General features: G+C 42.6%; 1 protein-coding gene across 1 annotated transcript; it reads right to left on the reverse strand.

Moving 5' to 3' along the window:
- Window positions 1–30267: 30267 nt before the first annotated feature.
- lcp2a (lymphocyte cytosolic protein 2a) lies at window positions 30268–238187 on the reverse strand. Its single transcript, XM_072263528.1, has 21 exons — window positions 237855–238187; window positions 216577–216639; window positions 205508–205554; window positions 149715–149780; window positions 128329–128360; window positions 122575–122618; window positions 122264–122471; window positions 102275–102372; window positions 101447–101528; window positions 100939–101019; window positions 89620–89645; window positions 85218–85237; window positions 83022–83126; window positions 67065–67092; window positions 66909–66921; window positions 63868–64003; window positions 56444–56484; window positions 47173–47273; window positions 44558–44632; window positions 33363–33518; window positions 30268–31373 (listed from the first exon to the last, which is right to left on the reverse strand). The coding sequence occupies exons 1-21, from the start codon at window positions 237930–237932 to the stop codon at window positions 31248–31250; spliced, it is 1626 nt and encodes a 541-aa protein (XP_072119629.1). The 5' UTR covers window positions 237933–238187; the 3' UTR covers window positions 30268–31247.
- Window positions 238188–288358: the final 50171 nt, after the last annotated feature.

Raw genomic sequence — 288358 nt, forward strand, 5'->3', positions numbered from 1 at the left:
CTCCAAAAGTTCATTTTTATGTTGCCGAGGTGTCACCAAAATAGATTCCAAAGTTACCGGAGAGTCCTCTTCTTATTTAGTAGCTTTAGCACACTCACTATAAAGCAGTATTAAGTTTTGAAAACAAGTTGGAAGAACTAAATTAAAAAGAGTAGGAGCACCTATAAAAGCACTGCTACTCCATCAACAGCCAGTAGGATCTGATCATTTCTAAGGTAAGAACATGTTTGGCACAGCATTGTGGGCTGAAGGGCCTGTATTGTGTCGCAGGTTTTCTATGTTTCTATTTATTTATTATTAATAGTATATTTTGTTTATATTTTCTTCTATATTATGTATTGCATTGAACTGCTGCTGCTAAGTTAACAAATTTCATGTCACATACTGGTGATAATAAACCTGATTCTGAGCGGAGTGTTAGAGAGCCGGTCACTGTATCCCTTTGCACCTCTGAATTTTGATTTTTCACCCTGTTTTCAAAATAGTCTATGCTTGTATTCCTTCTACCAAAGTACTCTTCCCTACACTTCTTTGCCCAGTCTTCTAATCTGTCTGAGTCTTTCTGCTGACTCCATGCTTCCTCAACACTATCTGCCTGTCCACCTATCTTCATATCCAGGAGCCCTATCCATCTGCAGACATTCAGCTTCCGAAGCACCATCTCCTCAGTAATACAATGACACTTTGTTTTACAGTCTTTTTCTTCTTCATTGTCCTGTGTACTTTATGTTAAACTTATAAACTGTACGTTTTCATAAGTGTACCTGTTATGCTGCTTGTTCAGCGAATCACTGCATCTGTGCAGTGACAATAAATCTGATTTGAGTTGACTCTACATATTTAGTCAATATATTCAGTTTTATGTTCTGTACCTTTATGTCCACCCATTTTGTGTACAGAATACTGTTACCATTCATATGCCCTCCGAAGATGATACAAGCTTGAAGAGTTTGAGGGGCGTCTAAGCCAGACCCAGTCTCGAGGTGTCAAGTCGCACGATGTTGCTAGACTGTGGTCCTTTCCCTCATTGGCTGTACAAAACTTAATTGCATCCATCAGCATCCACTCCTGGATTGTGGAATGTGCTACTCCACAGCATTTCCTTACTCACACCTCATTGCCTTGGAAGACCAGCACATTTCAGAAATTTCAGCCTTCTGAATCAAAGCCTCTGCAGTTCTACTTAACCATGGCTCCTACCCCTCAAACACTGCCACTCCAGAATACGTCCAAAAGATGGAAGGGTTCTGATTTCTCTGCACTACTTTAGTCAGTTCCCTCCTCATGTGTAAAGTTCCTGATGATGTTTTGATACACGAGGATCAAAATATTGTATAAATATTCACAATGGATTTTCATAAACATGTTGTGGCAAGCATTTGGTCCATGCTGAGAGACAAGTTAGCTTGTTAAACAACAGTTTTTATTGTGATAAACACAAAAACAGACTGTGTGCTATGACCCAGGGAGAGAGACCACTCAGTCACATACAGACAGGGGAGGTAATTATTACACACCCTGGCTGCAGTTAGCGTGATCCACAATACAGCAAATAATTGTATGACCAAAGCTAAAATATAACAACAAATTAACTTGATCTTCCCACCATAATCCCACAAATGCATTTTAATACAAGAACAATAAACAACACTGATCATTAGAAATGTGGGTGCGGACTATTGACCACACCGCCCCAGAGCGTCACACAGCCACCACCCGAGGGGTCAGCCATCCTTGGCACCCCAGAGTCCATAACAAAGTCTAAAATTCTCAGTGGTGCTTGATGACCCCACCTGGAATACTGGGGGGTTTCTGGATCTCCCCCAGGGGAGACACCGTTTGGGATTATAGTCAGGGCACGTGGAATGTCACTTCCTTCCTTCTGCCTCGTTGCATCAGTGGCAGCCACGGGCTGATAGGGTGCCATCTGGTCCTGGGGCAGCACGACTGCCTTCTGCCGCTCAGGCAACCACACCCGATATACCACATTGGACATGCGGTCGAGCACCTCTCCCAGTCCCTTCCAGTGGCTTTCCAGCTGGGGGATAGTCCCTACTTCAGGGAGGGGCAGTAGATCCATACTGGGGTCCCCGCCGTGTACTGCTGCATTGGTGCCCGAGACTGGCAGTCCGGCCTCTTCTGGGATGTGTAAACATTGCAACAGTGCACAAACACCTCCACGTTCTCCCTGTTCCCAGGCCAGTGGAAGTGATCACGCAACTTGCACAGGTTCCACAGCTGCTGGTCGATGGTGGGGAGGTCTACCTCACCGCCGGTTGCCACCTGAAGCCCAGGCACCACCGCTTGCCCCGGTTGTGTTGGGCCTCTGCAGAGTATGCTGCACTGCTACGGGCCACTGTGAGACCGGTGGTAGTTGTTGCTGTGCCCGTCAGGTCTGTTTTCTGGAATTGCCCTGCAGGAGAGCCACTGTCTCAGCACCAAGGAAGAGTGTTGCCCCCAACACATCCACACAGGCCCCCCAGCAGGACACAGGTCCAGCCCAATGATGCAGGATTCCGGGATGTCAGCAAGCCGCACTTCATGCTCCACTGTTTTGTTCACCATACGATTCACAGCCACCTCTGCCCTCTCATCACCGCACAATCGCCGTCTAGACCACCATCATTGTCCACCCAAGTGGGGATGGCTGGTCCGTGTTGGGGAGAACACCGGGTCAGATAATGGTGATGGTTGACCCTGTCTCCACCAATGCACAACATCTGATCCCTTCCACCACGCAGTCCATGTATAAGTCTTGATCTTCACCCAAACGTCCCACTGGGAGAGGCGACAACAGAGGGATACTGCTGAAAGTCTCAGGCAGCACCGTCCACTCGCCATTTCCCGATGGCTGTGGTGTGGCGCTGGTGCGGGGCAGTCCTGGCCCACATGACCTGCCTCGTTATACTGGTAGCAGAGATCACCCTGTGGTAAGCGGTGGGGCCAGCATGGCGTTCATCGGGTCCATCTCACGGGCTCTTCTTTTGTCTCAGTAACACAAGCCCGACTTGTGGCATGCAGTGCTATGCTGGAATGTCTTGGGGGTTAAAATTCTTTTTGTCCTCTCCACCTCGGCCAGCAATGTCAGGTGAACATACTCCGGTGTCAGTGCCCTTACAAAGGCATGGAGGGCAAGCTCGTCCTGGGCTGCAGGAGGGAACTGGGGTAGCCATGCAAGGCACAGTGGTGGAGATCTGCTGCAAGCGGCTCCAGGTTTTCTCCCACACAGTGCTGTAGGCTGCACAGTTCTTGAGTTGCTTCCTCCAATGGCATCTGCTCGAAACATCATTCCAGCGCCCTGTACTCACGCTGCTCCACCGGTGTTAGGTCGAGGAGGGCATCCCCATCCCCCTCCAGCACCAGGGCAAGATGCATCACCGTCTCGATGGGGCACCACCGGTTGTGTCAGGTGGTAATTTGACTTGCACCCGGTAATGCTCCAGGCCGCCGGTACCAATTTGTCTGGGGAGTTTCAGGGTGGATCTTGTGGCATGAATTGCTGAGGCCACTGGTCTTCCTCCTGCTCTAGTGGTGCCTGCCATGTTGCCCATCTTCCCCTGGCTGCGGTACCTTGGGTTCCCTGGTGTGGATCGCAAGGGGTGGGGAGCCTGGATATGCATCAGGTTTCCCAGGGAAGGCATGAAACTGGATCTGAACAAGACCCCAGGAAATGGGAATGGCCAAAAACAGGGCACCATCTAAGTGGTTAGGTCCTCTGGTAAAGGTGGCAGAGCTCAGGACCCTTTGGAAATATCCTGAGGAATGGCAAGCAGTGTTGAACAATAGGCCAGAACAAGTGCTTGTGAATACTTTAATGGCAGTCAAACAGTCTGCAGTCACATTGATACGAATTTTTTTTCCCTCAGGATTGTATTGGTTGAATGATGGGGTTTACATTCTCTCAAGTGTTAATCCTCCAGCATTACTGTACCCACCAGAATGGTGTCATAACAGACTGAGGGCACGTGAGCCCTTATTTCATTGTGATCTCTGCAAGACATTGTCATAGGTTCTTTGTTCCGGGTCACTTATTGTTCCATATGATACCTCCCAAGGCACAGAATAAATACCTTCTGAAAGTGGCATTACTCTCTCTCCCAATCTTGCTACTCCTCTAATGAAGTCATTAGAAGCTACAGAGGTTTGGCTCCCTCCAAAATACCCCGATGGGCATGGTGTAAGCTAATAGTGAGTATCAGCAGGTCATTCCACCTCTACTCCACTGTCTTGCAGCCCAGCCTAATGTTCACACATGTTAACTCTTCCGGAGGCATTGCTGCAGTGGTTAGACATATGAACGTTGGCTGTTTGATCTCTCTTATTCAGAGCATTGAGACAAATTGTAACTCCACAATCCCCTCCCTAGTTCATCACTTAGACTGGCAAATGACACTTAAGGGGTTGACGGTGGATATGCAATGGCAAGCATTTAAAGATCTCATGGATGAACTACAACAATTGTTCATCCCAGTTTAGCAAAAGAATAAATCAAGGAAGGTAGTGCACCCGTGGCTGACAAGGGAAATTACAGATAGTATCAATTCCAAAGAAGATGCATACAAATTAGCCAGAACAAGTGGCTCACCTGAGGACTGGGAGAAATTCAGAGTTCAGCAGAGGAGGACAAAGGGCTTAATTAGGAAGGGGAAAAAAGATTATGAGAGAAAACTGGCAGGCAACATAAAAACTGACTGTAAAAGCTTTTATAGATATGTAAAAAGAAAAAGATTGGTTAAGACAAATGTAGTCCCCTACAGACAGAAACAGGTGAATTGATTATGGGGAGCAAGGACATGGCAGACCAATTGAATAATTACTTTGGTTCTGTCTTCACTAAGGAGGACATAAATAATCTTCCGGAAATAGTAGGGGACAGAGGGTCCAGTGAGATGGAGGAACTGAGCGAAATACATGTTAGTAGGGAAGTGGTGTTGGGTAAATAGAAGGGATAAAGGCAGATAAATCCCCAGGGCCAGATGGTCTGCATCCCAGAGTGCTTAAGGAAGTAGCCCAAGAAATAGTGGATGCATTAGTGATAATTTTTCAAAACTCTTTAGATTCTGGACTAGTTCCTGAGGATTGGAGGGTGGCTAATGTAACCCCACTTTTTAAAAAAGGAGGGAGAGAGAAACCAGGGAATTATAGACCGGTTAGCCTAACATCGGTGGTGGGGATACTGCTAGAGTCAGTTATCAAAGATGTGATAAAAGCACATTTGGAAAGCGGTGAAATCATCGGACAAAGTCAGCATGGATTTGTGAAAGGAAAATCATGTCTGACGAATCTCATAGAAGTTTTTGAGGATGTAACTAGTAGAGTGGATAGGGGAGAACCAGTGGATGTTCTATATTTGGATTTTCAAAAGGCTTTTGACAAGGTCCCACACAGGAGATTGGTTTGCAAACTTAAAGCACACGGTATTGGGGGTAAGGTATTGATGTGGGTGGAGAATTGGTTGGCAGACAGGAAGCAAAGAGTGGGAATAAACGGGACCTTTTCAGAATGGCAGGCAGTGACTAGTGGGGTACCGCAAGGCTCAGTGCTGGGACCCCAGTTGTTTAAAATATATATTAATGACTTGGATGAGGAATTAAATGCAGCATCTCCAAGTTTGCGGATGGCACGAAGCTGGGCGGCAGTGTTATCTGTGAGGAGGATGCTAAAAGGATGCAGGGTGACTTGGATAGGTTAGGTGAGTGGGCAAATTCATGGCAGATGCAATTTAATGTGGATAAATGTGAAGTTATCCACTTTGGTGGCAAAAACAGGAAAACAGATTATTATCTGAATGGTGGCCGATTAGGAAAAGGGGAGGTGCAACGAGACCTGGGTGTCATTATACACCAGTCATTGAAAGTGGGCATGCAGGTACAGCAGGCAGTGAAAAAGGCGAATGGTTTGCTGGCATTTATAGCAAAAGAATTCGAGTACAGGAGCAGGGAGGTACTACTGCAGTTGTACAGGGCCTTGGTGAGATCACACCTGGAGTATTGTGTGCAGTTTTGGTCCCCTAATTTGAGGAAAGGCATCCTTGCCATAGAGAGAGTACAAAGAAGGTTCACCAGATTGATTCCTGGGATGGCAGGACTTTCATATGATGAAAGACTGGATGAACTAGGCTTATACTCATTGGAATTTAGAAGATTGAGGGGGATCTGATTGAAACGTATAAAATCCTAAAGGGATTGGACAGACTAGATGCAGGAAGATTGTTCCCGATGTTGGGGAAGTCCAGAACGAGGTGTCATAGTTTGAGGATAAAGGGGAAGCCTTTTAGGACCGAGATTAGGAAAAACTTCTTCACACAGAGAGTGGTGAATCTGTGGAATTCTCTGCCACGGGAAACAGTTGAGACCAGTTCATTGGCTATATTTAAGAGGGAGTTAGATATGGCCCTTGTGGCTAAAGGGATCAGCGGGTATGGAGGGAAGGCGGGTACAGGGTTCTGAGTTGGATGATCAGCCATGATCATACTGAATGGCAGTGCAGGCTCGAAGGGCCGAATGGCCTACTCCTGCACCTATTTTCTATGTTTCTATGTTTCTATTTTATTTAACATAGGCTAAGATTCTGCATTCCTATTTGAAGCATCTCCAGCCCTCACTAAACAAATCCAGTGACCTACATCAATGGTGCGAATCCTGAAAGAGTTTATTTGTGTTCATCACACTTTAATTCAGTTTGGAGAGAGTAGTTTACTCAGTCCAGGGCCCATTATATGAGTAGCAAACCAATTATCTTAAAGAGCTCATCTGTGCTAGACCCTGGAGCAGGGTCAGACAGACTTATGACATATCAGAGCATAAAACTAATATTGTGAATGAAATAAACACAACCAGTGAACAGACAGAGGGCTATAAATTGGTTTTATGGTAACACCCCTTCACCATGCCCACTAAAACGAAGATTCTTTACTTGGGATTTCTGCAAACTCCATCCACGTTCTGTCATTTCTTTTACGTTCAGCTTCAAATTTCTCCGAGACCTACACTATGATGGTAGAGAGCTCAAACATGAGGAAATCTGCAGATGCTGGAAATTCAGGCAACACACACAAAATGCTAGTGGAATGCAGCAGGCCAGGCAGCATCTATAGGAAGAAGTACAGTCGCTGTTTCAGGCTGGGACTCTTCGTCGTGACTTGGATGGAGCAGGGGCAGGAACGGCTACTTCAAGTGCCAGGCTTTAGATATTTCAGAAAGGACAGGAAGGGCAGCAAAAGAGATGGGACTGCGGCACTGTTGAGCAGGGATGGTGTCACAGCTGAAGAAAAGGAGGAAGTCATGGAGGGGTTGTCTACGGAGTCTCTGTATGTGAAAGTTAGGAACAGGAAGGGGTCAATAACTCTGCTAGGTGTTTTTTATACAAAAGATGTAGATAAGCCTGCAAGAAGAGAGACTGTACTTGATTTGGTATTGGGAAATGAACCTGTTCAGGTGTCAGGTCTCTCAGTGGGAGAGCATTTTGGAGATAGTGATCACAATCTTATCTCCTTTACCATGGCATTGGAGAGGGATAGGAACAGACAAGTTAGGGAAATGTTTAATTGGAGTAAGGGGAATTATGAGGCTATCAGGCAGGAAATTGGAAGCTTAGATTGAGGACAGATGTTCTCAGGAAAATGTAAGGAAGAAAATGTGCCAAATGTTCAGAGGATATTTGCGTGGAGTTCTGCATAGGTATGTTCCAATGAGACAGGGAAAGGATGGTAGGGTATAGGAACCGTGGTGTACAAATGCTGTTGTAAATCCAGTCAAGAAGAAAAGAAGAGCTTACAAAAGGTTCAGAAAAACTAGGTAATGATAGAGATCTAGAAGATTATAAGGCTAGCAGGAAGGAGCTCAAGAATAAAATTAGGAGAGCCAGAAGTGTCATAAGGTGGGGCGCTGGTGGTGGACCCAAATGCAAGACACAGACACTGAAGTACTAGGAACTGGACTTGACTAGACAGCTGGAATCTGACTGGATGCAGACTAGGAGCTGGGACAAGAACACAGACTTGGGCTAGAACATTGGCTAGGCAAGCAGGACCAGGACTAGGAACTGGGAACTAGGAACCTGGGCTTGGACTCCAAGCCAGAAACTGAACAAGGACCCAGAACCTGGGTCTTGACTCGGGTGCAGACCCCGGACCCCAGAACTAGGCAAGGACATGACGTGGCTACAGGACTGGACGAGGCTTGGGTTCCTCGAGGCGTGGGTTCGGACTCTGAGCCAGAGACTGGACAATGACCCAGAACCTGGGTCTTGACTCAGGCTCAGACTCCGGAACTAGGCAAGGACAAGACATGGCTACAGAATAGGATATGGAACTCTTGCACAGGACGAGGCACATGGTCAGGACGAGAGCACGAAGCCTTGACTAGGTCGAGGGAGACAGGAACACAGATCCTTGGTCGTGGGAGGACAGGAACGCAGAGACTTGGGGCCGGGGCTCTACACAGAGTCAGGACCCCTCCTAGGGAGCAGGACGTAGGGCCGGGGCTTGTACACAGAACGTAGAGAGACAGTTCCCAACACTAGGTAGCGTCAAATGGCTGGACCAACCTAGTGAAGGCGTGGACACAGAGGCAGTTCAAAACAACGATAGAGAATTCCTTATCTTGCTCCAGCGGTTGAACTTGACAGCGGTGCAGGCGAAGGTTACAAGCAAGGGTTACAGGTGTGGCAAGGCTCTAGGCGAGGCAAGGCTTCAGACACTGGTTGCAGGGCAAGGCTTCAGGAGGAAGTGGCAGAGAAGGGATTCAGACAGGGGGTTTGAGCAGCAAAAATCCAGCAACTGAAGCTTCTTCTTCTTCTTCCTTGAGTTTTTACAGCAGTTGGCATCCACACTGTTGCATTACTGCCATCTTCAGGATTTATTGTCCCTCATTGTCCATTCACTTTAAAGCCGTCTTTCCAGTCCCGTCGCCCTTAAAAAACTAAACAACCATTTCTTCCCCTGATCACTCTCCCCACATTCCAATAGACCTTTAACACTGCTCTCTACCAGTCCTATTTTGCGTAATTGTTGTAACATTTGTTGCCTTTCCTGTGCAAATTTCCTGCATGAAATAAGGATATGCTCTACTGTTTCAGTCTCCTGACATAGATCGCAAAAACCTGTTGGATGATTATTTATGATGACCGCAGTACCATTAAGGTTGCTGTGCCCAATTCTCAGTCTACTTATAATTACTTGCTCCTTCCGCTTTGCTCCCCGACTTTTTCTCATATCTACTCTGTTCTGAATTTTCCTTTCATTGCTCTATCCCAATGCTGCTGCCACTGTTGATTTATCCTTCTCCACACTATGCTCTTCCCCTCTGATTTTGATAGTTTAATATTGACCTCTATAGATCCTTTTTTGACTGCTGCTTTTGCCAGCTTATCTGCTGTCTCATTTCCCATAATAACCGAATTGTGCTGGAACCCACATGAATGTGATATTTTTGCCTTGTCTAGCCTAGCTGTACCCGCCTTAATGCTTGCAAGGGTTGATACAGAATCGTTACATATCACAATATTATTACAATCAACCTGCTCACTCTGTTCTAGTGCTAACAATATGGCAAACATTTCAACTGCATATACACTCAAGCAATCAGGTGTTCTCTTGCTAATTTCCACTTGATAACTTGGCACAATAATTGCAGACCCTGTTGCACCTGCTTCTGGATCCTTCGATCCATCCGTAAAAATCCGTATGTCTTTATATTTACATTCCCAATAACTATGATATTCACTATATCAGACATTTTATTACAGCGTTTAATCTTAAGCAATTCCAAATCTACAGAGGGATTTCCTAATACCCAGCAAGGTCTGACAGGCCACACCATGCTTAAACAAAACCCTTTATCATATACACCCATATCTTTTGCTGTTTGCTCTCCTGTCCAGCCAAAACTTTCTTTGTGCCCTCTCCTTCTTCCAGCATGTTTGCAACACCCTTTTTGTAGGATGGCTATCACCATGCTCCCTTAAATTAATCCAGTAATTGGCCTCCAGCTGTTTACGCCGCAGCCCCAATAGCATTTCATTTGCTTCAACTTGGAGTGCACACACTGGGGAAGTTCTAACCGCTGCCAAGCACACCCTTAGAGCCTGAGCTTGCACGATATCCAGTTCTGCTAGCACAGATTTTGCTGCTAACCTCTATACAATGCTTCCATAGTCTAATCTTCATCTTATTAATGCAACATAAATACACTGCAGTGATGCAAAAACAGCACCCCATTCCAATCCAGCAAGACACCTCATAACATTTATCACATTTTTACATTTAGTAACTACATATCTAACATGTTCTCTCCATATTAATCTCAAGTCAAAGTGCACTCCCAAAAACCGAAAACTTTCAACTCTCTCCAGGTTACTTCCATACAGCTTTTTCATTGTAAAGAACATGGCTTTTGTCTTCTCCACTGAAAATTTAAGACCCCACTTTGTCCTCCACTCTTCAACTTGATAAATTCCATCTTGCATTTTCATAACTATATGTTCAATATTCCTCCCTCTTTTTCACAAGGTCCCGTCATCTGCAAACAATGACCTCCCCACTTCCGTTGGAATATTTATGAATATATTATTTATCAAAATGGAGAACAAAATTGGACTTACTACACTCCCCTGAGGTGTCCTGTTTTCTACAACATTCTGGCTTGATAGCTCTGATCCTATCTTCACCTGAATAGTTCTCCTGTTTAAAAGTCCTTAACCCAATTGAACATCGCGCCCACCCCCAATTCCCATTAAATGTAGCTTGATTAGGAGCCCCTCTTTCGATAACATATCATAAGCTTTCTCAACATCAAAAAAAATTGCAACCACTGTCTCTTTATTTACTTGAGCTTTTCTTATTTCATCCTCTAGACACAACACTGGATCCATAGTATTCCTTCCTTTTCTGAACCCGCTTTGATACGTAGCCACCATACCTCTATTTTCCAAGAAGTACACTAACCTCTCATTTATCATACGTTCCATAAGTTTGCATACACGTGACGTCAAGGCAATTGGCCTGTAGTTTCCTGGCCTGCAGGCATCTTTCCCAGGTTTCCTTATTGGAATAATTATTGCCTCTTTCGAGCTCTCTGGTATTCTCCCTTCATCCCAGACTTTGTTATACAGAAGCAGTAGTTTCTCCAGACTTCCTTCACTCAAGTGCTTTATCATACTATAACATACTTCATCTTTACCTGGCGCAGTTTTTCTTGTTTTATCTAGTACCTTTCTTAATTCTCTCATGCTGAAAGGGACATCTTGCACACCATCAAGGTTAGTTTTCTGACATAAAGCCTCCATATTTTCAGCTTTTATTCTCTCTACCTCTTCTTCCCTTCTCAGACAAATTATCGGAACTATGTGCCATAACAAAAGTGTTTGCCAACAACTCTGCCTTTTCCTTATTTGTTATTGCAGTCACATTTCCATCAACCAGAACTGTGTACCTCCACTCTCTCCTGTCCTCTCCCATCCTTTTTATCATCCCCCACACCTCTCCTACTTGAGTTGTGTTTCCAATTGAATCACAATACTTTCTCCAGTGCGTCCTTTTAGCATATCTTATTGTCCTCCTTACTACTGCCTGAGCTTGTATGTACTGAATCATATGTTGGAAGTTATGAGTTCTTTTAACCAGTTTAAATGCCGTATTTCTATTTCTCACTGCTTCCTTACAATTATCATCCCACCATGGTATTATTCTCTTCTTTGTTCTTCCTTTACTTTTAGGAATGGATTCTAATGCAGCTGATATTATACCTTGTTTTAATATGCTGTCAAGTGTTTCTATGTCCATTCCATCACTGACCTGACTTAGATATCAATCATTTTTTTCCAGAAAATTCTCCCAATTGGCTTTCTCAAGGATCCGTTTCCTACCTGTATTCTCTGTGACCAATGAGGCAGAAATATTTATCTTGCACCAGATTGGGTAATGATCACTCCCTACAGTTCCTTCTTGGTACACTAACCAATCACACACTGGTGCAATGGAGTTTGATACTAATGTAAGATCAAGCACAGATTCTTTACCTGTATTAACATCAATTCTAGTACTACTGCCATCATTTAGGCACACTAAATACTTCTCACCTAGCAACTCCTCTATTACCCGACCATTAATGTCTGTTCTGTCAGTCCCCCGTAATACATTTTGTCCATTAAAATCACTACACCAAACAACATTACTACTATTCTGCCCTTCTATCTCCTCAAGCTTGTTTAACTCTAGTCTTTTGCATGGATTATAATAATTCACAATGACCAATTCTTTCCTTTCAGCCCATATTTTTACTACCACATACTCTTGTTCACTTCCTATACCTTGTATTCTATAAGGAATATCTTGCTTCACGTAAGTTGCACGTCCTCCTCCTCCTCTCCCTCTCTCCTGTCTTGCCTTACTGCCTCATAACCATATAAAACAAAATCCAAATTAGGTTTTAACCAGGTCTCCTGGATACACACAACATCTGACTTTTCTCTCCTACTAGCTATAAACTGCTTGAAATCTTGTCCATTAGCAATCAGGCTTCTTGCATTCCATTGAAGAAGTAGCATTATTAGTAATATCAACCCACACATACTGTCTCTTGACTTGACTGTACCCTGAGTTCACCGTTTACTTCTTCCCATTTTAATCCTATCATACCCAAATGGTGCTCTGCAGCTTTCACAATAATCTGAATCCTTTCAGTTTTAGATTTGATCTCATAAGTTGCATTTACCACTCCTGCTATAAAGGTCAGCAATTTTTTCTTCTTTATCCATGCACTCTTCTTATCTTGTCTTTCTTTAGCTGCCGCATGCTCTTTGCTACATACTCCCTCATTCATTTTCTTCTGTCCTGCCAACTTGACTGCCTCAGCATATGAGACTTTTTCCTTTACCCTTATCTGTTGCACCTTCACCTCCTTTTTCAACACTTCACATCCCCAGTACACTACACTATGGTTACCTCCACAATTACAGCACTTTAGTCCCACTCTCTCTCCACATTTTCCATATTCATGCTCCCCACCACACCTTGCACATCTTCTCTTTCCTTTGCACACTTTGGCCACATACCTAAACTCCTGGCAATTGAAACACCTCATTCGTATATATTCTCTTACATTGTATCTCAGAAATCCAAAATATAACTCCTTTGGCAGCACCTTATCCTCAAATTCTACCAGAACGGTTTCAGTCTCCCTTTTCTCTGCTCCCCCTGTCATTCTTTTCACACTCTTCACTGAACCATTCCTCACACTCAAGTTCTCCACTAGCTCTTTCATATTAACACTGAGGGGAACCCTGGAGATTACCCCCTTGAAACCATTGACCCTTTGTGCTCCAACTCTTACAACCCTGGACACTTTGACTTTCCCAACATTAGTCAGCTTCATTGCCTTCTCCATCTGCTCTTCAGTTTTACATCCTATCAGCAGGTTTCCATCTCCTAAAATTCTCGCATGGTTCACTTCCCCTACTTGCCCTCTGATGATTTTTGTTAGCTTAAGCGGATCAATTTTCTTTACTCCCCCTTCCCCCTCAACTCTTACCACTACATTTAGCAATTTTGCCCTCCGGCCCTTCTCCTCAACCTCTCTTCCCTCATTTTCCGATCCACCTACACTAGACCCACCTCATTTCTTTCTCTTCTGACCCATCACCTTCTTGTTCTTAGTCCCTCTCCCCACCTCTTCCCACTCACACTCCGTGCTATTGCTGTCACCATCAGTCTCCCTCCTTGCCATCCTATCAGAGTTTGCAAGGTACCACGTACAAATATCGTTCCGGACCTATACAGGCCATTGGTCAATATTGCCACAGAATGTCCCCCACAACACCCCAGCAGTTCACAGCAGCCGCCAGCCTGCCGGCCCAGAACAACTGGTCAGCCCTCTCCTCCAGCCCAGCCTAGAACCAGCAACTCAGCCAGCAACTGAAGCTGAACCAAGGAGCTATTTATGTAGCCAGCCCAAAATGTGAATCAGTTGCCTCAATTAGAGCACCCAACAGAAAAAGGGAACACCAGAAAACCTGGAATAAGGAACGATGGACCAGACCGGGAACTGGAATCCGGACTTCACGGACTGGACCATGACAAGAAAGGGCCATGAGAAGGCCTTGGCGGGCAGGATTAAGGAAAACCCCAAGGCATTCTAAAAGTATGTGAAGAGCAAGAGGATAGGATGTGACAGAATAGAACCAATCAACTGTGACAGTGAAAAAACGTGTATGGAACCGGAGGAGATAGCAGAGGTACTTATTGAATACTCTGCTTCAGTATTAAATATGGAAAAGGATCTTGGGGATTGTAGGGATAATTTGCAGTGGACTGAAAAGCTTGAGCATGTAGATATTAGGAAGAGGATGTGTTGGAGAATTTGGAAAGCATCAACTTGGATAAGACACCGGGACCAGACGAGATGTACCCCAGGCTACTGTGGGAAGCAAGGGAGGAGATTGCTGAGCCTCTGGTGATGATTTTGCATCATCAATGGAGGATGGGAGAGGTTCTGGAGGATTGGAAGGTTGCGGATATTGTTCCCTTATTCAAGACACGGAGTAGAGATAGCTCAAGAAATTATAGACCAGTGAGTCTTACTTCAATGGTTGGTAAGTTGATGGAGAGTTTCCTGAGAGGCAGGATTTATGAACATTTGGAGAGGCATAAAATGATTAGGAATAGGCAATATGCCTTATGAACCTGATTGAATTTTTTGAGGATATGACTAAACATGTTGATGAAGGTAGAGCCGTAGATGTAGTGTATATGGATTTCAGCAAGGCATTTGACAATGTACCCCATGCAAGGCTTATTGAGAAAGTAAGGAGGCATGGGATCCAAGGGGACATTGCTTTGTGGATCCAGAACTGGCTTTCCCACAGAAGGCAAAGAGTGGTTGTAGAGGGGTCGTATTCTGCATGGAGGTCAGTGACTAGTGGTGTGTCTCAGGGATCTGTTCTGGGACCTCTACTCTTTGTGATTTTTATAAATGACGTGGATGAGGAAGTGGTGGGATGGGTTAGTAAATTTGCTGATGACACAAAGGTTGGGGGTGTTGTGGATAGTGTGGAGGGCTGTCAGAGGTTACAGAAGGACATTGATAGGATGCAAAACTGGGCTGAGAAGTGGCAGATGGAGTTCAACCCAGGTAAGTGTGAGGTGGTTCATTTTGGTAGGTTGAATATGATGGCAGAATATAGCATCAATGGTAAGACTCTTGGCAGTGTGGAGGATCAGAGGGATCTTTGGGTCTGAGTCCACAGGACACTCAAAGCTGCTACGCAGGTTTACTCTGTGGTTAAGAAGGCATACAGTGCATTGGACTTCATCAACCGTGTGTTTGAAAGGGTGCAGAGGAGATTTACAAGGATGTTGCCTGGATTGGGGAGCATGCCTTATGAGAATAGGGTGAGTGAACTCGGCCTTTTCTCCTTGGAGTGACGGAGGATGAGAGGTGACCTGATAGAGGTGTACAAGATAATGAGAGGCATTGATCGTGTGGATAGTCAGAGGCTTTTTCCCAGGGCTGAAATGCATGAGAGGGCATAGTTTTAAGGTGCTTGGAAGTAGGTACAGAGGAGATGTCAGGGTAAGTTTTTTATGCAGAGAGTGGTGAGTGTGTGGAATGGGCTGTCGGCTGCAGTGGTGGAGGCGGAAACGATAGGGTCTTTTAAGAGACTCCTGGACAGGTACATGGAGCTTAGAAAAATAATGGGCTATGGATAAGGCTAGATAGTTCTAAGGTAAGGATATATTTCTCACAGCTTTTTTGGCCAAAGGGTCTGTATTGTGCTGTAGGTCTTCTAAGTTTCTATGTTTCTATGATCCAACACAAGATCAAGTCCTGTTCTGTAGCAGGTACTGAGAAAATAGATCAAAGGTAAGATAATTAGTGCACCAGTGGCAAACATTTATTTCATATATTTCTGCAAAGGTATATGTCAAGAAGGATCCTATGGCTAACTGAGTATATTTCCAATATGAAGGGAAAGAATATATCATAAAAATTATCCATAGATGGGAAGGATTTAGAGTAAGATAGGTCAAGCATAGGTAGGCATTGAGTTTGGCATGGAAGAAGTGGGCCAAAGTATATATTTCTTGCTGTATTATCAGAATCAGAATCAGGTTTATTATCGCTGGCATGTGACGTGAAATTCGTTAGCTTAGCAGCAGCAGTTCAATGCATTACGTAATCTAGCTGAGAGAGAAAACAATAATAATAAATAAAATAAAACATAATAATTAAACAAGTAAATCAATTACATATATTGAATAGATATTTTTAAATGTGCAAAAACAGAAATACTGTATGTTAAAAAAAGTGGCGTAATGTCGATTCAGGAATCGGATGGCAGAGGAGAAGAAGCTGTTCCTGAATCACTGGGTGTGTGCCTTCAGGTTACTGTACCTCCTACCGGATTGTAACAGTGAGAAAAGCGCATGCCCTGGATGCTGGAGGTCCTTAATAATGGACGCTGTCTTTCTGAGACACCGCTCCCTGAAGATGTCCTGGGTAATTTGTAGGCTAGTGTCCAAGATAGAGCTGACTAGATTTACAACCTTCTGCAGCTTCTTTCAGTCCTGTGCAGTAGCCCCTCCATACCAGACAGTGACTTATAGTCAGCAAGAGCAGAGGGAACTTTTGAAAATCAACATCAATTATAAAGAGGAAACTTGAGGCCAAGACTGAACCAGACATGATCTTATTGAATTGTGAATCAGGTCAGATTGGTTTACTTCTGCTTCTAATTCTCACATCCAGTATGCAATGGTCCAAAGTGAAACAAAAGCCCTTCCCTTTTTTTGGAGGTATATGGTTACAACAAAAATTGAATTCCTCACTCAACTCCATGGGAAAACTAAGTCCAAAAGATAAACGTGAACGCTCGGCATTTTCTTCACTAGGAGGGCAAGGGTGCCTCATAATATAAGTTCCCATTCTCCACGGGGAGGGTTAAGTGCTGGAAATAAGAGTTTCCCCATTCTCCATTAAGTGAGTAATGTGTTCCTTAAAAGTGTCAATACTTCCTCTTCTTTAATCATCATAGTTTCCAAAACTACCCTACTTGTTTCCCTTACCTTACACAATTCAATATCCTTCTCCTTAGTGAATACCGAAGAAAAGAAATTGTTTAAAATCTCCCCCATCTCTTTTGGCTCCACGCATAGCTGTTCACTCTGATTCTCTAAGGGACCAATTTTATCCCTCACTATCCTTTTGCTATTAATTTAACCGTAGAAACCCTTTGGATTTATTTTCACCTTACTTGCCAAAGTAACCTCCTATCTTCTTTTAGCTTTTCTAATTTCTTTCTTAAGATTCTTTTTACATTCTTTATATTCCTCGAACACCTCATTTACTCCATGCTGCCTATATTTATTGTAGATATCTCTCTTTTTCCAAACCAAGATTCCAATATCCCTTGAAAACCATGGCTGCTTTATTGAAGCAACAAGAAATGTTGACTGAGTCCATGGACGGTGTTGCATCCATAACTCTCATTTGTTTCTTTCACTTATGTGCAGAACAGTTTCTTTATCAAGACATTATTCATTCAGATAGGATGCTTTCTATGGTGTATGGATAAAAAATGATAAGGGTTGAAGGGAACATGTCAAATTTCATTAACTCCTGAGGAAATAGTGAACTTACTTGGCTGTGTGTCTACTTGTGTCTGTTGGACCAGGACAGGCTATTTCTGATGTTTACTCCTGGCAACTTGAACTGTTACACCATTCCCCACTCCCTCCGAACATCAATGACCAGCTCTTGTCTCATTGAGATTGAGGGAAAGGCTGTCGTCAAGCTCTTTATCTCCTTCTTGTACTTTGACACTTCTTTATTTGAGATATGACCCTCAATGGTAGTAATATCTGGAATTAAATAGTCCATCGATGTAAAGGTTCACAGGCATCTCCTCTAACCTTGTCTACTGTATTTAGTGCCTGAGACCAAGTGCAGAGACAGTGAACATTTCATAGAACACCTACACTCAATCTGTAATGGCTATCCTGAGCTTCCAGTTGCAGACCACTTCATTTCCCCTCCACACTGACCTGGCCATGCTTGGCTTTCTCTACTGTCAGGATAAAGTCCAATGCAAACTTGAGGAACAACATTTTATATTATGCACAAATTATTTTAGATTATGCATAAATTATTTACAATATTGAATTTTCCAGTTTTAGGTAACTCTCTTGAACTTTTTTTTCCTTCTTGTCCTCCCATTTTTGTCTCTATTCCCACACCCTTATCTCTTATCTTCACTCTCCTATCCCCTTACACAAACCATCTGCTGTTTATTCTTCTCTCACTCTCTCTCTATGTGCCTGCTCTGCCTGTCTCTTTCTCTCTCTCCCTCTCTCTCTCTCTCTCTCTCTCTCTCTGTCTGCTTGTCTCTCTTTCTCTCTCCCTCTCTCTCTCTTTGTCTGGTCCACCTATCCTTCACCTGCCACAGTATTTCAGTTCCATCCCCACGCACGTCTCCTACCTGTCAACTCACATCCCTCCTCAGTCTACCAATCACCTCAGTCCTTTCTTGCCACTCTTCATTTCCTCTTTCTGCTGACCATCTTGCATCTACACTCTTGGTTCTGATGCAGGGTCTTGGCCCATAATAGACAATAGACAATAGGTGCAGGAGTAGGCCATTCGGCCCTTTGAGCCAGCACCACCATTCACTGTGATCATGGCTGATCATCCACAATCAGTATCCAGTTCCTGCCTTATCCCCATATACCTTGACTCCACTATCTTTAAGAGCTCTATCTAACTCTTTCTTGAAAGAATCCAGAGAATTGGCCTCCACTGCCTTCTGAGGCAGAGCATTCCACAGATCCACAACTCTCTGTGTGAAAAAGTTTTTCCTCAACTCCGTTCTAAATGGTCTACCCCTTATTCTTAAACTGTGGCCTCTGGTTCTGGGCTCCCCCAACATTGAGAACATGTTTCCTGCCTCTAGCTGTCCAATCCCTTAATAATCTTATATGTTTCATAGAAACATAGAGAGTAGGTGCAGGAGTAGGCCATTCGGCCCTTCGAGCCTGCACCGCCATTCAGTATGATCATGGCTGATCATCCAACTCAGAACCCTGTACCCGCTTTCTCTCCATACCCCCGATCCCTATAGCTACAAGGGCCATATCTAACTCCCTCTTAAATGTAGCCAATGAACTGGCCTCAACTGTTTCCTGTGGCAGAGAATTCCACAGATTCACCACTCTCTGTGTGAAGAAGTTTTTCCTCATCTCGGTCCTAAAAGGCTTCCCCTTTATCCTTAAACTGTGACCCCTTGTTCTGGACTTCCCAACATCAGGAACAATCTTCCTGCATCTAGCCTGTCCATTCCCTTTAGAATTTTATACGTTTCAATAAGATCTCCCCTCAATCTTCTAAATTCCAGCGAGTATAAGCCTAGTTGTTCCAGTCTTTCTTCATATGAAAGTCCTGCCATCCCAAGAATCAATCTGGTGAACCTTCTTTGTACTCCCTCTATGGCAAGAATGTCTTTCCTCAGATTAGGGGACCATACTCCAGGTGTGGTCTCACCAAGGCCTTGTACAACTGCAGTAGAACCTCCCTGCTCCTGTACTTGAATCCTCTTGCTATGAATGCCAACATACCATTCACCTTTTTCACCGCCTGCTGGTACCTGCATACCCACTTTCAATGACTGGTGTATAATGACACCCAGGTCTCGTTGCACCTCCCATTTTCCTAATCGGCCACCATTCAGATAATAATCTGTTTTCCTGTTCTTGCCACCAAAGTGGATAACTTCACATTTATTCACATTAAATTGCACCTGCCATGAATTTGCCCACTCATCTAGCCTATCCAAGTCACCCTGCATCCTCTTAGCATCCTCCTCGCAGCTAACACTGCCGCCCAGCTTCGTGTCATCCACAAACTTGGAGATGCTGCATTTAATTCCCTCATCCAAGTCATTAATATATATTGTAAACAACTGGGGTCCCAGCACTGAGCCTTGCGGTACCCCACTAGTCACCGCCTGCCATTCTGAAAAGGTCCCGTTTATTCCCACTCTTTGCTTCCTGTCTGCCAACCAATTCTCTATTCACATCAATACCATACCCCCAATACCGTGTGCTTTAAGTTTGCACACTAATCTCCTGTGTGGAACCTTGTCAAAAGCCTTTTGAAAATCCAAATATACCACATCCACTGGTTCTCCCCTATCCACTCTACTAGTTACATCCTCAAAAAATTCTATAAGATTCCTCAGACATGATTTTCCTTTCACAAATCCATGCTGACTTTGTCCAATGATTTCATCACTTTCCAAATGTACTATTATCACATCTTTGATAACTGACTCTAGCATTTTCCTCACCACCGATGTCAGGCTAACCGGTCTATAATTCCCCGGTTTCTCTCTCCCTTCTCTTTTAAAAAGTTGGTTTACATTAGCCACCCTCCAATCCTCAGGAACTAATCCAGAATCTAAAGAGTTTTGAAAAATTATCACTAATGCATCCACTATTTCTTGGGCTACTTCCTTAAGCACCCTGGGATGCAGACCATCTGGCCCTGGGGATTTATCTGCCTTCAATCCCTTCAATTTACCTAACACCACTTCTCTACTAACATGTATTTCCCTCAGTTCCTCCATCTCACTAGACCCTCGGTCCCCTACTATTTCCAGAAGATTATTTATGTGCTCCTTAGTGAAGTAGTTATTCAATTGGTCTGCCATGTCCTTGTTCCCCACGATCAATTCACCTGTTTCTGAATGTAAGGGACCACACAGTTTCAATCAGATCCCCTCTCATCCTTCTAAATTCCAGTGTATACAAGCCCAGTCTCTCCAATCTTTCAATTATATGACATTCCAACCATCCCTGGAATTAACCCAGTGAACCTACGCTGCACTCCCTCCATAGCAAGAATGTCCTTCCTCAAATTTGGAGAACAAAATTGCACACAATACTCCAGGTGTGGTCTCACCAGTGCCTTGTACAGCTGCAAAAGGACTGCTTTGCTCCTATACTCAACTCCCCTTGCTATGAAGGCCAACATGCCATTAGCTTTCTTCACTGCCTGCTGTACCTGTATGCTTACTTTCAGTGACTGATGAACAAGGACACCCAGATCTCATTGTACTTCCCTTTTTCCTAACTTGACACCATTCAGATAGTAATCTGCCTTCCTGTTCTTGCCACCAAAGTGGATAACCTCACATTTATCCACATTAAACTGCATCTGCCATACATCTGCCCACTCACCCAACCTGTTCAAGTCACCCTGCATTCTCATAACATCCTCCTCACATTTCACACTGTCACCCAACTTTGTGTCATCTGCAAATTTGCTAATGTTACTTTTAATCCCTTCATCTAAATCACTAATGTATATTGTAAATAGCTGCGGTCTCAGCACCGAGCCTTGCGGTACCCCACTAGTCTCTACCTGCCATTCTGAAAGGGAGCCGTTAATCCCTACTCTTTGTTTCCTGTCTGCCAACCAATTTTCAATCCATGTCAGTATCCTATCCCCAATACCAAGTGCTCTAATTTTGCCCACTAACCTCCTATGAGGGACCTTATCAAAGGCTTTCTGAAAGTCCAGGTACATTACATCCACTGGCTTTCCCATGCTCATTTTCATAGTTACATCCTCAAAAAACTCCAGAAGATTAGTCAAGCATGATTTCCCCTTCATAAATCCATGCTGACTCGGACCGATCCTGTTACTGCTATCCAAATGTGCTGCTATTTCATCTTTCATAATTGACTCCAGCATCTTCCCCACCACTGATATCAGACTAACTGGTCTATATTTGCCTGTTTTCTCTCCCCCTCCTTTCTTAAAAAGTGGGATAACATTAGCTGCCCTCCAATCCGCAGGAACAGATCCTGAATCTATAGAACATTGGAAAATGATTACCAATGCGTCCACGATTTCTAGAGCCACCTCCTTAAGTACCCTGGGATGCAGACCATCAGGCCCTGGGGATTTATCAGCCTTCAGTCCCATCAGTTTAAATTAAATTAAAGGCATCCGTTAGTCTTGTGAGACCATGGAGCTGCACCTGGAAGGTCTTCACTCTCCAGGGCGCAGGCCTGGGCAAGGTTGTACAGAAGACCGGCAGTTGCCCATGCTGCAAGTCTCCCCTCTCCACGACGCCGATGTTGTCAAAGGGAAGGGCAAGGGCCGATACAGCTTGGCACCAGTGTTGTCACAGAGCAATGCGTGGTTAAGTGCCTTGCTCTGCTCAAGGACACAACACGCTGCCTCAGCTGGGGATCGAACCCACGACCTTCAGATCACTAGTCCAATGCCTTAACCACTTGGCCACATGGGTGCCCATCATTTGCCCAACACCATTTTCTGCCTAATGGGAATTTCCTTCAGTTCCTCCGTTACCCTAGGTCCTATATTACACTTGGGAGACTGTGTCTTTGCTAGTGAAGACAGATCCAAAGTACCTGTTCAGCTCATCTGGCATTTCCTTGTTCCCCATAATAATTACACCCGTTTCTGTCTTCAAGGGCCCAACTTTGGTCTTAACTAATTTTTTCCTCTTCACATACTTAAAGAAGCTTTTACTATCCTCCTTTATATTCTTGGCTAGTTTACCTTCGTACGTCATCTTTTCCCCCAGTATTGCCTTTTCAGTTATCTTCTGTTGCTCCTTAAAAGTCTCCCAGTCCTCTGGCTTCCCACTCATCCTTGCTATGTTATACTTCCTCTCTTTTGTTTTTATACTGTCCTTGACTTCCCTTGTCATCCACGGTTGCCCCTTAGTCCCGTTAGAATCATTCTTCCTCTTTGGAATGAACTGATCCTGCACCTTCTGTATTATTCCCAGAAATACCTGCCATTGTTGTTCCATTGTCATCCCTGCCAGGGTATCTTTCCAGTCAACTTTGGCCAGCTTCTCTCTCATGGGTCCATAGTCCCCTTTGTTCAACTGTAAAACTGTCACTTCTGATTTTCCCTTCTCCCTTTCAAATTGTAGATTAAAACTTATCATATTATGGTCACTACCTCCTAATGGCTCCTTTACCTCAAGTTCCCTTATCAAATCTGGCTCATTACACAACATTAAATCCAGAATTACCTTCTCCCTGGTAGGCTCTAATACAAACTGCTCAAAGATCCCATCTCTGAGGCATTCCGCAAACTCCCTTTCTCTGGGTCCACAACCAACCTGATTTTCCCAGTCTACCTGTATGTTGAAATTCCCGATAACAACTGTAGTATTACCTTTGCAACATGCCAATTTTAACTCTTGAATTTAATTTGCTTCCTATATCCAGGCTACAGTCTGATAATTCCCCCCATCTGGGTGCTTGACCCGCTGAATTTCTTCGGCAAACAGCATCTGCAGTTTCTTCTGTCTCAGTGGCTGGTGAAATGCCTTTATGTTGAGCTCTGTGGCACCAAGAAAATTAGTTCCACATGCTTTCTCTTTTATGAGAGCGGCATGGATATTACATTGAATTAGCTTCCCACAATCTCGTTGGGAATGGTACGAATGCTGCAGAGATTCCGTTCCTGTGCAAGGTCTTCTGTCACCACCTGGTGGTTTTGTTGAGAAGTTCAGCCATTTCAGACCAGCAAGAATCAGGATTGTTGCTCATTCCTGTGATTTTAACCTGTGCTTATAGAATTGTTACCAATTTATGAGGCTGGGTATGTAAACAATGTCATCTGTGCTAATTGAGAGACAGTTTAGGGGCTGAGAGCAGAGTGCTGAGTTACTTGGAGGATTTGGTGGTAAGTTCTGAGACCTGACCTGAAATCTACTCTGTTTTGTATTTACAATTATAGTGATTAAACCTGAGGCAACCCTATCCTTTTTGCTACAAATTACTCCAGCATTTGTGGGAGGCACATATTTATGCAAATATGCACAGGCACATGTTGAGATATGTTGAGATGTTGAGATATGTTGAGATATTTTCAGAATGGCAGGCGGTGACTAGTGGGGTACCGCAAGGCTCAGTGCTGGGACCCCAGTTGTTTACAATATATATTAATGACTTGGATGAGGGAATTAAATGCAGCATCTCCAAGTTTGTGGATGACCCGAAGCTGGGTGGCAGTGTTAACTGTGAGAAGGATGCTAAGAGGATGCAGAGTGACTTGGATAGGTTGGGTGAGTGGGCAAATTCATGGCAGATGCAATTTAATATGGATAAATGTGAAGTTATCCACTTTGGTGGCAAAAATAGGAAAACAGATTATTATCTGAATGGTGGCCGATTAGGAAAAGGGGAGGTGCAACGAGACCTGGGTGTCATTATACACCAGTCATTGAAAGTGGGCATGCAGGTACAGCAGGCGGTGAAAAAGGCGAATGGTATGCTGGCATTTATAGCGAGAGGATTCGAGTACAGGAGCAGGGAGGTACTACTGCAGTTGTACAAGGCCTTGGTGAGACCACACCTGGAGTATTGTGTGCAGTTTTGGTCCCCTAATCTGAGGAAAGACATCCTTGCCATAGAGGGAGTACAAAAAAGGTTCACCAGATTGATTCCTGGGATGGCAGGACTTTCATATGAAGAAAGACTGGAACAACTGGGCTTGTACTCGTTGGAATTTAGAAGATTGAGGGGGAATCTGATTGAAAGGTATAAAATCCTAAAGGGATTGGACAGGCTAGATGCAGGAAGATTGTTCCCGATGTTGGGGAAGTCCAGAACAAGGGGTCACAGTCTGAGGATAAAGGGGAAGCCTTTTAAGACCGAGATTAGGAAAAACTTCTTCACACGGAGAATGGTGAATCTGTGGAATTCTCTGCCACAGGAAACAGTTGAGGCCAGTTCATTGGTTATATTTAAGAGGGAGTTAGAATTGGCCCTTGTGGCTATGGGGATCAGGGGGTATGGAGGGAAGGCTGGGGCGGGGTTCTGAGTTGGATGATCAGCCATGATCATAATAAATGGCGGTGCAGGCTCGAAGGGCCGAATGGCCTATTCCTGCACCTATTTTCTATGTTTCTATAAAGGCTACATGTACCATGTTGACACAACCATAGGATGTCCGAAAGAACTTTACAGTTTTGAGATGTGGTTATTGATGGAATGTAAGAAATGCAGTAGGGAATTCATCAATAGAAACATTTGACAAAATGCTATCTTTATAATGAGCTTAGTGATGTTGCCTCTTGATCTTCAGTACAGTATTGTATAATCTCCTAGGTCCCTATGAAGAGGCCATGGTTAAGCATCTAATCAGAAACATGGCACCCCTGCAATGTTAGTAACTCTATAAGTTTCTGAAGTGTGATTTGAACCTCAACTGTCTGTCTCTGTGGTGAGAATTTTACCATAGTACATTCTTATGATGTGATCTATTGTGTTTTCAAAGTGCTTTTGTTAAAAATTCCACCTGAAAATATTCCGATTCAACTGATGTTACTTGCAGTAAAGAAAGATCCTGGAAAGAAATCAAATGATGCAACTATTAGTCCGTGCATCAGGAAATGTGAAGCAAGCATGCAGAAACCTAGAACAGACAGCCTATGTAGTGATATCAAGCACTCTCATCTCAGACAAGAGATGGGGATCTGAACTGACACTCGTAGTGTTATCCAGAATATAAATAGGATTTTCCAGTGAAGATGTTTCCAGTGTAAAGGATAACAACTGAAGAAAGGCAAATGGAATTGTAAAATACAATTAACAGGGCATTTAAAGGCACTACTGGGAATCCTGTTCCAGCCAGAAATACCCAGACTATTATTTGGCTCTGTGCTTGTGCCATTTAAAGACAGGCACACCTCACGATATGGATACAAAATGTGGTTATTCTGTCCTTTGATAATTTGAGGACTGTATGAACATGAACACTGAGTGTTCAAACTCTGGAGATCTTGGGGAATGAAATGGAAAGAAGCATAGAGGTGGCATCTAACTGCGGTTCATGGGGTAGTTAGATGGAGGGGATGGATGAAGAGGGAGTTGAATAAGGTCCTCTGAATGTGTATTCGGGAAACTTCAAAAACCTGAAGAGCTTTAATGATCTAACACAAGAACTTAAAGCAAGCAAAGTCATCTTTTCTTCCTTTTGTTGTCTCTGGCCTTATCAGATGCAGTGAGCCTGCCCTGTTTTTTGAAAAAGATTTTTTTTAAAGAAATTTACATAAAGATAAGGCGATTTATTTTCCTGTTGGAGGGTGGTGAGAGATTGGAACTCTCTTTCTCAAAAGGTGACAGGAAAGGGGATTTTCAAAGTATTAGTGAAGGAGCAGATAATTGAGCCATGGTGTACAAAAATAATTAATGGAGAAGTAGATGGAAACTACCTCACCAGGAATGGATGGGATGCATCCTAGGATTTTGAGAGAAGCAAGAGAAGAAATCATGAGACAATGACAATAAATTTCCAGTCAGTGTTCTTCAGGTACAGAAGTAATGTTAGGGGATCAGAGAGTAATGATTGCTATTCCCATGTTCACAAGTATGGCTGAGGATAGGCCCAGTAACTAGAAAACAGTCAGTTTAGCGTCAGTGATGGGAAAGCTTTAACAAACATTGACCTGGTACAGATCTAATAATCATCTTGGGTGAATGTATTAATAAAGGGAGACCAGCACAGATCTTTAAAAGTTAATCATATTCAACCAATTGCATGTTTTTTTTTTCATGAGGGAATGAATGAGGTTGATGAAAATGCTCATTAGCTCTTCTCTTTATATTTTTTTCCAATACCTTCTTTACCACTGATGATAGACTTACAGATCTGTAATTACCAGGTTCCTCCTTGCTGAGCTTTTCAAAAAGAGGGTCCAGATTTGCCATCTTCCATTCATCTGGTACCATACTTGTGGACAGTGGAAATGCAAAATTCTCTTCCTTTCTTTTCTTCAGCAGTCTGGGATAAACCTCATATGGTCCTGGGGAATTAATCCACCCTTCAACCCTCCGAGGAAATGAGCACAGTTAACCCCTATATCAATGTTATCCATACAAAGGAAACGAGCACAGTTAACCCCGAGATCAGTGTTATCCATACAATGGAAGTGAGCACAGTTAACCACTATATCAGTGTTATCCATACAAAGAAAATGTGCACAGTTAACCCCGAGATCAATGTTATTCTTACAATGGAAACAGGCGCAATTAACCCCTAGATCAATGTTATCCATACAATGGAAAATTATCCTTATGAAATTCACAAATCACTACAAAAGTCTGAGATATGGAATCTCAGATTTGATTTTACAGAATTTATGTGGGGGGAGAAGTTAAATAAATAAACATGAAATATGAAATAAAGCACATTTTGTCTTTTTATTTTTTTCAATTTACATTTTTTGACACAGACATAGATAAAGTGGTGGTATTTTAGCATGGTAAATTCTCTGTGCTGTCAAGTGGATATTTTATGAATTTTCCATACTATTTATTCACAAGATGTCTAACACCAGTCTATAAATTTATGTACTCGTTGCAAGCCTAAATGACCATTGTTATTTATTGTGAGTTATATCATTAAACTATACTAACTATATTTGATATGCATTTAAAAATGTATGTCTGGAAGGTAATTAGCATCAGCAGTTGCTTGTGTCTCCAAAGGCAGCTGCTGGCCGCATAAGAGGTTTGCTTTGGAAACTTACAAGGTGGCCCCCATGCTGTTCACCAGCAGCTGTGTACTATCATTACTCTTGAGAGAAAACATCCTGTAGGACTGCATTTGCATTTATATTACAAATTTAATTAGAAATAGAGTTATCTTTATGGAAAATTGTGGAACGAATGGTTTTCTTGCAATGCAAACATTCTATGTGTGGATTGCATGTACATCCTCTTTATTTTTGGAGTTTTGCGCTAGAATTCATCTATGCTTTTACTGAATTCTCCAACAATAAAATATGTTTCCTTTATGAATACTAATGAAAAGTATTCATATCCTCTCTTCTTAATAAGGCCATATTCTTTCTTTTTAATTTTGCCCTTGGAATATTTATAATATTTATCATCCTGCCCTCTAGTGATATTTCATAACTTCTCTTTGCCTTCCCTATTTTCTTTTTAAGCACATAACCACACTAATGGATCTCACATAATAATTGCCCCAAATCTGCATGTGGCAGGTTCTCTGTACCTGCCACATGCTTCCTGTCTTCTCTTTATCCAACCTTCCATATTCCTTGGTTCTCTATACTTCTGCTCTCAACCTCTCTCCTTCTGGAAAGGGAAGGATAGAGTTTCCATGACCTTCCACATCATCAGTGTCTCCATTCAATAGGTTGTCCTTTGCGAACCCCACCAACCTGTACGAGATTCCATCAACCAACACGTATTCCCCTCCCATTCCAGAACTTCAAAGTAACTATCCCCTTCCTGTATCCTCACTGACTTCCCTAATCTTATGACCCTTCCACATTACTGATCTCTTCTTTTCCTGTCTTCCAGGGATCCTAATAGTCCTTCCAAGTGGAATAGGAGGGCACTTGCACTTCTTCCAAACTCGTTTAGCAATCAGTGTTCAAAATATGATTGGGTAACCACTTACTGGATTACTGACATTCAGTCTGCAAAGGTTGACTCTTGCCTGCAACCTTAACTTGTCATCCTGCTCCCACTCTGTCCTGAACCATTGCAATCTATCTTTATAAGGTTATGAAACAGAAGCTCATCTTCTGTCTGGATATGTTGTAGCCCTCTGTATCCAATGATTTTCAAGTAATTTGTTCTCTTTGTTTACATCAGAAATGGCCATTTCTGTTCTTGGTCACCTGTTTGTGATTATTGACACAGTTTCCCTCTCCATGATTATAGTTTGGCTGACCCAACAGGTCCAATGACCTGTATTTTGCAACTTTTAAGTGATTTTGATATGTTCCCAGTGTCACCCTGCCCTGCCCTACCTTTAGAGCCTTTGACCACATTTTTCCTGTGAGTGTACATGGAATACCCTGTCAGAGGGAGTAGTGGAAGCAAAGATACTGACAGCGTTTAGGAAATGTTTAGATGAACCCTTGAATCACCTAGGCATAGGAGGCTCAGCACTAAGTATTGACAGATGGGATCAATATGGATAGGTCTATTTTGTTCCATTTTTAATCAGATGGGCTGAAATGCCTGTTTCCATGCTAATTAACACTATTATTAACATGATCACATCAAAGATTACTTGTAAAGTTAATCTACAGAATGATGGTTATCAGTTCAGATCTATTTTTGTACAACACATTGAAGTTGAAACAAAGCAATTGATGTTTATTATAATTCTCAGAATTATTTTGTTGACAAAAATAATCTTATGAGACAAATCCATTGTGGCGTTCTGCCCCAGGTCTAATATATACTATATCATCAACATTTCAATCCAACTTTCCATCACAGTCCATTGAGTTTCATGTTCATCAGCAAACTAATCCGGTGCATTCAGCAGCACCGGGAAACCTTGTCAGTAGGCAAACTAAAAATAAACACTATTGAGGTTATAAACTACAATGTTAGCCATTGCGACAGATTTTGCATGGGATTCAAAAGCCCAACTGTACTAAATTATACACTAGACCTTATCAGTGCCTCTAACAGGATCTGCTTTTAATTCAGACAACCAGTATCTACAGTTCTTCACTTTCAAATACATCTTTCACTTTTATTGTAGACTATCACTTGCAGCAAAACTCTATTGTTAATTTTTTTGTTTTAAACACAAATACATATAAGTAATTTAAAACACATTTCATGGTACAAGGTTCAAATCACAAATGATGTATTTTGTTATGCAACAGCCTAGGTGAAACAAGCTGATTTCATCCACTTTTGTATTTTTTCTCAGTTATATTTACAATCAGTCAAGCCGGAGGACATGCTTTACGAAGCAAGGGGTGCATAACCGTGTATTATGGGATGCATGAAAGACAAGGATAACCCTGAAGTCTGTACATACCCACGTCTTCAAAATGTGTGAATGAGTCCCTCTGCTCTCACAGAGTAATTCATAAAACTAAGGGCTGCACAGTGGCAGGTGATGCTGAAAGAAGGAGAATGAGCCAATATGTTAGGTGTAGGTCAAATGGATTGGGAATTGCAGAAGTTATTTTGGTTCTTAAGGATGGAAATCTATTGATGAGAGCAGTTGGTGAGGCAGGGGAACGGAATTGTGTTTTGGAGAGTTTGATAGACATGATCAGTTGGTTTGATGGGATGCTGTGATGGGACACTGTTATGGGACGGTGTGGTGGGGCAGTGTGATGGGACAGTGTGATGGGACGGTGTGATGGGACGGTGGGATGGGACGGTGGGATGGGATGGTGTGATGGGAGTGTGTGATGGGATGGTAGGATGGGATGGTGTGTTGGGACGGTGTGATGGAACGGTGTGTTGGGACACTGATGGGACGGTGTGATGGGAGTGTGTGATGGAATGTTGTGATGGGACGGTGTGATGGGAGTGTGTGATGGGAGTGTGTGATGGGACGGTATGATGGGACGGTGGGATGGGAGTGTGCGATGGGACGGTGTGATGGGATGGTGCGATGGGATGGGTCGGTGTGATGGGACGGTGTGTTGGGACACTGTGATGGGTCGGTGTGATGGGTCGGTGTGTTGGGACCGTGTGATGGGACACTGTGATGGGACGGTGTGATGTGATGGGATGGTGTGATGTGACGGGACGGTGTGTTGGGATGGGTTGGTGTGATCGGACGGTATGATGGGACGGTGTGTTGGGACACTGTGATGGGAGTGTGTGATGGGACGGTGTGATGGGATGGTGTGTTGGGACACTGATGGGACGGTGTGTTGGGATACTGTGATGGGACGGTGTGTTGGGACCGTGTGATGGGACACTGTGATGGGACGGTGTGATGGAACGGTGTGTTGGGACACTGTGATGGGACGGTGTGATGTGATGGGACGGTGTGATGTGATGGGACGGTGTGATGGGATGGGTCGGTGTGATCGGACGGTATGATGGGACGGTGTGTTGGGACACTGTGATGGGAGTGTGTGATGGGACGGTGTGATGGGATGGTGTGTTGGGATACTGTGATGGGACGGTGTGTTGGGACAGTGTGTTTGGTGTTGTATTTTTGGGAGTTGTTTGTTTGGATGTGAGGGCAGTACCTATCTCTGAGGGCTAATCATAATCCTCCCTTCCATTGTGACATTGAGCTAAATACAGAGTTACAGAAAATGCAATTGAAGATACTTAACATCTCTGCAGTGGAGGGAGAACACGATCCACTTTCATTTTGTTCTTGTTTAAAAAGATCTAAGAGTTCCAACTGGCTGCTTTGAGCATTGACAGTCAGCCTGATGTATAGCTGTGTCTATGGAGCTGCAGGATATATCAGTGTGCACTGTTTCCTCTGTCCTCCTCGCTGATCTTTGCCATCAATCAGCATAAGTGGCGCCTGTGTATGGTACTCCACAAGTTCGGTCACTGAACCGAAGTTCTGCAGAATAAATCAAAACAATTTGAGTACAATGCCAAGGTTTGTAATGAATTATTTGGATCCGGGTGGCTTTGTAAAAGAATCATCGATTTGGTCTTTGCTGAAGTGTTGTTGAATTTCTCTCACACTTCAGGTCTTGGAAAGGGTTCAAAGATTTACTCAAGAAGACCATAGCTATTAAATTATGGACTGGGATTATCAATGGGGAAGATGGAAATTCAAGCATTGGTGTTAAAATTATCCAGTTTTTCTTATCACATCATTCCTGATTGGCCTGTGCCTTGTTGTGGACTTGGGGATGGGGAAGTATCAGTAGATACTTTGCCAATCCCTATATTAATTTTGTATATTTCAATAAGATTGTCATGTTCTCCTAAATTTAAAAGGATACATGGATCAATTTGCCTATCTTTTCTCATAAACTCCTCTCCCAGGTATCAATCAATGATTCCTCTTTGCATTCCTTGACATCCTTCCTTTGAAAATGAAACCAGGACCCCACATGATTGCAGTAAGACGTCTCTATTCTTCTCCTCCAAACCTTTTTCTATGTATTCCTGTACCTGTGTGTTAACTTTCCAGTGACTTGAGTACCAAAGCACCCAGTACCTCTGTGAAGCATCTTCCAATCTCTCACCATTTAAACATTACCCCGCATTTCCCTTTTTCCTTACCAAACTTGATGATCACATGTTTCTACATCTCTCTCTCTCTCTCTCTCTCTCCCCCTCTCCTTCTCTCTCGCTATCCATCCCATAGGATGATGATGGTTCCTTTCAGTCAGTTAGTGGGGTGGTACCTCACTCCTCAGAAAGGAACAGCGTGTGTGTGAGTAGATTTTAGGTGAGTAGGGGGTTGCACAGGTCCAGACCCACCCTCTCGATATCCCCTCCCGGATCCAGTGGCATGGTGAGGTCCAAGACGGCTGGGGGAACTTCTGTTGCAGTGAATGTCCTTTCTGCGCTTTGCAGCACGTGTTTGCTAGATGGCTGTTGACCCTACAAGAGGGTTCATCTGTCCTTTGGCAGGTCTTGTTTTTCATCCTGCAGGGTGTCTAGCCACCCTCCTCAGCAGGCAAGCCTGGTGGGGGAGCTGGTTTAGTCGCCGACCACCTGACCATGCGACAGGTAGTACTGGGTTACATGGAACCAGTAGCACTCAGATGAGTGACCTGACCAGACGTTTCTACATAGTATTTCTTTGGTCATGTTCCTGGCCAATCTGTTAGCCAAATTTTATTTCCCTGCAAATGCTCTGTAACCTTCACACAACCACATGGTGTTTTTGTTATCAGCAAACTTGCCTACATTACAATTTTGTTCAGAATTCTGAACAGGTTCTGAACAGCTGGGCTCTATCACCAGTCCTTTGGCACCTTATTTACATGCACCTAGCCCAAAATTTAATCTTATTGTTATCTGCCTATTAACCAGTCCTCGATCCATGCCAGTGACATGATCTCCCTTTCATTAAACCACGCTGATCCTGCCTAATCCAGATACTATTACCTAACAACACGCATAAAAGTTGCTGGTGAACGCAGCAGTCTGGCCAGCATCTCTAGGAAGAGGTACAGTTGACATTTTGGGCCGAGACCCTTCATCAGGACTATTACCTAAGTGCTCTGTTACCATTTCCTTAAAAATATTTTCCAGAATTTTCCCTACAGCTGTCAGGTAGATAGTTATGTACTTCAGAGCTCTAATCTTAACTCATGGGACCTCCCAAACTGTGAGATTCTTTCTAGAATCTCTGCAATTTCAAAGTACTGGTTGGGATAAGTAGTTTTGATACAGTTCAGGGTAGTTTACTCATATTGTGGAAGAGTTTAGGAGGTATTGCCAATTGAATAAGGAATAATGACCATTAACTAGTGTATAGACATTGATGCTGATTGGCCGGGCCAAGTGCCCTATTTGTCTGCTAAATGTTCTCTATTATTCTATGAAATAAACACAAGAAAAACATATGAGATACTACTCAACTCACTTCCTTTCCTCTGAGTCCAGTTCCCAACAGGTACATAGCGACGTCTGCCTGATAGCGGATTTGAATGTTGTATACCTTGTCCCCGTACAGTACCATCAGGACAAAAGGGTGTTCACTGTTTCTCCGTGAGCTGTCTCTGACTAAGAATGTCCCATCCTGAAAAGCAATATATGAACTGAAAGTCAGTAATACTGGGAGATCCCAGTGGCAAAAGATGGTACAGTTTGCTGCAGAGTGTAAGAGTGTCCATCATCAAACATCACGATGAATCATATTATTGAGCTGCAGCCCTTAGTGATTTTCAGCATTAGACTACTTGACACAATAACAATCACACCCCTTTGGATACTGTGGGGGGCAGGGAAGACCTTCCAGGGAAAGCTACAGCAGTATCATTGGGGCAGATTTCCAAGAGCTATTGAGGAGAGTTTCAACTTATTTTGCAGAGGAATAGGAACCAGAAGGATATGTCAGACAATGGGGCAGTTAGTATATAGGCAGATGCAGTCACTGAGGGAAAGGGCAAAATTGCAGTCAGTGGGTATCAGGAACAAGGATGAATTTAGAGCATAGGTCAGTACATGGAACTACGATGTTGTGGCCATTACAAAGATTTGGCTGTTACAGGGTCAGAAATGGCTGCTCAATGTTTCAGGCATGAGAAGTTTAAAAAAGGGACAGGGATGGTGATAAAAATGTGTGGGGGTGTAGTATTGTTAATAAGAGAGTATCACAACTGCAGAAAAAGAAGATGTTGTGGAGTAAATGTTTACTGAGTCAGTGTAGCTGGAAGTCAGAAACAAGAAGGGAGAGGTATTCTATAGAAACACCCCCTTCCCCCATCCCAACAGGGACAGAGACACCGAGGAACAGATTGGGAGGCAGATTTGGAAAGGTGCAAAAATAACAGGCTTGTTGTGATGGGGCTCCAACTTCCCTAGTATTGATTTCCATCTTAGTGCAAAAGGTTTGAATGGGGTAGAATTTGTTAGGTGCATCCACGAAAGGTTCTCGACTCAATAAGCTAACGAGAGAAGAGGCCACACCAGATCTGCTGCTCGGCAATGAACCAGGTCAGGTGTCAGATCCCTCAGTGGGTAAGCATTTTGGAGACAGTGACCAAAATCTCCCAGACCATTGGAGAGGGATAGGAACTGATGGTATGGGGAAGTATTGATTTCTAGGGAAGGAGAATCATGATACCATCAGGCAGGAACTGAAAAGCATAAATTGGAATGGATGCACAACAGAAATATGGAGGTTGTTTGGAATCATAGAAATCTACAGTACATTACAAGCCCTTTGGCCCACAACGTTGTGCCGACCATGTAATCTACTCTAGAAACTGCCGAGAATTACCCTACCACATAGTCCTCTACTTTTCTAAGCTCCATGTATCCAAGAGTTTCTTAAAAGACCCTACTTTAGTGAGCATATGAAGGGAGTTCTGGATAGATATGTCCCTTTGAGGCAGGGAAAAGTGGTGGGTTAAGGAATCATGTTTGATAAGAGATATGGAAGTTGTGAGGAAAAAAGCTTACTTTCTAGTCATGAGGGAAAAAGCTTACTTAAGGTTTCAGAAATAAATTCGTAAGATATAGCAGTAGAATTAGGCCTTTTGGCCCATCGAGTCTACTCTGTCATTTCATCATGGCTGATCTACTTTTCCTCTCAGCCACAATCTCCGGCCTTCCAGCCGTAACCCATCATGCCCTGACCAATATAAAATGTATCAGCCTCTGCCTTAAATATACATAAAGACTTTGCATCCACAACTGCCTCAAGCAAGGAATTCCATGGATTCACCACTCTCTGGCTAATGAAATTCCTCCTCATCCCCATTCTAAAAGGATGCCCCGCTATTCTGAGGCTGTGTCCTCTGGTCTTAGACTCTCCCACCATCCTTTCCACATTGACTCTATCAAGGCCTTTCACTTGCGATAGGTTTCCATTAGGGCCACCCCTCATTCTTCTAAATTCCAGTGAATACAGCCATGAAGCATCAAACTCTCTTCATGTGACAAGCCATTTAATCCTGAAATCACATTTGTGAACCTCCTTTGAACACTCTCCAGTTTCAGCACATCCTTTCTCAGGTAAGGGGCACAAATTTGCATACAATACTCCAACTGAGCCCTCATCAGTGCTTTATAAAGTCTCAACATTACATCCTTGCTTTTATATTCCAGTCCACTTGAAATGAATGCTAACATTGCGCTTGCCTTCCTCACCACAGACTCAAATTGCAAATTAATCTTGAGGGAATCCTGCAAAAGGGCTCCTAAATCCCTTTGCATCTCAGATTTTTATATTTTCTCTCCATTTAGAAAATAGCCAACCCTTTCATTTCTTTTACCGAAGTGTATGACCATACACTTCCTGACACTGTATTCCATCAGCCATTTCTTTGCCCATTCTCCTAATCTGTCTGTCCTTCTGTACCCCGCCTAGTTCCTCAAAATTATTGGCCCTTCCACATTTCTTCGTATCATCCACAAACTTTGCAACAAAGCCATCAATTCCATCAACCAAATCATTGACATAACTTAAGAAGAATTGGTCCCAACATAGATCCCTGCAGAACACCACTAGTCACCGGCAGCAACCAGAAAAGATTCTCTTTATTCCCACTCTTTGCCTTCTACCAATCAGCCACTGCTTTATCCATGCTCGAATCTTTCCTGTGTTTCTATGGGCTCGTAGATTGCTAAGCAGCCTCATGTGTAGCACCTTATCAAAGGCTTTCTGAAAATCCAAGCACACAACATCAACCAATTCTCCTTTGCCTATCTTGCTTATTATTTCTTCAAAGGATTGTCAGGCAAGATTTTCCCTTGAGGAAACTATACTGACTATGGCCTATTTTATCATCTCCCTTCAAGTACCCCGAAACCACATCCTTAACAATTGACTCAACCACTGAGATCAGACTAACTAAATTTCCTTTTTTCTGTCTCTTTCCATTCTTGAAAAGTGGAGTGACACTTTCAATTTTCCAGTCTTCCAGAATCATTCGGAATCTAGTGATTCTTGAAAAAATATTTACCAATGCCTCCACAATCTCCTCAGCCACTTCTTTTAGAAGCCTAGGGTGCAGACTATCTGGTCCAGGTGACTTACCTATCTGCAGGCCTTTCTGTTTCCCAATGACCTTCTCTCTAGTAATGGTAACTTCACACACTTCATGACCCCTGACACCTGGAACTTCCACCATACTACTAATGTCTTCCACAGTGAAGACTGATGCAAAATATTTATTCAGTTTGTCAGCCGTTTCCTTGACCTCATTACTACCTCTCCAGCACCGTTTATCAGTGGCCTGAAATCCATTTTTGTCTCTCTTTTACACTTTATGTATCCAAAGAAACTTTTGTTATCTTCTTTAATATTATTGACTAGATTACTTATGTGTTGCATCTCTACCTAATGACTTTTTAGTTGCCTTCTGTTAGTATTTAAAAGCTTCCCAATCCCCTTACTTCCCACTAATTTTTGCTCTATTATATGCCCTCCCTTTGGCTTTCATGTTGGCTTTAACTTCCTTTTTTAGCTGTGGTTGTGTCATCTTGTCTTTAGAATACTCCTTCCTCTTTAGGATATATATATATATATATATATCCTATGCCAATAGACAATAGGTGCAGGAGTAGGCTATTCGGCCCTTCAAGCCAGCACCGCCATTCACTGTGATCATGGCTGATCATCCACAATCAGTATCCAGTTCCTGCCTTATCCCCATAATCTTTGATTCTGCTATCTTTAAGAGCTTTATCCATCTCTTTCTTGAAAGCATTCAGAGACTTGGCCTCCACAGCCTTCTGGGGCAGAGCATTCCATACATCCACCACTCTCTGGGTGAAAAAGTTTTTCCTCAACTCCGTTCTAAATGGCCTACCCCTTATTCTTAAACTGTGGCCTCTGGTTCTGGACTCACCCATCAGCAGGAACATGCTTCCTGCTTCCAGCGTGTCCAATCCTTTAATAATCTTATATGTTTCAATAAGGTCCCCTCCCAGCCTTCTAAATTCCAGAGTATACAAGCCCAGTCGCTCCAATCTTTCGACATATGACAGTCCCGCCATCCCGGGAGTTAATCTTGTGAACCTACGCTGCACTCCCTCAATAGCAAGAATGTCATTCCTCAAATTTGGAGACCAAAACTGCACACAGTACTCCAGGTGTGGTCTCACCAGGGCCCTGTACAGCTGCAGAAGGACCTCTTTGCTCCCATACGCAACTCCCCTTGTTATGAAGGCCAGCATGCCATTAGCTTTCTTCACTGCCTGCTGTACTGGCATGCTTGCTTTCAGTGACTGATCTACAAGAACACCTAGATCTCGTTGTACTTCCCCTTTTCCTAAGTTGACTCCATTTAGATAATAATCTGCCTTCCTATTCTTACCACCAAAGTGGATAACCTCACATTTATCCACATTAAACTGCATCTGCCTTGCATCTGCCTACTCAGTCAGCCTGTCCAAGTCACCCTGCATTCTCATAACATCCTCCTCACATTTCACACTGCCACCCAGCTTTGTGTCATTGGCAAATTTGCTAATGTTACTTTTAATTCCCTCATCTAAATCATTAATATATATTGTAAACAGCTGCGGTCCCAGCACTGAACCCTGCGGTACCCCACTGGTCACCGCCTGCCATTCCAAAAAGGACCCATCAATCGCTACTCTTTGTTTTCTGTCAGCCAGCCCATTTTCAATCCATGTCAGTACTCTGCCCCCAATACCATGTGCCCTAATTTTGCCCACTAATCTCCCATGTGGGACTTTATCAAAGGCTTTCTGGAAGTCCAGGTACACTACATCCACTGGCTCTCCCTTGTCCATTTTCATAATTACATCCTTAAAAAATTCCAGAAGATTAGTCAAGCACGATTTCCCCTTCGTAAATCCATGCTGACTCGCACCAATCCTGTTACTGCTATCCAAATGTGTCGTAATTTCATCTTTTATAATTAACTCCAGCATCCTTCCCACCACCTTGGAGATGTCAGAAATGGCTGGGAGAGAAAATTAAACGATTTCACTATTTCAACAAGTTTGGACCTATGAAGAAATTGACGGTATCATAAATCATCTTGGATGATACAATGAAAGTAAAGATTTGGAGGATGTAGCATTGTATGAAGGCAGTCCATTATCTGCACTGAGTGTCTGCTCTGATTTTGTTCATTGAATGCACTGGATGACTTCCTCCATTGATAACTATTAGGAGCTAATGCACAGCTTTATAGTACTGTAGTACTATTGGTAGTGTTCTAATTTGTTCTGTGCTTGATTTAAATACATAATTTATTACTCATTTTGTCCTTATTTAGATCTTTTTAACTATCTCCATGAAACTTTGGCTAATTGGGGCAGCCGTCCCAACACGTCCAAATAAATAGAATCCATAGAAACATAGAAAACATACAGCACAATACAGGCCCTTCGGCCCATAAAGTTGTACCAAACATGCCCCTACCATAGAAATCACTAGGGTTACTAATAGCCCACTATTTTTCTAAGCTCCAAGTACCTATCCAAAAGTCTCTTAAAAAGATCCTATTGTATCCGCCTCCACCACCGTTGCTGGCAGCCCATTCCACGCACTCACCATTCTCTGCGTAAAAAACTTACCCTTGACATCTCCTCTGTACCTGCTCCCCAGCACCTTAAACCTGTGCCCTCTTCTGGCCACCATTTCAGCCCTGAGAAAAAGCCTCTGACTATCCACACGATCAATGCCTCTCATCATCTTATACACCTCTATCAGGTCACCTCTCATCCTCCGTCACTCCAAGGAGAAAAGGCCGAGTTCATTCAACCTGTCATCATAAAGCATGCTCCCCAATCCAGGCAACATCCTTGTAGATATCCTCTGCACCCTTTCTATGGTCTTCACATCCTTCCTGTAGTGAGGCGACCAGAACTGAGCACAGTACTCCAAGTGGGGTCTGACCAGGGTCCTATATAGCTGCAACATTACCTCTTGGCTCCTAAATTCAATTCCATGATTGATGAAGGCCAATAAACCGTGTGCCTTAAACAGAGTCAACCTGCACAGCTGCTTTGAGCATCCTATGGACCCAGACTCCAAGATCTCTCTTATCCTCCACACTGCCAAGAGTCTTACCATTAATACTATATTCCGCCATCATATTTGACCTACCAAAATGAACCACTACACACTTATCTGGGTTGAACTCCATCTGCCACTTCTCAGCCCTATTTTGTAACCTATCAATGTTCCGCTGTAAACTCTGACAGCCCTCCACACAATCCACAAAACCCCCAACCTTTGTGTCATCAGCAGACATACTAACCTATCCTTCCACTTCCTCATCCAGGTCATTTATAAAAACCATGAAGACTAAAGGTCCCAGAACAGATCTTTGAGGCACACCACTGGTCAATGACTGCGATACAGAATTTGACCCGTCTACAACCACTCTTTGCCTTCTGTGGGCAAGCCAGTTCTGGATCCACAAAGCAATGTCCCCTAGGATCCCATGCCTCCCTACTTTATCAATAAGCCTTGCACAGTGTACCTTATCAAATGCCTTACTGAAATCCATCTCCACTACATCTACAGCTCTTCCTTCATAAATGTGTTTTCTCACATCCTCAAAAAATTCAGTCAGGCTTATAAGGCATGACCTGCCCTTGACAAAGCCATGCTGACTATTCCTAATCATACTATACCTCTCCAAATGTTCATAAATCCTGCCTCTCAGGATCTTCTCCATCAACTTACTAACCACTGAAGTAAGACTCACTGTCTTGAATAATGGAACAATATCCGCAAACCTCCAATCCTCCGGAACCTCTTCAGTCCCCAATAATGATTCAAAGATCATTGCCGGAGGCTCAGCAATCTCCTCCCTTCCCTCCCAAAGTAGCCTGGGGTACATCTCATCTGGTCCCGGCGATTTATCTAACTTGATGCTTTCCAAAAGCTTCAACACATCCTCTTTCTTAATATCTACATGCTCAAGCTTTTCAGTTCACTGAAAGTCATCACTACAATTACCAAGACCCTCTTCCATAGTGAATACTGAAGTACAGTATTCATTAAGTACCTCTGCTATATCCTCCAGTTCCATACACACTTTCCCACTGTCATAATTGATAGGTCCTATTCTTTCACATCTTATCCTCTTGCTCTTCACATACTTGTAGAATGCCTTGAAGGTTTTCCTTAATCCTGCCCGCCAAGGCCTTCTCATGGCCACTTCTGGCTCTCCTAATTTCATTCTTAAGCTCCTTCCCGTTAGCCTTATAATATTCTAGATCTCGAACATTACCTAGCTCTCTGAACCTTTTGTAAGCTTTTCTTTTCTGCTTGACTATATTTACTACAGCCTTTGTACACCACGGCTCCTGTCCCCTACCATAACTTCCCTGTCTCATTGGAATGTACCTATGCAGAACTCCACACAAATATCCCATGAACGTTTGCCATATTACTTCCGTACTTTTCCCTGAGAACATCTCTTCCCAATTTAAGCTTCCAATTTCTTGCCTGATGGCCTCATAATTTCCCTTACTCCAATTAAGTGCTTTTCTAACTTGTCTGTTCCTATCTCTCTCCAATGCTATTGTAAAGGAGATAGAATTATGATCACTATCTCCAAAATGCTCTCCTACTGAGAGATCTGACACATATCTAAATTAATTCCCAATACCAAATCAAGTACAGCCTCTCTTCTTGTACACTTATCTACATATTGTGTCAAGAAACCTTCCTGAACACACCTAACAAACTCCACCCCATCTAAAGCACTTGCTCTAGGGAGATCCCAATCAATATTTGGGAAATTAAAATCTCCCATCACGACAACTCTGTTATTATTACACCTTTCCAGGATCTGTTTCCCTGTCTGCTTCTCGATATCCCTGTTACTATTGGGCGGCCTATAAAAACACCCAGTAAAGTTATTGACCCCTTCCTGTTCCTAACCTCCACTCACAGAGACTCCAAAGACAATCCCTCCATGACGTCCACCTTTTCTGCAGCCGTGACACTATCTCTGATCAACAGTGCCACACCCCCAACTTTTTTTCCTCCTTCCCTGTCCTTTCTGAAACATCATAGCTGCAAGTACTGATCCATGTTCTAAGCTCATCCACTTTGTTCACAACACTCCTTGCATTAAAGTAGACGTATCTCAAACCATTGGTCTGAGCTCGTCCTTTCTCTATCACCTGCCTATCCTCCCTTTCGCACTGTCTCCAAGCTTTCTGTATTTTTGAGCCAACAGCCCCTTTCCCAGTCTCTTCAGTTCAGTTCCCACCCCCCAATAATTCTAGTTTAAACTCTCCCCTTAGCAAACCACCCCGCCAGGATATTGGTCCCCCTCGGATTCAAGTGCAACTCATCCTTTTTGTACAGGTCACACCTGCCGCTAAAGACGTCCCAATGATCCAGAAATCTGAATCCATGCCCCCCTGCTCCAATCCCTTAGCCACGCATTTATCCTCGCCCTCACTCTATTCCTATACTCACTATCGCATGGCACAGGCAGGTACCCCGAGATGACTAACTTTGTGGTCATGTTTCTCAACGTCCTTCCTAACTCCCTGCAGTCTGATTTCAGGACCTCCTCTCTTTTCCTACCTATGTTGTTGGTACCAATATGTACCATGACCTCTGGCTGTTCTCCCTCCCACTGCAAGATATCATGGATGCGATGTGAAACATCCCGGACCCTGACACCTGGGAGGTAAACTACCATCTGAGTTTCTTTCCTGCGTCCACAGAATTGCCTGTCTGACCCCCTAACTATAGAGTCCCCTATCACTACTGCCTTTCTCTTCCTTTCCCTACCCTTCTGAGCCACAGGGCCGGACTCTGTGCCGGAGGCACGGCCACTGTTGCTTCCCCCAGGTAGCCTGTCCCCCCCCCCCCCCAACAGTACTCAAACAGGAGTACATATTGTCAAGGGGTACAGCCACAGGGTTACTCTCTAGTACCTGACTCTTCCCCTCCCCCTCCTGACTGTGACCCACTTGTCCTCTCCCGCGGCCCTGGTGTAACCACTTGCCTATAATTCCTTCCTTTCACTTCCTCGCTCTCCCTGGCCAGGTGAAGGTCATCGAGCTGCATCTCCAGTTCCCTAACGCGGTCCCTTAGGAGCTGCAGCTCAACACACCGGGTGCAGATATGGCCGTCCGGGAGGCTGGGAGACTCCAGGACTTCCCACAGCTGACACCGACACAAAAAACTGGCCTCACACACATTCTTCCTTTCCGCAATTAACACAGGTAAACCTACCTCGTCTCGTCCCATTACCGCCTAAGCCCATTGAGCCAAAGATCTATCACTCTGCTACCATCTCACTCCGCTGCCTGCTCCGAATGCTGTCCGCTGGATATGGCGGTCTTCTTTTTAAACCTTTCCCGCTCTACTGGCTGACGTCACACGCCTGCGCAATCTTGCCACTCTTTACCCACTGTATATTAGAAGCTAGAAATGCCAGTTGGAGGGGGTGGTGTTATAGGGATCTTGAATTGTTGTAGGGCTGGAAAGGCTGAGGCCACCAAGGAACTTTCAAGCAAAAATAGGAATTTTAGAAAGGTTGCTTAACTCCGGCATTGGAGAAAAATGGCCTGATATTGGTTATGACATATGCAGCAGATTTTGGATCAGCAGACACCAAGATGTTTTCTGTTAAAAAAAATCATAAGGAAACATTCACAAAGAATGTAATTGTTTTGAGATTGATGAGAGCTCTTTCAATATTGCACCAGAGGCAGAAAGCTGATCAGATAAACTTAAGCAAGGGTTTTTGAGAGAAATAAGCATAGATGTGGGAGACAAAGCGAGTTTTGGACAAAACTTTAAAGGTGGCAATGTTCAAACAGGCAAAACGAAATATGTTTAGGGAGGGAGCTATGTTGGCAGATTATGGGCGACAAGGTAGAAGTGTTTCAACATGGTTGCATTTTTTGGAGGGTGGAAAGTATGGGGATCATGGAAAGTATTGATAACTTTGTGGCCAAGTTTGTGGACAATACAAAGATAGGTGGAGGGGCAAGTAGTTTTGAGGAAGTAGAAAGGCTACAAAAGGACTTAGATTAAGAGAATGGGCAAAGAAATGGCAGATGGAATACAATGTCAGGAAGTGCATGGTCACACACTTTGGTAGAAAAAATAAAAGCGTAGACTATTTTCTAAGTGGAGAGAAAATTCTAAAATCTGAGGTGCAAAGAGACTTGGGAGATCTTGCGCATGATTCCCTATAGGTTAATTTTCAGGTTGATTCAGTGGTGACGAAGGCAAATACAATGTTAGCATTCATTTTGAGAGGACTAGAATTTAAAACAAGGATATAATGTTGAGGTTTTATAAAACACGGAGTATTTTTGGACCCTTATTTAAGAAGGGATGTGCTGACATTGGAGAGGGTTCAAAGGATGTTCACAAAAATGAATCCAGGATTGAATGGCTTGTCATATGAGGAGCATTTGATGGTTCCGAGCCTGTACTCACTGGAATTCAAAAGAATGCGGGGTGACTTCATTGAACCCTATTGAATGTTGAAAGGCGTCAGTAGAGTGGATGTGGAGAAGATGCTTCCTATGATGGGAGAGTCTAAGACCAGAAAACACAGCCTCAGAATAGAGGGGCATCTTTTTAGAAAGGAGATGAGGAGGAACTTCTTTAGCCAGAGAGTAGTGAATCTGTAGAATTCGTTGCCACAGGCAGCTGTGGAGGCCAAGTCATTTGGTATATTTAATGCAAACATTGATTACTTGATTAGTCAGAGCATGATGGAAATCGGGGAGAAGGCAGGAGATTGGGGCTGAGAGGGAAAACAGTTCAGCCATGATGAAATGGTGGAGCAGATTCAATGGGCCAAATGGCCAAATTCTGCTCCTGTACCTTATGGTCTTATTGTTCAAGATTAATTGTAGAAGATGGAGAACAGTTAAGATAAACCTCTTTGTGCAGAGGTGTATGGCTGTGGAATCTACCTTCCATGATTAAGGTAGAAACTGAGTCAACATTTTCAATGAGATTGACTAGATGTGTGAGGGAATAGTGTAGGTGCTGCTCACTTGGAGAGCTAATTCCCTACACATAGCATTGGGTTAAATCTCATGTTTGTCTATTAATTAATTTATTTGTGCCTTTCTAAGGAAAATATTCATCTTGTGGGATGGTTCTGATTGAAGAAACAGAACTTTCAGTACCTCATTAATATGCCGAAGAGCTGATTCAGCTTCTGATCGACTGATGCAACCTGCGTACCACTCTCTGGAAAGACACTGAAATGCAAAAAATCTTTCTTGGGAATGATGGTCATTTATCCAAAGACAAGTCATAAAAATCACAGCACAACCCCTCAAATCTGGGAAAATAACAACATGAACAATTTTATTCCAATTAAATGATAGGTTCTCTAGGGAGCATTAGGACACTGCCATTAGATAGCATTAGGTTACATGAGGGAAAAGTATAAGGTTGCTGGGTGGCACAGCTTGAAGGGCCGGAAGGGCTTTTTCCAAGCTGTATCTCCAGAAATAAATAAAGACAGTCCATCAACCAGGAGGTAACTGTAATTAGTTGTTTTGAAAGCAGTGCATTTTAACTCTGTAGTGTTGAATAAGTTATTGTCAGTGGAGATCTGGGAGGCTTTATTACGGCATGAGTAACAATCAGTAGGAAACAAGCCACCCATCATCAGACTGTATTTGGAAGTGCACAGAAAGGGCAAACTAAATGTTGCACTTATCCCTTAAGAGACTGCAAAACCACAACAAGTTTGTGGTTTTTAGGACTCTCTCTAGGGAGGAGAGAGTGCTACCACTCTGGCTCAGTGATGCATCACCACAAGAATAAAGTGTACTGGGGCAGAAATGCAGCAAGACACTGTCACAATGTTTGGAGGTCTCGGTCCTGACCATCCTAGAGATAAAAGCCCATGATGGAGGCTTTGATCTACACACACTCAATCCTGTGTCATCAATTTCAGGTTTAAGCCCCATCCCAGAGAGATAAGAACAAACTGACACACATAAAAGTTGCTGGTGAACGCAGCAGGCCAGGCAGCATCTCTAGGAAGAGGTGCAGTTGACATTTTGGGCCGAGACCCTTCGTCAGGACTAACTGAAAGAAGAGCTCGTAAGAGATTTGAAAGTGGGAGTGGGAGGGGGAGGGGGAGGGGGAGATCCGAAATGATAGGAGAAGACAGAAGGGGGAGGGATGGAGCCAAGAGCTGGACAGGTGATTGGCAAAAGGGATATGAGAGGATCATGGGACAGGAGGCCTAGGGAGAAAGAAAAGGGGGAGGAGGGGAAAAAAACAGGGGATGGGCAAGGGGTATAAGTGAGGGGGACACAGGAAGAAAAAGGAGAGAGAGAAAAAGAACGTGTGTATATAAATAAATAATGGTTGGGGTACAAGGGAGAGGTGGGGCATTAGCGGAAGTTTGAGAAGTCAATGTTCACACCAACAGATTGGAGGCTACCCAGACGGAATATAAGGTGTTGTTCCTCTAACCTGAGTGTGGCTTCATCTTTACAGTAGAGGAGGCCATGGATAGAAATATCAGAATGGGAATGGGATGTGGAATTAAAATGTGTGGCCACTGGGAGATCCTGCTTTCTCTGGCAGACAGAGCGTATGTGTTCAGCGAAACGATCTCCCAGTCTGCGTCGGGTCTTGCCAATATTTAGAAGGCTCAGTTGGAGGAACAACACCTTATATTCCGTCTGGGTAGCCTCCAACCTGATGGCATGAACATTGACTTCTCAAACTTCCGCTAATGCCCCACCTCCCCCTTGTATCCCATCCATTATTTATTTATATACACACGTTCTTTTTCACTCTCTCTCCTTTTTCTTCCTGTGTCCCCCTCACTATACCCCTTGCCCATCCTCTGTTTTTCCCCCCCTCCCCCTTTTCCTTCTCCCTGGGCCTCCTGTCCCATGATCCTCTCATATCCCTTTTGCCAATCACCTGTCCAGCTCTCAGCTCCATCCCTCCCCCTCCTGTCTTCTCCTATCATTTCAGATCTCCCCCTCCCCCTCTCAAATCTCTTACTAGCTCTTCTTTCAGTTAGTCCTGACGAAGGGTCTCAGCCTGAAACGTCGACTGTACCTCTTCCTAGAGATGCTGCCTGGCCTGCTGCGTTCACCAGCAACTTTTATGTGTGTTGCTTGAAATTCCAGCGTCTGCAGATTTCCTCGTGTTTAAGAACAAACTGAATGAGTATTGTTTCAGATGTGACATTAAAGTAAGGCCTTGTCTGCTCCCACAGACGGATGTAATTGGTCCTGTGACATGATCTGAAGAAGAGCCGGTTCCTGGCTAAACAGTATCTCTCAATCATCACTACTCAGGCAGCCAATCAGGACTTTACCCCACAGTCATGTGTTGGAGAATGCTGTGGCCCTTGAAACTTTTAAAAATCACTTCACTGGTTGTATTTCTCATTGGGACTCACCAAGGTTGGGAAAGTCCTCGTGTGAGTGTTTTTCCTTTTATCAAAGCTGCTTTTCTAGAAGTTTGGAACCCCTGATCAGTATATGAGGTAAGACTTCAGCAGATTCAAAACCAACCAATTTATTTGTGTTTAATGATATTAGTGGATAGATAACTATTGGCCATGGTAGCAGTTCCTTGCTGTTCTTCAAATTTGTATCAAGGTATACTTTACATCAGCTGAGGAAAACTGGTGTTTAACAACGCATACAACCAATATCACTCCCATTCAGTGCAACAGATAGAATTGTAAATCACTGTTAAGAGCTGAATGGTGGTGTTTCCTTGATTGAAAATGACATCAGTGCAGTTTTTCTCATACCTCTTCTTGTGGTGCTGCTGGTGCAGATCGGCCTTTATTGATTGGTAGAGGCTGGGGTGGTCTGGCATCATTAGGGCCTCTTGAGAAAGACTGTTTGGCCTCTGTGTGGAAAAAAGCAAAGTCAACCAAAGTGATAGTTACGTAGCAACATTACCTATGGACTTTTGGACACTGGTTCATCGCATGCTTTTACCAGGCAATTATACAATCATACAGCTATTTGGCCAAGAGTACCTTTATTGGCTCTTTACAAAGGTATTCATTTAAGTACATTTGCTTGATTTTCATCTATCCCCACAAATGTTTTGTTTCAAGTATATGACCCTCATAAAAATAAATACTGAATCTACCTCCAGCACTTTTTCAGGCAGTGCAAACCAGGGCCTAGAAATCCATGTCCACAGGACTGAACAAAATGGTGTAATGTAGGTGAATTTGATTTGAATCAGAATGGCAGACCAGGAGAGTGCTATAGTGAACAAAGCTTCTGCCTCATGGTGACAGTTCAGGCTGGACCTCCCGTTCACTCTCTGTGGAGTCTGAACAAATTTCCTCTGGGTAATCTTGTTTCTTCCACATTTCAAAGACCGAAGGTTTGGTAGTTAATCAGAACATAAAGCACAGAATATTGAGCAGCTCAACACAAAAACAGGCCCTTCGGCTCACAATGTTGTACAGAACTAATTATATTAGTCATCAAATGGCCAATTAAAAGTTACTGTGTCTGGTAGAAGTTGTTAGGAATGTGTGGAGAATACAAATGGGATCGAAGGAAATGGATGCTTGATGATTGATCAAGCACTCTCAGTGAGTCAAAATGCTTTCTTACATACTGTACGTCCCCAAAGTTGTACCATTTCATGTCTCTTCAAAAAACCCAAGCCTTCCTCTCAAGAATTAGCTTAGTGTTTTCGATATACCTTGGAGTGAAATCTTTCCAGTGATATTAGCAATAGTACACATTCACCTTTTGTTATAAGGTTTGATTTTGAAGCTCACTTTTTCTGAACACAACCATTCTTGTTTACTTACAAAACAGAAGCGTGCCGATGAAAGATAATCAACCTGAAATGTTAACTTTTTCTTTCTTCGCAAATTCTGTCTTGGCCAAATATATTAAACAATTCCTGGTTTTATTTCAGGTTTCCAGTTTTTGAAGCTTTGTTTTATGCTTTTAAATCATCTTTAATTAATGCCAATTTCTCAGAAACAATATTTACTAACTGACTTTCAAAGCGGAAGTTATGACACTCTTTGTGGATGGCATTGTAAGTGGTACTTCAGTCATCTGGGAAATCAGGTGCAAGAAGAAGGAAGACCTTACCCAGCCAGGCTCTACAGTGTTCCATGCTTCTATCTAAATTTCTCTGAGAAAATTCTGTGCAACACTGTCCTCACCAAAACCTGATGCAGTCACAAATACAAAGTTTCATCTCTACTTGGATTGTTCTCACAAAGAAATTTATGCTCATCATCACACTCTATCTCCCAGCCTCAGAGTCAGCCCATGCTACTGATAAGGGTCTGTGCCACGTCATACTGCATATTCTGCTTGTTACTGCTTCACTGAGGTCACCTCAACTGGACAATAGCTGGCAGCCCTTGCACATTCTGAGTTGTATTGGTTGTTAGTACAAAGAACACATTTCACTGTATGTTTCAATGTACCTGAGATAGGTAAATAAACCTGAAAGCTTTGTCTCACTTTCCCTTTATTGCATAAGATGAGGAGGAAGAGGCCATTGGCCAACATGGGCTATCATAGATAAGCCTGAGTCTGAGTTTATCTTCACAGTGGAGAACTAAGTATGCTGCTGAAGAAACTCAACGAAATAGGCAATATTTGTGGAGGCAAGTGGACTGATGATGTTTCAAGTTGAGACCTTCATCTAGATTCACAATATTGGCAAGTGTACCGCCTATAAGGACGACAGATAATGATCAAGTAATGCTGCCATATGAAATATGACTAGTCTTGATTTTGTCATAATTTACCACAGTTTTCATATTTTTGTTGTAAGTGACTTTCATAAAACATTTCCCATAGAAAAATAGCTCTAGGCAATTGATAGGTTTCTGGTAATATTTACTCTGATTTCATCTCTGTAAGAGCTCACCTGGGAATGAATGTTGCCTCTAACAGATGTTTGAAGTGCCAAATAATCACCTTATAGAAGCTTCCCTTTGTAGGACTCATCACAAAGTGTATCCACATTGTATCTTTTCCAATCCCAGGACACACCAAAACACTTCACAAGCAATATCCTACTCTTGAAGTATAACTGCTGATCAAAAGTAGAAAAGTGGCATCTGATGTGAGGGATGAACTTCAGTGCAACTCTCTCACCAAGTCGAATACAAACATGGCTTGCTAGCTAACTCTGCCAATAGCCACGTGACCCAGCGGTGAGAAGGTCAACTTCGAGAAGTAAAACACATCCAGGGCCAGTACGATTTGGTTTAAGCCAAACTGGAAGGTTGGAATGATCCAATTAAGGAACATTGATTGTAGTGAACGTTGTGTATACAGGTATCCTCCGCTCTTTGAAAGTTTGCTTTGCGCCACTTCGCTTTTACGAAAGTCCTACATTAGTACCTGTTTTTGCTAACCGAAAGAAATCCGAAGAGGATTTTAGCTTTTACGAAAAAAGGTGAAAAGCGAAAATAGCGTTCAGCGTTTGTTTTGCAGCGAGCCGTTATAGACGCAGTGCGCACCCTGAGCAGCGAGAGTGGCACCGCCAAGCACCTTCCCCGGGAACTACACTCAGCATCTCAGCATCAAGCCGCCATAGCTTTGAACTGTGTCTGTGAGCATCTGTGCTTTATCTCGATTTATTTTGTGCATCCGTTAGCAAGATGTGTCCTAAGGTATCAGAAAAGCCTAAGAGAGCTCGTAAGGGTGTTACGCTTATATGATACTGTTATTTTAGGTTTGGATTTTCAAAAGGCTATTGACAAGGTCCCACACAGGAGATTAGTGTGCAAGCTTAAAGCACACGGTATTGGGGGTAAGGTATTGATGTGGATAGAGAATTGGTTGGCAGACAGGAAGCAAAGAGTGGGAATAAACGGGACCTTTTCAGAATGGCAGGCAGTGACTAGTGGGGAACCGCAAGGCTCAGTGCTGGGACCCCAGTTGTTTACAATATATATTAATGACTTGGATGAGGGAATTAAATGCAGCATCTCCAAGTTTGCGGATGACACGAAGCTGGGCGGCAGTGTTAGCTGCGAGGAGGATGCTAAGAGGATGCAGGGTGACTTGGATAGGTTAGGTGAGTGGGCAAATTCATGGCAGATGCAATTTAATGTGGATAAATGTGAAGTTATCCACTTTGGTGGCAAAAACAGGAAAACAGATTATTATCTGAATGGTGGCCGATTAGGAAAAGGGGAGGTGCAATGAGACCTGGGTGTCATTATACACCAGTCATTGAAAGTGGGCATGCAGGTACAGCAGGCGGTGAAAATGGTGAATGGTATGCTGGCATTCATAGCAAGAGGATTTGAGTACAGGAGCAGGGAAGTACTACTGCAGTTGTACAAGGCCTTGGTGAGACCACACCTGGAGTATTGTGTGCAGTTTTGGTCCCCTAATCTGAGGAAAGACATCCTTGCCATAGAGGGAGTACAAAAAAGGTTCACCAGATTGATTCCTGGGATGGCAGGACTTTCATATGATGAAAGACTGGATGAACTAGGCTAATACTCGTTGGAATTTAGAAGATTGAGGGGGGATCTGATTGAAACGTATAAAATCCTAAAGGGATTGGACAGGCTAGATGCAGGAAGATTGTTCCCGATGTTGGGGAAGTCCAGAACGAGAGGTCACAATTTGAGGATAAAGGGGAAGCCTTTTAGGACCGAGATTAGGAAAAACTTCTTCACACAGAGAGTGGTGAATCTGTGGAATTCTCTGCCACGGGAAACAGTTGAGGCCAGTTCATTGGCTATATTTAAGAGGGAGTTAGAATTGGCCCTTGTGGCTAAAGGGATCAGGGGGTATGGAGGGAAAGCTGGTACAGGGTTCTGAGTTGGATGATCAGCCATGATCATACTGAATGGCGGTGCAGGCTCGAAGGGCCGAATGGCCTACTCCTGCACCTATTTTCTATGTTTCTATGTGTTATTTGGTAGGTTATTTTTTGGGTCTGGGAATACTCAAAAATTTTTCCCATATAAATTAATGGTAATTGCTTCTTCGCTTTACTCCATTTCGGCTTAGGAAAAGTTTCATAGGAACGCTCTACTTTCGGATAGCAGGGAAAACCTGTATACAGCCCCATTCACTGTTAGCGTTGGCCCGAAAAACGCAGACCTTACACCAGCATAAAGTTAAAGTGGAAGTATATGAATGGAGGTTTCAAATTTAGCAAACAGTTAATACAAAATGGGCCCAGTCTAAATGTGCACACGTTGGAGCTTTAACTACTCAAGCGCTGAACCCATGTTCTGCATGAAAGACACTAGCCACAGTTTGAACTTCCCTCAAAGCCCATTTCAAATGAACTGGCTAACACAGGAGTATTGGCACTTCCTCCTTTGAACCATTCATCGACACAAAGCACTTCTTACAATAGGATCTCCCCTTCAGGTGGGATCCTCCGAGCATCTTCCCTTGTGCTCTTCTACACACCCACTAACAAAAGACCACAAACCAGACTACTGTCATTCAGAAATCTGATTCCCCCTGCAATCAGCTGGCACAACATTCTTAGCTTGAGCAAATACTCCTTACCTCAGCTGAAGTCAAAACATTAGTCTATCAAACTTTACTAAAAGGACACAAAGCATTTGCAGAAAACTGCTAAAATAAAATGTCCGCAACATACACAAAAAATACTGGTGAATGCAGCAGGCCAGGCAGCATCTATAGGAAGAGGTACAGTCGACATTTCAGGCCGAGACCCTTTGTCAGGACTAACTGAAAGAAGAGATAGTAAGAGATTTGAAAGTGGGAGGGGGAGGGGGAGATCCGAAATGATAGGAGAAGACAGGAGGTGGAGGGATGGAGCCAAGAGCTGGAAAGTGGATTGGCAAAAGGGACACAAGGCTGGAGAAGGGAGAGGATCATGGGACAGGAGGCCCAGGGAGAAAGAAAAGGGGGAGGTGAGCCCAGAGGATGGGCAAGGAGTTATAGTGAGAGGAACAGAGGGAGAAAAAATGGAGGAAAAATAATTAATAAATAAATAAGGGATCGGGTATGAAGGGGAGGGGCACTAACGGAAGTTAGAGAAATCAATGTTCATGCCCTCAGGTTGGAGGCTAACCAGATGGAATATAAGGTGTTGTTCCTCCAACCTGAGTGTGGCTTCATCTTGACAGTAGAGCGGGCTGTGGATAGACATATCAGAATGGAAATGGGACATGGAATTAAAATGTGTGGCCACTGGGAGATCCTGCTTTCTCCGGCGGACAGAGAGTAGGTGTTCAGCGAAACGGTCTCCCAGTCTGCGTCGGGTCTCACCAATATACAGAAGGCCACAGCAGGAGCACCGGACGCAGTACATCACACCAGCTGACTCACAGGTGAAGTGTCGCCTCACCTGGAAGGACTGTCTGGGGCCCTGAATGGTAGTGAGGGAGGAAGTGTAAGGGCATGTGTAGCACTTGTTCCATTTACAAGGATAAGTGCCAGGAGGGAGATCGGTGGGGAGGGATGGGGGGGGGGGAGATTAATGGACAAGGGGGTCTCGTAGGGAGCGATCCCTGCAGAAATCAGAGAGAGGAGGGGAGGGAAAGATGTGCTTGGTGGTGGGATCCCGTTGGAGGTGGCAGAAGTTACGTAGATTATATGTTGGACTCGGAGGTTGGTGAGGTGGTAGGTGAGGACAAGGGGAACCCTTCCCTAGTGGGGTGGTGGGAAGATGGGGTAAGAGCAGATGTGCGTGAAATGGGAGTGATGCATTTGAGAGCAGAGTTGATGGTGGAGGAAGGGAAGCCCCTTTCTTTAAAAAAGGAGGCTATCTCCCTCGTCCTGGAATGAGAAGCCTCATCCTGAGAGCAGATGCGGCAGAGATGGAGGAATTGCGAGAATGGGATGGCATTCTTGCAAGAGACAGGGTGGGAAGAGGAATAGTCCAGGTAGTTGTGAGAGTCCGTAGGTTTATAGTAGACATCAATAGATAAGCTGTCTCCAGAGATAGAAACAGAAAGATCAAGAAAGGGGAAGGAGATGTCGGAAATGGACCAGGTAAACTTGAGGGCAGGGTGAAAGTTGGAGGCAAAGTTAATGAAGTCAACGAGCTCAGCATGCGCGCAGGAAGCAGCACCAATGCAGTCGTCGATGTAGCAAAGGAAAATTGGGGGAACAGATACCAGTACAGGCTTGGAACATGGATTGTTCCACACAGCCAATGAAAAGGCAGGCATAGCTAGGACCCATACGGGTGCCCATGGCTACACCTTTCGTTTAGAGGAAGTGGGATGAGCTAAAGGAGAAATTATTAAGAGTAAGGACTAATTCCGCTAGACGGAGGAGAGTGGTGGTAGAGGGGAACTGGTTAGGTCTGGAATCCAAAAAGAAGTGGAGAGCTTTGAGACCTTCCTGGTGGGGGATGGAAGTATATAGAGATTTGACATCCATGGTGAAAATAAAGCGGTGGGGGCCAGGGAACTTAAAATCATTGAAAAAATTCAGAGCGTGAGAAGTGTCACGAAAGTAGGTGGGAAGGAATTGAACAATGGGGTAATAAAACAGTGTCGAGGTATGCAGAAATGAGTTCGGTGGGGCAGGAGCAGGCTGAGACAATGGGTCTACCTGGACAGGCAGGTTTGTGGATCTTGAGTAGGAGGTTGAAACGGGAAGTGCAGGGTGTGGGAACTATGAGGTTAGTAGCAGTGGATGGGAGATCCCCTGAACTGATAAAGTTGGTGATGGTGTATGAAATAGCCTGATTCTCCTTAGTGGGGTCATGATCGAAGGGTAAATAAGAGGAGGTAACCACGAGCTGTCGCTGTGCCTCGGCAAGGTAGAGGTCAGTACGCCAGACTACAACAGCACCCCCCTTATCGGTGGGTTTTATAGTCAGGTTAGGATTAGTGCGGAGAGAGTGGAGAGCAGAGCATTCGGAATGAATGCGGTTGCAATGGGAACAAGGTGTGGTGAAGTTGATGGTTAATGTCCCGTCGGTAGTTAGCAATAAAGAGATCCAGAGCAGGCAGAAGACCAGAGCAGGGTGTCCACAAAGAGGAGGAGGGTTGAAGACAGGAGAAGGGGTCATTGGTGGGGGTGGGAGAGCCCTTGCCAAAGAAGTGTGTTCGAAGACCACCGCTCTCCTCCGTCTAGCGGAATTAGTCCTTACTCTTAATAATTTCTCCTTTGGCTCCTCCCACTTCCTCCAAACTAAAGGTGTAGCCATGGGCACCCGTATGGGTCCCAGCTAAGCCTGCCTTTTTGTTGGCTGTGTGGAACAATCCATGTTCCAAGCCTATACTGGTATCTGTCCCCCACTTTTCTCTCGCTACATCGACGACTGCATTGGCGCTGCTTCCTGCACGCATGCAGAGCTCGTTGACTACATTAACTTTGCCTCCAACTTTCACCCTGCCCTCAAGTTTACCTGGTCCATTTCCGACATCTCCTTCCCCTTTCTTGATCTTTCTGTTTCTACCTCTGGAGACAGCTTATCTACTGATGTCTACTATAAATCTACGGACTCTCACAGCTACCTGGGCTATTCTTCTTCCCACCCTGTCTCTTGCAAAAATGCCATCCCCTTCTCGCAATTCCTCCATCTCCGCCGCATCTGCTCTTAGGATGAGGCTTTTCATTCCAGGATGAAGGAGATGTCCTCCTTTTTTAAAGAAAGGGGCTTCCCTTCCTCCACTATCAACTCTGCTCTTAAACGCATCACTCCCATTTCACACACATCTGCTTTCACCCCATCCTCTCATCACCCCACTAGGGAAGGGTTCCCCTTGTCCTCACCTACCACCCCACCAGCCTCCGGGTCCAATATATAATTCTCCGTAACTTCCACCTCCTCCAACGGGATCCTACCACTAAACGCATCTTTCCCTCCCCCCCCCCCCCGCTTTCCACAGGGATCACTCCCTACGTGACTCCCTTGTCTATTTGCTCCCCCCATCCCTTCCCACCGATCTCCCTCCTGGCACTTATCCTTCTAAATGGAACAAGTGCTACACATGCCCTTACACCTCCTCCGTCACCACCATTCAGGGCCCCAGACAGTCCTTCTAGGTGAGGTGACAATTCACCTGTGAGTCGGCTGGGGTGATATACTACGTCCGGTGCTCCCGATGTGACCTTCTATATATTGCTGAGACCTGACACAGACTGGGAGACCATTTCGTTGAACACCTACGCTCTATCCGCCAGAGAAAGCAGGATCTCCCAGTGGCCACACATTTTAATTCCACATCCCATTCCCATTCTGATATGTCTATCCACGGTCTCCTCTACTGTCAAGATGAAGCCACGCTCAGGTTGGATGAACAACACGTCATACTCCGTCTGGGTAGCCTCCAACCTGATGGCATGAACATCGACTTCTCTAACTTCCGTTAATGCCCCTCCTCCCCTTCATACCCCATCCCTTATTTATTTATTTATTATTATTTTACCCTTTTTTCTCTCTCTTTTTTTCTCCCTCTGTCCCTCTCACTATAACTTCTTGCCTGCTCTCCATCCTCTGGGCTCAGCTCCCCCTTTCTTTCTCCCTAGGCCTCCCCTCCCATGATCTCTTCCAGCTTGGTATCCCTTTTGCCAATCAACTTTCCAGCTCTTAGCTCCCTCCCTCCCCCTCCTGTCTTCTCCTATCATTTTGGATCTCCCCCTCCCCCTCACACTTTCAAATCTCTTACTATCTCTTCTTTCAGTTAGTCTTGACGAAGGATCTCAGCCCGAAACGTCCACTGTACCTCTTTCTACAGATGCTGCCTAGCCTGTTGCGTTCACCAGCAATTTTTGTGTGTGTTGCTTGAATTTCCAGCATCTGCAGATTTCCTCGTGTTTGCGAGAATAAAATGCCCAACAGCGTAACAGTAGAAATATAATTTTAACCACTCCATCACATTAGCAAGAACATAGGGATAAATATTATGTTTTTTTATTGAAATAATGCTGTCAAATTTTCTACATTTATCTGAGAGAGAAAACAAATTCTTAGATTAAACAACTGAAGCAAAAGAAAACACCTTTTGCAATGCAACAGCCTCTCAGCAATGGTACCAAATAAGTTAGGAATCAACTTTGTCATTAGACAGTGAACATTTTACACAGGAAGAAAATAATAAACCAGTTTCGTACCTTGTTGAAACCGTGGTGGCAAGGACGCACTTGGTGAAAGGCTTGTCGTGAAGGGTGGGCGGTTCATGGAAAGGAGATGAAGAAGAACGTTAATAGGATGAAAAGAAACAGAAGTGACATCTGATATGACACCAAATTATTATAAAATTATTGATACTTCTCGATGTACTAACAGTAGCCAGGTCAAAATTACTTTTTAAAAATATCCACGAAGGAATGAATATAAGCACAAACATGATTGAGGGTCGACTGCGCAAGTGCATGGGCATCAGTGAATTAGAGCGGCGCCAAGAGTTTAAAAGGCAACAGCTTTATAGAGCGGGTGACAGAGTAACAGGAGTCAGAATACGAGGGCTTTGGCTCAATGGGGCTTCAGCGACAACAGATCGAGGCGAGGTAGGTTACCTGTGAAGAATAGAAACAGGAAGTGAGGCCAATGTTCTGTACTGGGTGTCAGATGTGGGAAGTCCTGGAGACTCCCAGCCTCCCGAGTGGCCACATCAGCACCAGGTGCATCGAACTGCAGATCCTTAGGGATCGCGTTACGGAACTGAAGATGCAGATCGATGACCTTCATCTGGTCAGGGAAGGTGAGGAGGTGATAGAGAGGAGCTATAGGCAAGTAGTCACACTGGGGCCTCGGGAGACAGATAAGTGCGTCACAGTCAGGAGAGGGAAGCGTAAGAGACAGATACTAGAGAGTACACCTGTGGCTGTCCCCCTTAACAATAAGTACTCCTGTTTGAGTACTGTTGGAGGGAACAGCCTACCTGGGTTACTGCGCCTCTGGCACAGAGTCTGGCCCTGTGGCTCAGAAGGGTAGGGAAAGGAAGAAGGCAGCAGTGATAGGGGACTATAGTTAGGGGTCAGAGAGGCGATTCTGTGGATGCAGGAAAGAAAAACAGATGGTAGTTTCCCTCCCAGGTGCCAGGGCCTGGGATGTGACTGAACACTTCCACGATATCCTGAAGTGGGAAGGTGAACAGCCAGAGGTCGTGGTACATATTGGTACTAATGACATAGGCAGGAAAAGGGAGGAGGTCCTGAAAACAGACTACCTGAAGGAAGTTGAGAAGCAGGACCTCAAAGGTAGTAATCTCAGGATTACTGCCTGTGCCACGCAACAGTGAGTATAGGAATAGAGTGAGGTGGAGGATAAATGTGTGGCTGAGGGATTGGAGCAGGGGGCAGGGTTTCAGATTTCTGGATCATAGGGACATCTTTTGTGGCAGGTATGACCTGTACAAAAATGACGGGTTGCACTTGAATCCGAGGGGGACCAATATCCCAGCAGAGAGGTTTGCTAAGGCTATGGGGGAGAGTTTAAACTAGAATTGTTGGGGGGTTGGAACCGAACTGAAGAGACGGAGGTAGGTGCTGTTGGCTCACAAATAGGGAAAGCTTGGAGACAGTGCGAGAGGGAGGATAGGCAGATGACAGAGAAGGGATGCGCTCAGACTGATGATTTAAGATGTCTCTATTTTAAAGCAAGGAGTATTATGAGCAAAGCGGATGAGCTTAGAGCGTGGATCAATACTTGGAGCTATGATGTGGTGGCCATTACACAGACTTGGATGGCTCAGGGGCAGGAATGGTTACTTCGAGTGCCAGGCTTTAGATGTTTCAGAAAGGACAGGGAGGGAGGCAAAAGAGGTGGGGGCGTGGCACTGTTGATCAGAGATAGTGTCATGACTGCAGAAGAGAAGAAAGTCATGGAGGGATTGTCTACGGAGTCTCTGTGGGTGGAGGTTAGGAATAAGGGGTCAATAACTGTACTGGGTGTTTTTTATAGGCCGCCCAATAGTAACAGGGATATTGAGGACCAGACAGGAGACAGATTCTGTAAAGGTATAATAATAACAGAGTTGTCGTGATGGGAGATTTTAATTTCCCAAATAGCGATTGCATGTCCCTAGAGTGAGGGGTTTAGATGGGGTGGAGCTTGTTAGGTGTGCTCAGGGAGATTTCTTGACACAATATGTAGATAAGCCTACAAGAGGAGAGGCTGTACTTGATCTGGTATTGGGAAATGAACCTGGTCAGGTGTCAAATCTCACAGTGGGAGAGCATTTTAGAGATAGTGATCATAATTCTATCACCTTTACAATAGCATTGGAGAGAGATAGGAACAGACAAGTTAGAAAAGCGTTTAATTGGAATAAGGGGAACTATGAAGCTATCAGACAGAAAATTGGAAGCTTAAATTGGAAACAAATGTTCTAAGGGAGAAGTACTGAAGAAATGTGGCAAATGTCCAGGGGATATTTGTGTGGAGTTCTGCATAGGTATGTTCCAATGAGACAGGGAAGTTATGGTAAGGGACAGGAATCGTGGTGTATAAAGGCTGTAATAAATCTGGTCAACAAGAAAAGATAAGCTTACAAAAGGTTCAGAGAGCTAGGTAATGTTCGAGATCTAGAATATTATAAGGCTAACAGGAAGGAGCTTAAGAAGGAAATTAGGAGAGCCAGAAGTGGCCATGAGAAGGCCTTGGCGGGCAGGATTAAAGAAAACCCCAAGGCATTCTACAAGTGTGTGAAGAACAAGAGGATAAGACGTGAAAGAATAGGACCTATCAAGTGTGACAGTGGGAAAGTGTGTATGGAACCGGAGGAAATAGCAGAGGTACTTAATGAATACTCTCCTTCACTATTCACTATGGAAAAGGATCTTGGTGATTGTCGTGCTGTCTTGCAGCAGATTGAAAAGCTTGAGCATGTAGATATTATTGAAGATGATGTGCTGGAGCTTTTGGAAAGCATCAAGGTGGATAAGTCACCAGGACCAGGTGAGATGTACCCCAGGCTGCTGTGGGAGGCAAGGAAGGAGATTGCTGAGCCTCTGGTGGTAATCTTTGCATCATCAATGGAGACGGGAGAGGTTCCGGAGGATTGGAGGGTTGCTGATGTTGTTCCTCTATTCAAGAAAGGGAGTAGAGATAGCCCAGGAAATTATAGACCAGGGAGTCTTAACTCAGTGGTTGGTAAGTTGATGGAGAAGATCCTGAGATGCAGGATTTATGAACATTTGGAGATGCATAATATGATTAGGAATAGCCAGCATAACTTTGTCAAGCCAGGTTGTGCCTTACCAGCCTGATTGAGGATGTGACTAAACACATTGATGAAGGTAGAGCAGTGGATGTAGTGTATATGGATTTCAGCAAGGCATTTGATAGGGTAAGGAAGTAAGGTGGCATGAGATCCAAGTGGACATTGCTTTTTGGATCCAGAATGCTAAGAGTGGTAATAGACGCGTCATATTATGCATGGAGATCGGTGACAAGTGGTGTGCCTCAGGGATCTGTTCTGGGACGACTGCTCTTCGTGATTTTTACGAATGACCTAGATAAAGAAGTGGATGGATGGGTTCGTAAATTTGCTGATGACACAAAGGTTGGGAGTGTTGTGGATCGTGTGGAGGGCTGTCAGAGATTACAGCGGGACATTGATAGGATGCAAAACTAGGCTGAGAAGTGGCAAATGGAGTTCAACCCAGATAAGTGTGAGGTGATTCATTTTGGTAGGTCAAACATGATGGCAGAATATAGTATTAATGGAAGACTCTTAGCAGTGTGGAGGATCAGAGGGATCTTTGGGTCCGAGTCCATAGGACACTCGAAGCTGCTACGCAGGTTGACTCTGTGGTTAAGAAAGCATACGGTGCATTGGCCTTCATCAACCGTGGGATTGAGTTTAAGAGCTGAGAGGTAATGTTGCAGCTATATAGGACCCTGGTCAGACCCCACTTGGAGTACTGTGCTCAGATCTGGTTACCTTGCTACAGGAAGGATGTGGAAACTTTAGAAAGGGTGCAGAGGAGATTTATGAGGATGTTTCCTGGATTGGGGAGCATGCCTTATGAGAAAAGGTTGAGTGAACTCGGCCTTTTCTCCTTGGAGCGACAGAGGATGAGAGGTGATCTGATAGAGGTGTATAAGATGATGAGAGGTATGGATTGTGTGGATAGTCAGAGGCTCTTTTCCAGGGCTAAAATGGCTAACACGAGAGTGCACAATTTTAAGGTGCTTGGAAGCAGGTACAGAGGGGATGGCAGGGGTGTGATTTTTTTTATGCAGAGAGTGGTGAGTGCGTGGAATGGGCTGTCGGCAACGGTGGCGGGGGCGGATACGATAGGGCCTTTTAACAGACTCCTCAATAGGTACATGGAGCTTAGAAAAATAGAGGGCTATGGGTAACCCTAGGTCATTTTTAAAGGACATGTTCGGCACAGCTTTGTGGACTGAAGGGCTTGTACTGTGCTGTAGGTTTTCTATTCTATGTTTCTATAAGCAATGAATTGGAGACTAACTAGAGTTGAGACAGATTATCAATTGCTTGACTTAATAAAATCCAGAGTGAGATTACTTTATCACTATAGACTACTGTAAGAACAACATAATATCATTCCATTTTGAAATGTACTTCTGTAGTATTAGCTTCCACATTCTATTTTAAATTGATTATTTTCTATGAATCTATGGCAAGTTGTTTCCTAAGTTACTATAAGTTGGGTTATAACGTTTAATTTCAGCCCATTTTGCAATTAGTCTAACTAACTGGGGAAGCTAATCAATAATGATGGGGTAAAGTAGAAATGAAAGGTTCTGGAAAATTGCTGTTTACCCTGGCAAAAGACCATAAGAGATAGGAGCAGAATTAGGCCATCTGGTCCATCAAGTCTGCTCCACCATTCAATCATGACTGATCCCTTTCTTCCATCTCCGCCTCAAGCCCAGTTCCCGGTCTTCTCCCCATAACTTTTGATGCCATGTCCAATCAAGAACCTATCATCACTGTGTTAAATACACCCAACAACCTGGCCTCCCTAGCTGAATGTGGCAACAAATTCCACAAATTCACCAGCCTTTGGCTCAAGAAATTCCTCAGCATCTCTGTTTTAAACAGGTGCCCCTCTATCCTAGGGCTGTCTCCCTCTTGTCCTAGACTCTCCCACCATGGGAAACATCCTTTCCACATCTACTCTGTCTAGGCCTTTCAACATTCACAAGGTTTCAATGAGATCCCCCCTCATCCTTCTGAATTCCAGCGAGTACCGGCCCAGAGCTATAAAACGTTCCTCATATGATAACCTTTTCATTCCTGGAATCATCCTTGTGAACCTCCTCTGGATCCTCTCCAATGCCAACACAATTTTTCTAAGAGCAGGGACCCAAAACTGTTTACAATGCTCAAGGTGAGGTCTCACCAGTGCCTTATAAAGCCTCAGCATCACATTCTTGCTCTTGTATTCTAGACCTCTTGAGATGAATGCTAACATGCCATTTGTTTCCTCCCACCAACTCAACCTGCAAGTTAACCTTCAGGGTGTTCTTCACTAGTTCTCTCAAGTCCCTCTGTATCTCAGATTCCTGGATTTTTCTCCCCATTTAGAAAATAGTCGGCACGTTTATTTCTACTAACATAGTGCATGACCATGCATTTTCCAACATTGTATTTCATTTGCCACTTTCTTGCCCATTCTCCTAATCTGTCCAAGTCCTTCTGCATCCTACCCGTTTCCTTAACACTGCCTGCCCCTCCACCAATCTTTGTATTATCTGCAAACTTGGCAACAAAGCCATCTATTCCATCATCTAAATCATTTATATACAGAATAAAAAGAAGTGGTCCCATCAACGACCCCTGAAGAACACCACTAGTCACTGGCAGCCAACTAGAAAAGGACTCTTTTATTCCCAATCACTGCCTCCTACCAATCAGCCAGTGCTCTAACCATGTAGTAACTTTCCTGTAATACCATGAGCTCCTAACTAGGTAAGCCCCCTCATGTATGGCACCTTTTCAAAGACCTTCTGAAAGTCCAAATACACAACATCCACTGCATGCCCTTTATCTATCTTATTTGTAATCTCTTCAAAGAATTTCAACAGGTTCATCAGGCAGGATTTTCCTTGAAGGAAACCATGCCAACTTTGTCCTATCTTGTCCTGTGTCGCCAAGTACTCCATCACCTCATCCTTAACAATTGACTCTAACATCTTCCCAACCACTGAGGTCAGGCTGTCTATAATTTCCTTTCTGCTGCCTTCCTCCTTTCTTAAAGAATGGAGTAACATTTGCAATTTTCCATTCCTCTGTCACCATGCCAGAGTCCAATGATTTTTGACAGATAATTTCTAATGCCACCACAATCTCTAACACTCTCTCTTTCAGAACCTTGGAGTGCAGTTCATTTGATCCGGGTGACTTATGTACTTTAGGTCTTTCAGCTTCTTGAGCACCTTCTGTCTTGTAACAATAACTGCACCTACTTCTCTTCCTTCAAACACTATAACATCAGGCATACTGCTGATGTCTTCCACAGTGAAAACTGATGCAAAATACTCATTTAGCCATCTCCTTGTTCCCTGTTATTATTTATTCTGCCTCATTTTCTAGTCCTATATCCACTCTTGTTTTTCTTTTATTTTTAACAAACTTGAAAAAACTTTTACTATCCAGTTAGATATTATTTGCTAGCTTGCTTTCATATTTCATCTTTTCCCTTCTAATGATTTTTTTTAGTTGCTCTCTGTAGGTTTTTAAAAACTTCCCAATCCTCTATCTTCCCACTAATTTTTGCTTTGTTGTATGCCCTTTCTTTTGCTTTTACATTAGCTTTGACTTCCCTTGTCAGCCACGGTTGTATTACTTTACCATTTGAGTATTTCTTCATTTTTGGAATACATGTGTCCTGCACCTTCCTCATTTTTCGCAGAAACTCACACCATTGCTGCTCTGCTGACATCCCTGCCAGCAGCTCCTTCCAATTTACTTTGGCCAACTCCTCTCTCATACCACTATAATTTCCCTTACTCCACTGAAATACTGCTACATCAGACTTCACTTTCTCCCTATCAAATTTTAAGTTGAACACAATCATACAGTGATCATTGGTTCCCAAGGGTTCTTTTGCCTTAAGCTCCCTAATCACCTCCGGTTCATTACATTACACCCAATCCAGTATAGCTGATCCCCTGGTAAGGTCAATGACAAACTGCTCTAAAAAGCTACCTCTTAGGCATTCAACAAACTCACTCTCCTGAGATCCATTACCAACCTGATTTTCCCAAATGATCTGCATATTAAAATCTCCCATGACTACCTTTCGACACACCTTTGCCCTTTCGACACACCTTTTCTATTTCCTGTTTTAATCTGTGGTCCACCTCCCAGCCACTGTTGGGAGGCCTGTATATAACTCCCATCAACATCCTTTTACTCTTGCAGTTTCTTAACCCAACCCACAAGGATTCAACATCTTCCGATTCCGATCCGAAAAGGCCACACGATGGAATTTCCACAAACACATAGAGACAGCAGTAGTCTGTTGCTCTTCTATATTTCATTTTAGGATAACAGTGTTATGACAATCTATTTTCTACAGCAAAGATCAAGTTGTAAACCTATTAGGAGTAATACCTTTCAGCATTAGATAGTGGCATTTGATTCCCTCCTGAGTAATTAGGCTTCGGTCCTGGTCGGGAGGATCTATATGGAAAAGTGTTGGCATTCAGAGCAGAGTCAATTGGTCGAGGAATGGATCTGGAAGAAAATCCTGAAAGAGAATTGGATGAAATGACTTTAATCTCAATGAGACCCATCTATGGACTTGTTTCCCAGCCTCTGCAATGGATGATTGGGATTATTTTCTTTCCAAAACTATGTTTTTCTTTAATATCTATATTCACAGAAAGGAAGAAAGGTTAAAACCTTTTGATTTCATTCACAGGATGTGCTTGTTTACTTGTTCACCTCAGGGAAGAAGCTCTTCCTGTGCCTGCTGGTGCGAGAGCAGAGGCTCCTGTAGTGCCTACTGGATGGGAGGAGAGTAAAAAGTCCATGGTTAGGGTCAGATGCATCCCTGCTAATGCTTTTCGCCCTGCCCAGGCAGCGTTTATGGTAGATGTTCTCAATGGTGGGCAATTGGGTGCCGATAATCCGCTGGGCAGTTTTCACCACACGCTGGAGTGTTTTGCGGTCTGATACGGGACAATTGCCATACCACACTGAGATGCAGTTGGTGAGTATGCTCTCAATCGTACAGCGGTAAAAGCCCGTCAGTGTCCTGGGACAGAGGTGAGCTTTCTTGATGCTCCGCAGGAAATAAAGGCACTGTTGCACCTTTTTGATCAGGATGGAGGAGTTCAGGGACCAGGTGAGATCCTCGGAAATGTGGACACCAAGGAATTTGAAGCTTGATACACACTCCACTACAACTCCGTTGATGTAGATGGCGACGTGAATGTGACTCCTGGCATGCCTGAAGTCCACAATGATCTTGGAATGGAATTGTAATTGTCATGTGTATCACGATACAGCGAAATACTGATCAACGGCAAACACAAATGGGCCCTATGTCTATGCTAAACATCATACCTAGCGATACTAATCCCACTTGCCTGTATTAATTCCATATACTTTGCTCATTTAAACACCTGTCCAGATGCCCCTTAAATGGGGCTACTTTTCCTGCTCTGGTAGCTCATTCCTGATACTAGCTATTCTCCATATGAAAACTTAATTCCTCTGATACACGGTACACTACTTCCCCTCATCTTAGACATACACCTTCTATTTTAGACTATCATGGAAAGCAGTATATCCTATCAAAAAAAACCAAATCCTTATAACCTAAGCCTTCCAGCGTCACTGACAATGGGAATCCCTGACTCACCACAATTAAAGGTGGAGAAGGAGCATTTGGGATGGAATTGAGGACCTCAGATTCCAGTACCAGGACGAGCAGAAGCACTGAGGAAACATGGAAGGAATATACCTCCTTACAAACTAATATCAAGTACCTCTTGCTCCATTCTTGGAAAGGTGGAAGCAAGTAAGTTTTGATCATGAACCCATAAGGAGGAGACTTCATTTATATTTCTTCAACTATAGAAAGTGCTTTGAGTTTTAACTTTCAAAATTACAGCAGATTGAGGCTTGATATTGTTGTTACAAGAGCAAGTCAAAGCATTTCCTGAAGCCACGTTCAGATGGAATAATTTACACTTGCTGGATGTGTTCAGCTCCAACACCATGTAAAAGAGGCTCAACACCATTCTGGAAATGCGGTTAATTTATTGATTACCCTATCTAGCAACTTAAATGTTTAACATTTAACACAAGAGATTCTGCAGATACTGGAAATCCAGTGCAATACACACAAGTTGCTGAAGGTATTCACCAGATCATGCAGCAGTTATGGAAATGAAAAACAGTTGATGTTTCGGGCAGAGACCCTTCTTCAGCTGTTTGTATTGGAATTGGTTTATCATTGTCACATGTACTAAGGTAGTCAAAAGCCTTTGTTTGCATGCCATCCAAACAGGTCATACCATATAAAATATAGCAAGGAAACTAAGAAGGAAATCAAAATGCAGACTATAGTGTTACTGTTACAGAGAAAATGCATTGCAGGAAGACAAATAAAGAGCAAGGATATTCACAAGGTAAATTGGGAGATCTATTGATGTTCATGTTTTAGTGTCTGAGAGGTTTGTTCGAGAGTCTGATAACAGTGTGGTAGAAGATATTTGGAGAGCGATGCAGTGATCTTTGTCAAAGGCTGGAACAGCTGTGTAACACAGGAGCATTTCTAGGGAGCCACACTGGGATAACGATAATTGCTAGGAGATCATCAATATGGAGAAAAGTGCATATCTGCCCAAAACTTGCTGATCTTCCTGTGCAAATAAACATCTAAGGGATACTAAGAGGCTGGATCTCAAACAGTTCAGCTTTGCAATGTTACCATATAACCATATAACAATTACAGCATGGAAACAGGCCATCTCTGCCCTTCTAGTCCCTGCCGAACGCTTACTCTCACCTAGTCCCACTGACCTGCACTCAGCCCATAACCCTCCATTCCTTTCCTGTCCATGTATCTATCCAATTTAACTTTAAATGACAACATCAAACCTGTCTCAACCACTTCTGCTGGAAGTTCGTTCCACTCTCTGAGTAAAGAAGTTCCCCCTCATGTTACCCCTAAACTTTTGCCCTTTAATTCTCAACTCATGTCCTCATGTTTGAATCTCCCCCACTCTCAATGGAAAAAGCCTATTCACGTCAACTCTATCTATCCCCCTCATAATTTTTTATGTTATGGATAAAATAGTAGAGGCATTGACAATGACTTGTTACAGTGAATGATGATAATATTGCCAATTGTATTTACTGTATATATTAGAAACAAAGTATGTTTTGTAACCCATCCTATTGAAGGCACAGTAAAGTAAAACTGTGTGGCATCTTGTCGGACCCTCACCAGGCAAGCTGGTAATGGATAACTCCAGAAGGATTTATAAAGTGGATACGGTGTACTTTGCAGCAGAACACTTCAAAACAAAAGATCTACAATACTAAATTCCATAATTAACATCCAAAATCTTGTTCTTAAAGGTATAGGCAACATAAATATAGATGTTTAGTAAGAGTGATATTTGATACTGTTTACTTACCATCAACTTCATCCTGAAATGCAAAGGAAAAAGAAGGTAGTGTTTATAGAAAATCCTTGTTCACTTTGTACAGTAACAAATTACTTACAAATTTACTTTTTTAGTTATTATTTGAATTTGTTCCTGGAAACATTACAAAAGTTATTCTATTCTTACCTCAAGCATTCTGTCTGGTATAACTGGTCTGAGAAAAGAAAACATTTTCAGATTAATATTTCTTTAATGTGATTGAATTTAATATTCTGACAGGAACCTCTCCAAGTGAGCCCTGTGGAATGTGGGTTTAACTGTGGTCAGTTGAAAAAGTTAAGTATATTTCATATTGATTTAATACTGATGAGAGATTTAAATCCAGTAACACAAAGCTATTTACAAATTTTAATGCATTATGTTAATTTTCCCAGCATTTTGAAACTAAACTATTTCAGTTGTTAAAATATAATAAGCAATTTTATCAATTAATTTGAATTGTTCGGAAAGTACCAAAATCTTGGAAACACTTGGAGCAGTGGGAATGTGAGGCAGGATAGTGGAATTATTTATCTACTTAGTGATACAGCACAGAGTCGTCCCTCCCCTTCCAGCCGCACTGCCCCAGCAACCCCACAACCCCAGTTAACACTAACCTAATCACGGGACAATTTACAATGACCAGTTAAACTACCAGGTATGTCTTTAGAGTGCGGGAGGAAACTGGAGCACAAGGGGAAGCCCACGTATTCTGTGGGGAGAATGTACAGGGACTCCCTTCAGAACAACACCAGAACTGGGCTCTGAACTTTGGAATGCCCTGAGCTGGAATAGCATCACAATAACAATGCTGCCTCTTGTGGGATGTGTGAAGAGGAGAGATCCCCAGAGTCCATGACGACCGCACCTGAAGAAATGCATCCAGCTGCAGCTTCTAACAATCTGTGTAGGGAATTAGAGCTGACACTGGAAGAACTCTGGATCTGGTTATACCTAAGCTGTAGGACACATGTAACTGGGTGACTATCACAAAGAGGAAGGAGATGGACAGCCAGTGCAGGATACCTCTGTGGCCATTCCCCTCAATAACAAATCTACCACTCTGGATACTGTTGTGGGGGGAATGACCTAGCAGAGGAAAGTCACAGCAGTCAGGTCTCTGGCACTAAATCTGGCTCTGCGGCTTAGAGGGGAAGTGGGAGAGTGAAGGGGTGTGTCGTAGTGATAGGGGCTTCATTGGTTAGTGAAACAGAAAGGAGTTTTTGTGGACAATGCAATTTCCAGATAGAATGCATCCCAGGAGCCGGGGCAGAGACATCTTGTATTGATCATCATGCGAGGGTGAGCCTCCAGAAGTCGTGTTCCATGTGGTACCAATGACATGGATAAGAAGGTCCTGCACAGTGAGTTAAAAGACAAAACCACCACGGATTTGTGATCTCAGGTTTGCCACCCGTGCCACGTACAGTGAGACCAGAAATAGGAAGATCACACATTTTAACATGATGTGGCAAGGAGATGGTGCAGGAGGAAGGCTTCAGATTTTTGAATCATTGTGGTCTCTTCTAGGGACCTGTGCAAACAGGATAGTCTGTACCTGAACTGGAGGCGAAATAAGGGGGAAGATTTGCTAGTGCTGCTTTGCAGGGTTTATACTAGAGTTGCAGAGGGATGTGAACCAATGTGTCAAGGCAGATAGTGGAGTGGTTGTGGGGAAAGATGCTGTTAACCCTACGTATAAAGACAGGAATCAAAAGGTCGAGCATGGTGGGAATAATGTTCTGAGTTTCACCTATTTCAATACAAGGAGAATTGGGGGTGAGCTTAGAGCATGGATCAGTAAGTGGAATTACGACATTGTAAACAATAGTGAAACTTCATTCCAGGAGGAGCGCGACTGGCAACTCTGTGTTCTGGGGTCCAGTTGTTTTAAACAAGATGCAGCAGGAAGGATTAAAGAGAAAGATGTGGCATTACTAGTCAAGGAATATGTCATGGCATAGCTCAGTCAGGACAGAAAGGAGAGCTTGTCTGCTGAGGATATATGGAGGCAGATGAAGAATAAGAAAGGAATGGCTACATTAATGGGATTGTATTATAGACCGCCCAATATTCGGCATGATTTCGAGGAGAGAAATTGTAGGGAGATCACAGACAATTGCAGGAAACATAAGGTTGTGAGTGTAGATGATTTTACATTTCCACATATTGACTGGGACTTCTATACTGTAAAAAATCAGATGGGATCATGTTTGACAATATGCAGATGTTCTAACCAGAGAGAGTATGATACTGGTTCTCCTGTTAGGGAACAAGATGGGGCAGGAGACAGCAGTGTGTGTAGGGGGATACTTTAGATCTAGTAATCATAAGACCATAAGATATAGGAGAAAAATAGGCCATTCAGCCCATCAAGTCTGCTGTACCATTCAAGCATGGGCTGATCAAATCCTTCCAGTCATTCCCACTCTCCTGCCTTCTCCCCATACCCTTTGATGCCCTGGCTAATAAAAACCTATCTATCTCTGCCTTAAATACACCCAAAGACTTGGCCTCCACAGTCTCCCATGGCAACAAATTCCACAGATTTACCACCCTCTGACTAAAGTAATTTCTCTGCATCTCTGTTCTAAATGGACGTCCTTCAATCCTGAAGTCGTGCCCTCTTGCCCGAGACTCCCCTACCATGGGAAATAAATTTGCCATATCTAATCTGTTCAGGCCTTCTAACATTTGGAATGTTTCTATGAAATCCCCCCTCATTCTCCTGAACTAAAGGAAATAAAGCCCAAAAGCTGCCAGACATTTCTCATACGGTAACCCTTTCATTCCTGGAATCATTCTCGTGAATCTTCCCTGGAAACTTTCCAATGTCAGTATATCCTTTCTAAAATAAGGAGCCCAAAACTGCACACGATATCCCAAGTGTGGTCTCATGAGTGCCTTATAGAGCCTCAACATCACATCCCGGCTCTTATATTCCATATCTCTAGAAATGAATGCCAAAATTGCATTTGCCTTCACCACCGACTCAACCTGGAGGTTAACCTTTAGGGTCTCTTGCACAAGGCCTTCCAAGTCCATTTGCAGTTCTGCATTTTGAATTCTCTCCCTATCTTAATAATAGTCTGCCCGTTTATTTCTTCCACCAAAGTGCATGACCATACACTTTCCAACATTGTATTTCATTTGCCACTTCTTTGCCCATTCATCTAAACTATCTAGGTCTCTCTGCATGCCCTGTGTTTCCCCAACACTACTCGCTTCTCCACCTATCTTTGTATCATCAGCAAATTTAGCCACAAATCTATTAATCTCATAGTCCAAATCATTGATATGTATCGTAAAAAGCTGCGGTCCCAACACCGACCCCTATGGAACTCCACTGGTAACCGGCAGCCAGCCAGAATAGGATCCCTTTATTCACATTCTCTGTTTTCTGCCAACCAGCCAATGCTCCACCTACACAAGTAACTTCCTTGTAATTCCATGGGTTCTTATCTTGCTAAGCAGCTTCATGTGCGGCACCTTGTCAAAGGCCTTCTGAAAATCCAAGTGTACCACATCTACTACATCTCCTTTGTCTACCCTGCTTGTAATTTCCTCAAAGAATAGCAGTAGGTTTGTCAGGCAGGATTATCCTTTCAGGAAACCATGCTGGCTTTGGCCTATCTTGTCATGTGCCTCCAGGTACTCTGTAATCTCATCCCTAACAATCGATTCCAACAACTTCCCAATGACTGATGTCTATAGTTTCCTTTATACTGCCTCCCACCCTTTTTAAATAGCAGAGTAACATTTGCTATTTTCCAGTCATCCAGTACAATTCCAGAATCTATTGATTCTTGAAAGATTATTGTTAATGCCTCTGCAAGCTTTCCATCTACTTTCTTCAGGACCCGAGGGTGCATTCCATCAGGTCCAGGAGATATATCCACCCTCAGACCATTAAACTTCCTGAGCACCTACTCAGTCATAATTTTCACTGCACATACTTCACTTCCCTGACACTCTTGAATGTCCAGTATACTGCAGATGTTTTTCACTGTGAAGATTGATGCAAAATATGCGTTCAGTTCCTCTGCCATCTCTGTGGCTCTCATTATAATATCTCCTAGCATCATTTTCTATTGGTCCTATGTCTACCCTCGACTCTCTTTTACCCTTTATATACTTAAAAAGCTTTTATAATATTAGTCGCTAATTTCCTTTCATAATTCATCTTTACCTTCCTAATGGCCTTCTTAGTTTCCTTCTGCAAGTTTTTAAAAGCTTCCCAATCCTCTATCTTCCCACTAGCTTTGGCTTCCTTGTACATCCTCTCTTTTGCTTTTACTTTGGCTCTGGCTTCACTGGTCAGCCATGGTAGTGTCCTTCTTCCCTTTGAAAATTTCTTCTTATTTGGAATATATCTGCCTTGCACTTCCCTCACTTTTCACAGAAAATCCAGCCATTGCTGCTGTGCTGTCCTTCCTGCTAGTGTCCCTTTCCATTCAACTTTGGCCAATTCTCCTTTCATGTCACTGTAATTTCTTTATTCCACTGAAATACTGACACATTGGATATTAGTTTCTCCTTCTCTGTTTTCAAAGCGAACTTGATAATTTTGTGTTCACTGCTCCCTAAGGATTCCTTAACCTTAAGCTCTCTTATCTCTAATAAGTTCATTGGTTTCAACATAATTATGCAAAAGGATAGGACTGGTCCTTGAGTTCTGATTCTAAATTGGAGAAAGGTCAATGGTGATGACATCAAATGAATCTGGCATGTGTATATTGGAGCAGATTGTTTTTTTCGATAAAGGCATGTTTGGTAAATGGGAAGCTTTCATAAGTGAAATTTTGAGAGTAGAGAGTTTGTATGTTCCTATTAGAATAAAACTCAAGAATAACAGGTTTAGGGAACATTGTTTTTTCAATAAATATAGGCAGCTTGGAGTTAATGAGGTGCTCGAGGAATATAAAGAATGTTAAAAGAATCTTAAGAAAGAAATTAAAAAGCTAAAAGAAGATACGAGGCTGCTTTGGCAAGTAAGGTGAAAATAAATCCAAAGCGTTTCTACAGTTATATTAATAGCAAAAGGATAGTGAGGGATAAAATTGGTCCCTTAGAGAATCAGAGTGGATGGCTATGTGCGGAGCCAAAAGAGATAGGGGAGATTTTGAGCAATTTCTTTTCTTCGGTATTCACTAAGAAGAAGGATATTGAATTGTGTAAGGTAAAGGAAACAAGAAGGGTAGTTATGGAAAGTATGGCGATTAAAGAAGAGGAAGTACTGGCGCTTTTAAGGAATATAAAAATGGATAAGTCTCCGGGTCCGTACAAGATATTCCCTAGGACTTTGAGGGAAGTTAGTGGGGAAATAGCAGGGGCTAACAGAAATATTTCAAATGTCATTAGAAATGGGATGGTGCCGGAGGATTGGTGTATTGCTCATGTGGTTCCATTGTTTAAAAAGGGTTCCAAAAGCAAACCTAGCAATTATCGGCCTGTGAGTTTGATGTCAATGGTGAGTAAATTGATGGAAAGTATTCTTAGAGATGGTATATATAATTATCTGGATAGACAGGGTCTGATTAGGAACAGTCAACATGGATTTGTGCGTGGAAGGTCATGTTTGACAAATCTTATTGAATTTTTTGATGAAGTTACTAGGAAAGTTGACGAGGGTAAAGCGGTGGATGCTGTCTATATGGACTTCAGTAAGGCCTTTGACAAGGTTCGACATGGAAGGTTAGTTAGGAAGGTTCAATCGTTAAGCATTAATATCGAAGTAGTAAAATAGATTCAGCAGTGGCTGGATGGGAGATGCCAAAGAGTAGTGGTGGATAACTGTGTGTCAGATTGGAGGATGGTGTGTAGCGGTGTGCCTCAGGGATCTGTACTGGGTCCAATGTTGTTTGTCATATATATTAAAGATCTGGATGATGAGGTGGTAAATTTAATGCTGAAAAATGTGAGGTGCTACATTTTTGTAGGACTAATCAAAATAGGACTTATACGTGGAAATGCAGTAGAACAGAGGGATCTGGAAATAATGGTGCATAGTTCCCTGAAGGTGGAAGCTCATGTGGATAGGGTGGTGAAGGAAGCTTTTGGTATGCCGGCCTTTATAAATCAGAGCATTGAGTATAGGAGTTGGGATGTAATGTTAAAATCGTACAAGGCATTGGTAAGGCCAAATTTGGAGTATTGTGTACAGTTCTGGTCACCGAATTATAGGAAAGATGTCAAAAAAATTGAGAGAGATTTACTAAAATGTTACCTGGGTTTCATCTCCTAGGTTACAGAGAAAGGTTGAACAAGTTAGGTCTTTATTCTTTGGAGTGTAGAAGGTTGAGGGGGAACTTGATAGAGGTGTTTAAAATTATGAGGGGGATTGATAGAGTTGACGTGGATAGACTTTTTCCATTGAGAGTGGGGGAGATTCAAACAAGAGGACATGAGTTGAGAGTTAAAGGGCAAAAGTTAGGGGGTAACACGAGGGGAAACTTCTTTACTCAGAGAGTGGTGGCTGTGCGGAACAAGCTTCCAGCAGAAGTGGTTGAGGCAGGTTCGATATTGTCATTTAAAGCTAAATTGGATGGATATATGAACAGGAAAGGAATGGAGGGTTATGGGCCAAGTGCAGGTCGGTGGGATTAGGTGAGATTAAGAGTTCAGCACGGACTAGAAGGGCCAAGATGGCCAGTTTCCGTGCTGTAATTGTTATATGGTTATATGGTTAAGAGATATTGTGAAGAAAAAGAAGGCGCATAGCAGGTATAGGAGGCAAGGAACAAATTGCAGACTTGAAGAGTATAAGAAAAGCAAGACAACACTCAGGAGGACCAAAATAAAACAGGGGGTTGCTCTGGCAGACAAGGAGAGGAGAATCCTAAGGGCTTCTACAGAAGTAGTAAAAATAAAAAGATAGCAGGGACAAAATTGATCCTTTTAAAGATCAGAATGATTTTCAATGAATGGAGCCAAAAGAGATGGGCAAGATTTTAAATGGATTAATTGTATGTGTATTTCTTTTGAAGTGCGACCAAAGTCTATAGAGCTGAGGCAATGTAGTAGTGAGGTCAGGATTACAGAGAAAGAGGAACTTCCTATCTTGAGGTAAATTAGGGTGTATTAATCCCAAGGGCCTGACAAACAGTTCTCTCAGACTTTGTGGGAGACTAATACAGAAATACCACGGGCCCTGTCACAGGTATTTAAAACACAAGATTCTGCAGATGCTCAAAATCCAAGCAACATACAGAAAATGCTGGAGGAACTCAGCATTTTGTGAGATATATTTAAAATGTCCTTAGCCATGGGAGAGGTGACAGAGTATTGGAGGTTAGCTAATATTGTTCCGTTGTTTAAGAAAGGCTCTAAGAATAAGTTGGGAAATGATATGCCAGTGAGCCTGATATCAGGAAGTTATTGTGAGGTATTCTAAAGGACCAGATATGTAAGTATGTCAGTAAACAGGGAGAAATTAAGTGTAGTTATTGTGCCATCGTGCATGCAAGGTTGTAACTAACCAATCTTATAGCGTTAGTACAAGAGGGGAGAATTTGTAAGGTGGATCAGAAAGGATTCAGAGAAGCTGAATAGAGAGGAGGCTATACTCGATCTAGTTCTAGACAATGAACTCAGTCAAAAAACAGATCTTTGTGTGGGTGAGTAATTTGGAGACTGTGACCACAATTTCCTGGCCTTGGACAGGGATAGGAGCAGAAGGAATGGAAAAGTATTCAATTGGGGAATGATGCTATTAGGGTGGAACTTGGGAGTGTAAATTGTCAACTGCTGTTCTCAGAGATATGCACAACAGAAATCTGGAGGTTTCTTGAGCACTGGATAGGTTTGTCCATTTGAGGCAGGAAAAGGGTGGTGGGATGAAGGAACCATGGTTGACAAGAGATATGGAACATCTACTCAAGAGGAAGAAAGGAACATACTTCAGGTGTAGGGAGTAAGGATAAAACAGATATTGATAGATATATGGTACACAGGAGGGAGCTTTAAAAATAACTTAGATCTAGAATGGAACACAAGAAAGTCTTGATGAGTAGGATTAAGGAAAACCCCAAATGTGAAGAACAGGAGGATGACTAAAGTAAGGGTAGGACCAATCGGGGAGAAAACAAGTTCACATTTTAGGTTGTTTCAAGTTTGCTTCAGTATTCAACAGGGACGTAAACCAATATGAGGATAGTCTAGATGGTGATGAATGTAAAATAGATGGTTACGAGTGTGAGGATGGTGATGAGTGTGAGGACGGAATAGATAGTGATGAGTGTGCGGACACTATAGAAAGTGATGAGTGTGAGAACAGTGATGAGAGTGAGGACACTGTAGACCGTGATCAGTGTGAGAAAATGATGAGCATTGTGAGTGTGAGGATGATGACAAGTGTGAGGAGAGCGAGGACAGTGAGGACTGTGAGGACGGTGCTGTGTGACAAGTATGAGAACTGTGAGGACAGTGTAGACAGTAGCAAGCACGAGAACCGTGATGAGTGTGAGGACTGTGACAAGTGTAAGGACAGTTTGGACAGTAATGAGTGTGACAACTGTGAAGACAGTGACGAGTATGAGGTTGATGACGTGTGATGAGTGTAAGGACAGTGATGTGTGATGAGCGTGAGGACAATTTGTACAGTGACAAGTGTGATGACAGCGTAGAAGGTGACGTGTGAGGACAGTGAGTATGATGATTGTGAGGACGGTGACGAGTGTGATGACAGTTGATGAGTATGAAGATGACTAGGAGTGTGAAGAGAGTGATCTGTGATGAGCGTGGGCACAGTGAGGATGGTGACGAGCGTGACCAGGGTGAGGACTGTGAAGAGTGTGCAGACAGTGTAGAAGGTGACAAGTGTGAGGATAGTGGTGAGTATGACAATTGTGAGGATGGTGACAAGAGCGAGGACAGTGTACACGGTGACAACTCTGAAAATGGTGACCAGTGTGAGGATGGCGACGAGCGATGCACATAAGGACTGAGGACATGACGAATGTGAGGACAGTCATGAGTGTGAGGACACTGAGGACGTGACAAGCGTGAGGACAGCGAGGACGGTCATGAGTGTGAGGATGGCGACGTGTGATGAGTGTGAGAATATTGAGGACATGACAATGGTGAGGACAGTGAGGACGCTGATGAGTGTGAAGGGGGTGAGGATGCTGATGATCATGAGGACGATGACAAGTGTGAGGACAGTGATGTGTTGAGTATGACAAGTATGAAGATGGTGATGAGTGTGAAGGCAGTGTATACAGTGACAAGTGTGAAGATGACAACAAGTGTGAGGATAATATAGATGGTGATGAGTGTGAGGACACTGACATGTGATGAGCGTGAGGTCTGTGACAAGTGTGACAAGTGCGAGGATGTAATGAGTGTAATGACTGTGAGGAGAGTGTAGAAGGTGACTAGTGGGAGGCCAGTGTGCATGGTGACGAGTATGAAAATAGTGACAGGTGTAAGGATGGTGACGAGCAATGAGTGTGAAGACTGAGGATGGTGAGGAGCATGAGGATGGTGATGAGTGTGAGGATGGTGATGTGTGATGAATGTGAAGACAGTGAGGACCTGACAAGGGTGAGGACAGTGAGGACACTGATGAGTGGGACAAGAGTAAGGACGCTAATGATTGTGAGGATGGTGACGAGTGTGACAGGTGTGAGGATGGATATGAGTATGATGATTGTCAATATGTGACAAACGTGAAAACGGTGTACATGGTGACAAGTGTGAGGATGGTGATGTGTGATGAATGTGAGGACAGTGAGGACGTGACAAGGTTGAGGACATTGAGGACGGTGATGAGTGTGAAGATGCTGATGTGTACTGAGTGTGAGAACAGTAAGGACGCTGATCAGTGGGACGAATATGAGGATGTGGAAGATTGTGAGGACGGTGATGAATGTGACAACTGTGAGGATGAAGATGAGCATGACGATTGTGAGGATGTGATGAGGGTGAGTACAGTGTACATGGTGACAAGTATGAGGGAGGTGAAGAATGAGAGGATTGTGATGAGTGTGAGGATGGTGACAAGTGATGAGTGTGAGGACAGTGAGGATCTGACAAAGGTGAGAGCAGTGAGGATTTGACAAAGGTGAGGACAGTGAGGACGCTGATGTGTGTGACGAGTGTGAGGACGCTGATGATTGTGAGGACAGTAATGTGATGAGTGTGAAGACAGTGAGGAGTGTGAGTACAGTGTATACGGTGTGATTGAGAAGATGAATAGGAGTGTGACTGGGTTAGACCGCATCTGGATGAGACCCCATCTGGATGATGGGGTGGTAAATTGATTGAGTAAGCATGCAGATGATACTAAGATAGGTGGAGTTGTGGATAATGAAGTAGGTTTTCAAAGCTTGCAGAGAGATTTAGACCAGTTAGAAGAGTGGGCTGAAAGATGGCAGATGGAGTTTAATGCTGATAAATGTGAGGTGCTCTATTTTGGTAGGACTAATCAAAATACGACACACATGGTAAACGGTAGGACATTGAAGAATACAGTAGAACAAAGGGATCTAGGAATAATGGTGCATAGTTCCCTGAAGGTGGAATCTCATGGGGATAGGGTGGTGAAGAAAGCTTTTGGTATGCGACCTTTATCAATCAGAGCATTGAGTATAGGAGTTGGGATGTAATGTTGAAATTGTATAAGGCCAAATTTGGAGTATTGTGTACAGTTCTGGTCACCGAATTAACATAGAAACATAGAAAATAGGTGGAGTAGGCCATTCGGTCCTTCGAGCCTGCACCGCCATTCAGTATGATCATGGCTGATCATCCAACTCAGAACCCTGTACCAGCCTTCCCTCTATACTCCCTGATCCCTTTAGCCACAAGGGCCATATCTAACTCCCTCTTAAATATAGCCAGTGAACTGGCCTCAACTGTTTCCCGTGGCAGAGAATTCCACAGATTCACCACTCTCTGTGTGAAGAAGTTTTTCCTAATCTCGGTCCTAAAAGGCCTCCCCTTTATCCTCAAACTGTGACCCCTCGTTCTGGACTTCCCCAACATCGGGAACAATCTTCCTGCATCTAGCCTGTCCAATCCCTTTAGGACTTTATATATTTCAATAAGATCCCCCTTCAATCTTATAAATTCCAACAAGTATAAGCCTAGTTCATCCAGTCTTTCATCATATGAAAGTCCTGCCATCCCAGGAATCAATCTGGTGAACCTTCTTTGTACTCCCTCTATGGCAAGAATGTCTTTCCTCAGATTAGGGGACCAAAACTGCACACAATACTCCAGGTGTGGTCTCACCAAGGCCTTGTACAACTGCAGTAGTACCTCCCTGTTCCTGTACTCGAATCCTCTTGTTATGAATGCCAGCATACCATTCGCCTTTTTCACCGCCTGCTGTACCTGCATGCCCACTTTCAATGACTGGTGTATAATGACACCCAGGTCTTGTTGCACCTCCCCTTTTCCTAATCGGCCACCATTCAGATAATAATCTGTTTTCCTGCTTTTGTCACCAAAGTGGATAACCTCACATTTATCCACATTAAATTGCAGCTGCCATGAAATTGCCCACTCACCTAACCTATCCAAGTCACCCTGCATCCTCTTAGCATCCTCCTCGCAGCTAACACTGCCGCCCAGCTTCGTGTCATCCGCAAACTTGGAGATGCTGCATTTAATTCCCTCATCCAAGTCATTAATATATATTGTAAACAACTGGGGTCCCAGCACTGAGCCTTGCGGTACCCCACTAGTCACTGCCTGCCATTCTGAAAAGGTCCCGTTTATTCCCACTCTTTGCTTCCTGTCTGCCAACCAATTCTCTATCCACATCAATACCTTACCCTCAATACGGTGTGCTTTAAGTTTGCACACTAATCTCCTGTGTGGGACCTTGTCAAAAGCCCTTTGAAAATCCAAATATACCACATTCACTGGTTCTCCCCTATCCACTCCACTAGTTACATCCTCAAAAAATTCTGAGATTCGTCAGACACGATTTTCCTTTCACAAATCTATGCTGACTTTGTCCAATGATTTCACCGCCCTTCCAAATGTGCTGTTATCACATCTTTGATAACTGACTCTATGCAGTTTCCCCACCACCGATGTTAGGCTAACCGGTCTATAATTCCCCGGTTTCTCCCTCCCTCCTTTTTTAAAAAGTGGGGTTACATTAGCCACCTTCCAATCCTCAGGAACTAGTCCAGAATCTAAAGAGTTTTGAAAAATTATCACTAATGCATCCACCATATCTTGGACTACTTCCTTAAGCACTCTGGGATGCAGACCATCTGGCCCTGGGGATTTATCTGCCTTTAATCCCTTCAATTTACCTAACACCACTTCCCTACTAACATGTATTTCCCTCAGTTCCTCCATCTCACTGGACCCTCTGTCCCCTACTATTTCTGGAAGATTATTTATGTCTTCCTTAGTGAAGACAGAACCAAAGTAATTATTCAATTGGTCTGCCATGTCCTTGCTCCCCATAATCAATTCACCTGTTTCTGTCTGTAGGGGACCTACATTTGTCTTAACCAATCTTTTTCTTTTCACATATCTATAAAAGCTTTTACAGTCAGTTTTTATGTTCCCTGCCAGTTTTCTTTCATAATCTCTTTTCCCCTTCCTAATTAAGCCCTTTGTCCTCCTCTGCTGAACTCTGAATTTCTCCCAGTCCTCAGGTGAGCTACTTTTTCTGGCTAGTTTGTATGCTTCTTCTTTGGAATTGATACTAATCCTAATTTCACTTGTCAGCCACAGGTGCATTAACTTCCTTGATTTATTCTTTTGCCAAACTGGGATGAACAATTGTTGACAAGTGTGAAGATGACAAGCATAAAGACAGTGAGGAAGAGATGAGTACAAGCGTGAGGATGGTGCCGAGCATGAGGATGGTGATGAGTGTGACGTTTGTGAGAAAGGTGATGAGTGTGACAAGTGTGAGGACAGTGAGGAGTATAAGGACAGTGTAGACATTGGCGAGTGTGAGAGTGGTGAGGACTGTGAGAACGCTGATGAGTGTGATGACAGTTTGGACAATGATGAGTGTGAGAACGGTGAGGACAGTGAGGAGTGTGACAAGTGTGAGGACAGTGTAGACAGTGATGAATGTGAGGTCAGTTAGGAGTGTGAAGAGTGTGAGGATGGTGACAAGTGTGAGAATGATGATGAGTGTGACTAATGTGAGGACACTGACAAGTATGAGGATGGAGCCATGTGTGAGAACAGTGATGATGGTGATGATTGTGAGGACAGTGTAGACAGTGTGAGATTGGTTAGGAATGTGAAGAGTGTGTGGATGGTGACGAGCGTGTGGATGGTGATAAGTGTGAGGACGGTGACCAATGTGAGAGAACAGCGAGGTGATGATTGTGAGGACAGTGTAGACGGTGATAAGTTTGAGAACAGGTGAGGACTGTGAGGACGCTGATGAGTATGATGACTCTGCTGACAGTGACAAGTGTGAGGGCAGTGAGGACAGTGATGAGTGTGACAAGTGTGAGGACAGTGTAGATGGTGATGAGTGTGAGGTCAGTTAGGAGTGTGAATATTGTGAGGATGGTGACGAGTGTAACGAGTGTGAGGATGGTGCCATGTGAGAGAACAGTGATTGTGATGATTGTGAGGACAAAATAGACAGTGATGGGTGTGAGAACTGTGAGGACATTTACGAGTATGATGAGTGATTATAAGGGTGAGGACAGTGATGAGTTAGAAGAGTGTGACAAAGTGTGAGGATGGTATAGATGGTGATGAATGTGAGGTCGGAAGTGTGTGTGTGTGGGAACAATGAGGAAGTTGATGATTGTGAGGACAGTGTAGACGGTAACAAGTGTGAGAATGGTGAGGACTGTGAGGATGGGGACTAGTGTGACCAATGTGAGGATGGTGACGAGTGTGAGGACAATGACAAATGTGAGTTCATTGAGGAGTGTGAGGATGGAGCGGTGTGTGAGAACAGTGATGATGGAGATGATTGTGAGGGCAGTGTAGATGGTGACAAGTGTGAGAACAGAGCGGACTGTGAGGACACTGGCGAGTGTGCTCAGTGGGATCACAGTGACAAGTGTGAGGACAGTGATGAGTTAGAGGTGTGTGACAAGTGTGAGGACTGTAGATGGTGATGATTGTGAGGGCTGTGACAAGTGACAGGTGTGAGGGCAGTGAGGATGGTGACAACTGTGACAAGTGAGAGGCCAGTGAGGAGTGTGAGGACAGTGTAGACAGTGATGAATGTGAGGTCGGTTAGGAGTGTGAAGATTGTGAGGATGGTGACAAGTGTGATGACTGTGATGAGGGCTTCACAAGTCTGATTGAATTCTTCCCGGTTATGACAAAGCAAATTGATGAAGGTAGAACAGTGGACGTGGTGATTATGGAAGTTAGTAAGGCATTCAGAAATGTTCTTTGTGCTAGGCTAATTCAGATAGTCAAGAGGCATAGCATCCTGGGAAGCTTGTCTGTGTGGATTCGTAATAGGCTCAACGACAAGACTAAGTGGCAGTAGGTGGAGCACATTCTGCCTGGAGGTTACTTTGTTAGTTTGCAGGTGACACCAAGATTGGTGCAACATGCTAGCATAAGTACAGCTCAGTAGTATCGTGATTAGCTCAACGACCCTGGTTCAATTCCTGTCACTGCCGGTAAGGAGTTAGCATGTTTTCCTTGTGACTGTGTGGGTTTCCTACCAAAGATGTACTGGTTGGTAGGTTAATTGGTCATTGTAAATTGTCCTGTGGTTAGGCTAAGATTAATTCGGGGTTTTCTGGACAGCCTGGCTGGAAGGGCCAGAAGGGCTTATTCCACATTGTATCTCAATAAATAAATAAAGATCGGTGCCATTGTGGATAGTGTAAAAAGTTGCCGTAAGTTACAACAGGACACTGATAGGATGCAGTGTTGGTCTGAAAGGCGGCAGATAGAGTTTAATTCAGAAAAGTGTGAAGTAATGGAAGGTCTAACTTGAAGGCAGACTACAAGGCTAATAGCACGTTTGTTAACAGAGTAGAGCAACAGAGCGATCCTGGAGTCCACTTCTATAGATCTTTCAAAGTTGCCGCACGATCAGTAGGATGGTTCAGGAGGCATATGGTGTGTTACACTTCATTACTCAGGATTGAACTCAAGAGCCCTGAGGTAATGTTGCAGCTCTTGTAAACTCTGGTTAGACCTCTCTGACCATTGCATTCCTTTTCAGACATCTAACTATAGGAAGGATGAGGAAACATCAGCAAGGAGAGATGCAGCCTGAATTAGAAAAGATATCTTATGAGAAAAGGTTGGGTGAGCTAGGGCTTTTCTATTTGAAGAAAGATAAATGATGACTTGAAAGAGGTGTTATAGGAGCCTAGAGGCATAGATAGAGTAGATATCCTGCCTTTTTCCCCCGGGTGTAAATGGCTAATACAAGGGTGTATAATTTTACAGTGTTGGAGGAAAGCATAGGCAGCATGATAGAGGAGGGTTTTTATGCACAGGGAGGTGGGTTCACGGAATGTTGCTGTCAGGTGTGGTGGCAGAGGCAGATACTACACGCTGGGGATATTTGAAAAACTCCTAAATGGGCACATAGCTGAAATAAAAATGGAGGGCTATGTGGGAGGGAAGTGTTACAATAATCTTAGAGTAGTTTAAGAGTCGGCACAACTTTATGGTTTGAAAGGTCTGCACTGTTCTGTGTTAGCCACTAAAGAATGCATTAGGTAGAGTTGAAATAAACCAGGGAATTAGATTAGATTAGGTTATGAGGACACGCAGCCCTCTTTCATTGTCACTTAGTAATGCATGCATTAAGAAATGATACAATGTTTTTCCAGAATGATATCACAGAAACACATGACAAACCGACTTAAAAACTAACAAAACCACATAATTATAACATATAGTTACAACAGTGCAAAGGATTGGGGACATTGATAATCAATGGAACCCCTAAGAACATCAAGAAAAATAATTTATTATCAGAAAATTAATAAAGCATATTACATTTCTGGGTGTAATTTGAGTTGGATATTGAAAACTGTACAGGTATTCAGTGAAAACACACCAACTTGAAACAATTTAATATATTAACGTGACTCCCTCTTTACGGACTTTGTATTTTAATTACATATACTCTATGTGGGTTGCAGTTAAGGTCTGAGAACTGGCAAAAACTCTTACCTTGGAGATGTCTGCCTCCGTGCCAATGAGGCATTACCCCTCTCCCCCGGTATCATTGGCTTTGGCATCCTACAGACAGGGTCAGGTCTACTGCTAAATGGAGGTCTAGATAGTTTGAAAATCAGCAGATAAATTATTTTCATTCTGAAAAATTATTCCCAGAAGATATATAATTTAGGGATGAATAGTTATTGCAATCTGACTTAGAGATAGTATCCTTGCCTCATGCTTTTAGTCACATTACCCTGGTGATCCAACATTGCATTGGTGGTGCAGCATAGCATACAGTGATATTATAATATTGTTAGATGTTAAACCAAAGTCTATCCACCCATTGAGGTAAAAAATAAGATAAAGTCCTAACTGAAGAAGACTGAAATTCTGCCTGACAAGTAAAACTGATCAACTAACTCATTGATTAACTGATCTCACTGTAAAGGGTGGGTTGAGTTTTTGGTCATAATCTTTCCTGCCACAAAAACTTGGTCAATGAAGTCAACGTGGAACCTATTAACAATGCTCATCTAGGTGGGAAACCCTGAAGACATTCAATGTTGAAGGGAGTCTACCTGAGCTTCCAACAACTTGGACATTCTAAAACTAAGCTATTGCCTTAACTCAAAAAAATAGAACATGTGACTGAAATGAAGTAATTTAATTCATTTAACTAACGATCCAGATCAGAAGCGAGAGCCAATTTCGCTCACTCATCACAATGTTTTGCTCCTTTCTCCAGGACATTGGAGCCCTTTGTGGCTCTGTTGTTTGTTCAATTTAAATGCCAGCTCAGATAGACTGAAAAGGCAGGGTGTCTGGATCCAGAGCGAAAGCCAAATTCACTCGTTTTCCTTGATGGTCATCTCCACGGCAGCGAGGCTATTAAAGGCTGCCCCGGCTCTCTGCTCCGTGCCTGCTAATATGATGACCTGATAAGCAAGGCTTTGGGCCTTCTCTGGGCTGCTCCGAGCTTCAGATCTGAGGACTCCATTTTGGTTCGGAATGCTGTTGCTCACTTCAATTGTTTCCATGATTTGTTTTCATTTTCTTTCTCTTGCACATCAAGGGTTTGTCTTTTATTTTTTTTTAATCTTTTTTTTAATTGGGTTATTTTGGGTTTCTTGCTTTGTGGCTACCTGTGAGCAAACAAATCTCAAGGTTGTGAAATTTATACATTCTTTGGTAATAAATTACTTTGAATCTTGTACCCAGATAAAGTTTAAAATTTAAAGTAAATCTATTATCAAAGTACATATATGTCACCATATACAATGCTAAGATTTATTTCCTATGGATATACTCAGCAAATCTATAGAACATTAACTATAACAGGATCAATGAAGGTCAACCAGAGTGCAGAAGAGAACGGACTGTGTAAATGCAAGTATAAATAAATAGCAATAAATAATGAGAACATGAGATAATGAGATAAAGAGTCCTTAAAGTGAGACCTCAGTGATTGGTTGTCAGAAATTTCAATGATGGGGCATAAGTGCAGTTATCCCTTTTTATTCAAGAGCCTGATGGTTGAGGGGTAGACAATATTCTTGAACCTGGTGGTGTGAGTCCTGAGGCTCTTGTTCCTTCTTCCTGATGGCAGCAGCGAGAAGAGAGCATGTCCTGGGTGGTGAAGATACCTGATGATGTAGGTGTGCTCAGTGGTTGGGTGGGCTTTACCCGTGATGGACTGGACAAAATCCATTACTTTTTGTTGGATTTTCCATTCAAAGGCATTGGTATTTCCATGCCAGGTTGTGATATACTGATGGGGTTGTTGCATCATGCAGCATTCTTTTACATAGTAATCTGAAATCCTCTCCTTGAAAAGACTATGGACATCCAGGTTCAAAAGTGGCTTTTAAGCTACATTTTTTTGGATATTTAAATCCAGCAAGTGATGATGAATATGGAGTTGGGGTGCAGATCAGAGATGCCATCTATACATTCTCACCTACTCACTAACTTCTCACTTGGGGAAGATGAATGTTGCCCTGAAATTAAAAAAAAAATCAGCAAATAGCCTCAAGCAATCTCTTCTAGTTTTCCCCTGGGTTCTCAGTTGAGAGGGGATGGGGATCTACTGCAAGTGAAATGAGGTGAATCTAGACATCAGATTTACATGGACCTTATGCACAAAGTTCAGGTAGAGGAAGAGGGGGAAGAGACAAGGTGAAAAGGTACGTCTGAAATATAGCTTACCTGGGTGGTCCCATGGGATGCTGAAGAAAGAAGAAAAAAAATAAATGTGCAAGTTAACATGAATGTGGTGAATGAAGTTGTTATCAAACGAGGTAATGGTTGACCGAACTTTACTTTATAACAAGATATTATTTGTAAAATATTGCTGAAAGTATATTCTGATGTTTCTCCTCTATTTCCTTATAGTATTGGGCACTACAGTTATGAAGTTGATTCAATAGAGAAATGTAAGGAGTTGGCCTGCACCTTCTCCAATCAACGTCAGTTAAACTGGTCATGGTGCACTGATAAAAGTAAACAACAATTGGAGCAAAATAATACAGCTGCAAAAACCTGGGTTCTTAACCGTCCACTTAACTGAACTGTGTTAAGCAGGTCCTTAGAAAAGAAATTTGAAGGTAGGATTAATCTTCATTTGGACTAGCAGGGATTAATCAAGGGTAGCACAGATTAATTGGTGGGAGATCCTGTCTGACCATGGTAATCAAATTTTTCAAAGAAATAAGCTCAATAACGCCCTCAATCAGTCTGTAGGTTTCAACAAATAAAACTAAGTGAGGCATTTTATGTTTAACACAACTCATAACACATTTTATTGAGCTCTAAAACCTATACACCAAAGTGGCTAAAAACCTTTCACTTGATAACATGATAAAATCAGGCCAGCCTCTTGAAGCGAAACCCCAACTCAATGTCAGTGGTTGTGAATTATGTACATTTCTCCCAATTCTATTACCCTGCAAGTCCAAAAGGTTACAGCCCATGGCATTGAGGGCAAGATACATATTGAATGCAAAATTAACTTCATTAAAGGAGATAGACGGAGATGGTGTATAGTTGTATATATGATTTGAAATCTATGACCAGTGTGTATCACAGGAAACAATGCTACTGTTAACCTAACTTGTCCATGCCAACCAAGGTGCCATAAGATATAGGAGCAGAAGTAAGCCATTCGGCCCATCAAGTCTGCTCCTGCCATTTAATCATGGGCTGATCCAATTCTTCCAGTCATTCCCACTCCCTTGCCTTCTCCCCAAACCCTTTGATGCCCTGGCTAAAGATTGACCATTCACTGTATCTATAACCCACATTATCTGATGCAACTCTATAAGCTATGCGCTCAGCCTCCTTCACTTCAAGGAAGAAAATCCCAGTCTATCAAGTTTCTACTTGTAATTTATGCTCTTCTGTCCCAGTGACATCCTTGAGAAACTTTGCTGAACCTTCCTTAACTTAATTTCATTCTTCGTATGATATGGCGACTAGAACTTCAGACAATATTCCAGATGCTGTGCTCCCAATGTTCGATACATCTCTTGTGCTCAATACCCTGTCTGATGAAGGCAAGTTTGCAATGTAATTTTTCATCGCCTTGTAAATTTGTGACACCACTTTTAGGGAACTATACATTTGTAGACCTGTGCTCTTCATTCCGAGTGCCTTGTATGTACAATGCACAATATTTGGGGAGTTAAACCAGAGTAAGATATTGCACAATATACAATGTCCTGTCCTGGTCTAACTTCCCAAAATGCATTATTTCACACTTGTCTGAGTTAAATTTCATCTGCCATTAACTTGCTCACTTTTCCAGTTGATCTGGATGCACTTGTAATATTAGACATTATTCACTGTCACACATTAACAATAAATTTTTGTGTTATCAACAAATCTATAGATTATACCAGGCACATTGTCATCTCAATCATTAATGTGTATAATAAATAATAAGCTACATAGAACCGATTCTGTCAGAACACTACAAACCTGAAATTTATTTGCTTCCTTTTATTGTTTACATGACTTGTTTGATAATAAATGTACTTTGAACTTTAATCACAGGCCTCCATGCTGAAAACTAACCCTTCACTACCACTCTCTGACTCTTTGCACCAAGCAATTTTGTATCCAATTAGCTAACTTACCCCAGAACCCCTGTAATCTAATCTTCTGAACCTGCCTACCATTTCAGGCTATATTATAGGTCTTGCTGAGGTCTATGTAGGCAATGTTCACTGTCCTGCCATTATCTTGGCCACCTTTTCAAAGAAAAACAAACTTGATTTAATTTATGAGACATAATTTCTGATGCACAAATCCCTAAACGGTCCTTGCTTTTAAAATACAAAAATTTTATCTTTCAGAATCCCCACCACTGATGTTAGGTTTATTGGCCTCTAGCTCCCTGGTTGTCCTTGAAGCCCGTTTAAAATGAAAGAACATCATTACCCATCCTCCAGTTTTCTGGTACCTCACCCTTTAACTATGAAAGGTACAAAAACTCAACCACATGTTGAACAGTGTCTTCTCTTGCTTCCCGCAACGTCCTAGAATACACCTGGTCAGGCTCAGAGGATCTATCCATCTTTATGCATCTCAAAACCAATGACACCATCTCTTTTGTAATAACAACATGTTTCAAGATATCACTGTTCTCTTCCTTGAACTCCACCTTAAATACAAGAAATATTCACTTGATACCTCGCCCATGTCCCGTGCTCTACACAAAAATGACCACACAGACCAGTACCTGGACATCCTCTCTCTAGTGACTCCTTTGCTCTTAATATACTTATAGAATCTCATAGGATTCTCCCTTATGTTATCTTCCAAGGATATCCTGTGTCTCCTTTTAGCTCTTGTCATCTTCTTTAGTGTACTCCTTAAATCCCTTGTATTTCTCAAAAAATTCTCCTGATCCCAGCTACCCCTACCTAACATGATTTGTTTTTTACTGATCAGAGCCTCAATATTCCTTGTCAGTTATGCTTCTCTAATCATGCCAGCCTTGTCTTTCACTGTAATAAGAACATGCTGGCCTTGAATTCTCCCTATCTCTATTTTAGAAGGCTCCTACTTGCTAGATGTCTCTTTTCTTGCAAACAGTCTCCCAGTCAAATTTTGGAAGCTCCTATTAGTCATGCCCAGGTTTTGGACTGTTTGTTAGATTTTGTTAATTTGGATATGAAGGTATGGAGTACGGAGTGGGGTGGCTCCCACTACCTATTAAATCCTCCCAATGGTGTGCACCTCAAATAGCCTCTGGCAACCAAGTCCAGCTCCTGGCCTTTTTATGTGTGGCTTAGCCACTAAGCCCGGTCGAACCGTTTCTACTGACAGCAGAAGGGATAAAGCCAAGTTACTAGTGCCTTAAAACTTATTGCTTTGAGCAGATGGGGCTTGTCAGCCATGGTTGGCAGTTCACCTAGAAGAAAAACTCTGATCTTAGACTTCTGCTGCCTTGCGGCTATACCCATTCATGGGGAAGACCGGGAGTAAACCCCAAGGGAAAAGTCCGGAGCTGGAGTCCCTAAGGTGGTCCTACAATAAGTTCAATGCTGACTGACAACTCTGCGATGCTGTTGATACCAAACTGTACTGGTCTCTGCTGTTCCTTTAGGTTCATCAGTTACGTGGAGAAGGGAGCTTACTGAATGGGCAACGGCTTTCTCTCCATATTATACTGCCCAGGCTTGCCTATCTAGACAGCTAGGATGTGATATTCATGGTCAACCCTGACCGACGGAGGCCTCAGATGACACCAACATTAGCACTATTGTTCAAGGTGAACATGATGGTCATAGGCTTCTTGATGATACTGATCAGCTAGTAAGCTGGATAGAAATTTATGCCTACGAGTGTGAAGTGATGCACTTTATAAGGACAGAGACAGTGAACGTAGTGGCTCAGGGAGTATTGAGAAGCAGAGGGACTTTGGTGTACAAGACCAGGAACTTCTGAAGTGTCAGCCTAGGCATATACAGGATGTGAGGAAGGTATACACAATAGTTGCTTTCATTAGCAGGGGCATAGAGTTAAACATCAAGGTGCTTATGATATAACTTTATAAAACTTTGGAGAGGGTAAAGCAAAAGCACTATATAGGAAGGATGTGATTGCACTGGAGAGGGTGCAGAGGTGCAGTGGGATGCCGTCTGAGATGGAACATTTCAATTATGAGGAGTAACTGGATGTGCTGGGTTTGTAGATCTCCAAAATGTTTCCTTCTACAAAAATATTCATACATTTAGGATAAGGAGTGTTAGGTACAGATGGTACCAGAGAAAAAGAATTTGATACCCTGAAGGGTTATTGGTATTTGGAACAGCTGCATAAGTAGGTGGTTGAAGCAGTTTGACAAGAATTTTGATGAGCACCAGAATCACAAAAGTGTAGAAGGCTCTGGACTAAGTGTTTATTGACAGGGAACAGTATACTTACGTTAGACAGGTACAATGGTCAGCATGGACAGAGAGCTGAAAAGCTTATTTCTGCATTTTTGACAACACTAAAATGGCTCCTCTGTGACAATGGGTAGTGAAGTGGCTGCCAGCACTTCCCTCGACCTTCAGTTTGAAAGGTGGCTGAGGCAGAGAGTTGAACAAAAGTATTTTCTTACCTTATCGGGAAATGGAGATTTCTTTACTGAAAAATATTCATAAATATGATATATTAATGTTCCATAAAATATACAAGTTACTGATCAGAAGATGAATCTTATGCGTCAAACAAATAGATATTTTTATATTGTTAAACTGCTCAGTGTTAGCTAATCAGACCATAAGATATAGGAGAAGGATTAGGCCATTTAGCCCAATGAATCTGCTCCACCACATCACCATGGCTGATCCATTTTCCCTCTCGGTCCCGATCTCCTGCCTTCTCCCTGTATTCCTTCATGCCCTGGCTAATCAAGAAGCTATCAATCTCTGCCCTAATTATACCCAATGACCTGGCCTCCACAGCTGCCTACAGCAATGAATTCCACCAATACAACATTCTCTAGCTAAAGAAATTCCTCTTCATCTCTGTTCTAAAAGGACGCCCCTCTATTCTGAGACTGTGTCCCCTGGTCTTAGACTCCCCCACCGCAGGAAATATCCTCTCCACATCCACCCTTTCGAGGCCTTTCAACGTTTAAGAGGTTTCAATGAGGTCACCCCTCATTCTTTTAATTAGATGTACTTAAGCCCTTGAGCTGGCATCAATGACTATCTACCTCCTTTCGGAATCTTGCTTCAAGTGAGACTTCCATAGTCATTTAAAATCAGGATTACTAATGGAACACTTGGCACAGATCCTTGGGACAGATATAGAAACCCGAGGACTGCAAGTATATTCTTCATCAAAGTGGTCTCAATAGGATGTGGTATTTATGAAGGCTCATTCCTGATAGGGGTGCTTTGCCCTGAGTTCCTTAAACTATCTTGATGGCCATAGCTTTAACAGCATTTTTGGTAGTGGAGGGCTGCCTGTGATGTCATCACTCAAGCACCTACAGAATGAGCAACTCGTCAATAAAGAGTTGAAATTGGACAGTATAACAACCAAAAAATTTCAGACAATGCTATCCAATTTCTAATGCCTAGCTACAAATCCCATGTTTAGTGACTATTATGCACTTGAAATATCAATATTATAATGACTAGTGCTTTCTTCATTTATAATTATTCACTTTATCAACGACATATGTAGTTTGTAGCTAGAACTATAGCAACTTGATTTAGACTGCATGTTTAATCCAGTACTTTGAAGTCGCCTATTCAGATTAAAAAAAAAACTGACCCTGGGATACAGAATGGAACATGCATTCAATTCTGTTCACCATATTATAGAAACAAAGTGGAGGCTTTGGGGGGGCTGTAGAAAATATTTACCAGGATATTCCCTGGATTAGAGGGCACATGCTACAAAGAAAGGTTGGACAAAATTTGATCGCTTTCTCAGAAGCGGCGGAGGCTGAGGAGAGACTGGAAAGAAATTTATAAGATTATGAGAGGCGTAGAGAGAGTAAGCAGTTGGTATCTTTCTTTCAGTGTTGATATGTATGCCTAAAGGTGTAAGTTCAAAAGACGTGTAGCAGAAGTTAAATATGTATCACAGATAAATGTGGGGCTGAAGAATTGGAGCGGGGGCAGTGATTCAGATTTCTGGATTAAGACCTCTCTGGGGCAGGGACTCAGATTTCTGGATTGAGACCTCTCTGGGGCAGTAATTCAGATTTCTGGATTGGGACCTCTCTGGGGCAGTGATTCGGATTTCTGGACTGAGACCTCTCTTGGGCAGTGATTCAGATTTCTGGATTGGGACCTCTCTGGGACGGTGATTCGGATTTCTGGATTGGGACCTCTCTGGGGAAGGGATTCAGATTTCTGGACTGAGACCTCTCTGGGGCAGGAATTCGGATTTCTGGATTGGGACCTCTCGGGGCAGGGACTCAGATTTCTGGATTGGGACCTCTCGGGGCAGGGATTCGGATTTCTGGATTGGGACCTCTCTGGGGCAGGGATTCAGATTTCTGGATTGGGACCTCTCTGGGGCAGTGATTCCGATTTCTGGACTGAGACCTCTCTTGGGCAGTGATTCAGATTTCTGGATTGGGACCTCTCTGGGGCAGTGATTCAGATTTCTGGATTGGGACCTCTCTGGGGCAGGGATTCAGATTTCTGGATTGGGACCTCTCTGGGGCGGTGATTCAGATTTCTGGATTGGGACCTCTCTGGGGCAGTGATTCAGATTTCTGGATTGGGACCTCTCTGGGGCAGGAATTCAGATTTCTGGATTGGGACCTCTCTGGGGCAGGGATTCAGATTTCTGGATTGGGACCTCTCTGGGGCAGGGATTCAGATTTCTGGATTGGGACCTCTCTGGGGCAGGGATTCAGATTTCTGGATTGAGATCTCTCTGGGGCAGGGATTCGGATTTCTGGATTGGGACCTCTCTGGGGCGGTGATTCAGATTTCTGGATTGGGACCTCTCTGGGGCGGTGATTCAGATTTCTGGATTGGGACCTCTCTGGGGCAGGGATTCAGATTTCTGGATTGGGACCTCTCTGGGGCAGGGATTCAGATTTCTGGATTGGGACCTCTCTGGGGCGGTGATTCAGATTTCTGGATTGGGACCTCTCTGGGGCAGTGATTCAGATTTCTGGATTGGGACCTCTCTGGGGCAGGAATTCAGATTTCTGGATTGGGACCTCTCTGGGGCAGGGATTCAGATTTCTGGATTGGGACCTCTCTGGGGCAGGGATTCAGATTTCTGGATTGGGACCTCTCTGGGGCAGGGATTCAGATTTCTGGATTGAGATCTCTCTGGGGCAGGGATTCGGATTTCTGGATTGGGACCTCTCTGGGGCGGTGATTCAGATTTCTGGATTGGGACCTCTCTGGGGCGGTGATTCAGATTTCTGGATTGGGACCTCTCTGGGGCAGGGATTCAGATTTCTGGATTGGGACCTCTCTGGGGCAGTGATTCAGATTTCTGGATTGGGACCTCTCTGGGGCAGGGATTCGGATTTCTGGATTGAGATCTCTCTGGGGCAGGGATTCGGATTTCTGGATTGAGACATCTCTGGGGCAGTGATTCAGATTTCTGGATTGGGACCTCTCTGGGGCAGGGATTCGGATTTCTGGATTAAGACCTCTCTGGGGCAGGGACTCAGATTTCTGGATTGGGACCTCTCTGGGGCAGGGATTCGGATTTCTGGATTGGGACCTCTCTGGGGCAGGAATTCAGATTTCCAGATTGGGACCTCTCTGGGGCAGGGATTCAGATTTCTGGATTGGGACCTCTCTGGGACGGTGATTCGGATTTCTGGATTGGGACCTCTCTGGGGAAGGGATTCAGATTTCTGGACTGAGACCTCTCTGGGGCAGGAATTCGGATTTCTGGATTGGGACCTCTCGGGGCAGGGACTCAGATTTCTGGATTGGGACCTCTCGGGGCAGGGATTCGGATTTCTGGATTGGGACCTCTCTGGGGCAGGGATTCAGATTTCTGGATTGGGACCTCTCTGGGGCAGGGATTCGGATTTCTGGATTGAGATCTCTCTGGGGCAGGGATTCGGATTTCTGGATTGGGACCTCTCTGGGGCAGGGATTCGGATTTCTGGATTGGGACCTCTCTGGGGCAGGGATTCGGATTTCTGGATTGAGACATCTCTGGGGCAGGGATTCAGATTTCTGGATTGGGACCTCTCTGGGGCAGGGATTTGGATTTCTGGATTAAGACCTCTCTGGGGCAGGGACTCAGATTTCTGGATTGGGACCCCTCTGGGGCAGGGATTCGGATTTCTGGATTGGGACCTCTCTGGGGCAGGGATTCAGATTTCCGGATTGGGACCTCTCTGGGGCAGGGATTCAGCCTTCTGGATTGAGACCTCTCTGGGGCAGTGATTCAGATTTCTGGATTGGGACCTCTCTGGGGCAGGGATTCAGATTTCTGGATTGAGACTTCTCTGGGATAGACGGGACCTGTACAAAAGGGATGGTTTGCACTTGAACCTGAGAGGGTTGGGCCAATATGCTTGCGGGCAGGTATACTGGAGCTGTTAAGAGTGGTTTAATATGGCAGGGGGATAGGAACCAGTATGATAGAGCTGAGGATGAACCAGCAGGTTTACAAGTAGATAATGGAAGTAACATTAATGTAAGGAAGCATTGTTTGAGTACAGATGCAGACTGGGCCAAAAGTTAAATTGTAGCACACAGGCAAAATTCCAAAGGGCAAAGAATGCAGAAATGTGCTTAGCATTCAGAATAAGGTGGGCAAACTCTTGACACAATTACAAGTTGGTCAGTATGATGTTGTGGGCATTACTGAGTTGTGGCTGAAAGAAGGCCATTGTTGGGAGCCTAAAATCAAAGGATATACTTTGTATCAAAAGGACAGGCAGGAAGGCATAGGCAGTGATGTGGCTCTATTGGTAACAAATGGAATTCCGTCTTCAGAAAGAGGTGATATAGGGTGAGAGAATGCTGAATCTTTGTGGGTAGTTTTAAGAAACTGCAAGGGCAAAAAAGAGCATCCTGGGAATCATATATAGGCCTCTAAATAGTAGCCAAGATGTGGGGTTGAGATTGCAAAGGGAACTGGAAAAGGCACGTAATAAAGATAATGACACAATTGTGAGGAGGGAATTCAATATGCAAGAGGATTGGGAAAATTAGGTCGTCGGATCGGAAGAGAGGGAATTTGTTGAATGCCTATGAGATGGCTTTTTGGAGCAGCTTGTGCTTGAGCCTACTTGGGGAAAGGCTATCTTAAATTGGGTGTTGTGTAATTACCCAGATCTTGTTAGGGAGCTTAATGTAAAGGAAAGGCAATGGTCATAATATGATTGAATTCAAACTGCAATTTGAGAGGAAGAAGCATGTATCATATCACAGTGGAATAAAGGGAACTACAGAGGCACGAGAGAGGAGCTTGCCCAGGTGGATTGGAGGAGAATACTGGAGGGGATGATGACAGAGTAGAGATGGCTGAAGTTTCTGGGAATAGCTCACAAGGCACAGGATAGATGTCCCATAGAGGAAGAAGTTCTCAAATGGCAGGGGTAGGCAATCATGGCTGACAGAAGAAGTTAAGGACTGCAAAAAAGCTAAGGAAAAGGCATATAAGGTAGCAAAAGTGAGTGGAAAGTTGGATGATTGGGAAACTTTTAAAATCCAACAAAAGGTAACTAAAAAAGCTATAAGAAGGGAAAAGATGAATTATGAGGGTAAACTAGCCAATAATATAAAGCAGGATACTAAAAGCTTTTTCAGATATATAAAAAGTGAAAGGGAGGTGAGAGTTGATATTCGACCACTGGAAAATGATGCTGGTGAGGTAGTAATCGGGGACAAAGAAATGATAGTTGAAATTAGTAGGTACTTTGCAGCAGTCTTCACTGTGTAAGACACAAGCAGTGTGCCAGAGGTCTGTGAGTGTCAGGGAACAGGAGTGAGTGCCATTGCTATTACAAAGGAAAAAGTACTAGACAAACTGGAAGAGGTTGCTGAAGAGATAATGGATGCATTGGTCATGATCTTTCAAGATTCATTTGATTCTGGCATGGTCCCAAAGGACTGGAAAATTGCAAATGTCACTCCGCCCTTTAAGAAGGGAGGAAGACAAAAGAAAGGAAATTATAAGCAGTAGCGGAACCTCAGTGGTTGGGAAAGTGTTGGAGTCTATTATTAAGGATGAGGTTTCAGGGTATTTGGAGACTAATGTTAAAATAAGTCAAAGTCAGAATGGCTTCTGTGAAGGGAAATCTTGCCTGATAAATCTGTTTGAGTTCTTCAAGGAAGTAACAAGCAGGGTGGATAAAGAAGAGACAGTGGATGTCATTTACTTGGACTTCCAGAAGGCATTTGATGAGGTGCCATATATGAGGCTGCTTAACAAGATAAAATTCTGTGTCATTACAGAAAAGATACTGGCATGGAAAGAGGAATGGCTGAAAGGCAGGAGGCAGTGAGTGGGAACAAAGGGGGCCTCTTCTGGATGGCTGCCAGTGACTCGCAGTGTTCCTCAGGGGTCAGTATTGGGACCACTACTTTTCACATTGTCTATCAATAATTTGGATAATGGAATTGGTAGCTTTGTGGCAAAGTTTGCGGATGATACAAAGATAGCTGGAGGGGTAGGTAGTGCTGAGGAAGCAATGCAAATGGAGCAGGACTTAAAGAAATCAGACAAATGGAAAAAAACGTGGCAGATGGAATACAGTGTTGGGTATTGTATGATAATACGTTTTGGTAAAAGAAGCAATAGTGCGAACTATTTTCTAAATGGGGAGAATGTTCAAATATCAGAGGTACAGAGGGACTTAGGAGTCCTAGTGCAAGATTCCCAGAAGGTTAATTTACAGGTTGGGTCTGTGGTTAGCGGTTATCTCTTGGGATCCGAGGAAGACTAGCCATTGTTATGCATGTGGCTTCAGAGGCCAAAGCACACATGCGGTTGCAGGTTGGACATGGAATGGCGATTGTTAGAACAGGTGCATACACAGCTTTATGGCGTCGGTCTCGTACTGCTGCAAGGTGCTGATTTCAGCCATCCTCAAAGTCAGATGCAGCTCTTCTGGTCAGGGAGCACCATGCAGCCCTGTTGGCTGCGGACTCCTCAGGCTGTCGAGGCTGGAGGTCTGCCCATTTGATGTATGATTTCAGATTATCTTTGTATCTTTTTTTGGGGCGGCCCTGATTGCGACTGCCATGCTCAAGCTCACCGTAGAGCAGCTGCCTAGGGATTCTTGTTTCACCCATGCGGATTACGTGGCCAGTCCAGCGTAGCTGGACCTGGAGGATCCATGCCTCAATGCTTGTGCTGTTGGCTCTGTCAAGGACTTCCTGGTTGGTCATTCGGTCCTGCCATCGAATCCTCATGATCGACCGCAGAAAGCACATGTGAAACTGCTCCAGCTGTTTGATGTGGCTGCGGTACAGGGTCCAGGTTTCGCAGCCGTACAGGAGAGAGGTGAGGACCACAGCCTTGTACACCTTGAGCTTGGTTGAAAGCTGAATGTCCTTGTGCTCCAGAACTTTGACACAGAGTTTCCCGAGTGCCTGGCTGGCTTTCTGGATCCTTGCTATGATCTCTTTGTCAAGGGATCCGTCACTGGAGATGGTGCTTCCTAGATACTTGAAGCTCTCCATATTCTTCAGGACAGTGCCATCGATGGTGATGCATGGCTGACGAGGGTGACTGTTTGGTGCAGGCTGTAGGAGAACTTCTGTCTTACCGAGGCTGATTGTCAGGCCGAACAGCTTTGAGGCTGCTGAGAACTTGTCGACAATCGTCTGCAGGTGGTTCTCCTGGTGGGCCATGAGGGCACAGTCATCAGCAAACAGTGATGAGCCTCCTCAAAGTTTTGGTCTTTGCAGCAAGGCATCTCAGGTCAAACATCGATCCATCTAGGAGGTATCTTATGTAAATACCCAGGTCTAGGTCCTTAACAGCTTCAGCATGCTTCAGCATTTGGGTGAAGAAGAGGTTGAAGAGCACTGGTGCTGGAACGCACCTTTGCTTCACGCCACTTGAGATGTTGAAAGTCTCAGCTGGGGAACCATCTGAGAACACTTCTCCTGTCATGCCATCACGGAGCAGGCGGATGAGTGTAGTGAATTTCTGCAGGCAGCCAAGCTTTCTAAGGATGATCCACAGCGCATTTCTGTTGACCGTGTCAAACGCCTTAGTCAGATCAATGAAGACAGAGTATAATGTCATGTCCTGTTTCAGGCACTTCTCCTGTATCTGTCTCACTGTGAAGATCATATCAACAGTGCTGCGTTCGGGATGAAAGCCGCATTGCAACTTGAGAAGGTTCTCTTCTGACACTGTTGGAATCAGTCTGTTGAGGATGATGCGGGCGAGCATTTTTCTGGCAATGGAAAGTAGAGTTGCCTCTGTAGTTCCCGCAGTCGGTCCTTGAACCTTTATTTTTGTAGACTCTGAGGTCAGGGGGCATCTCTTCTTCTTCTCAAATGCTAGTCAGGGTGCTGTGGAAAGCCTTGCTGAGTACCTTGTACAGTTCAGCAGGTATTCTATCCTCGCTGGGCACCTTGCCACTGCTCATCTGCGTGATAGCCTTCTTGACTTCATCTATCGAGGGAGGATCATCTAGTTCCTCGTGAATAGGCTATTGGGGGATTTGGTCCAGAGCAGACTGGTCGACTGACGAAGGGCGGTTCAGGAGCTGGCTGAAATGCCCTTTCCATCTGTGTTGGATGCTCTCTCTGTCCTTTAGCAGTGTGGTTCTACCAGCGGACAACAGTGGAGATGAGCTAGATCTTGAGGGACCGAAGATCATCTTGATGGAGTTGAAGAGCAGCTTCGAGTAGTTGATGTCGGCGAAACGTTGCATCTCTTCAGCTTTCCTATCCCACCACAGGTCATGCATCTTACGAATTTCCCGTTGGGCATGGGCCTGAAGGGACTTGAACCACTCTTTTTTGGGAGTGGGGCTTGGGTCGTTTTGCCACTCCATGAATGCTTTGTTCTTCCTGGCCAGGAGATCTTTGATGGCACCGTCATTCTCGTCAAACCAATCTTGGCGGTTCCGGTCCTTGGGGCCGAGGACTGATTTTGCTGTCTCCGTCACCATCTCTCTCAACTGATTCCACTTCACGGTTGGCCCACCAGTCAGTGGTCCGTTGGCAGACAGCTTCTCATCAAGGGTGGTCTGGAACTTGCAAAGATACAGCGGCTCTTGGAGTCTGGCCGTGTTAGAAGCTGTTCTGATGAACTTGGGGCACTTGGGATGGTGGGGAGCAATACGTAGCTTCAATGTGGTGCAGACAAGCCTGTGGTCAGTCCTGCGCTCCACTCCTTGCGTGGCTCTGGTGATGAGGACATCCCGGACGTCTCGGCGACGTACTATAACGTAGTCGATCATGTGCCAATGTTTGGATCTTGGGTGTATCCATGTTGTCTTGTACTTGTTCGCCAGCCTGAACATTGTGTTTGTGATGAGGAGGTCATATTCTGCACATTTGCTAAGGAGCAAGAGGCCATTGCTGTTCATATTGCCAATACCATGCTTGCCTAGTACCGCTTCCCAGCGACTGTGAGCGCAGCCTACTCGAGCATTGAAGTCACTGAGCAGGATTAGCTTGTCGTTGGCAGGGACTGAGCACAGAACAGAGCTAAGGTCGGCGTAGGACTGTTCAATGGTCTCGTATTTGCTGGTCATGGTGGGGGCATAAGCACTGATGACTGTTGCATGACGTTTGTGGCTGAGGGGCAGACGTAGCCACGTAAGCCTTTCGTTGATTCTCACGGGCAGGTTGGAGAGTTGTTTCAGGAATCTGGACTTGACTGCAAATCCAACTCCATGAATCCTCTCTTCATCTTGCGCTTTTCCTTTCCAAAAGAAAGTGTAGCCGCTGGTGGTTTCAGTCAGGGATCCTTCCTCCGCAAGCCTGGTTTCCCTGAGGGTCGCGATGTCGATGCTGTGGCGTGGAAGTTCCTTGGCAACAAGGGCTGTTCTTCTTTGGGGTCTTGCTGAGTTCTCTCTGTCCATGAGTGTGTGGACATTCCATGATCCTAACAGAAGTTTCTTTCTTCTCCTTTGAGTGTAACCGCATTGGCAGATGAACTGCCAGCCGTGGCAAGCTGGCCAGTTATCTGTCTGTAGGGCAGGCAATGTTTATACCACCTTTTCTAGGCCCCTCCCTATCAAAGGGTGAGCAGTGCTGCCCTGAAAAGGGCTGCTCAGTCACCACTGGTTCTGCTGGACTCCTCTGCTGCCCTGGGTATAGAGGAGAATGACCACTCGTCCAAAGGCCGCCTACATGCGGGTTTGTGACTACAACTCCCAGTGGTCATCTCCACCTGTTGCTTCGCCACTCCCCCATCGCCGTAGGACTTGTAGAAGACTGGTAGGAATTGAAAGTTGGGAGATGAATGTTGCACAATGTAACCAGTGTGTGAACGATATTAAAGTGGAAAAGCCTTGCACAGAGACGATCCCACTCTCTCAGCCCCAGGGGTCAGGATTCAGTGGCACAAAGAATCATTACGTCTGGCAACTTCCTTGTCTGCATTGGATGGCCACATCTTCTTAAGTGCTTTGCCGTGCCCTACGCACTCTGCCATGCACTGCTACAACGCCTTCTCAGCCGTTGAACCCCTGGGGTTTCCTCCGCCTGATCCATCGAAGCAGTCTTTGCATGCTGGGATGAGCAAATTCCTATCTCACCGAGGGTTTGAGACCCGTCGGCTACCCTCACCTGGTTTAGCTGGCCTGTCAAAGCCGTTGCCTGGGGTGTGGCCGTTGTCGCATGCAAACAGCTACGGGGAGCCACGAGCGAGAGCTGGGCATTGGTGGGGACCGATAGATGATGAGCCTGTGGTAAAGAAGGCAAATGCAATGCTGGCATTTACTTCAAGGGAAATAGAATTTAAAAGCAAGGAGATAATGCTGAGGCTTTATAAGACACTAGTCAGGCCACACTTGGGGTATTGTCAACAGTTTTGGAAGCCATATCTCAGAAAGGATGTGTTTTCATTAGAGAGAATCCAGAGGAGGTTCATGACGATGATTACAGGAATGAAAGGGTTTGGCAGGTTTGGGCCTGTACTCACTGGAATTCAGAATGCATGTGGATCTCATTGAAACCTACTGAATATTGAAAGGACTAAATAGGGTGGATGTGGAGAGGATTTTTCTTCTGGCGGGGGTATCCAGCACTAGAGGGTACAACCTCAAAATTGAGGGGCAACCCTTTAGAACAGAGGTAAGGAGGAATTTTTTCGCCAGAGAGTAGTGAATCTGTGGAATGCTCTGCCACAGACTATGGTGGAGGCCAAGTCCATGGGTATTTAAGGCAGAAGTTGATAGTCTCCTGATCAGTGAAGGCATCCGAGGATATAGTGAGAAGGCAGGTGTTTGGGATTGAGTTGGATCTGGGATCAGCCATGATAGAACGGTGGAGCAGACTTGATGGGCTGAATAGCCTAATTCTGCTCTTATGTCTCATGGTCTTAAGTTTTTTTTAATTTATATAGAGTGCTAGGTGTCTAGATACCACGGGGGGTGGGGGGGGGAAAGTGGTGTGGAACCATTTAAAGGACTCTTAGATTGCCACATAGATACGCAGAGAAATGAGGAATATGGATATTGTGTAGGCCGAGGAGATGAGTTTGTTTTGGCATTTATTCACTAGCTTAATTCATTAGGCACAACAGAGAATCTGTTCCTCTGCTATATTTTTGTATGTTCTATGTCAGTAGATGCTAGGACAAGTGACCAAACATTTTGTCAGAGAAACATGTGATAAAGATTATCTTGGGGAAGGTGGTAGGACAGAGTGTTTTAAGGAGGAAATCTTGAGTTAAGGGTGAAGATGAATGAATCCACAGCCTTCCACATCATAGCAACAGAAGTGCAGCCCAGGTTTCTATGAGTTGATGCAAGAATTGAGAGGAGATGTTCAGAAATTTCACTTACCCATTGATGGGGAATCTCTTTCACTCTGTTGGACGCCTGGCTGATCTAAAGCAGGTTTCCTACTCCTATCGACTTTGGGAGCTGCAAGAAAACATATTAAAAATTTACAAAACTGAAAGATACCGAAATTATCGCTTATTAAAATAGTGGTGATGAGAATGTATTCTTCAAGGTGTGCAAATTGTCATTGTTTATCACCAGGGATGCTTTGGGTTTCTCTCAAAAATAGGTCAGAGTGAATTCTGAAACAATATCACGGTGTTGTAACTTAAAGTGACTTCCTATGTATTGCACTCTGTTGCTGCCACAAAATGACAAATCATATGGCATTTTTCAGTGACAATAAACCTGACTCTGATTCTGATTCTTATCCTAAACTGCAGAGGTGTTATACATTGCAACAGGTAAATTGTCCTATGATTAGTCAAGGATTAAATTGGGGGTTGCGGGCAGGTGGCTCAATGGCCAGCTGTATCTCTACATAAAATAAAAATAAATGTGAAAGTACCTCTGTAACTAGGTCCTGGGAATCCTCGATCCTTGTTGAAACCTGCATCGTCGTTGACTGACAGATTGGAGAACATGCACGGCTGGAAGCAAAATCATAATTAACAAAATTGCTGGTAAAAGCTCTTGTGTTCTTTTTCATGACATAAAATTTGTGTCTGTGTTTAAACTTAACCCATGAATATCAGTACCAAAGAAGTAAACCTTTCCATTAGGAAAGGTATAATTTTACAGTCTTGTCGGTTGTTTTTGGATTGTAATGATTGCCAAATGCATTTTAAAGCGTTGTTGTTTAATTAACTTAACTTGAAAATATGACTGGACATATTGGCTGGGTTTCACAATGTTCTGATTTATGCAAGAAGGCATAGAATGAAAAGATAAAGATACCGCAATATAACATGGACCCAGAGGTGGTGGGGCATCTGGCAATTCCGCAATGGATGAGAATGGTGCAATCTTTTCGGTTACTTGTTACTTTGTCATGTGATTACCAGAATTATGCAAAAGTGTTTACTTCAATCAGTTTGCATGTGGGCCAACTTCTTGAACAACATTGGCAAAATCCACATAGATGATGATGGAAATCTGGCTGCTCTGTATTTAATTCCTGAGAGAGAGAGTTGGAAAAGGGAAATGTTTAATTCCATGCTTCCTCTCGCCATCTTCAGGAAAGTTTCAAAAGAGTACTCCAAACAGGCAGCTTGGTCAGGTTCTTGAATTCTCTCTTCGCTTTGTCTCAATAATTTGTTATTTTTCCAAGAAATGGAATGAAGATGATAAAGGGAAATTAATAATATCACCGATCTTTCAGCGAATAACTGCTCACCATATTGCCCTTGTTGCCGGCTGGAACTATTGGCACTGACCCAGGTCGTTGAGGAGGAACAGGTGGGTGGCTTCCTGATTTCTGAGTGGTCCGTTTATCTAAAGGGCAAAAATAATATTTTATTTTCAAGTTTATACCTTATGAATAACATGTACAGCTGACATTTCCACCTCGAAAGCTCCCTTTAACAGCCACCTGGCTATCATTCTATATCATTTTATACATTCCTCAGAGCAAGAGGATAAACAGGGAGAGGATAAGACCACTCAAGGATAAAGGCAGGAACATTTGCTTGGGAGTAGAGTTTGTCAGTGAGGTCCTTAATAATTATTTTGCTTCAGTATTTACCAGGATTCTAGTAAGGCATTTGACAAAGTTGACAAAGTCCTTCATGGGAGGCTAATCCAGAAGACTGAGATGCATGGAGTTCACAGCGCATTGGGTGTTTGGATTCAGAACGGGCTTGCATATAGACGGGTTGAAAGGACTTATTGATGTTGGTCTGTAAATAGTAGAGTTTTGCAGGGACCGGTACGGGGACAATGCTGTTTGAGATGTATATAAATGACCTGGCTGAAAATGTAGATGGGTGGGTTGGTAAACTTGCAGATGATACCAAGATTGGTGGAGTTAGAACATAGAAACATAGAAAACCTACAGCACAATACAGACCCTTCGGCCCACAAAGCAGTGCCGAACATGTCTTTAGCTTAGAAATTACCTAGGGTTACCCACAGCCCTCTATTTTTCTAAGCTCCATGTATCTATCCAGAGGTATCTTAAAAGACCCTATTGTATTCACCTCCACCACCGTCGCCAGCAGCCCATTTCATGCACTTACCACTCTGCGTAAAATACTGATCCCTGACATCTCCTCTGTACCTACTTCCAAGCACCATAAAACTGTGCCCTCTCGTGCTAGCCATTTCAGCCCTGGGAAAAAGCCTCTGACTATCCACACAATCAATGCCTTTCATCAGTTTATACACCTCTATCAGGTCACCTCATCCTCCGTCACTCCAAGAAGAAAAGGCCGAGTTCACTCAACCTATTCTCATAAGGCATGCTCCCAAATCCAGGCAACATCTCAGTAAATCTCCTCTGCACCCTTTCTATGGTTTCCACAGACTTCCTGTAGTGAGGTGACCAGAAATGAGCACAGTACTACACGTGGGATGTGACCAGGGTCCTATATAGCTGCAACATTACCTCTCGACTCCTGAACTCAAACCCACGACTGATGAAGACCAATACACCATATGCTTTCTTAAGCACAGTTAACGTGTGGAGCAGCTTTGAGTGACCTATGGACTTGGACCCTAAGATCCCTCTGATCCTCCATACTGCCAGATCCCTCTGATCCTCCATACTGCCATAATATTTGACCTACCAAAATGAACCACCTCACACTTATCTGGGTTGAACTCCATCTGCCACTTCTCAGCCCAGTTTTGCATCCTATCGATGTCCCGCTGTAACCTCTGACAGCCCTCCACACTATCCACAACATCCCCAACCTTTGTGTCATCAGCAAATTTACTAACCAATCCCTCCACTTCCTCATCCAGGTCATTTATAAAATTCACCAAGAATAGGGATCCCAGAACAGATCCCTGAGGCACAGCACTGGTCACCAACCTCCACGCAGAATATGAAATGTCTACAGCTACCCTTCTGTGGGCAAGCCAATTCTGGATCCACAAAGCAATGTCCTCTTGTATCCCATGCCTCCTTATGTTCTCAATAAGCCTTGCATGTGGTACCTTATCAAATGCCTTGCTGAAATCCATATACACTACATCTACTGCTCTATCTCCATCAATGTGTTTAGTCACATTCTCAAAAAATTCAATCAGGCTCGTAAGGAACAACCTGCCTTTGACAAAGCCAAGCTGACTATTCCGAATCACATTATGCCTCTGCAAATGTTCATAGATCGTGCCTCTCAGGATCTTTCAATCAACTTACCAACCACTGAAGTAAGACTCACTGGTATATAATTTCCTGGGCTGTCTCTACTCCCTTGCTTGAATAAGGGAAAAACATCCTCAACCCTCCAATCCTCTGGAACCTCTCTCATCCCCATTGATGATGCAAAGCTCATCGCCAGAGTCTCAGCAATTTCCTCCCTCATCTCCCACAGCAGCCGGTACATCACATCCGGTCTCGGTGACTTATCCAACTTGATGGTTTACAAAAGCTCCAGCACATCCTCTTAATATCTACATGCTCAAGCTTTTCAGTCTGCTGCAAGTCATCCCTGCAATCGCCAAGATCCTTTTCCGTAGTGAATACTGAACCAGAATATTCATTAAGTACCTCTGCTATCTCCTCTGGTTCACCTTTTCACTGTCACACTTGATTGGGCCTATTCTCTCACGTCTTATCCTCTTGCTGTTCACATACTTGTAGAATGCCTTGGAGTTTTCCTTAATCCTGCCTGCCAAGGCCTTCTCATGGCCCCTTCTGGCTCTCCTAATTTCATTCTTAAGCTCCTTCCTGCTAGTCTTATAATCTTCTAGATCTCTATCATTACCTAGTTTTTTGAACCGTTCGTAAGCTCTTCTTTTCACCTTGACTAGGTTTACAACAGCCTTTGTACACCATCGTTCCTGTACCCTACCATCTTTTCCCTGTCTCATTGGAACGTACCTATGCAGAACTCCACAGAAATATTCCCTGAACTTTTGCCACATTTCTTTCATACATTTCCCTGAGAACATCCATTCCCAATTTATGCTTCCAAGTCTCTGCCTGATAGCATAATATTTCCCCTTACTCCAATTAAATGCTTTCCTATCCCTCTCCAATGCTATGGTAAAGGAGAGAGGATTGTGGTTACTATCTCCAAAATGCTCTCCCAGTGAGAGATCTGACATCTGACCAGTTTCATTTCCCAATTCCAGATCAAGTACAGCCTCTCCTCTTGTAGGCTTATCTACATATTTTGTCAAGAAACCTTCCTGAACACACCTAACAAACTCCACCCCATCTAAACTCCTTGCTCTAGGGAGATGCCAATTGATATTTGGGAAATTAAAATCTCCCACCGCAACAACCCTGTTATCATTACACCTTTCCAGAATCTTTCTCCCTATCTGCTCCTCGATGTCCCTGTTACTATTGGGAGGTCTATAAAAAACACCCAGTAGAGTTATTGACCCCTTCCTGTTCCTAACTTCCACCGACAGAGACTCTAAAGATAATACATCCATGACTCCCTCCTTTTCTACAGCTGTGGCTAACAACAGTGCCACGCCCCCACCTCTTTTGTCTCCCTCCCTGTCCTTTCTGAAATATCTAAATCCTGGCACTTGAAGTAGCCGTTCCTGCCCCTGCACCATCCAAGTCTCTGTAATGGCCACAACATCAAAGCTCCAAGTACTGATCCACGCTTTAAGCTCATCTGCTTGTTCATAATACTCCTTGCTTTAAAATAGACACATCTCAACTCATCAGTGTCAGCGCATCCTTTCTCTTACCACCTGCCTATCCTCCCTCTTGCACTGTCTCCAAGCTTTCACTATTTGTGATCCAACCACCTCTTCCTCTGTCTCTTCAGTTCGGTTTCCACCCTGCAATAATTCTAGTTTAAACTCTCCCCAATAACCTTAGCAAACCTCCCCACCAAAATATTCGTCCCCTTGGGATTCAAGTGCAACCAGTCCTTTTTTTTTACAGGTCACCACCTGCCCCAAAAGTGGTCCCAATGATCCAGAAATCTGAATCCCTGCCCCCTGCTCCAATCCCTCAGCCACGTATTTATCCTCCACCTCATTCTATTCCTATACTCACTGTCACGTGGCACAGGTAGTAATCCCGAGATTAGGAATGTGCCATGCGACAGTGAGAATAGGAATATAATGAGGTGGAGGATAAATGTGTGGCTGAGAGATTGTAGGAGGGGGCAGGGATTTAGATTTCTGGATCATAAGGACCTCTTTCGGGCAGGTGTGACCTGTACAAAAAGGATGGGTTGCACTTGAATCCCAGGGGGACCAATATCCTGGCAGGGAGGTTTGCTAAGGCTACTGGGGAGAGTTTAAACTAGAATTGTTGGGAGGTGGAAACGGAACTGAAGAGACTGGGGAAGAGGAGGCTGGCTCACAAACAGAGAAAGCTTGTAGACAGGGCGAGAGGGAGGTTAGGCAGGTGATACAGAAGGGACGCGCTCAGACTGAAGGTTTGAGATGTGTCTATTTTAACGCAAGGAGTGTTGTGAACAAAGCGGATGAGCTCAGAGCGTGGATCAGTACTTGGAGCTATGATGTGGTGGCCATTACAGAGACTTGGATGGCTCAGGGACAGGAATAGTTACTTCAAGTGCCGGGTTTTACATGTTTCAGAAAGGACAGGGAGGGAGGCAAAAGAGGTGGGGGTGTGGCACTGTTGATCAGAGATAGTGTCACGGCTGCAGAAAAGGGAGGAAGACATGAAGGGATTGTCTACAGAGTCTCTGTGGGTGGAGGTTAGGAACAGGAAGAGGTCAATAACTTTACTGGGTATTTTTTATAGGCTGCCCAATAGTAACAGGGATATGGAGGACCAGATAGGGAAGCAGATCCTGGAAAGGTGTAATAATAACAGAGTTGTCGTAATGGGAGATTTGAATTTCCCAAATATCGACTGGCATCTCCCTAGAGCCAAGGGGTTTAGATGGAGTGGAGTTTTTAAGGTGTGTTCAGGAGGGTTTCTTGAGACAATTGTACATAAGCCTACAAAAGGAGAGACTGTACTTGATTTGGTATTGGGAAATGAACCTGGTCAGGTGTCAGATCTCTCAGTGGGAGAGCATTTTGGAAATAGTGATCATAATTCTATCTCCCTTACAATAGCATTAGAGAGAGATAGGAACAGACATGTTAGAAAAGCATTTAATTGGAGTAAGGGGAATTATGAGGCTATCAGGCAGCAAATTGGAAGCTTAAATTGGAAATCGATGTTATCAGGGAAAAGTACGGAAGAAATGTGGCAAATGTTCATGGGATATTTGTGTGGAGTTCTGCATAGGAACATGCCAATGAGACAGGGAAGTTATGGTAGGGTACAGGAACCGAGGTGTACAAAGGCTATAATAAATCTAGTCAAAAAGAAAAGAAAAGCTTACAAAAGGTTCAGAGAGCTAGGTAATGTTAGAGATCTAGAAGATTATAAGGCTAATAGGAAGTAGCTTAAGAAGGAAATTAGGAGAGCCAGAAGGGGCCATGAGAAGGCCTCGGCGGGCAGGATTAAAGAAAATGCCAAGGCACTCTGCAAGTATGTGAAGAGCAAGAGGATAAGACGTAAAAAAATAGGACCTATCAAGTGTGACAGTGGGAAAGTGTGTTTGGAACCGGAGGAAATAGCAGAGGTACTTCAGTATTCAATATGGAAAAGGATCTTGGTGATTGTAGTGATGATTTGCAGCAGACTGAATCGCTTGAGCATGTAGATATTAAGAAGGACGATGTGCTGGAGCTTTTGGAAAGCATCAAGTTGGATAAGTCACCAGCACCGGATGAGATGCACCCCAGGCCACTGTGGGAGGCGAGGGAGGAGATTACTGAGCCTCTGGCGATGATCTTTGCATCATCAGTGGGGACGGGAGAAGCTCCGGAGGATTGGAGGGTTGCGGATGTTGTTCCTTTATTCAAGAGAGGGAGTAGAGATAGCTCAGGAAATTATAGACCAGTGAGTCTTATTTCAGTGGTTGGTAAGTTGATGGAGAAAATCCTAAGAGGCAGGATTCATGAACATGTGGAGAGGTATAATATGATTAGGAATACTCAGCATGGCTTTGCAAGGGTAGGTCATGCCTTACAAACCTGATTGAATATTTTGAGGATGTGACTAAACACATTGATGAAGGAAGAGTGGTAGATGTAGTGTATATGGATTTCAGCAAGGCATTTGATAAGGTACCACATGCAAGGCTTATTGAGAACATAAAGAGGCATGGGATCTAAGGGAACATTGCTTTGTGGATCCAGAATTGGCTTGCCCACAGAAGGGTAGCTGTAGACATTTCATATTCTGCGTGGAGGTTGGTGACCAGTGCTGTAATGTTGCAGCTATATAGGACCCTGGTCAGACCCCACTTGGAGTACTGTGCTCAGTTCTGGTCACCTCAGTACAGGAAGGATAGGGAAGCCATAGAAAGGGTGCAGAGGAGATCTACAAGGATGTTGCCTGGATTGGGGAGCATGCCTTATGAGAATAGGTCGAGTGAACTGGCCTTTTCTCCTTGGAGCGATGGAGGATGAGAGGTGACCTGATAGAAGTGATAAGATGATGAGAGGCATTGATCGTGTGGATAGTCAGAGGCTTTTTTCCAGGGCTGAAATGGTTGCCACAAGAGGACACAGGTTTAAGGGGCTGGGGAGTAGGTACAGAGGAGATGTCAGGGGTAAGCTTTTTACTCAGAGTGTGTTGGGTTCGTGGAATGGGCTTCCGGCAATGGTGGTGGTGGCGGAAACAATAGGGTCTTTTAAGTGACTTTTGGATAGGTACATGGAGCTTAGAAAAATAGAGGGCTATATGTAAGCCTAGTAATTTCTAAGGTAGGGACATGTTCAACACAACTTTGTGGGCTAAAGGGCCTGTATTGTGCTGTAGGTTTTCTATGTTTCTATGTTACTACTTTTGAGGTCCTGTTTCTCAACTTCCGTCCTAACTCCCTGTACTCTGTTTTAAGGACTACTTCCCTTTTCCTACCTACGTTGTTAGTACCAATATGTACCATGACCTCTGGCTGTTCACCTTCCTACTTCAGGATATCATGGACACGATTAGAAACATCCCAGACCCTGGCACCTGGGGGGCAAACTACTATCTGCCTTTCTTTCCTGCGTCCACAAAATCGCCTGTCTGATCCCCTGACTATAGTCCCCTATCACTGCTGCCGTCCTCTTCCTTTCCCTACCCTTCTGAGCCACAGGGCCAGACTTTATGCCAGAGGCTGTTGTTTCCCCCAGGTAGGTCGTTCCCCCAACAGTACTCAAACAGGAGTACTTATTGTTAAGGGGGACAGCCACAGGGGTACTCTCTAGCATTTAATTCTTGCCCTTCCCTCTCCTGACTTTTAACCACTTATCTGTCTACCGAGGCCCCGGTGTGACTACTTGCCTATAGCTCCTCTCTATCACCTCCTCACTTTCCTTGATCAGACAAAGGTCATCGAGCTGCATTGCATCTCCAGTTCCCTAATGCAGTCCCTAAGGAGCTGCAGCTCAATGCACCTGGCGCAAATGTGGCCGTCCGGGAGGCTGGGAGTCTCCAGGACTTCCCACATTGACACCGTGCACAGAACACCGGCCTCACGCACATACTTTCCTATCTGTACTCTACACAGGCAACCTACCTCTCCTCAATGTGCTATCGTCAAAGCCCCATTGAGGCAAAGCCCTCCTATTCTGTCTCCCTCTACTCTGTTGCCCACTCCTCCATCGCCCGCTCCTCTGACGCTGCTCTATAAGGCTGTCTCCTTTTAGACTGTTCTCACTGCTCTAACCGGCTGACATCCACATGCTTGCACAGTCGTGCCCCGATCAAACCGCTGAAGAAGTAACCGTCTTCTTTTGTGGATAGTGTAAAAGACTGGCAAAGAATACAACACAATATAGATCAGTTGCGGATATAGGTTGAGAAATGGCAGATTTGAGTTTAACCCAGATAAATGTGAGATGTTGCACCTTGGTAGGGAAAATGCAAGGAGGCAGTACACTGTTAAGGGCAAGACCCTTAACCGTTTTGCTGAGCAGAGAGACCTTGAAGTCCAGGTTCATAGCTGCTTGAAAGTGGCTATGCAGGTCGATCGAGTGGGTAAAAAGACTTATGGAATGCTTGCTTTCATTAGTCAAGGCTGCCAGTTGAACTCTGTCTTTTTGTGTGTTTTCCTCCTAGCCGTCAATCTTGTATTACCATGTGCTCTTGTCTGTTCTCATGCCCCATGTGCTCCTGTCCTCACTCCTGCTCTACTCTGGCCCCTGTATTCCTGAGTACTCTGCCCCTCACCCGTTTCTCCTTATTACCTGTATTGCTGCCACCTGGTTCATTCTGCTCCACCTATCATCTGCCTCTCTGTTTATTGCTCAGTGTATTTCAGTCCTGTGTTTTCTCCTGTGTTTTCGCCTGTGTTCTGCCAGACTGTGCCAGTGAGTTTTCCTGAGCCTTTCCAGCACTCATATCTAAACTCTGTCCTTCTGAGTATCGACTCTGCCTGTTTCCTGATTCTGATTTTTGGATTTCTCTGGATTTTTTGACCTCTGCCTGAACTTTGACACCGACTTTGTTGCCCCTTTGGATTTGTTACTCAATAAATATTACAATGTGCATAGTACTTGGTCTGTGATTGGGTCCCTGCTCCAGTGTCCTGACAGAGGCATTGAGTTTAAAAGTTGGGAGGTTATGTTGCAGTTTCACAGAATTCTGGTCAGACCACATCTGGAGGATTGCACACAGTTCTGGTTGCCCCATATAGGAAGGATGTGAAGGCTTTGGAGACAGTACAGAAGAGGTTTAACAGGATGCTGCCTTGCTTAGAGGGCATATTGTCACGAGAGGCTGAACAAACTTGAGTTGTTTTCTCTGGAGCTGTGAAGGCTAAGGAGAGATCTGATAGAAGTTTATAAGAAAATGAGAGGCACAGGTGGAGTAGACAGGGAGTATCTTTTTCCCAGGGCAAAAGATGTCTAATACTAGATGGTTGCATTGAAAGTAAGAGAGGTTGGTTGAAGGGGCTGTGAGGGGTGCTTTTTTTACTCAGAGTCATGAATGCCTGGAATGTGCTGCCTGGTATGGTGGTGGCAGCAAATACATCAGAGACTTTTAAGAGACATTTAGACAGGCGCATGAATATGAGGAAGATGGAGGGAGATGGACATTTTCAAGGTAAGAGAGATTTTCTTTTCTGATTTTTTGATTACTTTTAAGCAGGTTTGGCACAACATTGTGGGCCTGTGCTGTACTGTTCTATGCGTCATCTTGAGGTGATTCAACATCCTATTGTTTTTGTTCTAAATGACTCTAAATTCCACTTCTACCTGCCCCTCTAATATGGACATAAATTGGTCTTTGATAAAACAATGACTCAATTTTAATATCTTTAAAGTTCCTTTACATTCTTGTCCCTCCCGCCTTTTGCAATCTGCTGTTGCTCTGGAAACCTTTATTAGCTTTGAGTTTCTCCATCCACTCCTCAGCTCTAGCACTCTCTGGAGCTGTACTGTCATTGTATGATCTTCAGCATTTCACAGTTTTGAAGTGTGACCTGAAATGTTCTCATTAGCAGTCTAATGATTGCTATAATTTTTTTTCTATTTCTGTATCTCTTTGGCTCTTCTTTACTGATGACATTAGTTTTGTCCTACAAAATTGTTCAAAATAGGTTTTTAAAAAAAGAGTTCCTTTCTACTTTTCAGCTTCAACCAAGCCTCACTTGCTGCCTGACCTACTGATTATTTCTATCAATTTCTAATTTTCAGTATCTGCAGATTTTGGTACCATGTAACCATGGTCAAAATCTGGTAACCAACCCAATTTTCACAATTGTAGATTGGGAATCAAATTAAAGAGACTAGGAGAGAGGAGGTTAGTTCACAAATAGAGAAAGCTAGTAGACAGTGTGTGAGGGAGGATAGGCAGGGGACAGAGATCAGGAGCACTTAGACCAGAGATGTAGGGGACAAGGAAAAAAAAGATAACAAAATTGTTTGCTTCATGAAGGATAAACAGAGAGTAGGAGGTGGTGAGTTTCTTAAATGCATCTATTTTAATGCTAGGAGCATTGTAAGAAAGGTGGATGAGCTTAGAGCATGGATTGATACCTGGAAATATGATGTTGTAGCTATTAGTGAAACGAGGTTGCAGGAGGGGTATGATTGGCAACTAAATATTGCAGGATTTTGCTGCTTCAGGTGTGATAGAATAGGAGGGGAAGAGGGGGAGGTGTTTCATTGCTTGTCAGAGAAAATATAAGAGCGGTGCTCTGGCAGGATAGATTAGTGGACTCGTCTAGGGAGGCTATTTGGGTGGAATTGAGGAATAGGAAAGGTGTTGTGACGCTTAGAGGGGTGTATTATAGACCACCTAATGGGGGCCGAGAACTGGAGGAGCAAATTTGTAAGGAGATAGCAGATATTTGTAGTAAGCACAAGGTTGTGATTGTGAGAGGTTTTAATTTTCCACACATAGACTGGGAAGCCCATTCTGTAAAAGGGCTGGATGGTTTGGAGTTTGTCAAATATGTGCAATAGAGGTAGCAACTAGAGAAGGGGCAGTGATGGATCTCCTGTTAGGGAATGAGGTAGGGTAGGAGACGGAGGTGTGTGTTGGGGAGCACTTCGGGTCCAGTGATCACAATACCATTAGTTTCAATATAATTATGGAGAAGGATAGGACTGGACCTAGGGTTGAGATTTTTGATTGGAAAAAGGCTAACTTTGAGGAGATGCGAAAGGATTTAGAAGGAGTGAATTGGGATAATTTGTTTTATGGGAAGGATGTAATAGAGAAATGGAGGTCATTTAAAGGTGAAATTTTGAGGGTACAGGATCTTTATGTTCCTGTTAGGTTGAAAGGAAAGGTTAAAAGTTTGAGAGAGCCATGGTTTTCAAGGGATATTGAAAACTTGGTTCAGAAAAAGAGAGGGATCTTCAATAAATATAGGCAGCTTGGAGTTAATGAGGTGTTCGAGGAATATAAAGAATGTAAAAAGAATCTTAAGAAATTAGAAAAGCTAAAAGAAGATACGAGGCTGCTTTGGCAAGTTAGGTGAAAAAAAATCCGAAGTGTTTCTACAGTTATGTTAATAGCAAAAGGATAGTGAGGGATAAAATTGGTCCCTTAGAGAATCAGAGTGGACGGCTATGTGCGGAGCCAAAAGAGATGGGGGAGATTTTGAACGATTTCTTCGGTATTCACTAAGGAGAAGGATATTGAATTGTGTAAAGGAAACAAGAAGGGTAGTTATGGAAAGTATGACGATTAAAGAAGAGGAGGTACTGGTGCTTTTAAGGAATATAAAGATGGGTAAGTCTCCAGGTCCGGACAAGATATTCCCTAGGACCTTGAGAGAAGTTAGTGTGGAAATAGCAGGGGCTCTGACAGAAATATTTCAAATGTCATTAGAAACAGGGATGGTGCCAGAGGATTTGCGTATTGCTCATGTGATTCCATTGTTTAAAAAGGGTTCTAAGAGTAAACCTAGCAATTATCGGCCTGTGAGTTTGACATCAGTGGTGAGTAAATTGATGGAAAGTATTCTTAGAGATGGTATATATAATTATCTGGATAGACAGGGTCTGATTAGGAACAGTCAACGTGAATTTGTGCGTGAAAGGCATGTTTGACAAATCTTATTGAATTTTTTGATGAGGTTACCAAGAAAGTTGACGAGGGTAAAGCGGTGGATGCTGTCTATATGGACTTCAGTAAGGCCTTTGACAAGGTTCCACACGGAAGGTTAGTTAGGAAGGTTCAATCGTTAGGCATTAATATCGAAGTAGTAAAATGGATTCAGCAGTGGCTTCCAGGAGGTTCTATCAGCTGTCCATTCCCTTAAGAACAACAAGTCCCCTGGCACTGACAATATCCCTGCTGAGTTACTGAAGAACGGAGGGTACATGTGTATGCGCACCCTCTACCAGTACATCACCAAGGCCTGGACTGATGAGAACATCCCACAGCAATGGAGAAATGCAAACATCATTGTCATTTATAAGAACAAGGGTGACAAGGCCATCTGTGGCAATAGTAGGGGCATATTACTCCTTTCTGTTGCTGGAAAGGTCCTGGCTAAGGTGATGCTTTGGAGTCTCATTAGCAACATCACTGAGTCAATGATGCCTGAATCGCAGTGTGGATTTAGGAAGAACAGGAGCATGATCGACATGATCTTTACAGCCCGGCAGCTTCAGGAAAAGTGCCGGGAGAAACATCAGGACCTGTTTATGGCTTTTGTCGACCTCTCCAAAGCATTCGACACTGTGCAAAGAGAGCTCTTATGGGATGTCCTCCTTAGGTTTGGCTGTCCCAATAAATTTGTTAACATCCTCCGCCGGTTCCACGATGGGATGACTGCTTGGGTGACTATAGGAGGACAAGAGTCCGAGCCCTTCCTTATACGCACAGGGGTGAGGCAGGGGTGTGTGCTAGCACCAGTGCCCTTTAACATCTTCCTCTTGTGTGTTACCAAGCTTCTCTGCAACGAGATTGAAGACAGCAGCAGTGTGGCAGTGAATGTCAGATTAGATGGCAACCTCTTTGACATCAGGAGGCTCCAGGCAACCACTAAACTCCGTGGGTCCTGGAGCTGCAGTATGCAGACGACTGTGCTCTTGTGGCCCATATTCCAGAGGATGTTCAGACTGTCCTTGCTGTGACGGTGAGAGCGTACAGCAGGATGGGGCTGACTGTCAATACCACCAAGACAGACCTGGTTTGTAAATGGAGTACCAGTGTCCCACCCACTCTACCTGCCTTCACCGTTGGTGATGAAAAGCTGTCAGTAGTGCCATCTTTCAAATATCTGGAGAGCATTCTCTCTGAGGATAGCAGCATTGACAACGACATCCAGAGCTGCATTAAACAGGCATCAGCTGCCTTTGGGAGACTTCGGCGTTGAGTCTTTCAGAACAGGAGCCTTTGTCCCTCCACAAAGGTCGCCGTATACCAAGCAGTCTGTGTCACCGCCCTCTTTTATAGCTGTGAAGCTTGGGTAACCTACAGCTGTCACACCAAGTGCTTGGAGCGCTTCCACATAAGCTGCCTTCAGCATATCCTGGGAATTACCTGGCGTGAGCGGGTGCCTCACACTGAAATACTTGTAAAAACCAACTGCAGAAGTATTGAGGCCATGATCACCCAGCGTCAACTGCAGTGGCTGGGCACGTGATAAGGATGTCCCCATGTCGGCTAACCCACAGAGTGTTATACGGTCAGCTACATCATGGTCGACGCTCAGCTGGAAGGCCAATTAAGTGCTATAAGGATCAGATGAAGAATGTTTTAAGGAAGTGCAAGATCAGACCCGAGGACCTGGAGGATGTTGCTGCTGACCGTACCACTTGGCGACAGCTGTGTAGGGATGGGGTTCGTAATCTGGAGATGGAAAGAACAACCAGAAGACAGCAGAACAGAGTCAGGAGAAATGCAGCCATGGTTGCCACCACTACCACATATACATGTCCCACCTGCAATAGAGCTTGTGGGTCCAGGTTAGGACTGTATAGTCATCAAAGATCTCAACATTAAAGGAGTGGACGTTGTCATCGGATTTTGATGGATAATCGAAGAGGAAGAAGACAACTCAGTGCCCAGAAATAATAGACAGCGTACTGCATATGATTAAAGGAATTGTATTTATGAATCTTAAATAAAGGGTTAGTAAAGAAAAGAAAAAAAAACAAAAAGGGCCCATTATAACTAAACAGTCAAAAGTGCACAAGTTGGAGTTCAGCTCTTCCAAAAGTAATATTCACTGATCCTAGGTCGACTGCAACACCTTCTCCATCGAATCATTGTCTTCCACTGGGTTGAATCCTATGTCCGATTATCTCCAGCATTTTCCTCCTCCATCTCCCACCGAACAAAAGACACAGCTCACATTCCAAAGCACATGCTATCTCTAACCATAACCCAAACACTGCTTCTACAGAAAAAAAAATTATGTCAGCAGTGAAACCTTTCCCAGGGTGTTACACTCTTGGATTTTAGTGAAAGGTTGCTTAGTTAGTCATTACCATTCTTTACCAAATATAGGAGAGCTACTGGAGTTCCGCTGGGATTCGTTGGTGAGGATACATGGCCAAGTGGTTAAGGCATTCATCCAGTGATTTGAAGGTCACTTGTTCGAGCTTTGGCTGAGGCAGCGTGTGTGTCCTTGAGCAAGGCACTTAACTACAATTGCTTTGCGATGACACCAGTGCCAAGCTATATGAGTCCTAACGCCCTTCCCTTGGACAACATCGGTGGCGTGGAGAGGGGAGACTTGCAGCATGGGCAACTGCTGGGCTTCCATACAACCTTGCCCAGGCCTGCGCCCTGGAAACCTTCCAAGGTGTAAATCCATGGTCTCATGAGACTAACATATGTCTATATACAGTGGCTAGATGGGAGATGCCAGAGAGTAGTGGTGGATAACTGTGTGTCAGATTGGAGGTCGGTGTGCAGCGGTGTGCCTCAGGAATCTGTACTGGATCCAATGTTGTTTGTCATATATATTAATGATCTGGATGATGGGGTAGTAAATTGGATTAGTAAGTATGCGGATGATACTAAGGTAGGTGGCGTTGTGGATAATGAAGTAGGTTTCCAAAGCTTGCAGAGAGATTTAGGCCCGTTAGAAGAGTGGGCTGAAAGATGGCCGATGGAGTTTAATGCTGAAAAATGTGAGGTGTTACATTTTGGTAGGACTAATCAAAATAGGACATACATGGTAAATGGTAGGGCATTGAAGAATGCTGTAGAACAGAGGGATCTAGGAATAATGGTGCATAGTTCCCTGAAGGTGGAATCTCATGTGGATAGGGTGGTGAAGAAAGCTTTTGGTATGCTGGCCTTTATTAATCAGAGCATTGAGTATAGGAGTTGGGATGTAATGTTTAAATTGTATAAGGCATTGGTAAGGCCAAATTTGCAGTATTGTGTACAGTTCTGGTCACCGAATTATAGGACAGATGTCAATAAAATTGAGAGAGTACAGAGGAGGTTTACTAAAATGTTACCTGGGTTTCATCTCCTAGGTTACAGAGAAAGGTTGAACAAGTTGGGTCTTTATTCTTTGGAACGTAGAAGGTTGAGGGGGGACTTGATAGAGGTGTTTAAAATTATGTGGGGGATTGATAGAGTTGACGTGGATAGGCTTTTTCCATTGAGAATGGGGGATATTCAAACAAGATGACATGAGTTAAGAGTTAAAGGGCAAAGGTTTATGGGTAACATGAGGGGGAACATCTTTACTCAGAGGGTGGTAGCTGTGTGGAACGAGCTTCCAGCAGAAGTGGTTGAGGCAGGTTCAATGTTATCGTTTAAAGTTAAATTGGATAGATATATGGACAGGAAAGGAATGGAGGGTTATGGGCTGAGTGCAGGTCGGTGGGACTAGGTAAGAGTAAGAGTTTGGCATGGACTAGAAAGGCTGAGATGGCCTGTTTCCATGCTGTAATTGTTATATGGTTATATGTTTATATAGATCAGGGTAACCATAGCTTGACAGTACGGTCTCAAAACATGCAAGCATGCTTGGTTAGAGTATGACAATTTATTTATGTACCTGAGTCGAAGCATTATGGATCTTCAACATATCAGCCAGTATTCCAGATATTACAGTACTGAGACAATAAAACAATGTTGGAGGTGTTATCATTTGATAACCCTTTGAACAGAAGATTCTGTTTTTTTTAAATTTTGGAATTTTATTTTCATTTTCTGTGATGGAAAATTCTCCATCTGCCTGGACACTGAAGACACTCCAGACAATTAAGGATGAAGAAACCTGTTTGATTGACATCCCAGCCATCAGTTTGAACACTCATTCCTTTCACCATAGTGCAGAAATTCAGCTCTTCTATAGCATCTCAACCCAACCCCCACCCTCACTGTTACCTAGCTAAGGCTAGCAGGCAAACAGGAATAAAAGCACCCTCACATACCTCTTCAAGCCTGATACTATCCTGACCTGGAAATAAATTGCTCCTCCATCCATATATCACATACATACACACACTCACACATGCACACATCCCAAATAAGATTGGATTTGTAATTAAATTTATAAATCTCAAAGTAAAGTTGATAGAACAGCAATGTTATAATAATGTAGAAACCCGAAGTAACCTTATAATGATACATGTTATTGATTCAACCATGAATGAGGCTGTTCTTTGCCATTGATTGACATTTCAGGTCTTGTCAATCAACACTTAGCGATACAATGGAACTACTTGGATTAGGTAACCTCATCTGCCTTGTAAAACTCATGATTGTTTAATCTCATTCCAGTACACAAGTGTAAAGGAGAATGAAAATAATTGTTACTCCAGATCTAATCAGCTTCTAAAAAAAACTAACATAAAAAACAATAAATACTTAAGTTAGCTTTTATACATTAATTATATGTACATAAAGTAATGCTTGGTACAGGAGGGTCTTTACATAAGGTGACTCTGACAGGAAATGATAAAGTTGTAGTGGTGTGGGGAGTGGACGGGTGGGTGGAGGTGTTGATCAGCCTTGCTGTATTTTTGAGTCTGCTGGCCCTAGCATGTATGCTACTGTATACAGCCACCTCCCTGGGACTGTAACAAACAGTCCATGAATGAGGAGGAGTGGGGGGGGGGGGGGCGGGGGTTGGAATCCTTCATATCCTTCACGATATTGCTGGCCTTTTTCCAGTACCTTATTGTATGTATGTATATATATATATATATATATATATATCTTCAATGGCGGGTAGGCAGTTTTGACTACTGATTGTAAAGCCTTCCTTGTGTAGGATGTGTCCTGGGACCATGAGAGGTTGTGTGAGATGTGCACTCCCAGGCGTTTGAAACTCAGTTTCCAATGCTGTGCTGCTGATGTAAAGAGGGATGTGAATGGTGCTAGTTCTTTGCACATTGGATGTTTGTCCATTTGTTGTCTGTGGTTTTCCTTTGATTATATTGTGAATGCCTACAAGAAAATGAATCTCAGAGTTGCATTTGGTGACGTATATGTACTCTGATAATAAACTTGCATTGAACTTTAAAGTCAATAACCATCTGTTTTGTCTTGTTGACATCGATAAAGAAATCATTTCAGAATCAGTTTTAATATCACTAGCAGCAGTAGATTGTAATACCTAGTAATAGAAACTATAAATTACAGTAAGTGTGTATAAAAATGAAAATTAAATTAAATAAGTAGTGAAAAGCAGAAATAATAGTGAGGCAAAGTTCATGGGTTCATTGTCCATTCAGAAATCTGAAGCTGGAGGGGAAGAAGCTGTTTTTGAAATGTTGAGTGTGTCTCTTCAGGCTTCTGTACCATCTCCTCGATGGCAGCAATGAGAAGAGGGCATGTCCTGGTTGATGGGGGTCCTTAATGATAGATACCATTTCTTCTTGAGGAATTGCCTTTTGAAGGTGTCCTGGATGCTGGGGAGGCTAGTACCTCTGATGGAGCTCACTGCAGCTTTTTCCAACCCTGTGCAGTGGCTCCTCCATATCAGATGTTGATACAACCAGTTAGAAGGCTCCCCACTGTACATCTGTAGAAATTTGAGAGTGTCCTTGGTGACATACCAATTCTTCTCAAACTCTTAATGAAATATAGCTGCTGTTATGCCTTCTTTATAATTGCATCAATATGTTGGGCCCAGGATAAATACTCAAATATAGACATCCAGGAAACTGTTCACCTTTTCCACTTTTGATTCCTCAAGGAGGTCTGGTGTGTGTTCCCTCAACTTCCCCTTCCTGAAGTCCACAATCAATTTCTTGGTTCTACTAACACTGAGTGCGAGGTTGCTGCTGCGACACCACTGAACCAGCTGATCTATCTCTGTCCTGTACGCCTTCTCATTACTGTCTGAAATTCTGCGAACAATAGTTGTGCGTCAGCAAATTTTATATATGTCATTTGAGCTATGCCTAGCCATACAGACATGGGTGTAGGGAGAGTAGAGTAGCGGACTAAGCACACATCTTTGAGATGCGTCAGTGTTGATTATCAGCAAGTAAGATATATTATTTCTGATCGACACAGACTGTGGTCTCTCAGTGATGATGTCAAGGATTCCATTGCTGAAGGATGTACAGAGGCTCAGGTTTTGGAACTTCTTGATTAACCATATAACAATTACAGCACGGAAACAGGCCATCTCGACCCTTCTAGTCCGTGCCGAACTCTTACTCTCACATAGTCCCACCGACCTGCACTCAGCCCATAACCCTCCATTCCTTTCCTGTCCATATATCTATCCAATCTAACTTTAAACGACAACATCGAACCTGCAAAGGTTAGAACTGAGGATATTACTGTATTGAATGCTGAGCTGTAATTAGTAAACAGCAAACTGACATAGATATTACAATTGTCCAGGTGATTCAAGGCCCAGTTAGTGGTTAGTGAGAATGCATCTGTTGTAGTTGTATTGCGGCGAAAGGCACATTGCAGCGGGTCCAGGTTCTTGCTGAGGCAGGAGTTGATTCTCGCCATGACCAACCTCCCAAAGCACTTCATCACAGTAGATGTGTGTGCCACTGAGCAACAGGAGCTGAGAGGTAATGTTGCAGCTATGGTCAGACCCTGGTCAGACCCCAATTGGAGTACTGTGCTCAGTTCTGGTCGCCTCACCACAGGAAGGATGTGGAAGCCATAGAAAGGGTGCAGAGGAGATTTACAAAGATGTTGCCTGGATTGGGGAGCATGCCTTATGAGAATAGGTTGAATGAACTTGGCCTTTTCTCCTTGGAGCGACGGAGAATGAGAGGTGACCTGATAAAGAGGTGTGTAAGATGATGACAGGCATTGATCGTGTGGATAGTCAGAGGTTTTTTTTTCCCAGGGCTGAAATGGTTGCCACAAGAGGACACAGGTTTGAGGTGCTGGGGAGTAGATACAGAGGAGATGTCAGGGTAAGTTTTTTACTCAGAGTGGTGAATGTGTGGAACGGGCTGCCAGCAATGGTGGTGGAGGCAGATACGATAGGGTCTTCTAAGAGACTTTTAGATAGGTACATGGAGCTTAGTAAAATAGAGGGCTATAGGTAAGCCTAGTAATTTCTAAGGTAGGGACATGTTCCACACAACTCTGTAGGCCGTAGGGCCTGCATTGTGCTATAGGTTTTCTATGTTTCTATGTAACTTTTTTTTAAATTCTTTCATACTTCTCTTCTAATATTTGTATATCTGTAACCTGTAATGCTACTGCGACACTGTAAGTTCCTTTGGGATCAATGAAGTGTCTATGTTTCTATAATAGTTGAGGCAACTTGCCCTGCTCATGGACATGGGTAAGATTATAAAGCTATTTTAATGGTCAATCAACAATTCCAATTGACGTTAGAGATGGAATCGTACACTTATCAGCTCTGACGGGGTTTGCAGGCCATTACTTCCGACAAGGTAAAACCTAATATCATGAATGGCTGTGATACTTCACTCCCAGTTGAGCTCAATGCCTTTCATACATGTTTGAAAGGGAAAATCAAACTACCTGTATGAAATCCTGTAGCATCTGGTATCCCTGTGATCACTGTCTCAGAGGCTGGCATCAGAACATCTTTCAAGAGGGTGAACCCTCAAGTCTTCAGTGCTCTAATTGAAAACCAAATGGTGGGAGTGTTTAAGGATATCTTCAATCTCTCACCACTTCAAAGGTTATTTGCCTGGCACCAGGGCTTGAGTTCTTCCACCTCCTCTTTGTAGGTAGCTTCATTGTTGGTGATGAGCTGCACCACAGTGGTGTCATTGGTGAACTTGACAATGTGATTACTCAGGTGGTTGTCTGTGCAGTTGTGTGTGAGCAGAGTGTACAGCAGTGGGCTCAGCACACAACCCTGGGAGACACACGTGTTGAGGATCATGGGGAGGGAGGACCAACTGTTCACCTTGACTGTCTGAGACCTATTGGCTAGGAAGTCCAACACCCAGTGCACAATTTTGTACTTAGACCAAGGAGTAGAAACTTGTTTACGAAGGTCTGTGGGACAAAAGTGCTAAATGCTGAACTGAAATCCAGAAACAGATTTCTTACATAAGTGTCAGATCACAGTAATGTTCTTGATGTACAAGAGGAGAGAAAGGGAATAGAGTATTAGACATAATCATATTGAATGACAGAGAAGGCTGCTTCTGATCCTATCTTTCTACGCTTCTTTGAGAAGTCTTAGCCAAACTTTCCTCAAATTCATACATATCAAGTGTCATAATAATACCTCTGATTTTGTGAAATTGCAGAGGCATGAATTTTCTGCTATTTGAGACAAGTACTTATTCTACTTGAATCCAAGTTCAAATTTTGAAATCATACCTGCATAATCTGAATCATCAGAGATGGGTTTTGCAGCGAATATTTTGGTTTGAAGGGCTTCTTCATCATTTGAAGGTGGGGGTTCATAATCATTGTCACTGTTGTGGCCCTCACCATCTTCAGTTGGGGATTCGTAATCTCCACCATCAGCATCATCATCAGAGCCCAGATCTTGATCTGGGTCCTCGTAGTCATCCTCATCCTCTGTCTAAAGCACATCACTTAGGTTTAACATCAAAAGACTATAGAAAGATCAATAAAAATATCTCAGCTGCTATTTTCAGTTGAGCCTTATTGTGAAGATCACTTACAAATTCATCAGAATCCCATCCAAGGTCATCATTTTGTCTATAATCTGTAAAACAGAATAAAACAAATAAAAGTAGGACATGAAATGTCAGTTGAAACAAGGCAGCAGGCCAAGGATGGCTTTTCCAATGCTATATCTGTGCACTGCTTTCAACAAAGTAAAACATTCCAAGGAGCTCCACAGGAGTAAAACTGTGCAGAGCAGGAATAATCAGGAAGGCAACTAAAGCTAGAAAACTCTAAGCTAAGACATGGAAACTATTAGATTCCTTAAATCAAGACCTGTATACAATTGCAGAGATCTGAGTAGACCAGCTTTTCAGTATAATTTCAAACAAGAGATTTTCTTATGAAAGGAGACAGCGGCTGGTTTGTGTTTGTTGGTATCTGGTTGTGCAGTGGTGTAGGCAACCTGTAACAGGATCATACTGAGCTTTGTACTTCTGCATCTCTGCACTGCTGAGCAATATTGTTGATGTAGCTAACTCATGCCCTGCCCTGCCACTGGACACCCCATGGAACCAGATGTACATTGCATTTTTACATTCAGCTTTACTCCAACCAGTAAAAAGATAAATTCATAGAGTCATAAGAAAGGTTGTGCACAGAAACAGGCCCTTTGGCCCATCTAGCCCATGCCCATCCATTTAAACTGCCAACGCCCAATGGGGAGAAGACAGCAGAATGGGGCTGAGAGGAATAATGGATCAGCCATGATGGACTGGCAGAGAAGACTCAATGGGTCAAATGGCCTAATTGTGCTCCTACGTCTTATAGATTAATGGTCTTATGTTTTCTATATTTCACATTACATTTATGATTTGTGTTTTAATGAATTAATATGCATTAATTTATGATTTATTATATTATTAACTAAATGTATTAAGTTAAATTACTTCTAATACATTTTATCAATATTAAATTCAGAGCTACGTGTACAGCGAGACAGGGATAAGCTGTCAAAGGTTCCCAGGGAAGTAATGAAGGGACAGGGCAATGGGATATGATACTCACAGGTTTGGCTCCACTCTATTTTATAGCCCTCTACTACATCAGTGTCTTGAGATCACTGAATGAGAGAAGATGGCTGGTCCAACTAGGCCTGTTTCATCCCACTAAGTGGAAGCCCTCCCAATTGCTTCAGATGCACATTAAAGATATTAAAGCGTTGCTGAAAGCAGAGGAAGTGATTTTTGCCCCAGTATCCTCCAATTAACCAAATGTCAAACAAGACAATCAAATTAGGTAATCCTACCCATATCTCGGGTAATGATGAGCTTGAGTACAGAGAGGAAATTAAGAACCTGGTGGCATGGTGCGAAGACGATAACCTATCCCTCAACGTCAGCAAGACGAGGAATTGGTTGTTGACTTCAGAAGGAGTAGCGGACCGCACAACCCAATTTACATCAGTGGTGTGAAAGTGGAACAGGTCAAAAGCTTTAAGTTCCTCGGGGTCAATATCACAAATGACCTGACTTGGTCCAACCAAGCAAAGTCCACTGCCAAGAAGGCCCACTAGCGCCTTTACTTCCTGAGAAAACTGAAGAAATTTGGCTTATCCCCTAAAACCCTCACTAATTTTTATAGATGCACTGTAGAAAGCATTCTTCTAGGGTGCATCACAACCTGGTATGGAAGTTATCCTGTCCAAGACCTGAAGAAGCTGCAGAAGATCGTGAACACGGTGCAGCACATCACACAAACCAATCTTCTGTCCTTGGACTCACTTTACGCTGCACGCTGTCGGAGCAGCGCCGCCAGGATAATCAAGGATACGACCCACCCAGCCAACAGACTTTTTGTCCCTCTTCCCTCCGGGACAAGGCTCAGGACCTTGAAGACTCATACGGCCAGATTTGGGAACAGCCTCTTTCCAACTGTGATAAGACTGCTGAACGGATCCTGACCTGGATCTGGGCCATACCCTCCAAATATCCGGACCTGCCTCTCAGTTTTTCTGCACTTCCTTACTTTCCCTTTTCTATTTTCTATTTATGATTTATAATTTAAATTTTTAATATTTACTATTGATTTCTAATCCAGGAAGCGGGAAGCACAGAATCAAATATCGCTGTGATGATCGTACGTTCTAGTATCAATTGTTTGGCGACAATAAAGTACAAAGTATATACTCTTATGAGTCTTAAAATGTTGTTTGTGAAATTTTGCTGTGTATGAATTGGCACCTACTGTATATTGCCCACTAGAACAATTACTGTAATTGAGAAATGTTTTGTTAGATGAATGTGTTAAGGCTACATAGAGAAATAAAGATGGGACAAGAAAGGCCTGTCATTTTAGAATATCAATGAGAACTTTATTTAAAAATAGACTAACATCATTGGCCTTAATACTTTCTGCTCTTGCATCATTATACCTTGAAGTGGTGGCAAACACTTCTGGGATATCTTGATGTCATTAAACGTGCTATAAAAAGAATACAGTAATTCTTCTTTGTCCTAAATGTACTCCAAATTCCATTGAAGTAGTTAGTAAAATTGACTTTTTCCTAAGAGGATTTTATTCATTGACAACAATCTGTTTTCAGATAATAATGTTTTTGGATGACTCAGAGTCGGACTGTGGTCGGCATGGCAGGGAGAGTTTTTCTTCCTTCTCCCGTCTGCGTGAGATGTTGGACATTTGAGAGACTTTGAACTTTTTACTGTGCTCATGGACTTCTTCATCAAGTTATGGTATTGTTGCACTGTTGTAACTATATGTTATAATTATGTGGTTTTGTTAGTTTTTTCAGTCTTGGTCTGTCCTGTGTTTTGTGATATCACACCGGAGGAAATATTGTATCATTTCTTAATGCATGCATTATTAAATGACAATGAAAGAGGACTACGTGCCTTCATAATCAAATGTCAGCAGTTAATTGAAGAACTAATCAGGAAAACTTTCAATGTTTCTCTTCTGATAGTTTATGGCCAGGATATTGTCATAGATTACTTCAATTTGATGACTCTCACTGCCCCAGCAAAATAAATCAAAATTGCATTTGGTTAAAGAGTAGTAAGAACAAGAACACAAATTCAGTGATTTAATGAGCACCATGATCTTTCCAATGATTTTATCTCTTTTCAGGTTTTGCCTTTTCTAAACTCCCTTCTTGAACTTCACTGTCCACTAAATTAATTTTCATTTTACACTAGTTCCACAACAAATTGAACAGACCCGTTTATAAAAAAACAATATCAGTGAAGACGAGGAAATCTGCAGATGCTGGAAATTCAAGCAACACACACAAAAAATGCTGGTGAACGCAGCAGGCAAGGCAGCATCTATAGGAGGAGGTACAGTCAATGTTTCAGGCTGAGACCCTTCGTCAGGACTAACTGAAAGAAGAGATGGTAAAAGATTTGGGGGGGGGGGGGGAGATCCGAAATGATAGGAGAAGACGGAGGGGAGCGATACAGCTAGGGGCTGGAAAGTTGATTGGCAAAAGGGATACGAGGCTGGAGAAGGGAGAGGATCATGGGATGGGAGGCCTAGGGAGAAAGAAAGGGGGAGGGTGGGAAGCCCAGAGGATGGGCAAGGAGTTATAGTGAGGGGGACAGAGGGAGAGAAAAGGGGGGGGGGAAGGGAAAAGAAAAAGAAATAATAATAATAATAATCAGGTCTCCAACCTGATGGCATGAACATTGACTTCTCTAACTTCCGTTAATGCCCCACCTCCGCTTTGTACCCCATCCCTTATTTATTTATTTTTCTCTTCCCTTTTTTCTCTTTTTTTTCCTCCCTCTGTCCCTCTCACTATAACTCCTTGCCCATCCTCTGGGATTCCCCCCCCACTCTCTTTCTCCCTAGGCCTCCTGTCCCATGATCCTCTCCCCTCTCTCCAGCCTTGTATCCTTTTTGTCAATCAACTTTCCAGTTCTTAGCTTCATCCCTCCCCCTCCTGTCATCTCCTATCATTTCATATCTCCCCCTCCTCCTCCTACTTTCAAATCTCTTACTATCTCTTCTTTCAGTTAGTCCTGACGAAGGGTCCCGGCCCGAAATGTTGACTGTACCTCTTTCTATAGATGCTGTCTGGACTGCTGCGTTCACCAGCAATTTTTGTGTGTGTTGCCTGCAATATCAGTGAAGACTGGTTTCCGATAAGTAGCATCATTGCCCTCTTCCAGGAAGGGTTCTCTTCCAGAAAGGGTTCAGGGGAGATAGTAAAGAATTATGCCAGGAATGAAAAGGGTGGTAATGAATTAACTGTTTGACTAAGTTAAAATTATTTTCTGTAAATATAGAAGGCTTTGAGAAGATTTAATCAAGATAGTTAAAACACTGATGAAAACCCTAGATAAGGTGAACATAAAGACCTATTTATACTGGCAGAGAAGTCTAGGAGTAGCAAATATAGATTTGAGCTAATAAATATGAAGTTGAGAACAGGCTTTCTCTAGTGAAGAGTAGTGGAATGTCTAGATTAGGAACTTACTGATCTGTAGTTTGTCAGTCCCACACATTTCATACCTTATCTATCCCCAAGTCAGAAGCAATAGTTGGTGATTATCATCTAGTCAGTCTTATCACTGTGGACTTTACTGCATGGAAATTGGTTGTTGCTTTTGCCTGCATTACCTTTAACTACTACCTAGAAAATGGGCTCAAATTGCACCTGTGTTTTTGCATTTTGATCTTGTTTTGTAGTGTTTGCAACAAAATTTGATTAGGCACTTCCTGTCACAATTCACACTGATGTGGTTTCATTTAGTTATATTTTGCAAAGGTGGTTGATGTCATCAGAATGTGCAACGAATTTTAACTACTTCATGATGGAAGTTGGTTAAAAATGTGACTTAAAAGCTTTCATAAATAACACATATCACTTTGAAAGTTGTGAACAATCCATGAATGTAGTTCTTATGTGCTAACAATTATTGCCTATAGGTCTCTGTAAAGATAATGGCTTCTATGATCTCCCATGACTCATAGATTCTTTGATCTGTGGATCTAAAATTGTCATTGATCTGGGTAACTTTGGGACATCCACAGCTACTGGGTAATATCAGTTTCCCTCCTGAAAGGCTCATGCACCAATGTTCCAGCCACTGACTCTCCTTTCCTACCAAAACAGCCACAATGGAAGCTCCAATGGAAATACCTCTTTTAAAGTATTTGTTTGTGTGGATATAGCATGGCCTTTGAAAATATTCCTTTACAATGTAAAGCATACAAGGCTGAAAGAAGGCAAATGCAGGCTGCACTACTAGCTTTGGGGGTTGACAGTTTTCATTTACACTTTACTAAGTTATAGAAGTGACTTTAATTCACAATATTGTCTTTTATTATTTAAAATATATCGGGCTTTTTGGGCTAATTTAGTTTTCACTTGAAGAACTAGTAGGGGGTTTATTTCCCAACTCTTTACACCTCACTCCAGTCCAGTTGGTGGCGGTAATGCACCTTTAAGTTGGACTGCCAATCGCCATCAAAAATCAGACGAAGAAGACCTGGCATGGCCATTACCTGTCAAGAAAGTGGCTGCTGTCCATGGAACATGTAGATGAGTCTTTAATGAGAGCAAACCACTTTCTTCTGTGATTTTTAATTTGCATGTCAAACCCATTTTGTGCACCAGAAAGGTCTAACATACGATCAGAATCAGAACCAAGTGGATAGCGTTTTGCTCGTGTTAAGAATGTGAAAAGTCCATGTACATTTTAATTATAATTAAATATTAAATTCAGAAAAGCACATCTTCATAGACGAAAATAGAAATGAACTACTTTTATTTTATAATGTCTTACCTGAAGAATCCTGGATTACGGGATTCTGATTCCTAAACATAAAATAAAAGGTTTAAATGATGATTAACTTTAGAAATAAAGACTCTGTTACTGGAGCACGAGGAGGAAGAGTCAAATTTGCTGGATGGTTGATTATTTATTAATCATCTCATAATAACATCCTGCCTAACTTCACCACACCCATGATACATCATCATCCTTTGTACGCTCTCTCATGAAGCACATGCCCTGATGCATTCATTTGCCTGTAATACCCCATTTTGCTGTATATTTTGTTCAATAAATGCACACACCTATGTTATGAATATCCTCTTTTTATGCATCTTCCTGCTGTTTCCTCCCATTATATTCAACTATTATAGACATCTATATCCACCCTTTAGTTGTACACCCTATACACTGTACCTCTACATATACATCCTACTCATGTGCCCACTCATATATCCCATCTGGTATCATGTCTTTTGCACACTCTCTCATCACAAGTCACCTTTATTAAATGCATATATGTCATGCATTGAAGACATCATCATTATTAAGCACATCTCTGACAGCAAATCAAAAGCTATGATTAACAGCAGAGGTCTGAATACTGCTGAGAGATCTGGATGCTGCTTTCAGTTCAGGGAATAAGACAACTCCTAGCTCAGCAATTTACAGCCATTGCTGCAACACCAGAGATATGAAATACAAGTGGCAGGGTATTCAGACCATAACAGACTACAAGTTCATCCTGCGTGATAATGCCAGTGATGCCCTTCTTCCTGATTGCCTTTTATACATAGCTTGATATATGGAATGATGCACCGGTGAGGAAGATTCCTCCTTTCCCAAGAGGAGCGGATATTTTGTCTGGCAGCAGCTGATGTGAGCAAGATCCTAACCAGGGTCAACCCACAGAAACATCTCTCAGGAACAGTCCACTATCCCCACATCATCCTCCAGGTGCCCAAGAGGATGATGGTAACCTGCCTTAAATCCTACCATCTAGTGGTACTGACCCCAACAATAACAAAGTGCTTTGAGAAATCATTGTCATTTTCATACTACATTGGACCCTTTCTAATTTGCTTATCACTCAAAATGGTCCACTGACAATGCCATAGCCTTTGCCCTCCACTCCATCCTGTCTCACCTAAAAACTGGTGCCTCATATGCCAGGTTGATTTTTATAGACTTCAGCTCAGTTTTTAATACAATCACACCTCAGAAACTGGTGGGTAACTGTACAAGTTGGGTCTCTCTCTGCAACTGGATCTTGGACTTCTTGTCAGGAAGGCCACAGTCAGTCAGTATTGGCAGCAACACCTCCAGCTCCATCATGCTGAGTCTGCTGCTGTTCACACTGCTGATGTATGACTGTACTGCCATATCCATCTCAAACTGAATCATCAAGTTCACCGATGAAACAACAGGAGGAGAACTCATCAACAATGACAGCAAGACCTCATACAAAGAGGAGGTAAAGCAGATTGTAGAATGTGTGAGCACAACAGCTTGAGTCTTAATGTGAACAAGACTGAAGAGGTGATTGTGGACTTTGGGAAGGTACAGGCTGACCACTCCTCACTGCACATAAATGGCTTCTCAGTGGAGAGAGTTAGCACAAAGTTTCTGGCAATGCACATAACAGATGATCTGACCTGTTCCCACAACACAACCTCTTTAGTCATGAAAGCATAACAGCATCTCCAGTTTCTTAGGAAATCAAAGTGAACAAGACTCCACCCTCCCACTCTAAACAATGTCTACAGAAGTACCATCTGGTATGGAAATTTCAAAATATCTGACCACAAGACCCGATAAAGGAATGCAAGGACTACTGAGGGGATCATTGGGGTCTCTCTTCCACCCATCCAAGATATTTCTCAGAAGTGTTGCAAAAGCAGGGCCCTTAACATTGTCAACAATCCATCCCACAATCTCTTTAATTCCTTACCATCAGGCAGGAGGTATTGTAGCATTAGGACAAGGACTGTTAGGATTGGAAACAGGTTCTTCCCCCAGACTGTGAGACTACTGAACGCCCTGTCACCACCCAGGTCTCATCACTTATGAAGCTCCAATAGTATTATTCTGTTTACTTCTTAATTTTTGTCATAAATACACCTTATGCTAAATATCATTCTCATAGAATATAATTTATTATTTGTTAATTGATTTGTGGCAATATTACTTTGTGTGTGCATGAGTTATATGTACTGTGTTGTGCACCTTGGCGAGGAGGACCATTATTTCATGTGGCAGAATACATTTGTATGCTTGAATGATGGTAAACTAGAACTTGGTAAGCCTGCGACTGTTACAGCATGCCCTTGATACATTTGCCTGCTATACACGATTCCCGTGATACATTTTAACATACAGTAAATCCTGCCTGTATTTACATCTTGTATTCATAAGACATAGGAGCAGAATTAGGCCATTTGACCCATTAAGTCTGCTGCACCATTCCATCATGGCTGGTTCGTTATGCCCCTCAAACCGTCTCTCATGCCTCCTCTCCATAATCTTTGATGCCCTGACTAATCACAAACCTATCAACCACCACTTTAAATAAATTCAATAACTTAGCCTCCACAGCCATCCATGGTAATGAATTCCACAGATAAATTAGCCTCTAGTTAAAGTAATTCCTCCTCATCTCTGTTCCAAATGGATGTCAACTTATTCTGAGGCTGTGAACCTCCTCCGGACTCTCTCCAGTGAAGCAAGTCTTTTCTTGGAGAAATTTAAAAAATCAGAAAACAGTCTATGCTTTTTATTCCTTCTACCAAAATGCATGATCATACATTTCCCTGCACTATATTCTATCTGGCACTTCTTTATCCATTCTCACAATCTGTCTTCTGCAGACTTCCTGCTTCCTCAATACTACCTATCCCTCCACCTATCTTTTAACTTCTGCAAACTTGGTCACAAAGCCAATTCTGTTATCCAAATTATTGACATGTAACGTAAAAAGAAGTGAGCTAACACAAACCCCTGAGGAACACCATTCGTCACCAGCAGCCAACCAGAAAAGGCTCCCTTTATTCCCACTCTTTGCTTCCTGCCAATCTGCCAATTCTCTATCCGTGCTAGAATCTTAAAACCATAAGCTCTTAACTTGTTAAGCAGCCTCATGTGTGGCATCTCGTCAGAGGCCTACTGCAAATCCAAATCGATAACATCTAATCTGCTTGCTATTTCCTCAAAAAATTCTAACAGATTTGTCTGCCAAGATGTTCTCTTAAGGAAATAATGCTGCCTTTAGTGTATTTTTTTTCATGTACCTCCAAGTACCCTGAAACCTCATCCTTAAAAATAGATTCCAATACCTTCCCAACCACTGAATTCAACTGGCCTACAACTTAAATTCTTCTGCCTCCCTCTCTTCTTAAAGATGGAATGACATTTACAATGTTCCATTCAAAGAGTCATAGAAAGGTCTTAGAAAGCTACAGCAACAAACAAACCCTTCAGTTCATCTGGTCCAAGCTGGACCATTTAAGCTGCAGACTCCCATTGACCTGACAATAGACCTCCATACCCCTCCCATTCATGTACCTATCCAAACCTCTTAAAGGATGAAATTGAAATTACAGCCACCAGCTCATTCCACATTCTTCCCACCCTCTGAGTGAAGAAGTTTCCCCTAAAGTTCCCTTTAAAAATTTCACCTTTCACATTTAACCCATGACCTCTAGTTGTAGTCTCAACCAACTTCAGTGGAATAATCCTGCTTGCATTTACCCTGTCTATACCCCTCATAATTTTGTATACCTCTGTCAAATCTCCCCTTCATCTACTACGTTCTAGGGAATAAAGTTCAATCTTTCCTTGTAGCTCAGGTCCTCCTGACCTGGCAATATTCTTGTAAATTTTCTCTGTCCTCTTTCAATCTTATTTACAACTTCCCTGTAGGTAGTTGACCAAAACTGCACACAAAACTCCAAATTAGGCCTAATACAACTTCAACATAAAATCTCAAGTCCTGTAGTCAATATTTTGTTCTATGAAGGCCAATGTACCAAAAGCTTTCTTTCTTTGCAACCTTTCTTTCTTTCTATGTTGCCACTTGAATTATGGACCTGTCCCTTTGTTCTACTGCACTCCTCAGTGTCCTACCGATCACTGTGTAAGACATAGCCTGGTTGGGTCTCCCAAACTGCAACACCTCACATTTGACTGCATTAAGTTCGATCTGCCATTTTTTCCAGCTGATCCAGATCAGGCTGCAATGGAAACCCAGAATGCTGAGCTGATAGTCTTGCCCCTCCTGCAACAAAGTCTCACTGATGTCTACAATATCAAGCCCCTCCCCCCACACTGTTCAGTGATGGCAAACCTTCCTGCTAGGATATTAGTTTCCCTCCAGTTTAGATGCACACCATCTTTTCTGTACAGGTCTCACTTTCCCTGGAAGAGAGCCCAATGATCCAAAAATCTGAGGCCCTCTGTCCTACACCAACTCCTTAGCCATTATGTTAAACTGCACATGATCTTCCTACTTCTGGCTCCTCTAGCACGTGACAAGGTTAGCAATCCTGAGATGATAATTCTGGAGGTCCTGTTCTTTAACTTGGCATCCAACTCTCTGAACTCACTTTTTTTTTAATGGTTAAGTGGATTACAGGCAACATACATAATGATGAGGCTATATAATAGGTTAGTTATGGAGCTTAGACAAATAGAGAGCTATGGGTAACAGTAGATAATTTCTAAACTAAGTACATGTTCGGCACAGCATAGTGGGCTGAATGGCCTGTAGGTTTTCTATATTTCTATTGGGCATGATACGTAATGGGTATGGTGTCTAATATGCTGATGTAATCAGTCTCTATTGGACATGGAGCATAAATCTTGAAGAGAATGTTACAGGTGGAACATTCAATATTCAATGGACAGGATATCAAATGTGTGACGTGGAAACAGAAGGTGCAAGGTGTAAAGTGGCTGGATAGTCATAGTCATAGTCACTGTCGTACTTTATTGATCCCAGGGGAAATTGGTTTTCGTGACAGTTAAATAAATAGTAATAAAACCATAAATAATTAAATAGTAATATGTAAATTATGCCAGGAAATAAGTCCAGGACCAGCCTATTGGCTCAGTGTGTCAAGGTACATAAAAGACCAAGTGCATAATCTGATACACCATCCCTACTTTTGTCATGATAAATCACCTTTGTACCCTTTCAGAAGCTTAGGTATTTTTCTTAAAGCAATGTATGAACATTCTCTTTGCTATATTAAATTGCACATGTCATATCTCTGCTCATTCCACCAACCATCTTTCTCTGAGTGGCTTGCCTCTTTTCAACTACCTCTTTGTAAGTTTTGACACATCCTGACCCTTTAATGTAAACACAAGAAAATCTGTAGATGGAAAACTTGACCAACACACACAAAATGTTGGAGGAACTCAGCAGGTCAGGCTGCATCCATGAAGGGAAATAAACAGATGACTTTTTGGTTTGAACCTTCAAGACTGGAAAAGGGGGTAGAAGCCAGATTAAGAAGGTTGGGCAAGAGAAAGGAGTATATGCTAGCAGGAGATTGGTGATTCCAGGAGAGGGGGAATGTGAGTGGGCGGGGGAGGGAGCTGGGAGGTGATAGGTGGAAGGGGAAATGAGCTGAAGAAGGAGGAGTCTAGTAGTGGACCAGAGAAGGAAGATGGGAACCAGATGGAGGTGATAGGCAGGTGAGAAGATAATTAGTGAAAGGATGACCAAAGCAGAGGTTAGAGGGGAGAGAAATTACTAAAAATTAGAAAAATGGATGTTCATGCAATTAGGCTGGAGGCATTCCAGATGAAATATGAAATATTGCTCTTCCAAACCGTGGCAGTAAAATAGGGATTGAACAATGTTTAGGGAGCACATGCATGGAGTTCTGGATAGATTGAGGCAGGGAAGAAGGTAGGATGAAGGAACTATGATTGACAAGATGTAGAACATCTTGTGAAGAGGAAGAAGAAAGCTTACATACGTTTCAGAAAGCAAGGATCAGATAGGAATTATAAAGTAGCCAGGAAGGACAGTGGTAGAGGCAGATACAATAGGGTCTTTTAAGAGACTCTTACATAGGTGCATGGAGCTTAGAAAAATAGAGAGCTATGTGGTAGGGATATCCTAGGCAATTTCTAGAGTAGGTTACTTGGTTGGCAAAACATTGTCCCGATTGTAATATCTGCCACTGGTATCTTCCCAAAGTCACTACACGATAGCATTGAACAATTAGACCCACAAAGCAATATTTATGTAAAATTTCAGAAAGCCACTAGAATAGTCCAAAAGTTCCTAGCAGTTGAGAAATGAGTGTGCTTGGCCATGCCTGTACCTCAGGTTTTATCAGCTTGAGCTGAGAAAAATATTAAAAAATAACAATAATATTAAACGTTTATAATAAAAATACAACACTATTAATAAACTTATTTCTCAAACATTTTTCATCCAGAAAATCTTGTTCAAAGTGCTTTACAAGGGCATAAAGCGCAAACATGAAATTAAAAGATAAAAAATGTCAATTGAAAACAAAGTTTAATAAATAGGTTTTGAATTGACATTTAAAAATGTATGCATCATTTATAGTTCTGGGTATTGAATCGGGTTTAGTAGCGTAATTCAGCAAAGCTGGCCTGTGAATTATCTTTTGAGGGAGATTGCTTACATTTACAAAATTGGTTGAAGGGACCCTAGAGCTCAAGCAGAATTAAAAAATGAAACCAATTCTGTGATGTACCCAAACCACTGAGAACTTTAAAAACAAGTAAAGGAATTTTAAGATAAATTCTAAAAGATACAGGAAGCCAATGCAAAGTAGCTAGGACAGGAATGATATGCTCCCTCATTCTGGTTTCAGCTAGAAGTCTAACAGTTCCATTCTGAATGAGTTGAAGTTTGTCAATAGATTTCTTTGGAAAGCTGGTAAATGTCATTCTTTTGTTCAAGAAAGAAAGTAGTGATAACCTTAGGAATTATAGACCAATGAGTCTTACTTCAGTAGTGAGCAAATTATTGAGAAGGTTCTTAGAAACAAGATTTACAAACATTTGGAGAAACATAGTCTTTTTAGGGTTAGTCAGTATGGCTTTGTGAAGAGCAGATTATGTCACATGACCTTGAATGTACTTTGTCACATTCTCAAGGAATTCCATCATGAAGGTAAAGCAATGGATGTGATGTAATTGGATTTCAGTAAAGCATTTGATAAAGACCCCATGGTAAGCTCATTCACAGTTTCAAGAGGCATGAGATTCAGAGAAACCTGGCTCTACGGATACAGAACTGCCTTGTCTGTAGAAGGCAGAGGTGGTGTATATACTGACAGGAAGTTGGTGACCAGTGGCATTCTGCAGGAATGAGTTCGGCACCCCTTGTTCTTTGTGACTTTTATAAATGACTTGGATGAAGAAATGGATGGGTGGATTAGTAAGTCTGTCGATGTCTCGAAGGCTTGTGGAGCTGGGCATAGCATAAAAGGTTGTTGTAGGGTACAATGGGATACTGATACGATACAGAGCTGGGCTGAGAAGTAGCAGATGGAGTTCATTTTGAAGTGTGAAGTGGTTCACTTTGGAAGGTCAAATCTGAAAGCAGAATATGGGACTAATAACATGAGTCTTGGCAGCATGGAGGGAAGGGAGATCTTGGGGTTCACATCCATAGATCCTTCAAAGTTGCTGTGCAAATTGATAGGGTGGTTAAGAAGGGGTATGTGTATTGGGCTTCAGTAGCTGAGGGATTGAGTTCAAGAGTTGTAAGGTAATTTTGTAGCTCTTTAAGATGCTGGTTAGACCACACTTAGAATATTGTGCACTGTTCTGGTTGCTTCATTATAGGAAGGGTGTGTAAGATATGGAGAGAGGTGTAATGGATATTTACAAGGATATTTCCTGGACTGAAGGGAATATCTTGTGAAGATAGTCTGAGCAAGCTAGGGCTATTCCCTTTGCCACAGACTTTGCTAGAGGAGGAGGAGGAACCATTTATATACATACAAGAATAAAATAATAGAAAAATAGCAGTTCACCACTAATCTCAAGGACCCTTTGACTGATGTCTTAGGGCAAGCAATGGCTCAGTGCAATGTCTCATTATAAAACTTAGCTCTGGTGGAGCAGCTGTTTCACTTTGACTGTTGGGCTGTGTGTAAGAAGTGCAGACTGAACCTACAGTCTTCTGATATGGAGGTGAGTGTGCTTCTACCACAATGTGACTGTTAAAATATATCAAATCTGCTGACTAACATTCAATTCTTTTTGCAAATTCTATTGTGTAAAATAGGTCAGTTCATGTAACCACTTCTGCAGACATGAATAACAACCACAACGGAAACACTTTTCTAAACTAGAAATGGCATGTTTAGGTCAAGCCTGGGAAATATACAACAATTTTGCCAAGACCCTGGCTCCTAAATTGTAATGTGAAGAGGCCCATGGCTATATGGATGATGAAGCAGACCATGTCCAAAGAGCTTCCTAATCTCAGTTCCATGTGTGCTCTGGCAGGTCATGCATCACAGCCAGAGAGGTAGTAAAGCAGTTAGAGAGCAGAGCTAGCGATGGCAGATCAATGGTCAGCAGCACTGAGGGTTGTTGGCAAAGGCTCGGGTAGGTGTGCTTGGATACTAGATCAAACCAGGTTCCCAGTGGGAACTGAGGGGTAGTTTGAACAAGGCATAGAGTGGAAGTCCAGTGGCAGTGGTGCAGGGAGACAGCCAGTCAGCAAAATTGAGATGGCGCATCATAGATGGTGGGGAATGGCAGGTTTGGATACATGATTAACTCAAGATGTGGGATTGTGGATGAAAATAACTAGACATAATTCAGACTAATGTTCACTGGTGAGCACTAATACCACAAGATTGGGCATGGTTGGGATGGTAGGGGGACTGGTGTGCTGAAATATTTCAAAATATATCAATAGTGAGGTGAGTGTGGGAGCAAACACCAAAAGAACATACTTCAGGATGGGCTGGCTTGCAGATTGCTTGGACTCCCAGATGATGGAGCAGCTATAGTTCCTCTCCTTTAACTCATGAATTAACCCATACAAGTGTGATGTCATTTGCTTTAGGATATCAAACACTAGCAGGACATGCACAGTAAAGAGAGATCTCAGGGTGCAAGTCGATAGCTCACTGAAAATGTAGAGACAGCTGGATAAAGTGTTGAAAAAGGCATTTAACATGCTTGCCTCTGTTAATTGAGGCAGAGTTTAAGAATTTGAATGTTATTTTGATATTGTAGAAAACACTGGTTATACCATCAGCAATTGGAGGGCTAGTCGCTTCACCACAGGAAGGATGTGAGCATTAAAAAAAAGTGAAGAAGAGATTCACCAAGATATAACTGGGTAGGCTATGTTTGTCATTCTAGAATATAGAGGGTCACAAGATTAGGATTGTATCGATGAGGGCATAGTCAGTCTTTTTTCCCAGAGCAGGAGAGTCTGGCTTTCTTCCTTTGAACCAAAGATGTTGGACCTTTAAATGAGATGAATAAAGTAATGGCAGCTGGATTAGAGTGATGAGTTGTGATGTGTTGCCCTTAATGATCAGATCCAGGGCATTCTCATTCGTAAGACCAGTGACGTTGTGGGGATGGAACTGGACTCTCTGACTGAAAAGAGGATGCTGTCCAAGTTGCATGCCATCTTGGACAATGTCTCTCATCCACTACATAATGTACTGGTCGGGCACAGGAGTACATTCAGCCAGAGACTCATTCCACTGAGATGCAACACCGAGCGTCATAGGAAGTCATTCCTGCCTGTGGCCATCAAACTTTACACCTCCTCCGTTGGAGGGTCAGACACCCTGGAGCCAATAGACTGGTCCTGGACTTATTTCCTGGCATAATTTACATATTACTATTTAATTATTTATGGTTTTATTACTATTTAATTATTTATGGTGCAACTGTAACGAAAATCAATTTCCCCCGGGATCAATAAAGAATGACTATGACTATGACTAAATAGAGAAAATGGAGGTAAGTTGCAGTATTTTCATTTTGCCTCTGCTCTGAAGGTGTCCTTTAGCTCACTACATGAAAAGCAGAGGAGGTTAAAATCTTTATTACGTTTAAGAAATAATAATGAGGTCAAATTTACATGCTATAAACTATAAGATGAATAAGGGTTGATACAACTGACTTGGTTTAGGATGGAGAGAAAGAGACAGCTTGAGATGGAGAGGTAGTAGAAATTCAGAACATGAAGCAATATGGCATTAGGAATAATCCTTTCAGCCCACAATGTTTATGCAGCTATGCAGCTAAGTTAAACTAATCCCATTAGCTTGCAGACCATCTATATCCCTCTATTCCCTGCCTGTTCTTATTCCTGTCAAAATGCCTTTTTAACCTTGCTACCCTATCAATATTCACCACTTTCCCTGGCAGCATGTTCCAGGAACATACCACTCTGTGTTTTCTTTAATTAATTAATTAAACCTCCTATAAATTTTCTTTCTCTCACGATAAGGTTATATCCTGTATTTGACATTTCCACCCTTCAAATCAGGAGAATAAGTGCTGTGGTGACTGAGCAGCAGTGAGAGCAGTGCGTTTGAGTACATCAGGGCCAGCAGAAGGAATGAGACCTTAAGACAAAGGAGCTGAATTAGGCCATTCGATCTATCGAGGTTACTCCAGCATTCTACCATGGTTTATGGATTATCTCTCTGAACCCCATTCTCCTGCTTTCTCCCCATAACGTTTGACACCCTGACTAATCAAGAACCTATCACCTTCCACTTTAAATATACTCAATGACATGGCCTCCACAATGAATTTCACAGATTCCCCGCCCTCTGGCTAAGGTAATTGTTTTTCATTTCTGTTCTAAAGGGATATTGCTTTGTTAGAGTCCTAGAACACTACAGCACGAAGCAGGACCTTCAGATCATGTAGTCCATTCTGAGACATGTCTACTGTCATTGAGCTGCACCCAGACTATAGTCCTCCATACCCCTCCCATCCATGAACAAATTCAAATTTCTCTTAAACATTGAAATCAAACCACTTACGCTGGCAACTCATTCCACACTCTCACCACCTTCTGGGTGAAGAAGTTCACCCTTATGTTCCACGTAAACTTTCCAACTTTAACTCTTAACTCTTGATCTCTAGTTCTAGTTCTACCTCAGTGGAAAAGGCCTGCTTGCATTTACCCTATCTATAGCTCACGTAATTTTGTACATCTCCATTAAATCTCTCCTCAATCTTTAGGGTTCCAGGGAATAAAGTCCGAACGTATTCAGACTTTCCTTATAACTCAGGTCCTCAAGTCCTGGCAACATCCTTGTAAATTTTCTCCGCACACTTTCATGTAAATAGGTGACAAGAACTGCACATAATACTCCAACTTAGGCCTCACCAATATCTTGTACAATTTCAATGTAATATCCGATCTCCTGTACTCAATATATTGATTTAAAAAGGCCAATATGCCAAAGGCTTTCTTTCTGACCCTATCTACCTGTGACACCACTTTAAAAGAATTATGTATCTGTATTCTCAGATACCTCTGTTCTAATGCACTCAGTGCCCTACTGCTCACTGTCTAAGGCCAACCCTGGTCGGTTCCCACAGAGTGCAATATCACTCCCTTGACTGCAGTAAATTACATCAAGCATTTCCAGATCCCACTGCAAGTTTCGATACTCTTCCTTGTTGTCCACTACACGAACAAACTTGGTGTTATTCACAGATTTGCTAATCCAGTTTATCAAATTATCATCCAGATTGTTGATATAGATAACGAACAACAACAGAACCAGTATCAGTCCCTATGGCACATCACTAATCACAAGCCTCCAGTTGGAGACACAACCATGTACTACTACTCCTTGGCTTCTTTTGCAAAGCCAATGTCTAATCCAATTTACTATCTCATCTTGAATGCCAAGCAACTGAACCTTCTGAACCAACCTCCCATGTGGGACCTTGTCAAAGGACTTGCTAAAGTCCATGAAGGCAACATCCACTACCTTGTCTTCATTAACTTTCCAAGTAACTTCCTTGAGAAACTCTATAAGATTGGTTAGGCATGACCTACCATACAAAAAGCCATGTTAAGGTTTTATAAGGTACTGGTGAGGCCTCACCTTGAGTATTGTGGACAGTTTTGTGCCCCTCATCTTAGAAAAGATGTGTTGGCATTGGAGAAGGTCCAGAGGAGGTTCACAAGGATGATTCCAGGAATGAAAGGGTTATCCTACGAGGAACATTTGATGGCTCTGGGTCTGTACTCACTGGAATTCAGAAGGACGAGGCAAGATCTCATTGAAACTTTTCGAATGTTGAAAGGCCTAGACAGAGTAGAGGTGGAAAGGATGTGTCCCGTGGTGGGAGAGCCTAGGACAAGAGGGCACAGCCTCAGGATAGAGGGGTGCCTTTTCGAAACACAGATGTGGAGAAATTTCTTTAGGGGTGAAATTTGTGGAATATGTTGCCACAGGCAGCTGTGGAGGCCAGGTCACTGGATGTACTTAAGGCACAGATTGATAGGTTCTTCATTGGACATGGCATCAAAGTTTACAGGGAGAAAGCCCAGAACTGGGATTGAGAAGGAGATAGAAAAAAAGATCAGCCATGATTGAATGGCAGAGCAGACTTGATGGGCCAGATGGCCTAATTCAGCTCCTATGTCATATGGCCTTGACTATTCAAATACTTACATATCCCATTCCTTAGAATACCTTCCAATAGCTTTCCCACTACTGATGTCAGGCTCACCAGCTTATAAATTCCCAATTTATTCTTAGACCATTTCTTAAACAACAGAACAACATTGGATCTCCTCCAATCCTCCAGCACCTTGCCCATGACTAAGATGATGACAGCCCCCATAATTTCTGCACAAGCCACCCACGGGGTCCGAGGAAACACCTTGTCAAGTCCTCTGAATTTATCCACCCTGATTTGCCTCAATTCAGCAAACAATACCACCTCTGAAATGTATATATGGTCCATGACCTTGCCACTGCTTTGCCTCACTTCTATAGACTATGTAACATCCCCTGTGTAAATTCAGATGCAAGAAGTCCATTTAAGATCTACCAGATCTCTTTCAGCACTATGCATAGATTACCACTCTGATTGTTCAGAGGACTAATTTTGTCCCTTGCTATCTGCTATCCTATTTGTCTTAATATATCCATAAGTGCATTTAGGATTCGCATTCAGCTTGTCTGCTAGAGCTTGCTCATGCATTCTTTTAGCCCTCCTGATTTCCTTGTTAAGTGGTCTCTTGCATTTCTTGTGCTCTTCAAGAATTTCATTTGTTCTTACCTGCCTGTACCTTTTATGAGCCGCCTCCTTTTCCTTAATATGGGCCTCGACCTCGCTCAGAAACCCAAGGTTCTCTGATATTCCATCTGGGTAGCATCCAACCTGATGGCATAAACACTGACTTCTCTAATTTTCGCTAATGCCCCACCTCCCCCTCGTACCCCATCCGTTATTTATTTATATACACACATTCTTTCTCTCACTCTCCTTTTTCTCCCTCTGTCCCTCTGACTATACCCCTTGCACATCCTCTGGGTTACCCTCCCCCCCCATCTTTCTCCCTAGGCCTCCTGTCCCATGATCCTCTCAAATCCCCTTTGCTAATCACCTGTCCAGCTCTTGGCTCTATCCCTCCCCCTCATGTCTTCTCCTATCATTTTGGATCCCCCCCCTCCCCCTCCCATTTTCAAATCTCTTACTAACTCTTCCTTCAGTTAGTCCTGATGAAGGGTCTCGGCCTGAAACGTCGACTGTACCTCTTCCTAGAGATGCTGCCTGTCCTGCTGCGTTCACCAGCAACTTTGATGTGTGTTGTTCTCTGAACCTATTATCCTTGCCTTTTATTCTGACAGATACATACAAACTATGTACTCTCAAAATTTAATTTTTGAAGGCCTCCCACTTACCAAGTAGACCTTTGCCAGAATACATGTCCCAATCCACACTTGCCAAATCCTTTCTAATATTCTGAGGCTGTGCACCCTGGTCCTAGACCCTCCCACTATAGGAAACATTCTTTCTAAAATAATTCTATCTCAGGCTTTCAATATATGATAGGTTTCAATGAGTTCTCCCCCCCCCAACATTCTTCTAGACTCCAGTGAATACAGGCCCAGAGCCATCACCGCTCATACTTTAACTCTTTCAATCCCAGAATCATTCTCCTGAACCTCCTCTGGAATGGAGGTCATGAGGCAGTTTTAGTTAGAGATAAACAATGCAAGTGTGGAGATGCAGTGAGAGATTGCTCACTTAAGAGGATTGAGAGAGTAGAATGAGGATTGTAGAACATCCATTGGAAGCAGAAAGAGGTAGTGGGAATATTGAGAGGTTACCGGGTGTGGAGAAAGATGGCAGAAAGATGGATTTCAGAAGAAACAGTTGTAGGAGTAGATTAGCTCATCTTTTAATAGCTGATCTTTGACCGAAATACTAGTTTCTGCAATATCTCTAAATTCATTGCAAATCTAGCTGTGTACATACATCTACTGATGCCTTTGGACACACCTTCAGTGATGTTCTTGGAATCATCGGGTGTTTCGGGTCTTTCAAAATCATACACCCTCCTCCAGGTGACCCAGCCAGGGCTGATCAGACTCGAGCTTGTGTCCAGATGGCTAGATACTTATGGCTTCATGGCTCCCTTCTTTTGAGCCACAGCCATCTTGAGGCCGTCTCTGCCGCATCGGTGGTACTGCGGATGGTTCTCCTCTTCCTCTGTCCCTCGATGCCCAAATTGCTGAAGGCTCTAGCTAAGGAACGGGCTGCAAATCTCCTACAACCATCCTCCACTGGGAGACACCTCGCTCTCCATCCAGCCTGCTGACAGTTGCTGACCAGTACTGCGTACTTGGAGAGCTTCCTTTCAAAGGCCTCTCCCAAGCGATCTTCCCATGGGACTGTCAGCTCCAGCAGCACCACTTGCTTAGTAGACTCAGACACTAGGACAATGTCTGGTCGCAGGGTGGTGGCTGCGATATGGTTGGGGAACTTCAGCTGCCGTTCGAGGTCCACCAACAGCTGCCAGTCCCTTGCAGAGGTCAGAATGCCTGCAGATGTTCTTTTGGCAGGTATTGGCTGCTCCCCAGCTCTGACAAAGGCAATGGTCTGCTTGGAGGGTCGGGACTGCTTTGCCCACTCAACTTCTGCGCTGACGGCTTCAGCGATGGTCTTCAGGACCTGATCATGCCTCCACCTGTACCGCCCCTCACCAAGTGCCCTTGCACAGCCGCTGAGGATGTGCTCCAGGGTTCCTCGCTTGGAGCACAGTGGGCACGCAGATGACTCTGCCTTGCCCCATGTGTGCAGGTTTGATGGGCTTGGAAGCACATCCTACACTGCCTGGATGAGAAATTGGATGCGGTGTGGTTCGGCTTTCCAAAGATCAGCCCAGGTCACTTTCCTCTCAACCGCATTCTCCCATCTTGCTCCATTCCCACCACCTTGCAGGCTCTCATCTCCTCCACTACTGCTCTCACCTCCTCCTGAACTAGACGATGCCTTTCCTTTCCTCTGGTGTCCATCTGGGGAGTTGGAAAGGATCCTAGCCCAGCTCGGCCTCGTGTGACCACACCCACCAGCCTCCTGTGACGCAGCCTTGCCTCTGCTTCCCGAACAGCTTCCTCTGCCCTCCACTCCCTGCCAGTCCTCACCTGGATCCCTGCTCTAGCCACCTTCGGGTCACTTGAGTCCCTATACTGTATCACTTCTCTGGCTCATGTTACCTTGAATTCTTCCTCCAAGGATTTGAAGGGCAGTTGCAGTTTGTTGTGGTGTCCATAGAGTGCGATACTGCTCAGGCTCTTTGGCAGCCCCAGCCATCTCCTGAGGTGGCTGCTAACCCTCCTGTCTAAGGTTTCGACTGTCGAGATCGGAACTGTATAGATGAGGAGGGGCCACAGGATTCTGGGAAGAATGCCATTCTGATACACCCAGGCTTTAAACTTCCCAGGTAGGCCAGACTTGTCCACAGATTTCAGGCAGCCATCCAACTTGGTACAGGTCACCTGAATGGATGTCATTTCCCTTACAGAGCTGTCAAAAACCTTGCCTAAGCTGTTGACTGGCTTTTCTGTGATGGTTGGAATGGCCGTGCCTGCAATGCTGAACCGGAACTTGTTCTCCACCTTCCCTTTCCTCAGCACCATCGATCTTGATTTGACTGGTTTGAAATGCATCCAGGCCCACTCCACCAGCTTTTCGAGTCTCTGCAGAATCCACCGGCAGCCTGGGACTGATTCTGTGGTGACTGTGAGGTCATCCATGAATGCCCTGATAGGTGGTTGCCATTGAGCAGAATTCATTCTGGGCCCTCTGCACTCTGGTTCAGCAGACTTAGTGAGCATGTTCATGGCTAGGGAAAACAGTGTCACTGAGAGAGTGCACCCTGTGATGATGCCGATCTCCACCTTGTGCCAGGTTGCTCCTGAAGAGGCCCTCATCCTGAAGTTGCTGTAATAATCAGCGATAAGGTCTCTATTCTGCTGGGGACATGATATTTGGTCAGTGTGAGCTGCACCAGCTTGTACGGAATGGAGCCATATGCATTTGCCAGGTCGAGCCACAACACTGACAGGTTGCCCTTGTTCTCTCTGGCCTCCCTGATGAGCTGTGCCACCACACCGATGTGCTTCAGACAGCCCGGCATCCCTGAAATGCCACCCTTCTGGACTGATGTATCAATATAGGTGTTCCTTGCTAGGTAGGTGCACAGCCGATTGGAAACGGCACTGAAGAAGATCTTCGCCTTGACACACAGCAGGGAGATGATGTGAAACTGGTCTATCTGGGTGGCATTTTCCTCCTTTGGGATCCACACCCCTTCAGCCCTCTCCACTGTTCTGGGATCTTCCCCCTTCTCCAGAAGATTCTCAGGATCTTCCATAGACGCAGCAGGAGTTTGGGGCAGTTCTTGTACACTTTGTACAAGGTGCTGCTTGGTCCTGGAGCCGAGCTTGCCCTTGCTTTGCGGACGACCTCTCTGACTTCCTTTAGTTGCAGCTTTGACATGTCGAACTGCACATCCAGTTCAAGTGGGTCTATTAGGATGTCGCACTCTCCCAACTCCTGCTCCCTTTTAGGATCATTGTATATCTTCTTCAGATGTTGGTCTATGTCTTACTGCGAACAGGCCAGTCTGCCCCAGCAACTCCTTGGTGAACTTGAAAGGGTTGGCGATAAAGGCAGCACATTTTCAGGCCCTTTCACGACGCCGCCTCCGATGCCACTCTGCCTGGCGGAGGACTCTGATCTTCTTTCGTAGTATGCACACCATCTGGGCTAAGCCAATGCGCTTCCCTTCTCCTGCCTCCTTGTATTGGGACGTCAGTGCTTTCATCTCCTGCCTGATGTTGTGGATCCTCAACACGCTTTGGTTCTTCGAGTAAGGTGTTTTCGAGCCTTCCTTCTCCTCTTCTCCGAATCGTTCAGCTGCGAAACTGACAATAACTGTTGTCATGGCTTGCAGCTTCCTATCAACCCCTCCCTTCGCCGTTGCCTCCAGAATTTGGTTGACATCTTCATCAAACTGCTTCGACAATGAAGTCATGTTAGCTGCAGGCCATTTGATCCGCCTCCTGTTAGACTTGATGTTAGAGGGATTAGTTTGCAACACTTGGAGGTTCTGGGCACTATGGGGTGACTCCGGGCCTGGCACCTCCTTCGTCTCATAGTCATATTTTATTGATCCCTGGGGAAATTGGTTTTCGTTACAGTTGCACCATAAATAATTAAATAGTAATAAAACCATAATTAAATAGTAATATGTAAGTTATGCCAGGGAATAAGTCCAGGACTAGCCTATTAGCTCCAGGGTGTCTGACCCTCCAAGGGAGGAGTTGTAAAGTTTGATGGCCACAGGCAGGAATGGCTTCCTATGATGTTCTGTGTTGCATCTCGGTGGAATGAGTCTCTGGCTGAATGTACTCCTGTGCCCAACCAATACATTATGTAGTGGATGGGAGACATTGACCAAGATGGCATGCAACTTGGACAGCATCCTCTTTTCAGACACCACCGTCAAGAGAGTCCAGTTCCATCCCCACAACATCACTGGCCTTACGAATGAGTTTGTTGATTTTGTTGGTGTCTGCTACCCTCAGCCTGCTGCCCCAGCACACAACAGCAAACATGATCGCACTGGCCACCACAGACTTGTAGAACATCCTCAGCATTGTCCGACAGAAGTTAAAGGACCTCAGTCTCCTCAGGAAATAGAGACGGCTCTGACCCTTCTTGTAGACAGCCTCAGTGTTCTTTGACCAGTCCAGTTTATTGTCAATTCATATCCCCAGGTATTTGTAATCCTCCACCATGTCCACACTGACTCCCTGGATGGAAACATCAGGTCTACCACCAGCTCCTTAGTCTTTTTCACATTAAGCTGCAGATAATTCTGCTCACACCATGTGACAAAGTTTCCTACCGTAGCCCTGTACTCAGCCTCATCTCCCTTGCTGATGCATCCAACTATGGCAGAGTCATCAGAAAACTTCTGAAGATGACAAGACTCTGTGCAGTAGTTGAAGTCCGAGGTGTAAATGGTGAAGAGAAAGGGAGATAAGACAGTCCCCTGTGCAGCCCCAGTGCTGCTGATCACTTTGTCCGACACACAATGTTGCAAGCACATGTACTGTGGTCTGCCAGTCAGGTAATCAAGAATCCATGACACCAGGAAAGCATCCACCTGCATCGCTGTCAGCTTCTCCCCCAGCAGAGCGGGGCGGATGGTGTTGAACACACTGGAGAAGTCAAAAAACATGACCCTCACAGTGCTCGCTGGCTTGTCCAGGTGGGCGTAGACACAGTTCAGCAGGTAGACCGATGGCATCCTCAACTCCTAGTCGGGGCTGGTAGGCGAACTGGAGGGGATCTAAGTGTGGCCTAACCATAGGCCAGAGCAGCTCCAGAACAAGTCTCTCCAGGGTCTTCATGATGTGGGAGGTCAATGCCACCGGCCTGTAGTCATTGAGGTCGCTAGGGCGCGGCGTCTTCGGCACAGGGACGAGGCAGGACGTCTTTCCCAGTACAGGGACTCCCCGGAGCCTCAGGCTTAGGTTGAAGACATGGCGAAGTACTCCACATAGCTGAGGGGCACAGGCTTTGAGCACCCTGGTACTGACACCATCCGGTCCTGCAGCCTCGCTTGGGTTGAGACGTTTCAGCTGTCTTCTCACCTGTTCAGCTGTGAAGCCCACCGTGGTGGTTTCGTGTGGGGAAAGGGTATAGTCATGAGAGCAGGGTGGGGGACTGTGAGGAGGGGTAGGAGGGGAGAGTGGAATATGTGTTGGTTGGGGGCCGACAACAGGTGAATCATGTGGGGGATGGGCAGGGGCCACAATGTCAAATCTGTTAAAGAACAGGTTAAGTTCGTTGGCCCTGTCCACACTGCCTTCAGCTCCTCTGTTGCTAGTTTGCCGGAACCCAGTGATCGTCCTCATCCCACTCCAGACCTCTCTCATGTTGTTCTGCTGGAGTTTCTACTCAAGCTTCCTCCTATACCTGTCTTTAGCCTCCCTGATCCTGGCTTTCAGGTCCCTCTGTATTGCCCTCAGCTCCTCCCTATTTCCATCTCTAAACACCCTCTTTTTAGCGTTCAGGATGTCCTTAACGTCCTTTGTTATCCATGGCTTATTATTTGAATAACAAAGGACAGTTCTTGTTGGACCATTGCAGTCCACACAGAAGTTGATGTAATCAGTGATGCACTCTGTGAGCCCATCAATATCCTCTCCATGTGGCTCGCAGAGTGCCTGCCAGTCTGTCACCTCAAAACAACCCTGGAGCACCTCATAAGCCTCCTCCGACCATTTCCTCACTGTCCTCGAGGTTGCAGGTTTACTCTTCACCAGAGGCACGTAGCAGGGTTTTAGATTCAAGCCACCATCGTTCTTGCAAAATAAACTGCTGTAGCTGGAAATCTAAAATAAAACTTTGGAAAATTCTCAGCAGGCCTGTCTGTATCCATGGGAAGAGAAATACAACTAATATAACTCGATATTTATTGATTCCCTTGGCATCCAGAAATCTATCAATCTTTGTTTTGAATAATTTAATAACTGACCTTCCACAATCCTCTGGGACAGGTCATTCCAAGAATTGAACACTCTGTGAAAATGTTTCTCCTCATTTTTGTCCAAAATCCTTATTCCAAGACTATGATCCAGCTTCAAGTCTTCACAAAAATCAAAACATTATCCCTGCATGTAGCCTGTAAAGCTTTTAAGATCCTTGTAAGTATCAATGAGGTCAGCCCTCATTCTTCTATTCTTAGGAAATATGAACATACCCTACCTAACTATTCCTCACTCAGCAACTCCTTGAAGCAGCCATGTGAATGAATGTATGCTATATTTGTTCTATGGTTAGTATACCTCTCTTAGCCAAACAGCCCAAAATTGTGCGGATGAGGCCTGTTCTGCTTGATATAAATTATGTTGTGCAATGGGTAAAATCTTGTTGTGACCATCCTATCAGTTTCTGAGCAGGGAATTGGGATGCTCTTGTAGTGTGAATGCTGCATTATAAAGCTGTGGAATCAGGAATGGTACCAAGTTGAGCAAAGATGGAAATCTGTGATCATAAAGAAGGGTGGGAAGAATACTGACTTTGGCAGGGTAAGTGACAAACTCATCCTCCTAGCTACACTAGTATTATTGCCTTGTATTTCTATTTGCTTGAGATACCTCATTGACCTTGTTCGAATAAACTGTATGTTTCAGCTTGGATCATCAGGACGACCTTGCATTTGCTAAAAACTCTGACTTGCATGAATACATCAATTACTTCTACCGGCATGAGACATTGCGTGCTTGTTACTTTTCCTTCCCCAGAATCTGGACAGATTGGTGTCAGTGAGATCAGGGGATGATGGACCCCAATAATTATTTAACTCCTGTCCTCCTAAATGGACACAGAATAGTGTGTACTGTTCAAGGGTTCCTCTTTCAGCATCAAGGTTGGGAAATCAAAGTACTTTTAACAGAAGCTGTGCAGTTTTATCAGGATTAATATAAAGCACAATGCCTTATTAAAGTGAATCTGACCTCTGCAGATGACCTTTGACTGAAAAGCTGTAGTTCAGACAGGAATGAAAAATCAATCCGTTTTCCCTCTGGACTTGACACCTTGTACTACAATATCTGGGCATTAGAATTTCAAAGGTAGATGGACAGAAAGAGACAAGTACACAATGCAAGTTAAAACCAGAAGTTGGAAATTAATATACTGTGAAACTCTTACTGATTAGTCCTTCAGTGGCAGAAGTAGGTCTGAAATTAGAGCCTATCTGTAACTTTTATTTACTAAATAACTTGATGAGTATTTCAATCTTCCCAATATATTTTTGAGTAATTTCTTTTGTTGCCATATTTATTTTGCAACTTTACCTCTTCGGGAAAAAGCTCTTTTTTTCTTCTCTTTTGTTGATCTCCTGACACAACTGATGAATCTGCCTGTAAGACAGAAAATGGAACATGTGTAAACGATTGAACTAGATAACAGAGATTATCATTCCTGCGTCATATAAAACACAAGTTCTCCAATTTATTGAAATAATTTAAAAACCTTTGTAAATATCCTAGTGTATTTAATATTTCAGTAATATTGTAAATGTATTATTTAAGCATTCTTTTTTGTTTACAAAATTTATTAAGGGTTATATAAGTATGTAACTGTTATGAGGTCACCACGTCATAAGTGAGCATCTCACTGAGTAAAAACTAAGTATTGCGGGCTCCCATGTTCTCCTTTCAATTAGTTTCTGAGTTACAAAGTATAACAATGGCAATGAACCTAAGATGACTGCCTACCTGTTGAAGGGCAGCATAATTTTTTCCAGAAGGGAAAGGAGATATTTGAGTTTTAAAAAAGCAGAAAACAGATGGAATTCACAGGTTCATAAACAGTGAGTCATCATCATCATCATCATCATCAGGTGCATGCCCAGTTTGAGCTTTGACTGCCATGGCCCACACACTCCTGTTTCAGGTCAAGTGGATCAATTCATTGGTATTCATTTCCAATTCTCTGGCTGCTGTCTCCATCATCATTTGTCTTTGTCTTCCTCTTTCTTCCCTCCAATCTTTCCCATAATTACTGTGCATTCTAACTCCTCTTTCCTAATCACATGTCCAATGAAGTTACATTGCCTTTTCATGATCTCATACATTATTCCTCTTTTTGTGTTTGCTCTGTTCATGACATCCTCGTTAGATATTTGTTTCATCCATGATATTCTTTGCATCCTCCTCAAAAACCACATCTCTGCTGCTTCGTTTCCTCATGTTACTAGATATTGTCCAACATTCTGAGCCATATAACATAACTGGATAAACATAACATTTCAGTACACTGAGGCGGGTTGTCATGCCTAGTTTAGTATTGGTCACTATACCCTTCATTTTTGTTAAGGTGTCTATTCTTCTTTTAACGTCCAAGTCGCACCTGCCATCTGATGTCACCCAGCTTCTTAAGTAGCAAAAGTTCTGTACTTGTTTTCTGTCTTCCCCGTTTATTCTCAGCCTGCAGATAGGATTCTCCTTCTTTTTGGATATCACCATACATTCTGTCTTTTTGCAATTGATAGATAGACCCATTTTTGGACTTTCTTCAACAATTATATCAATTAAGTTTTGTAGTTCTTCCTCCGTACTTGCAATTAACCACCAACTTTGATTCCCAAGATGTCTCTTATTTTTTGTAATATTGTCTCACTGTATACATTAAATAAATCGGGGGAGAAAATATACCCTTGTCTATCGCCACTCCTGATTTTTGTAAACTGACTCACTTCCCCATCTATTCTTACTGCGGCAGCTGGTTCCCAGTACAGATTTCTGATTAGGCGGAGGTCTTTTGAATCTAGATCTAGAGTTTTTGTAGTATTTCAAATAACTTATTGTGCTTCACTTTATCAAATGCTTTTGTGTAGTCGATAAAACAAACAATTCTTTTCGCACTTGAATAGCTCGTTCTGATAGTATCCTTAACATCAGTATTGCATTTCTTGTACCTTTGTCTCACAAAACCACATTGTTCTTTGCCTATTTCAGCTTGTATCTTACTTTTAGCTCTTGTGATCAAAATTCTTATAAGTATCTTGGTGATATGACTCATTAAACTTATGGTCCTATGTAATTCACATTCTATTGCTCCAAGTTTCTTAGGAAGAGTGATAAATACTGATTTTTTTCATCTCTTCTGGTATTATTCCAGTCTCATAAATGTCATTAGTTAAATCAGTAAGTTTTTCAATTCCATAATCTTCAAGGGCGATAATTTGTTCTATTACAAATTCATCAGGACCTGCTGCCTTTCCTCTCTTCACCTTATTTATTGCATTACGAACTTCAGATTTTAAAATACTTGGACCTTCAATGTTTTTCTTAATTTCTGTTTTTTTGCCTCGATTATCTTCAAATAATTCCTCAATATACTCAGTCCATCTGTTCATAATCTCATCTTTTTTTCATGATAATGGAACCATCCTTTGCTTTCAAACATCCACCTGAAGAACAGAGGAGCTTTTTACTAGTGATATTCTTGATTTGTTGATGTATCCTTTTTGAATCAGTAATAGGGATTCTTTCTACTTGCTCACATTCCTGGTTTAACCATTCTTCTTTGGCTTTTTGACATAAGCTTTTAACTTTTTTAATCTAAGGATTTATATTCTATAGGATTTGCTTTCTTCTGTCTCCTTTCTCCCATTAGATTTTTTTAAATATAATTTTTATTGAGTTTTCAAAGTGAATACAAGAGAACAAAAATATCTACCCTCTACCCTCCCCCCTCCCCCCCCCGATATATACTACTACCTAAAGAGAAAAGAAAAAAAAGAGGAAAAAAAAAGAAGGACGGCCAGAATATTGGAAGGTTTCCACGTGCTCTACGGGATTAAAAATAAATTTAATACATATTTGTTACTTTCCCCAAGGAACCAAGATCTTTATCATATCTAAAACATTACTTAGCTTCTCAACTCTCATAGTTCCCTGGGGAATCTCTTTGAACTTCACCATGTTGCTATGTGTTTCCCTCCCAATCATCCAGGCAAAAAGAAAAAATAGATAAAATACAACAAAGGAAAAAACAAAATACCCCCCCCCCACTAATGTTGTGAATGAAAAGATACACAACACTACCCTCCTCCATTTTGCGGGCCGTGGCTATTGCCACGCTTGCACACATGAATAATGTAGCGATTGGTCAGTATTTCTTCCAGCTTCCCCGTAACAAAAAATTGTGTATATATATATATATATATATAAAAGAAATTAATGTCATTATTCCCAGCTAGTATTCCTCAAATTTTAACCTTTCTTCCCCCCCATATAATTAATAATATATTTATATATTCATCCGCCTAAAAATCCAACAGGCCTATTCCTTGAATCCAGTCTTCATCTTCAATCCATCTCGCTCCCCTGGGTTTGTTCTTGTATCTGGTGAATATTCAAAGAATCTTGCACAAACTCCTCCGTTTTCCGGTAATTGTCAAAACATCTTTTTTCTCCACCAGCCAAAAAAATCTTCAAGGTTGCAGGATAACGCAATATAAATTGATAACCGTGATCCCATAGGGCTTTTTTCACTGGATTAAATTTCTTCCTTCTCTTCAAAAGTTCATAACTTCTGTCAAGGTAGAAAAAAATTTTCTTCCCTTCTATCATCAGTGGCCCTTTTCTCTTCTTGGTAGCTTGGACAGCCGCCTATAGAGTCCTTTCTTTGTCTTGAAATCTTAAGAATTTTATTAAAATTGATCGTGGATATTGGCCATCTTGTGGTTTTGGTCTTAGAGCTCTATGTACCCAGTCAATTTCAATTGATTGGTCTTCCCCTTTCATTTGCAAGGTTTTCGGGATCCATCTTTGAAAAAATTCTATTGGATTATCTCCCTGTATACCTTCTTTAAGACCAACAATTTTAATATTATTACGTCTACTGAAATTTTCCAAAATGTCCACTTTCTCCAAGAGTCAATTTCTTTCCGTATTCCAGAAAAGCACATCATTTTCTGTTTTTTCCACTCTATCGTTAATATGCTCCATTGTTCTTTCCATCTTCTGAAGTTTCTTATCCATTTTATCCTGTCTTTTCATAGCTTTATCATAGCACATCTTCACGTCTCTAAGCTCTGTTCCTAATTTTCTTAGTTCAGCCGTTAATTGCAATAAAGCCTCTCTTATGTCTCCATCGTCTCCTTTACTTCCAGTCTCTTCCAGTTCTTCCTCCTCTTCTTCATCTGTATTCTCTGCGGTATCCAATTCTGACTCTGAGTCACTTTCAGTTGCAGTGGCCGTCGGTTCTTGTAGTTTAAGTTGTGTCAATTTGCGCATGCATACTTCTTTGCGCAGGCGCATTTCCGGCATCTTCCGAGAGACCGCTACTGCCGCCATTGCTCCCTGTTTTTCTACGCCAGAGATAAAATGCATCTCCTCCGAAGGAGATCCAACCTGAATCCGAGGCTCCATCGCTGCAGTAGGCCCTTTTTTCTTCCCATCTCGCGGCGACTCCACAACAACTGACTTCTTCTGTTGCGGTTTACGAGGCATATCGTAGAATAGTCTTACGAAGTTTATAAGTAGTTTTCGGAAAGTATTTATTAACTTTACTTTGTTTAAACGGTACTTTGCTGATTTTTTACGGGAGAGCTGGATTTACACGTCTCAATCCCATGTCATCATGTGACGCCCCCTTCCATCAGATTTTTGATTTCATGCATTTATTCTTTGTGCTTTTTTTATTTTTTAGGAATCATTGACTTAGCTGATTCTACCAAGGTATCCTTTAGAGTTAAATTTCATTTCTACATGATTGCTATCATCTTCAACAGATTCTATTTCTAGACTTCGAAATCTATTCCTTACTTCAATTGTAAATTTTTGTCTTAAGCTTTCTTTAATTAATTGTAAGTAGTCAAGGGATTATTCAGGTTTTTGCTTCTTTCGTTTTTTAAGTTTTACTTTTACATGACATACTAGTGGGTTATGGTCACTATTACAGTCTGCACCTGGATATGTTTTGCATTGAGTCACTGAGTTTCTAAATCTTTGGTTTATAGTAATAAAGTCAATTTGATTTAAACAGTGAGTACTGGGTGATAATATTTTTTTTAAAAAACAGAAATGGCTGGCTACATCGGAAAGATAGACACATTTGATTGCACAACAGATAACTAGATGATTTGTAGTGAATGAATTGAGCAATATTTTCATAAAATGAAATGGCCAATGAAGAGTGAGTGCCTGTGCTAAATTGGTGGAAGATCATACAGTTTGCTTAGAAGTTTAACTGTTCCAACCTAACCAGCTAAAATAAGCTTTGATGATATCATGAATATAATACAGAAGCATTTATAACCAAAACCATTGCTGATTGCAGGACACTTTAGATTTCATAAGCTGAGTCAAAAGGAAGGGGAATCCATTTCAGCATATGTGGTTGAATTGAAGAAAGTGTACGAGCATTGTCAGTTCAGTGATGGGCTGAATGATGCACTGAGAGATCATTCAGTTTGTAGAATCTTACAAAGAAGCAATCAAAAATGGCTCCTAACTGAAGCACAACTCACATTTAAAAGAGCACCTGAAATTACTTTATAAATGGAAAAAAGCAGCCAGAAACACAATTGAGTTGTAGTCAGGAATGAAACTGAGCATGAACAAAATTGTAACGTCTAAACAGAAACCTGCCTGGCTGAACAAATTGTGTTACTTTGTGGTAGAGTCTCACGTACACCAGACTTATGTTGATTTAAAGGCAAAACTTGCAGAAATGCAACAAAGTGGAACACATATACAGTGTGTCAGGCAGACAAAAATAAATCGATTGCACAGGGAAGAAAAAAAATTAAAAATCAAGACAACTTTTTAAAAGAGCACTAACCTGCTTGCTGTTGATGAAAAATCTGATGATGAGAGTGACAGACAACTGCTTAGCCTCGAGACTTACAATGTGAAAACTAACAGGAGACAAGCAATATGGTTTACACCAGAAGTGAAAGGCAAATTAATTAAAATGGAATTGGACACTGGTTTGGCTGTTTCAGTCATTCCACAAAATGAATTTGTATGGCAGTTCAAAAATACTGAACTGATAACTGCAGGTAATCTACTAAGAACGTACACTGGTTAATTTCTGTGTGAATGACAAGAGTGAAATACGACAATCAACAAACCACATTGGGTTTGTATGTGGTAAAAACAGGAGGCCAACAATGTCGAGCCATTATTGGGTGAGAAAACTACAACTTGATTGGAGGTCCATCAATCATTTGCAAATCATATCCCCTGCAATAGAGTCAACTGAAAGCAAATTAAGAAAGGCGGTGGATAATGCCACTGCAATGTTCAGTAATGGCATTGGAATATTCAAGCATATCAAAGGTAAAATAGTGTTAAATGAAAATGCCACATCCAAGTTTTATAAAGTCCATCGAGTTACATATACCATCCATGATAAAGTGGCCAGTGAGCTAGATCACATGGAGGCTGAAGAAATTCTTTCCAATGTTGAGTGGAGCACATGTTCCAAGGAATAAAGTCCTAACCTATGTAATCTTTCATTATAACTCAGGGCCGCCAGACATGGCAACATCCTTGTAAATTTTCTCTGTGCTATTTCAACCCTATTTACATCTTTCCTGTAGGTAGGTGACCAAAACTTCACACAATATCTCAAATTAAACCTCTCCTACACCTTCAACATCACATCCCATCTCCTGTAGTCAATACATTGATTTATGAAGGTTAATGTGCCAAAAGTTTTCTAAATGTCACTGTGACACCACTTTCAATGAATTATGGACCTGTATTCAGGTGCGATAGTGGAAACGTGTGCATGGAGTTGGAGAAGGTACTGGAGGTACTTAATGAATACTTTGCTTCAGTATTCACCAAGGAAAAAGACCTTGGCAATTATGGGGATGACTTACAGCCGACTGAAATGCTTGAGCATATAGACGTTAAGAAAGAGGATATGCTGGAGCTTTTGAAAAGTATTAAGCTAGATAAGTCCCTGGGACCAGATGAGATATACCCCAGGCTACTGTGGGAAGTGAGGGAGGAGATTGCAGAGCCTCTGGTGATTATCTTGCATCATCAAAAAGAACGGGGAGGGTTGCAAATGTTGTTTCCTTGTTCAAGAAAGGGAGTAGAGATAACCTAGGAAATTATAATCCAGTGAGTCTGGCTTCAGTAGTGGGCAAGTTGTTGGAGAAGATCCTGAGAGGCAGGATTTATGAACATTTGGAGAGGTATAATCTGATTGGGAATAGTCAGCATGGCTTTGTCAAGGGTAGGTCGTGCCTTACGAGCCTGATTGACAATAGTAGTGGCATCCGTTAGTCTCGCGAGACCATGGATCTGCGCCTGGAAGGTCTTGCTTCAGTCTGTGTTAGAGCAGCGTCTGTTGTGGCTGTAGAGGCCCACACGGGAGTGACAGTCTCGGCTGCAGCGACTGCACTTGAAGGCGCTGTCCTTCAATGTTGTCTTGGTGCTGTTTTTCTGACGAGTGCGCTTTTCTTCAGCAGCAAGCCTCAGCTTCGCAATAGCTCAGACTGACAATAGACAATAGGTGCAGGAGTAGGCCATTCAGCCCTTTGAGTCAGCACCACCATTCACTGTGATCATTGCTGATCACCCACAATCAGAAACCTTTTCCTGCCTTCTCCCCATATCCCTTCACTCCGTGATCTTTAAGAGCTCTATCTAACTCTTTCTTGAAAGAATCCAGAGAATTGGCCTCCACTGCCTTCTGAGGCAGAGCATTCCACGGAACCACAACCTTCTGTGTGAAAAAGCTTTTCCTTAACTCCGTTCTAAATTGTCTACCCCTTATTCTTAAACTGTGGCCTCTGGTTCTGGACTCCCCCAACATCGGGAACATGTTTCCTGCCTCTAGCGTGTCCAATCCTTTAATAATCTTATATTTTCAATCAGATCCCCTCTCATCCTTCTAAATTCCAGAGTATACAACCCCAGTTGCTCCAATCTTTCAACATATGACAGTCCCACCATCCCAGGAATTAACCTCGTGAACCTACGCTGCACTCCCTCAATAGCTAGAACGTCCTTCCTCAAATTTGAAGACCAATACCTGTACACAATACTCCAGGTGTGGTCTCACCAGGGCCCTGTACAGCTGGTGAAGGCCCTTTTTGCTCCTATACTCAACTCTCCTTGAATTCTTTGAGGATGTAACAAAACACATCAATGAAGGTAGAGCAGTGGATGTAGTATATATGGATTGCAGTAAGGCATTTGATAAGGTTCCCCATGCGAAATTCATTCAGGAAGTAATGAGGCATAGGATCCAAGGAGACCTTGCTTTGTGGATTTAGTATTGGCTTGCCCACAGAAGGTAAAGAATGGTTGTAGATGGTTAGTATTGTGCATGGAGGTTGGTGACCAGATGTGTCCCACAGGGATCTGTTTTGGGAACCCTTTTTGTGATTTTTATAAATGACCTGGATGAGGAAGTAGAAGAGTGGTTTAGAAGAGTAGAAGTAGAAGTGTGCTGATGACACAGAAGTTGGGGATGTTGTGGATAGTCTGGAGGATTGGCAGAGGTCACAGCAGGGCATCAATAGGAAGCAGAACTGGGCTGAGAAGTGACAAATTGAGTTCAACCCAGATAAGTGTGAAGTGGTTTATTTTGGTAGGTCCAATTTGAAGACAGAATATAATATAACTGGTAAGACTCTTGGCAGTGTGGAGAATCTGAGAGATCTTGGGGTACGTGTCCATAGGACACTCAAAGCTGTGACACAAGTTGACAGTTTGTTTAAGAAGGCGAACGGCGCGTTGGCATTCACCAACTACTGGATTGACTTCAAGAGTCCTGAGCTAATGTTACAGCTATATAAGACTTCGATCAGACCCCACTTGGAGTACTGTGTTCAGTTCTGGTCACCTTACTACAGGAAGGATGTGGATACAATAGAGAGAGTGCAGAGGAGATTTACAAGAATGTTGCCTGGATTGGAGGGTGTACCTTATGAGAATAGGTTGAGCGTACTTGGCCTCTTCTTGGAGTGACAGGAGATGAGAGGTGACCTAACAAAGGTGCATAAAATGAAGAGGGGCATTGATGGTGTGGATAACTAGAAGCTCTTACCCAGGGCTGAAATGACTAACATGAGGGGGGCATAGTTTTACGGTGCTTGGAAATAGGTACCAAGGGAATGTCAGGGGTAAGTTTTCACACAGAGAGTGGTGGGTGCATGGAATGCACTGCCAGCAGCGGTGGTGGAAGTGGATATAATAAGGTCTTTTAAGAGCCTCTTAGATCGGTACATGGAGCTTAGAAAATTAGAGGGTTATGTGCTAGGGAAATCCTTGGCAGTCTCTAGAGTAGGTTACAGGGTAGGCACAATATTGTGGGCCAAAGGGTCTGTAATGTGCTGTAAATTTCTATGTTCTATAAGTATTCCCAGTTCCTTGGTTCTAAGGCACAGCTCATTTCCCTGCCATTCACTGTGTAAGACCGTTCCTGGTTGGTCCTACCGTAGGGTAACACCTCGCATTTGTCTGCATTAAATTCCATCTGCCACTTTTCAGCTCAATTTTCCAGCTGATCCACTGCAAGCCATGAAGGTCTTCCTTGCTGTCTACTGTACCTCACTCTTGGAGTCACCTGCAAATTTGCTGGTCCAGTTAACCATATTGTCATCCAGATCATTAATATAGATGACAAACAACAATGAACCCAGAGAGGCCACCATCTACTACTAATCTTTAACATTTTTCACCATGTCAATATCAATATCTAATCCAATTTACTCCCAAATCTTGAATACCGAGTAACTGAACCTCCTTGATCAGCTTCTCATGCGGTATCTTGTCAAATGCTAAAGACCACGTAGACAATATCCACTGCCCTGTTTCATCAATGTTCCTGGTAACAGTCTCGAAAAGCTCTATAGGATTGATTAGGTACAACCTGACACACATGAACCCATGCTGACTATCTTTAATCAGTCCATGTCTATCCAGATACTCATGTATCTAGCCCCTTCAAATCCCTTCCAATATCTATTCCACTACTGATGTCAGGCTTACCAACCTATAATTTCCTGGTTTACTTTTAAAGCTTTTTTAAACAGCAGAACAACATTGTCTATCCCCAAATCCTCTGGTACCTCACCTGTCACAAAGGATGACTTATATCAACTAGGGCCTCAGCAATTTCTGACATGTCTCGCACATGGTCTGAGGGAACACCTTATCAGGCCCAAGGGACTATCCACCCTGATCTGCCTCAAGACAAAGAAACACCTCCTCCTCTGTAATCTGTATCAGGTCCATGAGTTCACTTCTGCCTTGCCTCTCTTCTATAGACTCTATGTCTAACTTCCAAGTAAATACAGATGCAAAAAATCCATTTAAGATCTCCCTATCTCTTTTATTTCCGAGCATGGACTTCCAATCTGATCTTCCAGAGGAACGACTTTGTTCCTTGCAATCCTTTTCCTCTTAACTTGTCTGTAGAATCTCTTGGAATTCTCCTTCACCTTATCTGCTAGGGCAACCTCATGCCTTCTTTTAGACCTCCTGATTTCTTTCTTAAGTGTTCTCTTGCATTTTTTTTAGCATTTCATAAGCACCTCATCTGTCTATAGCAACAATGAACCTTTTTTTTTTCTTAACCTGGGCCTCATTATTTCTTGAAAAACAAGGTTCCCTACACCTGTTTTCTTTACCTTTTATTCTGACAGTCACATACAAGCTTTATGCTCTCAAAATTTCACTTTTGAAGACCTCTTTCTTGCTAAGTTCACCTTTGCCTGAAACTACCCTGCCCCAGTCCACACTTGACGGATACCTTCTGATACCATCATAATTGGCCTTTCCCCAAATTAAAATTTCAACCCATGGGCCAGACCTATCTTGTTGCATATTTGCTTTAAAACTATTGGCATTGCGATCACGAGATGTAAAATGTTCCCTTGTCACCTGCCCTGTCTTATTCCCTAATAACAGATTAAGTATCACACACTCTTTTGTTAGGGCTTCAATGTACTGACAAAGGAAACTTTCCTGAACACATCTGACAAACTCTATCCCATCTAGTCCTTTTAAAGTATGGGAGTCCCAATCAGTATGTGAAAAGTTAAAATCACATAGAAACATAGAAAACCTACAGCACAATACAGGCCCTTCAGCCCAAAATGCTGTACCAAACATGTACTTTAGAAATTACCCATAGCCCTCTATTTTTCTAAGCTCCATGTACCTATCCAAGAGTCTCTTAAAACACCCTATCGTATCTGCCTTCACCACATTGCCAACAGCCCATTTCATGCACTCACTACGCTGTGTTTTTTTTAAAACTTTCCCTGACATCTCACACGAACTTTCAAGCACCCTAAAACTGTGCCCGCTCATGTTAGCCATTTCAGCCCTGGGAAAAAGCCTCTGACTATCCACACGATCAATGTCTCTCATCATCTTATACACCTCTATCAGGTCACCTCTCATCCTCTGTCGCTCCAAGGAGAAAAAGCCGAGTTCACTCAACTTATTCTCATAAGGCATGCTCCCCAACCCAGGCAACATCCTTGTAAATCTCCTCTGCACCCTTTCTACAGTTTCCACATCCTTCCTATAGAGAGGCCACCTGAACTCCATAGTTCTCCAAGTGGGGTCTGACCTAAACTCAATCCCCTGGTTGATGAAGGCCAATGCACTGTATGCCTTCTTAACTACAGAGTCAAACTGCGCAGCAGCTTTGAGTGTCCTATAGACTCAGGCCCCAAGATCCCTCTGATCCTCCACATAGTATAACAATCTTAAGTTTCTTGCAACAGTTTGTGATCTCTCTGCAAATTTGTTCCTCTAAATCTCTCAGTCTGCAACATGGCCCCATTAAAGTGGTTGCTGCTGTCTTATTTCTCAGTTCCACCCATAATGCCTCACCAGACAAATTCTCCAGTCTGTCCGGACTGAACACTGCCATGACATTTTCCTTTACTAGTAAAGCCACCCCTCCTCCTTTAAGCCCTCATGCTCTGTTGTATCTAAAACAGAACCCTGGAATATTGAGCTGCTAGTCCTGCCCCTCCCACAACCAAGTCTCACTAACGGCTACAATATCATAATCTCAGGTGTTGATCCATACTATGAGTTCATCTGTCTTCCCTATGATAGTTCTTGCATTGAAATAAATGCAGCTAAGGACATTAGTCACACCATGAATAACCTTTTGACTCCTGACTTCGTCTGAAAACTTAACAACATTTGTGTTCTGGCACTCTAGTTCCCATCACCCTGCAAATCTAGTTTAAACCCCACAGTGCAGCATTAACAAAACTTCCCTCTAGGCTGTTAGTCCCATTCCAGTTCAGGTGAAAACTGGCTTTTTTGTACAGGTCCCACAAGAGAGCACAGTGATCCAAAAATCTTATGCCTCCCCTCCTGCACCAGCTCCTGAGCCACATAACTAACTAGCACATGGCACAGGTAGCAATCCTGAGATCAGAACCTTGGAGGTCCTGCTCTTCAACTTGGTACTTGACTCTCTGAAACATTGACTGTTTAACACACACACAAAATGCTGGAGGACCTCAGAAGGCCAGGCAGAACCTATGGAAAAGAGTACAATGAGTGTTTTGGGCCAAGACTCTTCAGCAGGACTCTCCCTCTCCCTCTCCCAAGAAGTCCTACTGAAGGGTCTCAGCCCAAAATGTCAACTGTACTCTTTCCTGTAGATGCTGTCTGGTCTGCTGAGCTCCTCCAGCATTTTGTGTGCATTAGTGAACTCCCTCAGCTCACTTTGTGGAACCCTGTCACACTTCTACCCATGTCATTGCTACTAATAGGGACCACAATTTCTGGCTGTTTATCCTCCCACTTAAGAATGCTGAGGACTGGATCCAAGACGTTCTGGACTCTGGCACACAGGAGACAACATACCATTTAGAAATCTTCTCATCCACGGAACCTCCCTTGTGTTCCCCTAATGAATGAATCCCTTGTCACCACAGCTCGCCTCTTCCCCCTCCTTCCCTTCCGTGTCACAGAGTCAAATACTGTGCCAGAGACCTGACCACTGTGACATTCCTCCGTAGGTCATCCCCAATCCCCCCACCCCCACAGTATCCAAAGTGATATGTCTGTTGTTGAGGCGGATGGCCACAGGAGTACTCCGCACTGGATCCTTAACCCCTTTCCTCTTCCAGACTGTCACCAAGTTTCCTGTGTCCTGCACCTTGGGTATAGCTACCTCTCGCTATGTTCTATCTATCACCCCTTCAGCCTCCTGAATGATCTGGAGTTCATCCAGTTCCTGCTCCAACTCCTTAAAACAGACTGTTAGGAGCTGCAGCTGGATGTACTTCTCCCAGTTGTAGCCATCAGGGAGGCTGGAGGTCTCTCTGACTTCCCACATCATGCAAGAAGAGCATTCCACTATCTTGCCTGGCATCTCTACTGTTCTCACTGAGCAAATATAAAGAGGGAAGAACAATAAACTGTGTGTGCGGGGTGGGGGGGAGGGGGAGAAATACTCTATCTAAAGTTTTTTGCCTTCTCTAGCTGAAGCCTCAAAGAGCTAAAGCCTCAAAATCCCTACTCTGACTTAGGATAGAAGATGGAGTCAATGGTTATGGATGAAGTTTTGGGGTACCTGGCGACACATGATAAAGTAGGCCAAAGTCACCGTGGATTCCTTAAGAGAAAATCCTGCCTAATAAATCTGTTAGAATTCTTTAAGTAAATAAGCAGGATAGGCAAAGGAGAATCAGTGGATATTGTGTACTTAAATTTTCAGAAGGCCTTTGACAAGAGCTCATGGTATTACAGGGAAGATGCTGGCATGGAGGGAGCTTGAGGCAAAGAGTGGGAATAAAGGGATCCTTTTCTTGTTTGCTGCGGGTGACTAGTGGTGTTCCACAGTGGTCTGTATTGGGACTGCTTTTTAAGTTATATGTCTGTGCTTTGGGTAACAGGACTGATGGCTTTGTGACAAGGTGTGCAGATGATATGAAGATAGGTGGAGTAGCTTGTAGTGTTGAGGAAGTAGGGAGGCTGAAGAAGGACTTAGACTGATTAGGGGTATAGGCAAAGAAGTGGTAGTTGCAAGTTGATTCAGTGGTGAGAAAGGCAAATCCTATAGTATTTGTTTCGCGAGGAATAGAATATGAAGGACGGATGTTAGGTTGAGGCTTTGTAAGGCATTGGTAAGGCATCACTTAGAGTATTGTGATCAGATTTGGGCCCCTTAACTAAGAAAGGATATGGGGATGGTTCAGAGAAAGTTCATGAGAATGATTCCGGAAATGAAGGTGCAATTGATGGCTCTGTGCTTGTACTCACTGGAATTCAGAAGATTGAGAGGGGATGTCTATGAAACCTATCGAACATTGAAAGGCCTTGATAGAGTTGATGTGGAGAGGATGTTTGCTGTGGTGAGGAAGTCTAGGATCAGAGGACACAGCCTCGGAAAAGAGGGATTTGCATTTAGAATGGAGATGTGGAGGAATTTTGTTCGGCAGAGAGTGGTGAATCTGTAGAACTCATTGCCATAGGTAAGGTTAGGGTGGAGGCCAAGTCATGGGGTGTAATTGAAACAGATTCTTTATTGGTCAGGGCATGAAGGGTTACAGGGAGGAAGCAAGGGATTGGGACTGAGGGAAATGATGAAATGGTGGAGCAGACTCGATAGGTTAAATAGCCTATTTTTGCTCCTATATCTTATAGTCTTATGATCCTATGGACAACCAGTGTGTAAAGACAACAAGCTGTGGAAATACAAAAAAAAAGAAAAAAAGAAATAACAATATAATAGGATATAACACAAATAATTATCAAAAATACACGATAAAAGATTAATAAATTCAAGACAATAAATGCAGAAAATGCCAGAAGAAACCAGAAACAACCCAACACATTACTGCATCCTAAACCTGATTACTTGCAGAAGCACAATCAAATGGCAAACATCATTCACCACAAATCTTGCTTTAAAATACAAACACATAAAAGAAAGCATAGCTTACTGCAGATACATGCCTGATCCAGTTGCAGGGTCAGTGTCCAACGAACTATATTACAGCTGATCAGTTATTACAGATAGGACTATCCATAAGCACAATCCAGATATAATAATACAGGATAAACAAGCCAGATCTCTGTCTCCCTCTCTATGTCTCTCTCTAAAAGAAATGTTTTGTCCTCTCTCCCCGTTATTGGGGATGGAGAGAGAACCTGTGGTATGTCAAATTCTCAGGATGAACGATTAGTTTTTTTGTTATACTGTAGGTCTTGGTCTTTTTTGAGGATTTTGCTTGATGGGTGGAGGGTGATGATGCTTTCTTTCACAGATGTTTTGGTTGAGGGGAGGGTCATTGCTTTGCTGCTGCTTCTGCATGGGGGGAGTAGGAGGGCTTTGGGGTTCTGATCTTTTAGTGTCACTCGTTCTCTGGGGGCACTCTTCTGTTTTTGTGGATGTCTGTGAAGAACAAGAATTTCAGGTATACATTTCCCTGATATTAAATGGAACTATTGACCTATTAAACACCACTAGAATAGTCTAAAGGTTCTTAGCAATTTAGAAATGAGTTTGTTTGGCTACATCCTACCTCAGGTTTTACCAGCTTGATCTGAGAAAACAATTAGTAAGCAATACATATCAAGAACATGTAATGAAGAGTCCTTGAAAGTGAGTCCATTGGTTGTAGGAACATTTCAGTGATGGGGTAAGTGAAGTTGAGTGAAATTATTCTTTGTTCTCAGGAGCCTGATGGTTGAGGGGTATTAACTGTCCCTGAACCTGGCGGAGTGAGTCTTGAGGCTCCTGAATTTTCTTCCTGATGGCAGCAGCAAAACGAAAGCATGAGCTTGGTGCTGTGGTTTTGGATGATGGATGCTGCTTTCCTATGACAACACTCCATGTAGATGTGCTCAATGATGGGAGGTAGTGTCTTTACCTCTGATGGAATAGGCTGCATCCACTACTTTTTACAGAATTTTCCATTTTGCTCTTTTGTCTTGGTCTTATGAACATATACTGTTCTCCTTATTAATATTAACGAGGAGGTAGAGAGGCCTGAAGATGCACACTCAGCATTTTAGGAACAGCTTCTTCTTGTCATGAACACTACCTCACTATTTTGCTTTCTTTTTTGCATTATTTGTTTATTTTATATACTAAATAATTTATTGATATTTTATGTACTGCACTATATTGCTGCACTAAAACAAAAAAAAATCACAAAATGTCAGTAATTCTGATTTTAAGACCCGCAGACATAAGAGCTAAATTAGGCCTTTCAGCCCATTGAGTCATTTATTCAAATTTCAAAGTACATTTATTATCAATATATATATACCTTATACAAACTGACATTCATCTCCTTACAGGCAGTCACAAAACAAGAAACCCAAAAGGTCAGATTTTTAAAAAGACCAACAAACACCCAATGTGCAGAGAGAGAGAAAAAAACAAATCATGCAAACAATAAAAGTAAGCAAACAGCATTTAGAACAAAAGTGAGCTCTCGTCCTGGAACAGGCCCCAGCCACAGAATTATAGTCTGCAGCAAAAGCTGAAATAAATGTTAAAGATTTTAGCTACATTTGACAGATATGCTATCGGTAAGAAAAATGAGATATATGAACAGTACTTGTTCAACAAGCGGCAACAAGAACAAGGTAAGACTTTTGAATCATTTCTTGTCAGCTTTAGATCTCTTGCAAAGGCATGTAATTTTTGCTCCTCTATGTCAAACAGTCTGCTGAGAGACAAGATCGTACTGGGCATTAACAACTCCCAAACCAGAAAATGTCTGTTACAAGAGAGAAAGCTACCACTCAATGACTGCATTGACATCTGTAAAAGCACAGAAATGGCTGAATCTGAACTACAAGCATTCAGTACAGCTGCAGATAGCAGGTCCACTACTGTCTATGGGAATAAACCTCGCACTAACAAGAAAGGTTCAAAGCATCTTGGACAGAAGGCTAGTGCTAGTGATGGAACCAGAGCAAAAGGCACCTTAAACAGCCACAGAAGCAAAGTGAACCCTTGCAAGTGCTGTGGCACGGAACATGCAAGAGATAAGCAACAGTGCCCGGCATACGGACAGGTGTGCAAGACGTGTGGCATTCGAAATCACTTTGCAGAGGTATGCAAGCAGGAGCCCGTGCATGGGGTGGAAGCACAAAGCGATCACCAACCTGACAGTGACAGCAGCACCGAGTTTATCGACAATGTCACACTGGTGATCAACAGTCTGAAGACAAAGGGTGATGTATTCGCACAGACACTCATCAATGGAAAGCCAATAGACTTCCAAGTCGACAGCGGGGCGAGTATTAACATTTTACACCGCAAATACTTGGAGGGAGTAGACCACACACTAAGACAATGCACAAAAAAGCTGATGATGTGGAATAAGACCACCATGGATGCAGAAGGGATGTGCAGAGTGAAATTGTGTAACCCCATGACGAACCGCAAGTATTCTGTCGAATTTGTTATGGTCATTGACAAATTTACACCATTACTAAGAAGCAGGGCCAGCCAGCAAATGAAGCTGATTATGGTCAACGATGACAATTTCCACAGGGTGCGTGCATCTACACTTAAAGAAAAACAATGCACACCAGAAGAACGCTATGCAGAGGTGTTCGATGATGCCCTCGGGGAGCTTCTGGGTGCAGCCCACCTGCAGATTGATGAGGATGTCCAACCCACAGTGTTACCCCCACAACATCTACCTCACGCTATGAAGCGGAAGGTGAAAGCTGAGCTTGATCAACTGGTAGACCGCAAGGTGATAGCTCCAGTCCATGAACCGACAAGGTGGGTTAGCCAGTTAGTGGTCGCAGAGAAGAAGAACGGCAATCTTCGTATATGCATTGACCCTCGACCATTGAACAAAGCGCTGAGGAGAGAACACTACCCCCTTCCGGTGATAGAGGGTATTTTGCCAGATCTTGACCAGGCTTCTGCATTCTGGCAAGTGAAATTGGACAGTGAATCAAGTGTGCTCACCACTTTCAACACACCTTTCAGGCGGTATAGATGGCTCAGACTCCCGTTTGGAACCAACGTTTCATCAGAGATCTTCCAGCGCAGGCTGCATCAGGCGTTGAAAGGACTACTGGGAGTGATCCGTGTCGCAGTCGACATTCTGGTGTATGGAAAAGGGGAAACGCAGGAAAAGGCAATCACCAATCACGATGTGAAACTTGAGCAGCTATTGCAGCATTGTGCAGGGCAGTATATCAGGCTCAACAAGAACAAATCTGTCTTCAGAGCGTCAGAGATACCCTTTTTGGGGCATCTCATCACAAGTAAAGGACTTCAGCCTGATCCTAAAAAGGTCGCTGATGTTCTCAACATGTCAGCACCCACGCATGTGCAGGGAGTGCAGCGAATGATCGGATTTGTCAACTATCTGAGCCATTTTCTACCAAGTCTCTCAGGTACCCTTGAGCCAATAAGACAGCTAACAAAGCAGGATGTAACATGGGAGCGGTCAGCTGAGCGGCAAAACGCTCTCTCCAAGATCATGCGGATGATATCCGAAGCATACTGCAATTCTAAGGAAGAGCTAACCATCCAACATGACGCCAGCAACAAAGGCCTTGGGGCAGCACTCCTCCAGAATGGACGTCCGATCGCATATGCAAACAGAGCGCTAACGGACACAAAAACGCGTTATGCAGCGATCGAAAAGGAAATGCTCGCAATCGTTTTCGCACTTGAGCGTTTTCATCCATACACTTTTGGCCGCTTCACAGGAGTACTCAGCGATCACAAGTCACTCAAAATGATAGCTAAGAAGCCGTTGGTGAAGGCACCAAAGCGCCTACAGGGAATGCTTCTTCGTCTGCAGAGCTACGACTTCGACATCACCTACTGTCACCTCGCAGGTACGCTATCCCGAGCAGTTAGCGGTACTCCAGGTCAGGAGAACAGCTTCGACGAAGGCAATATGCTATCGCACCTGCCAATCCGCGATGAGCCGTCTAGAGCAGATTCGCATAGAAACAGCGAAAGGTGACACACTACAGATGTTGAAACACTAAATCATCAGTGAACGTGACGTGCTACCAGAGCAACTCACACCTTACTATAGCTATAGGGATGAGCTCACAGTCCAAGACGGCTTAAACTTAAAAGGTGAGCGTGTCATCATACCGCAAAGTGAGCGAAAGCAAATTAAGGAAAGAATTCATTCGTCACACTTGGACAGAGAAGGATGCCTCAGACGCGCACACGAATGTCTTTTTTGGCCAGGCATGAGCAGCACATCAAGCAATATATTGCTACATGTGATATTTGTCGCACATACGAAATGATTCAGCAGAAAGAATCACTTATGAGTCATGAGGTACCTGCTCGGCCGTGAGAAAAGATAGGTACCGACCTGTTTACATTCGCAGGAAAAGAGTACCTTGTCACCGTTGATTACTACAGCAATTTCTTCGAGGTAGATCTTCTTTGCGATACAACCAGCGCAGCCGTTATTCGCAAATTGAAGGCTCATTTTGCGAGATCTGGTAGCCCAACACAAGTGGTTAGTGATAATGGGCCACAATACACGTTAGCGGAGTTTCACAGATTAGCACGAGAATGGGATTTTGAGCACTTGTGTAGCAGCCCCGGAAATAGCACAGCGAATAGAAAAGCTGAATCAGCAGTTAAAACAGCTAAGCGGATCCTCACAAAGAGCAACAGATCGCGAGCAGATCCCTACCTCGCACTTCTAGACCATCGCAACACACTGTCGCAAGGGCTCGGCACGAGTCCTGCCCTGCGACTGATGAATCGCCGCACACGCATGCTCCTGCCTACAACAGCGAGTTTACTGGATCCCAGAGATGTACGCGAACGCGAGCGTATGAAACAACGCGTCCAGCAGCAGGCCGACAATTACAACAGATCAGCCAAAGATCTTGCCCCACTCAACGAAGGGGATACCGTGTGCATGCAACCCCTGGTGCAAGGTAAAAAGAATTGGGAGAAAGCAATTGTGTGTCGGCGCCTCGATGAGCGTTCATACGTAGTTCAAGCCCCTTCTGGGATCTACCGACGTAATCGCACACATCTACGAAAGACGGCTGAAGACCCGCCTGAAAAGCTAATCACATACAAACAGGCAAAACCAGGTCAAACAACCGGGGTCAATGACCACAGTGTGCCTACCGCATCAAATGCACACACCCAAACACTAGCAGAGGCTAATGACACAACACAAACACTAACACAAACATTGAAACATGCAAATAACAAACAACGGGATTTGGACAAAACAGTAAAAACTCGTTCTGGCCGCACAGTGAAAAGGCCACAATATCTAGAAGACTTTGTCCCACATGAACGATTGAACAATAAGTCTGTGACACTACTTGGCATTTTAATGTCATGTTTATACTCAAAGAAGGACCATGTCCTATTTGAGGTTCTGTAGTTTGTAGTTTGAAGTTAAAGTCGAATTTTAGTATGTTTTATATTTTGTATATATGCTCATACAAATGGAAATAATGAGTGGTATGTATTTGTGACAGGCATAAGAGACATAAGGCATGATTAATGAATGCTTTGAAAGTTAATTCCATGAAAATACACTGGAAAGCAGATTTCAGACAAATTGAGTTTTAGTTGTTAGTACAATTGTTCCTTTTTGTTTTGATAAAAAGGGGGATGTTATGATATGCTTGTACATGCATTCGTGAGCAGACAATTAAAGTTGGTGCGAATGCGCCGTTGTTTTTTCTGAAATAACAAGTGTGGTCACCTGCCTCTATGGCAATGACCTTGTAGCACTAAGATCCCTCTGCTTAGAAGTGGGATCGCCGTTCAGAAGTGTCCTGACATTTACTGTTCTCCTTACAATTAACCTCCCAGAGTGCAGCACATCATATTTGTGCAGACCAACCTGCATCTGTCATTTACCTGCTCTTTTCTCCAATCTATCTGCTGTATGTCCCGCTGGAAACTTTGTCCACTATTCGCAACACCATCAGTTTTTGTTTTGGCTTCAAATTTAATCAGTCCATCAATATTTTTGATTAAAACATTCCATATATATCACAAACAATAGTGGTCTCAACACTGATACCTGTGGAACATCCTGTTATTTGTGTTAATATATCAATGATTTGAATGAAAATGTTGATGGGTGGATCAGCAAATTTGCAGATGGCATTATGATTGGTTGAGTTGTGGATGCTGTAAAGGACCGTGAAAGAATACAACAGAATATAAATCAGTTACAGGTATGGGCTGAGAAATGACAAATAGAGTTTAATGCAGGCAAGTGTGAGATTTTGTACTTTGGGTGATCAAATGAAAGAAGAAATTATATAGTTAATGGTAAACCCCTTAATAGCTTTGACGTGTGGAGAGATCTTGGAGTTCACATCCATCGTTCACTGAAAGTGGCTGTGCAGAGGTGGATAAAGTGATAAAGCAGGCATATGTAATGCCTATGTAATGTAATGTTGTTTGTTATATGTAATGCTTGCCTTCATTGTTAGGGGTGTTGAGTATAAGATTAAGAAAATCCTGCTGCAGCTTTAGAAACCTTTAGTCAGGCTGCACTTGGAATATTGTGCACGTTTTACAAAATAGGATTAGTTTCCCTACAGTTTCAGAGACTGGGTTGAGGCCTGATTGCGCATGTTAAAATGAAGAGAGGCATAGATAGGGTAAACAGTAAAATCTTTTCCCCAGGATAGAATTGTCAAACACCAGAGGGCATGCTTTAAAGGCTGGGCTGGCAGAGTTTAATGGTGATGTGAAGGGCAAATTATTATTCCCAGAGTGGTAGGCACCTGGAATAGGCTACTAGGGTTAACAGTGCAAGCAGGTAGTCTGGTCGCATTTAACGGGCTTTTAGATACATAAACATGAAGGGAATGGAGGGATGTGGTTGATAAACCAAAAGAGAATATTTAGTATAAACTGGCATCAAAATCAACACAACATTCTGGGCCAAATGGTCTATCCAGTGCACAATGTGTTCTGCTCTATGCTCTATCAAAGGTCACAGACTTCCAGTCAGAGAAATACCCCTCCACTGGTACTCTCAACCAACTTTGAATCCAATCTACCAAGTCACCTTAGATCCTAGATCAGCCTTCCATAAGGGACTTCCTTTAGTGCCGTACTGAAGTCCTTATAGACAACATTCACTACGTTACTCTAATCAATCATCTTCATTGACTCAAGTCTACCATCACTGCAGGACTTGGATGTATCCAGACAAAGAAGCAAACAGGAAAATAATCACTGCATCACTCTGCTCACCCAGAAAACTGCCTTTTCCAAAAGTTCCCTTCTGGAAAGTGCTATAGGATTCTTCAAACAAATCTTCATGCCCTCTTAAAAGTTTCTTCTGCCAGGCAATTAATTTGATCAACCATTTTAGTTAGTCACCCCCACCTCCATCTATTACTTCAGTCACTGCATGGTACTGCAAGCACGTCCAAGCACGGTTATATTGCTGTTTACATTGTAAATACATGTTGGTATGTCCTTGTACAAAACACCCTAAAGGTTAACTTGCAAGTTGAGTCAGTGGTGAGGAAGAAAAATACAATATTAGCATTCATTTCAAGAGCTCTAGAATGCAAGAGCAGAGATGTGATGCTGAGGCTTTATAACGCACCAGGGAGGCCTCACCAGTTCTGGGCTCCTCATCTTAGAAAAAGTGTACTGGTATTGGAGAGGGTTCAGAGGAGGTTCACAAGGATGATTCTGGGAATGAAAGGGTTATCATAGGAGGAGCGTTTGATGGCTCTGGGTCTGTATTCACTGGAATTTAGAAGGATGTGGGGGGGATCTCATTGAAACCTTTTAAATGTTGAAAGGTCTAGACAGAGTAGATGTGGAAAAGATGTGTCCCATTGTGGAAGAGTCGAGGGCAAGAGGGCACAGCCTCAGGATAGAGGACGTCCATTCAAAACAGAGATGTGGAGAAATTTCTTTACCTAGTGGGTAGTGAATTTGTGGAATATTTTACCACAGACAGCTGTGGTGGCCAGGTTGTTGGGCGTAACTAAGACAGAGCTTGATAGGTTGTTGATTGGCCATGGTGAGTTGAAGGTTACAGGGAGAAGGCCAGGCAATGTGGCTGACGAGGGGGAGAAAAAGGATCAGACTTGATGGGCCAATTTGCCTAATTCTACTCCTATATCATGGACTTGTGGTATTTATGCACATTTGATTCCGTTTTCGTACTTTAACCTTTCAGTTAATATATTTTAATATAGTTGTTTATTATATTTTCTGAATGCTGTTTTTGTTGCATGTGGCATATATATCAAATAAATATGATCCTTTATCTTTGATCCTTCATCACCAGCTCAAAAAACTCAATAAAGTTCCTAAGGCATAATCTGCTCTGTATAAAATTATGCTGTCTCTAAAAAGCCAGTGTGCTTTTTTTTCTAAATATTATCACTAAGTCTCCTGTCTTATAGCTTACCTACCAATGTTGGAAATCTCAGTGAACTAAAATAGGCTGGGTTATTCCTTTTGCTCTTCTTTAACAACAGAACAACATTGGCCACAAGGACTTCACCTGGTTGGAAAGGATACAAAGATCTCTGTCAAGCCCCCAGCAATCTTCTCTCTTGCCTACATAATCTTTCAAGAATTGAATCCTGCTCCACCTTAGCACCTTGCATTAATGGAGTTCCAGTCAATATTGGGACTTAATGAAAGTCACCCACTAAAACAACCCTATTGCCCTTACATCTTCCCATATCAGTAATTGATCTACATCAAATTGCATTCTTTTACAGTCTTCTACCCTATCCACAACAGCACCAATATTGATTAGTAATGCAACTCTTTCCTTTCCTCCTTTTCAAATACTCCTGGAACATTGGGCCACTCATCCTGTCCCGTTCTCAACTAAACCTCTGTAATGGCCAAAACATTACAGCACTAATGCCAGTGCTAAACCTCTGTAATGGCCTAAACATTACAGCACTAATGCCAGTGCTAAATCTCTGTAATGATCAAAACATTACAGCACTAATCCCAGTGCTAAATCTTTGTAATGGCCAAAACATTACAGCACTAATGCCAGTGCTAAACCTCTGTAATGGCCTAAACATTACAGCACTAATGCCAGTGCTAAATCTCTGTAACGATCAAAACATTACAGCACTAATCCCAGTGCTAAATCTTTGTAATGGCCAAAACGTTACAGCACTAATGCCAGTGCTAAGTTTATATGCCTTACCTAAAATGCACTTTGCATTATATAATGGACTTGAGGGTGGCAGTAGTAATAGGGGACTCTATAGTTAGGGGTACAGATAGATGATTCTGTGAGCATGAAACACAAACTTAGATGGCAGTTTGCCTCCCAGGTGCCAGGGTTCGTGATGTTTCTGAACGCATCCCCAATATCCTGAAATGGGAATGTGAGCAGCCAGAGGTTGTGATATATATTGGTACCAACGACATAGGTAAAAAGGGTGGAGGTCCTGAAAGCAGAATACAGGGAGTTAGGAAGGAAGCTGAGAAGCAGGATCTCAAAGGTAGTAATCTCGGGATTGCTGCCTGTGCCATGCGACAGTGAGTGTAGGAATAGAAGGAGGTGGAGGATAAATGTGTGGCTGAAGGATTGAAGCAGGAGGCAGGGATTCCAATTCTTGGATCATTGGGACCTCTTCCAGAGCAGAAAGGACAGGTTGCACTTGAATCCGAGGGGGACCAATATCCTGGTGGGGAGATTTGTTAATGCATTGGGGAGGTTTTAAACTAGATTTGCCGGGGGGTGGGAACCGAAGTGAAGAGGCAGAGGTTGGGGAGGTTGGAGCACAAGTAGAGACAGTTTGTAGGAAGTTTGTGAGGAAGGATAGGCAGATGTTAGAGCAAAGATACACTCAGCCTAATGGTTTGAGATGCATCAATTTTAATGCAAGAAGTGTCATAAACAAGGTGGATGAACTTAAAGTTTGGATTAAATCATGGAACTATTGCGAAGGTGAAGTGAAGTTAAGATGGCGCTAAACAGCAACTCCTTTGCTTGCATTTTCAGAAACAGCTCTATTTCCATCTTTAATATCTTTATTTTTCCATTTCAGGGTTGTTTTGAAGACCCTGACCTGGAGTGACATGCGGACTTTGGTTCTTTGTGGGAATGGGACCCATTCTTGGGGTTTCGCAACTGGCCGTTGTTCGGTATGCCAAGGGTTCAACTCAAATTTGGAAGCCTAAGATCTTGGGGCTCTGGAGATGGGCCGATCGAGGGTAGATGTCATGTCGGGGGAGTTGGAAAATCTAGTGCTGTGGGCCCGAAGGCCCGGGATCTTTGAGATCTTCAGGCACAGAGCTCGAAAAAAGTGACGTAACGGACTTTTAACATCGTAAACCAGTGAGTTGTTTGTTATGTCTCTCCGCTCACTGGGAAAATGGAGACAATTCCTTCTCGCTTATTAGGGAGAGAGAGAACCTGTGATATGCCGAATGCCGCGTGAAACGCAAAGTCTTTGGGGTAAGTGCAAGTCTGTGTCTTTGCTAATGCTATACTCACGCTGAGTGCTCGGTGACAGTACTGACGCTCGCTGACGGTACTGATGCTCGGTGACGGTACTGATGCTCGTGACGGTACTGATGCTCGTGACGGTACTGAGTGCTCGGTGACGGTACAGATGCTCGGTGATGGTACTGATGCTCGGTGACTGTACTGATGCTCGTTGACGGTACAGGTGCTCGCTGACGGTACGGATGCTCGCTGACGGTACTGAGTGCTTGGTGATGGTACAGATACTCGGTGACAGTACTGATGCTTGGTGTCTGTACTGATGCTCGGTGACGGTACAGGTACTCGGTGACTGTACTGATGCTAGGTGACGGTACTGATGCTCGGTGTCTGTACTGATGCTCGGTGACAGTACAGATACTCGGTGACAGTACGGATGCTCGCTGACGGTACTGAGTGCTTGGTGATGGTACAGATACTCGGTGACGGTACTGATGCTCGGTGACGGTACAGATGCTCGGTGTCTGTACTGATGCTCGGTGACGGCACTGACGCTCGTTGACGGCACTGATACTCGGTGATGGTCTGACGCACGCTGACAGTACTGACGCTCGCTGACAGAACGGACGCTTGCTGACGGTACTGATGCTCGGTGACAGTTTGATGCTCGGTGACGGTACTGAGTGCCCGGTGACTGTACTGATGCTCGGTGACTGTACTGATGCTCGGTGACGGTCTGACGCACGCTGACAGTACTGACGCTCGCTGACAGAACGGACGCTCGCTGACGGTACTGACGCTTGCTGATGGTACTGATGCTCGCTGACGGTACTGATGCTCGCTGATGGTACTGAGTGCTCGGTGACAGTACAGATGCTCGGTGATGGTACTGATGCTCGGTGACTGTACTGATGCTCGTTGACAGTACGGATGCTCGGTGACGGTACTGAGTGCTTGGTGATGGTACAGATACTCGGTGACGGTACTGACGCTCGGTGACGGTACTGATGCTCGCTGATGGTGCGGACGCTCGCTGACGGTACTGAGTGCTCGCTGACGGTACGGGTGCTCGCTGACGGTACGGATGCTCGGTGACAGTACTGACGCTCGGTGACGGTACTGACGCTCGCTGATGGTGCGGACGCTCGCTGATGGTACGGATGCTTGCTGACGGTACGGATGCTCGGTGACTGTACTGACGCTCGGTGACGGTACAGATGTTCGGTGACGGTACTGATGCTCGGTGTCTGTACTGATGCTCGGTGACAGTACTGACGCTCGCTGACCGTACTGACGCTCACTGACGGTACTCATGCTCGGTGACGGTACTGAGTGCTCGGTGACAGTACTGACACTCGGTGACAGTACTGATGCTCGCTGACGGTACAGATGCTCAGTGATGGTTCTGATGCTCGGTGACAGTCTGAGGCTTGCTGATGGTACTGATGCTCGGTGATGGTACTGAGTATGCGCTGATGGTACTGACGCTTGCTGACGGTACTGATGCTTGCTTTTTTTTGCCGGTGGGGGGAGGGCGGATTGCTGTTCACTGCCGCGTACGTGTGCGATGGAGGGGAGCAGGGGAAGACTTTGGGGTTCTTATGTTTATGTTCATTCTTTGGGGCACTTCTCTGTTTTCATGTATACTTGCGTAGGAAAAACATTTCAGGATGTATATTGTACACATTTCTCTGACATTTAATTCGACCTTTGAACCTTTGATGTTATGGCCATTACAGAGACTTGGATGTCTCGGGCAGGAATGGCTGCTGAGTGTGCCAGGCTTTAGATGGTTCAGAAAGGACAGGGAGGGAGGCAAAAGAGGTGGGGGCATGGCATTGCTAATCAGGGATAGTGTTGCAGCTGCAGAAAGGGAAGAAGTCATGGAGGGATTATCTACTGATTCAATGAGGGTGGAAGACAGAAACAGGAAGGGGGCAATAACTCTACTGGGTGTTTTTATAGTCCTCCCCTCAATAGTAACAGAGACAGATAGGGAGGCAGATTCTGGAATGGTGCAATAATAATAAGGTTGTTGTGATGGGAGATTTTATCTTTCCTAATATTGACTGGTATTTCCTCAGAACAAGGGGATTAGTTGATGTGGAGTTTGTTAGATGTGTTCAGGAAGGTTTCCTGACAAAATATGTAGATAAGCCTACAAGAGGAGAGGCTGTACTTGATTTGGAATTGGGAAATGAACCTGGTCAGGTGTCAGATCTCTTGGAGCGAGAATATCTTGGAGGTAGTGATCATAACTCTATTTCCTTTACCGTAGCGCTGGAGAGGGAAAGGAGCAGACAATTTGGGAAAACATTTAATTGGGGTGGGGGAAATATGATGCTATTGCACAGGAACTTGGGAACATAAATTGGGAGCAGATGTTCTCAGGGAAATGCACAGCAGAAATGTGGCAAATCTTCAGGGAACATTTGCATAGCGTTCAGCATAGGTATGTTCCATTGAGGCAGGGAAAGGGCGGTAGGGTAAAAGAACCAGGGTGTACAAAGGATGTAGAAAAAATAGTTAAGAAGAAAAGAAAAGCTTACAAAAGCTTCAAGAAACTAGGTACTGTGAGAGCTCTGGAGAATTACAAGGGTGCCAAGAAGGAGCTCAAAAATTAAATTAGGGCTTGAAGAGGCTACGAAAAGGCCTTGGTGAACAGGATTAAGGAAAACTGCAAAGCATTCTACAAGTATGTGAAGACCAGAAGGATGAGCCATGTGCGAATAGGACCAATCAGATGTGATAGTGGAAACGTGTGCATGGAGCCAGAAGAGGTAGCGGGGGCACTTAATGAATACTTTGCTTCAGTATTCACCAGGGAAAAAGACCTTGGTAATTGTGGCGATGACTTACAGTGGACTGAAATGCTTGATTATAGACATTAAGAAAGAGGATCTGCTAGAGCTTTTGAAAAGCATTAAGTTAGCGCAATGAAGAGAAGATGGCGGCGCAACGCATCTTACAGCGGCCACTCCGATGGTGATGTCTGTTATTTGTCAAGTAGGGTGCCGTGCACAATTCTGATTTGATGGAGACGGACGTGAGGCATGGAGGAATATCTGGTGAAACTTCTGAAATGCCTGCTTCGCTGCTGCTGCTACTGTGTGGTCCGAAATCTCCGGAGGAGAAGGCCCCGAGTCCTCAGCTTTGCTTGTTGCTCGGCGGCCGGGCCAGGGCAGAGGATGGTGCTCAGAGAGGCTGTGTTGGAGGGGCTGGTCGGAGGCTCGATGTTTTCAGATGGACTCAGAGTCCGCTGCGGTCGGGTGCTTCCAGTGGTGCTGCATCGGCAAGTTGGCGGTTCTTGGAGGTTCAAAGCAGGGAGAGTTCCTCCCTTCTGCCGCCTGCGTGAGATAATGAGTCTATCGGGACTTTGAGACTTTTTTTTTACGGTGCCCATGGTCTGTTCTTTATCAAATTACGGTATTGCTTTGCACTGTTGTAACTATATGTTATAATTATGTGTTTTTGTCCATTTTAGTCTTGGTTTGTCCTGTGTTTTCTTGTGATATCATTCTGGAGGAAGTTGCCAAGTCTGGATGAGAACTCCCCCAGGCTTCTGTGGGAAGTGAGGGAGGAGATTGCTGAGCCTCTGATGATGACCTTTGCATCATCAATAGGGACAGGTGAAGTACTGGAGGATTGGAGGGTTGCAGATGTTGTTGTCTTGTTTATGAAAGGGAGTAGAGATAACCCAGGAAATTATAGACCAGTGAATGTTACTTCAGTAGTGGACAGATTGTTGGAGAAGATCCTAAGAGGCAGGATTTATGAGCATTTGGAGAGACATAATTTGATTAAGGATTAGTCAGCATGGCTTTGTCAAGGGCAGGTCGTGCCTTACGAACCTGATTGAATTCTTGTCAGTACCTCCAGTTGAACTTTGTCTTTTTGTGTTTGCCCCTAGCTATCAGTCTGTGGTTTTGTATTGCCATGTGCTCCTGTCCCCGCTCCAGCCCCTGTATTACTGAGTACTCCATCTCTCACCTGTTTCTCATTATTACCTGTATTGCTGTCACCTGTGTCTCATTGTGCTCCACCTATCATCTGCCTCCCTGTTTATTGCTCAGTGTATTTCAGTCCCGTGTTTTCACCTGTGTTCTGCCAGATTGCGCCAGTGAATTTTCCTGAACCTTTCCAGCATTTGTACCTGTACTCTGTCTGTCTGAACATTGACTTTGCCTATTTCCCGATTCTGGTTTTTGGATTTCTCTGGATGTTTTGATCTCTGTCTGAACTTTGAGACAAACTTTGTTTGCACTTTGGGATTTGTTACTCAATCAATATCACTGTGTGCACAGTACTGGGTCTGCGATTGGATCCCTGCTCCAGCGTCCTGACAGTTGTTTGAGGATGTAAAAAACACATTGATGAAGGTAGAGCAGAGGATGATTTCAGTCAGGCATTTCATAAGGCTCCCCATGCAAGGCTACTTCAAAAAATACGGGGGCTTGGGATCCAATGACACCCTGCTTTGTGTATCCAGAATTGGCTTGCCCACAGATAACTAAGGGTGGTTGTAGATGGTTTATATTCTACATGGAGGATGGTGACCAGTGGTATTCCACAGGGATCTGTTGTGGTACCCTTCCTTTTTGTGATTTTTATAAGTGACCTGGATGGAGAAGTAGAAGGGTGGTTTATTAGGTTTTCTGATGATACAAAGGTCAGAGGTGTTGTGGATAGTCTGGAGAGATGTTAGAGGTTACAGTGGGACATCAATAGGATACAGTACTGGACTAAGAAGTGGCAAATGGACTTCAACCCAAATAAGTGTGAGATGGTTCACTTTGGAAGGCAGAATATAATATTAATGGTATGACTGTTGGCAGTGTGGAGGATCAGAGAGATCTTGGCGTCTGTGTCCATAGGACACTCAAAGCTGCTGCGCAGGTTGACAGGGTTGTTAAGAAGGCAGATGGTTTGTTGGCATTCATCAATCATGGGATAGAATTCAAGATCCATGAGGTAATGTTACAGTTATACGAGATCTTGGTTAGACCCCACTTGGAGTACTGTGCTCAGTTCTGGTCACCTCACTACAGGAAGGATGCGATACGAGAGAGGGAGGGTAGAAGAGATTTACAAGCATTTTGCCTGGATTGGAGAGTTTTCCTTATGAAAATAGGTAAAGTGTATTCCACCTTTGCTCCTTGGAGCGATGGAGGATCAGAGGTGGCCTCATATAACCATATAACAATTACAGCGCGGAAACAGGCCATCTCAGCCCTTCTAGTCCGTGCCGAACTCTTAATCTCACCTAGTCCCACTGACCTGCACTCAGCCCATAATCCTCCATTCCTTTCCTGTCCATATATCTATCCAACTTAACCTTAAACGACAACATCAAACTTGCCTCAACCACTTCTGCTGGAAGTTCGTTCCACACAGCTACCACTCTCTGAGTAAAGAAGTTCCCCCTCATGTTACCCCTAAACTTTTGCCCTTTAACTCTCAACTCATGTCCTCTTGTTTGAATCTCCCCCACTCTCAATGGAAAAAGCCTATCCACGTCAACTCTATCAATCCCCCACATAATTTTAAATACCTCAATTAAGTTCCCCCTCAACCTTCTACGTTCCAAAGAATAAAGACCTAACTTGTTCAACCTCTCTCTGTAACTTAGGTGATGAAACCCAGGTAACATTCTAGCAAATCTTCACTGTACTCTCTCTATTTTGTTGACATCTTTCCTATAATTTAGTGACCAAAACTGTACACAATACTCCAAATTTGGCCTCACCAATGCCTTACACAATTTCAACATTACATCCCAACTCCTATACTCAATGCTCTGATTTATAAAGGCCAGCATACCAAAAGCTTTCTTCACCACCCAATCCACATGAGATTCCACCTTCAGGGAACTATACAAGATTATTCCAAGATCCCTCTGTTCCACTGCCCTACCATTTACCATGTATGTCCTATTTTGATTAGTCCTACCAAAATGTAGCACCTCACATTTATCAGCATTAAACTCCATCTGCCATCTTCCAGCCCACTCTTCTAACTGGCCTAAATCTCTCTGTAAGCTTTGAAAACCTACTTCATTATAGAAACATAGAAAATAGGTGCAGGAGTAGGCCATTCGGCCCTTTAAGCCTGCACCGCCATTCAGCATGATCATGGCTGATCATCCAACTCAGAACCCTGTACAAGCCTTCCCCCCATACCCCCGATCCTTTTAGCCACAAGGGCCATATCTAACTCCCTCTTAAGTATAGCCAATGAACTGGCCTCAACTGTTTCCTGTGGCAGAGAATTCCACAGATTCACCATTCTCTGTGTCAAGAAGTTTTTCCTAATCTCAGTCCTAAAAGGCTTCCCCTTTATCCTCAAACTGTGACCCCTCGTTCTGGACTTCCCCAACATCGGGAACAATCTTCCTGCATCTAGCCTGTCCAATCCCTTTAGGATTTTATATGTTTCAATAAGATTCCCCCTCAATCTTCTAAGTTCCAATGAGTATAAGCCTAGTCGATCCGGTCTTTCATCATATGAAAGTCCTGCCATCCCAGGAATCGATCTGGTGAACCTTCTTTGTACTCCCTCTATGGCAAGGATGTCTTTCCTCAGATTAGGGGACCAAATCTGCACACAATACTCCAGGTGTGGTCTCACCAAGGCCTTGCACAACTGCAGTAATACCTCCCTGCTCCTGTACTCGAATCTTCTTGCTATGAATGCCAGCATACCATTCGCCTTTTTCACTGCCTGCTGTACCTGCATGCCCACTTTCAATGACTGGTGTATAATGACACCCAGGTCGCGTTGCACCTCCCCTTTTCCTAATTGGCCACCATTCAGATAATAATCTGTTTTCCTGTTCTTGCCACCAAAGTGGATAACCTCACATTTATCCACATTAAATTGCATCTGCCATGAATTTGCCCACTCACCCAACCTATTCAAGTCACCCTGCATCCTATTAGCATCCTCTTCACAGCTAACACTGCCGCCCAGCTTCATGTCATCCGCAAACTTGGAGATGCTGCATTTAATTCCCTCATCTAAGTCATTAATATATATTGTAAACAGCTGGGGTCCCAGCACTGAGCCTTGCAGTACCCCACTAGCCACTGCCTGCTATTCTGAAAAGGTCCCGCTTATTCCCACTCTTTGTTTCCTGTCTGCCAACCAATTCTCTATCCACATCAATACCTTACCCCCAATACTGTGTGCTTTAAGTTTCACACTAATCTCCTGTGTGGGACCTTGTCAAAAGCCTTTTGAAAATCCAAATATACCACATCCACTGGTTCTCCCCTATCCACTCTACTAGTTACATCCTCAAAAAATTCTATGAGATTCGTCAGACATGATTTTCCTTTCACAAATCCATGCTGACTTTGTCCGATGATTTCACAGCTTTCCAAATGTGCTGTTATCATATCTTTGATAACTGACTCTAGCATTTTCCCCACCACCGATGTCAGGCTAACCCGTCTATAATTCCCCAGTTTTTCTCTCCCTCCTTTTTTAAAAAGTGGGGTTACATTAGCGACCCTCCAATCCTCAGGAACTAGCCCAGAATCTAAAGAGTTTTGAAAAATTATCACTAATGCATCCACAATTTCTTGGGCTACTTCCTTAAGCACTCTAGGATGCAGACCATCTGGCCCTGGGGATTTATCTGCCTTTAATCCCTTCAATTTACCTAACACCACTTCCCTACTAACATGTATTTCCCTCAGTTCCTCGATCTCACTGGACCCTCTGTCCCCTACTATTTCCGGATGATTATTTATGTCCTCCTTAGTGAAGACAGAACCAAAGTAGTTATTCAATTGGTCTGCCATGTCCTTGCTCCCCATAATCAATTCACCTGTTTCTGTCTGTAGGGGACCTACATTTGTCTTAAACAATCTTTTTCTTTTCACATTTCTATAAAAGCTTTTACAGTCAGTTTTTATGTTCCCTGCCAGCTTTCTCTCATAATCTTTTTTCCCCTTCCTAATTAAGCCCTTTGTCCTCCTCTGCTGGACTCTGAATTTCTCCCAGTCCACAGGTGAGCCACTTTTTCTGGCTAATTTGTATGCTTTTTCTTTGGAATTGATACTATCCCTAATTTTCCTTGTCAGCCATGGGTGCACTACCTTTCTTGATTTATTCTTTTGCCAAACTGGGATGAACAATTGTTGTAGTTCATCCATGCGATCTTTAAATGCTTGCCATTGCATATCCACCGTCAACCCTATAAGTGTCATTTGCCAGTCTACCTTAGCTAATTCACGTCTCATACCTTCAAAGTTACCCTCTTTAATTTCAGAACCTTTGTTTCTGAATTAACTATGTCACTCTCCATCTTAATGAAGAATTTCACCATATTATAGTCACTCTTACCCAAGGGGCCTCTCACGACAAGATTGCTAATTAACCCTTCCTCATTGCTCAATACCCAGTCTAGAATAGCCTCTCTAGTTGGTTCCTCGACATGTTGGTTCAAAAAACCATCCCGCATACATTCCAAGAAATCCTCTTCCTCAGCACCCTTACCAATTTGGTTCACCCAATCTGTATGTAGATTGAAGTCACACATTATAACTGCTGTTCCGTTATTGCACACATTTCTAATTTCCTGTTTAATACCGTCCCCAACCTCACTACTACTGTTAGGTGGCCTGTACGCAACTCCCACCAGCGTTTTCTGCCCCTTAGTGTTATGCAGCTCTACCCATATCGATTCCACATCCTCCTGGTTAATGTCCTTCCTTTCTATTGCATTAATCTCCTCTCTAACCAGCAATGCTACCCCACCTCCTTTTCTTTCATGTCTATCCCTCCTGAATATTGAATATCCCTGAATGTTGAGCTCCCATCCTTGGTCACCCTGGTGCCATGTCTCTGTGATCCCAGCTATATCATATTCATTAATAACAATCTGCACTTTTAATTCATCCACCTTATTACAAATGCTCCTTGCATTGACACACAAAGCCTTCAGGCTCGCTTTTACAACACTCTTAGCCCTTATACAATTATGTTGAAAAGTGGTCCTTTTTGATTTTTGTCCTGGATTTGCCAGCCTGCCACTTTTACTTTTCACCTTACTACTTTTTGCTTCTACCCTCATTTTACACCCCTCTGTCTCTCTGCACTTGTTTCCATTCCCCTGTTGTGAACTAACCTCCTCTCTCCTAGTCTCTTTAATTTGATTCCCACCCCCCAAACATTCTAGTTTAAAGTCACCTCCGTAGCCCTCGCAAATCTCCCCGCCAGGATATTGGTTCCCCTAGGATTCAAGTGTAACCCGTCCTTTTTGAACAGGTCATACCTGCTCCAAAAGAGGTCTCAATGATCCAAAAACTTGAATCCCTGCCCCCTGCTCCAATCCCTCAGCCAAGCATTTATCCTCCACCTCATTGCATTCCTACTCTCACTGTCGCGTAGCACAGGCAGTAATCCCAAGATTATCCACAACTCCAGCTATCTTAATATCATCTGCATACTTACTCATCCAATTTACCACCCCATCATCCAGATCATTAATGTATATGACAAATAACATTGGACCCAATACAGATCCTTGAGGTACACCACTAGTCACCGGCCTCCAATCTGACACAGTTATCCACCACCACTCTCTGGCGTCTCCCATCCAGCCACTGCTGAATCCATTTTACTACTTTAATATAAATACCTAACGATTGAACCTTCCTAACCAATCTTCCATTGAGGTTGGTTAGGAAGAGGTGTATAAGATGATGACGGGCATTGATTGTTGGATAGCCAGAGGCTTTTTCCCAGGGCTGAAGTGCCTAACACAAGGGGACATAGTTTTAAGATGCTTGGAAGTAGGTACTGAAGGGATGTCAGGGGTAAGATTTTCACACAGAGCGTGGTGGGTGTGTGGAATGCATTGCCAGCAGCGGTGGTAGAGGTGGATACAATAGGGTCTTTTAAGAGACTCTTAGATAGGTACATGGAGATTAGAAAAATAGAGGGCTATGCACTAGGGAAATTCTAGGCAGCTTCTAGAGTCGGTTACATGGTCGGAACAACATTGTGGGCCGAAGCGCCTGTAATGTGCTGTAGGTTTTTATGTTCTATGCATTGCAATAAGCAGATTCCAGCCATCATCTACATGGGTTGTTAACCTGACAGAATCCATCCTTCCTATCAGACCTACTTGAACATCTTTCCACTTATGAAATGCTGCTGTTATTCCTATCCCTTACCTCACTAGTTTAACCACCCCCTGCCACTGCTCAAGTAGCACTAGCAAACTTCCCTCAGAGGATATTGGTACTCCATCTTCTTGTAAAGGTCCTACTTGTCCTGAAAGAGAGCCCAATGATCTCAACTGAAACTGTCCCTTGCCACTATCCCCTCCGTGCCCTCTCTTTAGTTATGCTGTCATTATGTGTTCACCAAAACTCCCATCCACAGTAAACAACACCAGCCAATTTATTTCAAAGCTATTATTTCCATCTAATTGGCTGAGACTTCAATTCCCTTCACCCTCTGACCTATTTTTCTCTAAATTTCTGCAAAATTCCAATGAGGCCTAGCGTAAACCATGGAAAAACACATCATCTTCAATATTGTTTCCTTGCAGCTTTTGCTTTTGGAACTCAATATTGTGTTATACAGTTTCAGTTGAGTTTGTTTTATTTTCTATCAGAACTGGCTCGTCTTGTTGTAGATCATTGATGAGTAAAGCTTCCACTGTTCTAACATCCTTTCTTATCTAAGGTAACCAAAACTGTATTGCATTGTGGTCACGCCAATGCTCAGTATAGCTCAACCATATCTTTCCTACTTCCGTATTCAATTTGTCTGGCAGTAAATCAAAACATGGTTGGCCTTCCTATTTACTTGTTGTACATGTAATTTGAGAAGCATGCACTTGGAAAGTAGGGAAGTTGTGGTAGGGAAGTTATTAGGGGAAAAAGTTCCGGGAGACAGGATTAATTTACACATGGAGAGGCAGTGCAGATTTGCTGGTGAATGACCTTGCTTAATCTGTTTGGCTTTTGTTAAACAACTGTTGTCCAGTTGAGCTAGTCTATGTGGAGTTTAGTAAGGGCTTTGTCATAATGGAATCTACTTCCAACAGATCTCCTGGTAATGAATTCCAGATTCCAACCACATATCACAAAGTTTCTCCCCCACTTCCTTTGACCACCCTGTCTAGACTACACATCATTTTTTATGCTCCTATGAAATCTCTCCTCAGCCTTTTCTTCCGTGAAGAGATCAACCTCAGCTTCTCTGATCCATCCCTGTAATAGTAATCCTTCGTTCCAGAGACTGTTCTCATGGACTATTTCTGCTTCCTCTTTGATGCCCTCATATCCTATCTATAATGTGGCAACCAGAAATACACATAACATTGCAGCTGAGGCTGGACCAATATTTCATAAAGTTTTCGAGTAATCTCCCTGTCATTTTAGTCAAAGTCTCTATTGGTGGGGATGTCGTAAGCGGTGTGCGAGGAAGCGGAAGCGAGCGAGCAGGCAGGAGTCCGTGCCAGGAGAAAAGCAAGCCCTAGCTGGCCGGCTCTCCCGTCCATTCTGCTCTCCAACGGACATTAAGTTGGACTACATCCGACTCCAACAAAATGCAGAGCTCGTTGACTTTATTAACTTTGCCTCCAACTTTCACCCTGCCCTCAAGTTTACCTGGTCCATTTCCGACACCTCTCTCCCCTTTCTAGATCTTTCTGTCTCTGTCTCTGGAGACAGCTTATCCACTGATGTCTACTATAAGCCTACGGACTCTCACAGCTATCTGGACTATTCCTCTTCTCACCCTGTCTCTTGCAAAATCGCCATCCCTTTCTGGCAATTCCTCCGTCTCCGCCGCATCTGCTCTCAGGATGAGGCTTTTCATTCTAGGACAAGGGAGATGTCGTCCTTTTTTAATGAAAGGGGCTTCCCTTCCTCCACTATCAACTCTGCTCTTAAACGCATCTCCCCCATTTCACGCATATCTGCTCTCACTCCATCCTCCCGCCACCCCACGAGGAATAGGGTTCCCCTGGTCCTCACCTACCACCCCACCAGCCTCCGGGTCCAACATATTATTCTCCGTAACTTCCGCCACCTCCAACGAGATCCCACCACTAAGCACATCTTTCCCTTCCCCCCCCCGCTTTCCGCAGGGATTGCTCCCTACGCGACTCCCTTGTCCATTCGTCCACCCCATCCCTCCCCACTGATCTCCCTCCTGGCACTTATCCTTGTAAGCGGAACAAGTGCTACACATGCCCTTACACTTCCTCCCTTACCACCATTCAGGGCCCCAAACAGTCCTTCCAGGTGAGGCGACACTTCACCTGTGAGTTGGCTGGGGTGATATACTGCGTCCGGTGCTCCCGATGTGGCCTTCTATATATTGGCGAGACCCGACGCAGACTGGGAGACCGCTTTGCTGAACACCTACGCTCTGTCCGCCAGAAAAAGCAGATCTCCCAGTGGCCACACATTTTAATTCCACATCCCATTCCCATTCTGACATGTCTATCCACGGCTTCCTCTACTGTAAAGATGAAGCCACACTCAGGTTGGAGGAACAACACCTTATATTCCGTCTGGGTAGCCTCCAACCTGATGGCATGAACATCGACTTCTCTAACTTCCGCTAATGCCCCACCTCCCCCTCGTACCCCATCTGTTACTTATTTTTATACACACATTCTTTCTCTCACTCTCCTTTTTCTCCCTCTGTCCCTCTGAATATACCCCTTGCCCATCCTCTGGGTTCTCCCCCCCCCCCTTGTCTTTTTTCCTGGACCTCCTGTCTCATGATCCTCTCGTATCCCTTTTGCCAATCACTTGTCCAGCTCTTGGCTCCGTCCCTCCCCCTCCTGTCTTCTCCTATCATTTTGGATCTCCCCCTCCCACTCCAACTTTCAAATCCCTTACTCACTCTTCCTTCAGTTAGTCCTGACGAAGGGTCTCGGCCTGAAACATCGACTGTACCTCTTCCTACAGATGCTGCCTGGCCTGCCGCATTCACCAGCAACTTTGATGTGTGTTGCCAACAAAATACTCAGCGGGAGTACAGCTATTTATTTATGTAACAGTTTTTTCCTCAAGCCATCGGACTACCAACCTACTGCCCTCTGCTGTGCCTATTGTCTTGTTTATTATTTATTGTAATGCCTGCATTGTTCTTTGTACTTTATGCAGTCCTGAGTAGATCTGTAGTCTAGTGTAGTTTTTGTGTTGTTTTACGTAGTTCAGTGTAGTTTTTGTATTGTTCCATGTAGCACCATGGTCCTGAAAAATGTTGTCTCGTTTTTACTGTGTACTGTACCAGCAGATAGGGCCAAAATGACAATAAAAAGTGACTTGACTTGACTTGTACCTGACCTGCTGAGTTGCTCCAGCACTTTGTGTGTGTTGCTAGGATTTCCATTATCTGCAGATTTTCTCTTGTTTGTTAATGATCCTTTAGTCTTTATCATGAGTGTCTGTGTCTAACTTGTGACAGTATTGTTTAAATTTAAATTTGTTAGCCAGGAAAAGACGCATTAATGCCTATTCTGTTTCCTGTTAATCAGCCAGTATTCTGTAGGATGTTACCTCCTACACCATCATTTTATTTTCTACAATATTCTTTGATGTAGCACCTTATCAAATGCCATCTAAAAGACTAAGTACAGCACATCCACTAGATGTCCATTATCCATTATACAACACACGTGCTACTGCTTCAAGAAAACTGGTCACACATGATTCCCTTATTACAAAACCATGTTGACTTCCTGATTACTAAGTACCCACCATCGTGAGATTAATTATATCTTCGTTTATTTTTCTGATGTTAAAATGACTGACCACCTACAGCCCTCCTTTTTGAAAAAGGAAGTTATATTTATTACTTTCCAATTGAATGGAACTTTCACCAAATCCAGGAAATTCTGGAAACTAAAACCAATGCAAAATTAAAATGACTTTTCTAGCCACTTCTTTGAAGGTGCTAGGATGAAGTACATCAAGCCAGACATCCTTTTCAAATACCAAACAAAAGTCCAGGAGTTGGTTCAGCATATGAAGTAACTGCTAATGTTTAGGATCTTCAGGTAAAATTCCATTTAGCGTATTTCTTATACTTGCTTACATAGAAACATAGATACATAGAAAATAGGTGCAGGAGTAGGCCATTCGGCCCTTTGAGCCTGCACCACCATTTATTATGATCATGGCTGATCATCCAACTCAGAACCCTGCACCAGCCTTCCCTCCATACCCCCTGATCCCCATAGCCACAAGGGCCATATCTAACTCCCTCTTAAATATAGCCAATGAACTGGCCTCAACTGTTTCCTGTGGCAGACAATTCCACAGATTCACCACTCTCTGTGTGAAGAAGTTTTTCCTAATCTCAGTCCTAAAAGGCTTCCCCTTTATCCTCAAACTGTGACCCCTCGTTCTGGACTTCCCCAACATCGGGAACAATCTTCCTGCATCTAGCCTGTCCAATCCCTTTAGGATTTTATACGTTTCAATCAGATCTCCCCTCAATCTTCTAAATTCCAACGAGTACAAGCCCAGTTCATCCAGTCTTTCTTCATATGAAAGTCCTGCCATCCCAGGAATCAATCTGGTGAACCTTCTTTGTACTCCCTCTATGGCAAGGATGTCTTTCCTCAGATTAGGGGACCAAAACTGCACACAATACTCCAGGTGTGGTCTCACCAAGGCCTTGTACAACTGCAGTAGTACCTCCCTGCTCCTGTACTCGAATCCTCTCGCTATGAATGCCAGCATACCATTCGCCTTTTTCACCGCCTGCTGTACCTGCATGCCCACTTTCAATGACTGGTGTATAATAACACCCAGGTCTCATTGCACCTCCCCTTTTCCTAATCGGCCACCATTCAGATAATAATCTGTTTTCCTATTTTTGCCACCAAAGTGGATAACTTCACATTTATCCACATTAAATTGCATCTGCCATGAATTTGCCCACTCACCCAACCTATCCAAGTCACCCTGCATCCTCTTAGCATCCTCCTCACAGCTAACACTGCCGCCCAGCTTCGTGTCATCCGCAAACTTGGAGATGCTGCATTTAATTCCCTCATCCAATTCATTAATATATATTGTAAACAACTGGGGTCCCAGCACTGAGCCTTGCGGTACCCCACTAGTCACTGCCTGCCATTCTGAAAAGGTCCCGCTTATTCCCACTCTTTGCTTCCTGTCTGCTAACCAATTCTCTATCCACATCAATACCTTACCCCCAATACCATGTGCTTTAAGTTTGCACACTAATCTCCTGTGTGGGACCTTGTCAAAAGCCTTTTGAAAATCCAAATATACCACATCCACTGGTTCTCCCCTATCCACTCTACTAGTTACATCCTCAAAAAATTCTATGAGATTCGTCAGACATGATTTTCCTCTCACAAATCCATGCTGACTTTGTCCGATGATTTCACCGCTTTCCAAATGTGCTGTTATCACATCTTTGATAACTGACTCCAGCAGTTTCCCCACCACCGACGTTAGGCTAACCGGTCTATAATTCCCCGGTTTCTCTCTCCCTCCTTTTTTAAAAAGTGGGGTTACATTAGCCACCCTCCAATCCTCAGGATAGTCCAGAATCTAACGAGTTTTGAAAAATTATCACTAATGCATCCACTATTTCTTGGGCTACTTCCTTAAGCACTCTGGGATGCAGACCATCTGGCTCTGGGGATTTATCTGCCTTTAATCCCTTCAATTTACCCAACACCACTTCCCTACTAACATGTATTTCGCTCAGTTCCTCCATCTCACTGGACCCTCTGTCCCGTACTATTTCTGGAAGATTATTTATGTCCTCCTTAGTGAAGACAGAACCAAAGTAATTATTCAATTGGTCTGCCATGTCCTTGCTCCCCATAATCAATTCACCTGTTTCTGTCTGCAGGGGACCTACATTTGTCTTAACCAATCTTTTTCTTTTCACATATCTATAAAAGCTTTTACAGTCAGTTTTTATGTTCCCTGCCAGTTTTCTCTCATAATCTTTTTTCCCCTTCCTAATTAAGCCCTTTGTCCTCCTCTGCTGAACTCTGAATTCCTCCCAGTCCTCAGGTGAGCCACTTTTTCTGGCTAATTTGTATGCTTTTTCTTTGGAATTGATACTATCCCTAATTTCTCTTGTCAGCCACGGGTGCACTACCTTCCTTGATGTATTCTTTTGCCAAACTGGGATGAACAATTGTTGTAGTTCATCCATGCAATCCTTAAATGCTTGCCATTGCATATCCACCGTCAATCCTTTAAGTGTCATTTGCCAGTCTATCTTAGCTAATTCACGTCTCATACCTTCAAAGTTACCGCTCTTTAAGTTCAGAAACCTTTGTTTCTGAATTAACTATGTCACTCTCCATCTTAATGAAGAATTCCACCATATTATGGTCACTCTTACCCAAGGGGCCTCTCACGACAAGATTGCTAATTAACCCTTCCTCATTGCTCAAAACCCAGTCTAGAATAGCCTGCTCTCCAGTTGGTTCCTCGACATGTTGGTTCAAAAAACCATCCCGCATACATTCCAAGAAATCCTCTTCCTCAGCACCTTTACCAATTTGGTTCACCCAATCTACATGTAGATTGAAGTCACCCATTATAACTGCTGTTCCTTTATTGCACACATTTCTAATTTCCTGTTTAATACCATCTCCGACCTCACTACTACTGTTAGGTGGCCTGTACACAACTCCCACCAGCGTTTTCTGCCCCTTAGTGTTACGCAGCTCTACCCATATCGATTCCACATCTTCCCGGCTTATATCCTTCCTTTCTATTGCGTTAATCTCATCTTTAACCAGCAACGCCACCCCACCTCCTTTTCTTTCATGTCTATCCCTCCTGAATATTGAATATCCCTGAACGTTGAGCTCCCATCCTTGGTCACCCTGGAGCCATGTCTCTGTGATCCCAACTATAACATAATCATTAATAATAATCTGCACTTTCAATTCATCCACCTTGTTACAAATGCTCCTTGCATTGACACACAAAGCCTTCAGGCGCTCTTTTACAACTCTCTTAGCCCTTATACAATTAAGTTGAAATGTGGCCCTCTTTGATGCTTGCCCTGGATTTGTCGGCCTGCCACTTTTTCTTTTCTCTTTACTACTTTTTGCTTCTACCCTCACTTTACACCCCTCTGTCTCTCTGCACTGGTTCCCATCCCCCTGTTGTGAACTAACTTCCTCTCGCCTAACCTCTTTAATTTGATTCCCACCCCCCAACCATTCTAGTTCAAAGTCACCTCAGTAGCCCTCGCTAATCTCCCTTCTGTGCTTCTGGCACAGAAGGAGACCATTTGTCCTTCACATTTATTCTGGCTCTCAGAGTCATCCCCTCAAACCTATTTTACCATTTACCTTCTCACATATCTGATACTTCCACCAACCACCAACACCAAACCAAATAAAACTGTACTTCAACAGCTGCTCTGAGAGATCAGTTTGATCTGTTAAAAAGACTATCTTTGTAAAACTAACCATCCTTGCAAATGTTTGTAAAGTTCGCATTCATGCTCAGTCCACTTAACAATACTGTGTTCTGCTCTCTGTCGGACATTTGGAATAAGTAATTATGCTTAAATAACCAAAATGATAGATGGAGTAGGACTATGGATGTTGTCTGTTTGGACTTTAGCAAACCCTTTGACAAGGTGCTGGTCTGGAAGGGTTAGGTAGGTAGTTTTAAAACTGGCGTGGAGATGGGAAGCAGAGAGTACTGGCTTTTTCTCAGAACGGAGATGCTGCAAGGAAACTTTCTTATTCATTATTTATGTATATAAAGGATCTGGATGCAAAAAGACATGGTTTGATCAGTAAGTTGACAGGAAATTAGGAAGTGTTATTGATAGTGAAGAAAGTTATTCTAGGTTACAAGGGGATCTTGATCAGTTAAGGAAGTGGGCTGAGGAGTGGCAAATGGACTTCAAGTGTTTAAAATGATGAGAGGCTGGATAGTAATACTTTTTGCCCCAGGGAAGGGAGACAAAAACTGGGGGCATAGATTTAGAGTGAAAGGGGAATGATTTGAAAGGGACCTGTGAGATAACATTTTCACATTGAAGATGATATAGAACAAGCTCCCAGAGGAAATGTTCTAAATGGGTACGATAATGTCATAAAAAAAACATTTGGAAAAGTTGAAAAGATGCATGCATGGGCAGGGCTGGAGGGATATGGGTTGAATGCAAGAAATTTGAACTAGCTAGGTTGACACTGATGTTGGCATGGACTCCTTGGGCCAAAGACTGAAATCCATGCTATAACTCTATAACTCTATGCCCCTATAATAATGTAACTCCTCTTTTGGACTGTCGATAATGATAGTTTCAGATGTACTTCTGTTAACTGAGATAACTCAAATAATTTATTTGAAAATAAATATTTGTTCCTATCCTGGAAGGTTATAAACAAAGCATAGTTTTAGACTTGTAATATTGGCAATTGTGCATTATCTTAGAGTCAGAATGAATGCAAAGTCAGTAAAAAAAAATGTCTTGGCATACATTACGAGTTTGTGGAAAACCTTTGTTCTTATCTTGCCCCAGGATGGCCTGTGACCACAAGAAACAGCTATAGAAAGGGAGATTGTTGAGGAGAGACTGGCTACTAGGGTCAGTGTGGGTAGAAATCAGAAACAGAAAGAGAGCAGTTACTCTACTGAGAGCATTTTATAAACCATCCACGGGCCCCAATGGCAACAGAAACACTGAGGAACAGCTTGGGAGGCAGATTTTTGAAAGGTATAAGAATAACAGTGTCATGGGTGACTTTAACTTCCCGAATAGGGATTGCCACCAGAAGTTTTAGATGGGGTAGAATTTGTTAGGAAGGACTCCTGATACAATATGTAGACAGGTCAACGAGAGAGGCCATAATGGATCTGGTGACAGGCAATGAACCAGGTCAGGTGACAGGCCTTTCAGCGAGTGAGACAGTGTCCGCAACTTCCTGACCTTTACTAAAAGAAGTGATTGATAAGTCTGTGGCCTAAGGTAGAAGGAGTCAATTTTAGAAAACCTAGCACATTTATTTTTTAACATAGTCCCCTCCTACATGTGCACACATAGTCCAGCGGTCGTGGAGCATACAGACCCCTTCTTTGTAGAAGTGGTCCACAGCAGGAGTGATTGATAAGTTTGTGGCCTAAGGTAGAAAGAGATGAGTTATTAACTTCAAACTTTCTCCAAGAGTTGAACTACACGTTCATGTAACGAGAGCGTCTTGCACCTCCAGGTGGTGCACAGCAGGGGTGATTGATAAATTTGTGGCTTAAGGTCGAAGGAGTTGAGTTATACAGCTTTCATTACATGCACGAGCAGTTCAACTCTTTGAGTGAAAATGTAGAAAGTTTGAAGTTAGTAACGCATCTCCTTCTACCTCAGACAACAAACTTATCAATCACCCCTGCTGTGGACCACTTCTGGAGGTCCAAGACGATGACTTCTACAAAGAAGGCATCCGTATGCTCCACGACCGCTGGACTAAGTGTATAAATGTAAGAAAAATAAAAGTGCTATGTTTTCTAAAATTGACTCCTTCTACCTTAGGCCACAAACTTATCAATCACCCCTTGTCTTGAACAGGGATTGGAGCAAACAGTATGGGAATACATTTAATTGGGGATGGGTGAATTACTGCTCTTACAAGGGAAAAGGTGCTTGGGAAACTGAAAGGTCTGAAGGTAAATCAGTCATGTGGCTGAGATAGAACATCTAGTCAAATGGTAGAAAGAAGCTTACTTACGTTTGGGAAGCAAGGATTGGCCAAGGGTTATATAAGGAAGGTTATATAAGGAAGCCAGGAAGGAGCTTAACCATGGGATCTGTCATTGTGGGGATATAGAATGAGAATTGTCATTGTCGGGATAGAAGAATGGGAATAGTCGAGGCGGGGGTAGTAGAATGGGAATAGCCGGGGTGGGGATAGTAGTCTGGGAATTGAAATTGTAGGGATAGTTTAATGGGAAAGGACGGGGTGGAGATAGTAGAATGGGAATAGTCGGTGTGGGGATAGTAGAATGGGAATTCTCTAGCTGGGGATAGAAGAATGGGAATAGACAGGGTGAGGATAGTAGAATGGGAATAGTCAGGACAGGGATAGTAGAATGGGAATTGCCATTGTAGGGATTGTAGAAAGGGAATAATCGAGGTGGGGATTGTAGGATGGTAATAGTCAGAGTGGGGACAGTAGAGTAGGAATCGTCATTGTGAGGATAGTAGAATGGGAATTGTCATTGAGCGGACAGTTGAATGGGAATAATCTGAACAGGGATAGTAGAATGGGAATTGTCATTGTGGGGATGGTAAAATGGGAATTGCAATTGTGGGGATTGTAGAAGAGGAATAATCGAGGTGGGGATTGTAGAATGGTAATAGTTGGGTGGGGACAGTAGAGTGGGAATTGTCATTGTGGCAATAGTAGAATGGGAATAGTTGTGCAGAGGATAGTAGAATGGGAATTGTCAGTGAGGGGACAGTTGAATGGGAATAATCTGGACAGGGATAGTAGAATGAGAGTTGTCATTGTGGGGATGGTAGAATGGGAATAATCGAGGCGGGAATAGCAGAATGGGAATTGTCATTGTGGCGATAGTACGTTCGTAGAGTGGGAATTGTCATTGTGGCAATAGTAGAATGGGAATAGTCGGGGTGGGGATAGTAGAATGGGAATTGCCATTGTGGGTATAGTGGAATAGGAATAGTCGGGGTGCGGATAGCAGAATGGGAATAGTTGGGCTGCTGACAGTAGAAATGGAATTGTCCGTGGGGAGAGTAGATTGGGAATTGTCATTGTGGAGACATTAGAATCGGAATATTTAGGGTGGAGATAGTAGAATGGGAATAGTCAGGGTGGGGATCATAGTATGGGAATAATCGGAGTGGGGATAGTATACTGGGAATTGACATTGCAGGGATAGTAGAATGGGAATTGTCATTGTGAGGATAGAAACATAGAAAAATATGGAAAACCTACAGCACAATACAGGCCCTTCGGCCCACAAATTTGGACCGAACATGTCCCTACCTGAGAAATTACTGGGCTTACATAGAGCTTAGATAAAAAGAGGGCTATATGTACCTATCCAAAAGTCTCTTAAAAGAGCCTATCGTATCCACCTCCACCACCGTTGCCGGCAGCCCATTCCATGCACTCATCATTCTCTGAGTAAAAAACTTACCCCTGACATCTCCACTGTACCTACCCCCCAGCACCTTAAACCTGTGTCTTCTTGTGGCAACCATTTCAGCCCAGGGAAAAAGCCTCTGACTATCCACACGATCAATGCCTCTCATCATCTTACACACCTCTATCAGGTCACCTCTCATCCTCCGTTATCCAGGGAGAAAAGGCCGAGTTCACTCAACTTGTTTTCATAAGGCATACTCCCCAATCCAGGCAACATCCTTGTAAATCTCCTCTGCATCCTTTCTATGGCTTCCACATCCTTCCTGTAGTGAGGTAACCAGAACTGAGCACAGTACTCCAAGTGGGGTCTGACCAGGGTCTTATATAGCCATATAACCATATAACAATTACAGCACGGAAATAGGCCATTTCGGCCCTTCTAGTCCATGCCGAACTTTTACTCTCACCTTGTCCCATCGACCTGCACTCAGCCCATAACCCTCCATTCCTTTCCTGTCCATAAATCTATCCAATTTAACCTTAAACGACAACATCGAACCTGCCTCAACCACTTCTGCTGGAAGCTCATTCCACACAGCTACCACTCTCTGAGTAAAGACGTCCCCCTCATGTTACCCTTAAACTTTTGCCCTTCAACTCTCAACTCATGTCCTCTTGTTTGAATCTCCCCCAGTCTCAATGGAAGAAGCCTATCCATGTCAAATCTGTCTATCCCCCTCATAATTTTTAACACCTCTATCAAGTCCCCCCCTCAACCTTCTACGCTCCAAAGAATAAAGACCTAACTTGTTCAACCTTTCTCTATAACGTAGGAGATGAAACCCAGGCAACGTATTAGTAAACCTCTTCTGTACTCTCTCAATTTTATTGATATCTTTCCTATAATTCGGTGACTAGAACTGTACACAATAGTCCAAATTTGGCCTTACCAAGGCCTTATACAATTTCAACATTACATCCCAACTCCTATACTCAATGCTCTGATTAATAAAGGCCAGCACACCAAAAGCTTTCTTCACCACCCTATCCACATGGGATTCCACCTTCAGGGAACTATGCACCATTATTTCCAGATCCCCTTGTTCTACTGCATTCTTCAATGCCCTACCATTTACCATGTATGTCCTATTTTGATTAATCCTACCAAAATGTAGCACCTCACATTTTTCAGCATTAAACTCCATCTGCCATCTTTCAGCCCACTCTTCTAACGGGCCTAAATCTCTCTGCAAGCTTTGAAAACCTACTTCATTATCCACAATGCCACCTATCTTAGTATCATCTGCATACTTACTAATCCAATTTACCAACCCATCATCCAGATCATTAATATATATGACAAACAACATTGGACCCAGTACAGATCGCTGAGGCACACTGCTACACACCGACCTCCAATCTGACACACAGTTATCCACCACTACTCTCTGGCGTCTCCCATCCAGCCACTGCTGAATCCATTTTAGTATTTCGATACTAATGCATAACGATTGAACCTTCCTCACTAACCTTCCGTGTGGAACCTTGTCAAAGGCCTTACTGAAGTCCATATAGACAACATCCACCGCTTTACCCTCGTCAACTTTCTTAGTAACCTCATCAAAAAATTCAATAAGATTTGTCAAACATGACCTTCCACACACAAATGTATGTTGACTGTTCCTAATCAGAACCTGTCTATCCAGATAATTATATATACCATCTCTAAGAATACTTTTCATCAATTTACCCACCACTGACGTCAAACTCACAGGCCGATAATTGCTAGGTTTACTCTTAGAACCCTTTTTAAACAATGGAAACGCATGAGCAATATGCCAGTCCTCCGACACCACCCCTGTTTCTAATGACATTTGAAATATTTCTGTCAGAGCCCCTGCTATTTCCACACTAACTTCCCTTAAGGCCCTAGGGAATATCTTGTCCGGACCCAGAGACTTACCCGCTTTCATATTCCTTTAAAGCGCCAGTACTTCCTCTTCTTTAATTGTCATACTTTCCATAACTACCCTTCTTGTTTCCCTTACCTTACACAATTCAATATTCTCCTCCTTAGTGAATACCGAAGAAAAGAAATTGTTCAAAATCTCCCCCATCTCTTTTGGCTCCACACATAGCCATCCACACTGATTCTCTAAGGGACCAATTTTATCCCTCACTATCCTTTTGCTATTAATATAACTGTAGAAACCCTTTGGATTTATTTTCACCTTCCTTACCAAAGCAACCTCCTATCTTCTTTTAGCTTTTCTAATTTCTTTCTTAAGGTTCTTTTCACATTCTGTATATTCCTCGAGCACCTCATTAACTGCAATCTGCCTATATTTATTGAAGAACCCTCTCTTTTTCCGAACCAAGTTTCTAATATCCCTTGAAAACCATGGCTCTCTCAAACTTTTAACCTTTCCTTTCAACCTAACAGGAACATAAAGATCCTGTACCCTCAAAATCTCACCTTTAAATGACCTCCATTTCTCTATTACATCCTTCCCATAAAACAAATTATCCCAATTCACTCCTTCTAAATCCTTTCGCATCTCCTCAAAGTTAGCCTTTCTCCAATCAAAAATCTCAACCCTGGGTCCAGTCCCATCCTTCTCCATAATTATATTGAAACTAATGGTATTGTGATCACTGGACCCAAAGTGCTCCCAAAACATACCTCCGTCTCCTGCCCTACCTCATTCCCTAACAGGAGATCCAATACTAGTTGGAACCTCTATGTATTGCTGCAAAAAACCATCTTGCACACATTTGACAAACTCCAAACCATCCAGCCCCTTTACAGAATGGGCTTTCCAGTCTATGTGTGGAAAATTAAAATCATAACCTTGTGCTTACTACAAATATCTGCTATCTCCTGACACATTTGCTCCTCCAGTTCTTGGTCCCCATTAGGTGGTCTATAATACACCCCTATAAGCGTCACAAACACCTTTCCTATTCCTCAATTCCACCCAAATAGCCTCCCTAGACGAGTCCACTAATTTATCCTGCCAGAGCACCGCTCTTATATTTTCTCCGACAAGCAATGCAACACCTCCTCCCTTGCCCCTCTTATTCTATCACACCTGAAGCAACAAAATCCTGGAATATTTGGTTGCCAATCACACCCCTCCTGCAACCACGTTTCACTAATAGCTACAACATCATATTTCCAGGTATCAATCCATGTTCTAAGCTCATCCACCTTTTAACAATGCTCCTAGCATTAAAATAGATGCATTTAAGAAACTCTCCACCTTCTACTCTCTGTTTAAAAATAGAAACATAGAAAATAGGTGCAGGAGTAGGCCCTTTGGCCCTTTGAGCCTGCACCGCCATTCAGTATGATCATGGCTGATCATCCAACTCAGAACCCTGTACCTGCCTTCTCTCCATACCCCCTGATCCCTTTAGCCACAAGTGCCATATCTAACTCCCTCTTAAATATAGTCAATGAACTGGCCTCAACTGTTTCCTGTGCGGAGAATTCCACAGATTCACCACTCTCTGTGTGAAGAAGTTTTTCCTCATCTCGGCCCTAAAAGGCTTCCCCTTTATCCTCAAACTGTGACCCCTCATTCTGGATTTCCCCAACATCGGGAACAATCTTCCTACATCTAGCCTGTCCAATCCCTTTAGAATTTTATACGTTTCAATAAGATCCCCCCTCAATCTTCTAAATTCCAGAGAGTATAAGCCTAGTCGATCCAGTCTTTCATCATATGAAAGTCCTGCCATCCCAAGAATCAATCTGGTGACACACATCAAAATTCCTGGTGAATGCAGCAGGCCAGGCAGCATCTCTAGGATGAGGTACAGTCAACGTTTTGGGCCGAGACCTTTCGTCAGGACTAACTGAAGGAAGAGCTAGTAAGAGTCTGGGCCGGAAACGTGGACTGTACCTCTTCCTAGAGATGCTGCCTGGCCTGCTGCGTTCACCAGCAACTTTGATGTGTGTTGCTGGAATCTCTTACTAGCTCTTCCCTCAGTTAGTCCGGATGAAGGGTCTCGGCCCAAAACGTCGACTGTACCTCTTCCTGGAGATGCTGCGTTCACCAGCAACTTTGACGTATGTTGCTTGAATTTCCAGCATCTGCAGAATTCTTTGTGTTTGAGTTTTTGAAATCAATCTGGTGAACCTTCTTTGTACTCCCTCTATGGCAAGAATGTCTTTCCTCAGATTAGGGGGACTAAAACTGCACACAATACTCCAGGTGTGGTCTCACCAAGGCCTTGTACAACTGCAGTAGTACCTCCCTGCTCCTGTACTTGAATTCTCTTGCTATGAATGCCAGCATACCATTCGCCTTTTTCGCCGCCTGCCGTACCTGCATGCCCACTTTCAATGACTGGTGTACAATGACACCCAGGTCTCATTGCACCTCCCCGTTTCCTAATCGGCCACCATTCAAATAATAATCTGTTTTCCTGTTCTTGCCACCAAAGTGGATAACCTCACATTTATCCATATTAAATTGCATCTGCCATGAATTTGCCCACTCACCTAACCTATCCAAGTCACCCTGCATCCTCTTAGCATTCTCCTCACAACTAACAATGCTGCCCAGCTTCGTGTCATCCGCAAACTTGGAGATGCTGCATTTAATTCCCTCATCTAAGTCATTAATATATGTTGTAAACAGCTGGGGTCCCAGCACTGAGCCTTGCAGTACCCCACTAGTCACTGCCTGCCATTCTGAAAAGGTCCCGTTTATTCCCACTCTTTGCTTCCTGTCTGCCAACCAATTCTCTATCCACATCAATACCTTACCCCCAATACCGTGTGCTTTAAGTTTGCACACTAATCTCCTGTGTGGGACCTTGTCAAAAGCCTTTTGAAAATCCAAATATACCACATCCACTGGTTCTCCCCTATCCACTCTACTAGTTACATCCTCAAAAAATTCTGTGAGATTCGTCAGACATGATTTTCCTTTCACAAATCCATGCTGACTTTGTCCGATCATTTCACCGCTTTCCAAATGTGCTGTTATCACATCTTTGATAACTGACTCCAGCAGTTTTCCCACCACCAATGTCAGGCTTACCGGTCTATAATTCCCCGGTTTCTCTCTCCCTCCTTTTTTAAAAAGCGGGGTTACGTTAGCCACCCTCCAATCCTCAGGAATTAATCCAGAATCTAAAGAGTTTTGAAAAATTAACACTAATGCATCCACAATTTCTTGGGCTACTTCCTTAAGCACTCTGGGATGCAGACCATCTGGCCCTGGGGATTTATCTGCCTTTAATCCCTTCAATTTGCCTAACACCACTTCCCTACTAACATGTATTTCCCTCAGTTCCTCCATCTCACTAGACCCCTGGTCCCTTACTATTTCCGGAAGATTATTTATGTCCTCCTTAGTGAAGACAGAACCAAAGTAGTTATTCTATTGGTCTGCCATGTCCTTGCTCCCCATAATCAATTCACCTGTTTCTGTCTGTAGGGGACCTACATTTGTCTTAACCGATCTTTTTCTTTTCACATATCTATAAAAGCTTTTACAGTCAGTTTTTATGTTCCCTGCCAGCTTTCTCTCATAATCTTTTTTCCCTTTCCTAATTAAGCCCTTTGTCCTCATCTGCTGGACTCTGAATTTCTCCCAGTCTTCAGGTGAGCCACTTTTTCTGGCTAAATTGTATGTTTCTTCTTTGGAATTTGTACTATCTCTAATTACCTTCCGTGGTTTATTCTTTTGCCAAACTGGAACGAACAATTGTTGTAGTTCATCCATGCGATCTTTAAGTGCTTGCCATTGCATATCCATCATCTACCCTTTAAAGATCATTTGCCTGTCTATCTTAGCTAATTCACGTCTCATACCTTCAAAGTTACCGCTCTTTAAGTTCAGAAACTTTGTTACTGCATTAACTATATCACTCTCGATCTTAATGAAGAATTCCACCATAATACGGTCACTCTTCCCCAAGGGGCCTCTCATGACAAGATTGCTAACTAACCCTTCCTCATTGCTCAATACCCAGTCTAGAATCGCCTGCTCTCTAGTTGGTTCCTCGACATGTTGGTTCAGAAAACTATCCCAGATATATTCCAAGAAATCCTCTTCCTCAGCACCCTTACCAATTTGGTTCACCCAATCTATATGCAGATTGAAGTCACCCATTATAACTGCTGTTCCCTTATTACACGCATTTCTAATTTCCTGTTTAATGCCATCCCCAACCTCACTACTACTGTTAGGTGGCCTGTAGACAACTCCCACCAGCGTTTTCTGCCCCTTAGTGTTATGCAGCTCTACCCATATCGATTCCACATCCTCCTGGTTAATGTCCTTCCTTTCTATTGCATTAATCTCCTCTCTAACCAGCAATGCCACCCCACCTCCTTTTCTTTCATGTCTATCCCTCCTGAATATTGAATATCCCTGCATGTTGAGCTCCCATCCTTGGTCACCCTGGAGCCATGTCTCTGTGATCCCAGTTATATCATGTTCATTCATAACTATTGGCACATTCAATTCATCCACCTTGTTACAAATGCTCCTTGCATTGACACACAAAGCCTACAGACTTGCTTTTACAACACTCTTCACACTTATACAATTATGTTGAAAAGTGGCCCTTTTTTATTTTTGCCCTGGATTTGCCTGCCTGCCACTTTTACTTTTCACCTTACTACTGTTTGCTTCTACCCTCATTTTACACCCCTCTGTCTCTCTGCATTTGTTCCCATCCCCCTGCCACATTAGTTTAAATCCTCCTGAACAACAGTAGCAAACGCTCCCCCTGGGACATTGGTTCCAGTCCAGCCCAGGTGCAGACCGTCCTGTTTGTACCGGTCCCACCTCCTCCATGGAGCAAACAACTTTGTTATCTTTTTCTTCCTTGTCCCCTACATCTTTGGTCTGAATGCTCCTGATCTCTGTCCCCTGCCTATCCTTCCTCACACACTATCCACCTGCTTTCTCTACTTGTGAACTAACCTCCTCTCTCCTAGTCTCTTGAATTTGATCCCCTCCCCCCCAACCATTCTAGTCACCTCAGTAGCCCTCGCAAATCTCCCCGCCAGGATATTGGTCCCCCTAGGATTCAAGTGTAACCTGTCCTTTTTGTACAGGTCACGCCTGCGCCAACAGAGGTCCCAATCATCCAAAAACTTGAATCCATGCCCCCTGCTCCAATCCCTCAGCCATGCTTTTATCCTCCACCTCATTGCATTCCTACTCTCACTGTTGCGTGGCACAGGCAGTAATCCCGAGATTACTACCTTTGCGGTCCTTTTTCTCAACTCTCTTCCTAACTCCCTATATTCTTCTTTCAGGACCTCTCCCCTTTTCCTACCTATGTCATTGGTACCTATATGTACCACGACCTCTGGCTCCTCTCTCTCCCACTTCAGGATCCCTTGGATGCGATCAGAAACAATTAAGAATGGACTTGAGAGAAAAGAAGGGCCATGAGAAGGTTTTGGCAAAAGAAGGTTAAGGAAAACCCCATGAAGAACAGAATGACCAGAGTGAGGGTAGGACTGATCAGAGATGAAAAAGAGAACATATGCCTGGAGTCAGAGGAGGTAGGGAAGGTCCATTATGAATACCTTGCTTCAGTATTTATTAGTAAGACAGACCTTGATGGAAGTCAGGGCAGCATAAAACGGTTGGTATGCTAGAACACATTGATGTTATGAAAGTGGAAGTGCTGGAACTTTTCAAAAACATTAGGTACAGAAGAGATGTCAGGAGTAAGTTTTTGTACACAGAAAGTGGTGAGTGCGTGGAATGGGCTGCCGGCAACACTGGTGGAGGCAACTACGATAGGGTCTTTTAAGAGACGCCTGGGTAGGTACATGGAGCTTAGAAAAATAGAGGGCTATGGTAACCCTGGGTAATTTCTAAGGTAAGGACATGTTCAGCACAGCATTGTGGACCGAAGGGCTTGTATTGTGCTGTAGGTTTTCTATGTTTCTATTAGGATAAGTAAGTCACCAGGGCTGAAGGGATATACACCAGGTTACTATAGAAAGTAAAGGAAGCGATGTATGCACCTTTGAGATTGATCTTTATGTCCTCACTGGCCACAGGAACAGTACCAGAAGTTTGGAAGGTGGTGGATGTTATTCCTTTGTTCAAGAAAGGACAATTGGGTTACTCCAAGTGATAACCCTAGGAATTATAGACCAGTGAGTTTTACATCTGTGGTGGGAAAGGAATCTTAGAGGTAGGATTTACAAGCATTTGGAAAAGCATAGCATGATTAGGGATAGTCAGCATGACTTTGTAAAGGACAATTCTTGTCTCACAAGCGTGAGTGAATTCTTTGAGGAAGTGACAAAACAAATTGAGCAGTGTATATGTATTTTAGTAAGGCACTTCACAAGGTTCCTCATGGTAGGCTCTTTCTGAGAGTCAGGAGGCACGCGATCTAGGAGGACTTAGCTGCATTGATTCAGAATTGGCTTGTCCACAGAAGGCAGAGGGAGGTAGTAGATGGAGTATAACATAAGCCCAAGAGATTCTGAAGATGTCGAAAATCAGAGTAACACATAGAAAATGATGGAAGAACTCAGCAGGTCAGACAGTATTTTTGGAGAGGAGTAAAGGGTCATTGTTTACCGCTGGTCTATGATCTCCATGTAAAATAAAGAGTCTTGGTATGAGACCTAGAAAAAGTAGACAGCAAGAATGGAAGTGTGTAATATGAGGAAACATAATTTTAAGGTGGTTGGAGAAAGGTATAGTGGGGATGTTAGAGATAATTTTTTTCACCCTGTGAATGGTAGGTGCATGGAACACACTGCCAGAGGTGATGGTAAAGGCAGATACATTACGGACATGTAAGAGATTCTTAGATAGCTACATAGATGAAAGAAAAAATGAGAGCTATTTAGGAGTGAAAGGTTTGATTAATCTTAGAGTAAAAGGTAGTACAACATTGTAGGCTGCAGGGCCTGCTCTTCCATGTTCCAAGTTGTATTAAACTGCAGAGAGTTGTGGTCACAACTCAGCACCCCATCGAAACAAGCCTGTCCTCTATGGACTCCATACTTCTTGCTGCCTCAGCAAAGCAGCCAGTGTAATCAAAGACCCCACCTTTCCCAAATATTTTCACTTCTCCCCTTCCCCAACATGCATAAGATAAGATAGCACATTCTAAGCCTGAGAGCACATTCCACAAGGCTAAAGGACTCAGGAGTACTCCACTTTTTATAAGACTATAAAGGTTTCGAAGTATGATAATATTGATCTCACAATCTACCTCGTTATGATTTTGCATCTTAATGTTTACCTGCACTGCACTTTGTCCGTAGATGTTACATTTTATTCTGCATTCTTTTATTGTTTTACCTTGTTCTACCTCAATGCACTGTATGAACAGTATACAAGATCAGCTTTTTACTGTACAATACCTTAGTGCATGTTACAATAATATTCCAATATGTTTGTAGCAAATGGGATTGTTTACAAATAAATCTATTTGAGAATGAACAGTTGGCCAAGGAAAGACTTGTTGCCTCGCATAAGTTGAAGAATGCAGTTCATATGGTAACACTCAGATTTCAGTGCTATGGACTGTAATGTAGGTACCGCATAGCTTGCATGAATTATTCCCTCTTTCAAGCTGTACTTTGCATCCTTAGAATTACTTACGGCACACGTAGTGTGGGGAATCTTTGAATGTCATTTTCTGACATGTTCTGTAAAGTGAAAGAAAATATCAGTTAAGTAGAGGTGTATAATTTTGAAATTGGTGTGTAGACTTACAAGAAATAATGTTTAAATGAACAGCTCCAATGTCCAATGAATATACACAGAAAATGATAACCATTGTTTGAACCAAAAACATTAACACCTAACTAACAGACAAATGGTAATATATACAGTAGAGCGATGGAATACCTACCATATTATTTACATTATAAGAATGAAATGTTCATCACGTCAAACATAAAATCTACTCAGAGCAAATGAAAAGATATTGTGAAGCTTTTTTGAAATGCCTTTCTGCTGTGTCTTAATGTTTTAATATTGTTGCATAAATGGTTAAAGCAATTACAACATGCATGGACTCTGTACCTCAGTGCAATCAATTAGGTCAGAAACAACGCTAACTACAAAGAACGTGTGCAAACAAATGATGTTTAGAGATTGCTGGATGTGAAAACCAGGGTGTTATTTTAAGCTATGAGACAGTGATGAGGTTTTGAAAGCAGGTGGCTAGCCTAGGACAGAACAACTACGTTAAACCTATCAGGAACGTTCTAATGAATGAATGAATTAAACCAGAGCTGGAACACTAAATGAATGCAGAGAAAACAAAGACTGAAATATCCAAGGAACCATGCAGCTGAAACAAGTACTGTCTGTCAGAGAATTTGAGACAATTAGTATAAAGGTTCCATTTCAAGGAATAGCTGTGAACAAGTAAACAAGGATGATAAAATACACTGCCGGCGAAGGTGGTAGAGGGAGATACAATAGGATCTTTTAAGAGATTCTTAGATAGGTACCTGGAGCTTAGAAAAATAGAGGGCTATGTGGTAGGGTACTTCCAGACAGTTTCTAGAGTAAGTTACATGGTCGGTACAACATTGTGGGCTGAACGGCCTGTAATGTGCTGTAGATTTCTATGTTTTCTGAAAGGAACTGCAGAAGAGAAGGCAGAGTGAAGTGTAAAATGCACTTTTGAGAGGAACAAGGTAATATAACTGGGATTTGGCAGTCACCTGCAGGGGACAGCAGGAGGAAAAGAATGCTAAACAAAAAAAAGGGTTTCAGCCCGAAATGTCGACTGTACTTTTCTCCGTATTTGCTGCCTGGCCTGCTGAGTTCCCCCAACATTTTGTGTGGTTGCTAGAAAAAGAATGCTGATGCATCACTGTCACTCTGAGAGAGACTGTAACCATCATCCTACTGGATGCAACTGTTGTGCTTGAAAAAGAAACTTATACCAAATGTGGGGTGCATACTTTATCATAAAATATGGAACAGGACAGCGTTTGCAGTGATCATGATGCTGAGTTAAACTAATATGCTGCCAGCACAGGATACATACACCTCCAAAAATTTGCGTCTATCCAGAGTTTTTTGAGGAAGTTACCAGAAGAGTTGATGAATCAGAATCAGATTCACTGGTTTAATATCACTGGCATATGTCATGAAATTTGTTATCTTAGCAGCAGCAGTACAGTGACATACATGATAATATGGGGGGGGGGGGAAGTGAAATAAATAAATAACAGTAAGTTTATATGTCTATGAAATAGTTAAATTGAAAACAGTGCTAAATCAGCAATAATAGAAGTGAGGCAGTGTTCAAGTCCAATCAAAATCGGAGGATAGAAGCTGTTCCTGAATCTCCAAGTATGCGTCTTCAGGCTTTCCTAAAGATAACAACGAGAAGAGGGCATGTCAATGAGGGGCATCTGGCGGCTTTGGGCCTGTACTCACTGGAATTTAGAAGAATGCGCGGAATCGCATTGAAACCTATCGAATGTTGAAAGGACTAGAAAGGTTGGATGTGGAAAGGATGCTTCCTATGATGGGGTATCCGAAACTGGAGAGCACAGCCTTAAAATTTGGGAGGCAAGCTTTTAGAACAGAGGTAAGGAGGAATTTTTTTAGCCAGAGAGTAGTGAATCTGTTGAATGCTCTGCCACGGAATGCGGTGGAGGCCAAGTCCGTGGATATATTTAATGCGGAAGTTGATCGTTTCCTGATTGGTCAGGGCATCAAAGGATATGGTGAGAAGGCAGGTGTGTGGGGTTGAGTGGGATCCAGGATCAGCCATGATGGAATGGCAGAGCAGACTGCCATTCTGGCCCAGTTCTGCTCCTATGTCTCATGGCCTTATGGTCTTATGTCCTGGGTGATGTGGGTTCTGAATGATGGACGCCACCTTTCTGAGGCAGCATCCCTTGAAGATACCTTAGATACTACCAAGGCTAGTACCTAAGATGGAGTGGACTTATTTTACAACTTTCTGTAGCTTCTTTCAATCCTGTGCAGTAACACTCCCCCATACCAGACAGTGATGCAGCCTGTCAGAATACTCTCCACAGTACGTCTACGGAAGTTTTCGACTGTCTTAGATGACAGACTAAATCTCCTCACATTCCTCATGAAATATAGCAGCTGTCCTGCCTTCTTTATGGCTTTTTGCTTTTTTTTCAACATAATCTTCTTACTCATGTGCCTTTTGTTTCTTTGTTTATAAAGCTTGAGACCCCTCCATTGATTTTTTTGATTGTGTGCTCAGTCCACGGCACAATTCTCAAACATGCTTGTAAATATCCATGCTAAATGCATTGGTTTGTACATCCCTGCATTAAGTTTCATCTACCATATGTTTAACTATACTACCAGCCATTCCCTCATCTCACTGTTTGCCAGACTTCCAAGAATCAGAACCAGATTTATCATCACTGACTGGTAAGCCATAAAATTTATCATTATATGACAGTAGTACAGTGTGGACATAAAATTACTATATTTATTTTCCAATTTAGTGTAAACCAACAGAATAACAAGGTAGTTTTCAGGGTTCATGCATCATTTCAAAATGTGATGGTGCATGAGAAGCAGCTGTTCCCGAGTCATTGAGTTGAGTCTTCAGGCTCCATGATCTTCTCCCTGGTGGAAATAATAATTCGAAAGCATTCGAAAGGATGTTGAGGGTCTTTAGTGATAGATGCCATCTTCTTGAGGTACTGCCTCTTGAAATGACCTTGATGGTGAGGACAGCTCTGCCTATGATCAAGCAGACTGAGTCTACAAGCCTCTGCAGCTTTTTGTAGTTCTATGCATTAAAGCCTCCATATCAGGCTGTGATGCATCTATAGAAATTAGCAAGAATCTTTTGTAACACACCATATCTCTTCAACCTCTGATCAAAGAATAGCCACTGGCATGCCGTCTTTGTGATTGCCACTGGATAGGGCCCAGGATTTATCCTCCAAGATGCTGATGCCCAGGAATCTGAAACTGCTTACCATTTCCACTGCTGACCCTACCCCCTCCAAGGGTGTGTCTTCTCCCAACTTCCCCTTCTTGAAGTCCACAATTAGTTCCTTGATCTTGCTGATAGTGAGTTTAAGGTTGATATTGTGACATTGCTCAACCAGTGGAAATATCTCTCTTGTGTATATCTCCTCAAAGCCATTTGAGATTTTACTAACAGAGGTGTCATATACAAATTTGTAGAAAGCGTTTGAGCTGTGGTTAGCCACGCATCATAAGCAGTGGGCTAAATATGTATCCTTGAGGTACACCTGTGTCGATTGTCAGCTAGAAGGAAATATCATTACCAATCCACAATGACTGTGGTTTCCTGATGAGGAAGTTGAGGATCTAGCTGCAGAGGGATGTACAAAGACCTAGGCCTTGAAACTTGTTGATTAATAATAATGGGATGGTGGTGCTGAGCTGTAACTGATAAACAGCAACCTCGTGTATGTGTGTTTTGTCTAGGTGCTCTCGAGCAAAGTGGAGAACCAGTGGAATTGTGTCCACTGTAGTGATGTTGTGGTAATAGACAAACTACAATGGATCCAGACCATTGTTCAGAAAGGGCTTAATTTTACCATAACCAAACCCTTGAAGCACTTCATTATGGTAAATAATATAAAACATACATGACCTCATGCTCTTTTTAGGGGATTTGAGAATACAATGTACAGTATCCATGTTGTTTGGAGATGGATGGAGAAAGGTGGAATTCCAAAACTAATACAAAATTTTCTTTTCCCTTTTGGCCCTTCTATGCTACTTGACACCCGGGCATCTTTACTTCATCCCTTCCCCTCCAGGTTTCACCGATCACCTTGTGTTTCTGTCTCCCCTCCCCACCCCCAACTTTCAAATCTATTCCTCAGCCTGTTTTCTCCAGTCCTGCCAAATGGTTTCAGCCTGAAATGTCGACTGTACTTTTTTCCATAGAGGCACCCTGGTCTGCTGGCTTCCGGCAGCATTTTGTGTGTGTTGCTTGGATTTCCAGCATCCACAGAATTTCTCTTGTTTATGCTACTTGACTTGGTGAGTTCCTCCAGCTGCCTGCTTCTTATAACCATATAACCATATAACAATTACAGCACGGAAACAGGCCATCTCTGCCCTTCTAGTCCATGCCGAACGCTACTCTCACCTAGTCCCATCGACCCACACTCAGCTCATAACCCTCCATTCCTTTCCTGTCCATATATCTATCCAATTTTTCTTTAAATGATAATATCGAACCTACCTCAACCACTTCTACTGGAAGTTTGTTCAATACTTACTTCAATCTCCCCTGTCCTCCCCTGATAATTGACTTGCTCGCATTCCAGCATCAGCATTTTCCTGTGTATCCATTTAATGAAGTGGCCATTGTCATTTAGTAATATATGTATGTAGATGGACTTAACAAAGTTCAGCACCTCTCAGCATGTGGCTGGAGTAGCAGAAACGATGTCAGCCTTCATGGCTTGATAAATTTCCATTATATTGTTTTCTATCCCAAGTACTTACATAAAAAGTACAATATAAGGTTGCAACAAAAGGGTAATGCTTGTAAAAGAAGTATAATGATGTCAAATATGTCCCAAGGAATCAGATTTTATTTTTATTATTCAACTGTGATGGAACTTGAATACTATCATCTCTTACAAAGTAAAACCAAGCAACATATGCGGCAACAAGGTTTCACTGCCAGATGAGCTCAATGCCTTTTATGGTTGTTTTGACCAACAGAACATGGAGGCACCCACACAAACTCCCACAGCCCCTGACAACACTACAATTTCAGCTTCTGAGACTTGTGAGAGCATCTTTCAGGAGTGTGAACCCACAGAAAGCACCTGGCTCAATATTGAAGACCTCTCACTTTGCCAGTCTGAAGTACCCACCTGCTTCAAGCAGGCTTCAATCATAAACGTGTCCAAGAAGAACTTGGCAACCTGCCTCAATGACTATCATCCAGTAGCACTTCCATCCACTGTGATGAAGGGCATTGAGAGGTTGATCATGCAACAGACCAACTCCTCCCTCAGGATTCACTTGGATCTGCTCCAATTGGCTTATAGTCACAACAGATCAACAGCAAGTGCTATTTCATAAGGTAAGGCATGTGACAAAGTCGCTCATACAAGGCTTATTGAGAAAATAAGGAGGCATGGGATCCAAGGAGACATTGTTCTGTGGATCCAGAACTGGCTTGCCCACAGAAGGCAAAGAGTGGTTGTAGATGGGTCATATTCTGCATGGAGGTCTGTGACCAGTGGAGTGCCTCAGGGATCTGTTCTGGGACTCTTGCTCTTCGTAATTTTTATAAATGACCTGGATGAGGAAGTGGAGGGATGGGTTAGCAAGTTTGCTGATGACACAAAGGTTGGGGGTGTTGTGGATAGTGTGGAGGGCTGTCAGAGGTTACAGTGGGACATTGATTGGATACAAAACTGGGCTGAGAAGTGGCAGATGGAGTTCAACCCAGATAAGTGTGAAGCGGTTTATTTTGATAGATCAAATATGATGGCAGAATATAGTATTAATAGTAAGACAGTGTGGAGGATCAGAGGGATCTTGGGGTACCAGTCCATAGGATGCTCAAAGCAACCGTGCAGGTTGACTCTGTGTTTAAGAAGGCACACGGTGTATTGGCCTTCATCAATCATGGAATTGAATTTAGGAGCTGAGAGGTAATGTTGCAGCTATATAGGACCCTGGTCAGACCCCACTTGGAGTACTGTGCTCAGTTCTGGTCGCCTCACTACAGGAAGGATGTGGAAACCATAGAAAGGGTGCAGAGGAGATTTATGAGGATGTTGCCTGGATTGGGGAGCACGTCTTATGAAAACAGGTTGAGTGAACTCGGCCTTTTCTCCTTGGAGCAACAGAGGATGAGAGGTGACCTGATAGAGGTGTATAAGATGATGAGAGGTATTGATCGTGTGGATAGTCAGAGGCTTTTTCCCAGGGCTGAAATGGTTGCCACAAGAGGACACAGGTTTAAGGTGCTAGGGAGTAGGTACAGAGGAGATATCAGGGTTAAATTTTTTACACAGAAAGTGGTGAGTGTGTGGAATGGGCTGCCGGCAACGGTGATGGAGGTGGATACGATAGGGTGTTTTTTGAGAGACTTTTGGATAGGTACCTGGAGCTTAGAAAAATAGAGGGCTATGGCTAACCCCAGTAATTTCTAAGGTAGGGACATGTTCAGCACAACTTTGTGGGCCAAAGGGCCTGCATTGTGCTGCAGGTTTTCTATGTTTCTTTGTTTCATTGCCCTGGAATATTTGGGCCGTGAAGATGCATACATTAGGATGCTCGTCATTGATTACAGCTCTGTATTCAACACTATCAGCCCCTCAAAGCTAATCAGTAAGCCTCAAGGCCTAGTCCTCTAACTCCTTGTACAACTGGATCCTTGATTTTGTCACTTGTAGTCAGTTCAAGCTCGCAACAACATCTCCACAATCACCATCAGCACAGGTGCACCACAAAGCTGTATGCTTAACCCCCTGCTCTACACACTTCATATATATGGCTGAGGCTAAGTGCAGCTCCAAATTCAGGTTTGCTGATCACACCACAGTTCCTGGCCAAATCAAAGATTTGGCTTATGGGAGGAAGATTGAAAATCTGGTTGAACATCACCAGAACAACATCCTCCCACTCAAGCTCAGCAAAACGAAAGAACTGAGTGGGGAAACTGGAGCTCTGTGAGCCAGTCCTTATCAGGAGGTTGGAGGTGGAGAGGGTCAATAATTTTAAATTCTTTGGCGTTATCATTAGAAGATCTACCCTGGGACCAGCACATAACTAACATTAAAATGAAGGTACAGCAGCACCTCTATTTTCTTCGAAGTTTGTGCAGATTTGGCATGTCTCTAAAATATATTTCCCCTAATATACTTATAAATCCTGTAGCAATCCTTACAGCCCTCTTAGGATTCATTTGATCTCAGCTGCCTGTACCTGACCCATGCTCACTTTCTTTACCTGACCAGAGCCTCAATATCCCTCATCATTCAGGATTCTCTGTTCCTACCAGCTTGCCCTTGACTCTGACAGGATTTGCAGATCTTGAACTCTCAGTTCCACACATTTAATAACTCCCATTTACCAAATATCCCTTTGCCTGCAAACAACCTACTCCAATCAAGCTTTGCAAGTTTCTGCCTCATAGTGTCAAAATTTGCCTTTCCACAATCTCTCCAGCTCCTTCCTTCAGAACCCAAGGGTGCATTCCACCAGGTCCAGAAGATTTATCCACCCTCAAACCATTAAGCTTCCTGAGCACCTTCTCAGTTGTAATTTTCACTGCACATTCTTCACTTCCCTGACACTCTTGAATATCTGATATACTGCAGATATCTTCCACTGTGAAGACTGATGCAAAATACACATTCAATTCCTCTGCCATCTCTGCGTCTCTCATTATAATATAGGACCCTGGTCAGACTCCACTTGGAGTACTGTGCTCAGTTCTGGTCGCCTCACTACAGGAAGGATGTGGAAACCATGGAAAAGGTATTTACAAGGATGTTGCCTGGATTGGGGAGCATGCCTTATGAAAACAGGTTGAGTGAACTTGGCCTTTTCTCATTGGAGCGATGGAGGATGAGAGGTGACCTGATAGAGGTGTATAAGATGATGAGAGGCATTGATCGTGTGGATTGTCAGAGGCTTTTTCCCAGGGCTGAAATGGTTGCCACAAGAGGACACAGGTTTAAGGTGCTGGGGAGTAGGTACAGACGAGATGTCAGGGATAAGTTTTTTTACGCAGAGTGTGGTGAGTGCGTGGAATGGGCTGCCAGCAACGGTGGTGGAGGTGGATTCGATAGGGTCTTTTAAGAGACTTTTGGATAAGTACATGGAGCTTAGAAAAATAGTGTGCTATGGGTAACCCTAGTAATTTCTAAGGTAGGGACATGTTCGGCACAACTTTGTGGGCGAAAGGGCCTGTATTGTGCTGTAGGTTTTCTATGTTTCTATTACAATCGCCAGCATCATTTTCTATTTCTATATCTACCCTCAACTCTCTTTTACCCTTTATACGCTTAAAAAAGTTTTTAGTATCTTCCTTGATATTAGTTGTCAGCTTCCTTCCATAATTCATCTTTTCCTTCCTAATGACCTTCTTAGTTTCCTTCTGCAAGTTTTTAAATGCTTCCCAATCCTTTATCTTCCCACTAGCTTTGGCTTCCTTCTATGCCCTCTCTTTTGCTTTTACTTTTGCTCTGAATTCACTTGTCAGCCATGGTAGTATCCTTCCTCCTTTCGAAAATTTCTTCTTATTTGGAATATATCTCTCTTATAGTTCCCTCACTTTTCATAGAAACTCCAGCCATTGCTGCTCTGCTGTCCTTCCTGCTGGTGTCCTTTTCCAGTCAATCTTGGCCAGTTCCCCTCTCATGCCATTGTAATTTCCTTTATTCCACTGAAATACCAACACATTGGAATTTAGTTTCTCCTTCTCAAATTTCAAAGTGAACTCGATTATATTGTGATCACTGTTTCCTAAGGGTTCCTTAACCTTAAGCTCTCTTATCATCTCCGGATCATTGCACATCAGCACAGTTGATCCCCTAGTGGGCTCAACAACAAGCTGTTCTAAAAAGCCATCCCTTAGACATTCTACAAATGCTCTCTCTTGAGGTCCAGTACTGGCCTGGTTTTCCCAATTCACTTTCATGTTAAAATCCCCAATGATTATCATGACATTGCCCTTCTGACACACCTTTTCTATCTCCTGCTGTAATTTGTAATCCACATCCTGGCTGTTGTTTGGAGGTCTGTATACAACTGCCATTAGGGTCCTTTAACCTTTGCCATTTCTTAACTCAACCCATAGAGACTCTACACCTTCCAATCCTATGTTATTCCTTTCTAATGATTTAATATTATTTCTTATACGCAGGGCCACACCACCCCTCTGCCTACTAACCTATCTTTCTGATACACCATATATCTTTGGATATTCAACCCCCAATGGCAGCCATCCTTTAGCCAAGTTTCAGAGATGGCCACAATGTCATACTTGCCAATCTGTAGCTGAATTTCAAGATTTTCTATTTTATTTCTTATGCTGTGTGCATTCAAGTATAACACTTTCAGTCCAGTATTTGTTGTACATCATCAATGTTTATTAATGGTATGATGTTTGGAGCTGATGGTCAGTTCAAATTCTTTACATAGGTGAGATCTCTTCCAGTAGTTTCTAGAGACGTTGCTCATATCAGTTGCTTGTCTCATCAGCATAAATTAACTCCGTGATATGGACCTGGTACACTCCTGTCTTAGCTCTTAGGCAGGCAAGACATTGGCAGGCAGGCAAGCTCTAGTGTGTTAGTTCTGGTATGTAAATGGATACTCTCTGTGAGTGAGTAGAAACCACAGGATAGCCGTAGTGAGAAGAACATGTCAATACGTGTCCGCACATTAGCACAATCACAATGATCTCAAAGGGCTGTCATAGCTGACCTCTCTACCCACGTTGTCATGGAAGGTACACAAACTGAGCTGCTTTAACATTCGGTTGGCTCCTTCAGCAATAATTCCTGGAGCAACATACCTGCTCACATTCATATTATGTGTTGCCCTTGTGAAGACAACATATAATGGTCGTTGTTTATAGAATTTTAATTGCAACATTTGACATAAGAAGATCAGATTGATTGTGAATCATGAAGTTCTAAAACTTATGATTCAGAGTAAATGTGTGCAATTGGAGTCTGAGCTCTGACTGGACAATGTCTACTAAGGCATGGAAATCATTGGTAAATTGTCTCAACAAATGATTACCCCTGTTCTTATGCAAGGACATACGTATATTGTGTGTCTTGCGCAACCTCTCTCCAAAACAGAGGATACAAATGGAACTGTGTGAGGTCAGAAACAGCAATATCACCTGAAACTTTTCCCAATATCAACAAGTTGCTTGCTTTACTCATCTCCTTCTGTGGATTTAATATCTTAGTCTTTTATAACAGCCAGAATGTCTTGGTAATAATGTCCTAAAATGGAACGCAAGGCAGTGCTCCGCCCTCCCACCCCAACTCTGTCCACACGTTTGTTGTGATGAGTGATTAACCTTCATGCCTTTCCTTCCTGTTGCCTTCTTGATCCACTCATCCACGCCCTGGTGTTCTCTCAGTCAGAAGACAACTGGGATCTATGGCAGTAATCGACTAAATAGATGAGAGCGCAATGCTTAACCGTCTGCCAGAGTTTGGAGAACTCTTAATAAATTCAGTATGTCATCCAGGGCCCTCTTCAAAGGCAAGTCCATTACAACAATTTGACCTTAAACAAGTCAGCACTTTTTTTAAATTCTTGTATTCCCTGCTGTGCCTGTTGAGTACACAGTAAGTAACAATGCATACTGTATTTGGACTCAGTGCTGCATTCTGTATGCAGACATTGGAAAGTGTTTATGAAATGAATTAAGGAATTGTTAGTTTATCTCTGATTGCTGATATGAGGATATGAGGATAGACTTTCAGTTCAGTGAAAAATCGTCAGGGTTTGCAACTTGACTGTGTTGCATGTCAGTTAATTATCAGGGCCATTTGGCACTGCTGGTGAGGACACTGAAAGAGAGTCATATTCTGTCAGGGACTTTCCCCCTTCGTGGCTCTATAATACACAGCATAATGCCTTCACACACATATTCATTGAGAGAACTTGAAGCAAAATAAAACTTAACTCCAATATTTCACTCCAAAAATAAATTGATCACTTACCAGAAATCTCTGCCCATTAATATTGTTCTTTTTTATAACTTTTTCGCAGTCTTTCCAGTCTAGCTATTAAATACAAAAGGAATGATAACATTAGCTACAATGCATGCCGATGTATTGACAATGTTGCATTGGCTGAATGACTGATATAAGTTTTGTACAAAATTTCTTTAAGGAACAAATGAACAGAAACAACATCAATCTTTCAATAAAAGCAAGAAACATGCTGTGGATAGTTACAGTATGTATTAATTGTCCATAAAATCATTCTCTGTCGTGTATACAACGTAGCCAAGACTGATTGACAAGGGAATCTACAACAAAAGATAAAGTAAAAGAACACCCTGAGAAAAAGTAACTATATTGAGCAGAGGCAGTATGGAATTATGAAAGACAATTCCTGTTTGATTAACTTGTAGAAGTTCTTTGAGGATGTGCCTCGTAGAATTTGTAAAAGGAAATAAATGGATGTGGTGCATTTGGATTTCTAGAAGGTTTTAAAAATGCCTCTCACAGTTGGTTAGTAAAGTTAGAGCACGTGGAACTGAGGTGTAATGCACTGATGGAATTTGAAAATTAGTTATTGGAGAGAAAGCAGAATAAATGGTTCACTTTCAAGTTGGTAGGCTGTGACAAGTGGAGCAAAGCAAGGATCAGTGCTGTGGCCCAGTCTCTATCAATAATTTGGCTGAAATTACAAAATATCAGATAGCTGTACAGCATTGAAACAGACCATTATATATCCACCAGTGGATGTCCTTCAGTATTAATCCTATCTTCCAGCACTCAGTTCATCCTTCTATGCTCAGGCAATTCAAGTGTTCATCTAGACACTGAAATGCTGTCAGTGTCTCTGCTTCCACCACATTCACAGGCAGTGCATTTCAATTACTCACCACCCTCAGGGTAAAAATATCCCCTCAGATTCCCTCCAAGTCTCTTCTCCATGTTCTAAATCTATGTCCACTAGTTTTATCTACCTCTCATATGGGACAACTTTCTTGTATTGTTCCCTGGGGTACCTGACTATTTTTATGTACATCAGTTATGTCCCTTCTTAATCTCTTCCACTAGAGACAAAAGAGACCTAAACTCTCTCATCTTTGCTTATAACTGAACTATTCTATCCCAGGCAACATTCAAGTGCACCCCCTCTGCACCTTCTCCAGTACATTCACATCCTTCCTATAACGTAGTAACCAGAACTGTGAGTAGTATTCTGTCTGAGGTCTCAGCAATGTTTTGTAAAGTTGGAGCATCACACTCCCACAGCCCGCTCTTCTTTTCTGTGTTCCAGTTAATTAAGACCAACGTCTTGTATGCTTTCTAAAAATTTATTTTTATTTGTGCTGCCACCTTCAAGCTTTGAATTTGTACAGGCCCCTTTTGACCTAAATAGGACCTAAGACCCTCCCATTCATGATGTATGCCCAAGCTTCATCAGTACTCCAAAAATGCATCACCACATATATTTCCAAGTTCTCTATTAAAACTAAACTCGGTGATACGGTGACTATACATGAGGATGTAAAGGTACTTTAAGGGGAATCTGGGCAGCCTGTATAGGTGAGGAAATATCAGATAAAATATAATGCAGAAAAAATGTGTTTCTAGGAGTTGGGAAGAATCATGTACACAGAGACTTTTGTGAACATGAGATGAAGAGTCCTTGAAGGTGGGTCATAGTTTTATAGGAAGAGTTCAGTGCTGGGGTCAGAGAAGGTGAGTGAAATTATTCCCTCTGGTTCAACAGACCCTGGAGAGACTTGTTCTGGAGCTGCTCCGGTCTATGGTCAGGCCACACTTAGATCCCCTCCAGTTCGCCTACCAGCCCCGACTAGGAGTTGAGGATGCCATCGTCTACCTGCTGAACCGTGTCTACGCCCACCTGGACAAGCCAGCGAGCACTGTGAGAGTCATGTTTTTTGACTTCTCCAGTGCATTCAGCACTATCCACCCTGCTCTGCTGGGGGAGAAGCTGACAGCAATGCAGGTGGATGCTTTCCTGGTGTCATGGAGTCTTGATTACCTGACTGGCAGACCACAGTACGTGTGCTTGCAACATTGTGTGTCCGACAGAGTGATCAGCAGCACTGGGGCTCCACAGGGGACTGTCTTGTCTCCCTTTCTCTTCACCATTTACACCTCGGACTTCAACTACTGCACAGAGTCTTGTCATCTTAAGAAGTTTTCTGATGACTCTGCCATAGTTGGATGCATCAGCAAGGGGGATGAGGCTGAGTACAGGGCTACGGTAGGAAACTTTGTCACTGCAGCTTAATTTGAAAAAGACTAAGGAGCTGGTGGTAGACCTGAGGAGAGCTAAGGTACTGATGCCCCCTGTTTCCATCCAGGGGGTCAGTGTGGATATGGTGGAGGATAACAAATACCCGGGGATATGAATTGACAATAAACTGGACTGGTCAAAGAACACTGAGGCTGTCTAAAAGAAGGGACCGAGCCGTCTCTATTTCCTGAGGAGACTGAGGTCTTTTAACATCTGTTGGACGATGCTGAGGATGTTCTACGAGTCTATGGTGGCCAGTGCTATCATGTTTGCTGTTGTGTGCTGGGGCAGCAGGCTGAGGGTAGCAGACACCAACAGAATCAACAAACTTATTCGTAAGGCCAGTGATGTTGTGGGGATGGAACTGGACTCTCTCACAGTGGTGCCTGAAAAGAGGATGCTGTCTAAATTGCATGCCATCTTGGTCAATGTCTCCCATCCACTACATAATGTACTGGGTGGGCACAGGAGTACATTCAGCCGGAGACTCATTCCACCAAGATGCAACACAGAGCATCAAAGGAAATTGATTCCTGCCTGTGGCCATCAAACTTTACAACTCCTCCCTTGGAGGGTCAGACATCCTGAGCCAATAGGCTGGTCCTGGACTTATTTCATAATTTTCTAACATAATTTACATATTGCTATTTAACTATTTATGGTTCTATTACTATTTATTATTTATGGTGCAACAGTAACGAAAACCAAATTTCCCCTGGGATCAATAAAGTATGACTATGACTATGACTATAGCAGCCTGATGATTGACGAGTAATAATTGTTCCTGAACCTGATGGTGGGGACTCTGAGCTGCACTTCCAGGTGGTAACAGTGAAACGTTAAAAGGAAAATAGATCACCTGCACCAGATGGACAATGCCCCAGGGTTCTGAAACACGTAGCTGAAGAGATTATGAAGGCATAAACATAAACACAGAAAACCTACAGCACAATACAGGCCCTGTGCCGAACATGTCCCTCCCTAAGAAATTACTAGGCTTACCCATAGCCCTCTACTTTTCTAAGCTCCATGTACCTATCCAAAAGTCTCTCAAAAAACACCCTATCGTATCCACCTCCACCACCGTTGTTGGCAGTCCATTCCACGCACTCACCACTCTCTGAGTAAAAAAACTTACCCTGACATCTCCTCTGTACCTACTCCCCAGCACCTTAAACCTGTGTCCTCTTGTGGCAACCGTTTCAGCCCTGGGAAAAAGCCTCTGACTATCCACATGATTAATGCCTCTCAACATCTTATACACCTCCATCAGGTCACCTCTCATCCTCCATCGCTCCAAGGAAAAAAGGCCGAGTTCACTCAACCTATTCTCATAAAGCATGCTCCCCAATCCAGGCAACGTACTTGTAAATCTCCTCTGCACCCTTTCTATGGTTTCCACATCCTTCCTGTAGTGAGGTAACCAGAACTGAACACAGTACTCCAAGGTACTCCTCTGACCAGGGTCCTATATAGCTGCAACATTACCTCTCAGCTCCTAAATTCAATTCCATGATTGATGAAGGCCAATACACCGTATGCTTCTTAACCACAGTGTCAACCTACACAGCTGCTTTGAGCATCCTATGGACTAGGACCCCAAGATCTCTCTGATTCTCCACACTGCCAAGAGTCTTACCATTAATACTATATTCTGCCATCATATTTGACCTACCAAAATGAACCACCTCACACTTATCTGGGTTAAACTCCATCTGCCACTTCTCAGCCCAGTTTAGTATCCAATCAATGGCCCTACACACTATCCACAACACCTCCAACCTTTGTGTCATCAGAAAAATTGCTAATCCATCCCTCCACTTCCTCATCCAGGTCATTTATAAAAATAACAAAGAGTAAGGGTCTCAGAACAGATCCCTGAGGCACACCACTGGTCACCGACCTCCATGCAGAAAATGACCCATCTACAACCACTCTTTGCCTTCTGTGGGCAAGCCAGCTCTAGATCCACAAAGCAATGTCCCCTTGGATCCCATGCCTCCTTACTTTCTCAATAAGTCTTCCATGTGGTACCTTATCAAATGCCTTGCTGAAATCCATATACATTACATCTACTGCTCTTCCTTCTTCAATGTGTTTAGTCACATCCTCAAAAAACTCAATCAGACTCGTAAGGCCTGACCTGTCCTTGACAAAGCCATGCTGACTATTGCAAATCATATTATACCTCTCCAAATGTTCATAAATCCTGTCTCTCTGGATCTTCTTCATCAAATTACCAACCACTGAAGTAAGACTACTCACTGGTCTCTAATTTCCTGCTCTATCTCTACTGCCTTTTTTGAATAAAGGAACAGCATCCGCAACCCTCCAATCCTCCAGAACCTCTCCTGTCCCCATTGATGATACAAAGATCATCGCCAGAGGCTCAGCAATCTCCTCCCTCGCCTTCTACAGTAGCCCGGGGTACATCTCATCTGGTCCCGGCGACTTATCCAACTTGATGCTTTCCAAAAGCTCCAGCACATCCTCTTCCTTAATATCTGCATGCACAAGCTTTTCAGTCTGCTGCACGTTATCACTACAATCACCAAGATCCTTTTCCATAGTGAATACTGAAGTAAAGTATTCATTAAGTACCTCTGCTATTTCCTCCGGTTCCATACACACTTACCCACTGTCACACTTGATAGGTCCCATTCTTTCACGTCTTATCCTCTTGCTCTTCACATACTTGTAGAATGCCTTGGGGTTTTCCTTAATCCTGCCCGCCAAGGCCTTCTCATGTCTTCTTCTGGCTCTCCTAATTTCCTTCTTAAGCTCCTTCCTGTTAGCCTTATAATCTTCTAGATCTCTAACATTACCTAGCTCTCTGAAACTTTTGTAAGCTTTTCTTTCCTTCTGGACTAGATTTATTACAGCCTTTGTACACCACGGTTCCTGTACCCTACCATAACTTCCCTGTCTCATTGGAACGTACCTGTGCAGAACTCCACATAAGTATCCCCTGAACATTTGCCACATTTCTTCCATACTTTTCTCTGAGAACATCTGTTCCCAATTTAAGCTTCCAATTTCCTGCCTGATTGCCTCATAATTCCCCTTACTCCAATTAAATGCTTTTCTAACATGTCTGTTCCTATCTCTCTCTCTAATGCTATTGTAAAGGAGACAGAATTATGATCACTATCTCCAAAATGCTCTCCCACTGAGAGATCTGACACCTGACCAGGTTCATTTCCCAATACCAAATCAAGTACAGCCTCTCCTCTTGTAGGCTTATCTACATATTGTGTCAAGAAACCTTCCTGAACACACCTAACAGACTGCACCCCATTTAAACCCCTTGCTCTAGGGAGATCCCAATCGATATTTAGGAAATTAAAATCTCCCATCACGACAACTCTGTTATGATTACACCTTTCCAGGATCTGACAATAGACAATAGGTGCAGGAGTAGGCTATTCGGCACTTCCAGCCGGCACCACCATTCATTGTGATCATGGCTGATCATCCACAATCAGTATTCAGTTCCTGCCTTATCCCCATAACCTTTGATTCCACAATCTTTAAGAGCTCTATCCATCTCTTTCTTGAAAGTATCCAGAGACTTGGCCTCCACTGCCTTCTGGGGCAGAGCATTCCACATATCCACCACTCTCTGGGTGAAAAAGTTTTTCCTCAACTCCGTTCTAGATGGCCTACCCCTTATTCTTAAACTGTGACCTCTGGTCCTGGACTCACCCATCAGTGGGGATTTGCTTCCTGTCTCCAGCGTGTCCAATCCCTTAATAATCTTATATGTTTCAATCAGATCCCCTCTCATCCTTCTAAATTCCAGTGTATACAAGCCCGGTCGCTCCAATCGTTCAACATATGACAATCCCGCCATCCCGGGAATTAACCTTGTGAACCTATGCTGCACTCCCTCAATAGCAAAAATGTCCTTCCTCAAATTTGGAGACCAAAACTGCACACAATACTCCAGGTGTGGTCTCACCAGGGCCCTGTACAGCTGCAGAAGGACCTTTATGCTCCTATACTCAACTCCCCTTGTTATGAAGGCCAGCATGCCATTTGTTTCCCTATCTGCTCATTGATATCCCTGTTACTATTCGGTGGCCTATAAAAAACACCCAGTAAATTTATTGACCCCTTCCTGTTCCTAACCTCCACCCACAGAGACTCCGTAGACAATCCCTCCATGACGTCCACCTTTTCGGCAGCCATGACACTATCTCTGATCAACAGTACCACGCCCCCACCTCTTTTGCCTCCCTCCCTGTCCTTTCTGAAACATCTAAACCCAGCACTTGAAGTAACCATTCCTGTCCCTGAGCCATCCAAGTCTCTGTATTAGCCACCACATCATAGCTCCAAGTACTGATCCACGCTCTAAGCTCATCCGCTTTGTTCACAATACTGCTTTTGTTAAAATAGACACATCTCAAACCATCGGTCTGAACGCGTCCCTTCTCTATCAACCTCCCTATCCTCCCTTTCACACTGTCTGCAAGCTTTCTCCATTTGTAAACCAACCTCCTCTTCCCCAGTCTCTTCAGTTCGGTTCCCACCCCCCAACAATTCTAGTTTAAACGCTCCCCAGTAGCCGAAGTAATGATCCTTCTGGCATGGTTCCAAAAAAGTAGAAAATTGCAAATTTCACCTCACTCTTTAAGAGGAGATGGAGGCAGAAGAAAGGAAATTATAGATCAGTTAGCCTGACTTCAGTGGTTGGGAAGGTGCTGGAATCCATTATTAAAGATGAGGTATTTGAAGGCAATTGACAAAATAGTCCAAAGTCAGTTTGGTTTCCTTAAGGGGAAATCTTGCCTAAAAATTCTGTTGAAATTCTGTGAGGAAATAATTAGATTAGATTAGATGAGATTCAACTTTATTGTTATTGTGCCGAGTACCGATACAAAGCCAATAAAATGCAATTAGCATTTAACCAGAAGTGCAAAGGAATAATATTATTTACAAAATAACTGCGATTAAAAAGTAAGTGCTACAGCATACAAATATAAAAGTACTGAGACAGTCCAATATGGGTGCAATATTGCTTAGCGCTGTGATGTGAGGTTCAGCAGGGTCACAGCTTCAGGGAAGAAGTTGTTCCTGTGTCTGCTGGTGCGGAAGTGGAGGCTCCTGTAGCGCCTACTGGATGGGAGGAGAGTAAAAAAGTCCATGGTTAGGGTGAGATGCATCCTTGATAATGCTTTTCGCCTTGCCCAGGCAGTGTTTATGGTAGATGTTCTCAATGATGGGCAATTGAGTGCTGATAATCCGCTGGGCAATTTTCACCACACACTGGAGTGCTTTGCAGTCCAATATGGGACAATTGCCATACCACACTGAGATGCAGTTGGTGAGTATGCTCTCAATGGTAAAGCGGTAAAAGTCCGTCAGTATCCTGGGACAGAGGTGAGCTTTCTTGATGCTCCGCAGGAAATAAAGGTGCTATTGCGCCTTTTTGATCAGGATGGAGGAGTTCAGGGACCAGGTGAGATCATCGGAAATATGGACACCAAGGAATTTGAAGCTTGATACATGCTCCACTACAGCTCCATTGATGTAAATGGGGACGTGAGTGTGGCTCCTAGCATACCTGAATTCCACAATGATCTCCTTGGTCTTCTGGGTGTTAAGGGCCAGGTTGTTGTCGGCACACCACGCGGCCAGGTGCTGGACCTCGTCCTGTAGGCCGTCTCGTTATCCCCTCTGATCAGGCCAACCACCGTGGTGTCATCTGCGAACTTGATTATGGAGTTAGAACCGTGTACAGGAACGCAGTCATTGGTGAAAAGGGAGTACAGAAGAGAGCTCAGCACACAGCCTTGAGGCACGCTGATGTTCAGGGTGAGAGTGGAGGAGGAGAGGTTGTCTAACTTAACTGATTGGAGTCTGTTAGTCAGAAAGTCTAATGTCCAATTGCAGAGGGATGAGTTGATACCAAGCTGGCAAAGTTTGGCGATCAGCTTGGAGGGGATCACAGTATTGAATGCCGAACTAAAGTCAATGAACAGCATTCTGACGTAAGAGTTAGGGCTGCCCAGGTGGGTCAGGGCAGAGTGAAGTGCCGTGGAGTTGGCGTCCTCTGTAGACCTGTTGGTGCGATAGGCAAATTGATGGGGGTCCAGGGTAGAGGGCAGGCAGGATTTCAGATGTGATAGAACCAGTCTATCAAAGCAGTTTGCAATGATGGGGGTGAGTGCAACTAGGCGGAAGTCATCCAGGCCCATGGCAGTGGAATACTTTGGCACTGGCACAATGGTGGCGATCTTGAAGCTTCTGGGGATAACTGCCTGGACCAGTGACAGATTGAAAATGTCCGTGAAGACCCCGGCCAACTGCCCTGCACAGACTCTAAGCACATGGCCAGGTATTCCATCCAGACCAGCTGCCTTCCGTACATTCACCCTGCTCAGGGTGGTGTAAACGTCAGAGGTGGAAAGTGAGAGAGGCAGTTCACCAGGTGGGAGATCCGGTTTGAGGGTGACTTCCTTGTTCCCTCGGTCGAAGCAAGCGAAGAAGTAATTGAGCTCGTCAGGGAGGGAAGCAGAGCTGGAAGGGGGCACAGTACTAGGTGGTTTGAAGTCTGTAATGACCTGTATGCCATGTCACATGTGCCGGGGGTCTGAGGAGTTGAAATGCTCCTCGATTATCTGTTTGTATATTTGTTTAGCCAGAGAGATTCCCCTCCTCAGGTTGGCCCTGGCTGAGCTGTAAGCCTCCCGGTCTCCAGACCTGAAGGCTGAATCTTTGACTTTGAGCAGGAGGCAAACTTCTCTGTTCATCCATGGTTTCTGATTGGGGAAAACTTTTATTTGTTTTTGTGATGTCACTCTATCTACACACTTGTTGATGTGCTCAAGGACAGAGTTGGTATATAAATAATGTTAATCTGAGAGTCTGTGGTGACATGGGCAGCAAGCGCACTCCGGTCTGTGTGCTGGAATTGGTGCTGAAGAGCAGAGTCAACACCCTCCAGCCAGATCTTAATAGTCTTCATTGTGGGTTTCACACGTTTAATGACCGGGCTATACTTGGGAAGCTGAAACAATGAAAGATGGTCAGACTGTCCCAGGTGGGGGAGGATAGTGGCTTTGTAAGAGTCAGCCACATTTGTGTTGACATGATCTAAGGTTTTATTACCCCTTGTGGTGCATGATACATTTTGGTAAAATCTTGGAAACACACTACGTAGACAATAAAGGCTCGGTCTGGATGCAATGTCTGCAGCTTGCTAATAGCAGCGCTGAGGTCTTTCATGGCTACTTTAGCATTAGCATCCGGAGGTACATAAACTGCGACAGCAATGATGCATGTAAACTCCCGAGGTTGATCAAAAGGTCTGCACTTAATAATCAGGTATTCCAGATCAGCAAAGCAATAAGTGTAAGCAATGGTAAAGTTAGTACACCTTGATCGATTCACGTAGATGCATAAACCAGCTCCCCTACTTTTACCTGTCGCTGTTGCAGCTCTGTCAGCCCTGAAGACCGAAAGCCCTTCCAGTTCCACCACGTTGTTTGGGACATCACTGTTTAGCCACGTCTCCATAAAAAACATGACGTTGCAATCCATAAGCCTTCTTTGTGTGAGGGTCCAAATCCTTAGTTCGTCCTGCTTGTTCATCAGAGACCGAACATTGGCGAGGAAGATGCTAGGTAGCGCTGGCCAGTGTGGATTTAGCCTTAGCCTAGCACGCAAACCTCCACGCTTCTCCCGTCTTTGTTTACGGTCTCGACGCCGGCACTGGGCCCTTCCGGTTGGAATGAGTTGAATGGAAGTCCATGGTGTGCTTATTAACTCCAGAGGTAGTTGGTCGAAGTTGAATGGATAGTCCAAAACTGTGTTGATGCATCGGTAGTTAATGACCAAAAGTGACTGTTTGCTGTAAGTGTAGTTCGCTTAGCCGAATCGAGCAAACACGCAGAAATCAAGCAGATAAATTAACACCATTTTTCGAAATCCGGTAAGACACTGAGCCTCGTGATACACACGTGCCACCATATTCATGCTAATAGGCAGAATAGAACAAAGGGGAGTCTGTGGATGGTGTTTATTTGGTTTTTCAGAAGGCCTTTGACAAGGTGCCGCATATGAGACTGTTTAACAAGATAAGAGCCCATGGTACTGCAGGAAAGAGATTAGCATGGAGATAAGATTGGCTTTCTAGCAGGAGGCAAAGAATAGGACTAAAGAGGGCCTTTTCTGGTCGGCTCCTGATGACTAGTGGTGTTCTGCAGAGGTTAGTTTCAGAACCGCTTCTTTTCACATTATAAGTCAATAATTTTGATGAAGGAATTGATGGCTTTGTGGCCAAGTTTGCAGAGGATACAAAGATAAGTGGAGGGGCAGGTAGTGTTGAGGAAGAAGAGTGTCATCAGAAGGACTTGGACAGACTGGGAGAATTGGTAAATAAGTAACAAATGGAATATAGTGTCAGGAAGTGCATAGGCATGCACTTTGGTAGAAGGAATAAATGTGTAGACTATTTTCTAAGTAGGCAGAAAATTCAAAACTCAGAGGTGTAAAGGGACTTGGGAGTCTTCGTGCAGGTTGGTGGTAAGGAAGGCAAATGGAATGTTAGCATTCATTTCAAGAGGATTAGAATACAAAAACCAGGGTGTAATGCTGAGGCTTTATAAACCATTGTTTAGACTACACTTTAAGTATTGTGAGCAGTTTTTGAGCCCCTTATCAAAGAAAAAATGTGCTGACTTTGGAGGTTTATGAAAATTATCCTCAGGATGAAAGCATTAACATATGTGATAGATATTCACCTCTTTTTTTTTGCTAACCTTGCTTTCTAAACACAGAATTTTGTAAAATGAAGCAGTTGTAAGTAAACTTCCAACTAACAGATTGCTCAACTTCTGGTTGTAAATAGAAGTCAGTCTTCAGTTCTTAAAATGTGAATGAAAAACACTTTTTGTAAAACAACTTTGCAAATAGGGTCCGTATTTTGAGGACCCTCTATCTGTAAAGAGTCAATGCACCTACTTTATTATTGCTTAAGAGCAGAGTTTGAGACAAATGCATTATTTAATTTGGGTTGTTTCAAACAGACAAGCTGACTCTTAAGTTGCTTAGTTCAAGGAAGCTCGTAGATCAGGTGCATGATATCATTTAGCATAACGATAACAGATATGTTTATAGTTGGAAAGGTTTATTTACTCAAAGAAGCTAGCTTTACAGCAGTTTTGGTTGAAGATGGTGCTGGTGGAACACAGTGATGACTTGCTGTCAGCAAACAGAATGACTGACTACTTTAACAATCACACTTCCTCTATAAAATAATCTGTGTAATCAATACCCTGTATCTTTCCTTTTAGTACCGCCTGTACCTTTGTGGTGAGAACTGAAGTCTTCAAGGTACAGGACAGTTGCAGCATGTATACATGGTTCGAATCAAGGTGGCAGGCTCAGGCTCAAGAGAGAGTGCATGTCAATGTTTGGCTTCTTGAACTGACTTGGAGGTGATTTGAAGAGACAGAACTGAGGCACGGCAGAGGTGAGGTGGTGGTGCCCAGACTCAAAAGCGAGGAACAAGCTGATGTTTGGCCAATTTAAGCACCAGGCCTGATTGGAAAAGTTGGATACAGGCCAAATCAAGGAGGTGGAGTCCAGGCAGATACAAACAGTGTATCAATGCAGTTGGACCCAGGTCCAAGAGCAAGGGCCCATTGTTTAGCCAGTTTAAGCACCAGACCAGATTGAAAAAGTCAGGGTGTCATGGCCCTAGGAGAATGGGACAGTGCTCAGCTCTCTGCTCACAAGGTTTACTCATCTCTACACTGAACTTAGGCTGTGGTCTGCAACTAATGGGCCGCTGGATCGGCTGAGGTCTCACTTTGTGAACTTCAGTTGTATATAGTAGGCATACTTTTGTAATAAATGTGCCTGGAACTTTAATGATAGCTAACTAAGATCTCCGTCACCAAAAGATGCCTTTAAGCCATTAGTGTTAAAAGGATAGCTGAGGAAATAGTACATGCTTGTGAAGTCACTCAAGTGGCTGAAAGGGTACAAATGTAAAGAGCAGTTTAGTCTCATGGAATGTGGTAAGCAACATCAAGAAACATCTATGGTTACAGATATTCCTCCTCATCTCTGTTCTAAATGGATGCCCCTCTGTTCTGAGGTTGTTCCTCTAGTCTTAGACTCTCCCACCATAGGAAACATCCTTTCTACATCCACTCTATCAAGGCCTTTCAATGTTCGATAGGTTTCAATGGTCACCCCTCAGTCTTCTGAATTCTAGTGAAGGGAAGTGCAATGTTAACATTCATTTCAAGAGGACTAGAATATAAAATCAAGGATGTAACATTGAGACTTTATAAAGCACTGGTGAGTCCTCACTTGGAGTATTGTGAGCACTTTTGGGTCCCTCATCTTAGAAAGGATGTGCTAAAATTGGAGAAGGTTCAAAGGAAGTTCACGAAAATGATTACAGGATTAAATAGCTTGTCATATGAAAGGCATTTGATGGCTCTGGACCTGTATTCATTGGAATTTAGAAGAATGAGGGGTGACCTAATTGAAACCTAATGAATGGTGAAAGGCCTTGATAAAGTGGATGTGGATAGAATGTTTCCTATGGTGTGAGAGACTAAGACTAGAGGACACTCAAAATAGTGGGGTGTCCTTTTAGAATCGAGATGAGAAGGAATTTCTTTATCTAGAGAGTGGTGAATCTGTGGAATTCACTCCCACGGGCAGCTGTGGAGGCCAAGTCTTGATGTATATTTACGGCAGTGGTTGATAAATTCTTGATTGGCTAGGGCATGAAGAAATATGGGTAGAAGGCAGGAGGTAGGGCTGAGAGGAAAATTGCATCAGCCATAAGTGGCAGAGCAGACTCGATGGAGCAAATGGCCTAATTCTGCTCCTATATCTTGTGGCCTAATACAGGCCCAGAGCCATCAAATGCTCTTCATATGACAAGCTGTTCAATCCTGGAATCATTATTGTGAACCTCCTTTGAACCCTTTCCAGTTTCAGCACATCCTTCCTAAGATGGGGGGGCAAAACTGCTCACAATTCTCCAAATGAGTCCTCAGCTGTGCTTTATAAAGCCTCCACATTGCATCCTTGTTTTTATATTCTCATCCTTTTGAAATGAATGCTAACATCGCATTTGGCTTCCACACCTCAGACTCAACCTACAAAAATAGATCTTAAGGGAATCCTGCACAAGGACTCCCAAGATCCTATACACCTCAGATTTTTGTATTTTCTCTCCATTTAGAAAATAGTCAACCTTTCACTTCTTCTACCAAAGTGCATGATCATACAGTTCCCGACACTTTATTCCATCTGCTATTTCTTTGTCTGTTCTTCTAATTTATCTAAGTCCTTCTGCAGCCTCACTTCTTCCTCAAAACTACCTGCCCCTCCACCTACCTTAATATTGTTTGCAAATTTTGCAACAAAGTCATCAATTCCATCATCCAAGTCATTAACATATAATGTAAAAAGCTGTCCCAACACTGACCACTGTGGAACACCGCTAGTCACCAGCAGACAACCAGAAAAGCCTCCCTTTATTCCCACTCATTGCCTCCGCCAATCAGCTACTGTTTCATCCATACTAGAATTTTTCCTGTAATAACATGGGCTTGTAACTTTTTAAACAGCCTCATGCATGGTACCTTTTCAAAGGCCTTCTGAAAATTCAAGTAAACAACATCAAACAATTCTCCTTTGTCTATCATGTATATTATTTCTTCAAAAAATTGCAACAGGTCTGTCAGACAAGATTTTCCCTTGAGGAAACCATGCTGTTTATGGCCTATTTTATCATGTGCTTCCAAGTACCCCAAAACCACATCCTTAACAATTGACTCCAACATCTTCTCAAGCGCTGAGGTCAGACTAACTGGCCTGTAATTTCCTTTCTTCTGCCTCTCTCCCTTCTTGAAGAGTGGAGTGACGTTTGCAATTTTTCAGTCTTCCAGAAATGGTATGTCTTTGGTATGTCTTCATAGTTCATACAAATTATGTTGATGTTTTGGAAATCCTTTGTTGTTTTTGTTTTATGCTTTATCCTTTGTGTTTCAGAAATGCTTAATTTTTTAGATTTTGGAAATGGCTTGTGTTTTAGAAATGATTCATAATGTTTTAAGTTTCAAGATAATGATTCAATTATTCAAGTTAAGAAAGAAATCCTGCATGAGAATGGGGAAATGTTTAAGATCGAGCTCCTGCATGAGAATGGGGAAATGTTTAAGACAGAGATCCTCTGTTAGTTTAAAATGCGTTTTTAGAATGTTGTTGGATTTAAATGTGTATTGCTGAAAAAAAAAGAACTGTGTTTTAAACTACTTTGTTAGCTGAAAGTATCTTCCCCTTGGTAGGGAGAGAGGACTCACTGCTCGAAATGTGGTATTGGCATCTAAACTCGTTGTGGAGAATAAACAGGGAAGTGAACTATTCTTTGAGAACTGGGTGGTTACAGTATAATCTCCCTTTAGAGAGAGTACTTGCAGCTATTTATATCTGATAGGGCTTAACGTCTTCGCTTGAGTTTAGAACTTCATGGTCAGCAAACCCAGTACCCTTACAATATAAAGAAAAATTGATGGCTCTGGGCCTGTACTTGTTGTAGTTTAGAAGAATGAGGGGAGAGTCCATGAAACCTATTGAATATTGAAAGGCCTAAATAGAGTGGGAGAGGATATTTTCTACAGTGGTGGGTTCCAGAACCAGAGGGCACAGCTTCAGAATAGGGGGACATCCAGCTAGAAAAGAGCTAAGGAAAAGTTTCTTTAGCCAGAGGGTGGAAAATCTGCAGAACGCATTGCCACAGATAGCTGAGCAGGGCAAGTCACTGGGTATAGTTAGGGCAGAGACTAAAAGGTTCTGGATTAATCGGAGTGTCAAAGATTATGGGGAAAAGGCAGGAGAATGGGGTTGAGAGGACTAATGAATCAGAAATCATGGAATGCCAAATGACCTAATTCTGCTCCTATGTCTTAGGGTCTATGGGCAAAAAGAGCATGGACTGGATGGTTGGTGTCATTGTAGATGTGCTCAATGGTGTGGAGGGCTTTACCCTTGATAGACTGGGCTATATCCACTACTTTCTGTAGGTTTATCTGTTCAAGGGCATTGGTGTTTCCTTACAAGGCCTTGATGAAGTGTTGTGTTATATGAGGAGAAATTGACTAGAATGGGACTATATTCTCTGGAATTTAAGATGAGGGGAGACCTGATCAACATCTGGACTGGTTGATGCCCTTCTAATTTATTTTCTAAGTGCCTCTTACAATTTTTTATATCCCTGAAGGGTTATCCTATTTACAGCTCCCTATTCCCTCCACAGGCTTCCCTTTTTTTCCCAAGATTTTGATGTGAAATTTGGTGTGTGGCATGGCCTAACGTAAAAGCATAGAGTCATAAGGCACTGATAGGCCTACCAGTCCATGCTGGCCATCAGTACCTATCTATACTAATCACATTTACCAACATGGTCTTGTAGTCTTCATAAATTACACTGGATTTTAAAAACATGGTCCAGGAGCAAATACAACAAGGTTTCTAAAGCCAAAAATACCAAAAGAATCCAGAGATACTTCAGGGTATCATTTGATACTAAGATGCACATTCTTCTGAATTTAGGGTATATTTGAAGGTACTGTATGTTCTATCATACTTCTTCAATAAAGGATGCAATATTCTCACATTGAACCAAGTTGAAGACAAACCCACGATGTCAATGTAAACTTTCACAATAAGGCTGTGATGCAAATGAACCTAAACTACCTAAACTCTCGAGAGCCCCATGAGGCCCCATATGCAAAAATCATACATGAGTCAATGGCAATCTAGATGCATGAGAGGCATTTGAAAGTGTGACAGTATAAACACATTCAGTTCTCCCAAAGGCAAAGGAGCTGATCCCCCTGAAGATTTGACAGACAAATAATACATAAATACTTTGCTGGTGAACAAATAACATAGAACAGTTCAGCAGCCCACAATGTTGTGCTAAAATAATTAAACTGGTAAATATATGCCTCACTAAATTAATTCCTTCTGCCTACATAAAGTCCATATCTTTCTAGTCTTTGCACATTCAAGTGCCTATCTACAAGCCTCTTAAACACTTATATTATAATTGGCACCACTGCCACCCTGAGCAGAAATGCTATGCACTCACCACTCAGTGTAAAAAAAAACTTGCCCTATACATCTTCTTTAAACTTAAGTTAAGATACAGCAGCATCACATATAGAAGCAGAATTAGGCCATTTGGGCCATTGAGTCTGCTCCACCATTTCATCATGACTGATCCTTTTCCCTCTTAGTCTTAATCTCCTGCTTTCTCCCCATATTCTTTCATGCCTTGACTAATCAAGAATCAAATGCCTTAAATATACACAAACACTTGGCCTTCATTGCTGCCTGTGGCAATGCTTTCTCCATTGAGAAAATTGTGTATCCTTTTATTTCTTCTAACAAAGTGCATGACCATACATTTCCTGACACTGTATTCCATCTGTCACCTCTTTACCCATTCTCTCAATCTGTCTACGTTATTCTACTTCCTTAAAATGACCTGCCCTTCCACCTATCTTCATATCGTCTAGAAACTTAGCCACAAAACCATCAATTCCATCATCCAAATCATTGGCATATACATAAAAAGAATTGGTCCCAACACAGACCCCTGTGGAACACCACTAGTCACTGACAGCCAGTCAGAAAAGGCACCCTTTATTTCCTAATCTTTGCCTCCCGACAATCAGCTATTGTTTTATCCATGCTAGAATCTTTCCTGTAATACCATGGGCTCTTAACTTGTTAAGCAGCCTCGTATGTGGTACCTTGTCAAAGGCCTTCTGAAAATCCAAATACACAACATCAACTGATTCTCCTGTCTATCCTGCTTGTTATTTATTTATTGTTTATTGAGATCGTTCTATTTAACTCTAGTGTAATCACCGGACAATTTACAATGACCAATGACCAATAAACATACCAACTGGTAGATCTGTGGACTGTGGGAGGGAACCGGAGCGCCCGGCAGAAACACACAGCGAACCGGAGCACCCGGCGGAAACAGACACCGTCACGGGGAGAATGTACACACTTCTTGCAGGCAGTGGCTGGGATTAAGCTGGTGTTGCAAGTACAGTTAGGCATTGCGCTGGCCTCTACATTACAGTGCCTTCAAAGAATTCCAACAGATTCGTCAGGCAGGATTTTCCCTTAAGGAAGCTTTGCTAACTTTGGCCTATTTTATCATGTACCTCCAAGTACCCCAAACCACATCTTTAACATCTAACATCTTCAAACCATTGAGGTCAGACTAACTGGCCTATAACTTTCTTTCTTCTGTCCTTCAGCCTTCTTGAAGAGTGGAGTGACATTTGCAATTTTCCAGTCCTTTGGAACCAAGCCAGAATCAATTGATTCTTGAAAGATCATTACTAATACCTCCACAAAATCTTCAACCACCTTCTTCAGAACACTGGAGTGGAGACAATCTGTTCCTGGTGACTTAGCTACATTCAGACCTTTCAGCTTCCCAAGCACCTTCTCCCTAGAAATGGCAACTTCTCACACGATACCCCCGATACTCTTGAACTTCTGGTATATTGCTTGTGTCTTCCACAGTGAAGACTGACGCAAAGTACTTGTTTAGTTTGCCCACCGCTTCCTTGTCTCCCATCACTACCTCTCCAGCATCAATTTCCAGCAGTCTGATATCTACTCTCACTTCTCTTTGACATCTTGAAGAAACTTTTGCTATCCTCTTCAATATTATTGGCTAGCTTACCTTCATATTCAATCTTTAGTTTCTTTTGACTTTTTTTGATTACCTTCTGTTAGTTTTTAAAAGTTTCCCAATCCCCTAAGTTACCGGTAATTTTTCTCTATTCTGTACCCTCTCTTAGGCTTTCATATTGACTTTGACTTCTCTTGTCAGCCACAGTTGTGTCATTTTGCCTTTCAAGTACTTCTTCTTCGGGATATATCTACCCTGCACTTTCCAAATTGCTCCCAGGTGTTCCAGTCATTGCTGTTTTGCTGGCATCCCTGTTAGTGTTCCATTCCAAGTAGTTTTGGCCAGCTACTCTCTCAAGCATCTGCAATTCCCTTTACTCCACTTGAATACTAATACATCCGACTTTAGCTTCTCCTTCTCAAAATTCAGGATGAACTCTATAATATTATGATTACTGGCCCATAGGGTTCCTTTACCTAAGCTCTCTAATCAATTCCGGTTAATTGCATAATAACAGATCCCCTAGTGGGCTCAACCACAGATTGCATTAAAATGCCATCTCATAGGCATTCTACAAATTCCCCCTCTTGGGATCCAGCACCAACTTAATTTTCCCAAGCTACCTGCATATTGAAATCCCCCATGGCTTCATAACATTGCCTTTTTGTAATTTGCAAACCATATCTTTCCTACTGCTTGTAGATCGGTATATAAATCCTGTAAACATCTTTTCACCCTTGCATTTTCTTAGCCCTCCTGTACAGCACTAGCAAACCTGCCCACAAGGATACTGCCCCCCCCGGGTTCAAGTGTAACCCATACCTATTGTACAGGTCGTACCTTCCCTAGAAGAGATCCCAATGACCCATAAATCTGAACCTCTGCCCCTTGCACCAGTTCATCAGCCATGCATTCACTTGCCAAATCATCCTATTCTTACTTTCATGGCATGTGGCACAGCAGCATTTCAGAGGTTACTACCCAGCAGGTCCTGCTTTTCAGCTTTCTACCTAGTTCCCTAAAATCTCTCTTGATAACCTCCTCACCTTTCCTACCTATGTCATTGGTACCAATCTGTACCAAGACTTCTGGCTGCTCACCCTCCCCCTTTGGAATATCCTAGACCCAATCTCTGACCCTGGCACCTGGGAGGCAACATACCATCTGGGTGTCTCTATTGTGTCCACAAAATATTGTCTCTATTCCTCTAACTATGGAATCTCCTTTCACTATTGCAATCCTCTTCACCTGTCTTCTATTTTGAGCCACAGTGCTAGAATCAATGCCAGAGACCCAGTCACTGCGGCTCCCTCCTGTAGGTCATTCCCCTCAACTGTATCCAAAGTGTTATACTTCTTCATGAGGGGTTGGCCTCAGGGGTGTGCTGCACTGGGTGCCCATTTCCCTTCCTTCTCCTGAGAGTCACACAGTTACGTGTTTTCTGTAACCTGGGGGTGACTACCTTCCTGTAGATCCTGTCTATCACTTCCTCGGTCTCCTGTATGAGTTGAAGATCATGAACTGCAGCTCCAGCTCCTTAGCACATTAAGGCACTGCAGCTCAGTGCACCTGCTGCAGATGTGGTTATCCAGGAGGCTGGAGGTCTCCCAGAATTCCAACATCTCACAAAAAGAACAAAGCTCTGCCCCAGAGCCATTTTCACAGCGCTAACTGTGTCCTAAAAGATAAGAAATGAAAAGTTAAAGAGGAAGAAGAAACATCAGATACTTAACTTGCCCAAGCCTGATGGGTCTTATCCCCTTCACATTAAATGCGTGGCCTCCAGTATTAGATATTTTGACCTGGGAAAAGATACCCCTTCGATTCTAACTCTCATAATGTTATAAAGTTCAGTCTCTGATGCTCCGGGAAAAAAAAAAGATCACACTAGTTTTTCCAACTTCTCCTTGTGGTACATCATCCTGGAAAACTTCTGCATCCTCACTAAAACCCTCATTCTTCCTATAATAGGATGACCAGTATTGAATGCCAACTCTACGCTACTCAACCCGATTCTAAACATAGTATGATCAGAGTTTTCTAAAGCTGCAAAATAACTTCCTGACTCCTGAACTGAAGGCCTCAGCAAATGAGGGCAAGCATGTTATTAGCCGCCTTGACACCCTATCAACCTGTGCAACAAGTTTCAGGAAGCTAAGGGCTTGGACCCCAGTATCCCTCAGAACATTAGTGCTGTTAACCTTTCTAATATTAACTTTGTATTTCTCCTTTACATTTGATCTCCTAAAGTGCAACCCTTCACACTTCGCCAGATTAAACTGTTTTATTTTCTCCACCCATATCTGTACCTGATCCTGCTGTATCCTTTGGCAGTCTTTTGACAACATTCAGCTCACAAAATGTCTTGGTTAGGCCTAAAACAGTTTCTCATATATGTCAGTTGGTACTCTAGACTTAAAGGAAGAAAGGGAGGCAGAAACGTAAGGCAGAGAATTTCAGATCTTCAGCGTTAGGCAGCTGAAAGCACAATCATCGGACAGTGTCACAAGAATTGGTGATGTGTGTGAGGCCAGAACTGGAGTTCAATGGTCTTAAGGGATCCAAAGCGTTACACAAAATAGAAGAAGCCCTGGCAGAGATTTAAAACCAGTAAGTTTAATGTTGAGTAGTGCTGAATTAGAACTGTCAGTCACTATAGGGAAACTGGATGAATGGGATTTGTCGTGATATAGGATATCGGCAGCAGAGTTTTCTGAGTTCAGTTTTATGCAAAGTGCAATTTGTGCTGAGCAAGACAAATTACAACAGTCAAGTTCTGACTAACAAATGCAAGGAACAGTTTGAATATAAGTGTTAAACAAAAATAACTTCCAGGAAGACAATATTCAAAAGCTGTTTTTCTCCTGAAGCACATTAACAATATTTCATCACTGCTTGGTGAAAATCCAGGGCTCTCTAAGTTACAGCCCTGTAGTGCACAAGGACTACAGCACACAGTACCACCATCTTCTCATGAGCAATCATTTATACCAGTCTGAGTAAAAGCATAGATATTCTGCAATAAAATAAAGGCACAAACAAAAAACGTGGAGATGAGAATGTTATAACATTACAGCAAGAGCAAAATATATTAAAGATAAGATTTTAAGAAACTTATGGCAGATCATTAAACTACTTACTTTTTAACTTTACTTTTTAGCTTAGTACCTGGCCTGTATAACTGAAAGCAGATTGTTGCATGGAGATTGGTGAAGCAAGAGACACGCAGAGAGAGAGAGCAAGTGAGAGAGAGAGAGAGAAAAGAAAAACTTTTTGTTTAGATTTGCCTACCATTCTGAAGTAATCTGCCAAATGAGCCGAAGACCATTGAAGTACATCATTACGATTTGGAAGTTTTCTGAAAGCCATTTTTGTTGATGTCTCAGTTTATTTTTTACTTGATTTCATACTATAACATCCAGCAGTAAAAAAAAACTGGTCTTTTCTCTTCCTGTCACAAACCACAACCTCCACAGAAGTTAGAAAGGAAGTGCGTAGGGTGCCGTTTAATGAATAAACAGCGTACGATTGTTAATATGGTAAATGTTTGATGAAAATGCTCTTTGAAATAATACGAAGCAGCCAGGAATATTTCAGTGGGGCTTTCGGCTGTCCTTCATCGTTACTTTCAAAAAATCTGCACAGAAATGGACGACTAATTTCCTTTTGCTACTTCCTTTCCTTATTCTATAGAATTGAGGAGGAAGTTTAGCAGAAATCACCCTTCTTCCATGATATCAAAAGCATGCAAGACCCATGTTTTAATAAACTGAATAATTCAGCAGTTATTCACTATGAGCTGAATATATTTATCTGAACTAAATATGATAATCGTACATTCTGCCCACTTGTACAGAACACAAAATGATCAACTACACCAAGAAAAAACATTCTCAAAATTATTATTGATTTGATATTTGATTGAGATTTACAAGTAAAATACCGTAAAGTTGAAATAAAAATTAAAAATGCTGTAAATACTGGAAATCAGGTAGCAACTGTGGAAAAAGAAGTGGAGTAAATATCTCAGGTTGGTCAAACTGGGAAAAGTTAGAAAGTTATTCTTTCTTTAGCATTGTTGCCTGATCAATGGAGTTTTCATAATTTTCTGAGTAAGGTTTCTAGTGCCAGCAACAAATCACAAAGAATAATGCACAATCACATGTTAATTTCAACTTGGAATTTAATTTGTTCAGATGGAGAGATATCATGGAACTGAACTGGTTATTTAGTGAAATTGAAATTCAGTTTTAAAAATCAGGAATCAATGGTGCTACACTGCTACCTTTCAGCTATGATGCCTGTGCTAGCCATGATGTCAATCCAAACTAATCCCATCTGCCTGGACATAATCTATATCCTTCTTATTTCCATCAGCCTAAACATTGCTATCATAACTGCTTCAATAATTCCGCTGGCAGTGCCTGTGGCATATTGTGTAAAAAAAAACTTGCCTTATAAATCACTTGAGACATTCCCCATTCACCTTCAATGTTTGCCCCCTAGAAATGGGGACAAAAACTCTGACCATCTACCCAATCGATACATAACCTTAGAAGATTCCATCACGTCACTCCTCAGCCTCTAGTGCTTGAGACAAAACTATCTGAGTTTACCGACTTCTATTTATAGCGAATACTCTGTAATCCAGGCAATATTTGAGTGAAGCTCTCCGGAAACATTCCCAAAGTCTCCACACCCTTCTTTTAACAAAGCAGAGCTGGTCACAATACTCCAAATGTGAGCAACCAAAGTCTTGTGCTGCAGAAGCATGACTTGCTGATTTTTGTACTCAGCACAGTGACTGGTGGCCACAAGTCTGCACACCCAGTCTAATTGTGTTATCACCGTTGATTTCTACCCAAAGATTGCACCACAATTCAGTGCTGCCAAAGGTTCACTTTCCTGTTAAATACCTCACAGTTTTCAAATTAAACACCATCAACCATCTCTTTGCCCAGATTACCAACTGCTACTGATTCATATATCTATTTTATTTTAACGTTAGCAGGCCTCTCTGGTCCATCGAGCCTGTGTCAACCAAACACGCCCATGTGACCAACCTAAAATCTATACATCTTAGGCATGCAGGAGGAAACCCATGAGGTCACAGAAACAACATATGAAATCTTTACAAACAGCAGTGGAACAATTTGAAAATTTATTTCACTATCCATAACTACAACAAATATGTGTCATATACAAATTTAATAATCAGCTCACCTACGTTTTTGTGCAAAGGATTTTATATATCATAAACAATAGGGATCCCAGCGATGATTCCATAATAACACCACTGATCACAATCTACACTGTGAACAACGTCACTGACCACACAGCTACATTCAGAATAACATCACTGCTCAAACACCTACACTCACAATAACATCACTGATCACACACCTACACTGAGAATAACATCACTGAACACACACCAACAAAGAGAATAACATCACTGATCACACACCAACAAAGAGAATAACATCAGTGAATACACAACAACACTGAGAATAACATCACAAATCACACACATACACTCAGAATAACATCAGTGATCAAACACCCACACTGAAAATAACATCACTGATCACACAGCTACACCAAGAATAACAAAACTGAACAGACAACTACAATGAGAATAACATCAGTGATTACACAACAACACTGAAAATAACATCACTAATCACACACATACACTCAGAAAACATTGCTGATCAAACACCCACACTGAGGATAATGTCACTGATCACTGAACTACACTGAGAGTAATATCACTGATCAAACAACTACACTGAGAATAACATCACTGATCACACAATTACACTGAGAATAACATCTCTGATCAAACACATACACTGAGAATAATATCACTGATCACACACCTACTCTCAGAATAACATCATGATCACACAGCTACACTGAGAATAACATCACTGATCACACCTACACTGAGAATAACATCACTGATCAGAACTCACACTCAGAATAACATCACTGATCAAACAACCACACTGAGAAGAACATCACTGATCACACACCTACACTGAGAATAACATCACTAATCAAACACCTATTCTGAGAATAACATCACTCATCAAACATCTACACTGAGACTAACATCACTGATTGCACACCTACACTGAGAATAACATCACTGAACCAACACCTACGCTGAGAATAACATCACTTATGATTACACCTACACTGAGAAAAATATCACTGATCACACACCTACACTGTCAATAACATCACTGATCACACACCTACACTGCGAATAACATCACTGATCACACACTTACACTGAGAATAGCATCACTAATCACACACCTACACTGAGAAGAACATCACTGATCACACACCTACACTGAGAAGAATGTCACTAATCACACACCTACACTGAGAAAAATATAACTGATCACACACCTGCACTGAGAATAACATCACTGATCACACACCTACACTAGGAATAACATCATTGATCAAACACCTACACTGACAATAACATCACTGATCACACACTTACACTGAGAATAATGTCACTGATCACACACCTACACTGTGAATAACACCACTGGTCCCAGAACTACACTGTGAATAACATCACTGATCACATCTCACACTCAGAATAATATCACTGATCAAACACCTACACTGAGAATAACATCACTGACCCCACACTTACACCGAGAATAGCATCACTAATCACTCACCTACACTGAGAAGGGCATCACTGCTCACAACTCACACTCAGAGTAACATCACTGATCACACACTTACACTGAGAATAACATCACTGATTGCACAGCTACACTGAGAATAACATCACTCATCAAACATCTACACTGAGACTAACATCATTGATTGCACACCTACACTGAGAATAACATCACTGAACCAACACCTACGCTGAGAATAACATCACTTATGACACACCTACACTGAGAAAAATATCACTGATCACACACCTACACGGTCAATAACATCACTGATCACACACCTACACTGAGAATAACACCACTGGTCACACACCTACACTGTGAATAACACCACTGATCACACACCTACACTGTGAATAACATCACTGATCACACACTTACACAGAGAATAGCATCACTGATCATATATCTAAACTGAGAGTAACATCACTGATCACACACCTACACTGAGAATAATATCATTCTTCACAGAACGTCACTAAGGATAACATCACTGCTCACAGAACTACACTGAGAATACCATCACTGATCACACACCTACATTCAGAATACCATCACTGATAACACAGCTACACTGAGAATAACACCACTGGTCACAGAAATACACTGAGAATAACATCACTGATAAACCACCTACAGTCAGAATAACATCACTGATCACACACCTACACTAAGAATAACGTCACTGATCACCGAACTACACTGAGAATAACATCACTGATCATACACCTACACTCAGAATAACATCACTGATCACACACCTACACTGAGAAAACATCACTGATCACACACTTACACTGAGAATAATGTCACTGATCACACACCTACACTGTGAATAACACCACTGGTCCCAGAACTACACTGAGAATAACATCACTGATCAACCACCTACAGTCAGAATAACATCACTGATCACACACCGACACTGAGAATAGCATCACTGATCAAACACCTACACTGAGAATAACATCACTGATCACACACTTACACTGAGAATACCATCACTGATGACAACTTACACTCAGAATAACATCACTTATCACAAACCTACACTGAGAATAACATCACTGCTCAAACACCTAGAGTGAGAATAACATCACTGATTGCACAGCTACACTGAGAATAACATCACTAATCAAACATCTACACTGAGACTAACATCACTGATTGCACACCTACACTCAGAATAACATCACTGAACCAACACCGACGCTGAGAATAACATCACTTATGACACACCTACACTGAGAAAAATATCACTGATCACACTCCTACACTGTCAATAACATCAATGATCACACACCTACACTGCGAATAACATCACTGATCACACACTTACACTGAGAATAGCATCACTGGTCACAGAACTACACTGAGAGTAACATCACTGATCAACCATCTACAGTCAGAATAACATCACTGATCACACACCTACACTGAGAATAACATCACTGATCAAACACCTACACTGAGAATAACATCACTGATCACACACTTACACTGAGAATAGCATCACTAATCACACACCTACACTGAGAAGAACATCACTGATCACACACCTACACTGTGAATAACAGCACGGGTCACAGAACTACACTGAGGATAACATCACTGATCAACCACCTACAGTCAGAATAACATCACTGATCACACACCTACACTACGAATAACGTCACTGATCACCGAACTACACTGAGAATAACATCACTGATCATACACCTACACTCAGAATAACATCACTGATCATACACCTACACTCAGAATAACATCACTGATCACTGAGAATAACATCACACCTACACTGAGAATAACATCACTGATCACACAGTTACACTGAGAATAATGTCACTGATCACACACCTACACTGAGAATAACACCACTGGTCACAGAACTACACTGAGAAGAACATCACTGATCACATCTCACACTCAGAATAACATCACTGATCAAACACCTACACTGCGAATAACATCACTGATCACACACCTTCACTGAGAAGAACACCACTCATCACAGACCTACACTGAGAATAACATCACTGACCCCACACTTACACCGAGAATAGCATCACTAATCACTCACCTACACTGAGAAGGGCATCACTGCTCACATCTCACACTCAGAATAACATCACTGATCAAACATCTACAGTGAGAATAATATCACTGATCACAACTTACACTCAGAATAACATCACTTATCAAAAACCTACACTGAGAATAACATCACTTATGACACACCTACACTGAGAATAACATCACTGATCATACACCTACACTCAGAATAACATCACTGATCACACACCTACACTGCGAATAACATCACTGATCACACACCTTCACTGAGAAGAACACCACTCACCACAGACCTACACTGAGAATAACATCACTGACCCCACACTTACACCGAGAATAGCATCACTAATCACTCACCTACACTGAGAAGGGCATCACTGCTCACATCTCACACTCAGAATAACATCACTGATCAAACATCTACAGTGAGAATAATATCACTGATCACAACTTACACTCAGAATAACATCACTTATCAAAAACCTACACTGAGAATAACATCGCTTATGACACACCTACACTGAGAAAAATATCACTCATCACACACCTACACTGTCAATAACATCACTGATCACACACCTACACTGCGAATAACATCACTGATCACACACCTACACTGAGAATAGCATCACTGATCATATATCTAAACTGAGAGTAACATCACTGATCACACACCTACACTGAGAATAACATTATTCTTCACAGAACGTCACTAAGGATAACATCACTGCTCACAGAACTACACTGAGAATACCATCACTGATCACACACCTACATTCAGAATACCATCACTGATAACACACCTAAACTGAGAATAACGTCACTGATCACCGAACTACACTGAGAAGAACATCACTGATCACACACCTACACTGTGAATAACAGCACGGGTCACAGAACTACACTGAGGATAACATCACTGATCAACCACTAACAGTCAAAATAACATCACTGATCACACACCTACACTAAGAATAACGTCACTGATCACCGAACTACACTGAGAATAACATCACTGATCATACACATACACTCAGAATAACATCACTGATCACACACCTACACTGCGAATAACATCACTGATCACACACCTTCACTGAGAAGAACACCACTCACCACAGACCTACACTGAGAATAACATCACTGACCCCACACTTACACCGAGAATAGCATCACTAATCACTCACCTACACTGAGAAGAACATCACTGCTCACAATTCACACTCAGAGTAACATCACTGATCAAACACCTACAGTGAGAATAATATCACTGATCACAACTTAGACTCAGAATAACATCACTTATCAAAAACCTACACAGAGAATAACATCACTGATCAAACACCTACAGTGAGAATAACATCACTGATTGCACAGCTACACTGAGAATAACATCACTAATCAAATACCTATTCTGAGAATAGCATCACTCAACAAACATCTACACTGAGACTAACATCACTGATTGCACACCTACACTGAGAATAACATCACTGAACCAACACCTACGCTGAGAATAACATCACTTATGACACACCTACACTGAGAAAAATATCACTGATCACACACCTACACTGTCAATAACATCACTGATCACACACCTACACTGCGAATAACATCACTGATCACACACTTACACTGAGAATAGCATCACTAATCACAAACCTCACTGAGAAGAACATGACTGATCACACACCTACACTGAGAAGAATGTCACTAATCACACACCTGCACTGTGAAAAATATCACTGATCACACACCTGCACTGAGAATAACATCACTGATCACACACCTACACTGTGAATAACACCACTGGTCACAGAACTACACTGAGAGTAACATCACTGATCAACCACCTACAGTCAGAATAACATCACTGATCACACACCTACACTGAGAATAACATCACTGATCAAACACCTACACTGAGAATAACATCACTGATCACACACTTACACTGAGAATAGCATCACTAATCACACACCTACACTGAGAAGAACATCACTGATCACACACCTACACTGTGAATAACAGCACGGGTCACAGAACTACACTGAGAATAACATCACTGATCATACACCTACACTCAGAATAACATCACTGATCATACACCTACACTCAGAATAACATCACTGATCACTGAGAATAACATCACACCTACACTGAGAATAACATCACTGATCAACCACCTACAGTCAGAATAACATCACTGATCACACACCGACACTGAGAATAGCATCACTGATCAAACACCTACACTGAGAATAACATCACTGATCACACACTTACACTGAGAATACCATCACTGATGACAACTTACACTCAGAATAACATCACTTATCACAAACCTACACTGAGAATAACATCACTGCTCAAACACCTAGAGTGAGAATAACATCACTGATTGCACAGCTACACTGAGAATAACATCACTAATCAAACATCTACACTGAGACTAACATCACTGATTGCACACCTACACTCAGAATAACATCACTGAACCAACACCGACGCTGAGAATAACATCACTTATGACACACCTACACTGAGAAAAATATCACTGATCACACTCCTACACTGTCAATAACATCAATGATCACACACCTACACTGCGAATAACATCACTGATCACACACTTACACTGAGAATAGCATCACTGGTCACAGAACTACACTGAGAGTAACATCACTGATCAACCATCTACAGTCAGAATAACATCACTGATCACACACCTACACTGAGAATAACATCACTGATCAAACACCTACACTGAGAATAACATCACTGATCACACACTTACACTGAGAATAGCATCACTAATCACACACCTACACTGAGAAGAACATCACTGATCACACACCTACACTGTGAATAACAGCACGGGTCACAGAACTACACTGAGGATAACATCACTGATCAACCACCTACAGTCAGAATAACATCACTGATCACACACCTACACTACGAATAACGTCACTGATCACCGAACTACACTGAGAATAACATCACTGATCATACACCTACACTCAGAATAACATCACTGATCATACACCTACACTCAGAATAACATCACTGATCACTGAGAATAACATCACACCTACACTGAGAATAACATCACTGATCACACAGTTACACTGAGAATAATGTCACTGATCACACACCTACACTGAGAATAACACCACTGGTCACAGAACTACACTGAGAAGAACATCACTGATCACATCTCACACTCAGAATAACATCACTGATCAAACACCTACACTGCGAATAACATCACTGATCACACACCTTCACTGAGAAGAACACCACTCATCACAGACCTACACTGAGAATAACATCACTGACCCCACACTTACACCGAGAATAGCATCACTAATCACTCACCTACACTGAGAAGGGCATCACTGCTCACATCTCACACTCAGAATAACATCACTGATCAAACATCTACAGTGAGAATAATATCACTGATCACAACTTACACTCAGAATAACATCACTTATCAAAAACCTACACTGAGAATAACATCACTTATGACACACCTACACTGAGAATAACATCACTGATCATACACCTACACTCAGAATAACATCACTGATCACACACCTACACTGCGAATAACATCACTGATCACACACCTTCACTGAGAAGAACACCACTCACCACAGACCTACACTGAGAATAACATCACTGACCCCACACTTACACCGAGAATAGCATCACTAATCACTCACCTACACTGAGAAGGGCATCACTGCTCACATCTCACACTCAGAATAACATCACTGATCAAACATCTACAGTGAGAATAATATCACTGATCACAACTTACACTCAGAATAACATCACTTATCAAAAACCTACACTGAGAATAACATCGCTTATGACACACCTACACTGAGAAAAATATCACTCATCACACACCTACACTGTCAATAACATCACTGATCACACACCTACACTGCGAATAACATCACTGATCACACACCTACACTGAGAATAGCATCACTGATCATATATCTAAACTGAGAGTAACATCACTGATCACACACCTACACTGAGAATAACATTATTCTTCACAGAACGTCACTAAGGATAACATCACTGCTCACAGAACTACACTGAGAATACCATCACTGATCACACACCTACATTCAGAATACCATCACTGATAACACACCTAAACTGAGAATAACGTCACTGATCACCGAACTACACTGAGAAGAACATCACTGATCACACACCTACACTGTGAATAACAGCACGGGTCACAGAACTACACTGAGGATAACATCACTGATCAACCACTAACAGTCAAAATAACATCACTGATCACACACCTACACTAAGAATAACGTCACTGATCACCGAACTACACTGAGAATAACATCACTGATCATACACATACACTCAGAATAACATCACTGATCACACACCTACACTGCGAATAACATCACTGATCACACACCTTCACTGAGAAGAACACCACTCACCACAGACCTACACTGAGAATAACATCACTGACCCCACACTTACACCGAGAATAGCATCACTAATCACTCACCTACACTGAGAAGAACATCACTGCTCACAATTCACACTCAGAGTAACATCACTGATCAAACACCTACAGTGAGAATAATATCACTGATCACAACTTAGACTCAGAATAACATCACTTATCAAAAACCTACACAGAGAATAACATCACTGATCAAACACCTACAGTGAGAATAACATCACTGATTGCACAGCTACACTGAGAATAACATCACTAATCAAATACCTATTCTGAGAATAGCATCACTCAACAAACATCTACACTGAGACTAACATCACTGATTGCACACCTACACTGAGAATAACATCACTGAACCAACACCTACGCTGAGAATAACATCACTTATGACACACCTACACTGAGAAAAATATCACTGATCACACACCTACACTGTCAATAACATCACTGATCACACACCTACACTGCGAATAACATCACTGATCACACACTTACACTGAGAATAGCATCACTAATCACAAACCTCACTGAGAAGAACATGACTGATCACACACCTACACTGAGAAGAATGTCACTAATCACACACCTGCACTGTGAAAAATATCACTGATCACACACCTGCACTGAGAATAACATCACTGATCACACACCTACACTGTGAATAACACCACTGGTCACAGAACTACACTGAGAGTAACATCACTGATCAACCACCTACAGTCAGAATAACATCACTGATCACACACCTACACTGAGAATAACATCACTGATCAAACACCTACACTGAGAATAACATCACTGATCACACACTTACACTGAGAATAGCATCACTAATCACACACCTACACTGAGAAGAACATCACTGATCACACACCTACACTGTGAATAACAGCACGGGTCACAGAACTACACTGAGAATAACATCACTGATCATACACCTACACTCAGAATAACATCACTGATCATACACCTACACTCAGAATAACATCACTGATCACTGAGAATAACATCACACGTACACTGAGAATAACATCACTGATCACACAGTTACACTGAGAATAATGTCACTGATCACACACCTACACTGAGAATAACACCACTGGTCACAGAACTACACTGAGAATAACATCACTGATCACATCTCACACTCAGAATAACATCACTGATCAAACACCTACACTGCGAATAACATCACTGATCACACACCTTCACTGAGAAGAACACCACTCATCACAGACCTACACTGAGAATAACATCACTGACCCCACACTTACACCGAGAATAGCATCACTAATCGCTCACCTACACTGAGAAGGGCATCACTGCTCACATCTCACACTCAGAATAACATCACTGATCAAACATCTACAGTGAGAATAATATCACTGATCACAACTTACACTCAGAATAACATCACTTATCAAAAACTTACACTGAGAATAACATCGCTTATGACACACCTACACTGAGAAAAATATCACTCATCACACACCTGCACTGTCAATAACATCACTGATCACACACCTACACTGCGAATAACATCACTGATCACACACCTACACTGAGAATAGCATCACTGATCATATATCTAAACTGAGAGTAACATCACTGATCACACACCTACACTGAGAATAACATTATTCTTCACAGAACGTCACTAAGGATAACATCACTGCTCACAGAACTACACTGAGAATACCATCACTGATCACACACCTACATTCAGAATACCATCACTGATAACACACCTAAACTGAGAATAACGTCACTGATCACCGAACTACACTGAGAATAACATCACTGATCACAGACCTACACTAGGAATAACATCACTGATTAAACACCTACACTGAAAATAACATCACTGATCACAAACTTACACTGAGCATATCATCACTAATCACACACCTACACTGAGAAGAACATCACTGATCACACACCTACACTGTGAATAACAGCACGGGTCACAGAACTACACTGAGGATAACATCACTGATCAACCACTAACAGTCAAAATAACATCACTGATCACACACCTACACTAAGAATAACGTCACTGATCACCGAACTACACTGAGAATAACATCACTGATCATACACATACACTCAGAATAACATCACTGATCACACACCTACACTGCGAATAACATCACTGATCACACACCTTCACTGAGAAGAACACCACTCACCACAGACCTACACTGAGAATAACATCACTGACCCCACACTTACACCGAGAATAGCATCACTAATCACTCACCTACACTGAGAAGAACATCACTGCTCACAATTCACACTCAGAGTAACATCACTGATCAAACACCTACAGTGAGAATAATATCACTGATCACAACTTAGACTCAGAATAACATCACTTATCAAAAACCTACACAGAGAATAACATCACTGATCAAACACCTACAGTGAGAATAACATCACTGATTGCACAGCTACACTGAGAATAACATCACTAATCAAATACCTATTCTGAGAATAGCATCACTCAACAAACATCTACACTGAGACTAACATCACTGATTGCACACCTACACTGAGAATAACATCACTGAACCAACACCTACGCTGAGAATAACATCACTTATGACACACCTACACTGAGAAAAATATCACTGATCACACACCTACACTGTCAATAACATCACTGATCACACACCTACACTGCGAATAACATCACTGATCACACACTTACACTGAGAATAGCATCACTAATCACAAACCTCACTGAGAAGAACATGACTGATCACACACCTACACTGAGAAGAATGTCACTAATCACACACCTGCACTGTGAAAAATATCACTGATCACACACCTGCACTGAGAATAACATCACTGATCACACACCTACACTGTGAATAACACCACTGGTCACAGAACTACACTGAGAGTAACATCACTGATCAACCACCTACAGTCAGAATAACATCACTGATCACACACCTACACTGAGAATAACATCACTGATCAAACACCTACACTGAGAATAACATCACTGATCACACACTTACACTGAGAATAGCATCACTAATCACACACCTACACTGAGAAGAACATCACTGATCACACACCTACACTGTGAATAACAGCACGGGTCACAGAACTACACTGAGAATAACATCACTGATCATACACCTACACTCAGAATAACATCACTGATCATACACCTACACTCAGAATAACATCACTGATCACTGAGAATAACATCACACCTACACTGAGAATAACATCACTGATCACACAGTTACACTGAGAAGAATGTCACTGATCACACACCTACACTGAGAATAACACCACTGGTCACAGAACTACACTGAGAATAACATCACTGATCACATCTCACACTCAGAATAACATCACCGATCATACACCTACACTGCGAATAACATCACTGATCACACACCTTCACTGAGAAGAACACCACTCATCACAGACCTACACTGAGAATAACATCACTGACCCCACACTTACACCGAGAATAGCATCACTAATCACTCACCTACACTGAGAAGGGCATCACTGCTCACATCTCACACTCAGAATAACATCACTGATCAAACATCTACAGTGAGAATAATATCACTGATCACAACTTACACTCAGAATAACATCACTTATCAAAAACCTACACTGAGAATAACATCACTTATGACACACCTACACTGAGAAAAATATCACTGATCACACACCTACACTGTCAATAACATCACTGATCACACACCTACACTGCGAATAACATCACTGATCACACACTTACACTGAGAATAGCATCACTAATCACAAACCTCACTGAGAAGAACATGACTGATCACACACCTACACTGAGAAGAATGTCACTAATCACACATCTGCACTGTGAAAAATATCACTGATCACACACCTGCACTGAGAATAACATCACCGATCACACACCTACACTCTGAATAACACCACTGGTCACAGAACTACACTGTGAATAACATCACTGATCAACCACCTACAGTCAGAATAACATCACTGATCACACCTACACTAAGAATAGCGTCACTGATCACCGAACTACACTAAAAATAACATCACTGATCACACACCTACACTCAGAATAACATCACTGATCATACACCTACACTCAGAATAACATCACTGATCACTGAGAATAACATCACACCTACACTGAAAATAACATCACTGATCACAAACTTACACTGAGCATATCATCACTAATCACACACCTACACTGAGAAGAACATCACTGATCACACACCTACACTGTGAATAACAGCACGGGTCACAGAACTACACTGAGGATAACATCACTGATCAACCACTAACAGTCAAAATAACATCACTGATCACACACCTACACTAAGAATAACGTCACTGATCACCGAACTACACTGAGAATAACATCACTGATCATACACATACACTCAGAATAACATCACTGATCACACACCTACACTGCGAATAACATCACTGATCACACACCTTCACTGAGAAGAACACCACTCACCACAGACCTACACTGAGAATAACATCACTGACCCCACACTTACACCGAGAATAGCATCACTAATCACTCACCTACACTGAGAAGAACATCACTGCTCACAATTCACACTCAGAGTAACATCACTGATCAAACACCTACAGTGAGAATAATATCACTGATCACAACTTAGACTCAGAATAACATCACTTATCAAAAACCTACACAGAGAATAACATCACTGATCAAACACCTACAGTGAGAATAACATCACTGATTGCACAGCTACACTGAGAATAACATCACTAATCAAATACCTATTCTGAGAATAGCATCACTCAACAAACATCTACACTGAGACTAACATCACTGATTGCACACCTACACTGAGAATAACATCACTGAACCAACACCTACGCTGAGAATAACATCACTTATGACACACCTACACTGAGAAAAATATCACTGATCACACACCTACACTGTCAATAACATCACTGATCACACACCTACACTGCGAATAACATCACTGATCACACACTTACACTGAGAATAGCATCACTAATCACAAACCTCACTGAGAAGAACATGACTGATCACACACCTACACTGAGAAGAATGTCACTAATCACACACCTGCACTGTGAAAAATATCACTGATCACACACCTGCACTGAGAATAACATCACTGATCACACACCTACACTGTGAATAACACCACTGGTCACAGAACTACACTGAGAGTAACATCACTGATCAACCACCTACAGTCAGAATAACATCACTGATCACACACCTACACTGAGAATAACATCACTGATCAAACACCTACACTGAGAATAACATCACTGATCACACACTTACACTGAGAATAGCATCACTAATCACACACCTACACTGAGAAGAACATCACTGATCACACACCTACACTGTGAATAACAGCACGGGTCACAGAACTACACTGAGAATAACATCACTGATCATACACCTACACTCAGAATAACATCACTGATCATACACCTACACTCAGAATAACATCACTGATCACTGAGAATAACATCACACCTACACTGAGAATAACATCACTGATCAACCACCTACAGTCAGAATAACATCACTGATCACACACCGACACTGAGAATAGCATCACTGATCAAACACCTACACTGAGAATAACATCACTGATCACACACTTACACTGAGAATACCATCACTGATGACAACTTACACTCAGAATAACATCACTTATCACAAACCTACACTGAGAATAACATCACTGCTCAAACACCTAGAGTGAGAATAACATCACTGATTGCACAGCTACACTGAGAATAACATCACTAATCAAACATCTACACTGAGACTAACATCACTGATTGCACACCTACACTCAGAATAACATCACTGAACCAACACCGACGCTGAGAATAACATCACTTATGACACACCTACACTGAGAAAAATATCACTGATCACACTCCTACACTGTCAATAACATCAATGATCACACACCTACACTGCGAATAACATCACTGATCACACACTTACACTGAGAATAGCATCACTGGTCACAGAACTACACTGAGAGTAACATCACTGATCAACCATCTACAGTCAGAATAACATCACTGATCACACACCTACACTGAGAATAACATCACTGATCAAACACCTACACTGAGAATAACATCACTGATCACACACTTACACTGAGAATAGCATCACTAATCACACACCTACACTGAGAAGAACATCACTGATCACACACCTACACTGTGAATAACAGCACGGGTCACAGAACTACACTGAGGATAACATCACTGATCAACCACCTACAGTCAGAATAACATCACTGATCACACACCTACACTACGAATAACGTCACTGATCACCGAACTACACTGAGAATAACATCACTGATCATACACCTACACTCAGAATAACATCACTGATCATACACCTACACTCAGAATAACATCACTGATCACTGAGAATAACATCACACCTACACTGAGAATAACATCACTGATCACACAGTTACACTGAGAATAATGTCACTGATCACACACCTACACTGAGAATAACACCACTGGTCACAGAACTACACTGAGAAGAACATCACTGATCACATCTCACACTCAGAATAACATCACTGATCAAACACCTACACTGCGAATAACATCACTGATCACACACCTTCACTGAGAAGAACACCACTCATCACAGACCTACACTGAGAATAACATCACTGACCCCACACTTACACCGAGAATAGCATCACTAATCACTCACCTACACTGAGAAGGGCATCACTGCTCACATCTCACACTCAGAATAACATCACTGATCAAACATCTACAGTGAGAATAATATCACTGATCACAACTTACACTCAGAATAACATCACTTATCAAAAACCTACACTGAGAATAACATCACTTATGACACACCTACACTGAGAATAACATCACTGATCATACACCTACACTCAGAATAACATCACTGATCACACACCTACACTGCGAATAACATCACTGATCACACACCTTCACTGAGAAGAACACCACTCACCACAGACCTACACTGAGAATAACATCACTGACCCCACACTTACACCGAGAATAGCATCACTAATCACTCACCTACACTGAGAAGGGCATCACTGCTCACATCTCACACTCAGAATAACATCACTGATCAAACATCTACAGTGAGAATAATATCACTGATCACAACTTACACTCAGAATAACATCACTTATCAAAAACCTACACTGAGAATAACATCGCTTATGACACACCTACACTGAGAAAAATATCACTCATCACACACCTACACTGTCAATAACATCACTGATCACACACCTACACTGCGAATAACATCACTGATCACACACCTACACTGAGAATAGCATCACTGATCATATATCTAAACTGAGAGTAACATCACTGATCACACACCTACACTGAGAATAACATTATTCTTCACAGAACGTCACTAAGGATAACATCACTGCTCACAGAACTACACTGAGAATACCATCACTGATCACACACCTACATTCAGAATACCATCACTGATAACACACCTAAACTGAGAATAACGTCACTGATCACCGAACTACACTGAGAAGAACATCACTGATCACACACCTACACTGTGAATAACAGCACGGGTCACAGAACTACACTGAGGATAACATCACTGATCAACCACTAACAGTCAAAATAACATCACTGATCACACACCTACACTAAGAATAACGTCACTGATCACCGAACTACACTGAGAATAACATCACTGATCATACACATACACTCAGAATAACATCACTGATCACACACCTACACTGCGAATAACATCACTGATCACACACCTTCACTGAGAAGAACACCACTCACCACAGACCTACACTGAGAATAACATCACTGACCCCACACTTACACCGAGAATAGCATCACTAATCACTCACCTACACTGAGAAGAACATCACTGCTCACAATTCACACTCAGAGTAACATCACTGATCAAACACCTACAGTGAGAATAATATCACTGATCACAACTTAGACTCAGAATAACATCACTTATCAAAAACCTACACAGAGAATAACATCACTGATCAAACACCTACAGTGAGAATAACATCACTGATTGCACAGCTACACTGAGAATAACATCACTAATCAAATACCTATTCTGAGAATAGCATCACTCAACAAACATCTACACTGAGACTAACATCACTGATTGCACACCTACACTGAGAATAACATCACTGAACCAACACCTACGCTGAGAATAACATCACTTATGACACACCTACACTGAGAAAAATATCACTGATCACACACCTACACTGTCAATAACATCACTGATCACACACCTACACTGCGAATAACATCACTGATCACACACTTACACTGAGAATAGCATCACTAATCACAAACCTCACTGAGAAGAACATGACTGATCACACACCTACACTGAGAAGAATGTCACTAATCACACACCTGCACTGTGAAAAATATCACTGATCACACACCTGCACTGAGAATAACATCACTGATCACACACCTACACTGTGAATAACACCACTGGTCACAGAACTACACTGAGAGTAACATCACTGATCAACCACCTACAGTCAGAATAACATCACTGATCACACACCTACACTGAGAATAACATCACTGATCAAACACCTACACTGAGAATAACATCACTGATCACACACTTACACTGAGAATAGCATCACTAATCACACACCTACACTGAGAAGAACATCACTGATCACACACCTACACTGTGAATAACAGCACGGGTCACAGAACTACACTGAGAATAACATCACTGATCATACACCTACACTCAGAATAACATCACTGATCATACACCTACACTCAGAATAACATCACTGATCACTGAGAATAACATCACACCTACACTGAGAATAACATCACTGATCACACAGTTACACTGAGAAGAATGTCACTGATCACACACCTACACTGAGAATAACACCACTGGTCACAGAACTACACTGAGAATAACATCACTGATCACATCTCACACTCAGAATAACATCACCGATCATACACCTACACTGCGAATAACATCACTGATCACACACCTTCACTGAGAAGAACACCACTCATCACAGACCTACACTGAGAATAACATCACTGACCCCACACTTACACCGAGAATAGCATCACTAATCACTCACCTACACTGAGAAGGGCATCACTGCTCACATCTCACACTCAGAATAACATCACTGATCAAACATCTACAGTGAGAATAATATCACTGATCACAACTTACACTCAGAATAACATCACTTATCAAAAACCTACACTGAGAATAACATCACTTATGACACACCTACACTGAGAAAAATATCACTGATCACACACCTACACTGTCAATAACATCACTGATCACACACCTACACTGCGAATAACATCACTGATCACACACTTACACTGAGAATAGCATCACTAATCACAAACCTCACTGAGAAGAACATGACTGATCACACACCTACACTGAGAAGAATGTCACTAATCACACATCTGCACTGTGAAAAATATCACTGATCACACACCTGCACTGAGAATAACATCACCGATCACACACCTACACTCTGAATAACACCACTGGTCACAGAACTACACTGTGAATAACATCACTGATCAACCACCTACAGTCAGAATAACATCACTGATCACACCTACACTAAGAATAGCGTCACTGATCACCGAACTACACTAAAAATAACATCACTGATCACACACCTACACTCAGAATAACATCACTGATCATACACCTACACTCAGAATAACATCACTGATCACTGAGAATAACATCACACCTACACTGAAAATAACATCACTGATCACAAACTTACACTGAGCATATCATCACTAATCACACACCTACACTGAGAAGAACATCACTGATCACACACCTACACTGTGAATAACAGCACGGGTCACAGAACTACACTGAGGATAACATCACTGATCAACCACTAACAGTCAAAATAACATCACTGATCACACACCTACACTAAGAATAACGTCACTGATCACCGAACTACACTGAGAATAACATCACTGATCATACACATACACTCAGAATAACATCACTGATCACACACCTACACTGCGAATAACATCACTGATCACACACCTTCACTGAGAAGAACACCACTCACCACAGACCTACACTGAGAATAACATCACTGACCCCACACTTACACCGAGAATAGCATCACTAATCACTCACCTACACTGAGAAGAACATCACTGCTCACAATTCACACTCAGAGTAACATCACTGATCAAACACCTACAGTGAGAATAATATCACTGATCACAACTTAGACTCAGAATAACATCACTTATCAAAAACCAACACAGAGAATAACATCACTGATCAAACACCTACAGTGAGAATAACATCACTGATTGCACAGCTACACTGAGAATAACATCACTAATCAAATACCTATTCTGAGAATAGCATCACTCAACAAACATCTACACTGAGACTAACATCACTGATTGCACACCTACACTGAGAATAACATCACTGAACCAACACCTACGCTGAGAATAACATCACTTATGACACACCTACACTGAGAAAAATATCACTGATCACACACCTACACTGTCAATAACATCACTGATCACACACCTACACTGCGAATAACATCACTGATCACACACTTACACTGAGAATAGCATCACTAATCACAAACCTCACTGAGAAGAACATGACTGATCACACACCTACACTGAGAAGAATGTCACTAATCACACACCTGCACTGTGAAAAATATCACTGATCACACACCTGCACTGAGAATAACATCACTGATCACACACCTACACTGTGAATAACACCACTGGTCACAGAACTACACTGAGAGTAACATCACTGATCAACCACCTACAGTCAGAATAACATCACTGATCACACACCTACACTGAGAATAACATCACTGATCAAACACCTACACTGAGAATAACATCACTGATCACACACTTACACTGAGAATAGCATCACTAATCACACACCTACACTGAGAAGAACATCACTGATCACACACCTACACTGTGAATAACAGCACGGGTCACAGAACTACACTGAGAATAACATCACTGATCATACACCTACACTCAGAATAACATCACTGATCATACACCTACACTCAGAATAACATCACTGATCACTGAGAATAACATCACACCTACACTGAGAATAACATCACTGATCACACAGTTACACTGAGAAGAATGTCACTGATCACACACCTACACTGAGAATAACACCACTGGTCACAGAACTACACTGAGAATAACATCACTGATCACATCTCACACTCAGAATAACATCACCGATCATACACCTACACTGCGAATAACATCACTGATCACACACCTTCACTGAGAAGAACACCACTCATCACAGACCTACACTGAGAATAACATCACTGACCCCACACTTACACCGAGAATAGCATCACTAATCACTCACCTACACTGAGAAGGGCATCACTGCTCACATCTCACACTCAGAATAACATCACTGATCAAACATCTACAGTGAGAATAATATCACTGATCACAACTTACACTCAGAATAACATCACTTATCAAAAACCTACACTGAGAATAACATCACTTATGACACACCTACACTGAGAAAAATATCACTGATCACACACCTACACTGTCAATAACATCACTGATCACACACCTACACTGCGAATAACATCACTGATCACACACTTACACTGAGAATAGCATCACTAATCACAAACCTCACTGAGAAGAACATGACTGATCACACACCTGCACTGAGAAGAATGTCACTAATCACACATCTGCACTGTGAAAAATATCACTGATCACACACCTGCACTGAGAATAACATCACCGATCACACACCTACACTCTGAATAACACCACTGGTCACAGAACTACACTGAGAATAACATCACTGATCAACCACCTACAGTCAGAATAACATCACTGATCACACCTACACTAAGAATAGCGTCACTGATCACCGAACTACACTAAAAATAACATCACTGATCACACACCTACACTCAGAATAACATCACTGATCATACACCTACACTCAGAATAACATCACTGATCACTGAGAATAACATCACACCTACACTGAGAATAACATCACTGATCACACAGTTACACTGAGAATAATGTCACTGATCACACACCTACACTGAGAATAACACCACTGGTCACAGAACTACACTGAGAATAACATCACTGATCACATCTCACACTCAGAAAAACATCACTGATCAAACACCTACACTGCGAATAACATCACTGATCACACACCTTCACTGAGAAGGACACCACTCATCACAGACCTACACTGAGAATAACATCACTGACCCCACACTTACACCGAGAATAGCATCACTAATCACTCACCTACACTGAGAAGGGCATCACTGCTCACATCTCACACTCAGAATAACATCACTGATCAAACATCTACAGTGAGAATAATATCACTGATCACAACTTACACTCAGAATAACATCACTTATCAAAAACCTACACTGAGAATAACATCGCTTATGACACACCTACACTGAGAATAACATCACTGATCATACACCTACACTCAGAATAACATCACTGATCACACACCTACACTGCGAATAACATCACTGATCACACACCTTCACTGAGAAGAACACCACTCACCACAGACCTACACTGAGAATAACATCACTGACCCCACACTTACACCGAGAATAGCATCACTAATCACTCACCTACACTGAGAAGAACATCACTGCTCACAACTCACACTCAGAGTAACATCACTGATCAAACACCTACAGTGAGAATAATATCACTGATCACAACTTAGACTCAGAATAACATCACTTATCAAAAACCTACACAGAGAATAACATCACTGATCAAACACCTACAGTGAGAATAACATCACTGATTGCACAGCTACACTGAGAATAACATCACTAATCAAATACCTATTCTGAGAATAGCATCACTCAACAAACATCTACACTGAGATTAACATCACTGATTGCACACCTACACTGAGAATAACATCACTGAACCAACACCTACGCTGAGAATAACATCACTTATGACACACCTACACTGAGAAAAATATCACTGATCACACACCTACACTGTCAATAACATCACTGATCACACACCTACACTGCGAATAACATCACTGATCACACACTTACACTGAGAATAGCATCACTAATCACAAACCTCACTGAGAAGAACATCACTGCTCACAATTCACACTCAGAGTAACATCACTGATCAAACACCTACAGTGAGAATAATATCACTGATCACAACTTAGACTCAGAATAACATCACTTATCAAAAACCAACACAGAGAATAACATCACTGATCAAACACCTACAGTGAGAATAACATCACTGATTGCACAGCTACACTGAGAATAACATCACTAATCAAATACCTATTCTGAGAATAGCATCACTCAACAAACATCTACACTGAGACTAACATCACTGATTGCACACCTACACTGAGAATAACATCACTGAACCAACACCTACGCTGAGAATAACATCACTTATGACACACCTACACTGAGAAAAATATCACTGATCACACACCTACACTGTCAATAACATCACTGATCACACACCTACACTGCGAATAACATCACTGATCACACACTTACACTGAGAATAGCATCACTAATCACAAACCTCACTGAGAAGAACATGACTGATCACACACCTACACTGAGAAGAATGTCACTAATCACACACCTGCACTGTGAAAAATATCACTGATCACACACCTGCACTGAGAATAACATCACTGATCACACACCTACACTGTGAATAACACCACTGGTCACAGAACTACACTGAGAGTAACATCACTGATCAACCACCTACAGTCAGAATAACATCACTGATCACACACCTACACTGAGAATAACATCACTGATCAAACACCTACACTGAGAATAACATCACTGATCACACACTTACACTGAGAATAGCATCACTAATCACACACCTACACTGAGAAGAACATCACTGATCACACACCTACACTGTGAATAACAGCACGGGTCACAGAACTACACTGAGAATAACATCACTGATCATACACCTACACTCAGAATAACATCACTGATCATACACCTACACTCAGAATAACATCACTGATCACTGAGAATAACATCACACCTACACTGAGAATAACATCACTGATCACACAGTTACACTGAGAAGAATGTCACTGATCACACACCTACACTGAGAATAACACCACTGGTCACAGAACTACACTGAGAATAACATCACTGATCACATCTCACACTCAGAATAACATCACCGATCATACACCTACACTGCGAATAACATCACTGATCACACACCTTCACTGAGAAGAACACCACTCATCACAGACCTACACTGAGAATAACATCACTGACCCCACACTTACACCGAGAATAGCATCACTAATCACTCACCTACACTGAGAAGGGCATCACTGCTCACATCTCACACTCAGAATAACATCACTGATCAAACATCTACAGTGAGAATAATATCACTGATCACAACTTACACTCAGAATAACATCACTTATCAAAAACCTACACTGAGAATAACATCACTTATGACACACCTACACTGAGAAAAATATCACTGATCACACACCTACACTGTCAATAACATCACTGATCACACACCTACACTGCGAATAACATCACTGATCACACACTTACACTGAGAATAGCATCACTAATCACAAACCTCACTGAGAAGAACATGACTGATCACACACCTGCACTGAGAAGAATGTCACTAATCACACATCTGCACTGTGAAAAATATCACTGATCACACACCTGCACTGAGAATAACATCACCGATCACACACCTACACTCTGAATAACACCACTGGTCACAGAACTATACTGAGAATAACATCACTGATCAACCACCTACAGTCAGAATAACATCACTGATCACACCTACACTAAGAATAGCGTCACTGATCACCGAACTACACTAAAAATAACATCACTGATCACACACCTACACTCAGAATAACATCACTGATCATACACCTACACTCAGAATAACATCACTGATCACTGAGAATAACATCACACCTACACTGAGAATAACATCACTGATCACACAGTTACACTGAGAATAATGTCACTGATCACACACCTACACTGAGAATAACACCACTGGTCACAGAACTACACTGAGAATAACATCACTGATCACATCTCACACTCAGAAAAACATCACTGATCAAACACCTACACTGCGAATAACATCACTGATCACACACCTTCACTGAGAAGGACACCACTCATCACAGACCTACACTGAGAATAACATCACTGACCCCACACTTACACCGAGAATAGCATCACTAATCACTCACCTACACTGAGAGGGGCATCACTGCTCACATCTCACACTCAGAATAACATCACTGATCAAACATCTACAGTGAGAATAATATCACTGATCACAACTTACACTCAGAATAACATCACTTATCAAAAACCTACACTGAGAATAACATCGCTTATGACACACCTACACTGAGAATAACATCACTGATCATACACCTACACTCAGAATAACATCACTGATCACACACCTACACTGCGAATAACATCACTGATCACACACCTTCACTGAGAAGAACACCACTCACCACAGACCTACACTGAGAATAACATCACTGACCCCACACTTACACCGAGAATAGCATCACTAATCACTCACCTACACTGAGAAGAACATCACTGCTCACAACTCACACTCAGAGTAACATCACTGATCAAACACCTACAGTGAGAATAATATCACTGATCACAACTTAGACTCAGAATAACATCACTTATCAAAAACCTACACAGAGAATAACATCACTGATCAAACACCTACAGTGAGAATAACATCACTGATTGCACAGCTACACTGAGAATAACATCACTAATCAAATACCTATTCTGAGAATAGCATCACTCAACAAACATCTACACTGAGATTAACATCACTGATTGCACACCTACACTGAGAATAACATCACTGAACCAACACCTACGCTGAGAATAACATCACTTATGACACACCTACACTGAGAAAAATATCACTGATCACACACCTACACTGTCAATAACATCACTGATCACACACCTACACTGCGAATAACATCACTGATCACACACTTACACTGAGAATAGCATCACTAATCACAAACCTCACTGAGAAGAACATGACTGATCACACACCTACACTGAGAAGAATGTCACTAATCACACACCTGCACTGTGAAAAATATCACTGATCACACACCTGCACTGAGAATAACATCACTGATCACACACCTACACTGTGAATAACACCACTGGTCACAGAACTACACTGAGAGTAACATCACTGATCAACCACCTACAGTCAGAATAACATCACTGATCACACACCTACACTGAGAATAACATCACTGATCAAACACCTACACTGGGAATAACATCACTGATCACACACTTACACTGAGAATAGCATCACTAATCACACACCTACACTGAGAAGAACATCACTGATCACACACCTACACTGTGAATAACAGCACGGGTCACAGAACTACACTGAGGATAACATCAGTGATCAACCACCTACAGTCTGAATAACATCACTGATCACACACCTACACTACGAATAACGTCACTGATCACCGAACTACACTGAGAATAACATCACTGATCATACACCTACACTCAGAATAACATCACTGATCATACACCTACACTCAGAATAACATCACTGATCACTGAGAATAACATCACACCTACACTGAGAATAACATCACTGATCACACAGTTACACTGAGAAGAATGTCACTGATCACACACCTACACTGAGAATAACACCACTGGTCACAGAACTACACTGAGAATAACATCACTGATCACATCTCACACTCAGAATAACATCACTGATCAAACACCTACACTGCGAATAACATCACTGATCACACACCTTCACTGAGAAGAACACCACTCATCACAGACCTACACTGAGAATAACATCACTGACCCCACACTTACACCGAGAATAGCATCACTAATCACTCACCTACACTGAGAAGGGCATCACTGCTCACATCTCACACTCAGAATAACATCACTGATCAAACATCTACAGTGAGAATAATATCACTGATCACAACTTACACTCAGAATAACATCACTTATCAAAAACCTACACTGAGAATAACATCGCTTATGACACACCTACACTGAGAAAAATATCACTCATCACACACCTACACTGTCAATAACATCACTGATCACACACCTACACTGCGAATAACATCACTGATCACACACCTACACTGAGAATAGCATCACTGATCATATATCTAAACTGAGAGTAACATCACTGATCACACACCTACACTGAGAATAACATTATTCTTCACAGAACGTCACTAAGGATAACATCACTGCTCACAGAACTACACTGAGAATACCATCACTGATCACACACCTACATTCAGAATACCATCACTGATAACACACCTAAACTGAGAATAACGTCACTGATCACCGAACTACACTGAGAATAACATCACTGATCACAGACCTACACTAGGAATAACATCACTGATTAAACACCTACACTGAAAATAACATCACTGATCACAAACTTACACTGAGCATATCATCACTAATCACACACCTACACTGAGAAGAACATCACTGATCACACACCTACACTGTGAATAACAGCACGGGTCACAGAACTACACTGAGGATAACATCACTGATCAACCACTAACAGTCAAAATAACATCACTGATCACACACCTACACTAAGAATAACGTCACTTATCACCGAACTACACTGAGAATAACATCACTGATCATACACATACACTCAGAATAACATCACTGATCACACACCTACACTGCGAATAACATCACTGATCACACACCTTCACTGAGAAGAACACCACTCACCACAGACCTACACTGAGAATAACATCACTGACCCCACACTTACACCGAGAATAGCATCACTAATCACTCACCTACACTGAGAAGAACATCACTGCTCACAATTCACACTCAGAGTAACATCACTGATCAAACACCTACAGTGAGAATAATATCACTGATCACAACTTAGACTCAGAATAACATCACTTATCAAAAACCTACACAGAGAATAACATCACTGATCAAACACCTACAGTGAGAATAACATCACTGATTGCACAGCTACACTGAGAATAACATCACTAATCAAATACCTATTCTGAGAATAGCATCACTCAACAAACATCTACACTGAGACTAACATCACTGATTGCACACCTACACTGAGAATAACATCACTGAACCAACACCTACGCTGAGAATAACATCACTTATGACACACCTACACTGAGAAAAATATCACTGATCACACACCTACACTGTCAATAACATCACTGATCACACACCTACACTGCGAATAACATCACTGATCACACACTTACACTGAGAATAGCATCACTAATCACAAACCTCACTGAGAAGAACATGACTGATCACACACCTACACTGAGAAGAATGTCACTAATCACACACCTGCACTGTGAAAAATATCACTGATCACACACCTGCACTGAGAATAACATCACTGATCACACACCTACACTGTGAATAACACCACTGGTCACAGAACTACACTGAGAGTAACATCACTGATCAACCACCTACAGTCAGAATAACATCACTGATCACACACCTACACTGAGAATAACATCACTGATCACACACCTACACTGTGAATAACAGCACGGGTCACAGAACTACACTGAGAATAACATCACTGATCATACACCTACACTCAGAATAACATCACTGATCATACACCTACACTCAGAATAACATCACTGATCACTGAGAATAACATCACACCTACACTGAGAATAACATCACTGATTACACAGTTACACTGAGAAGAATGTCACTGATCACACACCTACACTGAGAATAACACCACTGGTCACAGAACTACACTGAGAATAACATCACTGATCACATCTCACACTCAGAATAACATCACCGATCAAACACCTACACTGCGAATAACATCACTGATCACACACCTTCACTGAGAAGAACACCACTCATCACAGACCTACACTGAGAATAACATCACTGACCCCACACTTACACCGAGAATAGCATCACTAATCACTCACCTACACTGAGAAGGGCATCACTGCTCACATCTCACACTCAGAATAACATCACTGATCAAACATCTACAGTGAGAATAATATCACTGATCACAACTTACACTCAGAATAACATCACTTATCAAAAACCTACACTGAGAATAACATCACTTATGACACACCTACACTGAGAAAAATATCACTGATCACACACCTACACTGTCAATAACATCACTGATCACACACCTACACTGCGAATAACATCACTGATCACACACTTACACTGAGAATAGCATCACTAATCACAAACCTCACTGAGAAGAACATGACTGATCACACACCTACACTGAGAAGAATGTCACTAATCACACATCTGCACTGTGAAAAATATCACTGATCACACACCTGCACTGAGAATAACATCACCGATCACACACCTACACTCTGAATAACACCACTGGTCACAGAACTACACTGAGAATAACATCACTGATCAACCACCTACAGTCAGAATAACATCACTGATCACACCTACACTAAGAATAGCGTCACTGATCACCGAACTACACTAAAAATAACATCACTGATCACACACCTACACTCAGAATAACATCACTGATCATACACCTACACTCAGAATAACATCACTGATCACTGAGAATAACATCACACCTACACTGAGAATAACATCACTGATCACACAGTTACACTGAGAATAATGTCACTGATCACACACCTACACTGAGAATAACACCACTGGTCACAGAACTACACTGAGAATAACATCACTGATCACATCTCACACTCAGAAAAACATCACTGATCAAACACCTACACTGCGAATAACATCACTGATCACACGCCTTCACTGAGAAGAACACCACTCATCACAGACCTACACTGAGAATAACATCACTGACCCCACACTTACACCGAGAATAGCATCACTAATCACTCACCTACACTGAGAAGGGCATCACTGCTCACATCTCACACTCAGAATAACATCACTGATCAAACATCTACAGTGAGAATAATATCACTGATCACAACTTACACTCAGAATAACATCACTTATCAAAAACCTACACTGAGAATAACATCGCTTATGACACACCTACACTGAGAATAACATCACTGATCATACACCTACACTCAGAATAACATCACTGATCACACACCTACACTGCGAATAACATCACTGATCACACACCTTCACTGAGAAGAACACCACTCACCACAGACCTACACTGAGAATAACATCACTGACCCCACACTTACACCGAGAATAGCATCACTAATCACTCACCTACACTGAGAAGAACATCACTGCTCACAACTCACACTCAGAGTAACATCACTGATCAAACACCTACAGTGAGAATAATATCACTGATCACAACTTAGACTCAGAATAACATCACTTATCAAAAACCTACACAGAGAATAACATCACTGATCAAACACCTACAGTGAGAATAACATCACTGATTGCACAGCTACACTGAGAATAACATCACTAATCAAATACCTATTCTGAGAATAGCATCACTCAACAAACATCTACACTGAGATTAACATCACTGATTGCACACCTACACTGAGAATAACATCACTGAACCAACACCTACGCTGAGAATAACATCACTTATGACACACCTACACTGAGAAAAATATCACTGATCACACACCTACACTGTCAATAACATCACTGATCACACACCTACACTGCGAATAACATCACTGATCACACACTTACACTGAGAATAGCATCACTAATCACAAACCTCACTGAGAAGAACATGACTGATCACACACCTACACTGAGAAGAATGTCACTAATCACACACCTGCACTGTGAAAAATATCACTGATCACACACCTGCACTGAGAATAACATCACTGATCACACACCTACACTGTGAATAACACCACTGGTCACAGAACTACACTGAGAGTAACATCACTGATCAACCACCTACAGTCAGAATAACATCACTGATCACACACCTACACTGAGAATAACATCACTGATCAAACACCTACACTGAGAATAACATCACTGATCACACACTTACACTGAGAATAGCATCACTAATCACACACCTACACTGAGAAGAACATCACTGATCACACACCTACACTGTGAATAACAGCACGGGTCACAGAACTACACAGAGGATAACATCAGTGATCAACCACCTACAGTCTGAATAACATCACTGATCACACACCTACACTACGAATAACGTCACTGATCACCGAACTACACTGAGAATAACATCACTGATCATACACCTACACTCAGAATAACATCACTGATCATACACCTACACTCAGAATAACATCACTGATCACTGAGAATAACATCACACCTACACTGAGAATAACATCACTGATCACACAGTTACACTGAGAAGAATGTCACTGATCACACACCTACACTGAGAATAACACCACTGGTCACAGAACTACACTGAGAATAACATCACTGATCACATCTCACACTCAGAATAACATCACCGATCAAACACCTACACTGCGAATAACATCACTGATCACACACCTTCACTGAGAAGAACACCACTCATCACAGACCTACACTGAGAATAACATCACTGACCCCACACTTACACCGAGAATAGCATCACTAATCACTCACCTACACTGAGAAGGGCATCACTGCTCACATCTCACACTCAGAATAACATCACTGATCAAACATCTACAGTGAGAATAATATCACTGATCACAACTTACACTCAGAATAACATCACTTATCAAAAACCTACACTGAGAATAACATCGCTTATGACACACCTACACTGAGAAAAATATCACTCATCACACACCTACACTGTCAATAACATCACTGATCACACACCTACACTGCGAATAACATCACTGATCACACACCTACACTGAGAATAGCATCACTGATCATATATCTAAACTGAGAGTAACATCACTGATCACACACCTACACTGAGAATAACATTATTCTTCACAGAACGTCACTGAGGATAACATCACTGCTCACAGAACTACACTGAGAATACCATCACTGATCACACACCTACATTCAGAATACCATCACTGATAACACACCTAAACTGAGAATAACGTCACTGATCACCGAACTACACTGAGAATAACATCACTGATCACAGACCTACACTAGGAATAACATCACTGATTAAACACCTACACTGAAAATAACATCACTGATCACAAACTTACACTGAGCATATCATCACTAATCACACACCTACACTGAGAAGAACATCACTGATCACACACCTACACTGTGAATAACAGCACGGGTCACAGAACTACACTGAGGATAACATCACTGATCAACCACTAACAGTCAAAATAACATCACTGATCACACACCTACACTAAGAATAACGTCACTGATCACCGAACTACACTGAGAATAACATCACTGATCATACACATACACTCAGAATAACATCACTGATCACACACCTACACTGCGAATAACATCACTGATCACACACCTTCACTGAGAAGAACACCACTCACCACAGACCTACACTGAGAATAACATCACTGACCCCACACTTACACCGAGAATAGCATCACTAATCACTCACCTACACTGAGAAGAACATCACTGCTCACAATTCACACTCAGAGTAACATCACTGATCAAACACCTACAGTGAGAATAATATCACTGATCACAACTTAGACTCAGAATAACATCACTTATCAAAAACCTACACAGAGAATAACATCACTGATCAAACACCTACAGTGAGAATAACATCACTGATTGCACAGCTACACTGAGAATAACATCACTAATCAAATACCTATTCTGAGAATAGCATCACTCAACAAACATCTACACTGAGACTAACATCACTGATTGCACACCTACACTGAGAATAACATCACTGAACCAACACCTACGCTGAGAATAACATCACTTATGACACACCTACACTGAGAAAAATATCACTGATCACACACCTACACTGTCAATAACATCACTGATCACACACCTACACTGCGAATAACATCACTGATCACACACTTACACTGAGAATAGCATCACTAATCACAAACCTCACTGAGAAGAACATGACTGATCACACACCTACACTGAGAAGAATGTCACTAATCACACACCTGCACTGTGAAAAATATCACTGATCACACACCTGCACTGAGAATAACATCACTGATCACACACCTACACTGTGAATAACACCACTGGTCACAGAACTACACTGAGAGTAACATCACTGATCAACCACCTACAGTCAGAATAACATCACTGATCACACACCTACACTGAGAATAACATCACTGATCAAACACCTACACTGAGAATAACATCACTGATCACACACTTACACTGAGAATAGCATCACTAATCACACACCTACACTGAGAAGAACATCACTGATCACACACCTACACTGTGAATAACAGCACGGGTCACAGAACTACACTGAGAATAACATCACTGATCATACACCTACACTCAGAATAACATCACTGATCATACACCTACACTCAGAATAACATCACTGATCACTGAGAATAACATCACACCTACACTGAGAATAACATCACTGATCACACAGTTACACTGAGAAGAATGTCACTGATCACACACCTACACTGAGAATAACACCACTGGTCACAGAACTACACTGAGAATAACATCACTGATCACATCTCACACTCAGAATAACATCACCGATCAAACACCTACACTGCGAATAACATCACTGATCACACACCTTCACTGAGAAGAACACCACTCATCACAGACCTACACTGAGAATAACATCACTGACCCCACACTTACACCGAGAATAGCATCACTAATCACTCACCTACACTGAGAAGGGCATCACTGCTCACATCTCACACTCAGAATAACATCACTGATCAAACATCTACAGTGAGAATAATATCACTGATCACAACTTACACTCAGAATAACATCACTTATCAAAAACCTACACTGAGAATAACATCGCTTATGACACACCTACACTGAGAAAAATATCACTCATCACACACCTACACTGTCAATAACATCACTGATCACACACCTACACTGCGAATAACATCACTGATCACACACCTACACTGAGAATAGCATCACTGATCATATATCTAAACTGAGAGTAACATCACTGATCACACACCTACACTGAGAATAACATTATTCTTCACAGAACGTCACTAAGGATAACATCACTGCTCACAGAACTACACTGAGAATACCATCACTGATCACACACCTACATTCAGAATACCATCACTGATAACACACCTAAACTGAGAATAACGTCACTGATCACCGAACTACACTGAGAATAACATCACTGATCACAGACCTACACTAGGAATAACATCACTGATTAAACACCTACACTGAAAATAACATCACTGATCACAAACTTACACTGAGCATATCATCACTAATCACACACCTACACTGAGAAGAACATCACTGATCACACACCTACACTGTGAATAACAGCACGGGTCACAGAACTACACTGAGGATAACATCACTGATCAACCACTAACAGTCAAAATAACATCACTGATCACACACCTACACTAAGAATAACGTCACTGATCACCGAACTACACTGAGAATAACATCACTGATCATACACATACATTCAGAATAACATCACTGATCACACACCTACACTGCGAATAACATCACTGATCACACACCTTCACTGAGAAGAACACCACTCACCACAGACCTACACTGAGAATAACATCACTGACCCCACACTTACACCGAGAATAGCATCACTAATCACTCACCTACACTGAGAAGAACATCACTGCTCACAATTCACACTCAGAGTAACATCACTGATCAAACACCTACAGTGAGAATAATATCACTGATCACAACTTAGACTCAGAATAACATCACTTATCAAAAACCTACACAGAGAATAACATCACTGATCAAACACCTACAGTGAGAATAACATCACTGATTGCACAGCTACACTGAGAATAACATCACTAATCAAATACCTATTCTGAGAATAGCATCACTCAACAAACATCTACACTGAGACTAACATCACTGATTGCACACCTACACTGAGAATAACATCACTGAACCAACACCTACGCTGAGAATAACATCACTTATGACACACCTACACTGAGAAAAATATCACTGATCACACACCTACACTGTCAATAACATCACTGATCACACACCTACACTGCGAATAACATCACTGATCACACACTTACACTGAGAATAGCATCACTAATCACAAACCTCACTGAGAAGAACATGACTGATCACACACCTACACTGAGAAGAATGTCACTAATCACACACCTGCACTGTGAAAAATATCACTGATCACACACCTGCACTGAGAATAACATCACTGATCACACACCTACACTGTGAATAACACCACTGGTCACAGAACTACACTGAGAGTAACATCACTGATCAACCACCTACAGTCAGAATAACATCACTGATCACACACCTACACTGAGAATAACATCACTGATCAAACACCTACACTGAGAATAACATCACTGATCACACACTTACACTGAGAATAGCATCACTAATCACACACCTACACTGAGAAGAACATCACTGATCACACACCTACACTGTGAATAACAGCACGGGTCACAGAACTACACTGAGAATAACATCACTGATCATACACCTACACTCAGAATAACATCACTGATCATACACCTACACTCAGAATAACATCACTGATCACTGAGAATAACATCACACCTACACTGAGAATAACATCACTGATCACACAGTTACACTGAGAAGAATGTCACTGATCACACACCTACACTGAGAATAACACCACTGGTCACAGAACTACACTGAGAATAACATCACTGATCACATCTCACACTCAGAATAACATCACTGATCAAACACCTACACTGCGAATAACATCACTGATCACACACCTTCACTGAGAAGAACACCACTCATCACAGACCTACACTGAGAATAACATCACTGACCCCACACTTACACCGAGAATAGCATCACTAATCACTCACCTACACTGAGAAGGGCATCACTGCTCACATCTCACACTCAGAATAACATCACTGATCAAACATCTACAGTGAGAATAATATCACTGATCACAACTTACACTCAGAATAACATCACTTATCAAAAACCTACACTGAGAATAACATCACTTATGACACACCTACACTGAGAAAAATATCACTGATCACACACCTACACTGTCAATAACATCACTGATCACACACCTACACTGCGAATAACATCACTGATCAAACACCTACACTGAGAATAACATCACTGATCACACACTTACACTGAGAATAGCATCACTAATCACACACCTACACTGAGAAGAACATCACTGATCACACACCTACACTGTGAATAACAGCACGGGACACAGAACTACACTGAGAATAACATCACTGATCATACACCTACACTCAGAATAACATCACTGATCATACACCTACACTCAGAATAACATCACTGATCACTGAGAATAACATCACACCTACACTGAGAATAACATCACTGATCACACAGTTACACTGAGAAGAATGTCACTGATCACACACCTACACTGAGAATAACACCACTGGTCACAGAACTACACTGAGAATAACATCACTGATCACATCTCACACTCAGAATAACATCACCGATCAAACATCTACAGTGAGAATAATATCACTGATCACAACTTACACTCAGAATAACATCACTTATCAAAAACCTACACTGAGAATAACATCACTTATGACACACCTACACTGAGAAAAATATCACTGATCACACACCTACACTGTCAATAACATCACTGATCACACACCTACACTGCGAATAACATCACTGATCACACACTTACACTGAGAATAGCATCACTAATCACAAACCTCACTGAGAAGAACATGACTGATCACACACCTACACTGAGAAGAATGTCACTAATCACACATCTGCACTGTGAAAAATATCACTGATCACACACCTGCACTGAGAATAACATCACCGATCACACACCTACACTCTGAATAACACCACTGGTCACAGAACTACACTGTGAATAACATCACTGATCAACCACCTACAGTCAGAATAACATCACTGATCACACCTACACTAAGAATAGCGTCACTGATCACCGAACTACACTAAAAATAACATCACTGATCACACACCTACACTCAGAATAACATCACTGATCATACACCTACACTCAGAATAACATCACTGATCACTGAGAATAACATCACACCTACACTGAGAATAACATCACTGATCACACAGTTACACTGAGAATAATGTCACTGATCACACACCTACACTGAGAATAACACCACTGGTCACAGAACTACACTGAGAATAACATCACTGATCACATCTCACACTCAGAAAAACATCACTGATCAAACACCTACACTGCGAATAACATCACTGATCACACACCTTCACTGAGAAGGACACCACTCATCACAGACCTACACTGAGAATAACATCACTGACCCCACACTTACACCGAGAATAGCATCACTAATCACTCACCTACACTGAGAAGGGCATCACTGCTCACATCTCACACTCAGAATAACATCACTGATCAAACATCTACAGTGAGAATAATATCACTGATCACAACTTACACTCAGAATAACATCACTTATCAAAAACCTACACTGAGAATAACATCGCTTATGACACACCTACACTGAGAATAACATCACTGATCATACACCTACACTCAGAATAACATCACTGATCACACACCTACACTGCGAATAACATCACTGATCACACACCTTCACTGAGAAGAACACCACTCACCACAGACCTACACTGAGAATAACATCACTGACCCCACACTTACACCGAGAATAGCATCACTAATCACTCACCTACACTGAGAAGAACATCACTGCTCACAACTCACACTCAGAGTAACATCACTGATCAAACACCTACAGTGAGAATAATATCACTGATCACAACTTAGACTCAGAATAACATCACTTATCAAAAACCTACACAGAGAATAACATCACTGATCAAACACCTACAGTGAGAATAACATCACTGATTGCACAGCTACACTGAGAATAACATCACTAATCAAATACCTATTCTGAGAATAGCATCACTCAACAAACATCTACACTGAGATTAACATCACTGATTGCACACCTACACTGCGAATAACATCACTGATCACACACCTACACTGAGAATAGCATCACTGATCATATATCTAAACTGAGAGTAACATCACTGATCACACACCTACACTGAGAATAACATTATTCTTCACAGAACGTCACTAAGGATAACATCACTGCTCACAGAACTACACTGAGAATACCATCACTGATCACACACCTACATTCAGAATACCATCACTGATAACACACCTAAACTGAGAATAACGTCACTGATCACCGAACTACACTGAGAATAACATCACTGATCACAGACCTACACTAGGAATAACATCACTGATTAAACACCTACACTGAAAATAACATCACTGATCACAAACTTACACTGAGCATATCATCACTAATCACACACCTACACTGAGAAGAACATCACTGATCACACACCTACACTGTGAATAACAGCACGGGTCACAGAACTACACTGAGGATAACATCACTGATCAACCACTAACAGTCAAAATAACATCACTGATCACACACCTACACTAAGAATAACGACACTGATCACCGAACTACACTGAGAATAACATCACTGATCATACACATACACTCAGAATAACATCACTGATCACACACCTACACTGCGAATAACATCACTGATCACACACCTTCACTGAGAAGAACACCACTCACCACAGACCTACACTGAGAATAACATCACTGACCCCACACTTACACCGAGAATAGCATCACTAATCACTCACCTACACTGAGAAGAACATCACTGCTCACAATTCACACTCAGAGTAACATCACTGATCAAACACCTACAGTGAGAATAATATCACTGATCACAACTTAGACTCAGAATAACATCACTTATCAAAAACCTACACAGAGAATAACATCACTGATCAAACACCTACAGTGAGAATAACATCACTGATTGCACAGCTACACTGAGAATAACATCACTAATCAAATACCTATTCTGAGAATAGCATCACTCAACAAACATCTACACTGAGACTAACATCACTGATTGCACACCTACACTGAGAATAACATCACTGAACCAACACCTACGCTGAGAATAACATCACTTATGACACACCTACACTGAGAAAAATATCACTGATCACACACCTACACTGTCAATAACATCACTGATCACACACCTACACTGCGAATAACATCACTGATCACACACTTACACTGAGAATAGCATCACTAATCACAAACCTCACTGAGAAGAACATGACTGATCACACACCTACACTGAGAAGAATGTCACTAATCACACACCTGCACTGTGAAAAATATCACTGATCACACACCTGCACTGAGAATAACATCACTGATCACACACCTACACTGTGAATAACACCACTGGTCACAGAACTACACTGAGAGTAACATCACTGATCAACCACCTACAGTCAGAATAACATCACTGATCACACACCTACACTGAGAATAACATCACTGATCAAACACCTACACTGAGAATAACATCACTGATCACACACTTACACTGAGAATAGCATCACTAATCACACACCTACACTGAGAAGAACATCACTGATCACACACCTACACTGTGAATAACAGCACGGGTCACAGAACTACACTGAGAATAACATCACTGATCATACACCTACACTCAGAATAACATCACTGATCATACACCTACACTCAGAATGACATCACTGATCACTGAGAATAACATCACACCTACACTGAGAATAACATCACTGATCACACAGTTACACTGAGAAGAATGTCACTGATCACACACCTACACTGAGAATAACACCACTGGTCACAGAACTACACTGAGAATAACATCACTGATCACATCTCACACTCAGAATAACATCACCGATCATACACCTACACTGCGAATAACATCACTGATCACACACCTTCACTGAGAAGAACACCACTCATCACAGACCTACACTGAGAATAACATCACTGACCCCACACTTACACCGAGAATAGCATCACTAATCACTCACCTACACTGAGAAGGGCATCACTGCTCACATCTCACACTCAGAATAACATCACTGATCAAACATCTACAGTGAGAATAATATCACTGATCACAACTTACACTCAGAATAACATCACTTATCAAAAACCTACACTGAGAATAACATCACTTATGACACACCTACACTGAGAAAAATATCACTGATCACACACCTACACTGTCAATAACATCACTGATCACACACCTACACTGCGAATAACATCACTGATCACACACTTACACTGAGAATAGCATCACTAATCACAAACCTCACTGAGAAGAACATGACTGATCACACACCTGCACTGAGAAGAATGTCACTAATCACACATCTGCACTGTGAAAAATATCACTGATCACACACCTGCACTGAGAATAACATCACCGATCACACACCTACACTCTGAATAACACCACTGGTCACAGAACTACACTGAGAATAACATCACTGATCAACCACCTACAGTCAGAATAACATCACTGATCACACCTACACTAAGAATAGCGTCACTGATCACCGAACTACACTAAAAATAACATCACTGATCACACACCTACACTCAGAATAACATCACTGATCATACACCTACACTCAGAATAACATCACTGATCACTGAGAATAACATCACACCTACACTGAGAATAACATCACTGATCACACAGTTACACTGAGAATAATGTCACTGCTCACACACCTACACTGAGAATAACACCACTGGTCACAGAACTACACTGAGAATAACATCACTGCTCACATCTCACACTCAGAATAACATCACTGATCAAACATCTACAGTGAGAATAATATCACTGATCACAACTTACACTCAGAATAACATCACTTATCAAAAACCTACACTGAGACTAACATCACTGATTGCACACCTACACTGAGAATAACATCACTGAACCAACACCTACGCTGAGAATAACATCACTTATGACACACCTACACTGAGAAAAATATCACTGATCACACACCTACACTGTCAATAACATCACTGATCACACACCTACACTGCGAATAACATCACTGATCACACACTTACACTGAGAATAGCATCACTAATCACAAACCTCACTGAGAAGAACATGACTGATCACACACCTACACTGAGAAGAATGTCACTAATCACACACCTGCACTGTGAAAAATATCACTGATCACACACCTGCACTGAGAATAACATCACTGATCACACACCTACACTGTGAATAACACCACTGGTCACAGAACTACACTGAGAGTAACATCACTGATCAACCACCTACAGTCAGAATAACATCACTGATCACACACCTACACTGAGAATAACATCACTGATCAAACACCTACACTGAGAATAACATCACTGATCACACACTTACACTGAGAATAGCATCACTAATCACACACCTACACTGAGAAGAACATCACTGATCACACACCTACACTGTGAATAACAGCACGGGTCACAGAACTACACTGAGGATAACATCAGTGATCAACCACCTACAGTCTGAATAACATCACTGATCACACACCTACACTACGAATAACGTCACTGATCACCGAACTACACTGAGAATAACATCACTGATCATACACCTACACTCAGAATAACATCACTGATCATACACCTACACTCAGAATAACATCACTGATCACTGAGAATAACATCACACCTACACTGAGAATAACATCACTGATCACACAGTTACACTGAGAAGAATGTCACTGATCACACACCTACACTGAGAATAACACCACTGGTCACAGAACTACACTGAGAATAACATCACTGATCACATCTCACACTCAGAATAACATCATTGATCAAACACCTACACTGCGAATAACATCACTGATCACACACCTTCACTGAGAAGAACACCACTCATCACAGACCTACACTGAGAATAACATCACTGACCCCACACTTACACCGAGAATAGCATCACTAATCACTCACCTACACTGAGAAGGGCATCACTGCTCACATCTCACACTCAGAATAACATCACTGATCAAACATCTACAGTGAGAATAATATCACTGATCACAACTTACACTCAGAATAACATCACTTATCAAAAACCTACACTGAGAATAACATCGCTTATGACACACCTACACTGAGAAAAATATCACTCATCACACACCTACACTGTCAATAACATCACTGATCACACACCTACACTGCGAATAACATCACTGATCACACACCTACACTGAGAATAGCATCACTGATCATATATCTAAACTGAGAGTAACATCACTGATCACACACCTACACTGAGAATAACATTATTCTTCACAGAACGTCACTAAGGATAACATCACTGCTCACAGAACTACACTGAGAATACCATCACTGATCACACACCTACATTCAGAATACCATCACTGATAACACACCTAAACTGAGAATAACGTCACTGATCACCGAACTACACTGAGAATAACATCACTGATCACAGACCTACACTAGGAATAACATCACTGATTAAACACCTACACTGAAAATAACATCACTGATCACAAACTTACACTGAGCATATCATCACTAATCACACACCTACACTGAGAAGAACATCACTGATCACACACCTACACTGTGAATAACAGCACGGGTCACAGAACTACACTGAGGATAACATCACTGATCAACCACTAACAGTCAAAATAACATCACTGATCACACACCTACACTAAGAATAACGTCACTGATCACCGAACTACACTGAGAATAACATCACTGATCATACACATACACTCAGAATAACATCACTGATCACACACCTACACTGCGAATAACATCACTGATCACACACCTTCACTGAGAAGAACACCACTCACCACAGACCTACACTGAGAATAACATCACTGACCCCACACTTACACCGAGAATAGCATCACTAATCACTCACCTACACTGAGAAGAACATCACTGCTCACAATTCACACTCAGAGTAACATCACTGATCAAACACCTACAGTGAGAATAATATCACTGATCACAACTTAGACTCAGAATAACATCACTTATCAAAAACCTACACAGAGAATAACATCACTGATCAAACACCTACAGTGAGAATAACATCACTGATTGCACAGCTACACTGAGAATAACATCACTAATCAAATACCTATTCTGAGAATAGCATCACTCAACAAACATCTACACTGAGACTAACATCACTGATTGCACACCTACACTGAGAATAACATCACTGAACCAACACCTACGCTGAGAATAACATCACTTATGACACACCTACACTGAGAAAAATATCACTGATCACACACCTACACTGTCAATAACATCACTGATCACACACCTACACTGCGAATAACATCACTGATCACACACTTACACTGAGAATAGCATCACTAATCACAAACCTCACTGAGAAGAACATGACTGATCACACACCTACACTGAGAAGAATGTCACTAATCACACACCTGCACTGTGAAAAATATCACTGATCACACACCTGCACTGAGAATAACATCACTGATCACACACCTACACTGTGAATAACACCACTGGTCACAGAACTACACTGAGAGTAACATCACTGATCAACCACCTACAGTCAGAATAACATCACTGATCACACACCTACACTGAGAATAACATCACTGATCAAACACCTACACTGAGAATAACATCACTGATCACACACTTACACTGAGAATAGCATCACTAATCACACACCTACACTGAGAAGAACATCACTGATCACACACCTACACTGTGAATAACAGCACGGGTCACAGAACTACACTGAGAATAACATCACTGATCATACACCTACACTCAGAATAACATCACTGATCATACACCTACACTCAGAATAACATCACTGATCACTGAGAATAACATCACACCTACACTGAGAATAACATCACTGATCACACAGTTACACTGAGAAGAATATCACTGATCACACACCTACACTGAGAATAACACCACTGGTCACAGAACTACACTGAGAATAACATCACTGATCACATCTCACACTCAGAATAACATCACCGATCATACACCTACACTGCGAATAACATCACTGATCACACACCTTCACTGAGAAGAACACCACTCATCACAGACCTACACTGAGAATAACATCACTGACCCCACACTTACACCGAGAATAGCATCACTAATCACTCACCTACACTGAGAAGGGCATCACTGCTCACATCTCACACTCAGAATAACATCACTGATCAAACATCTACAGTGAGAATAATATCACTGATCACAACTTACACTCAGAATAACATCACTTATCAAAAACCTACACTGAGAATAACATCGCTTATGACACACCTACACTGAGAATAACATCACTGATCATACACCTACACTCAGAATAACATCACTGATCACACACCTACACTGCGAATAACATCACTGATCACACACCTTCACTGAGAAGAACACCACTCACCACAGACCTACACTGAGAATAACATCACTGACCCCACACTTACACCGAGAATAGCATCACTAATCACTCACCTACACTGAGAAGAACATCACTGCTCACAACTCACACTCAGAGTAACATCACTGATCAAACACCTACAGTGAGAATAATATCACTGATCACAACTTAGACTCAGAATAACATCACTTATCAAAAACCTACACAGAGAATAACATCACTGATCAAACACCTACAGTGAGAATAACATCACTGATTGCACAGCTACACTGAGAATAACATCACTAATCAAATACCTATTCTGAGAATAGCATCACTCAACAAACATCTACACTGAGATTAACATCACTGATTGCACACCTACACTGCGAATAACATCACTGATCACACACCTACACTGAGAATAGCATCACTGATCATATATCTAAACTGAGAGTAACATCACTGATCACACACCTACACTGAGAATAACATTATTCTTCACAGAACGTCACTAAGGATAACATCACTGCTCACAGAACTACACTGAGAATACCATCACTGATCACACACCTACATTCAGAATACCATCACTGATAACACACCTAAACTGAGAATAACGTCACTGATCACCGAACTACACTGAGAATAACATCACTGATCACAGACCTACACTAGGAATAACATCACTGATTAAACACCTACACTGAAAATAACATCACTGATCACAAACTTACACTGAGCATATCATCACTAATCACACACCTACACTGAGAAGAACATCACTGATCACACACCTACACTGTGAATAACAGCACGGGTCACAGAACTACACTGAGGATAACATCACTGATCAACCACTAACAGTCAAAATAACATCACTGATCACACACCTACACTAAGAATAACGACACTGATCACCGAACTACACTGAGAATAACATCACTGATCATACACATACACTCAGAATAACATCACTGATCACACACCTACACTGCGAATAACATCACTGATCACACACCTTCACTGAGAAGAACACCACTCACCACAGACCTACACTGAGAATAACATCACTGACCCCACACTTACACCGAGAATAGCATCACTAATCACTCACCTACACTGAGAAGAACATCACTGCTCACAATTCACACTCAGAGTAACATCACTGATCAAACACCTACAGTGAGAATAATATCACTGATCACAACTTAGACTCAGAATAACATCACTTATCAAAAACCTACACAGAGAATAACATCACTGATCAAACACCTACAGTGAGAATAACATCACTGATTGCACAGCTACACTGAGAAGAACATCACTGATCACACACCTACACTGTGAATAACAGCACGGGTCACAGAACTACACTGAGAATAACATCACTGATCATACACCTACACTCAGAATAACATCACTGATCATACACCTACACTCAGAATAACATCACTGATCACTGAGAATAACATCACACCTACACTGAGAATAACATCACTGATCACACAGTTACACTGAGAAGAATGTCACTGATCACACACCTACACTGAGAATAACACCACTGGTCACAGAACTACACTGAGAATAACATCACTGATCACATCTCACACTCAGAATAACATCATTGATCAAACACCTACACTGCGAATAACATCACTGATCACACACCTTCACTGAGAAGAACACCACTCATCACAGACCTACACTGAGAATAACATCACTGACCCCACACTTACACCGAGAATAGCATCACTAATCACTCACCTACACTGAGAAGGGCATCACTGCTCACATCTCACACTCAGAATAACATCACTGATCAAACATCTACAGTGAGAATAATATCACTGATCACAACTTACACTCAGAATAACATCACTTATCAAAAACCTACACTGAGAATAACATCGCTTATGACACACCTACACTGAGAAAAATATCACTCATCACACACCTACACTGTCAATAACATCACTGATCACACACCTACACTGCGAATAACATCACTGATCACACACCTACACTGAGAATAGCATCACTGATCATATATCTAAACTGAGAGTAACATCACTGATCACACACCTACACTGAGAATAACATTATTCTTCACAGAACGTCACTAAGGATAACATCACTGCTCACAGAACTACACTGAGAATACCATCACTGATCACACACCTACATTCAGAATACCATCACTGATAACACACCTAAACTGAGAATAACGTCACTGATCACCGAACTACACTGAGAATAACATCACTGATCACAGACCTACACTAGGAATAACATCACTGATTAAACACCTACACTGAAAATAACATCACTGATCACAAACTTACACTGAGCATATCATCACTAATCACACACCTACACTGAGAAGAACATCACTGATCACACACCTACACTGTGAATAACAGCACGGGTCACAGAACTACACTGAGGATAACATCACTGATCAACCACTAACAGTCAAAATAACATCACTGATCACACACCTACACTAAGAATAACGTCACTGATCACCGAACTACACTGAGAATAACATCACTGATCATACACATACACTCAGAATAACATCACTGATCACACACCTACACTGCGAATAACATCACTGATCACACACCTTCACTGAGAAGAACACCACTCACCACAGACCTACACTGAGAATAACATCACTGACCCCACACTTACACCGAGAATAGCATCACTAATCACTCACCTACACTGAGAAGAACATCACTGCTCACAATTCACACTCAGAGTAACATCACTGATCAAACACCTACAGTGAGAATAATATCACTGATCACAACTTAGACTCAGAATAACATCACTTATCAAAAACCTACACAGAGAATAACATCACTGATCAAACACCTACAGTGAGAATAACATCACTGATTGCACAGCTACACTGAGAATAACATCACTAATCAAATACCTATTCTGAGAATAGCATCACTCAACAAACATCTACACTGAGACTAACATCACTGATTGCACACCTACACTGAGAATAACATCACTGAACCAACACCTACGCTGAGAATAACATCACTTATGACACACCTACACTGAGAAAAATATCACTGATCACACACCTACACTGTCAATAACATCACTGATCACACACCTACACTGCGAATAACATCACTGATCACACACTTACACTGAGAATAGCATCACTAATCACAAACCTCACTGAGAAGAACATGACTGATCACACACCTACACTGAGAAGAATGTCACTAATCACACACCTGCACTGTGAAAAATATCACTGATCACACACCTGCACTGAGAATAACATCACTGATCACACACCTACACTGTGAATAACACCACTGGTCACAGAACTACACTGAGAGTAACATCACTGATCAACCACCTACAGTCAGAATAACATCACTGATCACACACCTACACTGAGAATAACATCACTGATCAAACACCTACACTGAGAATAACATCACTGATCACACACTTACACTGAGAATAGCATCACTAATCACACACCTACACTGAGAAGAACATCACTGATCACACACCTACACTGTGAATAACAGCACGGGTCACAGAACTACACTGAGAATAACATCACTGATCATACACCTACACTCAGAATAACATCACTGATCATACACCTACACTCAGAATAACATCACTGATCACTGAGAATAACATCACACCTACACTGAGAATAACATCACTGATCACACAGTTACACTGAGAAGAATATCACTGATCACACACCTACACTGAGAATAACACCACTGGTCACAGAACTACACTGAGAATAACATCACTGATCACATCTCACACTCAGAATAACATCACCGATCATACACCTACACTGCGAATAACATCACTGATCACACACCTTCACTGAGAAGAACACCACTCATCACAGACCTACACTGAGAATAACATCACTGACCCCACACTTACACCGAGAATAGCATCACTAATCACTCACCTACACTGAGAAGGGCATCACTGCTCACATCTCACACTCAGAATAACATCACTGATCAAACATCTACAGTGAGAATAATATCACTGATCACAACTTACACTCAGAATAACATCACTTATCAAAAACCTACACTGAGAATAACATCGCTTATGACACACCTACACTGAGAATAACATCACTGATCATACACCTACACTCAGAATAACATCACTGATCACACACCTACACTGCGAATAACATCACTGATCACACACCTTCACTGAGAAGAACACCACTCACCACAGACCTACACTGAGAATAACATCACTGACCCCACACTTACACCGAGAATAGCATCACTAATCACTCACCTACACTGAGAAGAACATCACTGCTCACAACTCACACTCAGAGTAACATCACTGATCAAACACCTACAGTGAGAATAATATCACTGATCACAACTTAGACTCAGAATAACATCACTTATCAAAAACCTACACAGAGAATAACATCACTGATCAAACACCTACAGTGAGAATAACATCACTGATTGCACAGCTACACTGAGAATAACATCACTAATCAAATACCTATTCTGAGAATAGCATCACTCAACAAACATCTACACTGAGATTAACATCACTGATTGCACACCTACACTGCGAATAACATCACTGATCACACACCTACACTGAGAATAGCATCACTGATCATATATCTAAACTGAGAGTAACATCACTGATCACACACCTACACTGAGAATAACATTATTCTTCACAGAACGTCACTAAGGATAACATCACTGCTCACAGAACTACACTGAGAATACCATCACTGATCACACACCTACATTCAGAATACCATCACTGATAACACACCTAAACTGAGAATAACGTCACTGATCACCGAACTACACTGAGAATAACATCACTGATCACAGACCTACACTAGGAATAACATCACTGATTAAACACCTACACTGAAAATAACATCACTGATCACAAACTTACACTGAGCATATCATCACTAATCACACACCTACACTGAGAAGAACATCACTGATCACACACCTACACTGTGAATAACAGCACGGGTCACAGAACTACACTGAGGATAACATCACTGATCAACCACTAACAGTCAAAATAACATCACTGATCACACACCTACACTAAGAATAACGACACTGATCACCGAACTACACTGAGAATAACATCACTGATCATACACATACACTCAGAATAACATCACTGATCACACACCTACACTGCGAATAACATCACTGATCACACACCTTCACTGAGAAGAACACCACTCACCACAGACCTACACTGAGAATAACATCACTGACCCCACACTTACACCGAGAATAGCATCACTAATCACTCACCTACACTGAGAAGAACATCACTGCTCACAATTCACACTCAGAGTAACATCACTGATCAAACACCTACAGTGAGAATAATATCACTGATCACAACTTAGACTCAGAATAACATCACTTATCAAAAACCTACACAGAGAATAACATCACTGATCAAACACCT

This window comes from Mobula birostris, chromosome 7 (assembly GCF_030028105.1).
Source record: "Mobula birostris isolate sMobBir1 chromosome 7, sMobBir1.hap1, whole genome shotgun sequence".
In the NCBI taxonomy this organism is placed as follows: Eukaryota; Metazoa; Chordata; class Chondrichthyes; order Myliobatiformes; family Myliobatidae; genus Mobula; species Mobula birostris.

Coding starts and splice junctions, on each gene's coding strand:
- lcp2a (XM_072263528.1), bottom strand. CDS start 237,932: ATGGCTTTCAGAAAACTTCCAAATCGTAATGATGTACTTCAATGGTCT. Junction 83,127..85,217: donor CATCCCATGGGACCACCCAG/GTAAGCTATATT, acceptor CAAACTATCTAG/ACCTCCATTTAGCAGTAGAC. Junction 31,374..33,362: donor CTGGACTCAGAGGAAAGGAA/GTGAGTTGAGTA, acceptor TTTATTCTGCAG/AACTTCGGTTCAGTGACCGA.